Source organism: Hemitrygon akajei, chromosome 2, assembly GCF_048418815.1.
Source record: "Hemitrygon akajei chromosome 2, sHemAka1.3, whole genome shotgun sequence".
Classification (NCBI taxonomy): domain Eukaryota; kingdom Metazoa; phylum Chordata; class Chondrichthyes; order Myliobatiformes; family Dasyatidae; genus Hemitrygon; species Hemitrygon akajei.
In genome coordinates, this window is record NC_133125.1 from 69877252 (window position 1) to 70165609 (window position 288358).

At 42.6% G+C, this 288358-nt stretch overlaps 3 protein-coding genes across 3 annotated transcripts; 1 reads left to right on the top strand and 2 right to left on the bottom strand.

The window, feature by feature from the left end:
- Positions 1 to 59580: 59580 nt before the first annotated feature.
- LOC140713922 (beta-1,4-galactosyltransferase 1-like) lies at positions 59581 to 127180 on the bottom strand. The gene is made up of 6 exons (XM_073024616.1): positions 126732 to 127180; positions 121747 to 121982; positions 83034 to 83221; positions 81737 to 81859; positions 77975 to 78079; positions 59581 to 64466 (listed from the first exon to the last, which is right to left on the bottom strand). Exons 1-6 carry the CDS (start codon positions 127039 to 127041, stop codon positions 64322 to 64324), a joined length of 1107 nt encoding a protein of 368 aa, XP_072880717.1. The 5' UTR covers positions 127042 to 127180; the 3' UTR covers positions 59581 to 64321.
- Positions 127181 to 131239: 4059 nt separating this feature from the next.
- On the bottom strand, positions 131240 to 186293 carry leprotl1 (leptin receptor overlapping transcript like 1). Its single transcript, XM_073024636.1, has 4 exons — positions 186167 to 186293; positions 185740 to 185815; positions 150825 to 151011; positions 131240 to 132276 (listed from the first exon to the last, which is right to left on the bottom strand). Exons 1-4 carry the CDS (start codon positions 186180 to 186182, stop codon positions 132160 to 132162), a joined length of 396 nt encoding a protein of 131 aa, XP_072880737.1. The 5' UTR covers positions 186183 to 186293; the 3' UTR covers positions 131240 to 132159.
- Positions 186294 to 225589: 39296 nt separating this feature from the next.
- saraf (store-operated calcium entry-associated regulatory factor) lies at positions 225590 to 261805 on the top strand. The gene is made up of 6 exons (XM_073024628.1): positions 225590 to 225726; positions 227991 to 228169; positions 228692 to 229088; positions 251004 to 251142; positions 254175 to 254290; positions 261007 to 261805. The coding sequence occupies exons 1-6, from the start codon at positions 225660 to 225662 to the stop codon at positions 261030 to 261032; spliced, it is 924 nt and encodes a 307-aa protein (XP_072880729.1). The 5' UTR covers positions 225590 to 225659; the 3' UTR covers positions 261033 to 261805.
- The last annotated feature ends 26553 nt before the right edge of the window (positions 261806 to 288358 follow it).

Consider the following 288358-nt stretch of genomic DNA (forward strand, 5'->3'; position numbering starts at 1 on the left):
TCGCTCTGAGATGGTGACATGGTGATCATTAGAAACCTGTGACATTGGATCTGAAGGTGTGGAATCGTTGTGACGTGGTCGCATGGTGATCATTAGAAACTGGTGACATGGGCTCGGAAGGTGTGGAATCGTTGTGACATGGTGACATGGTGATCATTAGAAACTGGTGACATGGGTTCGGAAGGTGTGGAATCGTTGTGACATGGTGACATGTTGATCATTAGCTACTGGTGACATGGGTTCGGAAGGTGTGGAATCTTTGTGACATGGTGACCTGGTGATCATTAGAAACTGGTGACATGGGCTCGGAAGGTGTGGAATTGTTGTGACATGGTGACATGGTGATCATTAGAAACTGGTGACATGGGTTCGGAAGGTGTGGAATCGTTGTGACATGGTGACTTGGTGACACGGTTTCGGAATGTGTGGAATCGTTGTGACATGGTGTCACGGTGATATGGTGATAAGTAGAAACTGGTGATATTGGTTCGGAAGGTGTGGAATCATTGTGACATGGTGACATGGTGATCATTAGAAACTGGTGACATGGGTTCGGAAGGTGTGGAAACGTTGTGACATGGTGACTTGGTGACATTGGTTCCGAAGGTGTGGAATCGTTGTGACATGGTGACATGGTGACATGTTGATAATTAGAAAGTGATTACATGGGTTCGGAAGGTGTGGAATCGTTGTGACATGGTGACATGGTGATCATTAGATACTGGAGACATGGGTTCGGAAGGTGTGGAATCATTGTGACATGGTGACCTGGTGATCATTAGAAACTGGTGACATGGGCTCGGAAGGTGTGGAATCGTTGTGACATGGTGACATGTTGATCATTAGAAAGTGATTACATGGGTTCGGAAGGTGTGGAATCGTTGTGATATGGTGACATGGTGATCATTAGAAACTGGTGACATGGGTTCGGAAGGTGTGGCATCGCTGTGACATGGTGACATGGTGACATGGTGATCATTAGAAACTGGTGACATGGGTTCGGAAGGTGTGGAATCGTTGTGACATGGTAACATGGTGATCATTAGAAATTGGTGACATGGGTTCGGAAGGTGTGGAATCGCTCTGACATGGTGACATGGTGATCATTAGAAGCCTGTGACATTGGATCGGAAGGTGTGGAATCGTTGTGACGTGGTCGCATGGTGATCATTAGAAACTGGTGACATGGGTTCGGAAGGTGTGGAATCGTTGTGACATGGTGACATGTTGATCATTAGCTACTGGTGACATGGGTTCGGAAGGCGTGGAATCTTTGTGACATGGTGACCTGGTGATCATTAGAAACTGGTGACATGGGCTCGGAAGGTGTGGAATCGTTGTGACATGGTGACATGGTGATCATTAGAAACTGGTGACATGGGTTCGGAAGGTGTGGAATCGTTGTGACATGGTGACTTGGTGACACGGTTTCGGAATGTGTGGAATCGTTGTGACATGGTGTCACGGTGATGTGGTGATCAGTAGAAACTGGTGACATTGGTTCGGAAGGTGTGGAATCGTGACATGGTGACATGGTGATCATTAGAAACTGGTGACATGGGTTCAGAAGGTGTGGAATCGTTGTGACATGGTGACATGGTGACATGGTGATCAATTGAAACTGGTGACATGGGTTCGTAAGGTGTGGAATTGTTGTGACATAGTGACATGTTGACATGGTGATCATTAGAAACTGGTGACATGGGTTCGGAAGGTGTGGAATCGCTGTGACATGGTGACATGGTGATCATTAGTACTGGTGACATGGGTTCGGAATGTGTGGAATCATTGTGACATGGTGACATGGTGATCATTAGAAACTGGTGACATGGGTTAGGTAGGTGTGGAATTGTTGTGACATGGTGACATGGTGACATGGTGTTCATTAGAAAATGGTTACATGGGTTCGGAAGTTGTGGAATCGTTGTGACATGGTGACATGGTGACATGGTGATCATTAGAAACTGGTGACATCGGTTCGGAAGGTGTGGAATCGTTGTGAGATGGTGACATGGTGACATGGTAATCATTAGAAACTGGTGACATGGGTTCGGAAGGTTTGGAATCGTTGTGACAAGGTGATGTGGTGACATGGTGATCATTAGAAACTGGTGACATGGGTTCGGAAGGTGTGGAGCCATTGTGACATGGTGACATGGTGATCATTAGAAACTGGTAACATGGGTTCGGAAGGTATGGAATCGTTGTGACATGGTGACGTGGTGACATGGTGATCATTCGAAACTGGTGACATGGGTTCGGAAGGTGTGGAGTCGTTGTGACATGGTGACATGGTGATCATTAGAAACTGGTGACATGGGTTCGGAAGGTTTGGAATCGTTGTGACATGGTGACATGGTGATCATTAGAAACTGATTACATGGGTTCGGAAGGTGTCGAATCATTGTGACATGGTGACGTGGTGACATGGTGATCATTAGAAACTGGTGACATGGGTTCGGAAGGTGTGGAGCCGTTGTGACATGGTGACATGGTGACATGGTAATCATTAGAAACTGGTGACATGGGTTCGGAAGGTTTCGAATCGTTGTGACATGGTGACGTGGTGACATGGTGATCATTAGAAACCGGTGACATGGGTTCGGAAGGTGTGGAGTCGTTGTGACATGGTGACATGCTGATCATTAGAAACTGATTACATGGGTTCGGAAGGTGTGGAATCGTTGTGACATGGTGACATGGTGATCATTAGATACTGGAGACATGGGTTCGGAAGGTGTGGAATCATTGTGACATGGTGACCTGGTGATCATTAGAAACTAGTGACATGGGCTCGGAAGGTGTGGAATCATTCTGACATGGTGAGATGGTGATCATTAGAAACTGGTGAAATGGGTTCGGAAGGTGTGGAATCGTTGAGACATGGTGACATGGTGATCATTAGAAACCTGCGACATTGGATCGGAAGGTGTTGAATCGTTGTGACGTGGTGGCATGGTGATCATTAGAAACTGGTGACATGGGTTCGGGAGGTGTGGAATCGTTGTGACATGGTGACCTGGAGATCATTAGAAACTGGTGACATGGGTTCGGAAGGTGTCGAATCGTTGTGACATGGTGATCTGGTGATCATTAGAAACTGGTGGTATGGGTTCGGAAGGTGTGGATTCATTGTGACATGGTGACCTGGTGATCATTAGAAACTGGTGACATGGGTTCGGAAGGTGTGGAATCATTGTGACATGGTGACATGGTGATCATTAAAAAATGGTGACATGGGTTCGGAAGGTGTTGAATCGTTGTGACATGGTGACCTGGTGAGATGGCGATCATTAGAAACTGGTGACATGGGTTCGGAAGCTGTGGAATCGTTGTGACCTGGTGACATGGGTTCGGAAGGTGTGGAATCATATTGACATGGTGTCATTGAGACATGGTGATCATTAGAAACTGGTGACATGGTTTCTGAAGGAGTGGAATTGTTGTGACATGGTGACGTGGTGACATGGCGATCATTAGAAACTGGTGACATGGCTTTGGAAGGTGTGGAATCATTGTGACATGGTGACCTGTTGAGATGGTGATCATTAGAAACTGGTGACATGGGTTCGGAAGGTGTGGCATCGCTGTGACCTGGTGACATGGTGAGATGGTGATCATTAGAAACTGGTGACATCGGTTCGTAAAGTGTGGAATCATTGTGACATGGTGACGTGGTGACATGGTGATCATTAGAAACTGGTGACATGGGTTCGGAAGGTGTGGAGTCGTTGTGACATGGTGACATGGTGATATGGTAATCATTAGAAACTGGTGAAATGGGTTCGGAAGGTTTCGAATCGTTGTGACATGGTGACGTGGTGACATGGTGATCATTAGAAACTGGTGACATGGGTTCGGAAGGTGTGGAGTCGTTGTGACATGGTGACATGCTGATCATTAGAAACTGATTACATGGGTTCGGAAGGTGTGGAATCGTTGTGACATGGTGATCTGGTGATCATTAGAAACTGGTGACATGGGTTCGGATGGTGTGGCATCGCTGTGACCTGGTGACATGGTGAGATGGTGATCATTAGAAACTGGTGACATGGGTTCGGAAGGTGTGGAATCGTTGTGACATGGTGACATGGTGATCATTAGAAACTGGTGACATGGGTTCGGAAGGTGTGGAATCGTTGGAACATGGTGACTTGGTGACATTGGTTCCGAAGGTGTGGAATCGTTGTGACATGGTGACATGGTGACATGTTGATCATTAGAAAGTGATTACATGGGTTCGGAAGGTGTGGAATTGTTGTGACATGGTGACATGGTGATCATTAGATACTGGAGAAATGGGTTCGGAAGGTGTGGAATCATTGTGACATGGTGACCTGGTGATCATTAGAAACTGGTGACATGGGTTCGGAAGGTGTGGAATCATTGTGACATGGTGACATGGTGATCATTAGAAAATGGTGACATGGGTTCGGAAGGTGTGGAATTGTTGTGACATGGTGACATGTCGATCATTAGAAACTGGTGACATGGGTTTGGAAGGTGTGGAATCGTTGTGACCTGGTGACATGGTGACATGGGTTCGGAAGGTGTGGAATCGTTTTGACAAGGTGTCATGGAGACATGGTGATCAGTAGAAACTGGTGACATGGTTTCTGAAGGAGTGGAATTGTTGTGACATGGTGACGTGGTGACATGGCGATCATTAGAAACTGGTGACATGGCTTTGGAAGGTGTGGAATCGCTCTGAGATGGTGACATGGTGATCATTAGAAACCTGTGACATTGGATCTGAAGGTGTGGAATCGTTGTGACGTGGTCGCATGGTGATCATTAGAAACTGGTGACATGGGCTCGGAAGGTGTGGAATCGTTGTGACATGGTGACATGGTGATCATTAGAAACTGGTGACATGGGTTCGGAAGGTGTGGAATCGTTGTGACATGGTGACATGTTGATCATTAGCTACTGGTGACATGGGTTCGGAAGGTGTGGAATCTTTGTGACATGGTGACCTGGTGATCATTAGAAACTGGTGACATGGGCTCGGAAGGTGTGGAATCGTTGTGACATGGTGACATGGTGATCATTAGAAACTGGTGACATGGGTTCGGAAGGTGTGGAATCGTTGTGACATGGTGACTTGGTGACACGGTTTCGGAATGTGTGGAATCGTTGTGACATGGTGTCACGGTGATATGGTGATAAGTAGAAACTGGTGATATTGGTTCGGAAGGTGTGGAATCATTGTGACATGGTGACATGGTGATCATTAGAAACTGGTGACATGGGTTCGGAAGGTGTGGAAACGTTGTGACATGGTGACTTGGTGACATTGGTTCCGAAGGTGTGGAATCGTTGTGACATGGTGACATGGTGACATGTTGATAATTAGAAAGTGATTACATGGGTTCGGAAGGTGTGGAATCGTTGTGACATGGTGACATGGTGATCATTAGATACTGGAGACATGGGTTCGGAAGGTGTGGAATCATTGTGACATGGTGACCTGGTGATCATTAGAAACTGGTGACATGGGCTCGGAAGGTGTGGAATCGTTGTGACATGGTGACATGTTGATCATTAGAAAGTGATTACATGGGTTCGGAAGGTGTGGAATCGTTGTGATATGGTGACATGGTGATCATTAGAAACTGGTGACATGGGTTCGGAAGGTGTGGCATCGCTGTGACATGGTGACATGGTGACATGGTGATCATTAGAAGCCTGTGACATTGGATCGGAAGGTGTGGAATCGTTGTGACGTGGTCGCATGGTGATCATTAGAAACTGGTGACATGGGTTCGGAAGGTGTGGAATCGTTGTGACATGGTGACATGGTGATCATTAGAAACTGGTGACATGGGTTCGGAAGGTGTGGAATCGTTGTGACATGGTGACTTGGTGACACGGTTTCGGAATGTGTGGAATCGTTGTGACATGGTGTCACGGTGATGTGGTGATCAGTAGAAACTGGTGACATTGGTTCGGAAGGTGTGGAATCGTGACATGGTGACATGGTGATCATTAGAAACTGGTGACATGGGTTCAGAAGGTGTGGAATCGTTGTGACATGGTGACATGGTGACATGGTGATCAATTGAAACTGGTGACATGGGTTCGTAAGGTGTGGAATTGTTGTGACATAGTGACATGTTGACATGGTGATCATTAGAAACTGGTGACATGGGTTCGGAAGGTGTGGAATCGCTGTGACATGGTGACATGGTGATCATTAGTACTGGTGACATGGGTTCGGAATGTGTGGAATCATTGTGACATGGTGACATGGTGATCATTAGAAACTGGTGACATGGGTTAGGTAGGTGTGGAATTGTTGTGACATGGTGACATGGTGACATGGTGTTCATTAGAAAATGGTTACATGGGTTCGGAAGTTGTGGAATCGTTGTGACATGGTGACATGGTGACATGGTGATCATTAGAAACTGGTGACATCGGTTCGGAAGGTGTGGAATCGTTGTGAGATGGTGACATGGTGACATGGTAATCATTAGAAACTGGTGACATGGGTTCGGAAGGTTTGGAATCGTTGTGACAAGGTGATGTGGTGACATGGTGATCATTAGAAACTGGTGACATGGGTTCGGAAGGTGTGGAGCCATTGTGACATGGTGAGATGGTGATCATTAGAAACTGGTGACATGGGTTCGGAAGGTGTGGAATCGTTGTGACATGGTGACATGGTGATCATTAGAAACTGGTGACATGGGTTCGGAAGGTGTGGAATCGTTGGAACATGGTGACTTGGTGACATTGGTTCCGAAGGTGTGGAATCGTTGTGACATGGTGACATGGTGACATGTTGATCATTAGAAAGTGATTACATGGGTTCGGAAGGTGTGGAATCGTTGTGACATGGTGACATGGTGATCATTAGATACTGGAGAAATGGGTTCGGAAGGTGTGGAATCATTGTGACATGGTGACCTGGTGATCATTAGAAACTGGTGACATGGGCTCGGAAGGTGTGGAATCGTTTTGACATGGTGAGATGGTGATCATTAGAAACTGGTGAAATGGGTTCAGAAGGTGTGGAATCGTTGAGACATGGTGACATGGTGATCATTAGAAACCTGCGACATTGGATCAGAAGGTGTTGAATCGTTGTGACGTGGTGGCATGGTGATCATTCGAAACTGGTGACATGGGTTCGGAAGGTGTGGAATCGTTGTGACATGGTGACCTGGAGATCATTAGAAACTGGTGACATGGGTTCGGAAGGTGTCGAATCGTTGTGACATGGTGACCTGGTGATCATTAGAAACTGGTGGTATGGGTTCGGAAGGTGTGGAATCATTGTGACATGGTGACCTGGTGATCATTAGAAACTGGTGACATGGGTTCGGAAGGTGTGGAATCATTGTGACATGGTGACATGGTGATCATTAGAAAATGGTGACATGGGTTCGGAAGGTGTGGAATTGTTGTGACATGGTGACATGTCGATCATTAGAAACTGGTGACATGGGTTTGGAAGGTGTGGAATCGTTGTGACCTGGTGACATGGTGACATGGGTTCGGAAGGTGTGGAATCGTTTTGACAAGGTGTCATGGAGACATGGTGATCAGTAGAAACTGGTGACATGGTTTCTGAAGGAGTGGAATTGTTGTGACATGGTGACGTGGTGACATGGCGATCATTAGAAACTGGTGACATGGCTTTGGAAGGTGTGGAATCTTTGTGACATTGTGACCTGGTGAGATGGTGATCATTAGAAACTGGTGACATGGGTTCGGAAGGTGTGGCATCGCTGTGACCTGGTGACATGGTGAGATGGTGATCATTAGAAACTGGTGACATGGGTTCGGAAAGTGTGGAATCATTGTGACATGGTGATATGGTGATCATTAGAAACTGGTGACATGGGTTCGGATGGTGTGGCATCGCTGTGACCTGGTGACATGGTGAGATGGTGATCATTAGAAACTGGTGACATGGGTTCGGAAGGTGTGGAATCGTTGTGACATGGTGACATGGTGATCATTAGAAACTGGTGACATGGGTTCGGAAGGTGTGGAATCGTTGTGACATGGTGACTTGGTGACATTGGTTCCGAAGGTGTGGAATCGTTGTGACATGGTGACATGGTGACATGTTGATCATTAGAAAGTGATTACATGGGTTCGGAAGGTGTGGAATCGTTGTGATATGGTGACATGGTGATCATTAGAAACTGGTGACATGGGTTCGGAAGGTGTGGCATCGCTGTGACATGGTGACATGGTGACATGGTGATCATTAGAAACTGGTGACATGGGTTCGGAAGGTGTGGAATCGTTGTGACATGGTGACATGGTGATCATTAGAAATTGGTGACATGGCTTCGGAAGGTGTGGAATCGCTCTGAGATGGTGACATGGTGATCATTAGAAACCTGTGACATTGGATCTGAAGGTGTGGAATCGTTGTGACGTGGTCGCATGGTGATCATTAGAAACTGGTGACATGGGCTCGGAAGGTGTGGAATCGTTGTGACATGGTGACATGGTGATCATTAGAAACTGGTGACATGGGTTCGGAAGGTGTGGAATCGTTGTGACATGGTGACATGTTGATCATTAGCTACTGGTGACATGGGTTCGGAAGGTGTGGAATCTTTGTGACATGGTGACCTGGTGATCATTAGAAACTGGTGACATGGGCTCGGAAGGTGTGGAATTGTTGTGACATGGTGACATGGTGATCATTAGAAACTGGTGACATGGGTTCGGAAGGTGTGGAATCGTTGTGACATGGTGACTTGGTGACACGGTTTCGGAATGTGTGGAATCGTTGTGACATGGTGTCACGGTGATATGGTGATAAGTAGAAACTGGTGATATTGGTTCGGAAGGTGTGGAATCATTGTGACATGGTGACATGGTGATCATTAGAAACTGGTGACATGGGTTCGGAAGGTGTGGAAACGTTGTGACATGGTGACTTGGTGACATTGGTTCCGAAGGTGTGGAATCGTTGTGACATGGTGACATGGTGACATGTTGATAATTAGAAAGTGATTACATGGGTTCGGAAGGTGTGGAATCGTTGTGATATGGTGACATGGTGATCATTAGAAACTGGTGACATGGGTTCGGAAGGTGTGGCATCGCTGTGACATGGTGACATGGTGACATGGTGATCATTAGAAACTGGTGACATGGGTTCGGAAGGTGTGGAATCGTTGTGACATGGTAACATGGTGATCATTAGAAATTGGTGACATGGGTTCGGAAGGTGTGGAATCGCTCTGACATGGTGACATGGTGATCATTAGAAGCCTGTGACATTGGATCGGAAGGTGTGGAATCGTTGTGACGTGGTCGCATGGTGATCATTAGAAACTGGTGACATGGGTTCGGAAGGTGTGGAATCATTGTGACATGGTGACATGGTGATCATTAGAAAATGGTGACATGGGTTCGGAAGGTGTGGAATTGTTGTGACATGGTGACATGTCGATCATTAGAAACTGGTGACATGGGTTTGGAAGGTGTGGAATCGTTGTGACCTGGTGACATGGTGACATGGGTTCGGAAGGTGTGGAATCGTTTTGACAAGGTGTCATGGAGACATGGTGATCAGTAGAAACTGGTGACATGGTTTCTGAAGGAGTGGAATTGTTGTGACATGGTGACGTGGTGACATGGCGATCATTAGAAACTGGTGACATGGCTTTGGAAGGTGTGGAATCTTTGTGACATTGTGACCTGGTGAGATGGTGATCATTAGAAACTGGTGACATGGGTTCGGAAGGTGTGGCATCGCTGTGACCTGGTGACATGGTGAGATGGTGATCATTAGAAACTGGTGACATGGGTTCGGAAAGTGTGGAATCATTGTGACATGGTGATATGGTGATCATTAGAAACTGGTGACATGGGTTCGGATGGTGTGGCATCGCTGTGACCTGGTGACATGGTGAGATGGTGATCATTAGAAACTGGTGACATGGGTTCGGAAGGTGTGGAATCGTTGTGACATGGTGACATGGTGATCATTAGAAACTGGTGACATGGGTTCGGAAGGTGTGGAATCGTTGTGACATGGTGACTTGGTGACATTGGTTCCGAAGGTGTGGAATCGTTGTGACATGGTGACATGGTGACATGTTGATCATTAGAAAGTGATTACATGGGTTCGGAAGGTGTGGAATCGTTGTGATATGGTGACATGGTGATCATTAGAAACTGGTGACATGGGTTCGGAAGGTGTGGCATCGCTGTGACATGGTGACATGGTGACATGGTGATCATTAGAAACTGGTGACATGGGTTCGGAAGGTGTGGAATCGTTGTGACATGGTGACATGGTGATCATTAGAAATTGGTGACATGGCTTCGGAAGGTGTGGAATCGCTCTGAGATGGTGACATGGTGATCATTAGAAACCTGTGACATTGGATCTGAAGGTGTGGAATCGTTGTGACGTGGTCGCATGGTGATCATTAGAAACTGGTGACATGGGCTCGGAAGGTGTGGAATCGTTGTGACATGGTGACATGGTGATCATTAGAAACTGGTGACATGGGTTCGGAAGGTGTGGAATCGTTGTGACATGGTGACATGTTGATCATTAGCTACTGGTGACATGGGTTCGGAAGGTGTGGAATCTTTGTGACATGGTGACCTGGTGATCATTAGAAACTGGTGACATGGGCTCGGAAGGTGTGGAATTGTTGTGACATGGTGACATGGTGATCATTAGAAACTGGTGACATGGGTTCGGAAGGTGTGGAATCGTTGTGACATGGTGACTTGGTGACACGGTTTCGGAATGTGTGGAATCGTTGTGACATGGTGTCACGGTGATATGGTGATAAGTAGAAACTGGTGATATTGGTTCGGAAGGTGTGGAATCATTGTGACATGGTGACATGGTGATCATTAGAAACTGGTGACATGGGTTCGGAAGGTGTGGAAACGTTGTGACATGGTGACTTGGTGACATTGGTTCCGAAGGTGTGGAATCGTTGTGACATGGTGACATGGTGACATGTTGATAATTAGAAAGTGATTACATGGGTTCGGAAGGTGTGGAATCGTTGTGACATGGTGACATGGTGATCATTAGATACTGGAGACATGGGTTCGGAAGGTGTGGAATCATTGTGACATGGTGACCTGGTGATCATTAGAAACTGGTGACATGGGCTCGGAAGGTGTGGAATCGTTGTGACATGGTGACATGTTGATCATTAGAAAGTGATTACATGGGTTCGGAAGGTGTGGAATCGTTGTGATATGGTGACATGGTGATCATTAGAAACTGGTGACATGGGTTCGGAAGGTGTGGCATCGCTGTGACATGGTGACATGGTGACATGGTGATCATTAGAAACTGGTGACATGGGTTCGGAAGGTGTGGAATCGTTGTGACATGGTAACATGGTGATCATTAGAAATTGGTGACATGGGTTCGGAAGGTGTGGAATCGCTCTGACATGGTGACATGGTGATCATTAGAAGCCTGTGACATTGGATCGGAAGGTGTGGAATCGTTGTGACGTGGTCGCATGGTGATCATTAGAAACTGGTGACATGGGTTCGGAAGGTGTGGAATCGTTGTGACATGGTGACATGTTGATCATTAGCTACTGGTGACATGGGTTCGGAAGGCGTGGAATCTTTGTGACATGGTGACCTGGTGATCATTAGAAACTGGTGACATGGGCTCGGAAGGTGTGGAATCGTTGTGACATGGTGACATGGTGATCATTAGAAACTGGTGACATGGGTTCGGAAGGTGTGGAATCGTTGTGACATGGTGACTTGGTGACACGGTTTCGGAATGTGTGGAATCGTTGTGACATGGTGTCACGGTGATGTGGTGATCAGTAGAAACTGGTGACATTGGTTCGGAAGGTGTGGAATCGTGACATGGTGACATGGTGATCATTAGAAACTGGTGACATGGGTTCAGAAGGTGTGGAATCGTTGTGACATGGTGACATGGTGACATGGTGATCAATTGAAACTGGTGACATGGGTTCGTAAGGTGTGGAATTGTTGTGACATAGTGACATGTTGACATGGTGATCATTAGAAACTGGTGACATGGGTTCGGAAGGTGTGGAATCGCTGTGACATGGTGACATGGTGATCATTAGTACTGGTGACATGGGTTCGGAATGTGTGGAATCATTGTGACATGGTGACATGGTGATCATTAGAAACTGGTGACATGGGTTAGGTAGGTGTGGAATTGTTGTGACATGGTGACATGGTGACATGGTGTTCATTAGAAAATGGTTACATGGGTTCGGAAGTTGTGGAATCGTTGTGACATGGTGACATGGTGACATGGTGATCATTAGAAACTGGTGACATCGGTTCGGAAGGTGTGGAATCGTTGTGAGATGGTGACATGGTGACATGGTAATCATTAGAAACTGGTGACATGGGTTCGGAAGGTTTGGAATCGTTGTGACAAGGTGATGTGGTGACATGGTGATCATTAGAAACTGGTGACATGGGTTCGGAAGGTGTGGAGCCATTGTGACATGGTGACATGGTGATCATTAGAAACTGGTAACATGGGTTCGGAAGGTATGGAATCGTTGTGACATGGTGACGTGGTGACATGGTGATCATTCGAAACTGGTGACATGGGTTCGGAAGGTGTGGAGTCGTTGTGACATGGTGACATGGTGATCATTAGAAACTGGTGACATGGGTTCGGAAGGTTTGGAATCGTTGTGACATGGTGACATGGTGATCATTAGAAACTGATTACATGGGTTCGGAAGGTGTCGAATCATTGTGACATGGTGACGTGGTGACATGGTGATCATTAGAAACTGGTGACATGGGTTCGGAAGGTGTGGAGCCGTTGTGACATGGTGACATGGTGACATGGTAATCATTAGAAACTGGTGACATGGGTTCGGAAGGTTTCGAATCGTTGTGACATGGTGACGTGGTGACATGGTGATCATTAGAAACCGGTGACATGGGTTCGGAAGGTGTGGAGTCGTTGTGACATGGTGACATGCTGATCATTAGAAACTGATTACATGGGTTCGGAAGGTGTGGAATCGTTGTGACATGGTGACATGGTGATCATTAGATACTGGAGACATGGGTTCGGAAGGTGTGGAATCATTGTGACATGGTGACCTGGTGATCATTAGAAACTAGTGACATGGGCTCGGAAGGTGTGGAATCATTCTGACATGGTGAGATGGTGATCATTAGAAACTGGTGAAATGGGTTCGGAAGGTGTGGAATCGTTGAGACATGGTGACATGGTGATCATTAGAAACCTGCGACATTGGATCGGAAGGTGTTGAATCGTTGTGACGTGGTGGCATGGTGATCATTAGAAACTGGTGACATGGGTTCGGGAGGTGTGGAATCGTTGTGACATGGTGACCTGGAGATCATTAGAAACTGGTGACATGGGTTCGGAAGGTGTCGAATCGTTGTGACATGGTGATCTGGTGATCATTAGAAACTGGTGGTATGGGTTCGGAAGGTGTGGATTCATTGTGACATGGTGACCTGGTGATCATTAGAAACTGGTGACATGGGTTCGGAAGGTGTGGAATCATTGTGACATGGTGACATGGTGATCATTAAAAAATGGTGACATGGGTTCGGAAGGTGTTGAATCGTTGTGACATGGTGACCTGGTGAGATGGCGATCATTAGAAACTGGTGACATGGGTTCGGAAGCTGTGGAATCGTTGTGACCTGGTGACATGGGTTCGGAAGGTGTGGAATCATATTGACATGGTGTCATTGAGACATGGTGATCATTAGAAACTGGTGACATGGTTTCTGAAGGAGTGGAATTGTTGTGACATGGTGACGTGGTGACATGGCGATCATTAGAAACTGGTGACATGGCTTTGGAAGGTGTGGAATCATTGTGACATGGTGACCTGTTGAGATGGTGATCATTAGAAACTGGTGACATGGGTTCGGAAGGTGTGGCATCGCTGTGACCTGGTGACATGGTGAGATGGTGATCATTAGAAACTGGTGACATCGGTTCGTAAAGTGTGGAATCATTGTGACATGGTGACGTGGTGACATGGTGATCATTAGAAACTGGTGACATGGGTTCGGAAGGTGTGGAGTCGTTGTGACATGGTGACATGGTGATATGGTAATCATTAGAAACTGGTGAAATGGGTTCGGAAGGTTTCGAATCGTTGTGACATGGTGACGTGGTGACATGGTGATCATTAGAAACTGGTGACATGGGTTCGGAAGGTGTGGAGTCGTTGTGACATGGTGACATGCTGATCATTAGAAACTGATTACATGGGTTCGGAAGGTGTGGAATCGTTGTGACATGGTGATCTGGTGATCATTAGAAACTGGTGACATGGGTTCGGATGGTGTGGCATCGCTGTGACCTGGTGACATGGTGAGATGGTGATCATTAGAAACTGGTGACATGGGTTCGGAAGGTGTGGAATCGTTGTGACATGGTGACATGGTGATCATTAGAAACTGGTGACATGGGTTCGGAAGGTGTGGAATCGTTGGAACATGGTGACTTGGTGACATTGGTTCCGAAGGTGTGGAATCGTTGTGACATGGTGACATGGTGACATGTTGATCATTAGAAAGTGATTACATGGGTTCGGAAGGTGTGGAATTGTTGTGACATGGTGACATGGTGATCATTAGATACTGGAGAAATGGGTTCGGAAGGTGTGGAATCATTGTGACATGGTGACCTGGTGATCATTAGAAACTGGTGACATGGGTTCGGAAGGTGTGGAATCATTGTGACATGGTGACATGGTGATCATTAGAAAATGGTGACATGGGTTCGGAAGGTGTGGAATTGTTGTGACATGGTGACATGTCGATCATTAGAAACTGGTGACATGGGTTTGGAAGGTGTGGAATCGTTGTGACCTGGTGACATGGTGACATGGGTTCGGAAGGTGTGGAATCGTTTTGACAAGGTGTCATGGAGACATGGTGATCAGTAGAAACTGGTGACATGGTTTCTGAAGGAGTGGAATTGTTGTGACATGGTGACGTGGTGACATGGCGATCATTAGAAACTGGTGACATGGCTTTGGAAGGTGTGGAATCGCTCTGAGATGGTGACATGGTGATCATTAGAAACCTGTGACATTGGATCTGAAGGTGTGGAATCGTTGTGACGTGGTCGCATGGTGATCATTAGAAACTGGTGACATGGGCTCGGAAGGTGTGGAATCGTTGTGACATGGTGACATGGTGATCATTAGAAACTGGTGACATGGGTTCGGAAGGTGTGGAATCGTTGTGACATGGTGACATGTTGATCATTAGCTACTGGTGACATGGGTTCGGAAGGTGTGGAATCTTTGTGACATGGTGACCTGGTGATCATTAGAAACTGGTGACATGGGCTCGGAAGGTGTGGAATCGTTGTGACATGGTGACATGGTGATCATTAGAAACTGGTGACATGGGTTCGGAAGGTGTGGAATCGTTGTGACATGGTGACTTGGTGACACGGTTTCGGAATGTGTGGAATCGTTGTGACATGGTGTCACGGTGATATGGTGATAAGTAGAAACTGGTGATATTGGTTCGGAAGGTGTGGAATCATTGTGACATGGTGACATGGTGATCATTAGAAACTGGTGACATGGGTTCGGAAGGTGTGGAAACGTTGTGACATGGTGACTTGGTGACATTGGTTCCGAAGGTGTGGAATCGTTGTGACATGGTGACATGGTGACATGTTGATAATTAGAAAGTGATTACATGGGTTCGGAAGGTGTGGAATCGTTGTGACATGGTGACATGGTGATCATTAGATACTGGAGACATGGGTTCGGAAGGTGTGGAATCATTGTGACATGGTGACCTGGTGATCATTAGAAACTGGTGACATGGGCTCGGAAGGTGTGGAATCGTTGTGACATGGTGACATGTTGATCATTAGAAAGTGATTACATGGGTTCGGAAGGTGTGGAATCGTTGTGATATGGTGACATGGTGATCATTAGAAACTGGTGACATGGGTTCGGAAGGTGTGGCATCGCTGTGACATGGTGACATGGTGACATGGTGATCATTAGAAGCCTGTGACATTGGATCGGAAGGTGTGGAATCGTTGTGACGTGGTCGCATGGTGATCATTAGAAACTGGTGACATGGGTTCGGAAGGTGTGGAATCGTTGTGACATGGTGACATGGTGATCATTAGAAACTGGTGACATGGGTTCGGAAGGTGTGGAATCGTTGTGACATGGTGACTTGGTGACACGGTTTCGGAATGTGTGGAATCGTTGTGACATGGTGTCACGGTGATGTGGTGATCAGTAGAAACTGGTGACATTGGTTCGGAAGGTGTGGAATCGTGACATGGTGACATGGTGATCATTAGAAACTGGTGACATGGGTTCAGAAGGTGTGGAATCGTTGTGACATGGTGACATGGTGACATGGTGATCAATTGAAACTGGTGACATGGGTTCGTAAGGTGTGGAATTGTTGTGACATAGTGACATGTTGACATGGTGATCATTAGAAACTGGTGACATGGGTTCGGAAGGTGTGGAATCGCTGTGACATGGTGACATGGTGATCATTAGTACTGGTGACATGGGTTCGGAATGTGTGGAATCATTGTGACATGGTGACATGGTGATCATTAGAAACTGGTGACATGGGTTAGGTAGGTGTGGAATTGTTGTGACATGGTGACATGGTGACATGGTGTTCATTAGAAAATGGTTACATGGGTTCGGAAGTTGTGGAATCGTTGTGACATGGTGACATGGTGACATGGTGATCATTAGAAACTGGTGACATCGGTTCGGAAGGTGTGGAATCGTTGTGAGATGGTGACATGGTGACATGGTAATCATTAGAAACTGGTGACATGGGTTCGGAAGGTTTGGAATCGTTGTGACAAGGTGATGTGGTGACATGGTGATCATTAGAAACTGGTGACATGGGTTCGGAAGGTGTGGAGCCATTGTGACATGGTGACATGGTGATCATTAGAAACTGGTAACATGGGTTCGGAAGGTATGGAATCGTTGTGACATGGTGACGTGGTGACATGGTGATCATTCGAAACTGGTGACATGGGTTCGGAAGGTGTGGAGTCGTTGTGACATGGTGACATGGTGATCATTAGAAACTGGTGACATGGGTTCGGAAGGTTTGGAATCGTTGTGACATGGTGACATGGTGATCATTAGAAACTGATTACATGGGTTCGGAAGGTGTCGAATCATTGTGACATGGTGACGTGGTGACATGGTGATCATTAGAAACTGGTGACATGGGTTCGGAAGGTGTGGAGCCGTTGTGACATGGTGACATGGTGACATGGTAATCATTAGAAACTGGTGACATGGGTTCGGAAGGTTTCGAATCGTTGTGACATGGTGACGTGGTGACATGGTGATCATTAGAAACCGGTGACATGGGTTCGGAAGGTGTGGAGTCGTTGTGACATGGTGACATGCTGATCATTAGAAACTGATTACATGGGTTCGGAAGGTGTGGAATCGTTGTGACATGGTGACATGGTGATCATTAGATACTGGAGACATGGGTTCGGAAGGTGTGGAATCATTGTGACATGGTGACCTGGTGATCATTAGAAACTAGTGACATGGGCTCGGAAGGTGTGGAATCATTCTGACATGGTGAGATGGTGATCATTAGAAACTGGTGAAATGGGTTCGGAAGGTGTGGAATCGTTGAGACATGGTGACATGGTGATCATTAGAAACCTGCGACATTGGATCGGAAGGTGTTGAATCGTTGTGACGTGGTGGCATGGTGATCATTAGAAACTGGTGACATGGGTTCGGGAGGTGTGGAATCGTTGTGACATGGTGACCTGGAGATCATTAGAAACTGGTGACATGGGTTCGGAAGGTGTCGAATCGTTGTGACATGGTGATCTGGTGATCATTAGAAACTGGTGGTATGGGTTCGGAAGGTGTGGATTCATTGTGACATGGTGACCTGGTGATCATTAGAAACTGGTGACATGGGTTCGGAAGGTGTGGAATCATTGTGACATGGTGACATGGTGATCATTAAAAAATGGTGACATGGGTTCGGAAGGTGTTGAATCGTTGTGACATGGTGACCTGGTGAGATGGCGATCATTAGAAACTGGTGACATGGGTTCGGAAGCTGTGGAATCGTTGTGACCTGGTGACATGGGTTCGGAAGGTGTGGAATCATATTGACATGGTGTCATTGAGACATGGTGATCATTAGAAACTGGTGACATGGTTTCTGAAGGAGTGGAATTGTTGTGACATGGTGACGTGGTGACATGGCGATCATTAGAAACTGGTGACATGGCTTTGGAAGGTGTGGAATCATTGTGACATGGTGACCTGTTGAGATGGTGATCATTAGAAACTGGTGACATGGGTTCGGAAGGTGTGGCATCGCTGTGACCTGGTGACATGGTGAGATGGTGATCATTAGAAACTGGTGACATGGGTTCGTAAAGTGTGGAATCATTGTGACATGGTGACGTGGTGACATGGTGATCATTAGAAACTGGTGACATGGGTTCGGAAGGTGTGGAGTCGTTGTGACATGGTGACATGGTGATATGGTAATCATTAGAAACTGGTGAAATGGGTTCGGAAGGTTTCGAATCGTTGTGACATGGTGACGTGGTGACATGGTGATCATTAGAAACTGGTGACATGGGTTCGGAAGGTGTGGAGTCGTTGTGACATGGTGACATGCTGATCATTAGAAACTGATTACATGGGTTCGGAAGGTGTGGAATCGTTGTGACATGGTGATCTGGTGATCATTAGAAACTGGTGACATGGGTTCGGATGGTGTGGCATCGCTGTGACCTGGTGACATGGTGAGATGGTGATCATTAGAAACTGGTGACATGGGTTCGGAAGGTGTGGAATCGTTGTGACATGGTGACATGGTGATCATTAGAAACTGGTGACATGGGTTCGGAAGGTGTGGAATCGTTGGAACATGGTGACTTGGTGACATTGGTTCCGAAGGTGTGGAATCGTTGTGACATGGTGACATGGTGACATGTTGATCATTAGAAAGTGATTACATGGGTTCGGAAGGTGTGGAATTGTTGTGACATGGTGACATGGTGATCATTAGATACTGGAGAAATGGGTTCGGAAGGTGTGGAATCATTGTGACATGGTGACCTGGTGATCATTAGAAACTGGTGACATGGGTTCGGAAGGTGTGGAATCATTGTGACATGGTGACATGGTGATCATTAGAAAATGGTGACATGGGTTCGGAAGGTGTGGAATTGTTGTGACATGGTGACATGTCGATCATTAGAAACTGGTGACATGGGTTTGGAAGGTGTGGAATCGTTGTGACCTGGTGACATGGTGACATGGGTTCGGAAGGTGTGGAATCGTTTTGACAAGGTGTCATGGAGACATGGTGATCAGTAGAAACTGGTGACATGGTTTCTGAAGGAGTGGAATTGTTGTGACATGGTGACGTGGTGACATGGCGATCATTAGAAACTGGTGACATGGCTTTGGAAGGTGTGGAATCTTTGTGACATTGTGACCTGGTGAGATGGTGATCATTAGAAACTGGTGACATGGGTTCGGAAGGTGTGGCATCGCTGTGACCTGGTGACATGGTGAGATGGTGATCATTAGAAACTGGTGACATGGGTTCGGAAAGTGTGGAATCATTGTGACATGGTGATATGGTGATCATTAGAAACTGGTGACATGGGTTCGGATGGTGTGGCATCGCTGTGACCTGGTGACATGGTGAGATGGTGATCATTAGAAACTGGTGACATGGGTTCGGAAGGTGTGGAATCGTTGTGACATGGTGACATGGTGATCATTAGAAACTGGTGACATGGGTTCGGAAGGTGTGGAATCGTTGTGACATGGTGACTTGGTGACATTGGTTCCGAAGGTGTGGAATCGTTGTGACATGGTGACATGGTGACATGTTGATCATTAGAAAGTGATTACATGGGTTCGGAAGGTGTGGAATCGTTGTGATATGGTGACATGGTGATCATTAGAAACTGGTGACATGGGTTCGGAAGGTGTGGCATCGCTGTGACATGGTGACATGGTGACATGGTGATCATTAGAAACTGGTGACATGGGTTCGGAAGGTGTGGAATCGTTGTGACATGGTGACATGGTGATCATTAGAAATTGGTGACATGGCTTCGGAAGGTGTGGAATCGCTCTGAGATGGTGACATGGTGATCATTAGAAACCTGTGACATTGGATCTGAAGGTGTGGAATCGTTGTGACGTGGTCGCATGGTGATCATTAGAAACTGGTGACATGGGCTCGGAAGGTGTGGAATCGTTGTGACATGGTGACATGGTGATCATTAGAAACTGGTGACATGGGTTCGGAAGGTGTGGAATCGTTGTGACATGGTGACATGTTGATCATTAGCTACTGGTGACATGGGTTCGGAAGGTGTGGAATCTTTGTGACATGGTGACCTGGTGATCATTAGAAACTGGTGACATGGGCTCGGAAGGTGTGGAATCGTTGTGACATGGTGACATGGTGATCATTAGAATCTGGTGACATGGGTTCGGAAGGTGTGGAATCGTTGTGACATGGTGACTTGGTGACACGGTTTCGGAATGTGTGGAATCGTTGTGACATGGTGTCACGGTGATATGGTGATAAGTAGAAACTGGTGATATTGGTTCGGAAGGTGTGGAATCATTGTGACATGGTGACATGGTGATCATTAGAAACTGGTGACATGGGTTCAAAGGTGTGGAATCGTTGTGACATGGTGACATGGTGACATGGTGATCAATAGAAACTGGTGACATGGGTTCAGAAGGTGTGGAATCGTTGTGACATAGTGACATGGTGACATGGTGATCATTAGAAACTGGTGACATGGGTTCGGAAGGTGTGGAAACGTTGTGACATGGTGACTTGGTGACATTGGTTCCGAAGGTGTGGAATCGTTGTGACATGGTGACATGGTGACATGTTGATAATTAGAAAGTGATTACATGGGTTCGGAAGGTGTGGAATCGTTGTGACATGGTGACATGGTGATCATTAGATACTGGAGACATGGGTTCGGAAGGTGTGGAATCATTGTGACATGGTGACCTGGTGATCATTAGAAACTGGTGACATGGGCTCGGAAGGTGTGGAATCGTTGTGACATGGTGACATGTTGATCATTAGAAAGTGATTACATGGGTTCGGAAGGTGTGGAATCGTTGTGATATGGTGACATGGTGATCATTAGAAACTGGTGACATGGGTTCGGAAGGTGTGGCATCGCTGTGACATGGTGACATGGTGACATGGTGATCATTAGAAACTGGTGACATGGGTTCGGAAGGTGTGGAATCGTTGTGACATGGTGACATGGTGATCATTAGAAATTGGTGACATGGGTTCGGAAGGTGTGGAATCGCTCTGACATGGTGACATGGTGATCATTAGAAGCCTGTGACATTGGATCGGAAGGTGTGGAATCGTTGTGACGTGGTCGCATGGTGATCATTAGAAACTGGTGACATGGGTTCGGAAGGTGTGGAATCGTTGTGACATGGTGACATGTTGATCATTAGCTACTGGTGACATGGGTTCGGAAGGCGTGGAATCTTTGTGACATGGTGACCTGGTGATCATTAGAAACTGGTGACATGGGCTCGGAAGGTGTGGAATCGTTGTGACATGGTGACATGGTGATCATTAGAAACTGGTGACATGGGTTCGGAAGGTGTGGAATCGTTGTGACATGGTGACTTGGTGACACGGTTTCGGAATGTGTGGAATCGTTGTGACATGGTGTCACGGTGATGTGGTGATCAGTAGAAACTGGTGACATTGGTTCGGAAGGTGTGGAATCGTGACATGGTGACATGGTGATCATTAGAAACTGGTGACATGGGTTCAGAAGGTGTGGAATCGTTGTGACATGGTGACATGGTGACATGGTGATCAATTGAAACTGGTGACATGGGTTCGTAAGGTGTGGAATTGTTGTGACATAGTGACATGTTGACATGGTGATCATTAGAAACTGGTGACATGGGTTCGGAAGGTGTGGAATCGCTGTGACATGGTGACATGGTGATCATTAGTACTGGTGACATGGGTTCGGAAGGTGTGGAATCATTGTGACATGGTGACATGGTGATCATTAGAAACTGGTGACATGGGTTAGGTAGGTGTGGAATTGTTGTGACATGGTGACATGGTGACATGGTGTTCATTAGAAAATGGTTACATGGGTTCGGAAGTTGTGGAATCGTTGTGACATGGTGACATGGTGACATGGTGATCATTAGAAACTGGTGACATCGGTTCGGAAGGTGTGGAATCGTTGTGAGATGGTGACATGGTGACATGGTAATCATTAGAAACTGGTGACATGGGTTCGGAAGGTTTGGAATCGTTGTGACAAGGTGATGTGGTGACATGGTGATCATTAGAAACTGGTGACATGGGTTCGGAAGGTGTGGAGCCATTGTGACATGGTGACATGGTGATCATTAGAAACTGGTAACATGGGTTCGGAAGGTATGGAATCGTTGTGACATGGTGACGTGGTGACATGGTGATCATTCGAAACTGGTGACATGGGTTCGGAAGGTGTGGAGTCGTTGTGACATGGTGACATGGTGATCATTAGAAACTGGTGACATGGGTTCGGAAGGTTTGGAATCGTTGTGACATGGTGACATGGTGATCATTAGAAACTGATTACATGGGTTCGGAAGGTGTCGAATCATTGTGACATGGTGACGTGGTGACATGGTGATCATTAGAAACTGGTGACATGGGTTCGGAAGGTGTGGAGCCGTTGTGACATGGTGACATGGTGACATGGTAATCATTAGAAACTGGTGACATGGGTTCGGAAGGTTTCGAATCGTTGTGACATGGTGACGTGGTGACATGGTGATCATTAGAAACCGGTGACATGGGTTCGGAAGGTGTGGAGTCGTTGTGACATGGTGACATGCTGATCATTAGAAACTGATTACATGGGTTCGGAAGGTGTGGAATCGTTGTGACATGGTGACATGGTGATCATTAGATACTGGAGACATGGGTTCGGAAGGTGTGGAATCATTGTGACATGGTGACCTGGTGATCATTAGAAACTAGTGACATGGGCTCGGAAGGTGTGGAATCATTCTGACATGGTGAGATGGTGATCATTAGAAACTGGTGAAATGGGTTCGGAAGGTGTGGAATCGTTGAGACATGGTGACATGGTGATCATTAGAAACCTGCGACATTGGATCGGAAGGTGTTGAATCGTTGTGACGTGGTGGCATGGTGATCATTAGAAACTGGTGACATGGGTTCGGAAGGTGTGGAATCGTTGTGACATGGTGACCTGGAGATCATTAGAAACTGGTGACATGGGTTCGGAAGGTGTCGAATCGTTGTGACATGGTGACCTGGTGATCATTAGAAACTGGTGGTATGGGTTCGGAAGGTGTGGATTCATTGTGACATGGTGACCTGGTGATCATTAGAAACTGGTGACATGGGTTCGGAAGGTATGGAATCATTGTGACATGGTGACATGGTGATCATTAAAAAATGGTGACATGGGTTCGGAAGGTGTTGAATCGTTGTGACATGGTGACCTGGTGAGATGGCGATCATTAGAAACTGGTGACATGGGTTCGGAAGCTGTGGAATCGTTGTGACCTGGTGACATGGGTTCGGAAGGTGTGGAATCATATTGACATGGTGTCATTGAGACATGGTGATCATTAGAAACTGGTGACATGGTTTCTGAAGGAGTGGAATTGTTGTGACATGGTGACGTGGTGACATGGCGATCATTAGAAACTGGTGACATGGCTTTGGAAGGTGTGGAATCATTGTGACATGGTGACCTGTTGAGATGGTGATCATTAGAAACTGGTGACATGGGTTCGGAAGGTGTGGCATCGCTGTGACCTGGTGACATGGTGAGATGGTGATCATTAGAAACTGGTGACATGGGTTCGTAAAGTGTGGAATCATTGTGACATGGTGACGTGGTGACATGGTGATCATTAGAAACTGGTGACATGGGTTCGGAAGGTGTGGAGTCGTTGTGACATGGTGACATGGTGATATGGTAATCATTAGAAACTGGTGAAATGGGTTCGGAAGGTTTCGAATCGTTGTGACATGGTGACGTGGTGACATGGTGATCATTAGAAACTGGTGACATGGGTTCGGAAGGTGTGGAGTCGTTGTGACATGGTGACATGCTGATCATTAGAAACTGATTACATGGGTTCGGAAGGTGTGGAATCGTTGTTACATGGTGATCTGGTGATCATTAGAAACTGGTGACATGGGTTCGGATGGTGTGGCATCGCTGTGACCTGGTGACATGGTGAGATGGTGATCATTAGAAACTGGTGACATGGGTTCGGAAGGTGTGGAATCGTTGTGACATGGTGACATGGTGATCATTAGAAACTGGTGACATGGGTTCGGAAGGTGTGGAATCGTTGGAACATGGTGACTTGGTGACATTGGTTCCGAAGGTGTGGAATCGTTGTGACATGGTGACATGGTGACATGTTGATCATTAGAAAGTGATTACATGGGTTAGGAAGGTGTGGAATCGTTGTGACATGGTGACATGGTGATCATTAGATACTGGAGAAATGGGTTCGGAAGGTGTGGAATCATTGTGACATGGTGACCTGGTGATCATTAGAAACTGGTGACATGGGCTCGGAAGGTGTGGAATCGTTCTGACATGGTGAGATGGTGATCATTAGAAACTGGTGAAATGGGTTCAGAAGGTGTGGAATCGTTGAGACATGGTGACATGGTGATCATTAGAAACCTGCGACATTGGATCAGAAGGTGTTGAATCGTTGTGACGTGGTGGCATGGTGATCATTCGAAACTGGTGACATGGGTTCGGAAGGTGTGGAATCGTTGTGACATGGTGACCTGGAGATCATTAGAAACTGGTGACATGGGTTCGGAAGGTGTCGAATCGTTGTGACATGGTGACCTGGTGATCATTAGAAACTGGTGGTATGGGTTCGGAAGGTGTGGAATCATTGTGACATGGTGACCTGGTGATCATTAGAAACTGGTGACATGGGTTCGGAAGGTGTGGAATCATTGTGACATGGTGACATGGTGATCATTAGAAAATGGTGACATGGGTTCGGAAGGTGTGGAATTGTTGTGACATGGTGACATGTCGATCATTAGAAACTGGTGACATGGGTTTGGAAGGTGTGGAATCGTTGTGACCTGGTGACATGGTGACATGGGTTCGGAAGGTGTGGAATCGTTTTGACAAGGTGTCATGGAGACATGGTGATCAGTAGAAACTGGTGACATGGTTTCTGAAGGAGTGGAATTGTTGTGACATGGTGACGTGGTGACATGGCGATCATTAGAAACTGGTGACATGGCTTTGGAAGGTGTGGAATCTTTGTGACATTGTGACCTGGTGAGATGGTGATCATTAGAAACTGGTGACATGGGTTCGGAAGGTGTGGCATCGCTGTGACCTGGTGACATGGTGAGATGGTGATCATTAGAAACTGGTGACATGGGTTCGGAAAGTGTGGAATCATTGTGACATGGTGATATGGTGATCATTAGAAACTGGTGACATGGGTTCGGATGGTGTGGCATCGCTGTGACCTGGTGACATGGTGAGATGGTGATCATTAGAAACTGGTGACATGGGTTCGGAAGGTGTGGAATCGTTGTGACATGGTGACATGGTGATCATTAGAAACTGGTGACATGGGTTCGGAAGGTGTGGAATCGTTGTGACATGGTGACTTGGTGACATTGGTTCCGAAGGTGTGGAATCGTTGTGACATGGTGACATGGTGACATGTTGATCATTAGAAAGTGATTACATGGGTTCGGAAGGTGTGGAATCGTTGTGATATGGTGACATGGTGATCATTAGAAACTGGTGACATGGGTTCGGAAGGTGTGGCATCGCTGTGACATGGTGACATGGTGACATGGTGATCATTAGAAACTGGTGACATGGGTTCGGAAGGTGTGGAATCGTTGTGACATGGTGACATGGTGATCATTAGAAATTGGTGACATGGCTTCGGAAGGTGTGGAATCGCTCTGAGATGGTGACATGGTGATCATTAGAAACCTGTGACATTGGATCTGAAGGTGTGGAATCGTTGTGACGTGGTCGCATGGTGATCATTAGAAACTGGTGACATGGGCTCGGAAGGTGTGGAATCGTTGTGACATGGTGACATGGTGATCATTAGAAACTGGTGACATGGGTTCGGAAGGTGTGGAATCGTTGTGACATGGTGACATGTTGATCATTAGCTACTGGTGACATGGGTTCGGAAGGTGTGGAATCTTTGTGACATGGTGACCTGGTGATCATTAGAAACTGGTGACATGGGCTCGGAAGGTGTGGAATCGTTGTGACATGGTGACATGGTGATCATTAGAAACTGGTGACATGGGTTCGGAAGGTGTGGAATCGTTGTGACATGGTGACTTGGTGACACGGTTTCGGAATGTGTGGAATCGTTGTGACATGGTGTCACGGTGATATGGTGATAAGTAGAAACTGGTGATATTGGTTCGGAAGGTGTGGAATCATTGTGACATGGTGACATGGTGATCATTAGAAACTGGTGACATGGGTTCAAAGGTGTGGAATCGTTGTGACATGGTGACATGGTGACATGGTGATCAATAGAAACTGGTGACATGGGTTCAGAAGGTGTGGAATCGTTGTGACATAGTGACATGGTGACATGATGATCATTAGAAACTGGTGACATGGGTTCGGAAGGTGTGGAATCGCTGTGACATGGTGACATGGTGATCATTAGAAACTGGTGACATGGGTTAGGTAGGTGTGGAATTGTTGTGACATGGTGACATGGTGACATGGTGTTCATTAGAAACTGGTGACATGGGTTCGGAAGGTGTGGAATCGTTGTGACATGGTGACATGGTGATCATTAGAAACTGGTGACATGGGTTCGGAAGGTGTGGAATCGTTGGAACATGGTGACTTGGTGACATTGGTTCCGAAGGTGTGGAATCGTTGTGACATGGTGACATGGTGACATGTTGATCATTAGAAAGTGATTACATGGGTTCGGAAGGAGTGGAATCGTTGTGACATGGTGACATGGTGATCATTAGATACTGGAGAAATGGGTTCGGAAGGTGTGGAATCATTGTGACATGGTGACCTGGTGATCATTAGAAACTGGTGACATGGGCTCGGAAGGTGTGGAATCGTTCTGACATGGTGAGATGGTGATCATTAGAAACTGGTGAAATGGGTTCAGAAGGTGTGGAATCGTTGAGACATGGTGACATGGTGATCATTAGAAACCTGCGACATTGGATCAGAAGGTGTTGAATCGTTGTGACGTGGTGGCATGGTGATCATTCGAAACTGGTGACATGGGTTCGGAAGGTGTGGAATCGTTGTGACATGGTGACCTGGAGATCATTAGAAACTGGTGACATGGGTTCGGAAGGTGTCGAATCGTTGTGACATGGTGACCTGGTGATCATTAGAAACTGGTGGTATGGGTTCGGAAGGTGTGGAATCATTGTGACATGGTGACCTGGTGATCATTAGAAACTGGTGACATGGGTTCGGAAGGTGTGGAATCATTGTGACATGGTGACATGGTGATCATTAGAAAATGGTGACATGGGTTCGGAAGGTGTGGAATTGTTGTGACATGGTGACATGTCGATCATTAGAAACTGGTGACATGGGTTTGGAAGGTGTGGAATCGTTGTGACCTGGTGACATGGTGACATGGGTTCGGAAGGTGTGGAATCGTTTTGACAAGGTGTCATGGAGACATGGTGATCAGTAGAAACTGGTGACATGGTTTCTGAAGGAGTGGAATTGTTGTGACATGGTGACGTGGTGACATGGCGATCATTAGAAACTGGTGACATGGCTTTGGAAGGTGTGGAATCTTTGTGACATTGTGACCTGGTGAGATGGTGATCATTAGAAACTGGTGACATGGGTTCGGAAGGTGTGGCATCGCTGTGACCTGGTGACATGGTGAGATGGTGATCATTAGAAACTGGTGACATGGGTTCGGAAAGTGTGGAATCATTGTGACATGGTGATATGGTGATCATTAGAAACTGGTGACATGGGTTCGGATGGTGTGGCATCGCTGTGACCTGGTGACATGGTGAGATGGTGATCATTAGAAACTGGTGACATGGGTTCGGAAGGTGTGGAATCGTTGTGACATGGTGACATGGTGATCATTAGAAACTGGTGACATGGGTTCGGAAGGTGTGGAATCGTTGTGACATGGTGACTTGGTGACATTGGTTCCGAAGGTGTGGAATCGTTGTGACATGGTGACATGGTGACATGTTGATCATTAGAAAGTGATTACATGGGTTCGGAAGGTGTGGAATCGTTGTGATATGGTGACATGGTGATCATTAGAAACTGGTGACATGGGTTCGGAAGGTGTGGCATCGCTGTGACATGGTGACATGGTGACATGGTGATCATTAGAAACTGGTGACATGGGTTCGGAAGGTGTGGAATCGTTGTGACATGGTGACATGGTGATCATTAGAAATTGGTGACATGGCTTCGGAAGGTGTGGAATCGCTCTGAGATGGTGACATGGTGATCATTAGAAACCTGTGACATTGGATCTGAAGGTGTGGAATCGTTGTGACGTGGTCGCATGGTGATCATTAGAAACTGGTGACATGGGCTCGGAAGGTGTGGAATCGTTGTGACATGGTGACATGGTGATCATTAGAAACTGGTGACATGGGTTCGGAAGGTGTGGAATCGTTGTGACATGGTGACATGTTGATCATTAGCTACTGGTGACATGGGTTCGGAAGGTGTGGAATCTTTGTGACATGGTGACCTGGTGATCATTAGAAACTGGTGACATGGGCTCGGAAGGTGTGGAATCGTTGTGACATGGTGACATGGTGATCATTAGAAACTGGTGACATGGGTTCGGAAGGTGTGGAATCGTTGTGACATGGTGACTTGGTGACACGGTTTCGGAATGTGTGGAATCGTTGTGACATGGTGACATGGTGATCATTAGAAACTGGTGACATGGGTTCGGAAGGTGTGGAATCGTTGTGACATGGTGACTTGGTGACACGGTTTCGGAATGTGTGGAATCGTTGTGACATGGTGTCACGGTGATGTGGTGATCAGTAGAAACTGGTGACATTGGTTCGGAAGGTGTGGAATCGTGACATGGTGACATGGTGATCATTAGAAACTGGTGACATGGGTTCAGAAGGTGTGGAATCGTTGTGACATGGTGACATGGTGACATGGTGATCAATTGAAACTGGTGACATGGGTTCGTAAGGTGTGGAATTGTTGTGACATAGTGACATGTTGACATGGTGATCATTAGAAACTGGTGACATGGGTTCGGAAGGTGTGGAATCGCTGTGACATGGTGACATGGTGATCATTAGTACTGGTGACATGGGTTCGGAAGGTGTGGAATCATTGTGACATGGTGACATGGTGATCATTAGAAACTGGTGACATGGTTTAGGTAGGTGTGGAATTGTTGTGACATGGTGACATGGTGACATGGTGTTCATTAGAAAATGGTTACATGGGTTCGGAAGTTGTGGAATCGTTGTGACATGGTGACATGGTGACATGGTGATCATTAGAAACTGGTGACATCGGTTCGGAAGGTGTGGAATCGTTGTGAGATGGTGACATGGTGACATGGTAATCATTAGAAACTGGTGACATGGGTTCGGAAGGTTTGGAATCGTTGTGACAAGGTGATGTGGTGACATGGTGATCATTAGAAACTGGTGACATGGGTTCGGAAGGTGTGGAGCCATTGTGACATGGTGACATGGTGATCATTAGAAACTGGTAACATGGGTTCGGAAGGTATGGAATCGTTGTGACATGGTGACGTGGTGACATGGTGATCATTCGAAACTGGTGACATGGGTTCGGAAGGTGTGGAGTCGTTGTGACATGGTGACATGGTGATCATTAGAAACTGGTGACATGGGTTCGGAAGGTTTGGAATCGTTGTGACATGGTGACATGGTGATCATTAGAAACTGATTACATGGGTTCGGAAGGTGTCGAATCATTGTGACATGGTGACGTGGTGACATGGTGATCATTAGAAACTGGTGACATGGGTTTGGAAGGTGTGGAGCCGTTGTGACATGGTGACATGGTGACATGGTAATCATTAGAAACTGGTGACATGGGTTCGGAAGGTTTCGAATCGTTGTGACATGGTGACGTGGTGACATGGTGATCATTAGAAACCGGTGACATGGGTTCGGAAGGTGTGGAGTCGTTGTGACATGGTGACATGCTGATCATTAGAAACTGATTACATGGGTTCGGAAGGTGTGGAATCGTTGTGACATGGTGACATGGTGATCATTAGATACTGGAGACATGGGTTCGGAAGGTGTGGAATCATTGTGACATGGTGACCTGGTGATCATTAGAAACTAGTGACATGGGCTCGGAAGGTGTGGAATCATTCTGACATGGTGAGATGGTGATCATTAGAAACTGGTGAAATGGGTTCGGAAGGTGTGGAATCGTTGAGACATGGTGACATGGTGATCATTAGAAACCTGCGACATTGGATCGGAAGGTGTTGAATCGTTGTGACGTGGTGGCATGGTGATCATTAGAAACTGGTGACATGGGTTCGGAAGGTGTGGAATCGTTGTGACATGGTGACCTGGAGATCATTAGAAACTGGTGACATGGGTTCGGAAGGTGTCGAATCGTTGTGACATGGTGACCTGGTGATCATTAGAAACTGGTGGTATGGGTTCGGAAGGTGTGGATTCATTGTGACATGGTGACCTGGTGATCATTAGAAACTGGTGACATGGGTTCGGAAGGTGTGGAATCATTGTGACATGGTGACATGGTGATCATTAAAAAATGGTGACATGGGTTCGGAAGGTGTTGAATCGTTGTGACATGGTGACCTGGTGAGATGGCGATCATTAGAAACTGGTGACATGGGTTCGGAAGCTGTGGAATCGTTGTGACCTGGTGACATGGGTTCGGAAGGTGTGGAATCATATTGACATGGTGTCATTGAGACATGGTGATCATTAGAAACTGGTGACATGGTTTCTGAAGGAGTGGAATTGTTGTGACATGGTGACGTGGTGACATGGCGATCATTAGAAACTGGTGACATGGCTTTGGAAGGTGTGGAATCATTGTGACATGGTGACCTGTTGAGATGGTGATCATTAGAAACTGGTGACATGGGTTCGGAAGGTGTGGCATCGCTGTGACCTGGTGACATGGTGAGATGGTGATCATTAGAAACTGGTGACATGGGTTCGTAAAGTGTGGAATCATTGTGACATGGTGACGTGGTGACATGGTGATCATTAGAAACTGGTGACATGGGTTCGGAAGGTGTGGAGTCGTTGTGACATGGTGACATGGTGATATGGTAATCATTAGAAACTGGTGAAATGGGTTCGGAAGGTTTCGAATCGTTGTGACATGGTGACGTGGTGACATGGTGATCATTAGAAACTGGTGACATGGGTTCGGAAGGTGTGGAGTCGTTGTGACATGGTGACATGCTGATCATTAGAAACTGATTACATGGGTTCGGAAGGTGTGGAATCGTTGTTACATGGTGATCTGGTGATCATTAGAAACTGGTGACATGGGTTCGGATGGTGTGGCATCGCTGTGACCTGGTGACATGGTGAGATGGTGATCATTAGAAACTGGTGACATGGGTTCGGAAGGTGTGGAATCGTTGTGACATGGTGACATGGTGATCATTAGAAACTGGTGACATGGGTTCGGAAGGTGTGGAATCGTTGGAACATGGTGACTTGGTGACATTGGTTCCGAAGGTGTGGAATCGTTGTGACATGGTGACATGGTGACATGTTGATCATTAGAAAGTGATTACATGGGTTAGGAAGGTGTGGAATCGTTGTGACATGGTGACATGGTGATCATTAGATACTGGAGAAATGGGTTCGGAAGGTGTGGAATCATTGTGACATGGTGACCTGGTGATCATTAGAAACTGGTGACATGGGCTCGGAAGGTGTGGAATCGTTCTGACATGGTGAGATGGTGATCATTAGAAACTGGTGAAATGGGTTCAGAAGGTGTGGAATCGTTGAGACATGGTGACATGGTGATCATTAGAAACCTGCGACATTGGATCAGAAGGTGTTGAATCGTTGTGACGTGGTGGCATGGTGATCATTCGAAACTGGTGACATGGGTTCGGAAGGTGTGGAATCGTTGTGACATGGTGACCTGGAGATCATTAGAAACTGGTGACATGGGTTCGGAAGGTGTCGAATCGTTGTGACATGGTGACCTGGTGATCATTAGAAACTGGTGGTATGGGTTCGGAAGGTGTGGAATCATTGTGACATGGTGACCTGGTGATCATTAGAAACTGGTGACATGGGTTCGGAAGGTGTGGAATCATTGTGACATGGTGACATGGTGATCATTAGAAAATGGTGACATGGGTTCGGAAGGTGTGGAATTGTTGTGACATGGTGACATGTCGATCATTAGAAACTGGTGACATGGGTTTGGAAGGTGTGGAATCGTTGTGACCTGGTGACATGGTGACATGGGTTCGGAAGGTGTGGAATCGTTTTGACAAGGTGTCATGGAGACATGGTGATCAGTAGAAACTGGTGACATGGTTTCTGAAGGAGTGGAATTGTTGTGACATGGTGACGTGGTGACATGGCGATCATTAGAAACTGGTGACATGGCTTTGGAAGGTGTGGAATCTTTGTGACATTGTGACCTGGTGAGATGGTGATCATTAGAAACTGGTGACATGGGTTCGGAAGGTGTGGCATCGCTCTGACCTGGTGACATGGTGAGATGGTGATCATTAGAAACTGGTGACATGGGTTCGGAAAGTGTGGAATCATTGTGACATGGTGATATGGTGATCATTAGAAACTGGTGACATGGGTTCGGATGGTGTGGCATCGCTGTGACCTGGTGACATGGTGAGATGGTGATCATTAGAAACTGGTGACATGGGTTCGGAAGGTGTGGAATCGTTGTGACATGGTGACATGGTGATCATTAGAAACTGGTGACATGGGTTCGGAAGGTGTGGAATCGTTGTGACATGGTGACTTGGTGACATTGGTTCCGAAGGTGTGGAATCGTTGTGACATGGTGACATGGTGACATGTTGATCATTAGAAAGTGATTACATGGGTTCGGAAGGTGTGGAATCGTTGTGATATGGTGACATGGTGATCATTAGAAACTGGTGACATGGGTTCGGAAGGTGTGGCATCGCTGTGACATGGTGACATGGTGACATGGTGATCATTAGAAACTGGTGACATGGGTTCGGAAGGTGTGGAATCGTTGTGACATGGTGACATGGTGATCATTAGAAATTGGTGACATGGCTTCGGAAGGTGTGGAATCGCTCTGAGATGGTGACATGGTGATCATTAGAAACCTGTGACATTGGATCTGAAGGTGTGGAATCGTTGTGACGTGGTCGCATGGTGATCATTAGAAACTGGTGACATGGGCTCGGAAGGTGTGGAATCGTTGTGACATGGTGACATGGTGATCATTAGAAACTGGTGACATGGGTTCGGAAGGTGTGGAATCGTTGTGACATGGTGACATGTTGATCATTAGCTACTGGTGACATGGGTTCGGAAGGTGTGGAATCTTTGTGACATGGTGACCTGGTGATCATTAGAAACTGGTGACATGGGCTCGGAAGGTGTGGAATCGTTGTGACATGGTGACATGGTGATCATTAGAAACTGGTGACATGGGTTCGGAAGGTGTGGAATCGTTGTGACATGGTGACTTGGTGACACGGTTTCGGAATGTGTGGAATCGTTGTGACATGGTGTCACGGTGATATGGTGATAAGTAGAAACTGGTGATATTGGTTCGGAAGGTGTGGAATCATTGTGACATGGTGACATGGTGATCATTAGAAACTGGTGACATGGGTTCAAAGGTGTGGAATCGTTGTGACATGGTGACATGGTGACATGGTGATCAATAGAAACTGGTGACATGGGTTCAGAAGGTGTGGAATCGTTGTGACATAGTGACATGGTGACATGATGATCATTAGAAACTGGTGACATGGGTTCGGAAGGTGTGGAATCGCTGTGACATGGTGACATGGTGATCATTAGAAACTGGTGACATGGGTTAGGTAGGTGTGGAATTGTTGTGACATGGTGACATGGTGACATGGTGTTCATTAGAAACTGGTGACATGGGTTCGGAAGGTGTGGAATCGTTGTGACATGGTGACATGGTGATCATTAGAAACTGGTGACATGGGTTCGGAAGGTGTGGAATCGTTGGAACATGGTGACTTGGTGACATTGGTTCCGAAGGTGTGGAATCGTTGTGACATGGTGACATGGTGACATGTTGATCATTAGAAAGTGATTACATGGGTTCGGAAGGAGTGGAATCGTTGTGACATGGTGACATGGTGATCATTAGATACTGGAGAAATGGGTTCGGAAGGTGTGGAATCATTGTGACATGGTGACCTGGTGATCATTAGAAACTGGTGACATGGGCTCGGAAGGTGTGGAATCGTTCTGACATGGTGAGATGGTGATCATTAGAAACTGGTGAAATGGGTTCAGAAGGTGTGGAATCGTTGAGACATGGTGACATGGTGATCATTAGAAACCTGCGACATTGGATCAGAAGGTGTTGAATCGTTGTGACGTGGTGGCATGGTGATCATTCGAAACTGGTGACATGGGTTCGGAAGGTGTGGAATCGTTGTGACATGGTGACCTGGAGATCATTAGAAACTGGTGACATGGGTTCGGAAGGTGTCGAATCGTTGTGACATGGTGACCTGGTGATCATTAGAAACTGGTGGTATGGGTTCGGAAGGTGTGGAATCATTGTGACATGGTGACCTGGTGATCATTAGAAACTGGTGACATGGGTTCGGAAGGTGTGGAATCATTGTGACATGGTGACATGGTGATCATTAGAAAATGGTGACATGGGTTCGGAAGGTGTGGAATTGTTGTGACATGGTGACATGTCGATCATTAGAAACTGGTGACATGGGTTTGGAAGGTGTGGAATCGTTGTGACCTGGTGACATGGTGACATGGGTTCGGAAGGTGTGGAATCGTTTTGACAAGGTGTCATGGAGACATGGTGATCAGTAGAAACTGGTGACATGGTTTCTGAAGGAGTGGAATTGTTGTGACATGGTGACGTGGTGACATGGCGATCATTAGAAACTGGTGACATGGCTTTGGAAGGTGTGGAATCTTTGTGACATTGTGACCTGGTGAGATGGTGATCATTAGAAACTGGTGACATGGGTTCGGAAGGTGTGGCATCGCTGTGACCTGGTGACATGGTGAGATGGTGATCATTAGAAACTGGTGACATGGGTTCGGAAAGTGTGGAATCATTGTGACATGGTGATATGGTGATCATTAGAAACTGGTGACATGGGTTCGGATGGTGTGGCATCGCTGTGACCTGGTGACATGGTGAGATGGTGATCATTAGAAACTGGTGACATGGGTTCGGAAGGTGTGGAATCGTTGTGACATGGTGACATGGTGATCATTAGAAACTGGTGACATGGGTTCGGAAGGTGTGGAATCGTTGTGACATGGTGACTTGGTGACATTGGTTCCGAAGGTGTGGAATCGTTGTGACATGGTGACATGGTGACATGTTGATCATTAGAAAGTGATTACATGGGTTCGGAAGGTGTGGAATCGTTGTGATATGGTGACATGGTGATCATTAGAAACTGGTGACATGGGTTCGGAAGGTGTGGCATCGCTGTGACATGGTGACATGGTGACATGGTGATCATTAGAAACTGGTGACATGGGTTCGGAAGGTGTGGAATCGTTGTGACATGGTGACATGGTGATCATTAGAAATTGGTGACATGGCTTCGGAAGGTGTGGAATCGCTCTGAGATGGTGACATGGTGATCATTAGAAACCTGTGACATTGGATCTGAAGGTGTGGAATCGTTGTGACGTGGTCGCATGGTGATCATTAGAAACTGGTGACATGGGCTCGGAAGGTGTGGAATCGTTGTGACATGGTGACATGGTGATCATTAGAAACTGGTGACATGGGTTCGGAAGGTGTGGAATCGTTGTGACATGGTGACATGTTGATCATTAGCTACTGGTGACATGGGTTCGGAAGGTGTGGAATCTTTGTGACATGGTGACCTGGTGATCATTAGAAACTGGTGACATGGGCTCGGAAGGTGTGGAATCGTTGTGACATGGTGACATGGTGATCATTAGAAACTGGTGACATGGGTTCGGAAGGTGTGGAATCGTTGTGACATGGTGACTTGGTGACACGGTTTCGGAATGTGTGGAATCGTTGTGACATGGTGTCACGGTGATATGGTGATAAGTAGAAACTGGTGATATTGGTTCGGAAGGTGTGGAATCATTGTGACATGGTGACATGGTGATCATTAGAAACTGGTGACATGGGTTCAAAGGTGTGGAATCGTTGTGACATGGTGACATGGTGACATGGTGATCAATAGAAACTGGTGACATGGGTTCAGAAGGTGTGGAATCGTTGTGACATAGTGACATGGTGACATGGTGATCATTAGAAACTGGTGACATGGGTTCGGAAGGTGTGGAATCGCTGTGACATGGTGACATGGTGATCATTAGAAACTGGTGACATGGGTTAGGTAGGTGTGGAATTGTTGTGACATGGTGACATGGTGACATGGTGTTCATTAGAAAATGTTTACATGGGTTCGGAAGTTGTGGAATCGTTGTGACATGGTGACATGGTGACATGGTGATCATTAGAAACTGGTGACATGGGCTCGGAAGGTGTGGAATCGTTCTGACATGGTGAGATGGTGATCATTAGAAACTGGTGAAATGGGTTCAGAAGGTGTGGAATCGTTGAGACATGGTGACATGGTGATCATTAGAAACCTGCGACATTGGATCAGAAGGTGTTGAATCGTTGTGACGTGGTGGCATGGTGATCATTCGAAACTGGTGACATGGGTTCGGAAGGTGTGGAATCGTTGTGACATGGTGACCTGGAGATCATTAGAAACTGGTGACATGGGTTCGGAAGGTGTCGAATCGTTGTGACATGGTGACCTGGTGATCATTAGAAACTGGTGGTATGGGTTCGGAAGGTGTGGAATCATTGTGACATGGTGACCTGGTGATCATTAGAAACTGGTGACATGGGTTCGGAAGGTGTGGAATCGTTGTGACATGGTGACTTGGTGACACGGTTTCGGAATGTGTGGAATCGTTGTGACATGGTGTCACGGTGATATGGTGATAAGTAGAAACTGGTGATATTGGTTCGGAAGGTGTGGAATCATTGTGACATGGTGACATGGTGATCATTAGAAACTGGTGACATGGGTTCAAAGGTGTGGAATCGTTGTGACATGGTGACATGGTGACATGGTGATCAATAGAAACTGGTGACATGGGTTCAGAAGGTGTGGAATCGTTGTGACATAGTGACATGGTGACATGATGATCATTAGAAACTGGTGACATGGGTTCGGAAGGTGTGGAATCGCTGTGACATGGTGACATGGTGATCATTAGAAACTGGTGACATGGGTTAGGTAGGTGTGGAATTGTTGTGACATGGTGACATGGTGACATGGTGTTCATTAGAAACTGGTGACATGGGTTCGGAAGGTGTGGAATCGTTGTGACATGGTGACATGGTGATCATTAGAAACTGGTGACATGGGTTCGGAAGGTGTGGAATCGTTGGAACATGGTGACTTGGTGACATTGGTTCCGAAGGTGTGGAATCGTTGTGACATGGTGACATGGTGACATGTTGATCATTAGAAAGTGATTACATGGGTTCGGAAGGAGTGGAATCGTTGTGACATGGTGACATGGTGATCATTAGATACTGGAGAAATGGGTTCGGAAGGTGTGGAATCATTGTGACATGGTGACCTGGTGATCATTAGAAACTGGTGACATGGGCTCGGAAGGTGTGGAATCGTTCTGACATGGTGAGATGGTGATCATTAGAAACTGGTGAAATGGGTTCAGAAGGTGTGGAATCGTTGAGACATGGTGACATGGTGATCATTAGAAACCTGCGACATTGGATCAGAAGGTGTTGAATCGTTGTGACGTGGTGGCATGGTGATCATTCGAAACTGGTGACATGGGTTCGGAAGGTGTGGAATCGTTGTGACATGGTGACCTGGAGATCATTAGAAACTGGTGACATGGGTTCGGAAGGTGTCGAATCGTTGTGACATGGTGACCTGGTGATCATTAGAAACTGGTGGTATGGGTTCGGAAGGTGTGGAATCATTGTGACATGGTGACCTGGTGATCATTAGAAACTGGTGACATGGGTTCGGAAGGTGTGGAATCATTGTGACATGGTGACATGGTGATCATTAGAAAATGGTGACATGGGTTCGGAAGGTGTGGAATTGTTGTGACATGGTGACATGTCGATCATTAGAAACTGGTGACATGGGTTTGGAAGGTGTGGAATCGTTGTGACCTGGTGACATGGTGACATGGGTTCGGAAGGTGTGGAATCGTTTTGACAAGGTGTCATGGAGACATGGTGATCAGTAGAAACTGGTGACATGGTTTCTGAAGGAGTGGAATTGTTGTGACATGGTGACGTGGTGACATGGCGATCATTAGAAACTGGTGACATGGCTTTGGAAGGTGTGGAATCTTTGTGACATTGTGACCTGGTGAGATGGTGATCATTAGAAACTGGTGACATGGGTTCGGAAGGTGTGGCATCGCTGTGACCTGGTGACATGGTGAGATGGTGATCATTAGAAACTGGTGACATGGGTTCGGAAAGTGTGGAATCATTGTGACATGGTGATATGGTGATCATTAGAAACTGGTGACATGGGTTCGGATGGTGTGGCATCGCTGTGACCTGGTGACATGGTGAGATGGTGATCATTAGAAACTGGTGACATGGGTTCGGAAGGTGTGGAATCGTTGTGACATGGTGACATGGTGATCATTAGAAACTGGTGACATGGGTTCGGAAGGTGTGGAATCGTTGTGACATGGTGACTTGGTGACATTGGTTCCGAAGGTGTGGAATCGTTGTGACATGGTGACATGGTGACATGTTGATCATTAGAAAGTGATTACATGGGTTCGGAAGGTGTGGAATCGTTGTGATATGGTGACATGGTGATCATTAGAAACTGGTGACATGGGTTCGGAAGGTGTGGCATCGCTGTGACATGGTGACATGGTGACATGGTGATCATTAGAAACTGGTGACATGGGTTCGGAAGGTGTGGAATCGTTGTGACATGGTGACATGGTGATCATTAGAAATTGGTGACATGGCTTCGGAAGGTGTGGAATCGCTCTGAGATGGTGACATGGTGATCATTAGAAACCTGTGACATTGGATCTGAAGGTGTGGAATCGTTGTGACGTGGTCGCATGGTGATCATTAGAAACTGGTGACATGGGCTCGGAAGGTGTGGAATCGTTGTGACATGGTGACATGGTGATCATTAGAAACTGGTGACATGGGTTCGGAAGGTGTGGAATCGTTGTGACATGGTGACATGTTGATCATTAGCTACTGGTGACATGGGTTCGGAAGGTGTGGAATCTTTGTGACATGGTGACCTGGTGATCATTAGAAACTGGTGACATGGGCTCGGAAGGTGTGGAATCGTTGTGACATGGTGACATGGTGATCATTAGAAACTGGTGACATGGGTTCGGAAGGTGTGGAATCGTTGTGACATGGTGACTTGGTGACACGGTTTCGGAATGTGTGGAATCGTTGTGACATGGTGTCATGGTGATATGGTGATAAGTAGAAACTGGTGATATTGGTTCGGAAGGTGTGGAATCATTGTGACATGGTGACATGGTGATCATTAGAAACTGGTGACATGGGTTCAAAGGTGTGGAATCGTTGTGACATGGTGACATGGTGACATGGTGATCAATAGAAACTGGTGACATGGGTTCAGAAGGTGTGGAATCGTTGTGACATAGTGACATGGTGACATGGTGATCATTAGAAACTGGTGACATGGGTTCGGAAGGTGTGGAATCGCTGTGACATGGTGACATGGTGATCATTAGAAACTGGTGACATGGGTTAGGTAGGTGTGGAATTGTTGTGACATGGTGACATGGTGACATGGTGTTCATTAGAAAATGTTTACATGGGTTCGGAAGTTGTGGAATCGTTGTGACATGGTGACATGGTGACATGGTGATCATTAGAAACTGGTGACATGGGCTCGGAAGGTGTGGAATCGTTCTGACATGGTGAGATGGTGATCATTAGAAACTGGTGAAATGGGTTCAGAAGGTGTGGAATCGTTGAGACATGGTGACATGGTGATCATTAGAAACCTGCGACATTGGATCAGAAGGTGTTGAATCGTTGTGACGTGGTGGCATGGTGATCATTCGAAACTGGTGACATGGGTTCGGAAGGTGTGGAATCGTTGTGACATGGTGACCTGGAGATCATTAGAAACTGGTGACATGGGTTCGGAAGGTGTCGAATCGTTGTGACATGGTGACCTGGTGATCATTAGAAACTGGTGGTATGGGTTCGGAAGGTGTGGAATCATTGTGACATGGTGACCTGGTGATCATTAGAAACTGGTGACATGGGTTCGGAAGGTGTGGAATCATTGTGACATGGTGACATGGTGATCATTAGAAAATGGTGACATGGGTTCGGAAGGTGTGGAATTGTTGTGACATGGTGACATGTCGATCATTAGAAACTGGTGACATGGGTTTGGAAGGTGTGGAATCGTTGTGACCTGGTGACATGGTGACATGGGTTCGGAAGGTGTGGAATCGTTTTGACAAGGTGTCATGGAGACATGGTGATCAGTAGAAACTGGTGACATGGTTTCTGAAGGAGTGGAATTGTTGTGACATGGTGACGTGGTGACATGGCGATCATTAGAAACTGGTGACATGGCTTTGGAAGGTGTGGAATCTTTGTGACATTGTGACCTGGTGAGATGGTGATCATTAGAAACTGGTGACATGGGTTCGGAAGGTGTGGCATCGCTGTGACCTGGTGACATGGTGAGATGGTGATCATTAGAAACTGGTGACATGGGTTCGGAAAGTGTGGAATCATTGTGACATGGTGATATGGTGATCATTAGAAACTGGTGACATGGGTTCGGATGGTGTGGCATCGCTGTGACCTGGTGACATGGTGAGATGGTGATCATTAGAAACTGGTGACATGGGTTCGGAAGGTGTGGAATCGTTGTGACATGGTGACATGGTGATCATTAGAAACTGGTGACATGGGTTCGGAAGGTGTGGAATCGTTGTGACATGGTGACTTGGTGACATTGGTTCCGAAGGTGTGGAATCGTTGTGACATGGTGACATGGTGACATGTTGATCATTAGAAAGTGATTACATGGGTTCGGAAGGTGTGGAATCGTTGTGATATGGTGACATGGTGATCATTAGAAACTGGTGACATGGGTTCGGAAGGTGTGGCATCGCTGTGACATGGTGACATGGTGACATGGTGATCATTAGAAACTGGTGACATGGGTTCGGAAGGTGTGGAATCGTTGTGACATGGTGACATGGTGATCATTAGAAATTGGTGACATGGCTTCGGAAGGTGTGGAATCGCTCTGAGATGGTGACATGGTGATCATTAGAAACCTGTGACATTGGATCTGAAGGTGTGGAATCGTTGTGACGTGGTCGCATGGTGATCATTAGAAACTGGTGACATGGGCTCGGAAGGTGTGGAATCGTTGTGACATGGTGACATGGTGATCATTAGAAACTGGTGACATGGGTTCGGAAGGTGTGGAATCGTTGTGACATGGTGACATGTTGATCATTAGCTACTGGTGACATGGGTTCGGAAGGTGTGGAATCTTTGTGACATGGTGACCTGGTGATCATTAGAAACTGGTGACATGGGCTCGGAAGGTGTGGAATCGTTGTGACATGGTGACATGGTGATCATTAGAAACTGGTGACATGGGTTCGGAAGGTGTGGAATCGTTGTGACATGGTGACTTGGTGACACGGTTTCGGAATGTGTGGAATCGTTGTGACATGGTGTCACGGTGATATGGTGATAAGTAGAAACTGGTGATATTGGTTCGGAAGGTGTGGAATCATTGTGACATGGTGACATGGTGATCATTAGAAACTGGTGACATGGGTTCAAAGGTGTGGAATCGTTGTGACATGGTGACATGGTGACATGGTGATCAATAGAAACTGGTGACATGGGTTCAGAAGGTGTGGAATCGTTGTGACATAGTGACATGGTGACATGGTGATCATTAGAAACTGGTGACATGGGTTCGGAAGGTGTGGAATCGCTGTGACATGGTGACATGGTGATCATTAGAAACTGGTGACATGGGTTAGGTAGGTGTGGAATTGTTGTGACATGGTGACATGGTGACATGGTGTTCATTAGAAAATGTTTACATGGGTTCGGAAGTTGTGGAATCGTTGTGACATGGTGACATGGTGACATGGTGATCATTAGAAACTGGTGACATCGGTTCGGAAGGTGTGGAATCGTTGTGAGATGGTGACATGGTGACATGGTAATCATTAGAAACTGGTGACATGGGTTCGGAAGGTTTTGAATCGTTGTGACAAGGTGATGTGTTGACATGGTGATCATTAGAAACTGGTGACATGGGTTCGGAAGGTGTGGAGTCATTGTGACATGGTGACATGGTGATCATTAGAAACTGGTGACATGGGTTCGGAAGGTATGGAATCGTTGTGACATGGTGACGCGGTGACATGGTGATCATTCGAAACTGGTGACATGGGTTCGGAAAGTGTGGAGTCGTTGTGACATGGTGACATGGTGATCATTAGAAACTGGTGACATGGGTTCGGAAGGTGTGATATCGTTGTGACATGGTGACATGGTGATCATTAGAAACTGATTACATGGGTTCGGAAGGTGTCGAATCATTGTGACATGGTGACGTGGTGACATGGTGATCATTAGAAACTGGTGACATGGGTTCGGAAGGTGTGGAGTCGTTGTGACATGGTGACATGGTGACATGGTAATCATTAGAAACTGGTGAAATGGGTTCGGAAGGTTTCGAATCGTTGTGACATGGTGACGTGGTGACATGGTGATCATTAGAAACTGGTGACATGGGTTCGGAAGGTGTGGAGTCGTTGTGACATGGTGACATGCTGATCATTAGAAACTGATTACATGGGTTCGGAAGGTGTGGAATCGTTGTGACATGGTGACATGGTGATCATTAGATACTGGAGACTTGGGTTCGGAAGGTGTGGAATCATTGTGACATGGTGACCTGGTGATCATTAGAAACTGGTGACATGGGTTCGGAAGGTGTGGAATCATTGTGACCTGGTGACATGGTGATCATTAGAAAATGGTGACATGGGTTCGGAAGGTGCGGAATCGTTGTGACATGGTGACATGTCGATCATTAGAAACTGGTGACATGGGTTTGGAAGGTGTGGAATCGTTGTGACCTGGTGACATGGTGACATGGGTTCGGAAGGTGTGGAATCATTTTGACATGGTGTCATGGAGACATGGTGATCAGTAGAAACTGGTGACATGGTTTCTGAAGGAGTGGAATTGTTGTGACATGGTGACGTGGTGACATGGCGATCATTAGAAACTGGTGACATGGCTTTGGAAGGTGTGGAATCGTTGTGACATGGTGACCTGGTGAGATGGTGATCATTAGAAACTGGTGACATGGGTTCGGAAGGTGTGGCATTGCTGTGACCTGGTGACATGGTGAGATGGTGATCATTAGAAACTGGTGACATGGGTTCGGAAGGTGTGGAATCGTTGTGACATGGTGACTTGGTGACATGTTGATCATTAGAAAGTGATTACATGGGTTCGGAAGGTGTGGAATCGTTGTGATATGGTGACATAGTGATCATTAGCTACTGGTGACATGGGTTCGGAAGGCGTGGAATCTTTGTGACATGGTGACCTGGTGATCATTAGAAACTGGTGACATGGGCTCGGAAGGTGTGGAATCGTTGTGACATGGTGACATGGTGATCATTAGAAACTGGTGACATGGGTTCGGAAGGTGTGGAATCGTTGTGACATGGTGACTTGGTGACACGGTTTCGGAATGTGTGGAATCGTTGTGACATGGTGTCACGGTGATATGGTGATCAGTAGAAACTGGTGACATTGGTTCGGAAGGTGTGGAATCGCTGTGACATGGTGACATGGTGATCATTAGTACTGGTGACATGGGTTCGGAAGGTGTGGAATCGTTGTGACATGGTGACATGGTGATCATTAGAAACTGGTGACATGGGTTAGGTAGGTGTGGAATTGTTGTGACATGGTGACATGGTGTTCATTAGAAAATGGTTACATGGGTTCGGAAGTTGTGGAATCGTTGTGACATGGTGACATGGTGACATGGTGATCATTAGAAACTGGTGACATCGGTTCGGAAGGTGTGGAATCGTTGTGAGATGGTGACATGGTGACATGGTAATCATTAGAAACTGGTGACATGGGTTCGGAAGGTTTGGAATCGTTGTGACAAGGTGATGTGGTGACATGGTGATCATTAGAAACTGGTGACATGGGTTCGGAAGGTGTGGAGTCATTGTGACATGGTGACATGGTGATCATTAGAAACTGGTAACATGGGTTCGGAAGGTATGGAATCGTTGTGACATGGTGACGTGGTGACATGGTGATCATTCGAAACTGGTGACATGGGTTCGGAAGGTGTGGAGTCGTTGTGACATGGTGACATGGTGATCATTAGAAACTGGTGACATGGGTTCGGAAGGTGTGGAATCGTTGTGACATGGTGACATGGTGATCATTAGAAACTGATTACATGGGTTCGGAAGGTGTCGAATCATTGTGACATGGTGACGTGGTGACATGGTGATCATTAGAAACTGGTGACATGGGTTCGGAAGGTGTGGAGCCGTTGTGACATGGTGACATGGTGACATGGTAATCATTAGAAACTGGTGACATGGGTTCGGAAGGTTTCGATTCGTTGTGACATGGTGACGTGGTGACATGGTGATCATTAGAAACCGGTGACATGGGTTCGGAAGGTGTGGAGTCGTTGTGACATGGTGACATGCTGATCATTAGAAACTGATTACATGGGTTCGGAAGGTGTGGAATCGTTGTGACATGGTGACATGGTGATCATTAGATACTGGAGACATGGGTTCGGAAGGTGTGGAATCATTGTGACATGGTGACCTGGTGATCATTAGAAACTAGTGACATGGGCTCGGAAGGTGTGGAATCATTCTGACATGGTGAGATGGTGATCATTAGAAACTGGTGAAATGGGTTCGGAAGGTGTGGAATCGTTGAGACATGGTGACATGGTGATCATTAGAAACCTGCGACATTGGATCGGAAGGTGTTGAATCGTTGTGACGTGGTGGCATGGTGATCATTAGAAACTGGTGACATGGGTTCGGAAGGTGTGGAATCGTTGTGACATGGTGACATGTTGATCATTAGCTACTGGTGACATGGGTTCGGAAGGTGTGGAATCTTTGTGACATGGTGACCTGGTGATCATTAGAAACTGGTGACATGGGCTCGGAAGGTGTGGAATCGTTGTGACATGGTGACATGGTGATCATTAGAAACTGGTGACATGGGTTCGGAAGTTGTGGAATCGTTGTGACATGGTGACTTGGTGACACGGTTTCGGAATGTGTGGAATCGTTGTGACATGGTGTCACGGTGATATGGTGATAAGTAGAAACTGGTGACATTGGTTCGGAAGGTGTGGAATCATTGTGACATGGTGACATGGTGATCATTAGAAACTGGTGACATGGGTTCAAAGGTGTGGAATCGTTGTGACATGGTGACATGGTGACATGGTGATCAATAGAAACTGGTGACATGGGTTCAGAAGGTGTGGAATCGTTGTGACATAGTGACATGGTGACATGGTGATCATTAGAAACTGGTGACATGGGTTCGGAAGGTGTGGAATCGCTGTGACATGGTGACATGGTGATCATTAGTACTGGTGACATGGGTTCGGAAGGTGTGGAATCGTTGTGACATGATGACATGGTGATCATTAGAAACTGGTGACATGGGTTAGGTAGGTGTGGAATTGTTGTGACATGGTGACATGGTGTTCATTAGAAAATGGTTACATGGGTTCGGAAGTTGTGGAATCGTTGTGACATGGTGACATGGTGACATGGTGATCATTAGAAACTGGTGACATTGGTTCGGAAGGTGTGGAATCGTTGTGAGATGGTGACATGGTGACATGGTAATCATTAGAAACTGGTGACATGGGTTCGGAAGGTTTGGAATCGTTGTGACAAGGTGATGTGTTGACATGGTGATCATCAGAAACTGGTGACATGGGTTCGGAAGGTGTGGAGTCATTGTGACATGGTGACATGGTGATCATTAGAAACTGGTGACATGGGTTCGGAAGGTATGGAATCGTTGTGACATGGTGACGCGGTGACATGGTGATCATTCGAAACTGGTGACATGGGTTCGGAAGGTGTGGAGTCGTTGTGACATGGTGACATGGTGATCATTAGAAACTGGTGACATGGGTTCGGAAGGTGTGATATCGTTGTGACATGGTGACATGGTGATCATTAGAAACTGATTACATGGGTTCGGAAGGTGTCGAATCATTGTGACATGGTGACGTGGTGACATGGTGATCATTAGAAACTGGTGACATGGGTTCGGAAGGTGTGGAGTCGTTGTGACATGGTGACATGGTGACATGGTAATCATTAGAAACTGGTGAAATGGGTTCGGAAGGTTTCGAATCGTTGTGACATGGTGACGTGGTGACATGGTGATCATTAGAAACTGGTGACATGGGTTCGGAAGGTGTGGAGTCGTTGTGACATGGTGACATGCTGATCATTAGAAACTGATTACATGGGTTCGGAAGGTGTGGAATCGTTGTGACATGGTGACATGGTGATCATTAGATACTGGAGACATGGGTTCGGAAGGTGTGGAATCATTGTGACATGGTGACCTGGTGATCATTAGAAACTGGTGACATGGGCTCGGAAGGTGTGGAATCGTTCTGACATGGTGAGATGGTGATCATTAGAAACTGGTGAAATGGGTTCGGAAGGTGTGGAATCGTTGAGACATGGTGACATGGTGATCATTAGAAACCTGCGACATTGGATCGGAAGGTGTTGGATCGTTGTGACGTGGTGGCATGGTGATCATTGGAAACTGGTGACATGGGTTCAGAAGGTGTGGAATCGTTGTGACATGGTGACCTGGAGATCATTAGAAACTGGTGACATGGGTTCGGAAGGTGTCGAATCTTTGTGACATGGTGACCTGGTGATCATTAGAAACTGGTGGTATGGGTTCGGAAGGTGTGGAATCATTGTGACATGGTGACCTGGTGATCATTAGAAACTGGTGACATGGGTTCGGAAGGTGTGGAATCATTGTGACCTGGTGACATGGTGATCATTAGAAAATGGTGACATGGGTTCGGAAGGTGCGGAATCGTTGTGACATGGTGACATGTCGATCATTAGAAACTGGTGACATGGGTTTGGAAGGTGTGGAATCGTTGTGACCTGGTGACATGGTGACATGGGTTCGGAAGGTGTGGAATCGTTTTGACATGGTGTCATGGAGACATGGTGATCAGTAGAAACTGGTGACATGGTTTCTGAAGGAGTGGAATTGTTGTGACATGGTGACGTGGTGACATGGCGATCATTAGAAACTGGTGACATGGCTTTGGAAGGTGTGGAATCGTTGTGACATGGTGACCTGGTGAGATGGTGATCATTAGAAACTGGTGACATGGTGATCATTAGAAACTGGTGACATGGGTTCGGAAGGTGTGGAATCGTTGTGACATGGTGACATGGTGATCATTAGAAACTGGTGACATGGGTTCGGAAGGTGTGGAATCGTTGTGACATGGTGACTTGGTGACATTGGTTCCGAAGGTGTGGAATCGTTGTGACATGGTGACATGGTGACATGTTGATCATTAGAAAGTGATTACATGGGTTCGGAAGGTGTGGAATCGTTGTGATATGGTGACATGGTGATCATTAGAAACTGGTGACATGGGTTCGGAAGGTGTGGCATCGCTGTGACATGGTGACATGGTGACATGGTGATCATTAGAAACTGGTGACATGGGTTCGGAAGGTGTGGAATCGTTGTGACATGGTGACATGGTGATCATTAGAAATTGGTGACATGGGTTTGGAAGGTGTGGAATCGCTCTGACATGGTGACATGGTGATCATTAGAAACCTGTGACATTGGATCGGAAGGTGTGGAATCGTTGTGACGTGGTCGCATGGTGATCATTAGAAACTGGTGATATGGGTTTGGAAGGTGTGGAATCGTTGTGACATGGTGACCTGGTGATCATTAGAAACTGGTGACATGGGTTCGGAAGGTGTGGAATAGTTGTGGCATGGTGTCATGGGTTCGGAAGGTGTCTAATCGTTGTGACATGGTGACATGGTGACATGGTGATCATTAGATACTGGTGACATGGGTTCGGAAGGTGTCTAATCGTTGTGACATGGTGACATGGTGACATGGTGATCATTAGTACTGGTGACATGGGTTCGGAAGGTGTGGAATCATTGTGACATGGTGACCTGGTGATCATTAGAAACTGGTGACATGGGTTCGGAAGGTCTGGAATCGTTGTGGCATGGTGACATGGGTTCGGAAGGTGTCTAATCGTGACATGGTGACATGGTGACATGCTGATCATTAGATACTGGTGACATGGGTTCGTAAGGTGTGGAATCGTTGTGGATAGAGCTAAGGTAAAAATACCCTGATGTGAGTTATATACAGACATTTCATTGTACTCTATAAATTACAGCCAGAGCTTGAAAATGCACGTCAAAAGGGCAATGTTATCGTAGTCATGGATGGTTCCAATATGCAGATAGATTGGGGAAAACCTGGTTGGTGCTTTATCCCTAGAGGGAGAATTTATTGAATGCCTGGAAGGTCGGTTTTTAGAGCAGCTCATGAACCCACTAGCAGATCAACTATTCTGGATTGTGTGTTGTGCATTGAACTGGAATTCATTAGAGAGCTTAAGGTACAGGAACCCTTAGGAGACAGTGGTCATAAAATGATAGAATTCAGTCTACAATTTGAGAAGAAAAAGCTAAAGTCCACTTTACAGTGGAGTAAAGGGACTTGCAGAGGCTTGGGGGAGGAACTGTCTCCCCAGGGCAGCAATGTCTGGAGTTCGTGGTAGCAATTCAGGAGGTGTAGGATAGAAACATCCCAAAGAAAATGTATTCTAAAGGCAGTATGAGCTATCATTGTGCTACAAGTTCACTCTGGTCTTCATGGCGTAATTATGGAATGTTGCAGGTGTGTATGTAGTTGGTTCACATTGGTTGTGAAAAGAAGCATTAATTTTAGTATATTCAGGGGCACAATGAATCTGTATTGAATCTAATACTTAATTTTCTGCAGTTTCACAAAGTTTTTTCATTAAAAACCCTGAATAAATCTCCTGGCCTAGGTGACTTTGAGAAGGTGTTTCACTCTCTACCTAGCTTTGTACACAACACACTGCAAGGGCGATAGATAGACCTGTAGACAAAATGTGCTCCATCTACAATCACTGGGCCAGCCAATTCTGTATCCACACAGCCAAGTATCCCATGCCTCCTGATGTTCCGAATGAGTCTCCCATAGGGAACCGTATTAAATGCCTTACTAAAATCCATATACTGAATACCACATCCACCGCACTACCTTCATCAATGTGTTTTGTTGCAACTTCAAATAATTCTCTCAGGCTGATGAGGCAATGCCACACCGCCACACTGACCACTCCATATGCTTCGCCATATATTGTGTATGTATATTCTGTCTTTAAGAATCTTCTCCAATAATTTAGAACATAGAACATAGAATAGTACAGCACATTACAGGCCCTTCGGCCCACAATGTTGTGCTGACCCTCAAACCCTGCCTCACATATAACCCCCCACCTTATATTCCTCCATATACCTGTCTAGTAGTCTCTTAAACTTCACTAGTGTTTTTGCCTCCACCACTGACTCACGCCGTGCATTTCACGCACCAACCACTCTGAGTGAAAAACCTTCCTCTAATATCCCCCTTGAACTTCCCTCCCCTTACCTTAAAGCCATGTCCTCTTGTACTGAGCAGTGGTGCCCTGTGGAAGAGGCGCTGGCTGTCCATTCTGTCTATTCCTTTTAATATCTTGTACACCTCTATCATGTCTCCTCTCATCCTCCTTCTAAAGGAGGATTTGTCCACTATTGGTCTATAAATCCTCGGGTTATCTCTACTTCCCTTCCTGAACAAAGGAAAAACATTTGACGCCCTCCAATTATGTGGCCAGAGAGACGAGAAGATGACCAGCAAAGGCGCAGCAATCTCTTCCCTCGCTTCTTGTAGTAACTTCGCGGTATATCCCATCTGACCCTGGAAACAACATTTTTCAAAAGTTCCAGTGTATCCTCTTTCTTAACATTGTCATGTTCCAGTATGTTACGCCTGTGCCCCCTCCTTTTTGACAATCGCAAGATCGCTATTAATTCAGGTCAGGAGACCCAGGAAATGAGAGAGAGACGTTTGGAATGTCTTGGCCCCTCGGCGATACAAAGCTACGGAAAACGGCCATTGTCTCCTGGAGATGGAATTGTGTATTGAGTATGGTGCTATTTATTTGAAGCCCTCAGGGAATGACCAAAAGTGGGCTGGTTGAGGGGAGGCATCCCTCCACCCTGATTGACATCTGAAACCCTGTGAGTCAGGATAAAAGAGGGTCTGCGGGAACAGCCCCTTCAGACGCACCAGAGGAGAAACGCTGGAAATCCCGTGACAGCGTTTAATAGCGACAGCCGGTGGAAGGTCCACATGTATCCTTTCCCGTTGTCCGGGATTGAGGCCTTACCATGGAAGACGGCTTAGCTAAAGAAGAGATCACCACCGACAAAATTTCTAAGGATCGACATTATAACAAGGGAAAACGGGCAAGTTCTAAAAACATTGTCTCTCTCTCTCCAAACAAAAGCTGCAGCTTGAATGAACTAAAGTGACTTTTATATTTCCATCGGACAATACATTATCCCCTAGACAACGATAGAGCTATTTCTTATTATTATTATACCCGCGCTTTTAGATTTAGTATTGACGACGTATATTATCTGTATGTTTGCATTGATACTATTTTTGTGTATTTTTATCAATAAATACTGTTAAAAATAGTACCATCAGACTTCAACGGACCTCTCTATCTTTGCTGGTAAGTGACCCAGTTACGGGGTACGTAACAAGTATAATAACCTGCTTTATGCTGTCCTCACAAACGTTAGGGTCTTTCACACTGGTGAATTCTGACGCAAAGATTTCATTCAGGACCTCCTCTGAATCCAATCACGTTTCCTCTGCTATCCTTGATCAGTCCCACCTCACTCTGGCTCCGTCTTTCACATACATGTAGAACACCTTGGTTTATATTTCCTTAATCTTGTTCACAAAGGCCTTGTCATGCCTCTTCTAACTCTCCTAAGTTCATTCCTTCCTTCTTGGCTACCCTGTAACTCTCTAGAGGCCTGTCTGAACTTGGCTTCCTAAAACTTAAGAAAACTTTCTTCTTTCTCTTGATGAGATGTTCTACATCTCTTGACAACTGTTTCTTCACCCTTCCATCCTTCCCCTGCCTCGACTGGACAACCCTATCCAGAGCCCCATGCAAGTGTTCCCTAAGCAACCTCCACACTTCTGTCGTGCATATACAATAGACAATAGACAGTAGGTGCAGGAGTAGGTCATTCGGCCTCATTTTACCTGAGTGCATCTGTTCCTAGTTTATGCTCCCAAGTTCCTGTCTACTAGCATCATAATTCGCCCTCTCCCAATTAAATACTTGCCCATACCATCTGCTTCTTTCCCTTTCCTAGGCTATAGGTTGTGGTCACTGTCTCTGAAATACTAACGCACAGAGAGATCTGACACCTGACATGGTTCTTTGCCTAACACCAGATTCAGAATAGCCTCCTCTCTTGTCAGTGTGCCTACAGAATGTGTGAGGAATCCTTCCTGTCCACATCCAATAACTTCTGCCCCATCTAAACCTCTTGCACTAAGGAGGTGTCAATCAATGCTAGGGTCAACGAAGATTTCCATGACAACACTCTTATTTTGTACATTTTCAACATCTTGCTCCCAGTCGGTTCCTCACGGTCTCTGTTGCTCTTGGGGGTGTCTATAAGATACTCCCAATAGAGTGATTGCTCCCTTCTGGTTTCTGACTTCCTACCACACTGACTAACCCCTCAAGACATCCTCCTTTCTGCAGCTGTGATCCTATCCCTGATAAGCAATACCACTCCCCACCTCTTTTACCTCCCTCCCTTTCTTTTTTGAAATGTCTAAACACTGAAACAGCCAGCAGCCTTTCAGCAATTAAAAAGGGAAATAAAACAAAAAATGTTGTCAATTCACCATTGTAGGCACATCAGTATGTGGAGAAATAGTTAAAATGGCCTTTATTTTTTGTAGTTAAAATAAAATCTTTATTCATAATAAATGTAGGCAAAGGAAGAAACAGTGCAAGACGTTTATATTTATGGTAATTATTTTCAGAGGTGATAAGGTTTAAACCATAGCTTTGCCACCTGTGGCCACTGGGTTGCTATTTTCTTTTGTTCATTGAAGGAATTTCCCACCTGACTCAGACATCTATTTGGTTGGCAACATTTGCTTTGACTGGATAAAGTCTGATGGCGAACTTTGTTAGACCCTAGGGATTTGCAGTTCAAGTCTGCAGTTATTTCCTTCCTTGTGATATGCATATGATCCAAGATCTCATTACCCATTGTTCTCATTTCTTTGGCATCCATGATATTGTCCCTAGTAAGCATCAAGGAGAAACAGGCATTAAACATTTCAGTCATCTCCTGCACCTCCACAAGTGCAGTCCTGATGGACCTACTCACTCCCTAATCACCATTTTACTGTTAGTATAATGGAAGAACCTCTTTGGATTATCTTTAACCCTGCCTACCAACACTATCTCATACACTCTTTGTACCCTCCTGATTGCCCTCCTAAACCTGCTCTTAAGCTTCTTTTATTCACCAAGGGATTCATTTCTACCCTGCTGTCTAAAAGTCCTGAACAGGGACTGGACATCTCTTGACCAGGGTTCCCTGAACTTGGTATGTCTATTGTTCTTTGGCATCCATGATATTGTCTCTAGTAAGCAGCAAGGAGAAATAGGCATTAAACATTTCACTTATCTCCTGCACCTCCACAAATGCAGTCCTGATGGACCTACTCACTCCCTAATCACCATTTTACTGTTAGTATAACAGAAAAACCTGCTGCTCCTGGACTCCTGATATGACTTTTTTTTAAAAAAGCTCCCACTTCCTATCTGTTCCTTAGCCCTTGAATAGAACCCAGCTTTGAGCTAAGTGCTCAAAGTTAGCCCTGCTCCAGTTAAGGGTTTTAACCTGTGCATCTGTTCTATTTTTTCCCTATAACTACTTTAATACTAACAGTAATACTAACCTCACTGGACCCAACGTGCACCCCAACTGCTACTTCAGTTATTTGACCTGTCTGGTTTCCTAAGAGGTCCAAGTATTGCTCTTTCTCAAGTAGGCAAGGGACTGTCTCGAATGCACCCCCAAAATTCTAATCCATCCAGGCACTTTGCACTCGTGGCAATAACAGGAAATTTGAAATCTCCCTCTGACACTACCTTCCAATTCTATCAACTACATGGCAAATTCTCAATATACCAGCTCCTCAAGTTCCTGTTGGCAATTTGAAAGTCTATAATATAGCCCTAGCAAGGAGACCATCCCTTCTTATTTATAAAGATATATACACACACAATGACCAGGTTAGAATACCCTCACTAAGCACCACCATTACTCATTAAAAAGGTAACACTTACCTGTTCATGTCACAGCAAAACCATCATAAGCTGTCATTCCAGCCCTTCTCTCAGACATATTTGTACTATTGACACAATATTGCATTCCCCAGAGGCATTCCACACCTTCAGTTCATTCACATAACCTGTAAAGCTACTTGAGGTAGATGTGGTTTAAAGCCTTTTACCATGTACTATTTTGATAACTAGGCTCATGGATTGCAACACATACCACAGTCTTCTCACTGACTTGCTCTTGTCCACCCCCACCCCCCCCCCCAACACCAAATATCGTTTAAAATCCCCTGGTGGCAAAAGCAATGTTTCCCTCTCAGATATTGTCCCCTCTAATTCAGCTGCAATCTGTCCCTCTTGTACAGGTCATCTCTGCCACAGAAGAGATCCCAATGGTCAGAGAATGTGAATCCCTGCCACTACAGTAGCTCTTCAGCCATACATTCACCTGGCGTGTTGTCCGACTCCGGGAACCACTGTGCATGCGACACTGGGAGTGATCCAGAAATCACTACCTTGAGGTCCCACGTTTTAATTTCTTTCCCAACTCATCACTGTGCAGGATCTCATCTCTGCAGAGACTGGGCACAAAGATCTTTGGTTCATTGGTCTTGCTTTCAGGGATGGTGAGCCATGGTTTGTACCTGAACTGGAGGGGAACTAGTATCTTAGTGGGAAGGGTTAAAAGATCCTGTCAGGAGTTGTATACAGACTCCCAAACAGTAGTATAAATGTTGCCTACAAATTACAACAGGAGACAAAAAATGCACGCTAAAAGAGCAATGGTATCATCATTAAGGGGGACTTCAATATGCAGATAGATTGGGAAAATTAGATTGGTGCAGAATTTCAGGTGGGAATTTTCTAGAGTGCCTATGAAATGGAATACAGTGTTGGGAAGTGTACGGTCATGCACTTTGGTAGAAGAAATAAAAGAGTTGACTATTTTCCAAATGGAGAGAAAATACAAAAACTGAGGCACCAAGGGACTTGGGAGTCCTTATGTAGGATTCCCTCAAGGTTAATTTGCAGCTTGAGTGTGGTGAGGAAGGCAAATGCAATGTTAGCATTCATTTAAGAGGACTAGAAGATGAAAGCAAGGATATAGTATGAAACTTTATAAAGCCTCAGAGTATTGTGAGCAGGTGGGGCCTCTTGTCTTGGAAAGGATGTGCTGAAACTGGAGAAGGTTCAAAGGAGGTTCACGAAAATGATTCCAGGATTGAATGACTTGTCATATGAAGAGCGGCTGATGGCTTTGGGCCTGTTTTCAATGGAATTCAGAAGAATGAAGGGTAACCTCACTGAAACCTATCAAATGGAGAAATACCTTGATAGATGTTCCTATGGTGGGAGGATCTAAGACCAGATTACATAGTCTCAGAACAGAGGGGCTTCCTTTTAGAATGGAGATGAAGAGGAATTTCTTTAGTCAGAGAGAGGTGAATTTGTGGAATTCTTTGCCACAAGCCACTGTGGAGACCAAGACTTTTTGTATATTTATGGCAGAAGATAGATATTTGATTACTCAGGGCATGAAAGGATATGGGGAGAAGGTAGGAGACTGGGGCTGAGAGGGAAATTGAATAGTAGAGCAGACTCAATGGGCCAAATGGGCTAATTCTGCTCCTATATCTTATTAGCTAGGTTATTTGTACCAACATGAGCACCAGACTCAAACTGTTCACCCTCAAATTTTCTGCAGCCTTTGAGAGACAGCTTAGATCCTAGCACCTGCGAGGTGACGAAACATCCTGACAACTCTCTTGTGGCCACAGAATCTGTTGTCCATCAACCTAGCCTAACGAGTCTCCTATCACTATTACTCTGCCTGACTTGACCCTTCCCTAATTGAGCCTCACCGAACCAACCATAGTGCCACTGACCTGACTGTTGCTGAGGGAGGTGGTCAAGTCAGGACAACCCTGAACTGACTGCTGACCTGCCCTACCTCTCCTGAACCCTGTACCTCGTGGCCACCTCAATGTAAGTGTTCTCTATGAAGCCCTCTGGTTCCCAGATGACCCCAAGTACATCCAAGTCTAGTTCCTTGACCTAGTCTCTCAGGACATGTACCTGGGTACACTTCCCCCAGACGTTGTCATCAGGAAGACCAAAAATTTCCTTAACCTAGCATATTTGGCAAGAGGAGCATTCCACTGTCCTACCTACCATCCTGCCTACACTGAATCAAGGTCTAAGGATGAAAAACAAAATAAAACCATAACTGTTCTTTCTCACAGTGATTCTGTGGGTGTGAAAAAGAAACAAGGATGGTAGTTTGCCTCCCAGGTGTCAGGGTTTATGATGTTTCTGTTGTGCCCACAATATCCCGAAATGGGAGGGTGAGCAGCCAGAGGTCATGGTACATGTTGACATAGGTAGAAAAAGGGAGGAGGTCCTGAAAGCAGAATTACAGGGAGCTAGGAAGGAAGCTGAGAAACAGGACCTTAATGGTAGAAATCTTGGGATTGCTATCGGTGCCACGTGACAGTGAGGATAGGAATAGAATGAGATAGAGGATAAATGCGTGGCTGAGGGATTGGAGCAGGGGGCAGGGATTCAGATTTTTGGATCATTGGGACCTCTTCTGGGGCAGGTGTGACCTGTACAAAAAGGACGAGTTGCACTTGAATCTGAGGAGGACCAATATCCTGGCAGGGAGGTTTGCTAATGCTATTGGAGAAAGTTTAAACTAGATTTGCGGGGGGGGGGGGGGTGGGAACTGAAGTGAAGAGGCAGAAGATGGGAAGGTTGGAGCACATGTAGAGACAGCCTGTAGAGAGTTTGTGAGAAAGAATAGGCAGGTGTTAGAGCAAAGATGCACTCAGCCTGATGGTTTGAGATGCATCTATTTTAATGCAAGGAGTATCATAAACAAGGCAGATGAACTTAGAGCGTGGATCAATACGTGGAACTGTGACATTGTGGCCATAACAATGTCTCTGGAACAGGAATGGCTGCAGTACGCACCAGGCTTCAGATGTTTCAAAAAGAACAGAAAGGGAGGCAAAAGAGGTGGGGGCATGGCATTGCTAATCAGGGATAGTGTCACAGCTGCAGAAAAGGAAGTTATGGAGGGGTGGTGTATGGAGTCAGTCTGAGTCTAAGTCAGAAACAGGAAAGGGGCAATAACTCTACAGGGTGTTTTTTATAGACTCCCCAGTAGTAACAGGGATATCAAGGAGCAGATAGATATGGAGGCAGATTCTGGAACGGTGCAATAATAGGGTTGTTGTGATGGGAGATTTTAACTTTCCTAATATTGATTGGCATCTCCTTAGCGCAAGGGGTTTAGATAGGGTGAAGCTTGTTAGGTGTGTTCAAGAAGGTTTCCTGACACAATATGTAGACAAACCAACTAGAGGAGAGGCCGTACTTGATCTGGTATTAGGAAATGAACCTGGTCAGGTGTCAGATCTCTCAGTGGGAGAGCATTCAGCATAGCACTGGAGAGGGATGGGAGCAATTTGGGAAAAGTTAATTGGGGTAGAGAGAAATATGATGCTATTAGGAACTTGGGAGAAGATGTTCTCCGGGAAAACATTTGCATGGTGTTCCAGTTATGTTTCATTGAAGTAGGGAAAGGATGGTAGGGTAAAAGAACCATGATGTACAAAGTATGTAGAAAATCTAGTTAAAGAAATGAAAAGGTTACAAAAGGTTCAAAAAACTAGGTACAGTTAGAGCTCTGGAAAATTACAAAGTTGCTAGGAAGAAGCTTAAGAATGGAATTAGGAGCAAGAAGGGGACATGAGAAGGTTCTTGGTGAGAAGGATTAAGGAAAACCCAAAGCATTCTACAAATATGTGTAGAGCAAGAGGATGAACTGTGTGAGAATAGGACCAATCAAGTCTGATAGTGGAAACATGTGCATAACATCGGAGGAGGCAGCGGAGGTATCTAATGAATCCCTTACTTCAGTATTCACCATTGAAAGACCTTGGCAATTGTAGGGATGACTTACAGAGAACTGAAACGCTTAAGCATATAGACATTAAGAAAGAGGCTATTTTGGAGCTTTTGAAAAGCATTAAGTTAGTAAGTCACCAGGACCAGATGAGATGTATCCCAGGCTACTGTGGGAAGCGAGTGAGGTGATTTCTTTGCATCATCAATAGGGGCAGAAGTACCGGAGGATTGGAGGGTTGTAAATGTTGTTCCTTTGTTCAAGAAAGGGAGTAGAGATAACTCAGGAAATTATAGACCACCAAGTCTGATTTCAGTGGTGGACAAGTTATTGGAGAAGATCCTGAGGGGCAGGATTTATGAGCATTTGGAGAGACCTAATCTGAGATAGTCACGCCTTATGAGCCTGATTGAATTATTTGAGAATGTAACAAAACACATTGATGAAGGTAGAGCAGTGGATGTAGTGTACATGGATTTTAGTCAGGCATTTGATAAGGTTCCCTCTGTAAGGCTCCTTCAGAAAGTAAGGAGGCATGGGATCCAAGGAGACCTTGCTTTGTGGATCCAGAAGTGGCTTGCCCACAGAAGGCAAAGGGTAATTGTAGGTGGTTTATATTCTGCATGGAGGTCGGTGACTAGTGGTGTTCTGCAGGGATCTGTTCTGGGACCCCTCCTCTTTGTGATTTTTATAAATGACCTGAATGAAGAAGTGGAAGGGTAGGTTTGTAAATTTTCTGATGACACAAAGGTTGGGTGCATTGTGGATAGTCTAGAGGGTTGTCAGAGGTTACAGTGGGACATCAATAGGATGCAAAACTGGGCAGAGAAGTCACAGATGGAGTTCAACCCAAAGTGGTTCATTTTGGTAGGTCAAATTTGAAGACATAATATAATATTAATGGCAAGACTCTTGGCAGTGTGGAGGATCTGAGAGATCTTGGGGTCCGTGTCCATAGGACACTCAAAGCTGCTGTGCAAGTTGAGAGTGTTGTTAAGAAGGCGTCTGGTGTGTTGGTCTTCATCAACAGTGGGACTGAGTTCAAGAGTCATGAGGTAAAATTACATTTATACAAGACCTTAGTAAGACCCCATTTGGAGTACTGTTTTCAGTTCTGGTCACCTCACTACAGGAAAGATGTAGGTACTATAGAAAGTGCAGAGGAGACTTACAAGGATGTTGCCTGGATTGGAGAGTGTGCCTTATGAGAATAGGTTGAAAGAACTTGGCCATTTCCCTTGAAGCAACGGAGGATGAGAGGTGACTTGACAGAGATGATGAGGGGCATTGATCATATAGATAGCCAGAGGCTTTTTCCCAGGGCTGAAATGGCCAACACAAGGAGGTATAGTTTTAGGGTGCTTGGAAATAGGTACTCAGGGAATGTCAGGGGTAAGTTTTTCCTCACACAGAGAGTGATGGGTGCGTGGAATGCAAAGCCGGTGGTGGTGGAGGTGGATACAATTGGGTCTTTTAAGAGCCTCTTAGATCGGTACATGGAGCTTAGAAAAATAGAGGGCTAGGCTCTAGGGAAATTCTAGGCAGTTTCTAGAGTAGGTTAACATGGTCGGCACGACATTTGGACCCAACAGCCTGTAGTGTGCTGTAGATTTCTGTGTTCTATGAATACAACACCCCAGATTTACATGTGCTTGAAACAAGAAATATACTACTTCAAAATAAGAATGATACACTTAATTTTGTTTCAAAATAATTTTATTTACAACAAAACGTGCTTTTACCTACTAGTGGATTTTCTCATGCAATTAAGATTTGATCGTTGGGTACTTTGGTCTTTTATTTTAAATCAAAGAAACAAACTAAAAAACTTTGAGAATAAAAACCGGCAGCTTAAATATTTTTTATATTTGATTCCAAGTGCAAAAATTTACAAATCTGAGTGTAAACATCAATTGATCTCATTTTCAGCTCAAAAATATACTGTTCTAGTCAGAACAAGTTGTATTATGTTACACTGACTTATTACTTATTGAGAGGTAAATAAAAAAAGACATTTATGAAGCTGTTACCACCCCACAAAATTAGTTTGATGTCAACCTTATAAATCTGAAGCAACTTTTCATTACAATATTCCGCACAGCAGTCCAATAAAAAAGTTTTAAAATACATTGTTCAAATAAGTTTCAATATTAAAAACCAAAGCTGGTCAAAATATATTTTTAAATGAAAAGCACAGGATTAGAGAGAAAAAAATAATCAGAAAATGAATATCAGAACACCTTCATAACAGATTATATCAAAATAGTTCTATGGAAAATACAAGTGACCACAGTTAAGTTATTGCACTGTAAATGGCTGCTGAAAGCAGACTGAATGATAGATGAAGTAGTTGTGAAAGGGTAGTGTAGGGAATTCTTCCCTGTCAAACATTAATTTATCAGGCACACCAGGGTGACAAAAACTAGCAAAAACACAAATCATTCTTCATAAATGTATCTACACATAACTGGGGTATTTGTAAAAACAAAAACAAATGTTATTAAGCAAAAATAAAAATCAGATTTTGATCTGGTTTCCCTCGCACCAAATACAAGTCGTGTTAAATTAAATTCATGATTCACACGCTAAATCTAGGACTTGTCTACATGATTACAAACAAAATAAGCAATTTTAATTCAATGCACATTATAAAATCTCTATCAACTTTTCTTCAACAGCATCTTTTTGAAGCAGGAAATAAACCAGAAGTCTGTACTTAGTAATTGAAGTCAAAGGCATTGCAAGCTCTCAATTGCCAACAGACTGCAAGATTAAAGGGACACAAGCTACAATAGGACTATAAGAGTTTACTTGGTAAAAATATAAGACTGAGAATTAAAGACAACTGCAGATTATTGGCTTGGATAATTAAGGCAGCACACAACTAAAACTCAGATTGATGTAAAATATAAGGAATAAAGTAGCAATTTTGCTCAGCATAGTGTAACAATATTCAATTGAAAATTCATTGTTTGCTACAGTCCAGGGTCAATATCACAATGGGGGTAGAAGAGCCTCAGCAATATCAAAATTGGGTAATTAAGGTCTGCTCTCCTGACTTCCAAGTATTAGTGTTTGGAGAAATGAGTCTCTTTTTAATAATGCTTCAGCAAAAAAAAAGGCCCAGGAGGATGAATGGCACCCATTGGCAGTGGGTTAGGTGCTGTGTTAGAGAGGAGAGAACGACTGACCAGCACCACAAGCCAGTGTTCAGAAGTCTGTGTACGACAACGTTATAGAAACAAACTGGCTTTAAAAGATTACATTAGACAGAGGCAATCAACTGATGTTACATGAAACATCTGAATTATTGGGAATGTTTAGAGATTCAACACAGTACAAAGGAACATAGTAAATTGATAAACCTGTTTGGTGTAACTAATTGCAGCAAGGCAGATAGATGACATTTTAAAGAGTTTGCGTTTTCAGGAGGCAAGGAATAAGTGCAGGTAAATCAAGGTGGAGCTAAAGGTTAAAGAAAATTAAATATATGCTCAGTTAGAAATTGAAAAAAATAATCTTGTTAAAGTCATGGGAACTGTTACAGCCATGAAAAGCTGCAAATTCACATAATTAAAGTGGAAAACAGTAGCAGTGTATAAGTTTTTACATGTTTCTTTATTTGCAGCCAACATCTGTCAGGCCCACATCTTGATGAGTTTATCTGGTTTTAAGAGGACAACTTCATGTCAGATGCATTCAGACTTTCACTCTGCATCATCAAGCGATGTCTACTCACCACTCCAGAGGTAAGTACATGGAACACACCAACCGTCCTGGGTCACACTACATGTCTACTTCAAAATGCTTGCTAATCTACACATATGAATTTGATCGTAATCGTGTCACAAGGCTTCAGAGTAGATATGGGAGGCTTGTTTGCCCTAGTCAGCACACTAGAATCAGGGAAAAGAAGCTCAGTGTGTGAGGTTAACTGCTTAAGACTGTCAGGAAGAAATTTCTCCCCCCATTAAGGTATCTTTGGAGTTTTAGGACAGGAGCTCGCTCTCCTATAGTCAATATAAAGTCATTGGTGTTTACAGCTGGGATGGTTCTGAGCTGTAGTGATACAAATCTTTATAGCCATTGATCAGGACAATGGAATGGAGAGCAGGGCACCAGAGCAGTCATGCCCTTAATGGATGGAGCAGATAACTCAAGGTTCGGCATGATGTACTCTGCCTTTCATATCTTACGGCATTTTAGTTTCACATCCCCAATCTTAGTTTTGCCAGGCTTGCCCAACTTGCATACTTTCTAAAATTAATTGTCGGAATTTGGAAGAAGTTGAATAATCAAATTTGAAAGGTAATTTACACAGTACGCAGAATGAGGTAGGGATGCAGCCGAGTAGCTGACTTTAAACAATCATTTGTCTTGAGCATGTTGCTTATTGAGGGAGTCTATGAGATTTTAGCAGAAACATTTACTAGAGGACAGAAATCTTGTCAGTTAGCAGATTTTTTAGTGGTAATATTTGAATCAAAGACTGTAGGGCACTGGATCAGTTTTCACGAGACATTACAGACCAAGGCCTCCCCTACATATTGTCAATTTGAATCCATGCGACTAAAGAAAGACAATGTATTGAGTTAGTGGCACATTCTACAAGGACTTCCCTCTGAGGATTCACAGGCCATCATGACCCCCTTTCTAGTTTATGCAATTCAAGGCTTTAGTAACTGTGATAGAAAAAGTCTAAGAACCCAGACATAATCCAAAGAAAGAGAACTGACAAACTGCAGAGTTCTGGCTAACCATTTCAGTAAATAATTGTAAAACTACATGACTCAATCTCAGAATAGGTTTCCAGAGTAACGGTTATCTCAAAACCAGTTTACTGCAAAGTCACAACATTTGTCTTTGCCAGATTTTCCAAATCAGCGATGTTGGGTCTAAGTGGTTAAACAAAAGACTTAAAGCATCCAGAAAGATCAAACCAGAGCTTGTAGCAATCCCTAAAAGAGATACAAGAATTGTGCGAGGTGAGCTATACACCAAATGGAGAATGAAAAATATCAAGCTTCCTTTATAAATTACCCCAACTGTGAATAACAAGGAGATGATAGATAGAAGAATCAAAGGCATTTTACAAAGAAACAAGCAATACTTGTGTGCAAAAGAGAAAACCTTCCAGCAATAAAATCATCCAGAGTGTCACCAAGAAGCTGTTTTCAGTGATGCCAAAGCACAGCTACGGCGTTTCTTACTAATGTCATAAATTTAAGCAACTCCCTTAATGCTGCTTGGCAAGAGTTTAATGTTGGACTGAGAATCTCAAACATGGTTCCATACTCTCTTCCAGGATGGATGTCAAAGAGCCAGAAGTCACCTTCTTTAAAATCCTCCACTCTCTACAAATTTGGATGAGAATTAGTCCACGTTCAAAGGATTTTCAATGCAGTTTTTTAAACATATTATCTCAACTGTAGTCCTAGGCAAAAGTGGTAACAATTTTAAGAAAGCTACATAGCTTCAGTGTCCATTGAAGACACCAAGTCAATGGATGTGCAGTGCATGCTTGTTGTCCAACCAGTGCATACAGTATCCATTTGCTACTTGATACAAAGTAGCCTGTCCAACACAAGCTGAAAATCACCCAGAAACCAAAACCTCCAAGCGTAATTGGGTCAACATTCAACCAATACTATTGTTAATGCACAATTACCAAGATGTTTCAAGGAAATCATCACAACTTTCACAAGGAGGAAATGGACTATAAACAGGAACTTGACTGTACCACTCATCTCACAGGAACAATTAAAAATAATGTAACTTGGTATTTGGTTCTTTGAATATTCTTCCCAGTGTTGAAGCCTCAGTACAGATAGCCAAATGCCTGTGGAATACAACTTTCAAACTTAAAGTTGAACAGATGTTACTGTCAGAAGAGAATCAACTCTCCCATCCCAAATCTTCCAACAAGAAACAATAGAAAAGCAGCTTGGTTTGAGCAGGTAAATATCACATTTCAGGTATCACATTTCTACAGGTAACAATATTCCAAATAAATTAGCAACGCTTTTGAAGCAATTCACAAAAAGAGCAGAAATGTGTCAATTAAAAAACAAATGATTGAGAAAAAGAATTTATTTGGATTAAAGCATTAGAGAATTCCTGAGGGTCCAAAAGTAAAATGTAGATATGGAAATAAAATGACAAACCTGGTTAAGAAAATGTAACAAAAATATTTTTGCATGTAGGCATTTCTTTGTCAAATAATCTGTTTTTAGGTTTACTAGATACTACTTTTAAAAATACGTATTTAATATGATCAAATTCCCATAATTAAGGCATAGGAACCACAGTGACTTCAGCAACAGGCAAGAAGGATATGCAGCATACAAATGCAACTGAATAAGGCACATAAGGTATAAAACAAAATTCAAATTTGATTTAGTTGACCGTGTTTCAAGAAGTTCTTCATTTTTTGTTACAGTCAGGAAGGCGGCCTTCCAGGACCACCAATATCCACATCAATGAAGGTGTATAATGGATATTTCTTGATTTCTAGCACTTTATATTTGAGTGAATTTAAACCATCATTGTGCATTGTCTGCCTTGTACGTGCAATTCTGTCAAACCTGCAAACAAATGTTTCAGAACAACATATTAGCACGATATTGGCAATTAGGACTAGCACTTTTTATTTATATTTCATAAATGTAAAAGTCTTTTTCCTCCTTTATCATCCTCATGTCGAATGACATAGGCGAACATGTCCTCTGTCATCAGACGGATAACCAATAATACAAAGATAGATGAAGGATTGCCTTTCTTGGTAAAAGAAAAATATTATTTCCAGTTTTATTTATTGTCATTCTTTTTACGAAGTACGACATTATTTTGCAATGGTTTATTTTAAAATACTTGGCATATTGTGCAAAAATCTAGCTGAGTCACACAAAACAAGGTTGCTTTTATTGGAGTAAAGCTGCAAAAGCATCAAAATAGCACTTTAATGCTTGGCAAATGATTAGGTCAGCATACAATTTGTTAATTTGCACAGATCTTGAAATTTGTCAACAACACAAAAATAGGAGATTTTGGCCAACAATGAAGAATTTTCCAAGAGATTAAGGAAGTTGTAATCAAGTTAATGGAATAGAAAATTAGGAACAAATGCAACCTCATGAAATAGAAGGGAACCATTGAAGGCATAATGAGAAATTAATTCAAAAATTAAAAGCGAGGAGACCTAAAGGCTTAGATAGAAATGTACAAACAGCATAAAAACACAACAAATAAAAAGTATTCTAGGCCATTCTGCTCATCATGAAGATCAGTGTGATTCAGCTCAGTGTGATATTCCTAAGCCAACTCCATGTCCCTCAATTCTCTTAACAAAATCAAATTCTGCCTTGAATGCTTGATCCTCTACAACTCTTTTGAGGAGAGTCACTATATTAACACGTCCTATGTTCTAATGACATAGCCCATTTCCACAGATTGTCCTGTCACTCAGCGAGGGCATGTAAACATCAAAGTGATGGTGGTTTTGTGGCTTTTGAAGATCATTATGGCAAACAAATCCATGGCCTGCTGCTGTTTAGATAGATAGATAGATAGATAGATACTTTATTCATCCCCATGGGGAAATTCAACTTTTTTCCAATGTCCCATACACTTGTTGTAGCAAAACTAATTACATACAATACTTAACTCAGTAAAAAATATGATATGCATCTAAATCACTATCTCAAAAAGCATTAATAATAGCTTTTAAAAAGTTCTTAAGTCCTGGCGGTTGAATTGTAAAGCCTAATGGCATTGGGGAGTATTGACCTCTTCATCCTGTCTGAGGAGCATTGCATCGATAGTAACCTGTCGCTGAAACTGCTTCTCTGTCTCTGGATGGGATGTTTAACCCATGTTACTGAGAAAGACTTGACAGATCTGTTCAAAGTATATTTATTATCAATGTATACCTCATACAACCTTGAGATTCGTCTCCTTACAGGCACCACGAAACAAAGAAACCCATTAAAAACAAAAGAAGAGCAGCCAAACTGAGAGAAAAGAATCACGCAAACAATAAAAGCAAGCAAACAGCATTCAGAATGGAAGTTCACAAAGCCAGGCGTCTTTGTATCCTCTTTAGCCAAAGCAAGTTCCTAGAGGGCTGGAGAGTGGGCAATACTCTTCATTTATTTAATAAAGGCAATAGGGGCAAACCAGGAAATTCTAGCCTTGTGAGCCTTACATCAGTGATAGCAAATTATTTAAGAAGGTTCTTGGGCACAAGATCTAGTCTCATCCAGAAAAGCATAGACTTATTAGGCACAGTCAGCATGGCTTTGTGTGGGACATGGCATGCCTTACCAACATGATTAAATTGTTTTGAGGAGCGATGACCGTTGACTGCAGGGTAATGGATGCTGTACAAGTGTATTTTAGTAAAACTTTCAAGAAGATCCCCATGGTAGACTAATTCAAAAGACCAAGGAACATGGGATCCATGGTAAATAGGATACAAAACCAACTTGACCATAGAAAAGAGAGAGCAGTAGTGGAGTGGTGTTCTGCAAGGATCAATGCTAGGATCTCTGTAATCTGTGATAGATACAAGGAGTGACATGGATGAAAATGGAGGTAACCTGATTAGTTAGGTTTCCAGTATCTGGAATTATTTTTTTTAATTTACTGTAACATCCTATCTGAAAACATCTTCCAGTTAGTTTGCAGGTGACAGAAAAATTGGCAGAGTTGTGGAGAGTAAAGAAAGATTCAGCAGGATAGAGACCAGCTGCAAATATGGGCAGAAAAATGTTGTTTAATTCAGACAAGGGCAAGATGTTGCACTTTGAAAGGTCAAGTGTAAAATGAAATTACACATTAAATGGCAGAACTCTTAGTGACGTTGATGTACAGAGGGATCTTGGGGTACAAGTCTATAGTTCCCTGAAGTGGTAAAAAAGTTCTAAGGAACACTTATCTTCAATCGGTCAGGGTATTAAGTAAAGAAGTAATGTTACAGCTGTACAAAACTTCAGTTAGGTGACATTTAGAGTATTATGTGCTCGTCTTGTTAGTTAGGACATAGACATTTTGGAATGGGTGCAGAAGAGGTTCAACAGGGGGTCAGCTGGATTTGAGTGTTAGCTCTCAGAAGGCTAGGACAAACCTACCGTCGTGCTGGAAAGTTTTTGAATTCTGTAGAATTTTCTCTATTTCTGCATAAATATGACCTAAAATATGATTAGATCTTGAAACAAGTCCTAACACTAGATAAAGAGAATCCAATTAAATAAATACCCAAAATACATTATACTTGTTCATTATTGACAAAAGTAATCCAATATTACATGTATTTGTTGGAAGAAGTAACGTCAGCCCTCCATATCAGTGGGTTCCGCATCCACGGATTGAAAATATTCAAAAAAAAAATTCCAGAAAGTTCCAAAAAGCAGAATTTGAATTTGCCACACGCCGAGCACTACCCTGAATCCATGCGAATGAAGTGATGTGTAGGCATACCCTGCTGTAGCCTCCCGCCATTTCACAGATCCTCAGTCTCTCTCCAGCAGTCATTTGAGCATTGTTCGCCTCGCGTCTCGTTTGCTACTTGTGTTGTGAGCGAGAGGAAGGAATTTAAGGCCAGTAACGGATGGCTGGTTAGCTATGTAAAGCACCGCAGCCTCAAGAACTTAAAGATCACGGGAGAATCAGCATCGGGAGGCAGCATCAGCATTCCCAGAAGAGCTACGATTGTTGCGTCTATACTGAACATGTACAGACTTCTTTTCTTGTCATTATTCCCTAAACAATGCAATATAACAACTATTTGCATAGCATTTACATTGTATCAGGTATTATAAGTAATCTAGAGATGATTTAAAGTATACAGGAGGACGTGCGTATGTTATATGCAAATACTACGCCATTTTATATAAGGGACGAGCATCCGTGGATTTTGGTATACGCAGGGGTCCTGGAACCAATCCCCCGCGGATACCGAGGGACGACTGTATGTGAACCTTTGCTTTCAGAAACTGGTGTGACCCCCTTATACAGCAATAGCTTCAACTGTTTCCAGTAACGTTGGCTTGGAGGAATTTTCAGCCATTCCTCCTTACAAAACTGCTTCAACTCTGGGATGTTGGTGGGCTTCCTTGCATGAACTGCTTGCTTCAGGTCCTTCCACAACATTTCAATAGGATTAAGGACAGGACTTTGACTCAGCCATTCCAAACAATGAACTTTCTTCTTTTTAAACCATTCTATTGTTGATTTTCTCGTCTTTTAGATCTTTGTCGTTGCATCATCCAACTTCTATTAAGCTTCAGACTGCTACCCTGACGTTCTCCTGTAAAATGTGATACAATTTTCCCCAGCTTTCCTTGATACATTGTTCTCTCAATGATAGTAAGCAGTCCAGGTCCTGTGGCAGCAAAACAGCACCAAACCATGATGCTCCTTCCACCATGCTTCACAGTTGAGAGGAGGTGTTGATGTGCAGTACCCGTTTCCTCGAAACATAGCAGCGTGCACTTCTGCCAAAAAGTTCCACTATTGTCTCATCTGTTCACAGAACACATGTCCCCGAAAGACTCTACAACATCCAGCTGGTCTTTTGCATACATGAGGCATGCAGCAATGCTTTTTCGGAGAATAGTGGTTTCCTCCATGGTGTCCTTCCACAAACACCAATTTTGTTCAGTATTTATCTTTTAGTGGACACATGAACAGAGACTTTAGCAAGCTCTAAGAGACTTCTGCAGGTCTTTTGCTGTTACCCCTGGGTTCTTTTTCACCTCCTTCAGCATTGCACATTGTGCTCTTGGTGTAGTCTTTACAGGACGTCCACTCCAAGGGAGAGTAGCAACAGTACTGAGTTTCCTCAATTTGCAGACAATTTCTCTTTCTGTAGACTGATGAACACTCAAGTTTTTAGAAATGCTTTTATAGCCTTTTCCAGCTTGATCCATCTCTGAAATTCTTCTTCTAGAGTCCTCTAAAAGTTGTTTTGATTGAGGGATGGTGCACATAAACAGATTTTTCTTTTTTTTTTATTAGTTTTTTAATACATTTTCTACATAGCTACAGATAAAAAAAACCCCAGATCAAAATGAAGAACATTGATACAGTGCAAAAATAAACATACAATAATAATATGATACAAAGAAAGATAATTGAGAAAGCACCCAAATTGAAGACATGTAAAATTATTGTCCTCCCCAAGCCCCGCAACAAAAAAAAAGCTCCAGACCAACCACAACACAATATAGAGAATATAAATCAGGACAATCAAACCCCCAAAACTGTGAATACACTTAGCAACAGAAGATATTAATGCCTACTACCAAAAAAAAAGAGCTGAAAGCAAGGGACCAAAAAAAAACCTTAGTTAAGAGGAAGGTTATGAAAGTACTCAATAAAAGGTCCCCAGACATTATGGAACTTTAAATCCGAATTAAGGACTGAATAGTGAATTTTTTCAAGGTCTAAGCAGGCCATAATATCGTTAAGCCATTGAGCATGCGTGGGCGGGGCAACATCCCTCCATCTAAGGAGGATTAAACGTCTAGCCAGGAGAGAGGCAAAAGATAATATTCGACACTTTGTCGAACTCAGACGTAAATCTGTCTCACCCCAGAAACCGAACAAAGCAATTAAAGGGTTAGGTTCTAGGTGGTGATTCAGAATATACGATAACATTATGAAGACATCTTTCCAAAATTTCTCCAAGCTAGGACAAAACCCGTACATATGAATGAGAGAGGCCTCGCCCCTTTTGCATTTATCACAAAACGGACTGATGTTAGGGTAAAATCGAGATAATTTAGATTTAGACATATGGGCTCTATGAACAATCTTAAACTGTAAAAGGCAATGGCGAGCACAAAGAGAGGTTGAATTAACCGATTTGAGAATCGAGTCCCAAGTCTCATCGGATAAAGAGGTACCGTAGATTCCGGATTTTAAGCCGCTACTTTTTTCCCCACATTTTGAACTGCTTTGAACTTTGCGGCCTTTAATACGGAGCGGCTAATGCATTATTTTTTTTCATGCCGCCTCGTAAACATTTTGCCTCGTAACAGTAGACCAATAAAATTGATGAGTAGTTCACAGAGGTCCAATGAAATTGTACGATAAATCAAGCGCACTTTCACAATTAAATTATTGTAAATCAGTCATTTGTACTCACCCTCATCAACATGGAAAACACTCGAAGAAAAGCATTGTGCTGCCTTTATGGCAGTTATTTAGTTTATAATATTTTCGCTTAGTAATTCATTTTCTAGTTAAAGTTAGAAGAGTTTTAACTATATTTGTTTTCTGTACTACATCGCGGGATGCTATGACATCACACCCGGTTTCGCCGCGTCTTGTGGGATACCAGTTTGCGATAAACGGAAAGGAGGGGGGGAGCGGCGGAGCCAAAACGCTGCTTTTAAGTTAAAGGCGATCAATAACTTTTCCTGGTAGGCTGCAGTATATATATTTTTTACCAGTCGTTAGGAGATATTGGAATGTTGTTCAGTAAAGAAGTATACGCAACGTATATTTAAAAGTAGCCGCGTTACGGGCACGGTTCGAAAAAAAGCATTTGCAATATGTATTTGTTTTTGTTACCATATGGATTTAATTAAAAGTTAAAAAATCCTCACGTGTAATATCTTTCTGTGTAAATATCTCATATTACAACGTGGGACACCTGCGGCCGAAAATCTGGTGCGGCCTTTACAAGTAAAAAATTGATTTTATTTCTAAAATTAGAGCCAGCGGCTTTTAATCAGGTGCGCTCTGTAGTCCGGAATCTACGGTACTTAAATCATGCTTCCATGCCATTTTAATTTTATCCACAGGGGCACGTCGTAAGGCTGCTAATTTATCACGAATAAATGATATTAAACCTTTACCTAGTGGATTAATAGAAAGAAATAAGTCCATAACATTTTTCTCAGGCATTTCAGGAAAGTTAGGGATTAAAGGAGTAATAAAGTGTCTAATTTGGAGATATCTAAAAAAATGAGCATTGGGCAGATTGAACTTAGCAGAGAGCTGTTGAAAAGAAGCGAAGCGATTATCAATAAAAAGATCTTCAAAATGTCTAATGCCCTTCCTATACCAATCATGGAATGCTGAGTCATACGTAGTAGGTTAAAAAAAGGTGATTATGTAAGATAGGACTAGAAAAGGAAAAACCATGGAAACCATAAAATTTCCTAAACTGAGCCCATATACGCAAAGTGTGTCTAACAAGAGGATTAACTATTAATCTGGACAAACTACTAGGGAGTACAGAGCCGAGAAGTGCAGAGATAGATAATTCTTTAGTGGAGCTCAACTCCATTACCACCCAATTAGGGCACTCGGGGTTGACCATGGAAAAAAGACCAAAAGGTAGCACAACGTATATTGGCTGCCCAATAATATAAACGAAAGTTAGGTAAAGCCATGCCACCCTCTTTTTTAGATTTTTGGAGATAAACTTTGTTAATTCTAGAGCGCTTATTCTTCCACAGATATAACAAAATAATAGAGTCTAAGGAATCAAAAAAAGAGTTAGGAATAAAAATTGGGATTGATTGAAATAAATATAAAAGTTTAGGGAGAACATACATTTTAACGACATTAATACGACCTACCAAAGACATAGATAGAAGTGACCATTGTAACAGACTCTGTTTAATAGTATATGAAAGATTGGGAAAATTTTCACGAAAGAGATCTTTAAACTTCCTTGTGACTGTAATCCCAAGATAAGTAAATTGATTGTGGACTACTTTAAAAGGGAGATCACGAAATGTTAATTCTTGTGCTTCTTTATTAATTGGGAAAAGTTTGCCCTTATGTAAATTAAGTTTATATCCAGAGAACTGGCTAAACTGGTCAAGAAGTGAAAACATTGGAGGTAAGGATGTAAACGGATTTGAGAGAAAGAGTAATAAGTCATCAGCATAAAGAGAAACTTTATGCTCAACACCCCCTCTCCAAATCCCGGTCAGTTCAGGACAATTTCGAAAAGCTATCGCCAAAGGTTCTATAGCCAAATCAAAGAGAAAGGGACTTAAAGGGCATCCCTGATGGGTGCCACGTTTGAGGTTAAATAACTGGGATTTCTGAAAATTAGTTAAAACAGAGGCAGTAGGACACAAATACAGCAATTTGATCCAAGAGATAAAACTTTGACCAAAGTCAAATTTTTCTAAAACTGCAAAAGGGTAGTTCCATTCTATACGATCAAATGCTTTCTCCGCATCGAGGGAAATAACACATTCAGGAATCCCAGTTGGAGGTGAATATAAAATGTTAAATAAACGCCGAATGTTAAAAAAAGGAAGACGATTTTTAATAAAACCAGTTTGATCATCAGAAATAATAGAGGGAATAACAGTTTCTAATCTATAAGCCAAAACTTTGGCCAAAATTTTAACATCAACATTAAGCAATGAAATCGGCCTATACGAGGAACACTCTGTTGGGTCTTTACCCTTTTTTAATAAAAGAATAATAGAAGCCTCATTAAAAGAGGGTGGCAATTTGCCGTAGTTAAATGAGTCAGATAATACTGAAAGTAACTGAGGAGAGAGAAGTGAAGAGAATGATTTATAAAATTCTACGGGGAACGCATCAGGTCCAGGAGATTTCCCTGAGGACAATGCAGAAATTGCAGAAGATATTTCTTCTGATGATATAGGCGTATTAAGTTTGGCTTTAAAATCAGATGAAAGCAAAGGAATATTCAGATTATTTAAAAAATGATCAATAGAGATATTGTCATTCAAAGATTCAGAGGAATAAAGTCGAGAATAAAATTTTTTAAATGCATCATTGATTTCTAAGTGATCCGATGCAAGGTCACCATTCTCCTTCCGGATCTTTGTAATATGTTGTTTGGCTTTGGAACGCCTCAGCTGATTGGCTAGAAATTTACCAGATTTGTCACCATGAATATAAAAGCGACTCTTACTTTCAAGAAGTTGGCGTTCGACAGGTTGAGTAGACAGAAGATTAAATTTAGTTTGAAGTTCTACACGTTTCTTGTATAGTTCAGGATTCTTAGTTTGAGCATACAGTTGATCCAATTCTTTAATCTGATTAATGAGGTCTAATCGATCTGCACAGGACTTTCTATTAAGATTTGCTGTATAGGAGATTATTTGACCCCTCAGATATGCTTTCATGTGATGTATTGGTGTTAAAATAAAAGGTTATCTGATCCTTGATAAATTTTAGAAAATCATCATCCGATAATAAAGTCGAATCAAACCGCCAGTGTTTATTCCTCTGAGGGAGGCCAGGAAAATTTAAAGACAGAGTAATTGGGGCATGGTCAAAAATCGGTATACTCTGATAATCACAAGAATAGACAAATGGAATGAGTTGATTATCGAGTAAGAAGTAGTCAATTCTAGTAAAGGTATGGTGAACATGTGAAAAAAAAGAATAATGTCTCTCAGTAGGATGAAGGAAATGCCATATATCAGAGATGCCATAATTAGACAGAAATGATTGAATAGCTAAGGCAGATTTAGTAGGTGGTCTAGTAAACAGATCTTTCTTGAGAAGAGCAGGCTCTGTCAGTAACCTGACTTTGTTAGTCTTTTTTATAGGGCAGTGAGTGTACCTCTACAACCCAGACTTCCAATCTCATCTCATTGATTGGAATGCTGAGCCTACTTGGGGAAAGGCCATCTTAAGTTTGGTGTTGTATGATAACCCAGATCTTATCAGGGAGCTCAACGTAAAGGAACCCTTAGGAGGCAATGACCATAATATGATTGAATTCATACTGTAATTTAAAGGGAGAAGTACAACTCACACATATCAGTATCACAATGGAATAAAGGGAATTACTGAGTCATGAGAGAGGAGCTTGCCCAGGTGGATTGGAGAATACTGTCGGGGATGACGGCAGAGCAGAGGTGGCTGAAGTTTCTAGGAATAGGTCACAAGGCGCAGGATAGATAGATAGAAGAGAAGCTATCAAATGGCAGGGGTAGGCTTGACAGGGTTTTCCCTCGGACCTTGAAGGAGACTAGTTTTGAAATTGCAGGGGCCTTGGCAGATATATTTAAAATGTCGGTATCTACGAGTGAGGTGCCGGAGGATTATAGGATAGCTCATGTTGTTCCGTTGTTTAAAAAAAGGCTCTAAAAGTAATCTGGGAAATTGTAGGCCGATAAGTTTGATGTCGGTAGTAGGTAAATTATTGGAAGGAGTCCAAAGAGATAGGATCTACAAGTACTTAGATAGACACGGACTTACTAGGGAGAGTCAACACGGCTTTGTGCGTGGTAGGTCATGTTTAACAAATCTGTTAAAGAGTTTTTTTGAGGAGGTTACAAGTGGATGAAGAGAAGGCAGTGGACGTTGTCTACATGGACTTCAGTAAGGCCTTTGACAAGGTCCCGCATGGGAGGTTAGTTAAGAAGATTCAATCGCTAAGTTTTCATGGTGAGGTAGTAAACTGGATTAGACATTGGCTCAATGGGAGAAGTCAGGGAGTGGTAGCGGAGGATTGCTTTTCTGAGTGGAGACCTGTGATTAGTGGTGTGCCACAAGGATCCATTGTTATTTGTCCTCTATATCAATGATCTGGATGGTAAATTGGATCAGCAAATTTGCTGATGATTCAAAGACTGGAGGTGTAGTGGACACTGAGAAAGGTTTTCAAAGCTTGCAGAGGGATTTGGACCAGCTGGAAAAAGGGGCTGAAAAATGACAGATGGAGTTTTAATACAGACAAGTGTGAGGTATTGCACTTTGGAAGGAAAAACCAAGGTAGAACATACAAGGTAAATGGTAGGGCACTGAGGAGTGCGTAAGAACAGAAGGATCTGGGAATATAGATACAAAATTCCCTAAATGTGCTGTCACAGGTAGATAGGGTAGTAAAGAGAGCTTTTGGTACATTGGCCTTTATAAATCAAAGTATTGAGTATAAGAGTTGGAATGTTATGGTGTGGTTGTATAAAGCATTGGTGAGGCCAAATTTGGAGTATTGTGTACAGTTTTGGTCACCAAATTACAAGAAGGATACTAATAAGGTTGAAAGAGTGAAGAGAAGGTTTACAAGGATGTTATTGGGACTTAAGGAACTGAGTTACCGAGAAAGGTTGAATAGGTTAGGACTTTATTCCCTGGAGCATAGAAGAATGAGGGGAGACTTGATAGAGGTATGGTATATAAAATTATGATGGGTATAGATAGAGTGAATGCAAGCAGGCTTTTTCCACTGAGGCTAGAGGAGAAAAAAAAACAAGGACATGGGTTAAGGGTGAAGGGGGTAAAGTTTAAAGGGAACATTGGGGGGGGCTTCACGCAGAGAGTGGTGGGAGTGTGGAATGAGCTGCCAGATGAAGTTGTAAATGCGGGCTCACTTTTAAAATTTAAGAAAAACTTGGACAGGTACATGGATGAGAGGTGTATGGAGGGATATGGGCCAGGTGCAGGTCAGTGGGACTAGACAGAAAAATGGTTCAGCACAGCTAAGAAGGGTCAAAAGGCCTGTACTATGGTTCTAACTAGTGGGTACAGCCTCAAAATTGAGGGGCTACCTTTTAGAACAGAGGCAAGGAGAATTTGTTTTTATCCATAGAGTGGTGAATCTGCGGTGGAGGCCAAGTCTGTGCATATATTTAAGGCAGAAGTTGATGGTTTCCTGATCGGTCATGGCATGAAAGGATATTGTGAGAAGGCCGGCGTACGGGGTTGAGTGGGATCCGGGATCAGCCATGATGGAATGGCAGAACAGACTATATGGGCTGAATGGCCTAATTTGCTCTCATGTCTTATGGTCTTATAGTCTAACACCCGACCAAATAGCTTTTGCAGAAAGCATTAGCCCAGAGGTTCATATATTTTTCCAACAAATCATTTCATTTGTTCAGATCATTTTTCTCAATAAATAAATGAACAAGTATAATGATTTTGTGTTATTTATTTCATTGGGTTCCCTTTATCTAGTTTTAGGACAGATGAAAATCTGAGGACATTTTAGGTCATATTTATGCAGAAATAGAGAAAATTCTACAAGGTTCACAAATTTTCTAGCACCACTGTAGATTGTATTGGAGGCTAAGGGGCGACCCAATAAAAATATATGTCCTGAGATGCATGGGCAGGGTAAATAATCAGTGTAACTGTCAAACACTAGAGGACGAACTTTAAGGCTTGGTGGAGATTTATGACGTTCTTCCTCCCCCAAAGAGAGTGGAGTAGGTGCCTAGAACGCACTGCCTGGGTAACTGGTGGAAGCCGATACAATAGCAACATTCAGGCAGGCAACAGAGATGTAGGTTTGTAGGGGGATGTAGGTTTCATGCAGGCAGATGGTGTTAGTTTAAAATGGCATCACGGTTAGCACAGATGTCACAGGCTGTGGGGCTGTGCCTGTGCTGGACAGCTCTGAGTACAGAAGTCATTAACCCAAGTTTGGAATATCAAAGAAAACTGTAACACTTGGGGAAGACTCCTGCAGTCATAGGGAGAATATGCAAGTCCTTCACAGATACCATTCAAGGCCAAGCCACTGCAGCTGTACGGTGCAACATGAATTGCTGTGTCACTGTGCTGTCACTACAGGGGAAATGTGTTCTCCTCTGTGTTCCCAAAATTTTGAGATTATAACTCCCGGTTTTAGATTGCCCTGCTAGGAAAACAAGTATCCTTGTTTTTCTTCAAAGTCCCAGAACATCTTTGTACATTTTGTTGAGATCACTTCATTTTATTCTAAAGTCAAGTGAGCATTGATCTGTCTGTTTAATGCCTCATGTGACAAATGTGTGAACCTTTGCTGTGCTTCTCATTTAACCACTGTGGCTTTACACAGCCTTGCAGATGCAGAATAGACCAGGACTCTATATCATCAAAGCATAATATCCCTTTGTTTGAATTGTCTTGCAATAAACATACCCCTTGCCTTCCTCACTGCTGCTGAATCCACACTTTAATAGAATAGTCAGGAAACTCTAAACACCTTTCAGGCCCTCAGCATTTAAAAATTTCCCAGGATTTCTACTCATCTTACCAAAGTGGATGACTTCACATGCACCAACCTCAACCCATATGCGATATTCCATTTACCATGTGCTTGCCCACTCACATCCTCTAAGCCACTCCGCAACTGCTCTGCCAGCCTGCACTGCCCATCTTCCTCACCCCCAAACTTGATTATATCAATGAGTCAGGTGTATAAATCGCGAACAGCAATGATCACTGTATTTATTCCAGTCATTCATATGTACTTAAACCTGTTGCAGAGTCTTTTATTCACTGAATCAGTACAAGCTATTATGCAAGTCACAAGCTTTTTTTTAAAACCAAACTCACCCATGCTGACCAAAATGTCTACTACTTAAGTTAGGTCCATTTACCTGCACTTGGCCCACACCCCTCTAAACCAGGGTTCCCAACCATTTTTATGCACGGACCAATACCATTAAGCAAGGGGTGTGTAGACCCCAGTTTGGGAACCCCTGATCTAAACCATTCCCATTAATGCACCCGTCCAAATGCCTTTTAAACATTGTAATTGTATTTCTCCACCACAACCTCTGGCAGCTCGTTTCTATATTCATTGCCTTCTGTGTGGCTAAATATACCCCTCAAATTCCTATTAACTCTTCCGCCTCTCACCTTCAACCTATGCCATCTCGTATTAGACTCTCCTACCCTTGGAGAAAGGCTGACTATATATGGCCCTCATGATTCTATATACATCTACAAGCTCACTTTTCAGTGTCTTTCACTCTAGGGGAGAAAAAAATGTTATAACAAAAATGGAAGTCGTTAAAAAGGAAATGGTTTGGGTATGTTTTTTTTCAAATATTCAAAAGAGCAAGGGAGAGCAATGGAGCCTGTAATAAAGGGGTTGGAACAGAAAGAATGGCAGGGAGTACAAGGTAAAGAGACTCTAAACTACCAAGTGTGATTCATAAACAAAAAAAAGGACAAAAAATATCAGAAAAATGCTGGAAATATTCCACAGGTCAGATAATTTCTACGGAGAGAATTAAAACTTAGACTCTGAAAGGCTTGAAATATTCATTCAATTTTTCATTCCAGATATATTCACCCCACCATCCAGAAATAAAGCTTCTGAATAATTCCATTCTTAATATTTTAATAAAAGGCACATTACCTCTGAGGGTTGGGTTCATTCTTTTTATCCCTTTGGTGAACAATCATTCGACACTTCCCGATGACACCATCTGGACGTGATATTCCCATGCCTTTAAAAACAATCCTGTTTGGAAAGAATTTTTAAACTAAATGAATCTCCATTATTTCTCTACAGATGAATGGAATTTACATTTGACAGCTCCCAGGCTCAAAAGATATTTTTATTTGACTTCAGGTACTTCTAATTCCTTGAAGGCTATTGCGTATAGATTACATTCAGTATAATAATTACCAATTTCAAACCACACGCTGCTAGAAAACTTTTCTTCACTCCCACCCCATTTCACCCACCTATCACTTACCAGCTCTGCCTCACCCCTTTGCTTCTCCTCTATACTTGGTACCTTCCCTCACCACTCTTAGTCCTGATGCAAAGTCTCAACCCAAACTGTTGACATTAGCTTCCCCACAACAGTTTGCTATTTCCTTCAGAAAAACACACAAAATGCTAGAGAAACACAGCATGTGTCAAGCAGCATCTATGGAGAGAAATAAACAGCATTTTACGCCAAGACCCTACATCAGGGCTGGAAAGAGCAGACACTAGAATAAAGAGGTGGTGGAGGGGAATGAGCCCAAGTGGCAGGTGATAGGTGAATTCAAGTGCTCTACAGAAGGTAGGTAAGTGGAGGGTGAGGGAAGAGTAGGAATTATGTCCAAAGCTGGGACGTGATAGGAGGAAGAGGTGAAGGGATCTAACAGGAGAGGACAGTGAGCCATGGACTACAGGGAAGAAGGTGGGTAACCAGAGGGAGAAAGCTGTAGGTGATGGGCAGGCCAAGGATTGAGGAGTGGAAAGAGATGGGTAAAGGAACAACTGGCATAAGGGCAGAGGGACAAAGCAGTTTGGTTATTATAAGTTAAAGTAATCATGTTGATGCCATCACATTGCAGACTATCAGGACAGAAAATGTGCATATTGCTCCAGATTTCCAGCATCCACATTCTCTCATGCCTCTTCTTTCCTTCTGTTTGCTTCAGGTTCTTCAGCTTTTAGCTACTGCCCCAGGAGAAAGCCGTCCTTAAACCTTCAAAGTGTGGCCTGATAAAAGCCTGGCACAGGAAATCCATCAAAGTTCACAGAAACACCAAGCCCTCTGGCCCATCAAGTCAGCCTACCTTCAGTGCTGTTTACATTTATTCACATTGCTCTCCGCACACTCCCACGATTTCACCACAGATCTTACCCCTCACCTATACAACAGGGGCAATTTACAGTAGAAATTAAAATTCCAATCACACATCTTTGGTATTCAAAAGGAATATGAGGAAACCCACAGGAAGAATAGGCAACCTGACACATTCAGGACAGAAACTGGGTCAGTTCTGCTACCTGCCCCAATGAAGCACACAAAGGTATTCCTGTTTAAACATTTAAGATTCCTAAATTCAAAGTAATACAAGTCAAATTTATGCAATCAGTCCTAGTAACTAAACTGTTAAGACACTGAATTATTCTCACAAGTATGTGCCTTCCCAAAGGCAATACTCTTCCCCAGTACTTCAGTGTCCCCATCAAGTACGGTTGTCCAGTTCCGACGTGACCATGGCTTTAAGCAATGAAGCATTACTTTCTCACTTTGGAGATAAAACAACTTTCTAAAATCCAAAGTAACACACACAAAATGCTGCAGGAACTCAGCAGGTCAGGCTGCATCTATGGAAATGAATAAACATCGATGTTTCAGGCTGAGACCTTTTATCAGACTACAAAAGGGGGAAGATGTCAGAATAAAAAGATGGAGGGAGGGAAGGAGGGTAGTCAAAAGGTGATAGTTGAAGCCAGGAGCGTGGGAAAGGTAAAGGGCTGGAGAAGAAGGAATCTGATAGGAGAGGAGAGTGAACCCTGGGAGAAAGGGAACGAGGAGGGGACACCCAGGAGAGGTGATATTGTGTGCAGTTTTGGTCACCTAATTACAGGAAGGATATTAATAAGGTTGAAAGAGTGCAGAGAAGGTTTACAAGGATGTTACCGGGACTTGAGAAACTGAGTTACAGAAAAAGGTTCAATAGGTTAGGACTTCATTCCCTGGAGCGTAGAAGAATGAGGGGTGATTTGATAGAGGTGTATAAAATTATGATGGGTATAGATAGAGTGAATGCAAGCAGGCTTTTTCCACTGAGGCTAGAGGAGAAAAAAAACCAGAGGACATGGGTTAAAAGTGAAGGGGGAAAGTTTAAAGGGAACATTGGGGGGGCTTCTTCACGCAGAAAGTGGTGGGAGTGTGGAATGAGCTGCCAGATGAAGTGGTGAATGCGGGCTCACTTTTGACATTTAAGAAAAACTTGGACAGGTAAATGGATGAGAGTGGTTTGGAGGGATATGGGCCAGGTGCAGGTCAGTGGGACTAGGCAAAAAATGGTTTGGCATTGCCAAGAAGAGCCAAAAGGCCTGTTTCTGTGCTGTAATGTTCTATGATAGGCAGATGAGTGAAGAGGTAAGTAGGGGGTCAGAGTAGGTAAATGAAGAAGAACCAAGGGGAAAGGGGAAAAATTACCAGAAGTTGAAAAACACAATGCTCCTGCCATCAGGTTGAGGTCTACCCAGATGGAATACAAGATGCTGCTCTTCCAACCTTAGAGTGACCTCTTCCTGGCAAAAAGAGAAGGCCATGCCCCAACATCAGAATGGTATTGAGGATTGGAATTGAAATGGTTAGCCATTGAGAAATCCTGTTTATTTTAGTGTATGTGATAATAAATCTCCTGATCCTCCATAATTCAGTGTTTATTTTTTCCATTGACCATTCTTTAATCTAAAATGCCAGACTCACACTTCCCCATGCTGAATACTATTTGCTTTACTTAATATACATTCCTTTCCATCTTCTGACACCAACTATGTCATCTTACTTATTACCATCTACTCCCAAACCTCGTGGAGAACCAACATTGACACCTGCTCAAGTTCAAACAGTATGTGTGGAAATTAACAGACTCACTTACACAGGTCTACTTCCACAATGATAATCAGGTAAGATTGCTCACTTTATCGCCACGGTTTTTGCACTAAACCACATGTACACAAGTGCCACAACTGCTTGTGTGTTGTAAATGCTTCAGAATTGTTTAAAGATTGCAGTGTACTTCAGCTTACTCATCAATATTGGCAATGATACACAGCTGGATCACAGCTTTACCATCAAAATTCATAACTGTGTTAGCATATGCCAGTTTCTCGACATGAGTATTATAATGCAATTTCTCAGGAAATACTGGGTTTCAAAAAGAGAAAATCTGAAGATGCTGGAAACCCGAGCAACACACACAAAATGCTGAGGAACTCAACGGCCCAGGCAGCATCTATGGAAAAAAGTAAACAGTTGACGTTTTGGGCTGAGACCCTTCATGAGGAAGGACACTGTTTTTAACTTAAGAGTAAAATCTAACTCTAACATTTCTAAAATCTAAATCTAACATTTTTCATCAGCAGCATATTTTACATTGTTATATACATATTGTATGTAACTTCATTAAATGTTAAGAATGCAAAAATCAATTTTGCTAAATATTATTTCATCCCTTGCATAAAATAATTATTTTTCAATCGCTCACAATGCAGCATTCACTCCAGCATGCATTGCAGTAGAATGGCTCAGCTAATGCTTAGTTTTGATACTTAAAAGGAAACCTTAATAACTGAAGGCAAGATAGAGTTAACAACACAATTCAAAGAGATGTAATTTTTAGCTTGTTACAACATTATTAAATAAACACTCACCTGTTGTAGATGTCATCATCTTCCCCTCCCCAGCCCCAATAATCATTGGGGAAACCATTGATTCTTTCATGCTGCTCTCTACTTAAGGCTGAAATTCCACCAAAGAACTGCCTGTATGGCAAGCTGAAACAAATAATTTTACAACTTATCCTCCAGTACTTTAAAAAAAAAGTAGCCAAATTTAGGTTAAAATTTTTTGAATTAGTTTAAAAGATTATGCACAACTAGTAGCCCCAAGCAGTTGCCTTTCACCTACAGGAACAGCCCTTTCACTCTACTGAGTTTACACCTTTTCCCTCCCAACTCTATATGTGTATCTTGTCATCTCTTAATAGTATTGCTGAATGAGTATATTTGCTATATTTTTGTTTAAAATACAAAATTGGAATCATAATGCTAAAGTGAAATTCAACTTGAAGTGTAGAAACATTATAATCATCACCATTTTACAATAATCTTTGTATTATTGTGCTAGTCATTAGTATTTTCCCACCTGGTCATGTGGCAAATCACTTGTAACATGAAAAGTCAGCATAGATCAATAATAATAAACCATTATGAACACCAGCTACATAAAAACAAGCCAAGTGATTATAAAAAAGGTATTACTATGTTTGATATATCTCAAAATAATTACTTGAGATATAGTAGGTGGAGGAAATATGGTGGATGCAATTTACTTGAGCTTTAAGGAAACAAGTGGTTGCACACTGTTAATTACTCTACTTTAGGAGGCTGAGGATATTGTATTCAAAACTCATGAGGGTACTGTTTATATTATCAAGTAACACAGAAATTTCAAAACAAACTGTAAAAGTTGGAAATCTGAAATAGAAACAGAAAATGCTACAAACATCCAGCAATTGGCAGCATCTGTGGAAAGAGAACTAGAGCTAATATTCTAGGTTGCAGGCCCTTCAAAAGAACTGGGGAAAATTTATGCAGCAAGAGGTGGGAGATGGATATGATTAGGTCAATATTCAAATATTTACAGAGCACCTTTTTCCAATAATGAAGATAATTTGCGAGACTGCAAGCAACCACTACAGCTGTGAAACAGAGGTTAGAAATGTTGCTGTTGAACCTAAGACCAAATGTAGATGCTGGAATCCACAGCTCATCAAACCGGGTTAAATTATAGATGGGTAACTTTACAGCAGAACTGGCCAGTTCAATACAAAAAGAAAAATAAATTACCTGAGATATCTCAACAAGGGCTCCTGGAGAGACAGATATTAAAATGAACCCTTTTTTAAAAAACCAGCTAGCCACTCAAAAATACAAGTCGTGGCCTTACCGGAAACCAAATTTATCCATGGACACAGCCAGATGCCTTGGCTGGCTATAACATTTGTAGGTATTACGGTCATCCATAGGAATCAAATCAACATCACTGAACACAAAGCAGTTGTAGTCATATTCCTTCAAAGCTTCCACGAAACCTACGTTGAGAAGTTTGGCTCGATTAAAAGTATCTTCTCCATGCTGAAAAAAATTAAATTGGAGAAATGAAACACAACTTTATCAAATTAGGGTGTCATTTATATACACATTTTTTCAAATCAGAATTTTCCCTTTTTATCAAATGACAGTGGAATAATTATATCTGATCACAAACAAGAGAAAATCTGCAGATGCTGGAAATCCCATCAACCCACACAAAATGCTGGAGGAACTCAGCAGGCCAGGCAGCATCTATGGGAAAGAGTAGAGTCAACATTTTGGGGTGAGACCCTTCTGATATTGACATTGGAATGCTATCCAAGAAATAAAGATGCACCTAGAAGCAGAATGGTTCGTAGAGGTGGGGAGCAAACCTGGAAGTAATACAAGAAAAAGTCCCTTCAGAATGCTAAGAAATGAGGGGCAGATGCATCTGATAACGCAAACAAATGGAAGTAATTAAAATGAAAGCAGTTGTGGTAGATAATGGATGGAATGTGAAAGCTGGTGGGCTAGAAGAGGAGGGCATGGAGAACCCTATCCCTGTTCTGGCTTGGGGAAGAGGGGATGAAATCAGAAATGCAGGAAACACAAGGACATGATTAAAAATCAAATTCAAGTTTAACTGCCATTCAACCATACATGAATAGCGTAAAACAACACAACATTCCTCCGGAGCCTAGGTGCAAAACCCAGTACTAACAGTCATACCCAGCACATAATAGACAGCAAGTAAATATACAGTCACACATAAAATGTACGTCTAACCCAAGTCCAAGTGTCATGTCCTGTAAATTGATGGTGCATGGGTGTTACCAGCAAGAACAAGCAGTCCTCAGCAATCTGCAGACGAACGTATGCGTATACACACGCAATCCAGGTTATCTTCCACTGAGCAAACACTGGAGGGCAGCACCTACGGGCAGGCCAGCCCCCAACCCAGCATGGAGGCTGTGCTACACCACCTCCAGCATCTCCTCTCCTGGACTATTGCAGCAGGGAAGCCTGTGGCTCGAGGCCTGGTCCTCACTATGACCAAGGCCACGTGGCTCCCCTGCCATTTGTCTCACCAATAAACAAGGGGAACGGACTTGCATTACTTCACTTCAATGTCCAAAAGGGTATTATGATCGCAAGAGAAACATCGAAGACAATCATTCGCTGTGAGACTGTGCACCACCTTCGCACTCCCGACTCCAATGCCTGTCTGCTGCAGGCAGTAACACAGTCTGCACCAAGTCCAGTTCCTTCAATGAGCAGTTTGCTGATGGGGTGGATCTGCAGGCTTGAAGTTCTTAATGTCCGGCATTGTCTTGCCATTTTAAGAAAGACATTTAAATCAGAGAAAAACACCTTTGGCTGGCCAAACAGAGAAGCTGCTGCATCTAAACACACCACCATCTTAACAGAAGGGGATCCTGTAGACTATAATAAAGGGGAAATCATTACTAAAAGAAAAATACCTTAATGGCACTGGTGTGTAGGTAATGTCTGCAAAGCAGTTATGGAGGAGGGTGAGGTGTGGTTGAGAAAATGTGGGGGTTTGTGGACTCTAACGGACAGTCGAGATGAGTTGGAGATGAGAACAGTTAGCCTGAGAAGATGGGCAGGATGGAAAGGAGCAGCTAATGCAATGACTACAAGAATCGGCGTAAAGCTCTCAATTGAATTTAAAAGGGTTGGGCAAGTTGAATGGTGCTAAATGGGACTGAAACAATGCTGTTCCACATGTCTGAAAAACAGATGTAGCCTTAGGACCATAGGAGCTCCTAGAACCATACCTCTGATTTTCAGAAAATGAGTAATGATAAAGGAAGTTGGTCAAGCTAAGCCAGGTGAAGACAGTGGTAGTAGAAGGATCTGTCTGCTGGGCCAGTCTCCCCATAACAGGTGGAAAGGAGGAACCATCAAACCATTCCACTGCTTCTTCCTGCATTACCTTGTGAGACTTGCATGCCTTTAACAGCTTAACAACTTCCGATTTCCCTGACCCCCACTGTTTCATCTGCACTCGTAATACACCACCAGCCTCTACCAGAAACAGCTTAGTCTTCTACTTCTTTTTTCACAAGCTGTCCTGAACTTCATCCTCCCTCTACCTAACCCCATCTGACTTTTTTGCCAATTTCCATCCATCATCTCCCAACTCCACCCCTCCCCTACCTGGTTCCATCTGTTCATCATTCTTTACCTACTCACAATTGATAAATCAGTTACTGGCCAGTCTCACCACTGCCCTTCTCCTTCCCTCTCACAGGGGCTCAACTTGTACATTAACAGTTGTCTCTCTCTTCCCACAGATGTTGTTCAACTTTCTGAGTTGCTTGGAATGAAGAGGTAGAACTGGGCAAGGCAAAGACAAGTAACAGAGGAATAGCATTCATAGAAGGTCTAAGAAAATGAGACCGTAAGATACAGGAGCAGAATTAGGCTTTTTGGCCCATCAAGCCTGCTCCACCATTTAATCATGGCTGCTGTATTTCCTTCTCAGCTCCAATCTCCTGCCTTCTTCCCATATCCCTTCATGCCCTGACCAATCAAGAATCTGTCAACATCTGCTTTAAATATACCCAATGATGTGGCCTCCAGTTGCCTGTGGCAATGAATTCCAGATTCAGCATCCTCTGGCTAAAGACACTCCCCTCCTCTTCTTTGTTCTAAACGGACGTCCTTGTACTCTGAGGTTGTCAACCCTGGTCCGTGATTGGTTAGGAGGGAGGCTAATGTTCAGTGGTGGGATCATAATTCAGCAAAAGTTGTTGAGCTGACAGTTGACTTCTGCAAGGCAGAGGTCAAACCACAACACTTCTTCAGCAGACTTGGTGACTGTGACAACATTGGGCATTAGATGAGAGCTGCAAATTCAGAAGTTGGAGGTTAGGTTGGAGTGAGGGTTATGCAAAAACAGATAATGTTGTTTTCACAGCTAATGAATAGATCGAGAAGCCAAAAGTCCAGTTAGATTTAGAATTCTGCAGATGGGTAAAAGAACCACAATCTGGTGCAAGGGCTCCTGGCCAAGGAAATGTGCACAGAGATCAAATGAGCAGAAGAGCTCAATATCACATAGGGCTCAGACTTTAAAGTGAAACCAGACTTTAAGGGCATGAAGCCAAAGTTTCTATAGAGAGCACACCATTTGAAATCAAAGGGGCATGATCAAAAGGCAGCTTGAAAACATGGCAAATTTAACACTTTCCATTACCAAAGTAGATATCTATGCATGGGATGGAAGGAGATGGCAGAGTATCTTTTATTGTTGAAGAAAGTACGAGGACTTCAGAACCTGAGATGTCTTGGAGATGGTCTGCGTTGGAACAGAAGGGGTGCTGGATTTCCTAGAACATATTAAGACAGATAAATTGCTGGGGCCACTAAGAACACTATGGGAAGCAAGAGAAACTACAAAAACCTTCTCTGAGAGATATGTATCATGGTTATCTATGCATGAAATGCCAAAAGACTGGAAGGTGGCTCATGTTGTGCCCTTATTTAAGAGCTGCAAAGAAAGACCTGTGAACTATCATTAGTTTGCAGATGACACTAAAATAGGTGGCATTGTTCTTAGTGAAAATAGTTAAAAGGATTTAGAGGGATCTTGATCAGCTGGGTCAGTGGGTCAAGGAATGACGAATGAAGTTTAATTGCCAGCTGTGACATTTTGGAAAGATAAACAAGGGCAGGACTTTCAGAGCAAATCTTAGGGTCCTGGGAAGAATGGTGGAACAAAGGAACCTTGGAAGTACAGAGCACAGTTCCCTGAAAGTGGTGTTGAAAGTAAAAAAAAATGGTGAAAATGACTTTTGGCACACTGGCCTAATAAGTAAGGGCATTGAGTACAGAAGTTGGGATGTCATGTTGCAGTTGTATTTATCACCCCCCCTCCCCCCGTTGGAAGTTTTATTGTTTTACAACATTAAATCACAGTGTATTTAATTTGGCTTTTTTTTTTAAAAACACTGATCAACAGAAAAAGATTCTTCTGTGTCAAAGTGAAAACAGGTATATGACACAGCAAATCATCACTGGTGCAGCCAATTGGTTTTAGAAGTCACATAATTAGTAAAATGGAGATCACCTGTGTGTAGTCAAGGTGTTTCAATTGATTGTAATAAATCTGGAAGATCAGCTGGTGAGTTAGTATTCTGGCAAAAATGATACCACGAAGACAAAAGAACACACCAAGAAACTCAGCAAAAATGTTATTGAAAAGCACATGTCAGGAGATGGATACCAGAAAATTTCCAAGTCACTGAATATCAAGAAATGGCAAGAATATGGCACAGCTGTAAATCTGCCTAGAGCAGACTGTCCTCAAAAACTGAGTGACTGTGCAAGAAGGGGACTAGTGAGGGAGGCAACTAAGAGACTTCTGACAACTCTGGAGGAGTTACAAGCTTCAGTGGCTGAGATGGGAGAGACTACACATACAACTGTTGCCCGGGTGCTTCACCAGTCTCAGCTTTTTGGGAGAGTGACAGAGAGAAAGCCACTGTTGAAAAAAAAACTCGCATGAAATCTCAGCAAGAGTTAGCTAAAAATATGTGGGAGATTCTGAAGTCAGCTGGAAGAAGGTTCTATGGTCTGATGAAACCAAAATTGAGCTTTTAGGTCATCAGACTAAATGCTAAGTTTGGCACAAGTCAAACACCGCACATTATCAAAAACACACCATCCCTACCATGGAGCATGGTGGTGGCTGTTGGGATGCTTCACTGCAGCAGACCCTGCAAGGCTTGTGAAGGTAGAGGGTAAAATGAATGCAGCAAAATACAGGGAAATCCTGCAGGAAAACCTGATGCAGTCTGTAAGAGAACTGTGACTTAGGAGATTTGTTTTCCAGCAAGACAATGACCCAAGCATAAAGCCAAAGCTACAGAGGAATGGCTTAAAACAACAAAGTTAAAGTCCTAGAGTGGTCAAGACAGAATCAGATTTAAATCCAACTGAGAATGTGTGGCTGGACTTGAAAAGGGCTGTTCACTCATGATCCCCATGCAATCTGACAGAGCTTGAGCAGTTTTGTAAAGAAAAATGGGAAAAGTTTGCAGTGTCCAGGTGTGCAAAGCTGATGGAAATCTGTCCAAACAGACTCAAGGCTGTAATTGCTGTCAAAGGTGAATCTACTAAATACTAACTTGAAGGGGGTGAATATATATGCAATTATTTTGCATTTAATAATTGTAATAAATTTAAATCAATTTGTAGAAATTTGTTTTCATTTTAACATGAGCAAGCTTTTTCTGTTGATCAGTGCCAAAAAAATCCAAATTAAATCCACTGTGATGTAATTTTGTAAAACAATAAAACATGAAAACCTCCAAAGGGAGTGAACACTTATTATAGGTGCTGTGCAAGTCGCTGGCAAGGCTGCGTTTTGAATATTGTGTTCAGTTTTGGGCACCTTGCTCTTGCAAATCTGTCATCAAGCTGGTAAGAGTACAAGAGGAGATGTACAAGGGTAGGCTGGGACTCGAGAGGCTGAGCAGGTTCTGACACTGTAATTGGATTGACAGAAAATGTGGGGTGATTTTACAAAGGTGTATAAAATTAGCAGGATTATAGATAGGATGAATGTAGTTATTTTCCAGGATTGAGGTATTAAGAACTAAGAGGGCAGAGGTTTAGGGTTAGAAGAAAACCTCAAGGGGAAACCCTTTTACACAGAGGATGGTTGTATATGGAACAAACTGAGCTGCTAGAAAAAGAAGCTGAGGCAGGTATGGTCACATAGTGGTTAATGTGATTTTATTACAGGTCGACGAGTTCTAGAGTTCATAATTCAATTCCAATGCCATCTCCAAGGATAATGTAGGTTCTCCCCGTGAACTTGTATGGATTTCCTCCCATAGGTCAACAGTGACCATCCTTTGCTTTTAAAATTGCATCAATTCTCTTAGATACACTATGGTACAGTTTTATAAGAAAATCAACTGGTAGGTTGTTCCAAGCATCTCGGAGAACTTGTTCCGCTTACAAGGATAAGTGCCAGGAGGGAGATCAGTGGGAAGGGATGGGGGGGAACAAGTGGACAAGGGCGTCATGTAGGGAGCAATCCCTGCGGAAAGCAGAAAAGGGGGGGGGAAGGGAAAGATGTGCTTGGTAGTGGGATCCCGTTGGAGGCGGAAGTTACAGAGAATTTTATGTTGGACCTGGAGGTTGGTGGGGTGGTAGGTGAGGACAAGGGGAACCCTATCCAGAGTGGGGTGGCAGGCGGATAGGGTGAGGGCAGATGTGCAGGAAATGGGAGAGATACGTTTGAGAGCAGAGTTGATGATAGAAGAAGGGAAGACCCTTTGTTTAAAAAAGGAAGACATCTCCTTCGTCCTGGAAAGAAAAGCCTCATCCTGAGAGCAGATGCAGTGGAGACAGAGGAATTGTGAGAAGGGGATAGCATTTTTGCAAGAGACAGGGTGGGAAGAGGAACAGTCCAGGTAGCTGTGAGAGTCTGTGGGCTTATAGTAGATATCAGTAGATAAGCCGTCTCCAGAGATGGAGACAGAAAGATATTGTGACCATGTGTCCATAGCCGCCTCTACTGCCGCAATGAGGCCATTCTCAACTTGGAGGAGCAACACCTTACATTCCGTCTGGTTCCCCTCGAACTGATGGCACAAACATTGATTTCTTGAACTTCTGGTAACCACTCCCCCCCCATCCCTCTCTCCTTCACCATTCCTGTTCCCCTCTCACCTTATCTCCTCATCTCTCTCTGGTGCTCCTCCCCCTACCCTATCTTCCATAGTCTTCTGTCCTCTCCCATCAGATATATCCTTCTCCAGCCCTTTATCTCTTCCTCCAATCAACTTGACCCCCTCCCAGTATCATCCATTACTTGCTACCTTGTATTTCTTCCTCCCTTCCCCTCACCTTCTTACTGACTTCTCCCCTTCATTTCCAGTCCTGAAGGGTCTCAGCCCAAAACATTGACTGTTTACTCTTTCGCTTGGCCTGCCGAGTTCTTCCAGCAGTTTGTGTGTGTTGCTTTGGATTTCAAGCAACTATGGATTTTCTTGTGTTGGAGAACTTGCTACAGCTCTGTGTACACTTTTGGCATCTCACTTCTGTCTCACAGACAGCATTGATAATGTTGAGATCAAGGGTCTGTGGAGGCCATACCACTTTATGCAATACTCCTTGTTCTTCTTTTGGCTGAAGATAGCTCTTTATAACCTCGGCTGAGTGTTCAGGGTTATCGTCATGAAATTGGGACCGATCAGATAGCTCCCTAATGGTATTGTGTGATGGATGAGAATCTGAGGCATTGAGGATTCCATTATTTAAAATTTTGACCTGTCAGTCGAGAGCACTTGGTGCCATTGTTCAGCACCCCAGTCCTTGTGTGTCGGTGAGTCTCTTGGCTTTCTTTCTACTCGGAGGAATGACTTTTTGGTAGCAACTCTTCCAATAAGACCACTTCTGACAAGATTTCTCTGAAATGCACATCGACGTGCTTGGGTTCTAGTAGTTTCTGTGAATTCAGAGTTGGTAGCTGAGCTGGACTTCTTCCAATTTAGAACGGAAGTTGGTTTAATGCAACTCGTTTGCCGCCCTCAGTTTCCATGGCCAACCACAGTGTTTCTGGTCCTCAACCTTGCCTGTTTCTTTGTGTTTCTTCAGAAAAGCTTAGACATCACATCTTAAAACTCCTGTCTGCCGCAAAATTTCTGCTTGTGAGAGACCTTGCTGATGTAGGATGACCACTGTGTCTTGTTGCTATGCTCACTCTTGCAATGGTGCATGAATTGATGGTTTGAAGGTTAAAGAGTCAGATCTGCCACACCCTCACCTTTTAGTTCTGTTGTCCCTCACTCAGTTTAATTCCTTGTATACTAATTTCTGTTTCAGTTAAACACACACAAAGTGCAGGAGTAACTCAGCAGGCCAGGGAGCATCTTTGGAAAAGAGTACAGTCAATGTTTTGGGCTGAAACGTTGACTATTTACTCTTTTCCAAAGATCCTGCCTGGCCTACTGAGTTCCTCCAACCTTTTGTGTATGTTGCTCAGATTTCCAGCATCTGCAGATTTTCTCTTGTTTCTGTTTCAGTTATCAGTTTAGTTCATTCAACTTATTGATCATTTGTTGTCTCAGAATCAGATTTAATATCATCAGCATATGTCATGAAATTTAACTTAATGGCTGCAGTACAAAGAAATCCATGACAAAAATATGGAGAAAAAAATGCTGTTATATTAAGTATATACATGTCTATTAAGTAGTTAAGTTAAAGTAAGAAGTGCAATAAAAAAGGAAATAAAACATAGTGATGTAGTGTTAAATAGCAGAAGGGAAGAAGCTGTTCCTGAATTGTTTCAGGCTTCTATACCCCCTTTCCAACAGTAACAGTGTGAAAAGGGCACGTCTTGGGTGGTGGGGATCCTTAATGATGGACGTCACCTTCCTAAGGCACTGTTCCTCAAAGATGTCTTGAATACTATGGAGACTAGTACCCATGATGGTGCTCACTAATTTTACAAGTTTGTGCAACTTATTTCAAAATTGTGCAGTAGCCCCCACCATACCAGACAGTGATGCAGCCAGTTAGAATGCTCTTCACAGTACATTTGTAGAAAATTGAGTGTTTTAGTTGACAAACCAAATCTCTTCAAACTCCTATTGAAATATAGCCGCTGTCTTGCCTTCTTTATGGCTGCATCTATATGTTGCATCCAGGTTTTTTTTGATTTGGAACAAGAAGGCAGCGGGAGAGCACCTAAGGATTTCCAGCGGGAAGGCATTTTGAGTTCTCGGGGGAAGAAAGAGACCAAACTGCGCAGGCGTGTGACGTTGGCCAGTTGAGTGCGAACAGTTTAAAAAGGCAGCCATATCCAGTGGGCAGCAGAGTGAAAGGGCTTTGGCTTCACAGACTTCAGCGGTAACAGGACGAGGCGACACAGTTGTTGATTGCAAAAGGAGTTAGTATGTGTGTGAGGCCAGTTTTCTGTGGTCGGTGTCACATGTGGGAGGTCCTGGAGTCCCCTGGTGTCGCAGACGGCCACATCTGCACCCGGTGCATCGAGATGCACTCCTAAGGGACTGTGTTAGGGAACTGGAGCTACAGCTTGATGACCTTCGTCTGGGTAGAGAGAGTGAGGAGGTGATAGAGAGGAGTTATAGGCAGGTGGTCACAGTCAGGAGGGGGAAGGGGAAGAGTCAAGTACTAGAGAGTACCCCTGTGGCTGCACCCCTTGACAATAAGTACTCCTGTTTGAGTACTGTTGGGGGGGGGGGGGGGGGGAAGAACAGCCTACCTGGGGGAAGCGAATGGCCGTGCCTCTGGCACAGAGTCTGGCCCTGTGGCTCAGAAGGGTAGGGAAAGGAAGAGCAAGGCAGCAGTGATAGGGGACTCTATAGTCAGGGGTTCAGACAGGCAATTCTGTGGACGCAGGAAAGAAACTTGGATGGTAGTTTGCCTCCCAGGTGCCAGGGTCCGGGATGTTTCTGATCGCATCCAAGATATCCTGCGGTGGGATGGAGAACAGCCAGAGGTTGTGGTACATATTGGTACCAATGACATGGGTAGGAAAAGGGAAGAGGTCCTGAAAGAAGACTACAGAGAGTTAGGAAGGAAGTTGAAAAGCAGGACCTCAAAGGTAGTAACCTCAGGATTACTGGCTGCGCCATACGACAGTGAGAATAGGAATAGAATGAGGTGGAGGATAAATGCGTGGCTGAGGGATTGGAGCAGGGGGCAGGGATTCAGATTTCTGGATCATTGGGACCTCTTTTGGGGCGGGTGTGACCTGTACAAAAAGGATGGGTTGCACTTGAATCCCAGCGGGACCAATATCCTGGCGGGCAGGTTTGATAGAGCTGTTGGGGAGGGTTTGAACTAGTTTGACAGGGGGTGGGAATCAGAATGTGAGTGCAGGAATTAAGGTAGAAGGACAAGGGCATGATGCTAAGAGTTCTGAGTTGATGAGGAAGGGCAGGCAGGGGACAGAACATAATTATAGCCAGTTAAAGGGGTTGAAATGTGTCTATTTCAATGCTAGGAGTATTAGGAACAAGGAGGATGAACTTAGAGCATGGATTAGTACGTGGAACTACGATGTTGTGGCCATTACTGAAACTTGGTTGGAGGAAGGGCAGAATTGGATGATGCAGGTCCCGGGGTTCAGGTGTTTTAAAAGGAATAGGTTGGGAGATAGAAAAGGAGGGGGGAGTGGCATTGCTGGTCAGGGATAATATCACGGCTATAGAAAGGGAGGACACTGCAGAAGGAGTGTCCACGGAGTCAGTCTGGGTGGAAGTCAGAAATAGGAAGGGATCAATCACTGTGCTGGGAGTAGTCTACAGGCCCCCAAATAGCCCTCGGGACACCAAGGAGCAGATAAGCAGGCAGATTTTAGAATGGAGCAGGAAATACAGGGTAGTAGTTATGAGTGATTTCAACTTCCCTCATAGTGACTGGCACATCCTGAGTGCAAGGGGGATAGATGGGGCTGAATTTGTCAGGTTTGTTCAAGAAGGATTCCTGACACAGTATATGGACCGGCTGACGAGAGGAGAGGCCATACTGGATCTAGTTCTGGGTAATGAACCTGGTCAGGTGACAGATCTTTTGGTGGGGGAGCATTTTGGTGAGAGTGACCACAACTCCCTTAGCTTCAGCATAGCTATGGAAAGGGATAAAATCAGACAAAATGGTAAAGTGCTTAACTGGGGAAGAGCTAACTTTGAAGGGATGAGGCAGGAACTAGCGAGAGTAAATTGGAAAAAGATGTTCAAAGGGGAAAACACAGAAGTAATGTGGGAGAAGTTTAGGGACCACTTGAGCTGGGTTCAGGATAGGTTTGTCCCACCAAGGCAAGGAAAAAATGGTAGGAAAAGGGAACCATGGCTGACGAAACATGTGAGGCAACTTGTCAAGAGGAAAAAGGAAGCATATGTTAGGTATGAGAAGCAGGAAGTAGGAGGGGCTCATGAGAAATATAGGGTAGCCAGGAAGGAGCTAGAGAAAGGACTCAGGAGAGCTCAAAGGGGGCATGAGAAGGCCTTGGCATGTAGGATCAAGGAGAACCCCAAGGCGTTCTATGCGTATGTGACGAATAAGAGGATGACGAGAACGAAAGTGGGACCACTAAAGGATAAAGAGGGCAACATGTGCCTGGAAGCGGAGGAGGTTGGGGAGGTCCTAAATAAATACTTTGCTTCAGTATTCACAAGTGAAAAGGATCTTGATCAGGATGAGGTCGAAGTAGAGTGGGCCTGTGTACTGGACAATGAGAAGATTAAGGAAGAAGTAGTGCTGGATTTTCTTAAAAACATTAAGATTGATAAATCCCCAGGGCCAGATATGATACACCCCAGGTTGTTGTGGGAATTGAGAGAAGAGATCGCAGGAGCATTAGCCATGATCTTTGAATCCTCTTTGGCTGCAGGGGAAGTGCCGGAGGACTGGAGAATGGCAAATGTAGTTCCCTTGTTTAAAAAAGGTAATAGGGAGAAACCTGGGAACTACGTCGGTGAGTCTTACATCGGTGGTATGCAAACTACTGGAAAGGATTCTTAAGGATAGGATCTACGAGCATTTGGAGAAGTACAGTCTACTCCTGAATAGTCAACATGGCTTTGTGAAGGGAAGATCGTGCCTCATGAGCCTGATTGAGTTTTTTGAAGAGGCAACAAAAGAAATTGATGAGGGTAGGGCAGTAGATGTGGTCTACATGGACTTTAGCAAAACATTTGACAAGGTCCCTCACGAGACTCATCCAGAAAGTCATGAGGCATGGGATAAGTGGAACCTTGGCTGTTTGGATAAAAAATTGGCTTAAAGAAAGAAAACAGAGGGTAGTTGTGGAAGGAAAGTATTCTGTCTGGAGGTCGGTGACTAGTGAAGTGCCGCTGGGATCTGTCCTGGGACCCCTGCTACTTGTGATTTTTATAAATGACTTGGATGTAGAGGCGGAAGGATGGGTGAGTAAGTTAGCGGATGACACGAAAATTGGATGAGTTGTGGATGGAGGTCGAAGGTTACAAGAGGCTGCAGAGTTGGCCAGAAAAGCGGCAGATGGAGTTCAATCCGGACAAATGTGAGGTGATGCATTTTGGAAGGACAAACCAGGAGACTGAGTACAGGATTAATGGTCAGTTACTTAAGAGTGTGGATGAACAAAGGGACCTTGGGGTTCAAATCCATACATCCCTCAAGGTTGCTGTGCAGGTTGATAGGGTAGTTAAGAAGGCCTATGGGATGCTATGTTTTTACATAGAGGGTTGTGAGTGTCTGGAATGACTTGCCAGGGATGGTGGTGGAGGCCAAAACATTAGGGGAATTAAGATCCTCTAGGACAGGCACATGGATGAAAGAAAAATGGAGGGTTATCGGGTAGTGTGGGTTTAGTACTTCTTTTTTTTAAGGAATATATGAGTCGGCACAACTTGGAGGGCTGAAGGGCCTGTACTGTGCTGTAGTGTTCTATGGTTAGAAATCAGAGATGCTGACACCCAGGTACTTGAAATTGTTCACTCTTTCCACTTCTGATCCCCCTGTGAGGATTGGTTTGTGTTCCCTTGTCTTACTCTTCCTGAAGTCCACTATCAGCTCATTGACGTCGAGTGCAAGTTTGTTGCTGCGACACCACTCCATTAACTTGTTTATCTCGTCCTGCATGTTCTTTCATCACCTTCTGAAATTCTGCCAACAATGATAGTATCATCAGCAAATTTATGGACCGTATTTGAGCTGTGCTTAGCCATGGGTGTAAAGAGAGTAGAGCAGTGGCCTAAGCGCACACTCCTTTGGTGCTCCAGTGTTGATTGTCAGTAAGGTGGAGCCATTATTTTCAATCCACACAAGTTGTGGTCTTCCAGTGAGGAAGTCAAGGATCTAGTTGCAGAGGGAGGTACAGAGGCCCAGGTTCTGCAACTTTTCAATCAGGAATGTAGGAATGTTTAATCTTGCACTGGGCTACATACCTCTAAAGTAATCTCAGTTTTATATGAAAAGTAGTCTATTACTTAATGTTACTTTCTTCAACAAAATACAAAAAATTCTCTAACATCTAATTTTTTAAAAAACAAATGTTTGGAAATCTATAATTTGCTCGTTTCTACTGACACCAACTCAGAAGACAACATAAACCTCTAAAACAAAGATATGGGGTGCCTAAGACTTGAGGAAGCCATGCGCTGTGCACTGTGCCCTTGGGCAAAGTTGCATACTTACACAAGCACAAACCAGACATTTTCAGGAAACAATTGCAAAGTATAAACTAAGTTAAATGTTGAAACAAATATAGTTTTTAATAAACCAGATTTTATGCTGAAATTCAGCTGATTCTGTGCATTCTATTACATTCAGAGGGGGAATTTCTAGATTGCCTACAGGATGGCTTTTTAGAGCAGTTCGGGTTGAGCCCACTGGGGGATCAGCTATTCCAGATCAAACTGGGTGTTGTGCAATGAACTAGAGCATTGACTCATTGACTAGAGCTTAAGGTATTATTATTCTCATCCATTATTCTCACTTTAAAGTTGTTCCGATCATTGACTAACTGTAGCCTAACGCTTTTCCAATGACCGATGGAGCTTCACCTCTTTCCAATCGCTTTATTATTTCCACTTTATTTTCAATTGCAATCGTTTTCTGTCAATGGAACAGAAAACTGCAGATTTTATGTTCTATTGCTGAGCAGCAATGAACCGCCTGATTGGCCTATCAGAGTTCTCTTTAGGAACTAGTTGACTTGATCAGCATTTCTGATCTGGCTATTGTTTACGATCACACTTAATAAAAAAAAATACAGCAGCCGCTGCGGGAGGAGGGTCTTGTGCTGCTCCGGGTCCTAAACTCCACTCGCACTGAGAAAGGTTCAATGGGACAAGTGGGGGCGGTGCTGACTGGAAAGGTGGGGGGGTTCAGGGTGAATCTTGCTGAGACATATTTAAGCCAAACGCAAAGTTACACACTCAACACAGTGTTAACAGCAACGACTTAAAATGGCGGATGGCGTTATCCTCCCTCTGTTTGTAAGTACGAGTTGTCTGTAAGTCGGACGTTCATAACTTGGGGACTGCCTGTATACAGTATAGAATTCTTCTGTTAGAGAAGACTTGACACAGCACCAGATATTTCAAGCTAACGCCAGGCTGCTGTGATACATATTCTGCAGCTACTGGTTTCAAACTACCAGTACAACATAATCCCACCCATAGATACAAAGATTCGGTTTAGAGTAAACAAAAGAAATGAAAGTAAATCTGCACAAAAGCTGTGAACTTAAATATTTTAAGATTTGTGGACTAAATAGATTTCTAGAGTACAGGCAGGGAGAGAGTGAAGTATCAGATTACTGCCTTGGCTGCAACAACACATCTCAAAATATATTTTTTTGAATAGTTTGGCCACTAAACTACTGAAAATTACAGGCAAAAGGCTCATTTTCCCTCTAATACTGGGCCTTAACAAATGAACATACAAAACAGGAGCAATGGACTACAGTCTCTTTTGCTTGCTGATTATTCAATGCATCATAGTTTGGTTTTCTACCACAGACACTGACAGACACCATCCTTGTATTCTATCATTCTTGGCCTTTAATGCCCTAACATCTACAGCCTATCCAAATACAGTTCGAGCACATTCCCTTCAATGAAGAAATCTCATCAGTCCAAATACTATACCCCCTTTCCTGAAAAAAAATGACGCATTGTTCTAAAGTTTCCAAGTACAGGAAACAGTCCAAACAAACATAATGTACGCCCAATAAAGCCCTCCAAGCATTTTATGTTTTTCAGTAAAAATCACCTGTCAACCAACTAAACTCCAGACCAAAGGTCAGTATACAGAGATTAATCCTGTGATCATTTTCTGCATCTAATGTGTGCATGGAACAGTACAACAGCTGAATAAGCCCTTCCGACCATGTTCTGGCAAACTAATTAAACAAGTAAATAACAGCTAACTAAACTGACCCCTACTGCCTATACAAGGTCCATTTCACTCCATTCTCTGGACATCCATCTGCTTAAACACCTGAGTTGTATCTGCCTCCACTACCACACCAGTGTGTTCCATCACTATCTATATAAAACTTGCCCCATACACTCACCTTAAATGCCACCCCCTGGAAAAAAAAACACACAACCTTCTATCAGGCCTCCACTCAGCCTTTGTCACTAAACGACGCAAGTTTATCTTCTCTCTCCTATTAGCGCACATCTTCTAATCCAAGCAGCAACCTGGTTAAGCCTGTCCAACCTGCAGCTTCTCCAAAGCCTTTACACCCTTCTGATAATGGAGAACAAGAACTCCAAATGTGGCCTAACATTTGTAAGGCTTTGTAAGGCTGCACCAAATTGTTCAACTCTTGAACCCAGTGTCTTGACTAATAAGGGCAAGCATCTCATACACATTCTCAAACAGCCCATCAACTTGTGCAGCCACTTTCAGGAAGCTATGGACTTGGACCCCAAGATGCCTCTGCTTATCACTGTTAAGGGCCTTGTCATTAAAGTGCAACACCTCACATATGGTTGAATTAAATTTCTTGTGCCAATTCTCCACCCATATCAGCAATAGATCTGTTTTATTTTTTGCTTTTGTTGGCCAGAAAGAACTACAGTCTGCAAATCGGTGAATTTGAATGAATCAATGACAGTGGAAGCAGACACACTAATTGCCTTTGTTCTTGCCATGAGAAGGAGACGGAGGCTTACAGTTTTATGAAGAGCTCTCCATTTTGATCCAAACTCACTTGACTTGATCAATATCTTAAAGTAGAAGACAATGATGCCTCAGGCAATCTGCTGAACTCGGGATCATTTTCAAATAAGAAGTTATTTGTGAGATGTTCTTTGTTTGGATACAAAATGCAGGTTTGTGACTGTTGGGGTCTGTATCTGTTCTGCCTGATTTAAGCTGGTTGCTGATTGAGAACAAAGACCCATAAATTACCGACTGTCACTTGCTGGGAAGAGGGCAATGAATGGATGCTGGCCTGGAGCAGAGCCAATAAAATGGTGTTAAAGCTTAGACACGTGACCTACAGCCAATATCAGTGGAATGCAATATTTGAATTGGTAAGAAAGGAGTAGAAGAGCAGATCCTTCAAATGTGCTGGCGGTGGTAGCTCTGTAGACCAACTATCACTAATGTGAGGTGCCCCACAGACACATGAAGATTCAAAATGGGACAATGAGGAACACGTGGCCAGCAGCAGAAACTCCTTTTTAACTGGTATTGGATTTCCTGTTCTTTGACTTCATGGAAGAACAGGGAAAATTAAGTTGGTGTGCACACATGTATTGGTTGTGTAAGTTCACGTGTCCTTCTGTTGAGACAATAAAGGTACTTGTCGGTAATTACAGATTCTCTCTGTGCCTCTCTGATCATTATTACAAGAGGTGACTATTGTGCTACCCACAATATCACCAATCTTCATATAGTCTGCAAACTTATTAACACACCCATCCATGTTTTCGTCCAGGACATTTAAATAAAATCACAAACAGCAGAGGTTGCAGTATAGATCCCTGTAAAACACTACTTCCAACACCCCTCCAACCAGAATATGTCCCAATGACCACTACCCTCCGTCTTCTCCGAGCACATCAATTCTAATTCCAAACAGCCAAGTCACCATAGCTCCCATGCATCTGAATCTTCTGGATGAGCTATTGTTCAACTGAGCAAAAATCATGTATTTAAATGAAATACAGAACAAATCAGACCATTGACAATGCAGTACTATAAAATGAGAAATGGGGATTCTTTGTGTACAGCTCTGATGGTAATCATCAAATAATCCGGTTTCAGACTACTACAGCTGAAACCCACAGTCACAGCCTTGGGCACTGCAGTAAGCAACACCATTCTAAGACATTTATTAAAATCTATCAATCTTCAAAAACTGATGAACTCCAGACAGTGGACTCAGGCCATGAGTGCAGTTCCTCTTTAAGAAACTGGAAGCACAGAAAACACACCGGTGTACAGGTACGATTGGTCTGTATAGTTACTGACGGAGGTACATTAGTGTACAGGTACAATTGTCTGTACAGTTACTGACGGAGGTGCACTGGCATACAGGTACAATTGTCTGTACAGTTACTGACAATATGTACACTGGTGTACAGGTACAATTGTCTGTACAGTTACTGACAGTATGTACACTGGTGTACAGGTACAATTGGTCTGTACAGTTACTGACGGAGGTGCACTGGTGTACAGGTAGAATTGGTCTGTACAGTTACTGATGGAGGTACACTAGTGTAAGGTACAATTGACTGTATAGTTACTGATGGAGGTACACTGGTGTACAGGTACAATTGACTGTATAGTTACTGATGGAGGTACACTGGTGTACAGGTACAATTGGTCTGTATAGTTACTGACGGAGGTACACTGGTGTACAGGTACAATTGTCTGTACAGTTACTGACGGAGGTGCACTGGTGTACAGGTACAATTGGTCTGTATAGTTACTGATGGAGGTATACTGGTGTACAGGTACAATTGTCTGTACAGTTACTGATGGAGGTGCACTGGTATACAGGTACAATTGTCTGTACAGTTACTGACAATATGTACACTGGTGTACAGGTACAATTGTCTGTATAGTTACTGATGGAGGTGCACTGGTGTACAGGTACAATTGTCTGTATAGTTACTGATGGAGGTGCACTGGTGTACAGGTACAATTGTCTGTATAGTTACTGACAGAGGTGCACTGGTATACAGGTACAACTGGTCTGGATAGTTACTGATGGAGTACTGCCATGGTCTTTTGTCTGACTACAAATGAACAAAGTCAGTGCAGACACCTAGGGCAGACAATAGACTGCCTTCACTGACTTCCTGCATGAAGTAGCGTCAAAAATCACTACTTTTTAATTTGACGTCCATCGCCCCAAATGAATAACTTACAAGTAACGCAACTGGTGTTATTTAAAAACAGCTCGCTTCGAGCTGTGCACTTGACTGACACTAGTTAGAAACTGTTTGGCAACAACCTCCTGTCCCAATTAAGCGTCATAATGTCCCAAATAAATGAAGGAAATCCTGGCTATTTTCTTGATTAGATTTTTTTTTCTCTTTAAGAGTTGTCCCATAGAAGAACATAGAATAACTGTTGGCCCAATTAACCGGAATACACTGTATCTAGTTTCAGTCAACATTTCCAAAAACAACAAGGGGTCTACAGAGAGAAGGTGAAAGAGCTAGAGTACTGGTGCCAGGCAAATAACCCAATCCTCAATGTCTACAAGACAGAGGAGATTGTTACTGACTTCAGGAAAACAGCATCACTCACATCCCTCTTCATATTGACAGCACCGCAGTGGAAACTGAGCAGTTTCGATCTCCTGGGAACGCACATCTTGCACAGTCTCTCCTGGACCCATAACACATCATCCCCAGTTAGGAAAGCTCACCAACACCTCTATTTCGTGAGGAAGCAGAAGAGAGCTGGACTATGCACACCAATACTCAGGACTTTCTACACATGCAGTTGAGAGCATCCTAACGCTGCGTCACTGTGTGGTTCAGAAATTGAACTGCATCGAACAGAAGGCCCTACAATGGCCACTTTTAACTACCCAGTGCATTACCAACACCAGCCTTCCCATCCTGTGTAGGATGTATACACAGCAAAGTGCTGGGGAAAAGCCAGCAATAACATGACCAATCCCACGTATCATGTTTATGAACTGTTTGTCCCACTCCCATCAGGGAAGAAGCTACACAGCATCCACACAGGAACAACTTACAGTTATGTCCTGCAAGCCAACCCTTTCCACCCATTAACCTAGCCCTACCCCCTACATCACCACTACATCCACATCACCTAGCATCACTCTGTACGTACAAAACAATCTGTCTAGGTACATATCAGTCTTTTCTGCATTGCTATAGGATTGTGTTTTTTATGCTGCATCGGAGCCAAAGTAACAATCATTGTGTTCCCCTTTATATTCGTGTTCTGAAGAATGACAATACTCTTGAATCAAAAAAACTCCTGTAAAATGCACCTTTCCCTTTCTTCATTGAAAACATCTGGCATAACTCCAGTGCTTCTATTATATCCATGTTCAGTTGATAATTCAACAAACTGCACAAATTTGATTTGAGAACTGCCTCGTCTTTCTGCCTAACTATTTCATATGGCAGCATCCCAAAGCACAGTGCCACTGACATACTACAATAGTAAAACACTAAAGTAACATCATAGATCATAGACTCAAAGCATTGTTGAACAGATTCATTGATAACAATAATTTTTATCAACAGCCGAAAATACCAAGAACTCTAAAAGGAGCGAAAACAAATCAAAGAACAATAGGGCCAATGGGGAGGCCATAGGCATGAATATCCAGACTAACAGCTGAAGAACAAACCTGAAGGATGTCAAGAGCTGAGTTTGAGAAGTCCATTTGCTCTGTGCAAACTGGCTGTGTTCCTCACTCTATAGTGACTTTCCAAACATTGGCAGTTCAGTGTTTTAAAGTTTAAGATGAAGTAAAGACTGGCTGTAAGGACAAAAAAAAATGACAGCAATACTAATTTTATTTCTCCCTTTGAGTGATTAGCAATAGAGAGTCTAACTGACACTGTAATGTTACTGATCCTATACAAATCAATTAGCTAAGTTTATACAGGCCTCTTCTTTGTAAGCCCATTGTCTCTACTGGGAAATAGACTGCCGAGAGCAGCTCACAGGAGTCCACTGTCCTGGGCCAGTCTTTCAACTTTGTCCCAAGGTGTAGCCCATCTTCTTGGTGTACCCATCTTCTCCCAGGTATGAGGTATTTATGTAGCTTTGGTGTTTTACAGGATGGGGTTGCTAAACCCTCTTCCTTTCGTAGCCAGGCTTGGCACCAAAGTTATACAGCTTTCTACTTAATCCAAATCTAGTTAAGTTCTTTTTTTTTCCTGTCTATATGCCTTCTGTATCAAAGCAATCAGTTTTCAAAATGAGGAAAACTGACAGAATTCCTGAAGATGTGCTTCAAGCAGCACAAAATCAGAAGACAAATTCCTTTCCTTGCTCAGATGCAGAGTCAATTCTCATTCCAGCATCACAGTAAACCACTAATTTTATAAGTGATCTGTCATCAACACTAGCATCTTCCCACCACCTGACTATTATTTCTGCAAAGTGCTTGCTGACATAATCAATTTCCCACGCAAGAGAACTGCTCAATGTAGTTGCCAAAAATGTAGCTGGCTTTCATGAATAGTACCAAACCCTCCAAACCTATACTTAGGAATGTGGCTACAAAACTTTCAAAAATGAATGCACTTCACTCATTTTAACTCTCTATAGTTTTTAGTAAAAGTTTGGCCTCATCTACAGCTTTTGGCTAGCAGGCTGAGGGTAGCAGACACCAACAGAATCAACAAACTCATTTGTAAAGCCAGTGATGTTGTTGGGGTGGAACTGGACTCTCTGACGGTGGTGTCTGAAAAGAGGATGCTGTCCAAGTTGCATGCCATCTTGGACAATGTCTCCCATCCACTCCATAATGTACTAGTTAGGCACAGGAGTACATTCAGCCAGAGACTCATTCTACTGAGATGTAACACTGAGCGTCATAGGAAGTCATTCCTGCCTGTGGCCATCAAACTTTACAACTCCTCCCTTGGAGTGTCAGACACCCTGAACCAATAGGCTGGTCCTGGACTTATTTCCACTTGGCATGATTAACTTATTATTATTTAATTATTTATGGTTTTATATTGCTATATTTCTACACTATTCTTGGTTGGTGCAGCTGTAACGAAACCCAATTTCCCTCAGGATCAATAAAGTATGTCTGTCTGTCTGTAAAGTGGGAAACTGATAACACCCAATAGTAGTGAATTATAGCCTATGAAATTCAATGGAATTTTGTTACCAAACTTATTCTGCTTTGAAACAGCAAAGTTTAGCCAAGCATGAATCCCTTTGTAGTACACAATGAATTTGGAATTATTTGGACTCCTGCAAACCTATTTTAATATAAAAGGCAAGACATGTTGAATGCTGGATTCCATAGGAAGTGTTTGTGTCCCATTGCATTCCCTCGGCTCAAATAGCTGTGAATCACCTCTCAAAAAGTTATTGAGGCCCACTAATTATATAGAGAATGCAGATTCATGTACTACAAGTCATTTCTCTACAAGTATATCAATCCTGTAATATGACAGAGAGGAAAAAGGACTTTTCTGATACAAGCTGCTGACAACTCAGTGTCTGCAGAGGTAAATGGACAGTGATTCACTTACACCCACAGTTGCGTGGCCTATTGAGTTCATTCAGCATCTTGATTTTTGCTCTGGATTTGAGCATCTAGTCTCATGTCTACATATTTTTGTAAACTTCTGGAAACAATCATTTTTCAGGCTGGTAAGCCTCCAACCTGATGGCTGAATATCAATTTCCCCTCCTCTTCCCCTCTTCTTCTATTCCTACTCTGGCCTCTTACATCTTTTCATCTGCCTATCATCTCTCCCCCCACCCCCACCCCCAGTGCCCTCCTCCTTCCCTTTCTCCTGTGCTCCACTCTCCTCTCTATCAGATTCCTTCCTCTCTAGCCCTTTAACTTTCCTACCCATCTGGCTTCACCTCCTTTCCCTCTCCCCACCTTTTTATCTGGTGTCTTCATTTCAAAGAAGTAAGACATCTAGTCTTCATTTCAAATTCACCTGGAGCATCCCAAGAACCAAAAATGCTACACAAATCACGTATAACAACTATTCTATACATTTAAATATCCCCTTGTTTTTATGATGAAAACTCATCCACTTCACTGGCCAAATTAGCAGCGTATAATATAAACTCTCATCTGTCTCCTTTTATACCGGTCACTAAATACTCAGTTTGCTTTCTGATAAGCAATCGTTGCTGGATGTTGTGGTCAGACTCAAGTTTGTGTTGTTATCCATGGAAGACTAATCCATTTCAAAACTGCTGCTGTAAGCAAGATCTGCATTCTGTCCATGTCCCATCAAACTTCTAAACTATCCACACCACCACCAACCTTTGTGTCATCTGCAAACAATCCACTTCCTCATCTATATTAAAAAAGATCAAAGAGCAGGGATCCCAGAGTAGATCCTTGCACAACACTACTAGTCATGGGCCTCCAGGCAGATTATGCTCCACCTACAGGAAGGCTCTACAACAGGTAGTCAAAACTACCCAAATCATCACTGGTACCAGCCTTCCCACCATCAATGACATATATACAGAAAGATGTCAGAAAGGGGTCAATAACATCAGAGAGGAGGTTATGTAGCATCCAGGCCAGGACCACCAGACTCAAAAACAGTTACTTTTCCCAAGCAGTAAAGCTGATCAACACCTCACCCACTAACCCACCCCTCCAGACCCCCAACCACCACTACATCATTTCCTCTCAGAGCCACCTAATGTGCAGACACTCCTGTGCCTAGCATCTCTTTAAGACATCTAATCAATCTACATATATAAGCTACTCACATAGTTACCTGTTGTGTTTTTTTTGTTATTGTGTTCTTTATCTTATTGTGTTTCTTTTTGTGCCACATCAGCTCCAGAGTAACAATTATTTTGTTCTCCTTTACACGTGCACTTGAAAAGACATTAAATAATTTATGAAACTTGGCTTTCGGTAGAGAATCCACACAGCCGCGTTTCCCTGGATCCCATGCCTACTGATTTCTGAATAAGCCCATCATGCAGAACCTTGTTGAATATCTTGTTAAAATCCACTTGACTCCTGATGAAGGGTTTCGGCCTGAAACGTTGTCACTACCTCCTCCCATAGATGCTGTCTGGCCTGCTGAGTTCTGCCAGCATTTTGTGTTTTTATCTATTTCATCAGTTTGTTTTGTTACTTCCTTGAAAAAGTCAATCAAGCTCATAAGGCACTTCAAGTATTGAGAAATCCTCTAAGAATCCTCTCCAATAATCTGTCCGCCACTTATGTAAGACTCATTGGACTATAATTCTCAAAATTATCCCTGTTACTGTTCTTGAACAAAGGAATAACATTTACAATCTTCTGCTACCACTCCAGTGGCCAAAGAGAACACAAAGATCATTGCCAACTGCACAGCAATCTCTTCCCCTACTTCTCGTAGTTACTTGAGGTAGATCTAATGAGAGACTTATTTATGATAATGCTTTTCAAAATTTCTATCACTGCTTCCTCTTAACTTCACAAAGTTCCAGCACATAAGCCTGTTCTACACTGACCTTACATTCGTCAAGGTCACCTCCTCTGGTGAATACTGAAGTATTCAGTGAGGACCTCCACAACCTCTCCTCCCTTCTCTAACACCAGGAATACGTTCCTTCCTTTATTCCTCTTTGGTCCCTACCCTGACTCTAATCTTCTAGAAATCAGGAGGGCCAACAGAAGACCCAAGATTGCTCTAGCAGACAAGGTGAAGGAGAATCCCAAAGGATTCTACAGATATGTTAAGAGCAAAAGGATTGCAAGGGGCAAAATTAGACCTCTGGAAGGTCAGAATGGTAATCTATCTGTGGAGCCAAAAGAGATTGGGTTGTCCTAAAAACTGATATTTTTTGTATCAGTATCATTTGGGATATGAACACGGAGTTTATCAAAGTGAGGCAAAACAGCAGCAGGGTCACGGACTCTAGACAGATCACAAAGGAGGAAGTGTTTGTGTCTTGAGGAAAATTAGGGTGAACAAATCCCCATGGCCCTTGGACCCTGTGCGAGGCTAGTGCAGAAATTGCAGAGGTCTAGCAAAGACATTCAAGTCCCTTATCAACAGATGAGGCACCAGAGGATTGGAGGATAGCCAATGTTGTTCCACTGTTTAAGAAAGGTTTTAAGAGTTAACCAGGAGATTAGAGGCGGGTGAGCCTGACATCGGTAGTGGGAAATTTAGAGCAATGTGAAGTTTTTAAAAACCAACAGAAGACAACTTTAAAAAGAATGAGAGAAGAGATTAAATATGAAGGTAAGCTAATCAACAATATTAAAGAACACATTAAAAGTTTTTTTTCAGATATACTGTATTCAGAATAAATGAGGCGAGAGTGGATATCAGACCACTGGAAAATAGTTCTAGAGGGGCAGTAATGAGGGACAAAGAAATGGTGGACATACTTAATAAGTGTTTTACGTCACTGTGGAAAATACTAGCAGTAAGCCAGAAATTCAAGAGTGTCAGGAGGCAGAAGTGAGTGTTGTCACTATTACTCGGGAGAAGGCGCTCAAGAAGCTGAGAAGTCTGAAGGTAGTCAGTCACCTGGACTGGATGGCTTATCTACTGATATCTACTATAAGCCTACGGACTCTCACAGCTACCTGGACTATTCCTCTTCCCACCCTGTCTCTTGCAAAAATGCCACCCCCTTCTTGCAATTCCTCCGTTTCTGCTGCATCTGCTCTCAGGATGAGGCTTTTCATTCCAGGATGAAGGAGATGTCTTCCTTTTTTAAAGAAAGGGGCTTCCCTTCCTCCACCATCAACTCTGCTCTCAAACGCATCTCTCCCATTTCACGCACCTCTGCTCTCACCCCATCCTCCCACCACCCCACTAGGGATAGGATTCCCCTTGTCCTCACCTACCACCCCATCAGCCTTCGAGACCAACATATAATTCTCCGTAACTTCCGCCATCTCCAACGGGATCCCACCACCAAGCACATCTTTCCCTCCCCACCCCCCGCTTTCCGCAGGAATCGCTCCCTACGCAACTCCCTTGTCCATTCATTCCCCCTCCACCATTCCTTCCCACCGATCTCCCTCCTGGCACTTATCCTTGTAAGCGGAACAAGTGCTACACTTGCCCCAACACTTCCTCCCTCACCACCATTCAGGGCCCCATACAGTCCTTCCAGGTAAGGCGACACTTCACCTGTCAGTTGGCTGGTGTGATATACTGCATCTGGTGCGGCCTTCTATATATTGGTGAGACCTGACACAGACTGGTTTTCACTGAACACCAGAGAAAGCAGCATCTCCCAGTGGCCACACATTTTAATTCCACGTCACATTCCCATTCCGATATGTCTACCCATGGCCTCCTCTACCGTCAAGAATCAGGTTGGAGGGACAACACCTTATATCCCATCTAGGTAGCCTCCAACCTGATGGCATAAACATTTATTTCTCTAACTTCTGTTAATGCACCCCTCCCCTTCTTACCCCATCCCTTTTTTTCCCCCCCTTTTTCTCTCTTTTCTCTCTCTGTCCCTCTCACAATCACTCCTTGCCTGTTCTTCATCTCCCTCTGGTGCTCCCCTCCCCCTTTCTTTCTCCCCAGGCCTCCCATCCCATGATCCTCTCCCTTCTCCAGCTGTGTATCCCTTTTGCCAATCAACTTTTCAGCTCTTAGCTTCACCCCTCCCCCTCCTGTCCTCTTCTATCATTTCGGATCTCCCCCTCCCCCTTTCAAATCTCTTACTATCTCTTCTTTCAGTTAGTCCTGATGAAGGGTCTCGGCCTGATACGTCGACAGTACTTCTTCCTATAGATGCTGCCTGGCCTGCTACGTTCCACCAGCATTTTATTTGTGTTGACTGGATGGACTTCACCCCAGGTTTCTGAAAGAGGTGGCTGAAGAGATTGTGGAGGCATTAGTAATGATCTTTCAAGAGCCACTACGGATTCTGGAATGGTTCTGGAATACTGAAAAATTGCAAATGGCACTCCACTCCTTATGAAGGGAGGGAGGGAGGCAGAAGAAAGGAAATTAAAGGCTAATTAGTTTGACTTTAGTGGTTGGGAAAATGCTGGAGTCCATTATTAAGAATAAAGTTGCAGGGTACTTGAAAGCGCATGATAAAGTGGGGCAAAGTCAGCATGATTTTAAGGAGAAATCTTGAGTTTGCACATTCTCCCCATGACCCTGTGGTTTCCTCCCACAGTCCAAAGAGGTACTGGTTGGTTGATTAATTAATTATTCATTGCACGTTGTCTTGTGATTAGGTTACGATTAAATCAAGGGATTGTCGGGCGGCGTGGCTCAAAGGGCCACACTGAATCTCAATAAATAAAAATCTGTTGGAATTCTTTTGAGGAAATAACGAGCCAAATGAGAGTCATTAGATGTTATGTACTTGGAGTTACTTGGTATTACAGGAAAGATACTAGCACAGATAGAAGATTGGCTGATTGATAGGAGGCAAAGAGTAGGCAATAAAGGGGGACTTTTCTAGTTGGCTGTTGGTGACTAGTGATGTTCCACAGGGGCTGGTGTTGGGACTGCTTCTTTTCACATTATACATCAACGATTTGGATGATGAAATTGATGGCTTTGTCCAAGTTTGCGGATGACAAAAAGATAGGTGGAGGGACAGGTAGTGCTGAGGAAGCAGGAAGTCTGCAGAAGGACTTAGACAGATTGGAAGATTGGGCTAAGAAGCAGCAGATAGTATAAAGTGCAGGAAATTGCATGATTGTGTACTTTGGTAGAAGCAATAAAGGTGTAGACTATTTTCTAAATGGAGATAACATTCAAAAAATCAGAAGTGCAAGGGGACTTGGGAGTTCTCATGCAGAATTCACTAAAGATTAATCTGTAAGTTGAGTCAGTTTCTGATGAAGGCAAATGCAATACTGTATTAGCATTCATTTTAAGAGGACTAAAGTATACGTAAAAGCAAGAATGTAATGCTGAATCGTTATAAGGTATTCATCAGACTGCACTTGGGAGTATTGTAAGCAGTTTTAGGCTCCATATCCAAGAAAAGATGTGATGGCATTGGAGAGGGTCCAGAAGGTTTATCAGAATGAAAGAGTTAATGTATGAGAAGTGTTTGATGGCTCTGGGCCTGTATTCACCAAAGTTCTGAATAATAAGAGGGATCTTAGTAAAACCTGCTGAATGTTGGAAAGGCTTAGGTAGAATGGATGTGGGAGAGGATGTTTCCTATAGTGTGTGGATATAGGGCCAGAGGGCTTAACCTGAGAATAAATGGTTGTCCATTTACAACAGAGATGCCGAGGCGGTTGGAGAATCTGTGAAATTCATTGCCAGACAGCTGTGGAGGCCAAGTCGTGGGGTATATTTAAAGTGAAGGCTGATAGGTTCTTGATGAGTCGGTGTATCAAAGGTTTCGGTGGTGGGGCAGTAGTCAGAGGAATGGGATTGAGAGGGTTGAAAAATCAGCCAGGATGGAATGGCAGCACAGGATCAATGGCCTGAATAGCCTAATTCTGCTCCTGTCTTATGGATAGGGCATAATTGTAGTCAGGTCCTGTGTTGAAATGGGTTTACTTTAATGGTGAGAAGTATCAAGAACAAGGACGGTGAATTTAGAGCATGGGTCAGTACCTGGAGCTACACTGTTGAGACTAGTAGAGACTTGGCTGTCACAAAGGCAAGAATTCTGCTGAATGTTCTGGGTTTAGATGTTTCAAAGAGAACTGGAGGAAGGTAAAATAACTGGGAGAGTGGCATTGCTAATCAGGGATCGTATCAATGCTGCAGAAAGGGAGGATGGCATGGAAGGAATGACCGCTCAGTTAGTAGAGCTGGAAGGCAGAAACATGACTCTATTGGGAGTCTTCTCTCGGTCCCCAATAGCAAAAGGGACACAGAGGAACAGATCAGTAGGCAGAGTTTTGTTAAGTTGTGAAAATAACAGGGCTATTGGCATGGATAGCTTCAACTTCCTTGATATTGATTGGCACCTTCTTAATGTAAGAGCTTTAAATGGGGAAGATCTGTTAGGTGTGTCCTGGAAGGATTCCTGACAGGCTGACTAGAAGAGAGGTCATACTTGATGAAGTATGAGGTAATGAACCTGGTCAGGTTATAGATCGCTCAGTGGGCATTTCGGAAACAGTGAACACAACTCTGACTGTCAGCATAGCCTTGGACAAGGATAAATTTTGCAATGTTATATGTCCTTTCTTTTATGCTGTCTTCAAATTCTTATGTTAGCTATTGTTGCGTCATCCTCCCTATAGAATACAACTTCATCTCTGGGATATATCTATGCACTGTCCTTCCTCACAGTCTCTTCACACATGGCATTGATCTTTACATCAGCTGCTCCATTCCCTGACCAAGCACTTCAGTTTCCATTTCCCTGCCAACCTTGTTGACAACGTCACCAAAAGCTGGAGTTAAGCCGGCCCACAAGGACATTGGCCACCCTTGAGGTGCAGCAGCTGGAACATTTCTCCCAGGTGGTAGTCAAGGGCATTGGAGGTCATGTAACTTCCCACATCATGCAGGAGGAGCACACCTTATCCTGGGTTCCACTCTCACTGCTCTACCTGTGTAATTATAAAGATCAAGAGAGAAACTTACCAGAAACTCACCTTAATCTCTGCCTCATCTCGCCAAAATCTCAGTTCCCCAGTCTAGCTCTGTCCACTCACACACTGCTCTCCTTTACTCTCTTTAAAAACTGTTTATCTACAGCTTCCAAGAATGACCAAGTCATCTGAATTAGCTGCCAAATTTACAAAGGAAGCACTTTGCAGAATCAACAAATGTTTTCAGTGTTAGCTTGAACAAAAACATTTGGACAAGTTAAAAAATAGACAGAAAAAAATAATACTATCATAGAGTATAGAATCACTTGGTCTACCACAAAAAAAAGGGGATCAACATCAGATATAATAACAACTCATTTTCCTTCCAGTTGAGGGTAAGCATACAGAACCGAGAAATACCAGTTTCTTAAAGTGCACAAAGTATTTCACTTTACCAGCCGAGCAGAGCAGAGCACTAGTTCTTCCTTCTCCATCTCAGCTATCTAGTGCAGGTAGAGATAGATGTAATCAGATTCCTTTGCAACTTTCACAATCTCAAAATGTTCTGCAGAAGACAGAAGAAACAAGCACAGATCTAGAAAAAAAGCAAGTGGGTTTCAGGTGGGGGAGGGGAAGGGAAAGAGGAAAAAGATGAATGCAGTGTATATTAAAATAGCAGAAGAAACATTTTCAGAAGCTTGCCTCGTCCCCCTCCCAAAAACAGCATCTAACATTGAACACACTTTAAGAAACTGTCACCTTGTTTGCTGCAAGAAACTTCAACATTAAAAGTCGAAAACATTTCAAGGATATGTCTGACGAAATTTTCAACATGAGCAACCAACCATAACTAATTTTATAAATCATCTCCAGGGCGGTGCAAACATTGTTTGAGTGCCTGCTAGAAATATTTTCTTTCTTATTTTGTGAAAGTAGCACATTTACATTGTCTTGTGAACATCAAATCAGCTGAAAAATAACATACTAGAAAATAGTGTCAAGTGACATCCATTAAGATACGATTTCATTACTTTTCCATACAGAAGTTACATTCATAGCAACAGCAAGAACATTTATATTGAAGTTACATTTATGTGAAATAACAAACAGAATGCAGTTCAATTTCTAGAGGATTGGTAAGTAGAAACCAATCTCTTCGGGAAAAAAAAGGAACCAAATCATATGATTAATAACATTCCAATCTTAACATCTAAAAACAGAACAGGCATAAGTAGGCACACCTTCTAACCCCACGTTGGCAGTTACATCAGCAAAAGCTACATTCACCTCAGTTTTCCTGAGCAGGAAGTCAACACTTCTGACTTCACTACTTCATGCATCCCATCAGTAACAATCCTGGCAGTGGCAAGGTCACAGCTAGTGTGACTGCACTGGCAATGATCAATCCCAGCTTTCCATTTTTTAATACCAGGGTCACATGACAAAATACATTCCCTCAAAAGCTTCCTGTCTCTATCAATATTATACAAATTGATTTTTTTTATGCTATCAAGCACTCCAGATTAGGGTTAAAGCACCAGAGGTCCTTCTGTTGTCAAGGTTACTGTGGGCAGCAGTACTGACATGCAGACAATGGATCAGAGATTACAAATAACTTCAGCAGCAGATAAACAACCACCACTGGATCATATGACAAAATATTGCAACACTGAACCCACAGCTTGAACTGATGGCAAGCAATCAGTGAGGCCAGCTCACTGCGATTGAAAAGGCTGGCTTAATGATAGCACTTTTGAAGGCTTGGAGAATTTACTCTCCAGGAATACAATGCACAAAAATAAAAATAACAAGAAATCACTGCAAAGAAACTTTGAAACCAGGAGCAGGATTAAGGCATTTGGCACTTTCAGTATGGTGATCGAGGCTAATAATCCACCTCAGTATCATTCTCGCAGTATCCTTTAAGTCTGTTCATAAGAACTAAATATATGTAATGACTTGGTATTTACTGTCCTCTGTGGTAAGGAATGACACATGGTCACCACCCTCTGCATGAAAAACTTTTTCCTGATCTTAGTGACCACCTGACCAACATTTCCAAAGCAAGGCATTCATGTTTTAGATACAGGTGTCCCCCGCTTTACGAACGTTCGCTTTACACCACTTCGCTTTTACAAAAGACCTACATTAGTAATCTGTTTTTGCATTACAAACAGGATTTTCGCTTTTACAAAATTTTTTCCCCATAAAAATTAATGGCTCTTCGCTTTACGCCATTTCAGCTTAAGAAAGGTTTCACAGGAACACTCTACCTTTGTAAGGGGGGGGGGGGGAGGACACCTGTACTTCGTGAAGAAGAGGCACACAGACTTTTCTTCCCTGCCATGACAGGAGGCAGATACATGTGCACTCTGGAACATTGAGACAACTTGAGACCAAAGCTCAGCTTCGTTCATTTCCAAATGGTAGGCCTTTTCACACTGCCTTCTACGGAACCCAAATGGGAACATAACATCCTCGCTTCCAAGTGAAACTAATTAGAACACAATACACAAACTGAAAGGAATGATGGCAAGAAAACTATCATCTATTTGAAATATTTATCTGCACTATTCTTTGCCAAAAGTAAACAAAAGAAGAAATGCAGTAATTCCAGAAGAATTACATTCACTCCTCATGAGAAAACCCAAATGCTGGAGGGAGAGGCCTAGGAAATTAACACTTGTTACTGGAGCAAATAAGTAGCATCAGGCTGCTTAAAAAGTATCGGAGCTACAAGACAAAAACACAAATCAGAGTTCAGGAGAATACATTGCAGAGAAAACAAAATTAATGCATTGTAGCGGTGTGCTACACGCAGCGCTGAAATAATGACATGGAGTCGGTAAACTGCAGTAAAAAGAAAATTTTATTCGAACTTCGCGGCCTCGCTTTAAAGCCTCCCTGATCCCACCCTCCCCGGGCGCGGATGCTGTAGGGGGCACGTATTCACAGTCCTGTCCCGCGCGCGGATGCTGTACCCTTTGTTGGTGAAGCAGACCTGGTGCCCTTTTGGGACTGGCCTTTATGCTGGCTATTTGTGAGCCAGTTTGAGTGCGCTAGGAAGTAGGTCGCCACATAACCCCCCCCCCCCCCCCCCCACCCAGAACCGGCGATACACCCCCCAATGTCCACAGTCTGGGCCGGACCAGTTCGCGATGCCGGGAACTAGACGGGTTGCGCCACGTCCACATGGGCCGGTTTGAGTCAGTCCACCGTGAAAACCTCCTCTCTCCCCCCAATGTCCAGCACGAACATGGACCTGTTGTTCCTGATCACCGTAAACGGCCCCTCGTAGGGCCGCTGTAGCGGTGCCCGATGCCCGCCCCTTCGTACAAACACAAACTTACAGTTCTGCAGGTCTTTGGGTACACAGGTCGGGTTCTGCCCATGCTGCGAAGTGGGTATGGGGGCCAGGTTGCTAAGCCTCTCGCGTAGTCTGCCCAGGACTGCTGCGGGTTCTTCCTTGTGCCCCCTTGGGGCTGGCATGAACTCCTCGGGGACGATCAGGGGTGCGCCGTACACCAACTCAGCCGACGAGGTGTGCAGATCATCTTTGGGCACCGTGTGGATGCTGAGTAGGACCCAGGGAAGCTCGTCCACCCAGTTAGGTCCTCGCAGGTGGGCCATGAGAGCCGACTTTAGGTGACGGTGGAAATGCTCCACCAGGCCGTTCGACTGTGGGTAGTAGGCAGTTGTGTGGTGCAGCTGTGTCCCCAAAAGGCTGGCCATAGCTGACCACAGGCTGAAGGTGAACTGGGCACCTCTGTCGGAGGTAATGTGGGCCGGTACACCATAGCGGGACACCCAGGTGGTGATCAGTGCCCGGGCACAAGATTCAGAGGTGGTGTCGGTGAGCGACATCTCCTGGCCATCTGGTGAACCGGTCCACGATAGTGAGGAGGTGCCGCGCTCCGTGCGACACTGGCAGGGGGCCCACGATATCCACATAAATGTGGTCGAAACGCCGGTGGGTGGGGTAGAACTGCTGCGGCAGGGCTTTGGTGTGCCACTGCACCTTGACCGTCTGGTAATGCATGCACGTTTTGGCCCATTCACTGACTTGCTTGTGGAGTCCGTGCCAAACGAACCTGCTGGAGACCATCCAGACGGTTGTCCTGATGGAGGGGTGCGCTAAGTTATGAATGGAGTCTAAAACGCGCCGCCGCCAGGGTGCCGGCACGACGGGGCGGGGTTGGCCGGTGGTGACGTCACACAGTAGGGTCCTTTCACCTGGGCCTACGGGGAGGTCCTGGAGCTGCAAACCAGAGACTGCAGTCCTGTAACTAGGGATCTCCTCGTCTGCCTGCTGCGCCTCTGCCAGCGCCTCAAAGTCTACCCCTTGGGAAAGGGGCATGAATGTTAGGGCGAGAGAGTGCGTCCGCCACGACATTGTCCTTACCCGAGACGTGCCGGACATCCGTCGTGTATTCAGAGATGTAGGACAGATGGTGCTGCTGGCGGAACGACCAGGGATCGGACACCTTCGTGAACGTAAAGGTATGCGGCTTGTGGTCCGTGAACGCGGAGAAGGGCCTACCTTCTAAGAAGTACCTGAAATGCCGGATTGCCAGGTATAGCACCAACAGTTCCCGGTCGAAAGCACTGTATTTGAGCTCGGGTGGTCGCAGGTGTTTGCTGAAAAACGCCAGGGGTTGCCAGCGACCCTCGATGAGTTGCTCCAGTACCCCACCGACTGTCGTGTTAGATGAGTCCACTGTGAGGGCGGTAGGGACGTCCATTCTGGGGTGCACTAGCATCGCGGCGTTTGCCAAGGCTTCTTTCATTTTAATGAAAGCGGCGGCGGACTCCTCATCCCAGGTAATGTCCTTGCCCGGACCCGACATCTGGGCGAACAGGGGGCACATGATTCCGGCAGCTGAAGGGAGGAAGCGGTGGTAGAAATTCACCATACCCATGAATTCCTGAAGGCCTTTGATTGTGGTGGGTCGGGGAAAATGGTGGACCGCGTCTACCTTAGCGGGCAGAGGGGGTTGCCCCGTCTTTAGTAATCCAGTGGCCCAGGAAGTCGATGGTGTCGAGCCCGAACTGGCATTTGGCCGGGTTGATTGTTAGACCATATTCACTCAGTCGGGCATAGAGTTGACGGAGGTGGGACAGATGCTCCTGGCGACTGCTGCTGGCTATGAAGATGTCGTCCAAATAGATGAATGCGAAGTCCAGGTCGCGTCCCACCGCATCCATTAACCGCTGGAACATCTGTGCGGCATTCTTCAGGCCGAACAGCATGCGGAGGAACTCAAAAAGGCCGAACGGGGTGATGAGTGCCGTTTTGGGGACATTATCCGGATGCATCGGGATTTGATGGTATCCCCGGACGAGGTCTACCTTGGAGAAGATCCGTGCGCCGTGCAGGTTTGCTGCAAAGTCCTGAATGTGCGGCACAGGGTAGCGGTCCGGTGTGGTAGCCTCGTTCAGCCTGCAGTAGTCGCCGCATGGTCTCCAGCCCCCTGTCGCTTTGGGCACCATGTGCAGAAGGGAGTCCCATGGGCTGTCGGACCGCCGTATGATCCCCAATTCCTCCATCCTCTTGAACTCCTCCTTCACCAGTCGGAGCTTGTCCGGGGGAAGTCTTCGAGCACGGGCGTGGAGGGGTGGTCCCTGGGTCGGGATGTGGTGCTGTATGCCGTGTTGGGGCATGGCTGCCGTGAACTGCGGTGCCAGAACCGATGGGAAATCCGCCAGGACCCTGGTTAAGTCGTTGTCGGACAGCGTGATGGAGTCGAGGTGTGGGGCTGGCAGCTGGGCTGCACGCAGGGAGAAAGTCTGAAAGGTCTCGGCGTGGACCAGCCTCTGCCTCGGCAGGTCGACCAGCAGGCTGTGAGCCCGCAAGAAATCCGCACCCAGGAGCGGTTGGGCTACGGCGGCCAGTGTGAAGTCCCACGTGAACCGGCCGGACTGGACTGTAGCCGAACCGTACGGGTGCCGTCGGTCCTTACTGTGCTGCCGTTCACGGCCCTCAGGGTGGGACCCGGTGCCCCGTTGCGGGTGTCGTAACTCGTTGGAGGTAAGACACTGATCTCATTGGAGATCTCGGCACCAGTGTCCCCACCTCTTGTCCCACACATATAGGAGGCTATCCCGATGGCCAGTCGCCGTAGCCATCAGCGGCGGCTGGCCCTGGCGTTTCCCGGGAACTTGCAGGGCGGGCGACAGCAGCGGGCTTCTGCGCCCCACCGCTGGTGGTAGAAGCACCATTGTTCATTGGTCTCCTCACCCCTGCCTCTAGGGTTAGTGGGCTCTGTGGCCGGGCCTGGTCTGGTTTGCTGCTGGGAGCGTGGCCTGGTGATCTGTGCGACGGATGCCCCATTCACCTTCTTGGCGTTCCACAGCACGTCCGCCCGGGCTGCCACCTCCCGGGGTTTGCTGAAATCCGCGTCGGACAGCAGCAGGCGTATGTCCTCGGGCAGCTGCTCCAGGAATGCCTGCTCAAACATGAGGCAGGGCTTGTGTCCTCCGGCCAGAGACAACATCTCATTCATTAAAGCTGATGGAGGTCTGTCTCTCAAACCATCCAGGTGCAGTAAGCGGGCAGCTCGCTCGCGCCATGAGAGTCCGAAAGTCCTTATGAGCAGGGCTTTGAATTCCGTGTATTTGCCGTCCGCTGGGGGAGACTGTATGAACTCCTCAACCTGGGCCGCTGTGTCCTGGTTGAGGGAGCTCACCACGTAGTAGTAACGAGTGTCCTCCAAGGTTATCTGCCGAACGTGGAATTGGGCTTCTGCTTGCTGGAACCATAGGTGAGGTCGCAGCGTCCAGAAGCTTGGCAGTTTCAACGAAACTGCATGAACAGATGCGGCGTCGGCCATCTTCGGTCCAAATATCGTTTGGGCCGTCGGGGTCACCAATTGTAGCGGTGTGCTACACACAGCGCTGAAATAACGACACGGAGTCGGTAAACTGCAGTAAAAAAAAGATTTTATTCGAACTTCGCGGCCTCGCTTTAAAGCCTCCCTGATCCCGCCCTCCCCAGGCGCAGATGCTGTAGGGGGCACGTATTCACAGTCCTGTCCCGCGCGCGGATGCTGTAGGGGGCATGTATTCACAGTCCTGTCCCGTGCACGGATGCTGTAGGGGGCACGTATTCACAGTCCCGCGCGGGCTTTTCCCTTTGTTGGTGAAGCAGACCTGGCGCCCTTTTGGGACTGGCCTTTATGCCGGCGCGCTGGCTATTTGTGAGCTGGTTCGAGTGCGCTAGGAAGTGGGTCGCCACAGCATGATATTATTTCCCCGAAGACAGAGGCAGAGTAATGATGGCACTAAAGGGCGACTCCCTTGCTTGCATCTTTGGAAGCTGCGCTATTTCCATTTTTAATATCTTTATTTTTCCCTTTCAGGGTTCTTTTGAAGATCCTGACCTGGAGTTACAGGCTGACTTCAGTTCTTTGTGGAAATGGGATCCGTTCTCGGGGTTTCAGGACCAGCCAATGGTCGGCACATCAAGGGGTCGGCCTGAGAGGCAGCCTAGTGTTCAGAAGCTCTGGAGATGGGCAGATCGAGGGTCAGTGTCACGGCAGGAGACTCATGTGTCATCGCTGTGGGCCTCAAGACTCAAGATCTTTGCGATCTTTGAGCACAGAGCTTGTAAAAAGCGACAAAGCAGACTTTTAACATTGCAAACCAGCGGGCTGTTGTTATGTCTCCTACTCGCTGTGAAAATGGGGGGACACCTCCCTCTCCCTTTTAGGGAGAGAACCTGTGGGTTGCCGAATGCTGGATGACTTATGATAGTCTTTGGGGTAATGGCAAGGTCTGTGTCTTTGCTATCGCTTAGCTCATGGTTGTGCTTGGTAGCAGGAGCACTTTTTGTTTTGCCGGTGGAGGAAGGAGGGATTGTTGCTTGCTGCCGCTTACACGCAGCAAGGGGGAATTTGGGGTTCTCACATCTAACTTGTTGTTCATTGTTTGGGGCACTTCTCTGTTTTTGTGGATGTTTTGTGAAGAAAAGGCATTTCAGGATGTCCATTGTACACATTTCTCTGACATTAAATTGAACCTTTGAAATAAATTAATATTCCTAAAATTAACATCAAATTATGTAATTACTTTCACAAACTCTCACTGAATTGACTTTATTTCTTACATTTCTTACATGTGTGTCAATGCCAGGAGCGTTCGTAACAAGGTGGATGAATTGAATGTGCAGATAGTTATTAATGAATATGATATAGTTGGGATCACAGAGATATGGCTCCAGGGTGACCAAGGATGGGAGCTCAACATCTAGGGATATTCAATATTCAGGAGGGATAGACAGGAAAGAAAAGGAGGTGGGGTAGCATTGCTGGTTAGAGAGGAGATTAACACAATAGAAAGGAAGGACATTAGCCTGGAGGATGTGGAATCGATATGGGTAGAGCTGCATAACACTAAGGGGCAGAAAACGCTGGTGGGAGTTGTGTACAGGCCACCTAACAGTAGTAGTGAGGTTGGGAATGGCATTAAACAGGAAATTAGAAATGCGTGCAATAAAGGAACAGTAGTTATAATGCACACAAAATGCTGGTGGAACACAGCAGGCCAGGCAGCATCTATAGGGAGAAGCGCTGTCGACGTTTCGGGCCCAGACCCTTCGTCAGGACTAACGGAATTCACTTGGTAATAAGTTTACTTAGAATAATAGTATTGAAGGCACAACTACAATCAATACACATACTGGAGTACACACCTGAAACCTTCGAACTTCTAAGCTTATCACACTACCACCTGCAATGCTTCAGTTATTTTTACTAATGTACTGCATTTGCAAAATATTTTGTATAAAGTTATAAAGTTTTCACTTCAACACCACACAACCAACACTCAACTTGATTTTCACAAACAAAAATGGTATTAGGAAATTTGAGAACAAATATGGGGCCACGTGATTCCACACTAGGAAAGAATCCAGGCAGACTTTAAAACCAAGACTAATATTGATTTGCGTGCAAAAATAACTAGACCAAACCAAGTCCATCTTCAATACTGCTGGTGAAGTCCTACAAGGGCAAAGCAATTTTTAAAAGCTGTTATGCAAACAACAACTGGTCTTTCTCACAACATGACAATCAATAAAAATTATTTGGCTGCAACAACAGGATAATTGTATTGAGATCCTGCATAACAAAAAATACTGTAACACTGAAATCACAAACAAAGTTTGTCTTAAATACCCCATCTGCTGTGTAGATATATTTTAGGATGAGTTTGTACACAGAAACTGAACTTTTAAGAGAGAGCTAAATATGGATATGATAATACTCAACAATTACCCCTTACTGCATGTTGAAATAAAGATTTTGCATTTTTAACCCTGCCTTTTGGTTAACAGGAACTTGTATGCAAATAGAATACCATTTGAAGGATCTTAAAATTTTAAAAATTATCTAATTTTTACATTATAGGATAATTATTTACACCATTCAATAATAACAGCTGCAAATTCTAAATTAAAAATAGCAATTTTCCACACTGAAACACATACTTTCTCACCTTCTATACCATTATATTTGATCATTAGTTGAAAGTCTGTTAAGAAAATACTTGGAATCCCATAACCTTTTTTCTGCAAAAATCACAGTCAGATAAATAAGTTTTATCTTTGTGGTGGCTTGACACTGAATTTATTTCAGAATGATTAGGGCAGTGGTGAACCACGTTTAGTTTTAATCACATCATAATGACAATGGCACCTATCAATTGAACTAATGTATGAAGCAATACTTCCTTCACTTGTTTTATGCTCAGCATTAAAAAAGCTCTCAGCCATCAAGGACCCCACCCATCCATCTTACAATTTCTTTGATCTCCTACTGTCAGGTACTGCAGTACAAGAACAAGTAACCGCTTCTTCCACCAAGCTGTGAGATTTCTGAGCAACCTGCTACCATTCAGTACACACTATTGCCAATAGCATTATACTGTTTCATACTTAACTATATGTTGTACATTCACTTTATGTCAACTTGCACATCTACAGAATGTTTTATTTGTTAATATTACTTTATATACTGTATGTGATATATGGACTGTGTTTTGCACCTTGGTCCCAGGGGAATGTTGTGTTGGTTAGCTGTATGGTTGAATGACTATAAACTTGAACTTAAATTAGGAGTGGATAGAATTTACGACCAGACCAAATATTTTACCATCCTCTTTGTGCCAGTGGTTACCACGCTTATGCTTAACAATTCCAAACAATAAACTGACAACAATAATTATTGTCCACATCCACTGAATACAATGCACAGCAGTACACCACTAGTAAGCTAATGTGCTGAATTTGCAGGAGCTCACAGAAATTTCTCTGAGCACATCTCCCTCAAGCAGCCAAAAAAAACAGAAAGAGCACAGACATTCTAATCAAGTGAAAGAGGACCATGAATTCATTACAGATGCAGTGCCTTACCTGATTAACAACATACACTCCATAATCAAGCTGCTGCCGTTGCAGAATTGGATGCAAGTAATACAGCCAGTATTTCAGATGCTCATCCCGGTTGCGAAAAGGAATAACCACAGCGACTTTCTGAACAGCTGTACAATCTGAAGGTGTAAATCGGCCTCCTACTCGCACTAATGAATTAATCTGTCTCACTTCCTCCAGATTAACAGATTGGGAAAATTCTATTCTTAATGGTCCCACTAGAGAGAGAGAGAGAACATATCATTAAATTACACACAATCATAATATGACTGAAAATATGACATTCCTTTTCCAAGAGGGATACGAATCATACCACTTTCTGTTGTAACACTAACTTCTTATTAAGATAATTTCCTGATAGTGTAGTAGATAGAATCTAGTACAGGGGATCCCAACCTGGGGTCTATAACCCCTTGATTCATGGTAGGGACCCATAGCATAAAAAAAGTTGGGAACCCCCTGCTCTAGTGAGTCTTGAAATCATGGCCACTTTGCCTCTGACACAATTACACATTAACCAGGGATCACTAAATTAAGTTAGAACTGAAACAGAATTTCCTTTTCTTTCCAGTTTAAGATGACGCTGCTGAAGACGGATGACAGCTTACTGGTGATTTATAAAGCAAGAAATGCAACAAAATTACACTTTTTCTGAGGAAAACTGTGGTTAACGATCACCGCAAACAATGAAGAGGAGAGCAAAGGCAAAGCTGACTCGAGGATCGAGGTGTGTAGGTATGATGCAAAATTGGAGCAAAATTGAAACATGTTCAAGAAGTGGTTGGAGCAAGGTTGAGGCATGTTCGAAACAGAGTTGGAGCAAGCAGAGAGGAGAAAAGTTGTAGCGGAGGAGTTTCGGAGCCCATCCACCTAAACCTGGATTGATCTAAGCGGCAGGCCGGTTTGGAAAGGCAGGTTCCGGGCCTGGATCCTAGTGCACAGGATGACCATTTAACTCTGAACAATTTAAACACTGGGCCAGATGGACCAAAAAGGCAAGGTATAAGGAACAAAGGCGAGGGTCAGGCTGGTTCTACTCACTGCTCTGCAAAGTTTACACCGATCTCCATGGCACCGAGTCTGACAATTTGCCCTCCTGTGAGATGAACTGAGGCTGAGGCCGTGGACCTGCTCTGGCTGATCTGGGATTCCTGTCTACAGACTCACTCTCATTCTGAATACTGTCGTTTGCTTTTATTGTTAGCATGATTTCTGTTTTTCCCCCTCTCTCTGCACATTGGGTCTTCTTTTAAAAGTGGGTTCTACACCGTGTAGGTCTGACATGGTGGTCAGCAGCACAGGAGCGCCGCAGGGAACCGTACTCTCTCCGGTCCTGTTCACCCTGTACACATCAGACTTCCAATATAACTCGGAGTCCTGCCATGTGCAGAAGTTCGCTGATGACACGGCCATAGTGGGGTGTGTCAGGAATGGACAGGAGGAGGAGTATAGGAAACTGATACAGGACTTTGTGATATGGTGCAACTCAAACTACCTGCGTCTCAATATCACCAAGACCAAGGAGATGGTGGTGGACTTTAGGAGATCTAGGCCTCATATGGAGCCAGTGATCATTAATGGAGAATGTGTGGAGCAGGTTAAGACCTACAAGTATCTGGGAGTACAGTTAGACGAGAAGCTAGACTGGACTGCCAACACAGATGCCTTGTGCAGGAAGGCACAGAGTCGACTGTACTTCCTTAGAAGGTTGGCGTCATTCAATGTCTGTAGTGAGATGCTGAAGATGTTCTATAGGTCAGTTGTGGAGAGCGCCCTCTTCTTTGTGGTGGCGTGTTGGGGAGGAAGCATTAAGAAGAGGGACGCCTCACGTCTTAATAAGCTGGTAAGGAAGGCGGGCTCTGTCGTGGGCAAAGTACTGGAGAGTTTAACATCGGTAGCTGAGCGAAGGGCGCTGAGTAGGCTACGGTCAATTATGGAAAACTCTGAACATCCTCTACATAGCACCATCCAGAGACAGAGAAGCAGTTTCAGCGACAGGTTACTATCGATGCAATGCTCCTCAGACAGGATGAAGAGGTCAATACTCCCCAATGCCATTAGGCTTTACAATTCAACCGCCAGGACTTAAGAACTTTTTAAAAGCTATTATTAATGCTTTTTGAGATAGTGATTTAGATGCATATCATATTTTTTTACTGAGTTAAGTATTGTATGTTATTAGTTTTGCTACAAGTGTATGGGACATTGGAAAAAAAAGTTGAATTTCCCCATGGGGATGAATAAAGTATCTATCTATCTATCTTTTGGGTTTCTTGTTTTGTGGCTGCCTGTAACCAGGCAAATCTCAAGGGTGTATAATTTATACATACTTTGATAATACATTGACTTTGAACTTTGATAGAAACCCATGCTATGGTAAATGTAGGTGGCAGAAAACAGCACAAACACCAAATAAAATCTGGAACTCATATTATCTTCCTTTAAAACCTATCCTTTAAGATCAAATAACTTTTAAGCTCTGTCATAATATTTTGACCAACAGGATAACTCTAGATTCCCATGTGCAAATTCCAAAGAACAATGAATAACTTTTGAAATCTTTCGTGCAGATTAGTAAATCAACCCAAATCAACCCCGTGATTTAGAACTGGAATTTACATAAGGGGGAAGGACTGACTATGTAAGTGTAAAAATTTATAGGAGAAATATAGGGAATTGCACGCCTATCTGTTTCTGAAATCAAGGAAGGTATTAAGAATATTTCTTGAATAGTGAGAGACTAGTAGCTGTGGAGAAAAATAAGGAAATGAGGTAACCATGTACATGTATCACAAACAGCTATTATGAGTACAACACCATTTAAAAATCCTAGGGATACTCAATTAGCAATGAGTGTTCCTCACAACTTTGCCAACAGAAACAAATCAGATGTTCTCTTTGGAGGGCACAGACTTTCAGCATCATTCCTGCACTACAATTAATTAAGACAATACCAGATCTCATTTGTATATTCTTAATATTTGACTCAAAAGCAGCACTTCCGCCGACATTTTGTGTTTGAATCGGAGCTGTAAATTTAAATTGGGTATGCAATTGGGTAAGCAACTGACTGAACCGCCTACGGCATCTTACAGCACATTTCTAATGATCAAGAGTAGGGTGATGAAGTAATTAAAGAATGAAAGTTGGTCACCTTGTAACAGGAACGATGCAGTTGACCAGGGAAAAGTGCAGAGAAAATCTGCTAGGAAACTAGAATATTACTGGCACCGGAAGGCCTGAGTTAAAGGAAGAGGTTGGTCAATATTGGTATTTATGAATGAGGGGCGACGTTATAGAAGTGTTTAAAATTACAAGAGGCACAAGTAGGGTGGATGATAACAATCTTTCTCCAGGGTAGGGGGTTCCAAAAGTAGAGGGCACACACTAAGTGTATGGTGAGAGGGGGAAATTTTACAAGTGAACCTTGGTGATGCTTTTTCACACATAGGGTGGTATGTATGGAAAGGCATCCCGGAGGAAGTGGATGAGGCAGACACAATGATATCATTTAGGAAACACTAGCACAAATACAGGGAGGTGCAGGGCTAAGAGCAATATAATCTGAACACAGGAATTCAGGACTAACTGGGAGGGCAACTTGGCTTGAATTTGTTGGGCCAAAGAGCCTTAATTTAAAACATAGTTCTCCCCCTTCCCTCCACTTACTTTTTCCCCAAAACACAATGGCTATCTTCCGCTTTTTTCTCAGCCCAGATGAAGGATTTAATGCAAAATGTCGCCAGTCCATTTCCTTAGACACTGCCTGACATCTGGGGTACTTGGAGACTAATGCTAAAGTAAATCAAAGTCAGCATGGTTTCTGTCAAGGGAAATCTTGCCTCCCAAATGTTTTAAGAGTTCTTAGAGGAAGTAGCAAGCAGTGTGGACAAAGGAGAGGCAGAGGATGTAATTTACTTGGATTTTCAGAAGGCATTTGATAAGATGCCCCATATGAAAAATTAGGAATCCCCGTTCAAGACTCCCAGAAGGTTAACTTACAGGTTGAGACTGGTAAAAAAGGCAAATGCAATTTTGACATTTATTTTACGAGGATTCGAATATAAAAGCAAGGAGATAATGCGGAGGCTTTATAAGACGCTAGTCAGGTCACACTTGTTGTATTGTCAACAGTTTCGGGCCCTCTATCTCAGAAAGGATGAGTAGTCATTGGAGAGTCCAAAGAAGTTTCACAAAGATAATTCCAGGAATGAAGGGGCTAACATATGAGGAACATTTGGCAGCTTTGGGCCTGTACTCACTGAATGTTGAGAGGACTTGATAGGAAACATTCTTTCCACATCCACCCTATGTCAGGTGTATGCCGAACTAGAGAGCACCGCCTCAAAATTGAGGGGCAATCTTTTAGAACAGAGGTAAGGAGGATTTTTTTTTAAACCAGAGAGTAGTGAATCTGTGGAATGCTCTGCCACAGACTGCGGTGGAAGCGAAGCCCGTGGGTATATTTAAGGCGGAAGTTGATCGTTTACTGATCGGTCTGGGCATCAAAGGATATGGTGAGAAGGTCTATGGGGTTCAGTAGGATCCGAAATCAGCCATGATGGAATGGCGGAGCACAGTCGATGGGTTGAACGGCCTAACTGTACTTCTATGTTTTATAGTCACCCTTTGTGTATAACCCCTAAACCTCTGCAAGTAAAATCACCCATTGTGAAACAAGCCTGCCCAGCCTTGACAGAATTCTTATGTAAGATTGAGATCTCATATTCTAAATACAGGCCTAGTCTACTCAATCATTCCTTGTACGACTGGCCTATCATACTCGGATCTAGTATAGAGCTATCCTTTTTACAAAAATAGTATCTGGAGAATATATGTATAATTTAGCGATGAAACGCTATCGCTGAGTCACACCGCAGAGGATGATCCCGCAAAATCAGCAACAATGCCAGTCCGCTCCGTCCGTGCCCGCTTCCCCAAGTCCGGCCTCTTGTCCTTTCACTTACCGAGCAGTGGCGATGTCTCCGGACAGGGCAGGAGAGGCCTTGGCGGCGGCGCGGTGCTGGGGGCCACCGTGAGGTTCGGGGCCGTCGAATAGTGGACGGTGGAGTTAGCGAGGGACTCCTGCGCCAGGAAGCCGCCGATGCGACGCACCATCTGCGTGGTGTAGACGTGTAAGTCGAAGTAGTAGATGAGGGTGACCACCAAGTGGAAGGCGCTTAGCAATAGCAGCACCACGCACGATACTTGGAAAATGCGGCTCTGTACCGAGCAACCACCCGCCAGCAACCCTGCTCCCAGCCCGCTCTTCACCATAGTCAGTGAAGCAACCCACTCGACTGACACCCCGGGTGGTAAACCCCTCTCTTGCCTAAGGAGCGGAAATTTGATCACACGCCCCACCTACCAGGGGAGGGAATACACAGAACAGCCTACCATGTACATACATCGTTACTCTTGTTTGCTTACGTGTATCGCCTCGCATCCCGGTATCAATTACGTCTACAGTGTCCTACCCATTAATTCAATCTGCTGTAGCCGAGAGCAACCACCTTCCTTGAATACAGCACCAGCGATTTACGTATCACCAGCAAACTGGCTAAACCTGTAATACCTTGTACATTCACACCGGGCAGGGTCATTTCATGGGAAGGAAAGTGGGATTGGAGGCATTCCAGGAGAGGAGTGGGAAGAGGGAATTCCAGGGAAGGGGATAATTCCAGAATGGGGTGAGAGGAAGGGAAGATGAATGGTTGTGAGGGGAATGGAGTGGACTGGGGTTTCAGGGAGGGGTCTGGGTTTCTGGAGCGTATTTGGGGTTACAGATTCAAAGGGGGTAGCTGCGAAGGGTTTCAAAGCTATGGGGAGGTGGTTGAAAGAGTGAATATGGGGCGAGGGTGTTGGAGTATACACTTCAGGTGTGAAAAAGAACTTGAGAGAAGTTGGAAGGGGCTTCCAAGAATGGGAGGGGTACGGATTCTGCTGGGAAGGAGTAGGCATTCCGAGGAAAAATGTAAAAGGATCTTGAAAAAATGTCCACTGAGAGGGGGATTCGGGAAGAATGGATTGGCGGAGAGAATACGGATTTGGAGAGAAAGATTTGAGGATTCCGAGGAAACAGTGCGGAGGGAGGAAGACGGATGAGCGAAAAAACGATTCAGAAAGGAAGATAAAATATTCAAGGATGGGTAGAGAGAAAAGTTCCAAGGGGGGGGGGGGGGAGGGTGTGAGGTTACCCACTCCGGAAGGAAAAAAAATAGAAGATCGTTATTTAAAGGATAAAGATTGCAGCATGTTGTTGTGCAAGAGTTATTTTGTAATGCTTTGTATGAATCACAATAGATTGTTCTGCAGGTACAGCAGGTTACCAAGAAGCCAAATAATCCGTTGGCCTCTATTGCTAGCGAAAGAAAATCTGCAGATGTTGAAAATCCAAGTAACACGTACAAAAAGCTGGAAGAACTCGGCAGGCCAGCTGAGTTCATCAAGCATTTTGTGTGAATTATCTTCATTGCTAGAGGAATTTCATTTAAGGGTGGGGGGTGGGGTTGCTGAAACTCTACAGGGTACTGGTGATGATGCACCTGGGTTCAGTTCTCAATCTTCCTTGACAAAAGATATACTGCCTTTGGAGATGGTGCAGATGTGTTGATTCTGGAGATAGGGGCTTAGCCTATGAGAAGAGATTGAGTTGCCTTGGACTCTATTTACTGGAGTTCAGAAGAAACATATACATGTGAAAGAGATAGATAAGATCGAGGCAGGAATGTTGCTTCCACTGGTAGGCAAGACGAGAACTAGGGATAGATATACTGTAGCCTGAATAATAGATTTAGGACAGAGATGAGGAGAAACTGCTTTTCCCAGAATTCTCTGCCCAAGGAAGCAGTCGAGGCTATTTTATTAAATAGATTTAAGACACAGTGAGATACATTTTTGCAAAACAGATTATGGGAAATGGTTGCAGGGAAAACAGGTAGGTGGATTTGAGTCTACAGCAATATCTTATTGAAAGGCAGAATAGGCTTGATGGGATCCTCCATAACCTATTTCTTATGTATGTAGGAGCAGGGATACACGGAGTGGTCAACAACACACAGTAGGGAGAGAGATTTGGAGAGCCAGGGTAAGGAGGCATTCAGAAGTTTGATTCTTTGGGCTGGTAAAGGAGGAATTGGGAGTTGGATGAGGATGGAAATATACATCAGAGGCTGGGGAGAAGGAATAGTTTGAATATTGGGCAATCGAGAAATCTAGTGGACAGTGGGTGGGACGGAATGGAAAAGATTTGGGGTTGGAGAACAATTTGATTATGAGTTGAAGTAATCCATTTCAAGGATGATCAAAAAGAGAAGCTATGATTAAAGCTATGTGTAATAGTCACTTTGTTGGGCAATGATCGGGGACAGGTGCTAAAGGAATGGAGTATTGACAAGATGGAGGAGCTTAATTACTGGGAGAGGCTGATCCTTGAAGTGCTGATCAGGGGGTATTCAAAAACAAGAACTGACACCCTAGAGATAAAGTGTTCAGCATCACTACTTTGGCAAATAGTTAATAAATACAAATCTCCTTTCCCCATGATTAAACCTGCCCTTAAATAATTCCCTCCCTTAATTCTCCCTCCTGACTAATTCATTTTTATTCTCTCTTCTATGATTTTGTCCTCCCCAGATTCCTCTCTGCACAATTCCCACCTCTGGATGATGCCTCCCGCAGTCACTGTTGCCTGATCCACTCCAATCCTTCCACCCATTACTTCAGAGGGCCTGAAATGTGCCCTACACGTAGATGCAATTATAAAGAAAGCACAGCAGTGGCTCTACTTCCTTAGATTCAGCATGACATCTGACAAATTTCTATAGCTGTGTGCTGGACAGTATATAGACTGGCTGCATCACAGCCTGGTATGGAAACACCAATCCCTTTGAATAAAAAATGCTATAAAAAGTAGCGGATAGAGCCCAGTCCATCATGGGTAATGCCCTCCCCACCAAAGAGCACATCGGCATGCAGGAAAGCAGCATCCATTATCAAAGATCTCCACACGCCAGATCATGCTTTCTTCTTGCTGGTGCCATCAGGAAGGTGGTACAGGAGCCTCAGGACTCTCACCACCAGGTGCAAGAACAATTATTACCCCTCAACCATCAGCCTCTTGAACCAGAGGGTATAACATCCCTCCCCTGTCCTATCAATGAACTGTTCCCATAACTCACTTTAAAGGACTCTTCACCTCATGTTTCAATATTTATTACTTACTTATTATTATTTCTTTATTTTTCCTTTAGTATTTGCAGTTTGTCATCTTTTGCACACTGGTTGTCCACCCTTTTGTCTTTTATTAATTCTATTATGGTTATTGCATTTACTGAGTTTGCTAGCAAGAGAATGAATCTCAGGGTTGTTTATAGTGACATATATACTCTGATAATAAATTTACTTGGAACTTCATTTCCCCAGTAACTGATAACCTACCACAGATCTTTCCTTCCAAATTAATTTACTATGCTGATGCCATCACATCCCACCTCCTCACTCATTTCCCTTCCTCCCCAATCCAGTTTCCTCCAGACAGTAAATCCCCTACCCTACCCCAGTACTTTGATTAGGCTGTCCCTTTCTCAGATCCACCTCCTTTAATGGAAAGTTAATGCAAATGCAGTTTCATGTGACAGGGAAAATAAATGATAGTCAATCATGTCAAAAATTGAAAGCAAGTCAAAATAAACAAGCTGGGATGTATTTCCTTTCTCGTCAACATGAGCTTTGACATTATTGACTTTTGTTTAAAAAGAGTTTTGAGTGGAAGGATTAACACAAATTGTAGGCAACATGGGCACACATTTGTGAGACTGCCACATTTTCAATAACAGATAAACTGGAGAGGGGTGATAGTTTATAAGGAAAGATGGATCATGGATTAAATGATAAAAAAAATAAGTGAAAAGACAAAGAGAAAAAGCTGATAATATTAACACCAGAGGGATAGATGGATAGGCAGTGCAGAGTACATTTAAGCAAAGATTTTCATGAGTTTGCAGACGTTCATAAAGAAATTTTTGTTAACAGCTGCACTTCTATTATTTGTTTCACTCAGCAACCAGCAGGACAGAGTCTACAACATAACATGTGAGGGGTTAGTCAATGACTTAAATAAATCAAGGAAGCAGGACCTAAATCACATGGAAGGATACATAGGATAAACTGGAAAAAATGCAAAGGTATTTCACATCACAGTGAGGATTAAGGTGGTAACTGACACAGACCCACTTACCTGCTCTTATAACCATGGCCATTGGTGATACATAGGCTGCCGATGATAGGGGGCACAGCAATGATTATATCATAATGTTTGTGACAGGCATAAAATAGAGCATGGGGCTGTGGTAAGGCTATAGCCAACAATAGCAGCAAGAGAAGGAAGGCTTTCCAGTGAAAACTCAGAGAGCAATGGCAAAGTGGCGTGATGTTACGTGTCTGAAATTAAGCTGCGGCAGAAGCAACTGGTGAGTAAGTATTTCCACTATAGTTTAATAGTTATACAGACAAAATGATTAGTAGTCTTTTGTTAAGAAAGTGTATGTTAAACTATAAGGTTAATTCAGTAAGACCTTTTTAAATACATTTTGATGTAAAGGGATTTTTTTTCCCCAAACTAAGAGGGCTACAGGAATAAGCCAGGTGATAATAAGATGGTAAATCTAACATCTTTGGTAGGGAAATTATTGTAAAAAAGTAGGGGATAAGATTATCTGCACATGTAAAGGCAAACTAACTGGATTTTACAGATTACAGAGAAATCCTGTCTGTTTTTACAAGGTACTGAAAAAAGTATATCAATGAAGATCTATTGTTCTAGTAACAGTTCTGATTTCTTTTCTAAATATGCTAAGAACAACAATACAAGATAAATTGTTATCGGTAAAGCCATCAAATTTCATGTTTTTGACTCTGTACTGATGTTTTATTAACAGCAAAGCTTAAAAACATGCAATATTGGACTCAACTTTACAACACAACACTAAAATCTGACTGCATATACACAAGGTATTTTTATGTAAACATTAGCACAAAAAAGGGTAAATATTCTGACAGAGATTAAAATCTTATTTAAATTATAAAATAAGTTAAAGAAAAAATAATACTTAAAACAAATATGTCAATTCTTAAATACGATATTCTACAAATTTGCATCTAGTTTCGTTCAGTTCCTCTTTAGGATTCAACGTGAGATGGTAATAGAGATTGCTAGCAAAAAAATCAGAATAAATTATGCCTAGGTAAATAATGTTAAGTCTCCTGCCAGTGTATATTTGTGTGTAGACCAACAAAGGTGACTATATCCACTGTTGTCAGATGGTGGTTGACATTTTTGCATAGTTCAGTTTTGATTCGAAGTTTCTCTCCAGTATCTGCTTGCGTATGCAGCCCTCACCACTGCTGCCAACTGAAGTCATCGTTAGTGCCAAAAACAATGAAAAATCCCAGAATGGTTGCAAAGATGATGATATTGCCCGTTAGTACCAGAGAACATGCTCCCCATTGAATCTGAAATGTAAAAACAACATTTTAAATAAATAATTTCTCAATTAAAATGTTAAACCATGGCCTAAGGTTTTCCATGTCCAACCACATTGTTTTGCTTTTGTACTTGTAACAACTGAGTGAATTAACATTCAAATTCCATTACATTAAGAGCATTATGATATTTACTGCATATTCTGGATATCTTTTAAACTTCATGCTGATTTTGCAATGCTATCTGCATTATGTTATTTTTCTATTCCAGAACACATACCAAATAGGAATGTTTGTGGGCATTAGTCACAAAACAGATCTTGCAGACTGAAGGCAACATTTTGTTTATTTCCTTTTCAGAAGCTTTTGATAAAATTCTTTTTAAAACATTTGATTAACCAAAATCAAAATATGTCATGCACAGGAAATCTGGAGGAAAAAAACAAAGTGCTGGAAAGGGTGTGAAGAGAAAGAAGTTAATGTTTCAATACAACAACCTTTTAAAAGATTGGGAATGCTGAAATGAGAACACATTCTGGAAATTTCACATAATGATTGCTTTTCCATCTCTTTCTTCTTTAGCAGTGTCTCTCACACTGTACCATTAATTTCTTCTGTCCTTTACCCTAATATGGATTTTTCCCCATATTATCTCATTTTTTCTTCCCTTTTTATTTGCACTTAAAATCTGCTTACATTTTAATCATTCCCAGATCAGTGGAACGTTCATGCTACAATTATACAAAATGACTGTGCAGTGTTGGTCATTTCAACTTCAAAAGGATATACCGGTACTTGCTTTAGCAAGAATGCAACTAACACTCACCAGGTTGATTCTTAGGATGGCAGGACAGCCATACAAGAGATTAGTGAATTCAGGCCTATTTGGCCCTAAGTTCAGAAGAATGAGAAGAATTAGGGGAGTTCAGTTAAAGTTCTAAAAGGGCTTAACAGGCTTGCTATAGAATGTATCTCCTGGCTGGGAAATCTAGAAACAGGATAATTCTAAACATTTAACTCTTGACATGAACCTGTGAAATGCTCTACTACAGAAGGCAGTGGAGTTCAAGTCACTGAATGCATTTAAAGACACAGACGAATTTCCAGATTAAAGGGTATCAAGGATTTGGATTGAGAGCTGGAAAATTGTATTAAAATAGAGGATCTAAGAGTACATTGGGGGTAGATTCTTAAGTGCTGAATGGAAAAATTGTCGCAAGAGTACACCATGTTCCTAAATTAACTGAAATGAACTGCATATGTACAGTATTTAGAAAGAGTTCATACAAAAATGCATAAATAGGGAAAGCAACCAGGGCTTCACCATCCACACTGGCTGCCAATCTGTCATCGTATTTAAAGAAACAGTCTAGCTGTGTTCCCAACTCCCAAAAAAAAAATTGCTGTTGGTTTAGGGTACGAGGTGCTTGTAATAGGTATACATTTGACAGATGTTGCATTAATGATTGCAATTGGTCCACAGTTGTTATTATGCTTCTTTCTTGAAGCATGACCATCTAAATTACCAAAGCACTGCTGGGTGGTAAGTTTCAAATCCATTAGCAATCTTTAGAAACAAAGATATACTGTGTCTTTCAAGTCAGGATGCTGTGTGACTCAGAACTGGGAGATTCCTACGCATTTGTTGCCTTCATTTTTCTGGCTGGCAGATATTATGGATTTGAGCTGTTGTTGAAAAGCTTTTGGAAAGTTGCAGCATGAGGAATTATGGGAGTGAATGTCTACGTGATGTACAGAATGCCAGTAAAATCAGATATCATTTCTTTTTCATGTGGGGGGGGGGGTGCTCAATGACTTCCATGTTTTTTTCTCTGTATTTTATGGCTATTTGGAAAAGATGAATCTCAGATATATGTGAATTCTGCATACATGCTTTGATAATAAAATGAACCTTTGAGCATTCGTGACTGTTTCTGAAGCTCCACTTATCCAGGGAAGTAAGAATTATTTCAAAAGACTTTATGGAGGTTAAGACAGATCAGGTGATAAGGAGAACAAGTATGACTAGCAAGGCATTTTAAAGAAAAGTCGAGAGAAAGGAATCTAATTATTAAAAAAACAATTGTAGACAAGTGTGTCTGCACTAAATCATTCAGAGTCTTCCCCAGCCAGATGCCTGGATGAAACATGGGATCCACAATCTGCAGATGGGCAGGTCAGCGGCATTCAAATCTGGTGACCAAGAATGTTACAAGAGGTCCAGGTACGATCTCCGGAAAGCCACATCACTGGCAAACTGAAAATTCTTGACTAAACTTGAATCAATAAAGATGTTCTTGTGGCAGGGCTTATTATCACTTCTTATACTGAGAAATCAAGCGAGATAGGGGAGAGCAGGGCTTTGCTTCCAGATGAGCTCAATGCTTACTAAGCTCACATTGACTGTCAAAAAACATGGAGGTACCACCACAAACTCCCATGATCCTATGATTTCAGTCTCTGAGACATACGTACAAGCAGCCTTCAGGAGGGTGAACCCATAAAACACATCCTACCCAGACAGGGTACCTGACTGAGTACTTAAAGACCTGTGCTGATCAACTGGCCGGAGTGTTCACTGAAATCTTTAACCTCTCACTTCAGCAGTTTGAGGTAATCACCTGCTTTAAGTAGACTTCAATTATACCAGTGTCCGAGCAGAATGTAGTAACCTGCCTCAATGACTATCATCCAGTAGCACTTACATCTACAGTGATGAAGTGTTTTGAGAGGTTGGTGATGAAACATATCAACTCCTACCTGAGAAGTGATTTGGATCTGCTCCAATTTGCCTATCGGAGCAACAGGTCCACAGCAGATGTCAGCCACCTCACTGGCTCTTCACCCCCTAAAACTAATCAATAAACTTCAAGGCCTTGATCTCAATAGCTCTTTGTGCAATTGGATCATTTTCAGACCCCAGTCAGTTCAGATTGGCAACATCTCCTGCTCAATCTCCATCAGACCAGATATACCACAAGACTGTGTGCTCCGCTACCTGCTCTACTTACTTTACATTTATGACTATGTGGCTAAGCACAGCTCCAATAGCATATTCAAGTTTGCTCACGACACCATTGTCGTAGGCCGAATCAAAGTTAGTAACAAATCAACGTATAGTAGGAAAATTGAAAATGGGGCTGAATATCAGAGGTGGAGAAGGTCAACAACTTTAAATTCCTCAGCTATACTATTTCAGAGGACCTGTCAAGGATGCTGCAAATTACGAAGAGAGCATGGCAGCGGCTCTACTTCCTTAGGAGTTAGCAAACATTCAGTATGTAATCTTTGACAAACTTCTATAGAGGAGTGGTGGAGAGTATATTAACTGGCTGCATCCTAGTCTAGTATGGAAGCACCAATGCCCTTGACTGGAAAATCCAACAAAAAGTAGTGAATACAGGCACTCCTCATTTTTGAGCATTTCAACACAAAGCGATGTCACAGGAAAGCAGCATCCATCATCAGGGATCCCCACTGTCGTGGACATGCTCTTTTCTTGCTGCCACCATCAGGAAGAAGGTACAGGGACCTCAGGACTCACAGCATCAGTTACTACCCCTCAACCATCAGGCTCTTGAACCAAAGGGTTCACTCAACTTCACTTGCCCCGTCATTGAAATGTTCCCACAATCTATGGACTCACTTTCAAGGACTCTTCATCTCATTTTCTCAATATTTATTGCTTAGAATTGCTAGAATACAAACTCAGTATCCCAATGTTTTTGTGGCTGTTACTGGAGACTTTAATCATGTTTCTCTCAAAGCAACAATACCAACTTTTTATCAATATGTCAGCTGTCCTACATGGGACAATAGAACACTGGACCTTCTGTACGTGAATGTAAAGGACACATACAGTGCCGTTGCCCTTCCCCTACTTGGCAGATCTGATCACAATCTGATCTTGCTAACACCCAGGTACGTGCCTCTTGTCCAGGGGCAGCCTGTGTCAACAAGGATTGTAAAGAGGTGGACACAGGATGTTAATGAGACACTGCAGGAATGCTTTGAGAGGACGGACTGGGATGAGTTATGTGAACCACACAGGGAGGACATTAAGAAAATGACTTGTTGTATCACAGACTGTATCAAATTCTGTGAGAACACCAACTTGCCAGCCGGGACTCTATGCTGCTTCCCCAACAACAAGCCCTGTATCACTAGTGCCCTGAAAGAACTTTTGAACATTAAGAAGAAAGCCTTCAGGTCTGGAGGTAGATGAGCACTGAGGTGAGTACAGAGTGAACTGAAGTAAAGCTGAGGGAGTGCAAAGAGGAAGCTGGAGTACAAACTCCAGCAGAATAGCATAAGGGACGTGTGTTCGGGCATGAAGCAGATCACTGGCTTCAAGGTTAAGGAAAGGAAGATCAAGGGTTGCCTGAATAGGGCCAACAAATTGACCTCCTATTGTCCGCTCCCATACTTAACCAGACCACATACCCTTTCTGCCCCCAAACCTTCTCCTTCCACCCCTCCCTCCCCGGTGAGTGCTTGTGTTCCAAACGCCCGAACCTTGGAGTATCCTGCCTCCATGGAGATGACAACCCTCCCCCACATGACTGTGACTGCAGTTCGGGTTGAGAGACAGCATAAAGGCCTTCAATACAATCCAGCTACTTCTTCTGAGCGAGAAGCTGCAAAGGGTGGGCATAGACAAATCCACTATCTCCTGGATTACTGACTACCTGACAGATAGACCCCAGGTTGTACAGCTGGGTAGTTCTCTGTCTGAGATGGTGGTGAGGGGCACTTGAGTGTCACAAGGGACTGTCCTGTCTCCATTTCTGTTCACACTGTACACCTCAGACTGTCAGTACAAATCTGAGTCTTGTCACTTGTAGAAGTTCTCTGATGGGTCTGTGGTGGTTGGGTCTATCAGAGATGGGCAGGAGTCGGACTTCTGGTGAGGCACGAGGCAAGATGGCAGCATGGCACTGAGCGCCAACATATAACCCTCCCTTTTCAAGTTCTTTAGGGCTCATAGACGGTCTTAATACAAATGTAATTAGCACATACAACAGTTTATCTCTGTGCAACAGGAGAACACCCATCATAGTCCAATAATCTTTCTTTTATTATATTGTACATTATTATACTTTCAAATCCCTTAATATCTTTCCTCTCAGTTAGTCCTGATGAAGGGTCTCAGCCCGAAATGTCAACAGTGCTTCTGGAAAGGTGATTGGCAAAAGTGATATCGAGCTGGAGAAGGGACAGGATCTATTCATGTCTATCCATGGCCTCCTTCCCTTCTTACCCCATCCCTGACATATTTAGTTGTTTGCCTGTTCTCCATCTCCCTCTGGTGCTACCCCCCCCTTTCTTTCTCCCGACGCCTCTGGTCCCATGATCCTTTCCCTTCTCTTACTATCTTTCCTTTCAGTTAGTCCTGAAGAAGGGTCTCGGCCCGAAACGTCGACAGTTCTTCTCCTTATAGATGCTGCCTGGCCTGCTGTGTTGCACAAGCATTTTGTGTGTGTTGTCTAAAATATGCATGTTGCATCTTAGTGCATCTCCATCCTGTCCAAAGCAAGTGATGTAAGTTCAATTTAATTTTAGTTATTTCAGGGATCCTTTTGGATTTAGTTGTCTTATTCCCCCTTGTTCAATCTCTTCCCAGCTTTGAATTTTTTCAATGATTTTAAGTTCCCTGGCCCCCATTGCCTTATTTTCACCATGGGCGTACAGTCCCTATATGCCTCCATCCCCCACCCAGATGGTCTCAAAGCTCTTTGCTTCTTTTTGGATTCCAGACCTAACCAATTCCCCTCTACCACCACTCTCCTCCGTCTAGCAGAATTAGTTCTTACTCTCAATAATTTCTCCTTTGGCTCCTCCCACTTCCTCCAAACCAAGGGTGTAGCCATGGGCACCCGTATGGGTCCCAGTTATGCCTGCCTTTTTGTTGGCTTTGTGGAACAGGCCATGTTCCAAGGCTATACGGGTATCCATCCCCCTCTTTTCCTTCGCTACATTGACGACTGCATTGGTGCTGCCTCTTGCACACATGCTGAGCTCGTCGACTTCATTAACATTGCCTCCAACTTTCACCCTGCCCTCAAATTTACCTGGTCCATTTCCAACACCTCCCTCCCCTTTCTTGATCTTTCTGTCTCCATCTCTGGAGACGGCCTATCTACTGATATCTACTATAAGCCTACAGACTCTCACAGCTACCTGGACTATTCCTCTTCCCACCCTGTCTCTTGCAAAAAGGCTATCCCCTTCTCACAATTCCTCTGTCTCCGCTGCATCTGCTCTCAGGATGAGGCTTTTCATTCCAGGACGAAGGAGATGTCTTCCTTTTTTAAACAAAGGGGCTTCCCTTCGTCCACCATCAACTCTGCTCTCAAACGCATCGATCCCATTTCCCGCACATCTGCCCTCACCCCATCCACCCACCACCCCACTCGGGATAGGGTTCCCCTTGTCCTTACCTACCACCCCACCAGCCTCCAGGTCTAACGTATAATTCTCCGTAACTTCCGCCACCTCCAACGGGATCCCACTACCAAGCACATCTTTCCCTCCCCCTCCCCCATTTTCCACAGGGGTCGCTCCCTACGCGACTCCCTTGTCCACTCGTCCCCCCCATCCCTTCCCACCGATCTCCCTCCTGGCACTTATCCTTGTAAACGGAACAAGTGCTACACCTGCCCTTACACTTCCTCCCTCACCACCATTCAGGGCCCCAGACAGTCCTTCCAGGTGAGGCGACACTTCACCTGTGAGTCGGCTGGTGTAGTATACTGCGTCCGGTGCTCCCGGTGTGGCCTTTTATATATTGGTGAGACACGACGCAGACTGGGAGACCGTTTCGCTGAACACCTACGCTTGGTCCGCCAGAGAAAGCAGGATCTCCCAGTGGCCACACATTTTAATTCCACGTCCGATTCCCATTCTGATATGTCTATCCATGGCCTCCTCTATTGTCAAAATGAATCCAAACACAGGTTGGAGGAACAACACCTTATATACCGGCTGGGGAGCCTCCAACCTGATGGCATGAACATTGACTTCTCTAACTTCCGTTAATGCCCCTTCTCCCCTTCTTACCCCATCCCTGACATATTTAGTTGTTTGCCTGTTCTTCATCTCCCTCTGGTGCTTCCCCCCCCCCCCCCCTTTCTTTCTCCTGAGGCCTCCCGTCCCATGATCCTTTCCCTTCTCCAGCTCTGTATCACTTTCACCAATCACCTTTCCAGCTCTTAGCTTCATCCCATCCGTTCCGGTCTTCTCCTATCATTTCGCAGTTCCCCCTCCCCCCACTACTTTCAAAGCTCTTACTATCTTTCCTTTCGGTTAGACCTGACGAAGGGTCTTGGCCCAAAACGTCAACAGCGCTTCTCCCTATAGATGCTGCCTGGCCTACTGTGTTCCACCAGCATTTTGTGTATTAACTATACCTTCTTCTCCACAAGACATAAAACTTTCTCTCGGATAGATTACATTCTTGTATCCTCCGGTCTGCTGCCTTTAGTACACTCAATAGAATTTTTGCCCAGACATTTATCTGATCACAACCCAGTCATTTCTACTTTTAATTATGGCAAAATTAAAAATAAGGCTACTAGGTGGAGGTTTAACTCCACTCTTCTAAAAAACGACAAATTTCTATCACAACTGAGAACAAAACTGACATAATTTATATATTTAAATAAAAAAGTGTCTCGGATGTGACAGTGATTTGGGCCTCCATCAAGGATTTCTTACGAAATAACGCCATATGGTTCAGTGCCCATCTACATAAAAGCCGGCTTCAAAAGATTTCCACCCTAGAAGAACAATGTAAGGTTTTGGAGAATGATATCAAAAGGAGATACACCATAACAAAAGAAAACGAGCTCAAAACAAAACAAGCAGAATTAAATGACTTATTAAGAAGCAGGGCAGAGTATATGATCCATTTAACCAAACGTAAGTATTATGCAGAATGCAGCAGACCTAGCCATCTTTTGACACTAACATTCAAACAACAGGAAGCTAAAAGGTCTATACCAGCGATTTGATGCGCTAAATGTGGGGTAGTATCTTCAACAGAGGAAATAAATGAGACATTCAAGAATTACTTTAAAGAATTGTATACAAGTGGCTCAGGTCCTTCAGAGAATGACTTCACTGATTTTTTTAGTGGATTAGACCTCCCTATGTTGTCATTAGAGGACACCAAAACTCTAGACTCTCCTATTACACTGGATGAGCTACTTAAAGCAGTCAAAGCTACAAATAAGGGCCGTACGCTAGGTATAGACGGCATACCTGTGGAACTTTACCTAGCACTTTGGGATATTCTTGGACCAGTATGGTTAGAAACATTAAATTATGATTTTGGAAATGGCACTTTCCATAGAGATCTAAACACAGCCCTGATCACAATTATACCTAAGCCCGGTAAGGACCCCTTGGAGTGTGCCAATTACTGTCCAATCTCCTTGATAAATGCCAACCTGAAGATATTTTCCAAAGTCTTAGCCAGTAGACTTGAGACAGTAGTTGGGAAAATAATTAACCCAGATCAAATGGGCATTATCAAGGGGCGTCTCGCATCTGATAATATTCGCCGGCTCTTACACATACTGAGTGCAACACATAAAATCCCACCTGCCTGTGGCTTGCTGTTTCTTGATGCAGAAAAAGCGTTCAATCATCTTGAATGGCCATATCTTTGGAGAGTTCTTAAAGAATTTAAGTTTGGCGATAAATTTATCAATATGATTCAAACATTGTTTCCTAATCCTTCAGCCCGGGTATATGTGGGAGGAGGTTTCTCAGAGTTATTTGACATAGTCCGGGGCACATGACAAGGGGACCCTTTGTCCCCTTTAATTTTTACTATATCTATTGAACTGCTTGCACAGTTAATTAGAAACTGTCCTCAGATCTCCCCTATTACAATAGGTACAACTTCACATTCGATATCACTTTACGCGGACGACACGCTAGTTTATATGGCAAATGTTCAACAAACTCTCCCCTATGTTTTAAAAACACTGGAGCAATTTGGATTTCTTTCAGGATACAAAGTTAATTTGTTAAAATCAGCACTGATGCTGATTAATACAGATAAAAGTAAGGTGTCTCTCCCTCCCCAAATTACGATTACAAATGAAGTCCGCTACTTGGGTATTAAAGTTAATACTTCCCTATCATCTGTAGCTAAAACAAATTACTCTTTAATTTTGAAAAAAATAGAAGATATTAATAGATGGAGACACCTGCTAGCATCAGTCCCAGCCCGTATATCAGTCATTAAAATGAACATCTTACCCCGCATTAATTTTATCAGCTCAATGATCCCACTTGCACCTCCAGCAGGATATTGGCAAAAACTGGACTCCTTACTACGATGCTATGTTTGGAACGGTAAACGACCCAATATAAAGTGGTCAACTCTATAATTCAAAGAGTCGAATGGGGGATTGGCATGTCCACATTTTAAATTGTATCACTGGGCATTTGTATTAAAAAATCTTAGCTATTGGATGGAGGCGGATAAAGTTTCATTATGGAAAAATATAGAACAAGAGCTAATAGCACCAATAAGGTTGAAGGGCTTTCTCCTTATAGGTTTGTCTACCAAAAAATGTGACTTGTATTATGGTCCAGTTTTAACTCATATGCTACAAATGTTTAGAGCAGCAGAAAAATTCCTAAAATTTAAAAGCATATGGTGCAAATCATCTCCATTATGGAACAATAATCATTTTCTATCTGGGGGGGAACCATTCACTAATAGAACTTGGGAGGATAAAGGTATTGCTACTCTTCAAGATATTAGTGGGGCAAGTACTATCCTTAGCTTTCAAGAACTGATATCCCAATATAATATTGATAAATACTCTCTTTTCTTCTACTTTAGAGTAAGATCAGCTTGTAAAGCCTATGGCGTTCCCTGGGGGTCAGATTTAAGGGACCATCCCATTTTAAGTTGGATACAGGGTGCTCCAGGGCAGATAGTGTCATATATCTATGATAAATTAAACTTCCAGAATTATATGCCCATATCAGGAATGAAAGCCTGGGATAGGGACATATCTGATTTGGGACAAGACTTAGACTGGGATGCGATTTGGGATAATGCTGCCGGTGCTTCGAAAAACCCAAATCATCGGTATATACACTTGAAATTTTGTCATACAGCATATTTAACACCAAGAATTAGACATCAAATGGGATTGGTTTCTGACCCATATTGCTCATTTTGCCCCCACGGAACCGTGGGTCTTTTATACATGTTGTATGGGAATGTTCAGGGGTTTTTGGTTTGTGGGGGAAGGTTGTCAGTACTCTTACAGAACTAACGGGGGTACAATTACCAATGGACCTGCTGTACATCTTCGAAATGATGACTCCCACCTTTCCTTTACGGAAAAAACACACAAACTCTGGCTGGCAGGCCTGACTGCAGCTAAGAAGATTGTAGTCCAGCGTTGGAAACCTCCCCATGATATTCCATATACTCACTGGCTTCGGAGCTTTTTGGACATTTCTTACCTGGAATTATCATCAGCAAGAGTAAATGATGTATGACCACACACAATCTTAATGTGGACAAATTTGATATCTAACTGAAAAGATCTTTTGTTAAAATAGGAATGCTTTGTCTGTGTATGCACTACTAGTCAGTTGGTGGGTGGAGGGGAGAGGGGTAGAGGGGCGATGGTGAAGAAGGTTGGGGGGTGGCTGGGTTGAACAGTCAAAATGTAATTGGCAATTGGTTGTATTGAATGTAATTTGTTGATGTTTCAATAAAAAATTAGTTTAAAAAAAGATGGGCAAGAGTCAGAAAACAGAGCACTGGTGGACAAGTTTGGTGTGGGAGAAATCACCTGCTTCTGAATGCAGCCAAAACCAGGGAGATGGTGATTGATTTAGGAGGAAGAAGACTGTGACGAGCCCTGTACACATTCTGGGAGAAGTTGTTGCAGTGGTGAAGTACTTGGGTGTTCACCTTGACACTGGACTTGACTGGAAAACCAACACCAAGCCTGTTTACAAAAAGGGGATGAGCAGACTCTATTTTCTAAGGCAGATGAGATCCTTCAATGTGTGTAGCAGGATATTGGAGATCTTTTACCAGTTTCTTTGTGGCTTTATGTTAGAAGAGCAGCATCAGTGCTGGTGATGCAAAAAGACTAAATAAACTCATCAGAAAGACTGGATCCATCCTTGGCTACAACCCGGACTCTTTTGAGTTGGTGGAGGAGAAGAGGTCACTAAACAATATGCTATCCGTTATGGACAATCTGGCAAATCCTCTCCATGACCTACTGAATAAGCAGTGGATCACCCTTTCGAACAGACTCAATCAGCTGCACTGTCACACGGATCGTTACAGAAAATCTTTCCTACCAAATGTAATTAGCACATACAACAGTTCATCTCTGTGCAACAGGAGAACACCCATCATAGTCCAATAATCTTTTTTTTATTATATTGTACATTATTATTCTGTCCTATAGTATTAGTTAAGTCTGTACACTGCGAAGTGTGTTTTTAAATGTTGCTGCTGTAACAAAAGAATTTCCCACTCAGGATCAATAAAGTACTTATATTGTTATTCTTATTCTTTTTGTATTTGCACAGTTTGTGGTCTTTTATTCACTGGTTGAACACATAAGTAGGTGCAGTCTTTCGTTGATTCTATTATGGTTATTATTCTATTAATAGAGTTATCGAGTAGACCCTCAAGAAAATTAATCTCAGGGTTGTAGATGATGACATATATGTACTTTGGTAATAAATTTACTTTGAACATAAGCAAGATAATGGGAACTGATGAGAACATGTCCCCTGAAGTTGCAAAATTCAATAATCATTCCAGGAAGTTCCAAGCGGGAAAATAGGATGTTGTTCTTGTAGTTTATGTTGTGTTTCACTATGGAATGAGGAAGCCACAGAGAGATTGAATTAATTAAAGTGACGTGCATCAGGAAGCTCAGGTTAAACCTGCAGACTGGGTGCAGGTGCTTCACCACCTGGTCACCCAAATCTGCATTTGGCTTCTCCATGGACAGGAGGATGCACTGTGAACACTGAATTCAGTGCTACTGAAGTACAGTGATTACATCTGTGTGTAAAATGGCAAAGTAGAAGCAAGCTAGAGTTCAGACAGTGAACATACTGCATATAGCCCCAGCTTTGTATTTGGGATAGCTGATCACTTCAGTGAAGTTATTAACCCTGAGTAAAAAGATAAATGCAAGTAATTTGTACACTTACTACTAACTTCATCTTCGAACACCAGGAAATCTGCACATGCTGGAAATTCAACCAACACAAACAAAATGCTGGTGGAACGCAGTAGGCCAGGCAGCATCTATAGGGAGAAGCACTGTCGACGTTTTGGGCTGAGACCCTTCGTCAGGACTAACCGAAAGGAAAGATAGTTCCAAGATGCTGCCTTGCCTGCTGCATTCCACCAGCATTTTGTGTATGTTACTAACTTCATCTTGTTTGAATTAATGTTTAGTCATTTAAAGTATTATTTTAGAATTATTTATTATCTGAGCAGTTTGTAAAATGTGCTCGTCACCATTTAGTTCCAGTCCAGAGAATGACTGACAGGTAGGAGTGTCAGCTTGGCTAACCTCCTGTATTTATAATACATTAGAGCTATCAAGAGGGCACTAAAGGTAGTGTGGCAAGGCAACAAGCTGCATCTAGGATGGTCCAGTCCTGTATTATGAAATTTTAGCAGTAACATACATTAATATAGCTGGAACTTAACCTCCCTTTTTGGTCATTATTCATCAGGATACGTTTTCAATCCTAATAAAAAAATGTTGGTATCCATGCTCCAAACCCGGCATGGGGAGTAGGGAGTATAACCTCATGTGTCTTGCTGGTCATTCCCAGTATTACCTTGGGCTTACCATTCCTCACCTTCAGAAAAGTCCACAAAGGACCACGGCTTCAGTAATGACAATACTTAATTGGCAAAATAGGAAGCTCATTCAAAAATGGACAAGTAAACAGCTTAACGCAACAGAAGGTTGAAAAAGTTGGAGGTGGTTAATCTGACTGTCATCTGTGTACACATGGAATTCAATGAGGTTAGGTTCAGGACTAACATGCAGATGAGAAATGGAACCACATCAATAAAGAGATGCTGGTGCTTTTATCCTTCTAATTTTTATTTTTTTTCTACTCAGTCATTTTTGTTATTGGAGGTGAGGGAAACCTAACTTTAAATAAAGCTAACTTGAAGAAGACCATATAAGCAGTGTGAAGATTTAAGAACATTCTAAAAGTACCAGGTACGAGAATACTTGCCTAGAAATTGTTAGAGAAATGCACAATGAGAACTCTAAAGTAGGACCTCAAGCTCCACTCATTCCAGTCAGGATCTAGAAAGTGGCAAAGGTACTGCTCTGTTTAGAAGTAGACAATATTTTCCTACTGCAGAATTTTAAAAGAAGCTTTTGAAGAAGTCACTGCAAGATCACTGAAGTCAAAAACCTCAAACAAAATATTATCCTCACTACTAGAAATAAAAAAGCATGAAATATATATATATCAATATATTTCAAAAGTTACAAAATTGCACCACTAGCTGCTTAAATGTCCGTTCCTTCAAAAAACCAATCAATGCATTCATGCATTGCCCATAAGTTAGCAACACTTCATAGAAGCACTATCCAATCAAAGTCACCTGGTAGTCGAGGACAAAAATGTCAATGGTGAAGCAATTTTATCAAGATGCCAGAAATGGAGACAAGTATTTTTCTCAGTGCGATGAGTATAAAGAAGATTGGAGAGAACAGGAAGAGTGAAGATATGGTGGAATTTGAATGCAATTATGTTTTGAATTGTGGAATAGCCCCAAGAGTCTGGGTGGTCTACTCCCAATCCTAATTTATATCTTCATATCACTTTCTGACCATATCCATTTGCATCTTCCTATCTTTGTTTTTCCCTCTGATACTTTAATGAATTAAACAAAATACTGAAACTTTTTACCTTCTGGTTTGCTATAATAGAATCTTTCAAATTGACTATTTGGTGACATCACTGTTCTGGAGGAATAATATTTGGATCAAAACTGACGACTGGACTAGGGAACACCATGCCCCAGAACTTCTGAATTCAATTTGTTTGTACTGTACTTGTGACAGCCAACTGGAAACTCTAGAGTCATACCCACATCCAACAAGGAGGTTTCTCAGGACTATGAATGGCAGTTCTGTTGTCATCGCTATGAAGCACAGGACAGGACAAAGGGAAATCAAACAGCATTAAAAACATCACACGCAAAATGGTGGAGGAACTCAGCAGGCCAGGCAGCATCTATTGAAAAGAGTAAATAATCGATGTTTTGGGCTGAGACCCTTCATCAGGACTGGAATAGAAGAGGAGAAATCAGAGTAAAAAAAAGTGGGGGGAGGGCAGGAAGAAGAACAAGGTGGTAGGTGATAGGTGAAACCAGGAAAGGGGAAAAGGGGTGAAGAAAAGAGCTGGGGAGTTGATTGGTGAAAGAGATAAAAGGCTGGAGAAGGGGGAATCTGAAGGGAGAGGACAGAAGACAATGGAAGAAAGGGAAGGTGGAAGAGCACCAGAGGGAGGTGATGAGCAGGTAAGGAGATAAGGTGAGAGAGGGAAACAGGAATGAGGAAATGGTGAAGCGAGGAGGGTGGGGGCAATGACCAGAGTTCGAGAAATTGATGTTCATGCCGTCAGGTTGGAGACTACCCAGACAGAATATAAAGAGTTGCTCCTCCAACCTGAGTGTGGCCTCGAGTGTGGCCATGGACTAACATATCAGAATGGAAATGGGAAGTAGAATTGAAATGGGTGGCTACCGGGATCCTGCTTTATCTCACAGTTGGAGTGTAGGTACTCGGCAAAGTGGTCTCCCAATCTCTGTTGGGTTTCACCGATATACAGGAGGTCATATCAGGTGCACCAAACACAGTAAATGATCCCAACAGACTCATAGATAAAGAGTTGCCTCACTTGGAAAGACATTTTGGGGCCCTGAATGGTAATGAGGCAAGAGGTGTAGCACTTGATCCACTTGCAAGGATAAGTATCCAGAGGGAGATCAGTGGGGAAGGACGAGTGGAAAAGGGAATCTCAGAGAGAGCAATCCCTGAGGAAAGATGTGCTTGGTGGTGGGACCCCACTGGAGATGGCAGAAGTTACGGAGAATTATGTGCTGCATGCAGAGGCAAATAGGGTAGTAGGTGATAGGGAGGGTGAGAAAGCTGGTGCTCAGTGCCATTTCATCTCTCTAGATGTCAACTGTGATGTTCCTGACAGTTGTTGACATCAATAAGCAGGAGATGTTGCAAAGTGCAGTGCTTACAGGAAGTTAATCTTCCATTTCTGGCATCCAGTCATTGCATCGTTTGTATTTTCTTTGGCACAAAGGTTCCTACTATGGAAGTTCTTAACATTATATGAACAGATTGATAAACAAGCACACAATGGTGACAGTTCAGCAAGTAACCAAATTATTGCATCTCATCATTGACATTGGTGTTGCTGAATTATGTAATTTAAACGTTCCTCTCTGATTTTTATGCATTTCAGAAAATGTGTGATTTTGCTATTCATATCTGAATGAACATTGAAATAAGCAAAATCAAAAAAACCCTGAAATAAGTTCTCCTCCTGGATATCAATGGATGGAATTATTTTAAAACAGTAATTTAAAAATAACTTCATAGTATGTTATTTCATGTCATCTCACTTTGATCAGCAGGCATATAGAACATAGAACATATGTTGTCAAACCCTGCCTCCCATATAACCCCCCACCTTATATTCCTCCATATACCTGTCTAGTAGTCTCTTAAACTTCACTAGTGTACCTGCCTCCACCACTGACTCGGGCACTGCATTCCATGCACCAACCACTCTCTGAGTGAAAAACCTTCCTCTAATATCCCCCTTGAACTTCCCTCCCTTTACCTTAAAGCCATGTCCTCTTGTACTGAGCAGTGGTGCCTTGGGGAAGAGGTGCTGGCTGTTCACTCTGTCTATTCCTTTTAATTTTCTAATTAAAATTTCCTAATAATTTTTTTAATTTTAATATATTTGTCTTTATCCACAAGCCCTTGAATTAGCTACTTGATTCTAATCTCCATTTCCTTTTTGCAATATTTAAAAAGGGAAAGTTTACAAACTCAATTTGAAAACTTTGCAGTTTCTTATCTGTGTAAGATTACTTATCGATACTTTGTCTACAATGTTTCATAATTTATTGGAGTAAGTCCAAAGATTTAGGGTCAATATGCACATTCCACAAACTGCACTGATAAATGGCCTGAAGATCTGTATTTACTGGTATTGATTTAAAGATGAATTAAGCATAATCTTCAGAAAATTAGTTCCATTCAACCCATTGCTGCCTAACGTGCTAGCTCAAATATTTTTGAGGACCTTCAATGCGGTAATTTTCTTTTGTGCTAAATATTAAAAACATGGACCACATACCAAGTTATTTTCCAACAACACAATTTCAGATGATTTGGTTGAAAATAGTACAGTATACTGTACTCAGAATTTCTCCACTGCTCTGGATACACCTCTTCTTCTGACCTCAGTCCAATGAATGCATCTTACTTCTACTCTTCAGACTGTAAGAAACACTCGAGATCGGGGGTTCCCAACCTGGGGTTCGCTGACGCCTTGCTTAGTGATATTGGTCCACGGCATAAAAAAAGATTGGGAGGCCCTAACGTATATCATATTCTACAACACCAATATTAGGCTCATCATCATCAGGTGCCATGCCCAATTTGAGCTTTGACTGCCACAGCCCACATACTCCTGGTTCGGGTCAAGTGGATCAATTCATTGGTATTCATTTCCAGTTCTCTGGCTGCTGTCTCCATCATCATTTGTCTTTGCCTTCCTCTTGCTTTCTTCCCTTCAATCTTTCCCATAATTACCGTGCATTCTAACTCCTCTTTCCTAATCACATGTCCAATGAAGTTACGTTGCCTTTACATGATCTCATACATTATTTCTATTTTTGTGCTTGCTGTGTTCATGACATCCGCGTTAGATATTCGTTTCATCCATTATATTCTTTGCATCCTCCTCAAAAACCACATCTCTGCTGCTTCAATTTGTTTCCTCATATTACTAGATATTGTCCAACATTCTGAACCATATAACATAACTGGACAAACCCACATTTCAGTACTCTGTGTTGTCATGCCTAGTTTAGTGTTGGTCAGTATATTCTTCATTCTCGTAAAGGTGTCTTTTGCCATCCCTATTCTTCTTTTGATGTCTATGTTGCACCTGCCATCTGATGTCACCCAGCTTCCTAAGTAGCAAAAGTTCTGTACTTGTTTTATGTCTTCCCCATTTATTCTCAGCCTGCAGAAAGGATTCTCCTTCTTTTTGGATGTCATCATACATTCTGTCTTTTTGCAATTGATAGATAGACCTATTTTTGCACTTTCTTCAACAACTATATCAACTAAGTTTTGTAGTTCTTCCTCCGTACTTACAATTAACACAGTGTCATCCACATATCTGAAATTATTGATGTTTTCACCGCCAACTTTAATTTCCAAGATGTCACTTATTTTTTGTAATATTGTTTCACTATAAACATTAAACAAATCAGGGGAGAAAACGCACCCTTGTCTAACGGCTCTCTTGATTTTCGTAAACTGACTCACTTCTCCATCTATTCTTACAGCGGCAGTTTGTTCCCAGTACAGATTTCTATTAGGCGGAGGTCTTTTGAATCTAGATCTAGAGTTTCCTGTAATATTTCAAACAACTTATTGTGCTTCACTTTATCAAATGCATTTGTGTAGTCGATAAAACAAACAAATCTTTTTGTACTTGAATGGCTTGTTCTGATAGTATCCTTAACATCAACATCACGTTTCTTGTACCTTTGTCTTTCACAAAATCACATTGTTCTTTACCTATTTCAGCTTGTATCTTACTTTTAGCTCTTGTCATCAAAATTCTTAGAAGTATCTTGCTGATATGACTTATTAAATTTATGGTCCTATGTAATTCACATTCTATTGCTCCAGGTTTCTTAGGAAGAGTGATAAATACTGATTTTTTCATCTCTTCTGGTATTATTCCAGTCTCATAACTGTCATTGATGTTAGGCTCATAAGGCAGTCATAAATCACCAAAACGAGATGAATCAAGAAAGTGTTCATAGAAGTAAGAAAGTCAAATACCAATTCGACGATAAGCATGAACATGTTAAACATCATATCACAGTGCAAACAAGAGAGGGTTAACAAAAGCAAAGGAATCAAAAAGAATTAAGGCATACAGAATGTTAAAAAATCTAAAAGGGTGGGGATCAAGCATACAACACATTAATAAAAGTTCAGAAAATTGAAATGTTCTTCAGAATGGAAATGACATGGTAGCTTCACTAAAACTTTGTTAGCCAGGGCAAGACTGGAAACAAATAATCATCACATAATCCAAAAAAACAGCAAATACAAAAATAACCAGCAAAACACCATTATTGTGAGATATAATATTATTATGAGATAATATCAGTGGCAAAAGTGATGATTATCATTCTGTCTTCAATATACATAAAACTATTCAGAAATATTCTCTATTACACTTACCAGCGTTGCTCTTGCAAAAATGATAGGCAGCCCGAAAGCTGAGACAACAATGCCTGTAGTGAGAAATATGGCAAGTTCTTTACATGCACTGCTTGTTGCATCAGTGTCATCAACTACTCTTGTTGTTATGCAGTATGGAATTGGAGAGAGAATGTAAAAGAACAGAACAAACAGTGGCCAGTATTTGCTGGAATAAAAAAGGAAGAAGAGAATAACAAAGGTGAACATTAAAACATGTTTTATCACAAAACATGCAGAAATTGACACAATTAATAATGATTAATGCTGTGACATATCATTCAGTCTGCTTGGGACTTTTGATGGTGCCTATTAGAAAATATTCTGAACTACTTGATGTTGCTAGAACACATCTTTAATTCACTTGGTTTTAAAGTGTTTTTCCTGGAACCAGTAAAGCTTAAAGCAAATACAGGAACCAGGGCAGAGATTTGGAAAGGGAGCGCGACAAACTATTTGTGAGCCTGATGCTGACCCATCAGGATTGCAAAATGGTTGTACAGAAAATTAACAGAATTTTACTGTTTTGAATATTTCTAGCAGTGATTCAAACCAATGCAGGTAAATCTAAAACATCACTCCAATTTTAAAAATTCAGCAACTAAGTCAAGTTATTATAGAATCATTTAGCATGGAAACAGGCCCTTGCCCACCTGAGTTCATGCTAACTGACAAGTATTCACTTACTCTAATCTTACTTTATTCTTCCCATGTTCACCTCATAATACTCACTGGGACAACTTTCAGTGGCCAATTAACCCAATAATCTGTACATTTTTGGCAAACGGAAATAAACAGCAGTTAGGGGAACCATGCACGGTCACAGGGAGAACATACAAACCCCACACTGACAACAGCATAGATCTGGATTGAACAGAGGCCATTGGGCTACAAAGCAGCAAATCTATTTGCTGTGACATTGTGCCATCAATTTATTTGAAAGAAATACTTAAATACCATATATTTGAATGAAGCAGATATTCAGCTGTTTATCTCCACTTATAAACAGTACTGTGTAAAAGTCTTAAGTACGCTAGACCTTTTTTTAAACATACTTTGTTTTTGATTTTTTTGTCATCTGTATTACTGTGTTAGGAGAAACGTGCACATTTCAGATTTCCCAACATTCATTTTCCAAAAATTAAATGTTAGAGAATTTTTTATATTTTGTTAAAGTAACATATTCAGTAATTTTTCAAATAAAAATTTGATTACTTTGTAGGTGTCTAGCCCAGTGCATGATTAAACAGATAACAAAGAGGAACTAATGATCAATGACATAATAATTCAAATGAACTAAACTGATTAACTGAAACAGAAATGGGTCTAGAAGGAATCAAATGGGGTGAAGGGCAGCCAAGCAAAAAGGTGAGGCTGAGGCAGATGTGACAGATGCAACCTTCAAATCATCAATTCTTACACCATGACAAGAGTAATCATAGCCACAAGACACAAGGTGGTCATTCTGCATCAGCAAGGTCTCTCAGCAGACAGAAATTTCAACATGCACTGTCCACACTCTTCTGAAAAAGTACTAAGAAATGGGCAAGGTTGCGGACCGGAAATGCAGTTGTTGGCCATGGAAACTGAGTGCAGCAGATGAGAGGTACATCAAAGTACCACCCCATCTAAATTGGAAGAAGTCCAGCTCAGCTATCAACTCCGAACTCACAGAAACCACTAGAACCCAAGCACATCCCTGTGCATTCCAGAGAAGTCTTGTCAGAAGTGGTCTTCATGGAAGAGTTGCTACCAAAAAGCCATTGTAAGAGTAGAAACAAAGCCAAGAGACTCACCAACACCCAAAAATACACTGACTGGGTACTGAAAAATGGCAGCAACTGCTCTGAACTCACGATTCAAACTTTGAAATTTTTGGCTTAAACACAAGGTAGTTTGTTTGTAGAAGAGCTGTAGTGTGCTACATGGATGTTTGTCTGCAGCAAATAATGAACCTGTTGAGGTTTCCTGCAGATTTGGAGCAGCATTTCTGCAAATGGAGTTGGTGATCTAGTCAGAATTAATAGAATTCTCAATGCTGAGAAGTACAAGCAAATTCTCATGCAGCGAGTAATACCATCAGTCTGATAAGTTCCGACTTCATTCTGTAGCAGGAAAATGACCCCAAACATACGGTCAAGGCTGTAAAGAAATATCTTCAGCAAAAAGAACAAAGAGTTTTGCAACAGGGCCTTGATCTCAACATCATCGATGTTGTATCTGTATAACTACATATCAATTAAATAGAAGTGCACAAGCAGATGTGAGATTGACTGATAGATCCACTTTGAAGAGAGAGAACAACAAAGTGCATAAGTAAGTTATCAGTAAATAAGTAGTGCTAAGGGGAGTCACTGCTAAATAGATCCATCCCTGTTAGAACAGTTCGCTGCTATCCCAATAATAAGCACTGGATCACTAGTCACATCAAAGGCCTCCTAAACCAGAAGAAGAGGGCCTTTAAAGATGGTGATCGGTTGGAGCTTAAAAGAGTTCAGAAGGAACTCAGAGTACAGATAAGGGGGGCAAAGGAGCAGTATAGGAGGAAGCTAGAACAAAAGCTGCAGAAAAAAGCATGAAGGAGGTGTGGGATGGGATGAAGATCATCACCGGATGCGGTGCAAAGCGGGGGGCGAACATAAGTGGAGATGTGGAGAAAGCGAACCAGCTGAACAACTTCTTCAACAGGTTCGACAGCTCAATCTCATCCTCACCGCAGAAATCCACACCAGGCTTATTTCCCTCACAGGAAAATAGCCACTCACAGGAGACCTTGCCCACGCCCAGGATTACGGCTGCACAGGTGGAAGGTCAACTGAGGAAGATCTGTACCAGCAAGGCGGCTGGACCGGATGGAGTTTCCCCACGATTACTGAGGGCCTGTGCGACTGAGCTGGGAGAACCACTACAGCGCATCTTCAACATGAGCCTGGAGCAGAGAAGAGTACCCAGACAGTGGAAAACATCCTGTATTGTCCCGGTACCGAAGAAACCACAACCAAAGGAGTTGAATGACTTCAGACCTGTTGCCTTGACGTCGCACGTTATGAAGACCATGGAGCGGCTGATAATACAGAATCTGAGGCCACAAACCAGGCACGCCCAGATCCTCTTCAGTTTGCGTATAAGGAGAAGGTGGGAGTGGAGGATGCTATCACGTATTTGCTGCACAAATCACTCTCTCACCTAGAGGGGGTCAGTTGTGCTGTGAGGATTACATTCCTTGACTTCTCTAGTGCCTTTAACACCATCCAGCCCAAGATCTTAAGGCACAAACTAACGGAGATGGGAGTAGACTCTCACATGGTGGATTGGATAGTGGACTACTTGACAGATAGACCTCAGTATGTGCGGTTGGGAGACTGTAGGTCTGACACGGTGGTCAGCAGCACAGGAGCGCCGCAGGGAACCGTACTCTCTCCGGTCCTGTTCACCCTGTACACATCAGACTTCCAATATAACTCGGAGTCCTGCCATGTGCAGAAGTTCGCTGATGACACGGCCATAGTGGGGTGTGTCAGGAATGGACAGGAGGAGGAGTATAGGAAACTGATACAGGACTTTGTGATATGGTGCAACTCTAACTACCTGTGTCTCAATATCACCAAGACCAAGGAGATGGTGGTGGACTTTAGGAGATCTAGGCCTCATATGGAGCCAGTGATCATTAATGGAGAATGTGTGGAGCAGGTTAAGACCTACAAGTATCTGGGAGTACAGTTAGACGAGAAGCTAGACTGGACTGCCAACACAGATGCCTTGTGCAGGAAGGCACAGAGTCGACTGTACTTCCTAAGAAGGTTGGCGTCATTCAATGTCTGTAGTGAGATGCTGAAGATGTTCTATAGGTCAGTTGTGGAGAGCGCCCTCTTCTTTGTGGTGGCGTGTTGGGGAGGAAGCATTAAGAAGAGGGACGCCTCACGTCTTAATAAGCTGGTAAGGAAGGCGGGCTCTGTCGTGGGCAAAGTACTGGAGAGTTTAACATTGGTAGCTGAGCGAAGGGCGCTGAGTAGGCTACGGTCAATTATGGATAACTCTGAACATCCTCTACATAGCACCATCCAGGGACAGAGAAGCAGTTTCAGCGACAGGTTACTATCGATGCAATGCTCCTCAGACAGAATGAAGAGGTCAATACTCCCCAATGCCATTAGGCTTTACAATTCTACCGCCAGGACTTAAGAACTTTTTAAAAGCTATTATTAATGCTTTTTGAGATAGTGATTTAGATGCATATCATATTCTTTACTGAGTTAAGTATTGTATGTAATTAGTTTTGCTACAACAAGTGTATGGGACATTGGAAAAAAGTTGAATTTCCCCATGGGGATGAATAAAGTATCTATCTATCTATCTATTATACTTCCTCCTTCTTTAAAGTAATGTAACAAAATATTCAAACTCCCTTTGACAAAGAATATTCAAATAAACATGCTTTCACAATCCTCTTCTTCATGTGCCTTGTGCGTTACACGCTTGGGTGATCATAGCTCTCCACATCGAACGATCACTCGCAGCGTCAATGATATAACGCACATATAGATCTGTTATTTCTTTCACAGTGTCCATATATTTTTGCTTTGCTCTTCGGCGTTTCCCAGGCATGCGGCCTCGTAATGTAATGTTTTTACATTAACAGTCCACAATAACCTTCACTATACTAAAAATTCAGTCTTTGAGGTGGCTCTTTGTTTCTTTCAGGATAGCAACCTGTGGAGTGGCATCAGGTTTGGCAGGTGCCTTATCAAAGACAATTTACTCTATTGAAGGTGTCACATTGCTGTTGGTGACATGATCATCACTGAGCAATAAGTCTGGTGGCTACAATGTGTCCATCTTTTTGGATGCAGTCAACTTGGGTGTGTTCTTCATCTGAGCATCCAGTATCTGGTCTACATGACGTCCCCATGTATGATCTTCAACATCAGTGGTCCGGTTCTTGCAGCTATCCTACCGGGTGTCCACTTATCTTCTCTGTAATCACGCACCAGGGCTTCCTGTCCAACCTTAAAGTTCCTTGCTGATTAATCTGGCAACAGCCTGAACTGCTTATTTTGCACTTCCCTCCGAGATCTGGCTTCAGGTAGTCTATGTGAGATCTGATTCCTGCTCATGAACAGCATTGTAGGTCACATGAACAGAGTTCTGATACACATAAAGGAAGTTGTTCACTTTGTTCTGTAGAGAAAGGTTCTCCTTGTCCATAGTTTTATTGGACTTCTTAAAGGTTTGGACAAACCTTTCAACTAACCTATTTGTTGCTGGGTGGTGAGAAGCTGACTTGAAACGTTTGATTCCATTTTTCTTCATGAATAGTCTGAACTCTGCTGACGTGTATTGTGGTCTGTTGTCACTCACAATTTGTTGGAGAAAGCCATTTCTGGAGAAGGTAGTCCTGAGAGTGGAAACAGTCTTTTCTGATGTGGTTGACTTTACTGGTATGACTTAAGGCCACTTTAAATGAGCATCCACAGCAATCAGAAACATGGAGTCCATGAATGGCCCAGCAAAGCCAATATGCACTCTTTGCCATAGTGAAGAGGACCTCTCCCATGAGTGTAACAGTGCCTGTGGAGGTGAAATTTGAACTTTGTGGCATCCCAGCTTCTGGTTAAGTCTTCAATCTGTCTATCTATTCATGGCCACCACACGTAGCTCTGGGTGAGCCTCTCCATCTCGACTGTACCCAGGTGTCCTTCATGCAGATTCTCTAACACTCTGGGGCACACTTTAGAGGGAATCACAACACAAGATCCACCATCAGCGTTCACTGGCATACAGACAGTTGGTCTCGTCTCACTGAGAACTCTGGAAATGTAGGATTACCATGAGCTGGCCATCCTTGCATGGAGACTTCACAGACTTTTGACAATATTGGGTCATTCCTTGTTTCTCTTTGAATTTCAGAATTTGTTACCGGTAACTGCTCCACCAATGCTGTGCAGACACCTTTGCTGGGTCACAGAATTAAGACTTTTCTTCTTCAGTTGCCAACAGTGGAAGACAAGCCATCAGCATCACTGTGATGTTTGATACCCTTGAACTCACTGTCATTAGAGTGGGCTCATAGGAAAAGTGCCCAACATTGCAACTGGGTAGCAGACATCACTGGGATTTCCTTCCTGGGATTGAAAATGGCTGGTGGTCTGTCACAAGAGTAAACTTTTGTCCGTAGATGTAGTTGTGGAACTTCTTTATTCCCCATACTAGACGAAGGGCCTCTCAGTTGTTCTGTGCATTGTTGCATTCTGCACTTGTCAGTGATCTTAAAGAAAATGCAATCGCACGTTCAGATCCATCTTTCATAGTGTGTGACAAAATGGCATCAATGTCATAAGGGGATGCACCACATGCCAGTCTGATGAGCAGAGATGGGTCATAATGGGTGAGCAGTTAATCTGACGTTATTAGTCCTTTTGTTTCCTCTTTCACATCTTTCTGACCATTCTCCGTTTGCTCTTGTCTGCAATGGGTATAGCACTATAGCAGTGTTTGGGAGAAACCAGTGGTAGTAGTTTACAAGGCCCAAGTATGACCTGAGTTGTGGCACATTTTCCAGTTTGGGTGCCTGTAGCACTGCTCAAGTCTTCTCTTGTGACTTATGTAAGCCATACTTGTCAATGACAAGTCCACTATATGAGATTTCATTCTTGAAAAACTCACATTTCTCTCTCTCTGCGCATAAACCATACTCACTTAGTCTGGTAAGCACTTTACCAAGGTTCGGGATGTGCTCTTCATTATTCTTGCCGGTCACAATAATGTCATCAAGGTAACAATGTGTTCCTGGGATTTCTTGGAGCACTTGGTCCATTCTTTTCCAAATTGCTGGAGCTGATGCAATGCCAAAGATGAGATGATTATACTGGAACAGTTTTTTGTCAGTGTTAATTGTGAGAAACTTCCTGCTTGACTCCTCAATCTCCATTTGCAATTAGGCTTATGACAATTCAATCTCTGAAAACCTCTTCCCACCTGCCAAAGATGCAAAAATATCTTCTAATTGTGGCAGCAGAGGGTTGAATCTCACTTTGAAGTCCCCACATATTCAAGAGGTTCCGGCCTTGCCTTTCTTTATCAATGGGACAATGGCAATGGCCCAATTGCTCCACTCAACCTTGGAGAGAATGCCAGATGCCTCCAAGCTCTGAAGCTCAGCATCCACTTTAGGATGTAGTGCATAAGGCACTGGATGTGCTTTATGGAATCTTGGTGTTGCTGCTTCATCCACTTCAATTCTGGCCTTCGTACCTTTGAGTTTACCAATCCCCTTCTCAAACACTTTCTCATTAGCACTCAGCAGCTGTGACAGTTTCTGGTTAGTGCTACCATTTGGGCTACAGTTTCCTATTGATGACACATAGAGATCTTTGATTGTATGCCAGTCTAGTTGGACTTTTCTCAACACAAAGCTCTATGCTGTGTTCTGCCTCTGTTCATCACATTTAGTCTGCCTTTGGGGACACTTGTTCACCTGCGTAGGTCTTTAGCATCAGAGGTCTTTTCTTATGGTAAAACAGAAAACATACTGTTGTAGCCAGTCTGAAATTATACACAAAGCTTGCCTTGTATCGAGCCCCACTTTCAGGTTTACACCAGACACATCTATTGTGATCCAGATGATTTTGCAATCTGCTTCAGTAATACTATGCAGTCCTAGGCATGACAGCTCACCTTTGTAAGATTCTGTGTTGTCCAACTCAGTTTCACATTCAGTCACTTTGTGCATTGGTTTAGTTTTGTGTTCGGAACATTTCACTCTTTTTTTCTCTTTAGTTGTAATTTCTCTCTGACCTGCACAAGATCTCAAGTGATCTTGTCTGTGACCCTTTCTGCAAGCATTTCCTTTGAGCCACCAGTCATTTGAATCATGGGAGGATTTGCCACATCAATAACATTGTTGGTTTTTGCACCATTAAGGGACATTTTATGCATTTCACTTTTTAAGCTCTTTTTCTGTAGTTCTGACACATCCTTTCCTGCTGTCTCTAAAGATATTGCAATGTTGAATGCTTGTCCTAAGGTTAGGTCTTTCTGACAGTAGCCTCTTTTGAGTGCTTTGACTATGCATGCCACATACGAGCCTGTCCCTTAGTGCATCAGGAAGTCCATCTCTAAAGTCACAGTACTGGGGTAATTTTGCACAGTTCTGCAACGTATTCAGAAATGCTTTCACCTTTTGACTGGTTCCTTTTGTGAAATCGAGATCTCTCAGCTATTCCTAGTGGTTTAGGGCTCAAGCGATTTTGTAAAATTGCAGGCCAGGAGAAGCGCTGTCGACGTTTCGGGCCGAGACCTTTCGTCAGGACTAACTGAAAGGAAAGATACTAAGAGATTTGAAAGTAGGAGGGGGAGGGCGAAATACGAAATGATAGGAGAAGACTGGAGGGGGTGGGGTGAAGCTGAGAGCTGGATAGGTGATTGGTGAAAGTGATACAGAGCTGGAGAAGGGAAAGGATCATGGGACGGGAGGCCTAGGGAGAAAGAAAGGGGGAGGGGAAGCACCAGAGGGAGATGGAGAACAGGCAGAGTGATGGGCAGAGAGAGTGAAAAAAACTAACTACTAAATATGTCAGGGATGGGGTAAGAAGGGGAGGACAGGCATTAACGTAAGTTAGAGAAGTCAATGTTCATGCCATCAGGTTGGAGGCCACCCAGCCGGTATATAAGGTGTTGTTCCTCCATCCTGAGTGTGGCTTCGTCTTGACAGTAGAGGAGGTCATGGATAGACATATCAGAATGGGAATGGGACGTGGAATTAAAATGTGTGGCCACTGGGAGATCCTGCTTTCTCTGGCGGACTGAGCGTAGGTGTTCAGCGAAACGGTCTCCCAGTCTGCGTTGGGTCTCACCAATATATAAAAGGCCACACTGGGAGCACCAGACGCAGTATACCACACCAGCCGACTCACAGGTGAAGTGTCGCCTCACCTGGAAGGACTGTCTGGGGCCCTGAATGGTGGTGAGGGAGGAAGTGTAAGGGCAGGTGTAGCACTTGTTCCGTTTACAAGGGTAAGTGCCAGGAGGGAGATCGGTGGGAAGGGATGGGGGGGACGAGTGGACAAGGGAGTCGCGTAGGGAGCGACCCCTGTGGAAAATGGGGGAGGGGGAGGGAAAGATGTGCTTGGTAGTGGGATCCCGTTGGAGGTGGCGGAAGTTACGGAGAATTATACGTTGGACCTGGAGGCTGGTGGGGTGGTAGGTGAGGACAAGGGGAACCCTATCCCAAGTGGGGTGTGGGCGGATGGGGTGAGGGCAGATGTGCAGGAAATGGGAGAGATGCGTTTGAGAGCAGAGTTGATGGTGGAAGAAGGGAAGCCCCTTTGTTTAAAAAAGGAGGACATCTCCTTCGTCCTGGAATGAAAAACCTCATCCAGAGAGCAGATGCGGCGGAGACGGAGGAATTGTGAGAAGGGGATAGCAGTTTTGCAAGAGACAGGGTGGGAAGAGGAATAGTCCAGGTAGCTCTGAGAGTCTGTAGGCTTATAATAGCTATCAGTAGATAAGCCGTATCCAGAGATGGAGACAGAAAGATCAAGAAAGGGGAGGGAGGTGTCGGAAATGGACCAGGTGAATTTGAGGGCAGGGTGAAAGTTGGAGGCAAAGTTAATGAAGTTGACGAGCTCAGCATGTGTGCAAGAGGCAGCGCCAATGCAGTCGTCGATGTAGCGAAGGAAAAGAGGGGGATGGATACCGGTATAGCCTTGGAACATGGACTGTTCCACAAAGCCAACAAAAAGGCAGGCATAACTGGGACCCATACGGGTGCCCATGGTTACACCCTTGGTTTGGAGGAAGTGGGAGGAGCCAAAGGAGAAATTATTGAGAGTAAGAACTCATTCCGCTAGATGGAGGAGAGTGGTGGTAGAGGGGAATTGGTTAGGTCTGGAATCCAAAAAGAAGCAAAGAGCTTTGAGACCTTCCTGGTGGGGGATGGAGGTATATAGGGACTGTACGCCCATGGTGAAAATAAGGCAATGGGGGCCAGGGAACTTAAAATCATTGAAAAAATTCAAAGGTGGGAAGAGATTGAACAAGGGGGGATAAAACAGTAACAACATATGCAGAAATGAGTTTGGTGGGGCAGGAGCAAGCTGAGACAATAGTTCTACCTGGACAGGCAGGTTTGTGGATCTTGGGTAGGAGGTAGAAATGGGAAGTGCGGGGTGTGGGAACTATGAGGTTGGTGGCAATGAATGGGAGATCCCCAGAGCTGATAAGGTTGGTGATGGTATAGGAGACAGTGGCCTGGTGCTCCTTAGTGGGGTCATGATCAAGGGGTAAATAAGACTTCTGTTAATGCCTCTCCTCCCTTTCTGAGATATTTAGTTGTTTGTTTTTTTTCTCTCTCTCTGCCCATCACTCTGCCTGTTCTCCATCTCCCTCTGGTGCTCCCCTCCCCCTTTCTTTCTCCCTAGGCCTCCTGTCCCATGATCCTTTTCCTTCTCTAGCTCTGTATCCCTTTTGCCAATCACCTTTCTGGCTCTCAGCTCCACCCCACCCCCTTCCAGTCTTCTCCTATCATTTTGCATTTCCCCCTCCCCCTCCTACTTTCAAATCTCTTAGTATCTCTCCTTTCAGTTAGTCCTGACGAAGGGTCTCAGCCCGAAACATCAACAGCGCTTCTCCCTATAGATGCTGCCTGGCCTGCTGTGTTCCACTAGCATTTTGTGTGTGTTGTCTGAATTTCCATCATCTGCAGATTTCCTTGTGTTTGCTTTGTAAAATTGCAACAATTTTGTCAAGCATCTTGCTTGCTGGCTTTTTAGGAATTACTAAGTTGTGTAAAAGCCTGTACATTTTAGCACCCAATAAGCTAAGAACCATGGAGACTTTTTTTTCCCTCATCCACACTGTAGCATTACAATCCAGGTCAACCCTCTCGGGATTCTATTTCCAGTCCTCTCTCCCTTCCTCCAAATTCTGTCATCTCATAACTGTCAGTGCAGTTGGTGATATGTGCTGATATTCAGGTTCATACTTGTTGCCAATTTGTTGTGTCTGTACAACTACGTATTAATTTAAATAAAAAGACATACACAGAGGGTTAACTTCACCTTGCAGAGAGAGAACAGCAGATCAACATCAATAAGTCAGGAAGTCATGCTAAGGGGAGTCATTGTGCTAAAAGACATAGATCCATACATTACAATCAAGGCTGTCTGGGATTACCTAGTGACAGACGCAAGCAAGACATTCAAAATCTGCAGAGGATCTGTGGCAAGTTCTCCAAAATGCTTGGAATAACCTACCAGCCGATTTTGTTATAAAACTGCACAACAGTGTACCCAAGAGAATTGATGCTCTGGGGGGGGTTTAAACTAGATTTGCAGGGGGATGGGAACCAGAGTGCCAGAGCAGATAGTGGAGCAGGGGTGAAAATAAATGATGTTAAAGGTTCATGGTGGTAATAATCTTCTGAGGTGTGTCTATTTCAATGCGAGGAGTATTGTGGGGAGAGCTGAGAGCGTGGATTGACATGTGGAATTATGACATTGTAGCCATTAGTGAAATTTGGCTACAGGAGGGGTAGAACTGACAGCTTAATGTTCCAAGGTTACAATGTTTCAGACATGATAGAGGCAGAGGGATGAAGGGTGGGGGAGGGGGGGTGGCATTGCTAGTCAGGGAAAATATTACAGCAGTGCTCAGGCAGGACAGATTAGAGGGCTTGTCCACCGAAGCCATATAGGTGGAGCTGAGAAACAGGAAAGGTATGACCACATTAATGGGGTTGTATTATAGACCACCCAATAGTCCGCGAAAATTGGAAGAGCAAATCTGCAGAGAGATAACAAACAACTGCAGGAAACATAAAGTTGTGATAATAGGGGATTTTAATTTTCCACATATTGATTGGGACTCCCATACTGTTAAAGGTCTAGACGGGTTAGAGTTTGTAAAATGTGTTCAGGAAAGTTTTCTAAATCAATATATAGAGGTACTGACTAGAGAGAATGCAATATTAGATCTCCTATTAGGAAACGAGTTAGGACAGGTGACGGAAGTGTGTGCAGGGGAACACTTTGGTTCCAGTGATCATAACACCATTAGTTTCAACTTGATCATGGATAAAGATAGATCTGGTCCTTGGGTTGAGGTTCTATACCGGAAAAAGGCCAAATATGAAGAAATGAGAAAGGATCAAAAAGTGTGGATTGGGACAGGTTGTTCTCTGGCAAGGATGTCGTTGGTAAGTGGGAGGCCTTCAAAGGAGAAACTTTGAGAGTGCAGAGTTCATATGTTCCTGTCAGGATTAAAGGCAAAATGAATAAGAATAAGGAACCTTGGTTCTCAGGGATATTGGAACTCTGATAAAGAAGAGAGAGATGTATGACATGTATAGGAAACAGGGAGAAAATAAGGTGCTTGAGGAGTATAAAAAGTGCAAAAAATACATAAGAAAGAAATCAGGAGGACTAAAAGAAGACATGACGTAGCTTTGGCAGTCAAGGTGAAGGATAATCCAAAGAGCTTCTACGGGTATATTAAGAGCAAAAGGATAGTAAGGGATAAAATTGTTCCTCTTGAAGATCAGAGTGGTCAGCTATGTATGGAACCAAAAGAAATGGGGCAGATCTTAAATGGGTTTTTTGCATCTGTATTTACTAAGGAAATTGGCATGGAGTCAATGGAAATAAGGCAAACAAGTAGTGAGGTTCATGGAACCTATACAGATTGAAGAGGAGGAGGCGCTTGCTATCTTGAGGCAAGTCAGAGTAGATAAATCCCCAGGACCTGACAGGTTATTTCCTCGGACCTTGAAGGAGACTAGCATCAAAATTGCAGGGGCTCTGGCAGATATATTTAAAATGCTGGTATCTACAGGTGAGGTGCCAGAGGATTGGAGGATAGCTCATGTTATTCCATTGTTTAAAAAAGGCTCTAAAAGTAATCTGGGAAATTATAGGCCAGTAAGTTTGACGTCGGTAGTAGGTAAATTATTGGAAGAAGAGGTAGGATCCACAAGTACTTAGATAGACAGGGACTTATTAGGAAGAGTCAACATGGCTTGTGTGTGGTAGGTCATGTTTAACAAATCTATTAAGAGTTCTTCAAGGAGGTTACCAGCAAAGTGGATGAAGGCAGTGGATGTTGTCTACATGGACTTCAGTAAGGCCTTTGACAAGGTCCCGCATGGGAGGTTAGTTAGGAAGATTCAGTCGCTAGGTATACATGGTAGGTAGATAGATAGATAGATAGATATCACAAAGGTGAGGTAGTAAATTGGATTAGACATTGGCTCAGTGGGAGAAGCCAGAGAGTGGTAGTGGAGGACTGCTTCTCTGAGTAGAGGCCTGTGACTAGTGGTGTGCCACGGGGATCAGTGCTGGGTCCATTGTTATTTGTCATCTATATCAATGATCTGGATGATAATGTGGTAAATTGGATCAGCAAATTTGCTGATGATACAAAGATTGGAGATGTAGTGGACAGTGAAGAAGGTTTTCAAAGCTTGCTGAGGGAATTGGACCAGCTGAAAAAATGGGCTAAAAAATGGCAGATGGAGTTTAATACAGACAAGTGTGAGGTATTGTACTTTGGAAGGGAAAACCAAGGTAGAACATACAAGGTAAATGGTAGGGCACTGAGGAGTGCAGTAGAATAGAGGGATCTGGGAATACAGATACAAAATTCCCTAAAAGGTAGATAGGGTAGTAAAGAGAGCTTTTGATACATTGGCCTTTGTAAATCAAAGTATTGAGTATAAGAGTTGGAATGTTATGGTGAGGTTGTATAAGGCATTGGTGATGCCAAATTTGAAATATTGTGTGCAGTTTTGGTCACCTCATTACAGGAAGGATATTAATAAGGTTGAAAGAGTGCAGAGAAGGTTTACAAGGATGTTGCTGGGACTTGAAAAACTGAGTTACAGAGAAAAGTTGAATAGGTTAGGACAGTTAAATTAGCAAATACAGTAAGAGAAATAATGGAGGAGAAGAGAATTGTCCATATGTCTGATACTAAACTTTCAAAACAAGCTCTCTGAGCAGCAAGAAATTTGCAGAACTTTGTCAACTCAAAATGAAGATGAAGTATCTGGGGAGGCAGTGAGCTTCTCATGACTTTAAACAGAGCACGAGGAGGAAGTGAGTCTTTACTAGCCTGAAGGGCTGCCAAAAAGCTTATTAAAACTAAACGCCTGCCTGGGATTCAAGTTAGCTTTCTACGTAAATTCCTATCGCTTATATGAAAACACTTCTAATCTGTTTTACCTTTCCAGTGTAAATACCGCCAGATTACATTGTATTTTTCTGCAAATATAAAGAAACCCATTATAAAACCACAAGATATAGGAGTAGAATTAGGGCATTTGGTTCATCGAATCTGCTCTGCCATTTCAGCGTGTCTGATCCATTTCCGTCTCAGCCCAAATCTCCTGCTTTCTCCCTGTAACCCTTCATACTCTGCCTAACTGAGAACCTATCGACCACTGTCTTAAATGATTTGGCCTCCATAGCCCCCTGTGGCAACAAATTCCACAGATTCACCACTCCCTGGCTAAAGAAATTTCTCTATTCTGAGGCTGTGTCCTCTGGTCTTAGACTCCCCCCACCACAGGAAACATCATCTCCACATCCATCAATCGAGGCCTTTCCACATTCAACAGGTTCCAATGAGATCCCCTGCATTCTTCTGAATTCCAATGCTATTAAAATGTTCCTTGATCCTAGAATCATTTTCATGAAACTCCTTTGAACCCTCTCCAATGCCAGTATATCCTTTCTAAGAGGCCCAAAATTGCTCACAATACTCCATGAGGCCTCATAGGTGCTTCATAAAGTCTCAACATTACACTGTTGTTTTTACATTCTAGTCCTCTTGAAATGAATCCTACTATCACATTTGCCAGTCAGCCCATCGACTCTGCTCCGCCATTCTATCATGGCTGATCCTGGATCCTACTCAACCCCACAGACCTTCACACTATATCCTTTGATGCCCTGACCGATAAGGAAATGATCAACTTCTGCCTTAAATAGACCCACGGGCTTGGCCTCCACCGCAGTCTGTGGCAGAGCATTCCACAGATTCACTACTTGCTGGCTAAAAAAATTCCTCCTTACCTCTGTTTTGAATGGTCACCCCTCAATTTTCAGGCTATGCTCTCTAGTTCTGAATATCCCCACCATAGGAAACATCCTCTCCACATCCACCCTATCTAATGTTTTCAACATTCAGCAGGTTTCAATGAGATTCACCTCCACCCCGCCATTCTTCTAAATTCCAGTGTGTTCAGGCCCAAAGCTGCCAAACACTCCTCATATGTTAACCCCTTCATTCCCAGAATCACCTTGTGAACCTCCCCTGGGCTCTCTCCAATGTCAACACAACCTTTCTGAGATATGGGGTCCAAAACTATTGACAGTACTCCAAGTGTGGCCTGAATAGTGTCTTATAAAGGCTCAGCATTATCCCCTTGCTTTTATATTATATTCCCTTTGAAATAAATTCCAATATTGCATTTGCCTTCTTTCCACTGACTCATCCTTTGAACTAACCTTCTGGAAAACTTGCCCAGGACTCTCAAGTCCCTCTGCACCTCTGATGTCTGCATCTTCTCCCCATTTAGATAACAGTCTGCACTATTGTTCCTTTCACTAAAATGCATTATCATACATTTCCCAACACTGTATTCCATCTCCCACTTTTTTACCCACTCTTCCAATTTGTCTAAGTCCTGCTGCAATCGCATTGCTTCCTCAGCACTACCTACCCCTCCACCTATCTTCATATCATCCGCAAACTTTGCCACAAAGCCATCAATACCATGCTCTAAATCATTGACAAATGATGTGAAAAGCAGTGGTCCTAATACTGACCCCTGAGGAACAGCACTAGTCACTAACAACCAACCAGAAAAGGCCACCTTTATTCTGTCTTGCTGCCTCCTGCCTGTCAGTCATTCCGTTATCCATGCCAATATCTTTCTTGTAATGCCATGGGATTTTATCTTGTTAAGCAGCCTCATGTGTGGCACCTTTTCAAACACCTTCTGCAAATCTAAGTAAATTACATCTACTGTCTCTCCTTTGTCCACCCTGCCTGTTACTTCCTTGAAGAACTCTTAACAGATTTGCCAGGCAAGATCTCCCTTGATGGAAACCATGCTGATTTTGGCTTAGAAACATGGAAAATGCTGTGCTAAACATGTACTTATTTTAGAAATTATTTAGGGTTACCCATAGCACTGTAGTTTTCTAAGCTCCGTGTATCTCTCCAGGAGTCTTAAAAGACCCTATCGTATCTGCCTCCAGCAACCCATTTCATGCACTCACCACCCTCTGTGTTAAAAAAAACTTGCCCGACATCTCCTCTGTACCTACTTCCAAGTACCTTAAAACTGTGCCCTCTCATGTTAACCATTTCAGCCCTGAGGAACAGCCTTTGACTTTCCACATGATCAATGCTTCTCATCATCTTACATACATCTGTCAGGTCACCTCTCATCCTCCATTGCTCCAAGCCAAGGTCACTCAACCTATTCCCATAAGGCATGCTCCCCAATCCAGGCAACATCCTTGTAAATCTCCTCTGCACCCTTTCTATGGCTTCCACATCCTTCCTGTAGTGAGGCGACCAGAACTGAGCACATTACTCCAAGTGGGGTCTGACCAGGGTCCTATATAGCTGCAACGTTACCTCTCGGCTCTCAATCCCACGGTTGATGAAGACCAATGCACCGTAGCCCTTCTTAACCAGAGTCAACTTGCACAGCAGCTTTGAGTGTCCTATGGACTCGGACCCCAAGATCCCTCTGATCCTCCACACTGCCAAGAGTCTTACCATTATTACTATATTCTGCCATATTTGACCTACCAAAATGAACCACCTCACACTTATCTGGGTTGAACTCCATCTGCCACTTCTCAGCCCAGTTTTGCATCCTTATCAATGTCCCTCTCTAACCTCTGACAGCCCTCCACACTATCCACAACACCCCCAACCTTTGTGTCATCAGCAAACTTACTAACCCATCCCTCCACTTCCTCATCCAGGTCATTTATAAAAATCATGAAGAGAAGGGGTCCCAGAACAGATCCCTAAGCACACCATTGGTCACCGACCTCCATGCAGAATATGACCCATCTACAACCACTCTTTGCTTTCTGTGGGCAAGCTAATTCTGGACATAAATTTATCATTAATCTCCAAGTACACCAAAACCTCATTCTTAATAATAGACTAACACTTTCCCAGCCACTGAGGTTAAGCTAACTGGCCTATAATTTTCCTTTTTTTTGCCTTCCTCCCTTCTTAAAGAGTGGAGTGACATTTGCAATCTTCCAGTCCTCTGAGACCATGGCAGAATCAAGTGATTCTTGAAAGATGATGACCAATGCATCCTTCATCTCTTCAGCAACCTCTCTCAGAACTCTGGGATGTAGTCCAGGTGACTTATCCACCTTAAGACCTTTGAGTTTGCCTCGCACTGTCTCCTTTGTAATAGTAATGACACTCACTCCCGTTCCTTGACATTCATGGACCTCTGGGAAACTGACAGAGTCTTCCACAGTGAAGACAGATGCAAAGTACCCATTAAGTTCATCTGCCATTCATTTGTTCCCCATTACTGCCCCACCAGCATCATTTTCTAGTAGTTCAATATCCACTCTCACCTCCCTTTTACTCTTTATATAACTGAAAAAAACTTTTGGTATCCTGCTGTATATTTTATTGGCTAGTTTGCCCTTATATTTCATCTTTTCCCTTCTTATGGCTTTTTCATTGCCTTTTGCTGGATTTTAAAAGCCTCCCAATCATCCAACTTCCACTCACTTTTGCTACCTTGTATGCCCTTTCCTTGGCTTTTATGCAGTCCTTAACTTCCCTTGTCAGCCATGGTTGTCTACCTTGTCAATTGAGAATTTCTTCCTCTGTGGGACATATCTATCCTATGCCTTGTGAACTATTTTCAGAAACTTCAGCCATCAATGATCTGCCATCATCTCTGTCAGTATCCTCCTCAAATCCACCTGGGCAAGCTCCTTTCTCATGCCTCTGTAATTCCCTTTACTCCACTGTGATACAGATACATGCCAGCTATGCTTCTCCCTCTCAAATTGCAGTATGAATTCAATCATACTATGAAGGCTGTGGAAAAGTTGTATATGATATCAGGTTCATTAAAATATGGAAAATATAACCAGTAAGACATTTCACGTTGGGAGTTAATCATGATGGGCTGAAAGAGAATTAGCCTAACAGAACTGAACCAAAGACTATCACTGAAAACCATACATGGACAGGAGGAAATCTTCAAGGATAAGATGGATCTGCTAGAGAACAGACACATTTGTAGTACATAAGGGTAATGGGTGGTGAATTTCGAACCTATCCAGGAGTAAAGAAACGTATTAAATGAAGAGGCATGTGATGAATATCAATTTAACAATATGGTACAATGTTGTTTAATGCAGTTGAGTCAAGCTGATTATAGAATCACGTGAAAAGCTAGGAAGGAAGTACAAGGACTGATAAGAATGTTTGCTTAACGATTGTAGGGAATATAAAATAACTGTAAAGTGAAAGATCTGTCGGGTTAGCAATGCCAGAGGACAAAGGATGGTTATTTAAGTTTTTTTGTTAAAATACCAAATAATAGATATTAGCAATACTGAAACATGTGAAATCACAGGCACAACACAATGGGCTGTGAAACAGAAAGCAGATAAATCACTGTTCATTAGAGCAGTGAAAGGTATGTCTACAGGTTTCAAGTGAGTCAATATTAGCACCACTGCTCTTTTTATTGACGTTAAAGGCTTGGATATTCAGAATTCTTTCAGATTTACAGGTGATGATGCAAAGACCAAAACTAAACACTGAAGTGGTTATTAATGTACTTCAGGAAGTAATGAGTAGATTTCTCAGTCAAATTTTAATTTTGAAAAACACAATGTATTTTGAAAGGTAAAATGACAAAATACGATACAAACAGAATATGACAAATTTGAAGGGAACCATGAGGAGCAGATGTTTCTCTTCTTATGGTCCTTTGAAATTTGCGGTATTCTATTTCTACCCTCTCTCATCAATTTTCCTGTCCAAGATACCTACCACACTCTGACTTAAAAAACTTGTCCTGCACATCTTCCCCCCCACCTTAAATGCACATCCTCTAGTATTTGATATTTCTACCCTCTCATAATTTTGTTTACTTTAATCAGGTCTCCCATCTATCTTCAATAAGCCAAAGAAAATAGCTAAGTTTGTTGAACCTCTCCTTTTAACTCGTACTCTCTAATCCAGGCAACATCCTGGTCAACCACTTCTATACACTCTCTAAAGCTTCCACATCCTTCCTGTAAAGATATAGAAGAACTTGGGAGTCATAGTGCAGGATTCCTTAAGGAGTAACTTGCAGGCTGAGTGGGTAGTAAGAAAGCAAATGCAGTGTTAGCATTCATTTCAAGAGGACTAGAATATAAAAGCAAGGATGTAATGCTGAGGTTTTATGAGGCATTGGTCAGATCACATTTGGGCTCCTTATCTAAGAAAGGATGTGCTGCCAGTGAGCGCCCAGAGGAGGCTTATCAGATGATCCTGGGAATGAAAAGGTTAACGTATGAGGAGTGTTTGATGGCTTTGTGCCCGTACTCATTGGAGTTTAGAAGAACGAGAGGCATCTCATTCAAAGACTTGGATAGAGTGAATGTTTCCAACAGTGGGAGATTCAAGGGCCAAAAGGCATAGCCTCAGAATACGCTCTTTTAGACAGAGATGAGGAGGAATTTCTATATCCGGAGGGTGAAGAATCTGTAGAATTTATTGCCATGGACAACTATGGAGGTAACATCCTTTTCGTATATTTAAAGCAGAAGATAACAGGTTCTTGATTAGTAAGAATGTCAAAGATTATGTGGAGAAGGCAGGAGAATGGGGGTGAAAGGAAAATCAGAATCAGGTTTATTATCACCAGCATGTGTTGTGAAATTAGTTAACTTAGCAGTAGCAGAATACATGATAATATAGGAAGAGAAATAAGTAAATTAATTACAGTAGGTATATACGTATATCAATAGATCAAAAATATTACAAAAACAGAAGTGACATATTAAAAAGTGAGGTAGTGTTCATGGTTTCAATGTCCATTTAGGAATTGTATGCCAAAGGGGAAGAAGCTGTTCCTGAATCGCTGCGTGTATGCCTTCAAGTTTCTGTGTCTCCTTCCTGACAGTAACAATGAGAAGAGGGCAGGTCCTGGGTGATGGGGGTCCTTACAATGGACATCATTTTCTGAGGCACTGCTCCTTGAAGGTGTCTTGGACACTGTAAAATAGATCAGCCATGATTGAACGGTGGAACAGACGCAATGGGTTGAATAATCTAATTTTGCTCCAATGTTTTATGGTAATTGGTCAACTAGAAATGCACCCAATACAGCTTAATCAAAGTATTAAGCTAGAACATGACTTCTTTAGCACTATACTCAATGCTGCAATGAAGGCAACTATATCGTACACCTTTAGCATGGGGTTATGGACTTTGACCCCAAGATACCTCTGTATATCAATGCTGTTGGGGGTCCTGCAATTGACTGTGTACTTTCTCCTGACACTTGACCTTCCAAAGTTCTACATCTAACACTTGCAGGGATTAAACACTATCTGCCATTTCTCTGCTCCTTTATGTAACTGATCTAACTCAGGTCACTCCATCAGATACAGGGGTGTACCTAATAAAGTGGCCACATGCGTGGAAGCCGGTGTGACCTTTTGCTGTGGTAGCCCATCCACTTCAAGGTTCAACATGTTGTGTGTTCAGAGATGCTTTTCTGCACACTCTCTCTCCACCCCCCCAACATTTGTAACATATATCAGCAGCATTGTATATGAACATTCTGAAGCATTGTTGAAAATCCCCGCCACCCATTCCTCAATCTCTTTGACCCAGTAGCGTCAGGAAGGAGGTAAACAATCATCAAGACTAGAACTGTCAGACTGGTAACAGCTTCTTCCCTCAGGCTGTGAGAGTAATGAATACCCTGCCGCCTCTGATGTCTTGTCACTGGGCCAGCGAGCTGTTTACCATTAACCTGTGCAGCGCACTACATGCAGTTTGAATTATATTTTATTAACTTATTTGTGGTAATATTTTGTTTCATGTGCAGTGTGTGATATGTTTTGTGGATACACCATGGTCCAAAGGACTGTTGTTTTCTTTGCTTGTATATAGGTACAGTCAGATGACAATAAACTGGAACTTGCATCACTGTTGTAACTCATGGTTGAGTCACCGCCACCTTTCCGTCAGTTTGAACCAGTCTAGCCATTCTCCTCTGACCCCTATCATTAACAAGGAATTTCCGCCCGCAGAACTGTCGCTCACTGGTTATGTTTTTCGCACCATTCTCCATAAATTCTAGAAAATGTTGTGCATAATAATCGCAGACCAGCAGTTTTTGAGATACTCAAACCACCTCATATAGAATCAACAATCATTCCAGTCAGTCACTTAGATCACGTTTCTTCCCCATTCTGATATTTGGTCTGACCCTCTTGACTTACAAGCTTTTATGCAATGACATATTGCCAGGTGACTGGCTGATTAGATTTTATTTTATTTATTTACTTGTTTGCTTATTCCAGCCCTTCAAACCACGTTGCCTAGCAACCCACTGATTTCATCCTAGCCTAATTATGGGACTATTTACAATAACCAATTAACATACTAACCTGCAAGTCTTTGGACTGTGGGAGGAAACTCACGCAGACACAGGAAGGAACCTACAAACTTACTTATAGAGGACGCTGTAACTGAACTCTGAACTCCAATGCCCTAACCTTGTGCTAACCGCGATGCTAACGTAAATTAGGGAATTTCAGTTTAAAAAGTATTTTCCTTTTCTAAAACTTTCTACCAAAATGGGCGACTTAATATTTTCTGCATTATGTTCTGTCGTGTACTCTTTACATATACCACTGAAGCCCCTCTGTATTCTCCTCACAATCTGCCCTCTATAGTCTTGTTTCAGTAGAACCCAAATCACTGATGTAGACTGTGAACAGTTGTAGCACTGATCCCTACGCCGCAAAGGGACAGTACAGAGCTAAAAATTATGGTACCAGGCACAAAAGGTTGTAAAATTATAAAAGTTTTTTTAAATTAGTGTTGACAGGGAGAAACTATTTTCACTGGCAGAGGTGTAACCATGTGGTAAAACAGACATGCTTCCCTTTTATCTAGTGAGTTACTATGATTCACAGTATGTTGCCTGAAAAAATGATGGAAGCCAATTCAACAGTAAATTTCAAGAGAATTTGCCCTTTTTACCCAAGTAATCTACGCCGACTATGATGCTTATCTACACTGATCCCATGGGCCTTAATAAAGTCTGTATCCCTTTCCTTTTATACATGTGCTCTTCCTAAATACCTTTTACATGTTGATTACATCTTAACTTGAATGAAGAAAGTCCTCAAGTTTTTGGAAAAGCAACAGAGATTAATAGTTTAGTTCTAGGTAGACAGAGCGCCCAACTGCCCTACTTGTAATGATTCAGTATAAAACTGCAACATAAGCTGTGTTGATTAACAATACAGATCACGTATTTGCTTTGTTTCCTTTTGTTGTAGTTACTCTAATCAGAATGGCATACCAAATACAGCTTGAAGCAATTGATTTGCCATATTGCTCCTGTAGTTGTTTTACAGGAGTTGCTCCTGTAGTTGCTCCTGTATTGCTCCTGTATTACAAATGCATTACATTTGTAATTAAATAAATTTGTAACTTCTTAGCTTCTAGACACAGCATTCCTCAAGCACCATTTTTGAGGATTATACAGTACTTTGTGAAGATGATATGCCCACTGAAAGTTACTTTCTTTCCAGCCTGGAATGATGAGATGATAAACTCCTTTGACTGTTGATTTTAAAAATTCTGTGCGAAAAGAGGTAGAAAAGTCTCAGTCCATTTTCTAGTGACATTTGACCCTACCACTAAATATAAAAACAGGTTTTTTAAAGTTGATATTTGTGCCTTTTTCAATCTTAGGATGTCCCAAAGTATTTATCAGACCTCTGAAGAGAAATAGCAGCCAATTGGCACAAAGAAAGGTCTCACGAATGGGGGGAAAAAAAGTGATGTTCATTCAAGGAATGGCTAAGCACTCAGAACTCCAGATTTCTTTCCAAATGGAGCCATGCAATCTTGTACAACTACCCACAACTCATCTGAAAGTTGACGTCTTAATCAGCACAACACTTGCTTTGCACTACTGTAACATTTCAGACTAAATACAAAGTTCATTATCTGGAATAGGATTCGAATCCGCTAACCTTTTGTGTCAGAAGTGAGAACTATAACCAAACCAAGTCAAAAGTCAATTTGACATTGAATAGCACTGAATTTGAAATCTCAATGCAGAACTTAATGTGTGGGAACAAAGCATATTCCTACATGTCTTTTAAGAGATTAGGACTGTTAACCAAAAGCTGTAGATTTTTATTGCTAATAACTTCTGATAATATACATGGTCTGATGAATAAGTGCCTACTAAGCACACAAATTCACACGTTTTAGTGAATTTTCCCTCAGAACTAGATTCACACTATGGGCAGAAACTTGCTTCTTATATTTGAACCTGAGGCAACTAAATCCAAAAGGATCCCTGAAATAACTAAAATTAAATTGAACTTCCATCACTTGCTTTGGACAGGATGGAGATGCACTAAGATGCAACGTGCATATTTTAGACAACACACACACAATGCTTGTGGAACACAGCAGGCCAGGCAGCATCTATAAGGAGAAGCACTGTCGACATTTCGGGCCGAGACCCTTCTTCAGGACTAACTGAAAGGAAAGATAGTAAGAGAAGGGAAAGGATCATGGGACAGGCCTCGGGAGAAAGAAAGGGGGGGGGAGAAGCACCAGAGGGAGATGGAGAACAGGCAGAGTGATGGGCAGAGAGAGTGAAAAAAACTAACTACTAAATATGTCAGGGATGGGGTAAGAAAGGGAGGAGGGGCATTAACGGAAGTTAGAGAAGTCAATGTTCATGCCATCAGGTTGGAGGCTACCCAGCCGGTATATAAGGTGTTATTCCTCCAACCTGAGTGGGGATTCATTTTGACAGTAGAGGAAGCCATGGATAGACATGAATAGATCCTTTCCCTTCTCCAGCTCGGTATCACTTTTGCCAATCACCTTTCCAGCTCTTAGCTTCATCCCACCCCCTCCAGTCTTCTCCTATCATTTCGCATTTCCCCCTCCCCCCACTACTTTCAAATCCCTTACTATCTTTCCTTTCAGTTAGTCCTGACGAAGGGTCTCGGCCCAAAACGTCGACAGTGCTTCTCCTTATAGATGCTGCCTGGCCTGCTGCGTTCCACCAGCATTTTGTGGGTGAATTTGTAGAATTGCTTGCCCAATGAAGCATTGGAAGCTACTTCAGTAAATATATTAACAAGGTTGGATAGAGTTTTGCATAGGAGGAGAATTAAGGGTTATGGGGAAAAGGCAGGTAGGTGGAGACGAGTCCATGGTCAGATCAGCAAATATCTTATTGAATGGCAGAGCAGGGTTGATGGGCCAGGTGACCTACTCTTGCCCCTATTTCTTACATTCTTACTCAATTTTACCTGATAAATCCATCATTACTTGGTACACCTCATCGTATCTTACTAAAGAATCCTAGTAGACTCACCTGTGTAGGCTGGTTTAAAGCCAGGAGGCGGAGGCCGTGGTTGTGGTTTGGAATATGTTTTTGATCTTACTGAGGAAGGTCTTCGTAGACGAAAAGCAAATTCTGGATTCATTCATCAGCCGTCTAAGCATGAAAATTCCATGGTTTTCAGCAATTCATCCAATATTATAGTGATGCTCTTACTATTTGGCCTTGCCTATTTGATGTATATGACGTGTTTGCGAAGCCGACAGAATGGCAGCCAGTCTCGTCCACAGTGTGACGAAGATTTTCACAGCACGGCAGGTCCTTCAGCATGGCCCCCGCCTCCTGGCTTTAAACCAGCCTACACAGGTGAGCCTACTAGGATTCTTTAGTAAGATACGATGAGGTGTACCAAGTAATGATGGATTTATCAGGTAAAATTGAGTAAGAATGTAAGAAATAGGGGCAAGAGTAGGTCACCTGGCCCATCAATCCTGTTCTGCCATTCAATAAGATATTTGCTGATCTGACCATGGACTCGTCTCCACCTACCTGCCTTTTCCCCATAACCCTTAATTCTCCTCCTATGCAAAAATCTATCCAACCTTGTTAATGTATTTACTGAAGTAGCTTCCGATGCTTCATTGGGCAAGCAATTCTACAAATTCACCCACAAAATGCTGGTGGAACGCAGCAGGCCAGGCAGCATCTATAAGGAAAAGCACTGTCAACGTTTTGGGCCGAGACCCTTCGTCAGGACTAACTGAAAGGAAAGATAGTAAGGGATTTGAAAGTAGTGGGGGGAGGGGGAAATGCGAAATGATAGGAGAAGACCGGAGGGGGTGGGATGAAGCGAAGAGCTGGAAAGGTGATTGGCGAAAGTGATACAGAGCTGGAGAAGGGAAAGGATCAGGGGACGGGAGGCCTAAGGAGAAAGAAAGAGGCGGGGGGAGCACCAGAGGGAGATGGAGAACAGGCAGAGTGATGGGCAGAGAGAGAGAAAAAAACCAAACAACCAAATATGTCAGGGATGGGGTAAGAAGGGGAGGAGGGGCATTAACGGAAGTTAGAGAAGTCAATGTTCATGCCATCAGGTTGGAGGCTACCCAGCCGGTATATAAGGAAGTCGCGTAGGGAGCGATCCCTATGGAAAGCAGAAAGAGGGGGGAGGGAAAGATGTGCTTGGTAGTGGGATCCCATTGGAGGTGGCGGAAGTTTCGGAGAATTATACATTGGACCTGGAGGCTGGTGGGGTGATAGATGAGGACAAGGGGAACCCTATCCCAAGTGGGGTGGCGGGTGGATGGGGTGAGGGCAGATGTGTGGGAATCTCTCCCATTTCCCACACATCTGCCGTCACCCTACGCAACTCCCTTGTCCACTCGTTCCCCACCATCCCTTCCCACCAATCTCCCTCCTGGCACTTGTAAGCGGAACAAGTGCTACACCTGCCCTTACACTTCCTCCCTCACCACCATTCAGGGCCCCAGACAGTCCTTCCAGGTGAGGCGACACTTCACCTGTGAGTCGGCTGGTGTGGTATACTGCGTCCGGTGCAGCCTTTTATATATTGGTGAGACCCGACACAGACTGGGAGACCGTTTCGCTGAACACCTACGCTCGGTCCACCAGAGAAAGCAGGATTTCCCAGTGGCCACACATTTTAATTCCACGTCCCATTCCCATTCTGATATGTCTATCCATGGCCTTCTCTACTGTCAAGATGAAGCCACACTCAGGTTGAAGGAACAACACCTTATATACCGTCTGGGTAGCCTCCAACCTGATGGCATGAACATTGACTTCTCTAACTTCCGTTAATGCCCCTCCTCCCCTTCTTACCCCATCCTTGACATATTTGGTTGTTTGGTTTTTTTAATCTCTCTCTGCCCATCACTCTGCCTGTTCTCCATCTCCCTCTGGTGCTCCCCTCCCCCTTTCTTTCTCCCGAGGCCTCCCATCCCATGATCCTTTCCCTTCTCCAGTTCTGTATCACTTTCGCCAATCACCTTTCCAGCTCTTAGCTTCATCCCACCCCCTCCGGTCTTCTCCTATCATTTCGCATTTCCCCCTCCCCCCACTACTTTCAAATCTCTTAGTATCTTTCCTTTCAGTTAGTCCTGACGTAGGGTCTCGGCCCGAAACATCGACAGTGCTTCTCCCTATAGATGCTGCCTGGCCTGCTGTGTTCCACCAGCATTTTGTGTGTGTTGTTTGAATTTCCAGCATCTGCAGATTTCCTCGTGTATGCATATTTTGGAGTAAGATTTGGTTGGTTGATTAAAAATCTTGCAAATTGTGTGCACTTTTGCCCAAGAGTTGACATCGCTGCTAGTGTAATTGGTGTAATTTCTATAAATCTCTTTAGATCAACAATAATAATGTAAACTCTATTTTAACATGAACAATATTAAATAAAGAAACAAACTGTTGGAGTAACTCAGTGGTTCAAGAAGTTTATGCTTTGAGTCAAGAACTTTCATCTGCATTGAAGGATTAGAGGTGATGTGAAAAGGTGCAACAAGAGCTGACCAGCAGTAGGTGAATCTAGATGAGAAGTGGTGATTAGCAGATGGAAGGGAGAAGGGAGGAAGAAGCAACAGAGATTGGGAGTTGATTAGTGGAGGCAATAAAAAGTTGCAGATAATGGCTTGTTAGAGGAAAAGGTGAAATGTGGAACCAAATAAGGGAGGTAGAGTGGGCAGATGGGAATAGTGAGGGAAGGGGACCCAGTGGGCAGAGTGTGTGGGTGATGGACAGATGGAGAAGATAGAAGAGGGGAAAGAGACGGAAGGGGTGGGTGGAGACATTGGCCATGTGTAGGAGGAGAAACTGAGTAGACCAGGAGGAGAATGAGGGATTGGGCAGAGGGAGAGTAGGTTACCTGAATTTGGAAAATAAAATGGTCATACACTGGACACCTTTTTTTAATTTGGTTTCGTGCTTCATCTTCCTTTCCTATTAGATTCCATCATCTGCAGCCTTTGTTGCCTCCACGTATCACGTCTCACTATTTCCACTCTCCTCTCCTCAAATAGATCCATCTATGACTTGCAGAGTTTTGCCCTCTGCCTCCCCACCTTATTCTGGTAACATCCCCACTACTCTTTCAGTTCGGATTGAGGGTCTTGACCCAAATCATCGTCTGTGATTTCCCTCTACAGCAGAGGTTCCCGACTGCGGTCCATGAATTCTCGGTTAATGATAAGGGTCCACGGCATGAAAAAATTTGGGAAGCCCTGGTCTACAGAATCTGAGAGTTTTCAGGACCTACTGTGCTGGTAAGCACAACCCTTGTGACCCAAATCCGCACCACCCTTTGGCCGCTTCCAAGGTGTTGTCCAAAGGCAGTGCTAAGTGCATATGCGAAAGAGAGATACTATAAGGTAATGGTCGCCAACCCATCGATCGCGATCGACTAGTCGATCTTGAAGACTTTCCCAGTAGATTCCGAATAAAATAGAAAAATAAATACACAAATACTGTTGAGAGATTGTTTCCGGGTTGTGGGGTTTTAGTTCCGTTCTTTCTGCCCGGTGCACATGCATTTAGCTCCCCCACCCCCGCACTACACAGTGTACTTCAGTGGTCCTCAACCACCAGGCCGGAGGAAACAATATGAGTCAGCTGCACCTTTCCTCATTCCGTCATGCCCACTGTTGAACTTGAATACACACAAGGTCATTACCCAAGCGCGTCAGGGATCACTGGTTGGCCTCAGGTAACCGGCCGGTGGGAAGTGCTGATGCTACCGGCCCGGAGCACAGACAGATCTCTGAACCTGTTTAGCACTCCAAATGTTTGTGGGGAACCAGGTGCTAAAATATTCACAGACCTCATTCGAGCTCTGGGTTTCATAAGCAGCAGAGCAGCTACCTCGCTGTGATCTACTGAAACAAACTTTTGTCGGCTGATAGATCCTACGGGGAGGGGGGGGGGGGGGGGGCGGACGTGCGTCCTAATGCACTCCTCGCTCGGTCAGTCGCTCTCTCTCCGGACTGTGACCACCGCGGCCCGGTACGGAAACAGACGCACCAGACCAAGGAGTCTGGCGGCGGGCGGGAGGCTGGAGCTTGGGCCCGGGGGCTGTCTAATGAGGCAATAGACAATAGGTGCAGAAGTAGACCATTCGGCCCTTCGAGCCTGCACCACCATTTTGAGATCATGGCTGATCATCTGCTATCAATACCCGGTTCCTGCCTTGTCCCCATATCCCTTGATTCCCCTATCCATAAGATTCCTATCTAGCTCCTTCTTGAAAGAGGACCTTGAGTCCAAGCACCCCGCACTGAAATACAAACCCGTTGAGTTTTTTTTCCGGCAGAAAAAATGTGAGCAAACGGGACAGCAGCTGAGAACCACTTCAACTAAATTGCGGAATAGACTGGACATAAGGAACCAGCTTCGAGTATCGCTGTATTCCCGTCGCATTTAACACCCCCTCCATTGGCCGGTCTGCAAGAATAATGTCAATATTAAACTGGTCCGCAGTACAAAAAAAGGGTGGTGACACCCGGTGTTTATACATTATTTCTGCTTCCGGGTTGCGGGGTTTTACTTCTGGTCTTTTCTACCCCGGTGCGCATGCGTGTAACTAATAGATTTGGAGTCGATCTTGCCTTTTACTAAAGCTGAGGTAGGGGATCTTGGGTTTAAAAAGGTTGGTGACCACTACAATAAAGTTTCAAAGCAATCAGGTGAAATATCATCCGCAGCAGTCCTCAGTGTAATAATCCACAGTGGGACAGCTGGAGCGGAGATTAATCCGAGCTGTTGGTTCACCTGAAAGCACTGTTGTGCAATCAAAATCCACAATGTGATCAGTGTGTTAATAATTTACTTTTCAACTTAAAAAGGTATCTGATAATTCCGTGACTTTTAGACTCCTTGTTCAGATACATCATGTTGTGAAGATACAAACAGCTGAATAGCTTGTCGCGGGACAAGCTGCATTTAATTGTTGAGACTGGAGGTGGCAAGAACAGCTGGGATTTCCTTACCATATTGTTTGACCAAGAAATAGATTCACACTGAATGACGGGTCAAATGGTGTCAAGATCAAGGTGTCAGAGATGCCTTAATATTCAGCTAAGTGATGTGTGTTAAAGTCTATCTTTAAACTGATGCGTGATTTTTACTAACACACCTGGGGATGAAGGTTGAATAGATTAGGACTTTATTCCCTGAAGCCCAAGAGATAAAGTCCTAATGACGGAAGAATTGATAAAGGTATACGAGATGATGAGGAGCATATTCAGCATAAATACAAGCAGTCTTTAACCACCGAGGTAGGGTGAGACCAGAACACGAGGTGGTAAGTTAAGGGTGAAAGGTGAAATATTTACGGGAAACCTGAGTGGAACTCCTTCACTCAGAGGGTGATGTGGGTGACGAACGAGTTACCAGCAGACAGGGTTTGATTTCAACATTTAAGAGAAGTTTAGATTAGTGCATGGATGGGAGGGGTATAGAACATAGAACATTACAGCACAGTATAGTCTCCTTGGTTCAGTGTTGTGCTGATCTTTTAACCTACTCTAAGATATACTAAACCCTTCCCACCTACACAGTCCTCCATTTTTCTATCAACTCCCTATATGCATAAGGGTTTCGTAAATGCCCTAATGTATCTGCATCTACCCACCTCTGGGAGGGCACTCCACACACTTACTACTGTACATCCTCTGCCTTCTGTTGTCAAGCCAATTCTGAATCCACATAGCTATATTTCCCTGGATTCCATACCTCCTGACCTTCTGAATGAGTCTATCAGGGAACCTTATCAAACACTTTACTAAAATCCATATACAGTATACCATATCCAAATCCTCAAAGCATTTAATCAAGCTTGTGAGGCACTACCTGCCCTTTAAAGCCATGATGAGTATCCCTAATCAGATTGTGTTTCTCCAAATGCTCATAAATCCTGCCTCACAGAATCTTCTCCATTAGTTTGCCCACCACTGAAGTAAATCTCTCTGGTCTATAATTCCCAGGGCTATCCCTAGTCCCTGTCTTGAACAAAGGAAGACATTTGCCACATCTGGTGCTACTTCTGTGGCCAGTGAGGATGCAAAGATCATTGCCAAAGGCACAGCAATCTCTTTCCTTGCTTCCCATAGTAACCATGGCGTGTATCCCATCTGGACCCAGGGAAATATCAATCCTAATGTTTTTAAAAGTTCCAGAACAGCCTCTTTCTTAACATTGACATTTTCTAGCATATCAACCTGTTTTATGTTTTCTTCACAAATGTTAAGTTCCCTCTCACAGGGGAATACTGAAGCAATGTATTCATTACGAACCTTCTCTATGGTCTAGGGGGCCAGAGGGTATGGAGGGCTATGATCCAGTTGTTGGTCGATGGGACCAGACAAAGTAACAATTTGGCACATCCTAGATGGGCTGAAGGGCCTATTCCTGTGCTGTAATGCTCAATGACTTTATACTGTCTTCTTCCTTACTGCCATTACGCCTCTAGTATTTAGAGCAACAATGAAGGTCCTCTACCTCGGACAGTGCTCAGGGCTTCCTTCGTCATGTCAGTAGCCTCCTATCCATTTGCATTACTGTCAGTCACGCGAGTTCCGGGTGGAGTCACAGTCAGATGTAGAGGAATTCTTCATTGCTCTTTCAGTATCAATTTTGTTTCACCAGTCAGGGTTGTTAGCCCTGAGCTGAACCCCTGAACCTGGAGGACCAATGAACCACTATTAGTCTGGCCTCTAACCTTTGACCTGTTTGCCACTGATGATACTACCAAGAGCCGAAGCTCTGACTCCAGCCAACTTAGCTCTCCAGGTCATTGAGGCACACAAGCCTCCAAACCCAACAAGGCTGTGGTCTTCTTAGAGGCTTTGCTGCCTGATCCATTGAGTTTCTCCAGCAGTTCATGCTTTTACCCTAGATTCCATCATTTCTAGTCTCGTGTATCTCAATATTAAACTAAGGTTGCAGCCCATTTCCCCTGCTGCTAGTCCTTATGGTGGCACCAGTGACTGCTACAACTCCTGTGCCAGTCAACTTACGATGGCTCCTGATCCTAGCCAGATGTCACAGTCTCCAATTGGAAGGCCCTACATGAAATTCCCTTTGGAGTTGTTTCTCACTGAGGTGTAGTTCTCTTGTTTCATAAACTGGAACCTAAAACAAATTAAAAATAAACACGCCATGGTGTAGTTCCACTCACCCATTCTAGTTATGGATTAAAATTCAACCTGCTGTTTCCTGTGGCCCTACTACCCATTCAATGATCTTCCCCCCTCATCGTTTATGCTAGCTCAGTCCTGTGCCTCTTCAGTTTTCCTCTCAGATTCCATCATCTGGTGGAAACAAGTTCATGTTATTGATATCTTGAATTGGTCTGCAGGATGCCAGGAAAGCCAACTTGGCTTCCCCAGCTGAGTTCATTCCTTTCTCTTGAACGACAGCCAGAGGACTGCTGACAATGGCCTGTCTTCCTGCCCCAGTAATCAGAAGCTCCCCAGATATCTACCACCGGGCTCCATCCTGACATGGTTCATATTTTATTTGTACTGACATCTTTTTTTAAATTTTAAATCCTTTTCCAATCTGGCGGCTTTCCATTTGTTCAGGCTTAATGGTATCAGCTCAAATCCCCAAACTGTTCTCTCATTTTTCTTTTAACCATATAACCATATAACAATCACAGCACGGAAACAGGCCATTCCGGCCCTCCTAGTCCGTGCCGAACTCTTAATCTCACCTAGTCCCACCTAACCGCACTCAGCCCATAACACTCCACTCCTTTCCTGTCCATATACCTATCCAATTTTACCTTAAATGACACAACTGAACTGGCCTCTACTACTTCTACAGGAAGCTCATTCCACACAGCTATCACTCTCTGAGTAAAGAAATACCCCCTCGTGTTTCCCTTAAACTTTTGCCCCCTAACTCTCAAATCATGTCCTCTCGTTTGAATCTCCCCTACTCTCAATGGAAACAGCCTATTCACGTCAACTCTATCTATCCCTCTCAACATTTTAAATACCTCGATCAAATCCCCCCTCAACCTTCTATGCTCCAATGAATAGAGACCTAACTTGTTCAACCTTTCTCTGTAACCCAGGTAACATCCTAGTAAATCGTCTCTGCACTCTCTCTAATTTATTGATATCTTTCCTATAATTCGGTGACCAGAACTGTACACAATATTCCAAATTTGGCCTTACCAATGCCTTGTACAATTTTAACACTACATCCCAACTTCTGTACTCAATGCTCTGATTTATAAAGGTCAGCGTTCCAAAAGCCTTCTTCACCACCCTATCTACATCAGACTCCACCTTCAGGGAACCATGCACTGTTATTCCTAGATCTCTCTGTTCCACTGCATTCCTCAATGCCCTACCATTTACCCTGTATGTTCTATTTGGATTATTCCTGCCAAAATGTAGAACCTCACACTTCTCAGCATTAAACTCCATCTGCCAACATTCAGCCCATTCTTCTAACCGGCATAATTCTCCCTGCAAGCTTTGAAAACCCACCTCATTATCCACAACACCTCCTACCTTAGTATCATTGGCATACTTACTAATCCAATTTACCACCCCATCATCCAGATCACTTATGTATATTACAAACAACATTGGGCCCAAAACAGATCTCTGAGGCACCCCGCTAGTCACCGGCCTCCATCCCGATAAACAATTATCCACCACTACTCTCTGGCATCTCCCATCTAGCCACTGTTGAATCCATTTTATTACTCCAGCATTAATACCTAACGACTGAACCTTCTTAACTAACCTTCCATGTGGAACTTTGTCAAAGGCCTTGCTGAAGTCCATATAGACTACATCCACTGCCTTACCCTCGTCAACATTCCTCGGAACTACTTCAAAAAATTCAATAAGGTTTGTCAAACATGACTTTTCCATGCACAAATCCATGCTGGCTACTCCTAATCAGATCCTGTCTATCCAGATAATTATAAATACTATCTCTAAGAATACTTTCCATTAATTTACCCACCACTGATGTCAAACTGACAGGTCTATAATTGCCAGGCTTACTTCTAGAACCCTTTTTAAACAATGAAACCACATGAGCAATACGCCAATCCTCCGGCACAATCCCCGTTTCTAATGACATCTGAAAGATCTCCGTCAGAGCTCCTGCTATCTCTACACAAACTTCCCTCAAGGTCCTGGGGAATATCCTGTCAGGACCCGGAGATTTATCCACTTTTAAATTTCTTTAAAGCGCCAGTACTTCCACCTCTTTAATTGTCATAGGTTCCATAACTTCCTTACTTGTTTCCCACACCTTACACCATTCAATATCCTTCTCCTTAGTGAATACCGAAGAGAAGAAATCGTTCAAAATCTCTCCCATCTCCCTCGGCTCCACACATAGCTGACCACCCTGATTCTCTAAGGGACCAATTTTATCCCTCACTATCCTCTTGCTTTTAATTTTTTGCATTTAGTCTCCACTCTCTACGTGGATTAAAGTCCAGCTGGAAATCAGCTATAAACTCAGAGGTTTGTTTCTGTCTCCAGTATCCAGTTGGGTACATCTGAGAGGAACAGCACATGCACGGTCAATGTGGGATACATCACTGTTCCACAGGCAGTGCCTTCCCACATCCTTACTTTCAATGATCCTCTCAGCCCTTTTACAGAACAAGTCTATACCATGCCTACCAATAAGTATTATTATTTCAAAACGGCCACAGGGAACAGGGAATGCAGCAGCTTATCTCACTTAGTCCCTGTGATTTCTTCCAGTCCCCTTGCACCCGAACTAGTGTTTTAAACTCCATTACACTCCATACCATTACAGCAATCTAACAAAAATAAGGGATCCTGCCAGGTAAACAGGCAAAAAATACAAATACCTAGGATCATCGGGAATTCCTAACAGCTGTCTCAAATCACAGTGTGAGCATTCAGCAAAAATTCACACTGCAAACTAGGATTACGATAAATAATGCTGGAAGGCACAAAACTTATCAAGGGCCATGGGAAGAGAATGAAAGTATGGTCTGGAGACAATTGTACTTGATATCTGTGCAGGTTTAAAGATCCAGACCATCTACTCCTGCTTCCAGTTTCTATGTGTCTATGAGGAGATGGGCACTAAGCACTGAATCAAGTGTTGTCTACCTAATAACCTAGATTTTTTAAAACTCTGCAATCGTGTTTCTATCTCCTACTTCAAGAATTTTATGAGAAATTAATTCAACTAAAAGCAGCCAAATGGACAAAGCTCTCTTAGAATGAAGGCTTAAACGTGGTACTTATTGTTTACTTGTACTCCGGAAGGGCGCATCCAAGCATCAGGAACATCAGTCCAATGGCTCCACCAAATGACAGGCTGATCAAAGCTGGAAAATGCAAAGTGACAAAATACAAATAAATAAACCACAGAAGCCAGCATGTGTATTGGCGATAACCACCCACAATGACTACGATTCCTTTTGATCTACAAATGCTCATCCTAATCTACATGTGCAATTTATATACCTTCTAACGAACTAAGTTTATTCCCAGAAATGCCGGGGACAACAATCAGGCTTGGATTCGTTTCACGCCTGCGGATGGTGAACCTGGAATGCGGGGAGATGCAGGGCAGGGAAGCTGAGGAGCGAACGGCCTGAGATCACTCAGAGGAGCTGGTAACGAGATAGAAGGCTTCATCTCGTGTTTGCCTGGGTCACTAATCCCAATGCACTCACCTTTAATCCCTGCCATGGCCACAACAAATAAATTCCACTTCCAGGTTAGTGGTCACCCCACGGTCGTTGCCCCCTTCAAGCCTACGTCACATTCGAGTCCCGCCTCCTCAAGTTGCTGACGTTACTTCCCAATCAGAGGTTAACCCCCCCCCCTCAGGCTACGTCACATCCGAACCCCGCCTCCTCGAGTGGTGATGTAGATGAATAGTCAGCTGCGAACTTGGCAGGGAGGAAAAACTTTCGTGTATTGAAAAAGGCTTTTGTGCACTTTGGTTTACCACGTTGCAGGGTTGTAGCAGTGTAAATTATTACTATTGCGTCTTCCCGTGTCTTTATAGACAATCCGACTGTAGAGTTGAGCAGGCTGACACGAGCACTGAAGTAACCAGTCCATCATGTCTGTCTGCTGTTGTTTCTGATCCCTCCATCACTCAGCAACGTGTTACAGGCACCTACCTCTGTCTAATTAGGAACTTGAATCACACATCCTTATGAAGCAGTAGAGAGCAGTAGTAGAGTTTGCCTGATATATATCACGGGCACATCTATTCTCCCCCCCCCCCCCCCCCCGCGGTCTGGTACCTCCGCAGGAATGCACATTGAGTTTATTGTCAGGCACAAGTACAGTTTGTGGACGGGTACACTTAAAAACGTGCAGCAGCATTATGCAGAGTTCACAACATATTTTAAAATAAGTTATAGAAATATTTACATTTAGAACTGAAAAGAAATAATATCCATGCTAATGCAAAGTTGTTAGGGTGTTGATAAACTGCAGTCATCAGGGTTTTGTCAGTTGGTTTAAATATCAAATGGATGATGGGAGGGAGCTGTGCTTGAACTTGGTGGTGTGGGATTGTAGGCTTCTGTACTTTCTGCCTAAAGGTAACAGTGAAAGGATTACCCCTTCAGGATGCACTGCCTTCCACTCTCTCTGCACCAGTCCCAACCTTACCATCAAACCTCAGACAAAGGGAGTGCTGTTGTAGAGCTGTGCACTGACCTCTACCTTGCTGAGGCCAGGTGACAACTCTCAGACACCTCTTCATACCTACCCCTTGGGAAGAATCCCACTCCACACCATCAGAAAACTCTCTCCAACACCATCACCCACTCTTAAGAACTCCCAACCACTGCTCCCAAACTCATTGTTCTCCTACCCTACTCTGCTTGCTTCAGCTTCCTACCCAAGATCCACAAACCAAACTGCCCAGGTAGGCCTATTGTCTCTGCCTGCTCCTGCCCTACTGAACCCATGTCCTCTTATTTTGGTTCCATTCTATCCCCCTTTACTTGGTCCCTACCCATCTACATTTGTGACATTTCTCATGTCCTCTATCTTCTCAGTAGCGTTCAATTCCCTGGTCCTGACTGCCTTGTCTTCACCATGGACATTCAGTCCCTGTGTACTCTTTTATCTTCCATCAGGAAGGGCTCAAAGTTCTTCTTTCTTGACAAAGAACTGACCAACCTCCCTCCACCTCCACCCTCTTCCACCACCTTCCTCAGTCTGGCAGAACTTGCCCCCCTGAACAAAGTCTTCTTTGGTTCTTCCCACTTTCTCCAAACCAAGGGGTAGCCATGGACACTCACATGGACCCAAGTTAGACCTGTCTCTTTGTTGGCTATGTAGAACAGTCTATGTTCAAACCCTTCCCCAGTTATACTCCCCACTCCTCTTCCACTACAGTGACGACTACATTAGCACTACTTCATGCACCCATGCTGAGCTTGTCAACTTCATCAATTTCACCTCTAACTTCCACCCTGCCCTTAAATTCATTTGTTCTGTCTCTGACACCTCCCTTACCTTTTTCGATCTCTCTGTCTACATCTCTGGAGATAAACTGTCAACCTACATCTTCTATAAACTTAATTATTCCCATAATTATCTCTCTTCCCACCCTCTCTCCTATAAAACGCTCTTCCCTTTTCTCAGTTCCTTCACCTCCATCGCATTTGTTCCCAGGATGTGGCTTTCCATTCCCAGACATTGGGGATGTCTTCCTTCTTCAGAGAACGGGATTTACCTTCCTCCACCATTGGTGCTGCCCTCGCCCGCATCTCCTCCATTTCCCGAACATCCATGTTCACCCCATCTTGTCCTTACCTACCACCTCGTCAGTCTCTATACCCAACACAGTATCCTCTACAAATTCCACCATCTCAAAAGGGATCCTACCACTAAATATACCTTTACTTCCCCCCCCCCCCCCCACTCCGCTTTCCGCAGGGATCACTCCCTCGGTGATTCACTTGTCGATTCATCCCTCCCCACTAACCTCCCTCCCAGCACTATCCCTGCAAGCAGCCCAAGTGCGACACCTGCCCATTCACCTCCTCCCTCACCTCTGTTCAGAGCCACAAACAGTCCTCCCAGGTGAGGCAACACTTCTCCTGCAGATCTGCTGGTGTCATCTGTTGGTCCCGATGCAGTCTCTTCTATATTGGTGAGACCCGTTGTAAATAGAGGTCATCAAGCACCTCCACACCATCTGCCACAAGCAGGACTTTCCAGTGGCCAAACATTTTAATTCCTATTTCCATTCCTGTTCTGGCATGTCGATCCATGGTTTCCTCTTGTGTCAAGATGAGACCACCCACAGAGGGAAACAGCAACACCTTATATTCCATCTGGTTACCCTCCAACCTGATGGCATGAATATTGATGTCTCCTTCCAGTGAACACATTTCTCCACCCCCCACCTTTCTCTATTCTCCACTGACCTTTCACTTCTCACCTGCCTATGCTTCCCCTGGGTCTCCTCCTCCTTTCCTTTATCCACTCTCCTCTTCTATCAGATTCTTACTTCTCCAGCCCTTGATCTTTCTCACCCATCTGGCTTCATCTATCACCTTCCAGCAAGCTTCTATCCCCTTCCCCTATCCTTTTATTCTGGCATCTTCCCCCTTCCTTTTCAGTCCTGATGAAGGGTCTTGGCTTGAAACATCAACTGTTGACTCTTTTCCATAGATGCTACCTGACCTCCAGCATTTTGTGTGTGCTGCATGACTCAACTCAGATAACAAGGATCCTTGATAATGGATGTTGCCATTTTGAGACAAACTCCTCTATAGATGCTACTGACAATGGTGAAGGAAGTGCCATTAACATAGTGGGCAGGGTTCACAACTCTGCTGCTTAGTCTTATCTTTGCATGAATGAAGATGTGAACTGTTGTGGAGATGCCATAAGGGGTAAAGATGTTAGGACTACATTGTAAGTAGCTGAAAGGTAGTGTCATACTGCACCTCATCTGTTCAGAGATGGGTTTTCCAGTATGACAGAATTGAAAATACACGTGGACTAAGATGTTAACTGTCCTGTGCTATCATCAGTGGGATCATCAGTTGATCTGCCACCTGTCTTCAGGAGTTTCAGCCCGCTTATGATCAAGACTCCCTCGAGGTGGTGGGCCAGCAGTGCTAAAGCACCACCTCCCACTGATGAGCTTAACAACTTGGCATCTGCCTCTATCAGAGTTGTTGGTCGCTTCCATCCAACAGATAGTCTACTCTTCAGGTGTGTATACAACTACTGATGGGTTTACAAAAGATGGATACACTGTCTGACTATCTGCCCCTCCAGATGTACTTAGTCCACACCCGTGATGATCCTGCCTCTGCTGCCTCAGCTACAGCCCTGCTGGTTGACTTGATCTCTCTTCTAGTAAAGCAGCCACTTCTGGAAAATGAACACAATAAAGCCACGGCACCCTACTTCGAATGGATAGAATGAGACCTTCCACCCTCTGTCTCTGCACTCTGATCTTAATTCTGCATACTTGGTTAACTTGTGCTCATGGGCTTCATCGATGATGTCTTCCCAGGGGACTGTGAGATCACCAATAACCACTTCTCTACTGGTGTCTGACCAGACGATTATATCTGGATGCAATGTGGTGAAAACTATTTGCTCCGGGTAACTGCCTTTCCTATCCAGGTCGGCCTTAACACACCAATCATTGGCTGAAGAAAGTATGCTTGATCGTGGGCCTGCGCTGTACACCCTTGACTTGGAGCCTTCTTTCACAAATGATATGCGATGTTCTGTGCAGCATGGGGCATGAGATAAGTTGTGCTGCAGTACTCTCTGCTCAACTGCTTCTGTTACAACTTTGAGAATGTTGTTATGTCTCCAAGTATACATGCCGCTGGAAAGATTGACTCTGCATGCACTCAAAATATGCTGAAGTGTTCCCTTCTCGCCACAAGCAGCACACCTGTCTGTCTTATCTTTATACCAGGTGCTGAGGTTGGCAGGTGTTGGGAACAGGTCATACACTGCTCTATATAGAAAAGAAATGCAAAGTGGTTCCATCTGCCACAGGACATTCCAAGATAGATGTCGTTGTTCAACATTTTCCCACCAGGTCCAAGCCCCTTGTTTGGTCAGGCAAGCTGTTTTCGCTAACCTCTTCTTCTCTTCTACCTCTCATATTTCATGCATTACAAGCTCACGACTCTCCTTACCTGTAGAAGATGACCACCACTTGTGGGTTGTCCATCCAAGACCCTGGCGGCCTAGCTGAGTAGCCCCAAGAGTCTCCTTGTGCTTCAATCTAGACTCTGTCTCATCAACTGCTGCCCGGACTGACCACTTCCTGCCTGATCTCACATCCGACTGGATGTTATTGATGACAGGGTCTTTTGAGTCTCAAAGCATCAAGAATGATCCTACCTTGGCTTTTTAACTCAGATCAGGACATGTACTTCCACTTGATCTTTGTCTCAACACTTCCTAATTCAAATACAAAATGTCTTCTACAGGCAGGAACACGGTTGTACCATGGGTTCACCGGTGTCTCCTATTGTAGCCAACTTGTACATGGAAGAAGTAGAAAGGACAGCCTTGAACACCTTCCAAGGAACATCACCCAGTCATTGGTTCAGGTATGTGGTGACACCTGGGTCAATAGCAGGGGCTCTGACAGAAATATTTCAAATGTCATTAGAAACGGGGATGTTGCTGGATGATTGGCATATTGCTCATGTGGTTCCATTGTTTAAAAAGGGTTCTAAGAGTAAACCTAGCAATTATAGGCCTGTCAATTTGATGTCAGTGGTGGGTAAATTAATGGAAAGTATTCTTAGAGGAGGTATATATAATTATCTGGATAGACAGGGTCTGATTAGGAACAGTCAACGTGGATTTGTGCGTGGAAGGTCATGTTTGACAAATCTTACTGAATTTTTTGAAGAGGTTACTAGGAAAATTGACGAGGGTAAAGCAGTGGATGTTGTCTATATGGACTTCAGTAAGGCCTTTGACAAGGTTCCACACGAAAGGTTAGTTAGGAAGGTTCAATCGTTGGGTATTAATATTGAAGTAGTAAAATGGATTCAACAGTGGCTGCATGGGAGATGCCAGAGAGTAGTGATGGATAACTGTTTGTCAGGTTGGAGTCCGGTGACTAGTGGTGTGCCTCAGAGATCTGTGCTGAGTCCAATGTTATTTGTCATATGATCTGGATGATGGGGTGGTAAATTGGATTAGTAAGTATGCAGATGATACTGAGGTAGGTGGCTTTGTAGATAATGAAGTAGGTTTTCAAAGTTTGCAGAGAGATTTAGGCCAGTTAGAAGAGTGGGCTGAGTGATGGCAGATGGAGTTTAATGCTGATAAGTGTGAGGTGCTACATTTTGGTAGGAATAATCCAAATAGGACATACATGGTAAATGGTAGGGCATTGAAGAATGCAGTAGAACAGAGTGATCTAGGAATAATGGTGCATAGTTCCCTGAAGGTGGAATCTCATGTGGATAGGGTAGTGAAGAAAGCTTTTGGTATGCTGGCCTTTATAAATCAGAGCAAATTGGATAGATATATGGACAGGAAAGAAATGGAGGGTTATGGGCTGAATGTGGGTCAGTGGGACTAGGTGAGAGTAAGCATTCGGCACAGACTAGAAGGGCCGAGATGGCCTGTTTCCGTGCTGTAATGGTTATATGGTTATATAGGAGGCTCACAAGGATGATTCCGGGAATGAATGGGGTTAACATATGAAGAGCATTTGGCAGCTTTGGACCTGTACTCACTAGAATTTAGAAGAATGCTGGTTTTGGGATCTCAATGAAACCTATCGAATGTCGAAAAGACTCGATAAGGTGGATGTGGAGTGGATGTTTCCTATGGTTGGGCTACGCAGAACAAGAGGGCACAGACTCAGATTTGAGGAGTGACCTTTTAGAACAGAGGTAAGGAACAAATTTTTTAGCCAGAGAGTGGTGAATCTATGGAATGCTCAGCCACAGAATGGAGTGGAGACCAAGTCCGTGGTATATATTTAAGGCAGAAGTTGGTAGTTTCCTGATCAGTCAGGGCATCAAAGGATATGGTGAGAATGCAGGTAAATGGGGTCGTGGGATCCAGGATCAGCCATGATGGAATGGCGGAGCAGGCTCAATGGATTGAACAGCCTAATTCTGCTCCTGTGTCTTACGGTTTATGATCTTTTCCCAGTAGACTCTCTAAGAGGAACTACTTGAGTCCAGCAGCCACCTGAGGGAAACGATTCGACTCCAAAGCAAGCGACTTAAACCCATGGATGGTGTGTTGCCTCCCAGGTGCCAAGTTTAGGGGCCCCTTGGATTGAGTCCATAGCATTCTTTCGGTGGAAGGTGAGCATCCAGAAGTTGTGGTACATATTGACATAGGAAGCTGAAAAGCTGAACCTGAAGGATAGTAATCTCTAGATTGCTAACTGTGCCACACACCAGTGAGTTTAAGTTCAATATGGCAGATGAATATGTGGCTGAAGAATTGGTGCAAGGGATTGGGTTTCAGATCTCAAGTGAAGTTCATTGAAATTCAGCCATACACATGTATACAGCCAAATGAAACATTGTTCCTCTGGAGCCAAGGTGTAAACCACAGTCCATACAGTCACACTTGGCACAGACAATCAGACTCAAGTCCATAGAGTTACAATCCAGTCCATAAAGTCACAAAATAATATTAGCACATGTCCCCAGTCAGGTTGCCTGCAAGAACAAAGATCACAGAATCAAAGTGCATATATGGTGACATGTATACTCATGTCTGTGTCTAAGCACAGCTCCAATCCCATAATTGAAGTTTGCTGATGACACCGCTGTTGTTGGCCGAATCAAAGGTGGTGATCAATTAACATATAGAAGGCAGATTGAAATTCTGGCTGTGTGGTTACTCAACAACAACCTCAAGGTCAGCAAACCAACAAACTAGTTATTGACCTTAGCAGAAGGAAACCAGAGGTCCTTGAGCCAAGTCCTCATTCAGGGATCAGAGGTGTAAAGGATGAGCAACTTTAAATTCCTCCGTGTCATCATTTCAGAGGACCTATCCTGGGCCCAGCATGTAATTGCAATTATGAAGAGAGCAGGGCAGTGCCTCTACTTGCTTAGGAGTTTGCAAAGATTCAGCATTACATCTAAAACTTTAACAAACTCCTATGAAAGTCTTTTGGAGAGTATACTGGCTGCATCAGAGCCTGGAATGGAAACACTTGTCCCCTTAAAGAGAAAATATTACAAAAATTAGAGGATACAGCCTAGTCCATCACATCTACATGGAGTGTTGTTGTAGGAAAGCAGCATCCATCATCAAGGACTCCCCCCACCCAGGTCATGCTCTTTTCTCACTGCTGCCATCAAGAAGAAGGTACAGGAGCCTCAGGACCCACATCACCTGGTTCAGGAATAGTTATTACCCCTCAACCATCAGGCTCTTGAACCAGAGGGGATAACTTCACTCAACTTCATTTGCCCTGTCACTGAACTGTTCCCACAACCTGTGGATTCACTGTCAACGGCTCTTCATCATATATTCTTGATATTTATTGTTTTTTTTTTTCTTTTTGTATTTGGACAGTTTGTTGTCTTTTGTACACTGGTTGTCAATGTTGGTGCCGTCTTCCATTGATTCTATTATGGTTATTGGATTTATTGGTAATGTCTGCAAGAACATGAATCACAGCATCAAAGTACATATATGGTGCCATGTATGTACTTTGATAATAAATTTACTTTAACCTGTGAACTGAGTGGCACAGCCTGAAGATTGACAGTTTGTCATAAAGTGCGAGGAGCATGTTTATGTAAGACAGTACAGTGTTTCTGGTGCTATTATAATAAGATAAACAGTCGTATAAATATGTGAAATAGCAAGAATAAAGGAAGAAAACTGACCAGTGCAGGATGAGACTGTGAGTTGGAGAGTTTGGGGGGTGGATAGTGGTGGGGCTGTGGCTGTGACTTTCAGACATACTGAATGAGATGTGAATCACTGAGATCTCTTATAGGAAATGTTTGACCTGTAGAAAAGGGACGGCTACACATGAACTTGAGGGGGACCAATGTTCCTGTGAGCAGATTTGCTGGAGCTACTGGATTTAAACTAGGTTGGCAGGGTGAGGACCAGAGTGATAGGTCAGTGGGTGGAGCAGTTGGTGCAAAAGAAGATTTAATGGGTAGGGAAAGATTGTTGGTGGGTAGGGCATAAGATCTAGTCAATTGGATGGGTTGATCTGTGTCTACGTTACTGCAAGAAATATCAGGAACAAGGGTGATGAACTTGGAGCATGGATCAGTACATGGAACTATAACGTTATGGCCATTAGAGACTTGGCTGTCACTACAGCAGAAATGACTGCAGGTCATTCTTGGGTTTAGATGTTTCAAAAAGGACAGAGGGAGGAATAAGAGGTGTGGCAATGTCATTGGCCATCATGGCTTGTATCACAGCTGCAGAGAGGGAGGATGCCATGGAGGGATTGTCTACTAAGTCAATGAGGATGAAGTCAGAAGCAGGAAGAAAGCAATCAGAGAATCAGGTACGTAATCACTGATATAATATATGTCGTAAAATTTGTTTTGTGGTAGCTGTAAAGTGCAACACATAAAAATCACTATCAATTACAATAACAATATAGAAAAAATAATGGAACAGAAAGAGAGCAATAGTGTCCATGGACTGTTCAGAAATCTGATGATGGAGGGAAGAAACTTCCTAAAATGTTAAGTGTATATTTTCAGACTCGTCAACTTCCTCCATACTGGTAGCAACGAGAAGAGGGCATGTCCTGGATGGCGAGAGTCCTTCATGATGGATGCCGCCTTCTTGAGGCATTACCTTAAAAGATGTCATTGTTGGTGCTGAGGCTGGTGACCATGGTAGATATTCAGAGATGTTCACATTCAGGAACTTGAAGCTAGATAGAGATCTTAGTAGCAGGATGTCAAGACAACAACCTTTCCCTCATGTCAGCAAAGCAAATGAAGACTTGGTCATTGGGTTTAGGTAGGGGGTAATGCAAATATACCTGTCTTCATCAACGTTGTTAGGGTTGAATGCTTGAAGTTCCTAGCAGTGAACATCACTGTCCTGGTCAAACTACATAGACAACGGGGCCAAGAAAGCTGACAAATGTCTCTAATTCCTCCAGACTCTAACAAAAGTTAGCATGTCCCCATCGACCTTTACCAATTTTGCCAATACATCACAAGAAGAATCCTATCTTGATGCATCACAGTTTGGAATGGCAACTACTCTGCCTGCTGTTAGGGCATATTCTGAAGTCAGGGTATATAGCAAATATTAATTTCACCAGCAACCAATCTTCAGATCTGAATGTGGATTGCGGATTGTATTTAAAACACAGCTCAGAATAGTTAGACCTCAGATGCCTGCATATGCATGAATGCAGCCTAGAATCAGTCATTAACATTCCTTTTGGGTGTCTGGAGTGTGGGTGTGAAGAAGCGGGTGTTCGAAAACTAGACGTAATTCAAAGGAAGCATTGTAAATACTGTTACGCCCGTGGCCCCCCCTCCTTTTTGAGAATCGCAAGATCACTATTAAGTCAGGGCAGGAGACCCAGGAAATGAGAGAGAGACGTTTGAAATGTCCTGGCCCCAGCGATACAAAGCCACGAAACAGGTCATTGTCTTTTGGAGACGGAATTGTGTATTGAGTACTGTACTTCATGGAAAGCCCTCAGGCAACATGGGCTGGTTGAGGGGATGGCATCATTCCACCCTGATTGACATCTGAGACCCTGGGAATCAGGATAAAAGAGGGACTGGGGAACAGCCCCTCAGACGCACCAGAAGAAATGCTAGAACTCCTGTAACAGCGTAATAGCGAAAGCCGGTGGAAAAGCCCACGTGCATCCTTTTCCATTTGCCTCGGAATTGGTGGGCCTTTACCACGGAAGCACGGCTTTAGCTAACAACAAAGGGGAAATCAGCCCCCAACGACTCTCGAAGGATTGACATCATAAAAGGAATGGGCAAGTTTTAACCCGTCTTTCTCTCCAACCAAAAGCTGCAGCTTGAATGAACTAAAGTGACTTTTATATTTCCATCGGACAATACATTATCCCCTAGACAACGATAGAGCTATTTCTTATTGATTATTATTAGACCCGCGCTTTTAGATTTAGTATTGACGACGTATATTATATGTATGTTTGCATTGATATTATTTTTGTGTATTTTTATCAATAAATACCATTAAAAATAGTACCATCAGACTTCAATGGACCTCTCTATCTTTGCTGGTAAGTGACCCAGTTACGGGATATGTAGCAGTTGGGGGCTCGTCCAGGATTTGACACCAAATTGGGAGGCCAGTGAATCGGGCTTGTAAGTCCAAATTTGGATCTGGTTACGCGGGTAGCCAGACGGGAAACCAGCAAAGATGGATGTGGATGAATTTATAGAAAACCCAACTCTAGAGGCGCTAGAGGCGGCCACCAAATCGGACTTGATAAATCTGGTGAAAGGGCTAAACCTCGCAGAGGTGAGGTTGTCCATGAAAAAGCGGGAGGTGCGAAGGGCAATAACTCAGTATTATATTGGGAAGAATGTGTTTGCAGCTGAGGTGTTGGAAAATATCCCTGAAAAGGTACCAACTAGTGGGACAGCTCAGTTAGAGTTGGAGAAATTAAGGTTGGAACATGCAATTAAGTTAAAGCAGCTGAGAAGGAGAAGGAAAGAGCCGAGAAAGAGAAAGAAAGAGCCGAGAGAGAGAGAAAGAGCCGAGAAAGAGAAAGAAGAGCCAAGAGAGAGAAAGAAAGGGCCGACAAACAAAGGGAGCATGCGCTTCAGTTAAAGGAGTTAGAGGTGAAACGGGAGCATGAGCTCCAACTAAAGGCGTTAGAGGTAAAAAGGGAGCAGGACAGGGCTGAGAAACAAAGGGAGCATGAAATTCAGTTAAAACAGCTGGAAGCAGCCGAGAAGGAGAGAGAGAGAGAGCTGAGAAAGAAAAGGAAAGAGCTGAGAAGGAGAGAGAGTATGAGGGGGCAGAGAAACAGAGGAAACATGCCTTGGAGATGGAGAAGTTAAGTCAAGAGCGAAGAGATCCAGGGTCAGACCGAGAGGAGCGGTTTAATGTTAGTTGGGAGTTGAGGTTAGTACCTCCGTTTGAGGAGACGGATGTTGATAGTTATTTCTTGCTTTTTGAGAAGGTGGCAGTGAATCAGAAGTGGCCCAGAGATCAGTGGGTGGCGCTGTTACAAAGTGTGTTAAAAGAGAAGGCACAACGAGCATATACGGCATTGTCCATGGAGGAGGAAGAGGCGGAGAATTATGACAAAGTGAAAGCGGCCATTCTCCGGAGTTATGAATTAGTACCTGAAGCGTACAGACAAAAGTTCAGAAATTTAAAAAAGGGGTGGAATCAGACGTATACCAAGTTTGCCTATGAGAAGGGTGTGCTCTTGGACCATTGGTGCACAGCAGAGATAGTGGAAGAGGATTTTTGGCATCTCAGGGAGTTAATTCTGATTGAGGAATTTAAAGGTTGTGTTTCGGAGGATATCTGGATGTATTTGAATGAGAAGCCGAATAAGTCCATCTCCGAATTTGCTAGGTTCGCAGATGAATATGCCCTAACCCACAAGACAAAGTTTGCCTCAAATAAAAGTTCCCAGAGAGACCGTGGGAACAATAGAGAAAGTCCGCCGGCTGAGGCAGAGGTCCCGCCGGGAGCTAGTGGTAAGATTGAGGGGGAAAGGCAAGATGGCCAGAGATTTCTGGGCTTGACCTGTTTTAATTGTGGAAAGGGGGGATATATTGCATCTAGGTGCTTTGCTCCGAGGAAGGAGACAGGAAAAGGGAAAGCAGCGGTCCTTGTCGGATGTGCCGTGGTAATCAGTAAATCGACAAGAGAGTCCCGGGTAGACAGAGTACGAGAAGGGTCTGAGACTTGTATGTCAAACGGAACCGTGTCTGTGAGGGAGGGAGACACACCAGTTCCAGTACAGATCTGGAGAGACATGGGGGCTGAACTATCATTGATCAGCAGTAAGGTACTAGATTTTGGTCGCAAGACGGGAATGGTAGCTGTGAAATGGTGCCCTTGCATAGGGTCATTATGAATTGTGAGCTAGCCTCTGGACCAGTTGAAATGGGGGTGCGATCAGAATTCCTGAGAACTGACGCGGACGTCCTTCTGGGTAATGATTTAGCCGGCGGTAAGGTTTGGGCAGCAATGACGCTGACGAGACAGCCTGTGAGTGTTGAGGCTCCGCCCCTAGATTCCAAGATCTATCCCGCATGCGCGGTCACTCGCAGCACGTCGAGAAAGGCAGCTGAGACAGAGAGCAGTTTAAATCAGGCCAGTATCAATTTGGCCGAGGCGTTTTTACCGACCCTGTACCAGGAGGGTGGGAAAACGGAGAATAGGAAAGTGAAAGAGAGTAAGGGAGAGGGGGTAGACCTGTTCTTAGCGAGGAGAAAAGTTCTAGAGGCACAAAATAAAGATGAGAAACAGATAGAGCTGTTAAAAGGTCCAGAGTTGGACATGGCTGATCTGTCTGGTTTGGCAGAACTGTTTGAAGAAGTTGAAAATTCTAAAGGTGTTCCCGATAATGAAATGAGGGCAGTCCTAGATGAAAAGGGTGCCCTTACCTTGAAGAAGTCTGCTGGGTTGGCAGATGAGGTTGTTTCAGCCCGTGGGGTTGAGTTTACTCCGGAAGGGAGTTGCCCAGAGAGTAGCTGGGAGAATCAGGGGAATTTAGAATTTGGACCGGGTACGGGTATTGAAAGCCTGGAAGAGGCAAATGTCCAATTTGAGTGTGTCCAAGATGTGGATGCACGTGGTACTGAACCTAGTAATGGAGCTCAGAAAAAGTCTGAGGTATTTGATTCAGTTGAAAAGGAATGCAGTCCTTGTGGGTCAGATAGACTTGGTTCAGTGAAGAAAGGGTTAACCTTGGTAATAGTGGGAAGTGAGAGTTCCCAGGTGTTTGTGCTCGAAGGTGTGTTAAAAGTTAGTGGGGAGATGAATATTACTATTGAAGGAAAAGGGAAATATGTAGTTCCCAAATTGAATGAAGAAAATTTAAAGGCTGGACTGATATCAAAGGCAGCAACCAGGCTACAGAGACAATGGCGTGGTACCACAAAGCCTGGGAATCGATTACAGGTTGAGTTGGAAGGTAACGGGGCCCCACACGCTATTGTTATTCCAGAGTGTGGTGTGAAAAGGCAGAATTTGAAATGCTGTTTGAACAAAGAGTTTGAACTGAAAACTAATAGACTGAAGGGTCCTGAAGAGAAAACTAGCAACTTGCGTAAACTTAAAGAATTGGGTGGAAATTCAGAAGATGGTCTAAGTTTGGGACACATTGTTGATAAAATAACTCCTATGGAAGGAGCGGACGAAAGCCTATTTCGTCAGGGTGCACAAGCTCCCCACGTGGAAATTAACCGGAAAAGAGGCGAGGGTTAATGGGGACGCCATTTTTAAATAGCAAAAGCCGGTTTTACGGGATTTCGACAAAGCATGTGAATACTAAAAGACAACCCCCATGGAAGCCTGCCTTTTAAGTTTGAAAGCAACATAAAGATTAGTATTTGCATGAACTTTTGTAGTATACTCGTAAGCTAAGATCACAACTCTTCAGTTTTTGTTTGCTAAAGAAAAATAAGACCTACAAATAGGTGGTTATTAAATTGGAGTCTGATGCTACCAGACTTTAGTAAGGTACAAAATGTTAAGATATTAAAGGAAGTGACAATGTAATCGGTAACCTAGATACTGAATTGAATGTATAACTGTATTACACTGTAGAGAAAAAAAAACTTTTGTATTGTGTTAGATTCTAAAATCCTGTAAGACACTGTATTACTTCGTTTTTTTCCGATGGTAAAAAATGCGTTGAAGAAAGGGGATGTTACGCCCATGGCCCCCCCCCTCCTTTTTGAGAATCGCAAGATCGCTATTAAGTCAGGGCAGGAGACCCAGGAAATGAGAGAGAGACGTTTGAAATGTCCTGGCCCCAGCGATACAAAGCCTCGAAACAGGTCATTGTCTTTTGGAGATGGAATTGTGTATTGAGTACTGTACTTCATGGAAAGCCCTCAGGCAACGTGGGCTGGTTGGGGGGATGGCATCATTCCACCCTGATTGACATCTGAGACCCTGTGAGTCAGGATAAAAGAGGGACTGGGGAACAGCCCCTAGACGCACCAGAAGAAATGCTAGAACTCCTGTAACGGCGTAATAGCGAAAGCCGGTGGAAAAGCCTGGAATATTCCCCAGGCTGCTCTATGAGGCGAGGGAAGAGATTGCTGAGCCTCTGGCTAGGATCTTTATGTCCTCGTTGTCCACGGGAATGGTACTGGAGGATTGGAGGGAGGCGGATGTTGTCCTCTTGTTCAAAACAGGTAGTAGGGACAGTCCAGGTAATTATCGACCAGTGAGCCTTACGTCTGTGGTGGGAAAACTGTTGGAAAAGATTCTTAGAGATAGGATCTATGGGCATTTAGAGAATCATGGTCTGATCAGGGACAGTCAGCATGGCTTTGTGAAGGGCAGATTGTGTCTAACAAGCCTGATAGAGTTCTTTGAGGAGGTGACCAGGCATATAGATGAGGGTAGTGTAGTGGATGTGATCTACATGGATTTTAGTAAGGCATTTGACAAGGTTCCACACGGTAGGCTTATTCAGAAAGTCAGAAGGCATGGGATCCAGGGAAGTTTGGCCAGGTGGATTTAGAATTGGCTTGCCTGCAGAAGGCAGAGGGTCGTGGTGGAGGGAGTACATTCAGATTGGAGGGTTGTAACTAGTGGTGTCCCACAAGGATTGGTTCTGGGATCTCTACTTTTCATGATTTTTATTAATGACCTGGATGTGGGGGTAGTGGGGTGGGTTGGCAAGTTTGCAGATGACACAAAGGTTGGTGGTGTTGTAGATAGTATAGAGGATTGTAGAAGATTGCAGAGGGACATTGATAGGATGCAGAAGTGGGCTGAGAAGTGGCAGATGGAGTTCAACCTGGAGAAGTGTGAAGTGGTACACTTTGGAAAGACAAATTCCAAAGCAGAGTATAAAGTAAATGGCAGGATACTTAGGAGTATGGAGGAGCAGAGGGATCTGTCCACAGATCCCTGAAAGTTGCCTCACAGGTAGATAGGGTAGTTAAGAAAGCTTATGGGGTGTTAGCTTTCATAAATCGAGGGATGGAGTTTAAGAGTCATGATGTAATGATGCAGCTCTATAAAACTCTGGTTAGGCCACACTTGGAGTACTGTGTCCAGTTCTGGTCGCCTCACTATAGGAAGGATGTGGAAGCATTGGAAAGGGTAAAGAGGAGATTTACCAGGATGTTGCTTGGTTTAAAGAGTGTGCATTATGATCAGAGATTAAGGGAGCTAGGGCTTTACTCTTTGGAGAGAAGGAGGATGAGAGGAGACATGATAGAGGTACACAAGATATTAAGAGGAATAGATAAAGTGGGCAGCCTGCGTCTCTTCCCCAGGGCACCACTGCTCAGTACAAGAGAACATGGCTTTAAGGTAAGGGGTGGGAAATTCAAGGGGGATATTAGAGGAAGGTTTTTTACTCAGAGAGTGGTTGGTGCGTGGAAAGCACTGCCTGAGTCAGTGGTGGAGGCAGATACACTATTGAAATTTAAGAGACTACTAGACAGGAATAAGGAGGAATTTAAGGTGGGGGGTTATATGGGAAGCAGGGTTTAAGGATCGGCACAACATTGTGGGCCGAAGGGCCTGTACTGTGCTGAACTATTCAATGTTCCATGTTCTATGTTCTAAACATTCTGTGGGATTAATTCACTAACAAACATTTCACGGGATTAATTCCTTTAACAAACATTTCCCTACTATAGCTGAACCATATGTTTTACATGGAAATGTTTCAACCCATCATGAGAACCAATAACAACTAATACATACTGATACCCTCCACACTCAGCAGTTCAATAAAGTCCATCTGTAAGCATACAAAATGGCAGATGGAATTTAATTTAGATAAGTGTGAGTGCTGCACTTTGGTCAGTTAAACAAGGCCAGGACTTGTACAGTAAGTGGTAGTGCCCTGGAGATTGTTCTAGAACAGTGGTCCCCAACTGCTGGGCTGCAAAGCATGTGCTACCAGGCCGCGAGGAAACGATATGATTTGGCAATATGAAACAATATGAGTCAGCTGCACCGTTCCTCATTCCCTGTAACACACACTGTTGAACTTGAACGCACACGAGGTCATCAGTCAGTCATTAACCTACAACTGCTCGATGGGTGAAAAATAAACTTCGCTTGAGAGTTTCTTTGGAAGAGGTGGTAGGGGACATAAAAGGCCTAACGATGATGATAACGCAGAGACAGCTGAGGCCGAGACTGCAAAATAAAAGCTTCCTTCAACAGAAAATACAACGAGTCGTACATAAAATATGGCTTTAATGCGACTGGTGACTCGCATGCTCCACGCCCCGTGTGTGATATGTGGAGACAAGCTGTCTAATGAAGTCCTCAAAACTGCTTTGGCACCTTGAGTCCAAGCACCCTGTGCTCAAAGACAACCCCATTGAGTTTTTTGAGCGGAAAAAACGTGAGCAAGTGCTGAGAGCCACCACCTCCACAAATGCTGCTGCTCTGAGAGCTTTGTACTTAGTGGCTAGCCGTATTGCTAAGGCTAAGAAGCCTCTCACTGTTGGTGAAGAATTGATTCTGCCTGCTGCCAAGGACATGTGCCGTGAACTGTTGGGAGAAGCTGCAGCTAACAAGATGACACAGGTTTCTCTTTCAGCTACCACAGTTTCAAGGAGAATCGATGACATAACGGAGGACATTGAAGCACAGCTGTTCAAACGGCTTAACGAGTCACCATGGTATGCTATCCAGGTCGACGAGTCTACTGATGTCGACAACAAGGCAATACTGCTGGTTTATGTGTGATATATATTTCAAGATGATGTGCACGAGGATATGTTGTGTGCACTGCCGCTGCCAACTAACACAATGGGGGCAGAACTATTCAAGTCTTTGAATGACTACATGTCAGGCAAACTGGACTGGTCATTCTGTGTTGGAATATGCACAGACGGGGCTGCTGCTATGACTGGACGGCTGTCTGGTTTCACTACCCGAGTCAAAGAGGTTGCTCCTGAATGCCAGTCTACACATTATGTCATACACAGGGAAATGCTGGCTAGCTGAAAAATATCACCTGATCTTAACAGCGCATTGAGTGGCGTTGTTGAAGTTATCAATCACATCGCAGCAAAATCCCTTAACTCACGTCTGTTTGAGCAGCTTTGCGAGGAAACGGATGCAGAGCACGAACACCTCTTACACACTGAAGTCAGGTGGCTGTCAAGGGGGAGAGTCCTGGCCAGGGTTTTTGAGTTAAGAGAGCCGCTACAGAGATTTCTTTCAGGAAAAAAGTCACCACTGGCAGCACAGTTCAGTGACGAGGAGTGGATAACAAAACTTGCTTATCTGTGTGACATCTCCAACCTGAACTCAATTTGTCACTTCGGGGAGAATGACAACTGTCTTCAAGTTGGCAGATAAAGTGTCTGCTTTCAAAGCCAAACTGGAACTGTGGGGACAGCGAGTGGACAGCGGCATATTTGACATGTTCCCAACATTAGCTGGGATTTTGGGAGAGACTGAGGCTGCACCATCCTTCTCACAGCTGGTGCGCGATCACCTGTCTTCACTGTCGACAGAATTCGAGCGTTACTTCCCAACCGCAGATGACCCAAGATGTGCAAAGGAATGGGTCCGTGACCCATTTGTGAATGTCTCCGGTGAATCACCCATGTCAGTGCAGGAAGAAGATCAACTCCTCGAGCTTGCAGATGACAGTGGGCCGAAAAGTAAGTTTGACATAACATCTCTGCCGGCATTCTGGATCAAAGTCAAGGCTGAATATCCTGAGATGGCCACGAAAACACTGAAAACGTTGCTTCCATTTCCAACATCACATCTCTGTGAACTGGGGTTTTCTGCAAAGAATGCAACGAAAACTAAATTATGGAATAGATTGGACATGAGGAACCCCCTTCGAGTATCACTGTCTCCCATCACCCCTCGATGGGACCATCTTGTTGCAGGGAAACAAGCCCAGTGCTCCCACTGATTCACCGATATTGGTGTGTTGCAATAATTTTATATGTTCATACGAGGAAAATATACGCTGTGTGTTTAATATCCAAGTGTTACATAAAATGTTATGCTATTGACTTCTAAATGACTTATAATTTACCTATCACTATATTCATGTGAGGAAAATATGCACTGTGTGTTTAGTACTAAATGCGTTAGATAAACCCTTTTAGAAATGGAATTGAGTGTATTAGCCACTTATAAGTGACTTACAGTTGACTTATCACCTATATACCCCCCACCCCGTCGGCTGGTCCGCAAGAATATTGTCAATATTAAACCGGTCTGCGGTGCAAAACAGGGTGGTGACCCTTGTTCTAGAACATAGAAATGCGGTTAGACAGGATGCTGAAGGTGTTTGACATTCTTCATCAGTCAGACTTCAGTCAGACATCATGTGAGAGTTGGTGAAACCACGTTTGGAATATTGTGTATGTTCTGGTCACTGCCTGTCAGGAAGTGGCCTGGTTGAGGGAAGTGCCAGGTGTGAAAAGTGTTAGTCTTTGGCTCGAGAGTCTTCGGCGAGGAGGCTGAGGGAAGAGACTACGCCAGGCACAATTGGAGAGGGTGAAGACATGACCGCTAAGCTGATTCAGTGTGCTACGTGCATGATGTGGGAGGTCAGGGACACTGATGGTGCCCCCGGCTGCTACAGCTGTGGAAAGTGTGTCCAGATTCAGCTTCTGAAGGAGCATGTTGCAGCACTGAAGAAAGAACTGGATGACCTCAGGTTTATCCGCAACAATGAGAGTTTTCTGGACTGGACCTACAGTGAGGTCATTACACTGAGGATACCGGAAGAGAGAAAGGGGGTGACGATGAGGAAGGAAAGGATGCCTGAAGTACAGGTGACCCCAGGGGATGTACCTCTCGTAAACAGGTTCACCCTCTTGGAAGCTGTCAGGACAGAAGATACTGCCAGTCTGAGAGGCGGACAGGTCTGCGAGCCGAAAATTGGTGCAGAAGCAGAGCCGGGGAGTCAGACATCAGGAAGAGCCGTGGTAGTAGGGGACTCCATAGTAAGAGGTACGGAAAGGGGTTTCTGTGGCAACAGGCGAGATTTAAGGATGGTGTGTTGCCTCCCTGGTGCAAGGATCCAGGACATCACGGACCGATTGCACGGAATCCTCAAGGGTGAAGGTGAACAGCCGGAAGTGGCAGTGCATGTCGGCACAGTTGACATCGGGAAGAAGAGGAAGGACATTCTGCAGCGGGACTTCAAAGAACTCGGAAGAAGGCTGAAAAGCAGCACTTCCAGGGTGGTTATTTCTGGTTTGCTTCCAGTTCCTCGTGCTGGAGAGGGCAGGAACAGGGAGATAATGGATCTGAATGTGTGGCTGAGGAACTGGTGCAGGAAGCAAGGATTTACATTCTTGGACCACTGGGATCTGTTTTGGGGTAGGGATGAATTGTACAAAAGGGACGGGTTACACCTTAATAGACGGGGGAACCAGCATTCTGGCAGACAGGTTTGCCACTGCAACATGGATGTGTTTAAACTTAGTGGGGGGGAGGGGATCAACTGAAATATAAGGATGGAGTTAAAGGGAAAGTGAAAATAAGAAAAGTCAAAAAGGACAACAGAATCAATGGAGTAGAAAGCTCAAGAAGAGATCATACAGTATGGCCAAGTGAAATAGGAATTGATATGAAAGGAGAGGGGAGTACCGAATTAAAAGTATTATATATGAATGCACGAAGTATAAGGAATAAAGTAGATGAGCTTGAGACTCAGTTGGAAATTGGCAAGTACGATGTTGTGGGAATAACAGAGATATGGCTTCAAGCGGACAGGGCCTGGGAAATGAATATTCAAGGATATACATCTTATCGAAAGGACAGACTGACTGGAAGAGGGGGTGGCTCTGTTGGTGAGGAATGATATTTAGTCCCTTGCGAGGGGGGACATAGAATCAGGGGATTTAGAGTCAGTATGGATAGAACTGAGAAATTCTAAGGGTAGAAAGACCCTAATGGGAGTTATCTACAGGCCCCCAAACAGCAGTCTGAATGTAGGGTGTAAGTTGAATGAAGAGTTAAAATTGGCATGTCGCAAAGGTAATGATACAGTTGTCATGGGGGATCTCAACATACAGGTAGACTGGGAGAATCAGAATGGTACTGGACCCCAAGAAAGAGAGTTTGTGGAGTGCCTCCGAGATGGATTCTTAGAACAGCTGGTACTGGAGCCTACCAGGGAGAAGGCAATTCTAGATTTAGTGTTGTGCAATGAACCGGATTTGATCAGGGACCTCGAGGTAAAGGAACCATTAGGAGGTAGTGACCATAATATGATATGTTTTAACCTACAATTTGAGAAGGGGAAGGGAAAATCGGATGTGTCAGTATTACAGTTGAACAAAGGGAACTATGGAGCTATGAGGGAGGAGCTGGCCAAAGTTCAATGGAACAATACCCTAGCAGGGAAGACAGTGGAACAACAATGGCAGGTATTTCTGGGAATAATGCAGAAGGTGCAGGATCAGTTCATTCCAAAGAAGAGGAAAGATCCTAAGGGGAGTAAGGGGCGGCCTTGGCTGATGAGGGAAGTAAAGGGCAGTATAAAAATAAAAGAGAAGTATAACATAGCAAAGATGAGCGGGAAACTGGAGGACTGGGAAGCTTTTAAAGAGCAACAGAAGATAACAAAAAAGGCAATATGCCAAGAAAAAATGAGGTATGAAGGTAAACTAGCCAAGAATATAAAGGAGGATAGTAAAAGCTTCTTTAGGTATGTGAATAGCAAAAAAATAGTTAAGACCAAAATTGGGCCATTGAAGACAGAAACTGGTGAATTTATTATGGGGAACAAGGAAATGGCAGACGAGTTGAACAGTTACTTTGGATCTGTCTTCACTAGGGAGGACGCAAACAATCTCCCAGATGTAATAGTGGCCAAAGGAACTAAGGTAAAGGATGAACTGAAGGAAATTTATATTAGGCAAGAAACAGTGTTGGATAGACTGTTGAGTCTGAAGGCTGATAAGTCCCTGGGACCTGATTGTCTGCATCCCAGGGTACTTAAAGAGGTGGCGCTAGAAATCATGGATGCATTGGTAATCATTTTCCAACGTTCTATAGATTCAGGAACAGTTCCTGCTGATTGGAGGGTGGCTAATGTTGTCCCATTTTTCAAGAAAGGAGGGAGAGAGAAAACAGGGAATTATAGACCGGTTAGCCTGATGTCAATGGTGGGAAAGATGCTGGAGTCAATTATAAAAGAGGAAATTACGACACATTTGGATAGCAGTAGAAGGATCAGTCCGAGTCAGCATGGATTTATGAAGGGAAAATCATGCTTGACTAATCTTCTGGAGTTTTTTGAGGATGTAACTATGAAAATGGACAAGGGAGAGCCAGTGGATGTAGTGTACCTGGACTTCCAGAAAGCTTTTGATAAAGTCCCACATAGGAGATTAGTGGGCAAAATTAGGGCACACGGTATTGGGGGCAAAGTACTGACATGGATTGAAAATTGGCTGGCTGACAGGAAACAAAGAGTAGCGATTAACGGGTCCCTTTTGGAATGGCAGGCTGTGACCAGTGGGGTACCGCAAGGTTCGGTGCTGTGTCTGCAGCTGTTTACAATATACATTAATGATTTAGATGAAGGGATTAAAAGTAACATTAGCAAATTTGCTGATGACACAAAGCTGGGTGGCAGTGTGAAATGTCAGGAGGATGTTATGAGAATGCAGGGTGACTTGGACAGATTGGGTGAGTGGGCAAATGTATGGCAGATGCAGTTTAATGTGGATAAATGTGAGGTTATCCACTTTGGTGGTGAGAACAGGAAGGCAGATTACTATCTAAATGGAGTCAAGTTAGGAAAAGGGTAAGTACAACGAGATCTAGGTGTTCTTGTACATCAGTCAATGAAAGCAAGCATGCAGGTACAGCAGGCAGTGAAGAAAGCTAATGGCATGCTGGCCCTTATAACAAGAGGAATTGAGTATAGGAGTAAAGAGGTCCTTCTGCAGCTGTACAGGGCCCTGGTGAGACCCCACCTGGAGTATTGTGTGCAGTTTTGGTCTCCAAATTTGAGGAAGGACATTCTTGCTATTGAGGGAGTGCAGCGTAGGTTCACAAGGTTAATTCCCGGAATGGCGGGACTGTCATATGTTGAAAAATTGGAGTGACTGGGCTTGTATACACTGGAATTTAGAAGGATGAGAGGGGATCTGATTGAAACATATAAGATTATTAAGGGATTGGACACGCTGGAGGCAGGAAGCATGTTCCCGCTGATGGGTGAGTCCAGAACTAGAGGCCTCAGTTTAAGAATAAGGGGTAGGCCATTTAGAACAGAGATGCGGAAAAACTTTTTCACCCAGAGAGTGGTGGATATGTGGAATGCTCTGCCCCAGAAGGCAGTGGAGGCCAAGTCTCTGGATGCATTCAAGAGAGAGTTAGATAGAGCTCTTATAGATAGCGGGGTCAAGGGTTATGGGGAGAGGGCAGGAACGGGGTACTGATTGTGTATGATCAGCCATGATCACAGTGAATGGTGGTGCTGGCTAGAAGGGCCGAATGGCCTACTCCTGCACCTACTGTCTATTGTCTATTGATGAAGTATGTCATTGAGATAGAAATTATGTAAAAAAGATTCATCAGGATGTCACCGGACTGGATGGCTTGAGTTACAATGAAAGGATTGATATGCTAGCCCATTTTCCCCTGGGATGTAGGAGGCTGAAAGGTAACCTTAGGGAGATACATAGAATTACAAGAGGAGTAGATAAGATGGATGATTGTAATTGTTTTCCTAGGCTACAAGATTCTAAAAAGAGAGTGCAAAGATTTAAAGTGAGAAGGAAAAAAACTTAAAAGGGATCTGAGGGGCAACTTTTTCACACAGAGTATGGAGGGTATGTGAAACAAGCTGATGGAGGAAACTGTAAGAGACAGGTACAATTACAATTTTACAAGACATTTGGACAGATACATGGATAGAAAAGGCCTAGAGTAATAAGGACCAAATGCTGACAAATGGGATTAGCAGAGACAGGCATTTTGGTTGACATGAATGAGTTGAGCTGAAGGGCTTATCTAACTCAATGGCAAATAGATTATGTGGTTCAGACTGACAATTTGAGGAACACCACCAGACTAGACATGGCCTAGCATCATCCCTGATGAAGATGGCAGAGTCTGTCATTGACAATTTGAGGAACAATTTGGAGATCTGTGCTGACAGTAGTTAGTAGTTCTTAATAATAGTGGTGATAAACTCATAAGGGAAAATCAAAATTTATTTACAGGGTTCTAGTTGTATATCTTGTTGAAAATTACAAAGTTGAATATTTAAAAGGGACATTTCAGAAAAGCTCTGTTTTTTCACACATCTAACCTTCCCTTCCTGATCCCCCTCTATTGCTAATAGTTGTCTCTATTCAGACATTATTCCCTTCTCTTTCAAATCTGATGCTTCAAAAACACCCTCAGTCTTGGTAAATTACTGATCATTTTAAATCTCTCTTTCCTTTCTGAAATCTCTCAATATGTTACTGAATTACAAAACTACTTTTCTTGAAATACTCTACTTGGGTTTCTATCTTAGCCTCAGTATTGAAATGACTCTTTCCAAAGTTGCTATGACAACATATACAGAATAACAGAGGAAAATATCTCTCCTTGTCCTTCTCTATATGTCTGTGACATAGACCTTTCGTCAGTGGCTCCCTGTACCTAGCCACCTAAAATAACATTACTTCCTCCACACATACCATTACTTACAGTCAATCCCAATGTTCTTCATCTCTTCCTGTTCATACTGACAGGCTACCTTTGGTAGCATTTGAATACAAGGCAGTGGATGCAGAAGGTAAGTGAGTGTTCAGCGCCATCTGCCAGCCTCTTGATCACTGCTGCCAGAAGTGGTGTCTGTGTGTGGTAGTCTCTCCCTTGGTGCTGTCAGCGGATGATGCCAGAGCAAGGTTTAGTTGATGCGGATTATAGATTGTCGTTCTTTTCTGCTACTACTTTTGTGCAATTTTTGAATTGGGGTGGCCTGCAGATAATGAACTCTGAACTATGCCTTTTGATTTTATGTTTTATATTCCATGTTTTGCTAGTTTCTTTTGTTCCCATTTATGCAATTTTTTTTGTGCAGGGGAGGAGGGTTTGATGTTTGATGTTTTTCTTTGAACAGGTTGGTTCCATGCTTCTTTGTTTCATGGCTGTGTGTGGGGAAGACAAATCTCAGGATTGTATACTGCATACATACTTTGATAATAAATGTACTTTGAATCCTTTGAATGCGTACAAACTGTATGTACTGATGACACAGCCTCGAACACACCTCCAACAACCTCTCCCTCCACTGTTTCTAATTTTCATACTACTTCTCCAAATGGAGCGACTCTCTCCAACTAAAAGTCACTGTTTCCAATCGTTGCTACAAGCACCAATCCTTGGTACTGAATCCACTAACCCCCCCCCCCCCCTCCCGTGCCTGAAATGGAACCAGACTAATGCAACCTTAGATAAGTTAGCCAAACTTAATGTATTCACTTCCTTTTCACACCCCATTTTTGTCTCCCAGTTTTACCTCTGCCCTCTTTGTCATTTTCTCCCAACAGTTATAAGCCTACAATAATCAGGCTCATGGACAACTTTACAAGCCTCAAGGCTGTACTGATTCCACAACTTGTAGGCTCATTTTCAAGGGCTCTACAACTCATGTTTTCAGCATGATTTATTTGTTTTTTTTATTATTTGCATGATTTGTCTTTTGAACATTGGTTGTTTGCTTGGCAGTCTTTATTATTTATAGCTTTTCATAAATTCTGTTGTATTTCCTTATTTTCCTGTAAATGCCTGCAAGAAAATGAATCTCAGTGTAACATATGGTGGCATATCAGTACTTTGATAGTAAATTTTAGCTTGTACTTTGAAGGGTCAAAGTCAAGGTAAATTTATTATCGAAGTACAATTTAACTGCATTTAAGCAATTACAAACGTACAAATGAAGAAAAATATTGTAGATGAGAAGGTGGTAAAGAAGTTAGAAAAAGGAGAGTCTATAACAAAGTGGAAAACAGGAATACTTAACAATCTCCTTGAATCAACATTGCTTTCCACATAATGCTTTCAATATTTTAATATTGAGTCATAACCACTTTTCCGATAAGAGATCGTATTAATGGTTCTGTTGCAGTGATTTAAAATGTTATACTTATTTTTCATTTATTTAATTATCCTATTATCATTTCCTCTACAATCTCTCCCATTCTATCTACCCTTTCCTTGCCTCTGCACTTGCTTCATCTAGTACTGTTTGGATAAAAAGATTTGGGAAATTAACTATTTCTATACAAATAAAACTACATGTGCAATTATATAGTATTTTGAATTTTGAATTCCTGACCAGGGTGACTATTCACCAACACATACCTGGAACTGATCCATTTATTGATACATGCCAGATAATGGTAGATAACGTTCTATTCATCAACAACACATACAAAATGCTGGAGGAACTCAGCAGGTCAGGCAGCATCTATGCAAGTGAATAAACAGTCAATGTTTTGGGCCAAGACCCTTCTTCAGGACGGGAAAGCAAGAGGGAAAGACTCAAAAATAAGGGGGAAGGGGAAGGAAGATAGCATGAAGATGATTGGTATAGCCAGACGGGTGGAGAAGAAGGAATCTGATAGGAGAGGAGAGTGGACCATAGGAGAAAGGGAACGAGGAGGGGACCCAGGGGGAAGTGATAGACAGGTGGGGAGAAGATGTAGGGAGTGAGAAATGGAAGCAGGGGGAAGGGAGAGGGGGAAAATTTACCAGAAGAAGAAATCGATATTCATGCTATCAGGTTGGAGGCTACATTTTCAACCTCTCACTGCTACAGGCGGAAGTTCCCACTTACTTCAAAGAGGCAAAAATTATACCAGTGCCTAAGAAGAATAATGTGGGCTGCCTTAATAACTATCGCCGGTAGTACTCACATTGACAGTGATGAAATGCTTTGAGAGGTTGATCATGACTAGACTGAACTCCTGCCTCGGCAAGGACCTGGACCCACTGAAATTTCCCTATCATCACAATAGGTCAATGGCAGACGTAATCTCAATGGCTCTTCACATGGCTTTAGACCACCTGGACAACACAAACACCTACGTCAGGATGCTGTGCATCGTCTATAGCTCAGCATTTAATACCATCATTCCTACAATCCTGATTGAGAAGTTGCAGAACCTGGGTCTCTGTATCTCCCCCTGCAATTGGATCCTCGATTTCCTAAACGGAAGACCACAATCTATGTGGATTGGTGATAACATATCCTCCTTTCTGATGATCAACACTGGTGCAACATCTATAGATTTGCTGATGATACAGCCATTGTTGGTAAAATCTCAGGTGGTAATGAGAGGGCATACAGGGATGAGATATGCCAGTTAGTGGAGTGATGTCACAGCAACAACCTTGTACTCAACGTCAGTAAGATGAAAGAGCTGATTGTGGACTTCAGGAAGGGTAAGTCGAAGGAACACATACCAATCCTCATAGAGGGATCAGAAGTGGAGAGAGTGAACAGCTTCAAGCTCCTGGGTGTCAAGATCTCTGAGGATCTAACCTGGTCCCAACATATCAATGCAGTTATAAAGAAGGCAAGAGAGCAGCTATACTTTATTAGGAGTTTGAAGAGATTTAGCATGTCAACAAATACACTCAAAAACTTCTATAGTTGTACCGTGGAGAGCATTCTGACAGGCTGCATCAATGTCTGGTATGGAGGAACTGCTACACAGGACCGAAAGAAGCTGCAAAATATTGTAAATCTAGTCAGCTCCATCTTAGATACGAGCCTACAAAGTATCCAGGATGTCTTCAGGGAGTGGTGTCTCAGAAAGGCAGAGTCCATTATTAAAGACCTCCAGCACCCAGGGCATGCCTTTTTCTCACTGTTACCATCAGGTAGGAGGTACAGAAGCCTGAAGGCACACACTCAGTGATTCAGGAACAGCTTCTTCCCCTCTGCCATCCAATTCCTGAATGGACGTTGAATCTTTGGACACTACCTCACTCTTATAGATTACGATGTGGTGCTCCTCCATCCTGTGAGTGGCAAAAGAGGAGGCCACGTACTGACAGGTCGGATTGCGAATGGGGATAGGAATTAAAATGGTGAGGAAATTCCACTTTTGGTGGATGGAGACGAGGTGCTTGACAAAACTGTCATCCGATTTATGTCAGGTTTCATTAATGTAGAGGAGGCTGCATTGGGAGCTCCGGGTACAATATTTGACCCAAACAGATTTGCAGGTGAAGTGTTGCCTCACCTGAAATGACAGTTTGGGGCCCTGAAAGGAGGAAAGGGAGGGTAAATAGGCATCCTGACTATACCTCTTCCCCTCCTGTCTCCTGTAAAAATGCTTTTCTCACTTCCTTCATCTCTGCCTCATCCGTTCTCAGGATGAGACTTTCCTTTCCAGGGCATCAGAGGTGTCCTCCCTCTTCAAAGGACTGGGTTTTCTTCTTCCACCATTGATGCTGCCCTGACCTGCACTTCCTCTATTTCCTGGACATCCGTACTCACCCATCTTCCCACTATCTTAACAGGGAGAGAGTTCCTCTAGTTCTCACCTGCCATCCCATGAGCCCCTGCATCCAACACATTATTTTCTGTAAATTCGGTTCCTTTCCACAGATGCTGCCTGACCTGCTGAGTTCCTCCTGCATTTTGTGTTGATACTCTGGATTTCCAGCATCTGCAGTATCTCCTGTTCACTCTATTCACCACATGTAGGACTGGATTCTCGCACCCTAAGTATTGGCTATACACATTATTCACTGGCTTAGGCCTAGCATCTGGGTCCTTTTCTTTAACAATAAAACATTAGAACATTATTAACAAGAACAGGATAATTAGCCCAACAAAGCTTACCAAATCCCTATTTACATCGTGTGTTGAAATAATTATCGAGTTTAGATTTGAAAGTCTCTAAGGTACTACTCTCAACTGCACAACTAGATACTGTAGTTTGTTCCATGTGTCTACAACTCACTGTATAAAGAAATGCTTCCTGATGGTAGTCTGAAATCTCCCCTTAACCAGTCTCCACCTCTGGGCCTGTGTCTTTGATAATGGATTCATTTTGAAATAGCAGCTGGCGGTTTCTCTTGGGGCACTAGCTGGAGTAAGTCGTATTTTGGCTTTGCTCCGTTCATTTTTCAATTTTTTTTTACCACCCTTTCACTATTTATATTAAAGTGTTTATAACACTTTTTTATGCCTGAACTTTGATTTTTATTCACTGAAAATGAATACCAGAGGGCAAAAGGCATCAGTCGAAGGCAAGGAATCTAGTAATGGAAGTGGAAGGAGAGAAGGAGATTCTAAACACCTTAAGGAATCTCCACTCACTTTGGAAGCTATGTCAAAACTCCTGGATGATAAATTTGATTAAAAAAATTCTACTCTGGAAGTAGTATTAAAGAAGATCGAAAGCAGACTGGGAGCTCTTAAGCAGGAGAGTGAAAAACAACAGGGGCAAATATTTGAACTCGATGAAGCTGGAAGCTGGATCGCAGATTGGATGCGCTGGAAAAGAAATTGACTATGACTACACAGACACTAGAACAGTATAAACTCAAGATTATTGACCTAGAAAGTCACAGTCATAGACAGAATCTGTGAATAATGGGACTCCGTGAAGATGTTGAGAGTGGTGAGAGTACTAATTTCTTTTCTTAATTTTTAATGGACATGTTCGGCTCTGAAGCTTTTTCTACTACCCATATACTTGATCGTGTGCATCGCGCTCTGAGAGTCAAACCCCCTAAAGAGCTGAAGCCCTGACCTGTTATACTTCAATTCCACTAAGTGCAAACCAGAAGCATTTAATTTGAATTGCCCATCGGAAAGGGGTTATTGTACATGGGGACCTCAAGTTTCGACTGCTTGAAGACTATAGTCCCGAGGTGATGTAAGAAAGATTTCTTTTTAAACCGGTGTGTCTGAGCTTTATCAAAGAAAGTTTCAACCAGCTCTGCTATTTCCAGCCTGTTTAAGGGTTGTTCTGCCTGATAAATCACGTAAATTGTTTAAATCCGTGGAAGAAGCTCAACAATTCCTTGACGACCAATGTTCGATCCCAGCTGTCTAATAAATTGAATGTCTCTTTGTGTCTGTATTCATTTGGTTTATAAGTTAATAATCAGTTCATAGATTAAGACTTTTGAAATTTGGAGATTTCTGCCATTGGTTTGATAACACTCATATTCTGTTTCAGAGTGTGGATGTTTATTATGCTTCTGTTTAACTTTTTTTCCCTTTGTTACCTTATTATTTTCAATTGTTCATTTTTTTGAAAATAATTAAGAAATTGATTTGGTGATTGACTGTAATTTTTCTCTGAAATATTAATAAGATTGTATCCGGTGTTATTTATAGCATTCCCTTCTCAATGTTTTGACTAAGGTGGAAGTTCGCATTTTTCTCAATTTTTTTCGTGTCTGTATTCAATTAGTTTATAAATTAATAACCAGTATATAGATCTGACTGTTAGAGTTTGAAGTTTTTTCTGATCTGGTGACTGAATTTTTTTTCCTGAAATATTAATAAGATTGTATTCTGTTTCACTTTTTAAAGATTTCACTGCTCAAAATGTTTTTCAAATATGACATTCCTTTTTCAATGTTTTGACTGGGTGGTATTTTGCATCTTTTTTTCAATTTGTCATCAAGAGAGTGGAGGTAAGGGAGGTACTAGTTAGCTTTCTGGCTGTCCATTGGCCAGTTTTCAGGTCTTTGTGGGTGGGAGTTGGCTCTATCTTTAGTTTTTTCTTCATCTGGGTTGAACTGAAACTACAAATATGTCTGAATTGTCGTAACTTCCGGTTCCCCTATAAACCTTTTCCCCTCTTCCGGATTCATGAGTTTCCTATGCAGGAAGGTTAACCCTTTACATACCATATGGTTTATTCAAATAAAATGGATAATATTACCAACTTTGTCTCATGGAATACGAATGGTTTGAATCATCCGATTAAACGGAAGAAGATTTTTAAAGTTTTTCATAGATAGAATGCTCAGATTATCTTTGCCCAGGAAACTCGTGTGAGGAAGGAGGATAATCAGCATTTCTTTAGGTTTTGGAAGGGCCAGCACTTCCACTCTAATTTACAGGCTAGGGTGAATGGTGTATCTATTTTTATAGATTCCTTGATTTCATTTGTTCACTATGAAACAGTCTCAGACCCAAATGGTAGATTTCTATTAATTACTGGTTTACTTTATAACCAAAAAGTTGTTAAGGTTAATACCTATGCACCAAATGCCAACTATCCTGAATTCTTTAAACATTTATTTGCATCTCTTCCTAATTTAAATGAATATATGTGATAATGGGTGGAGATTTTAACTGTTGTCTGAATCCTTCAATGGACAGGTCTGCATCCAATCAGGTACCTTGAGGCAAATCTGCTATTTTATTAATTCTTTTTAGTTGACTCTGGAATTTTAGATATTTGGAGGTTTTTACATCCTAACAATAAAGTATTCTCATTCTTTTCTCATGTATATCATAATTATTCTAGAATTGACTACTTTTTTATCCACTCTTGATTAGTTCCGTCTGTTACTGCCTGTGAGTACGATGCAATCGCCATTTCTGATCATGCATCCTTGAAACTATCAATCAAATTAACTGATGTAACTTTTAGTGCTAGGCAATGGTGATTCAATTCTACTCTACTTTAGGACTTAAACTTTGTTAACTTTATTAAAGAACAGATTGCCTTTTTCTTTTCAACTAACTTTATGGAAGAAATTTCCAGTGGGATATTATGGGATACTTTTAAAGTATACATCTGTGGTCAAATTATATCATATTCTGCTGGATTGAAAAAACTGATCAATAATGAAATACATACATTGGTTGATAAGATTAAAGAATTCGATAAAAATACTCTGTTGCTCCTAATCTGGAGCTTTATAAAAAGAGTGTTCAAATTCAGATGCAACACAGTTTGTTATTAACATCCCTGATTGAAAATTAATTACTTAAAACTAAGAGACAATTTTATATATATGGTGATAAATTGGGTATATTATTGCCAACCAATTGAAAATTGCTTTGGCTAAACATCAGATTATTAAAGTTCATAAACGGGATGGTAGTTTGATGGTTGACTATGATGAAATTAATAAATCTTTTCAAGAATTCTATACCTCTTTATACCAATCAGAATTTCCTGATGATTCTACCATAATGCATGAATTTTAAAGGAAATTAAATATTCTGAAATTACCACTTAATGAATGTTAAGCATTAGATGCACCCATTATGGAAGAAGAAATAAAGAAATCAATTTCTTTGGTGAATTCTGGTAAAGCACTTGGTTTGGATGGGTATACAGTAGAATTTTTCAAATATTTTTCAAATCTACTTTCTCCTTGGTTATGTAGAATCTTTAAGGATGCCTTATTTGTAGGTAAATTATCACAATCCTTTTGTGAAGCATCTATTTCTTTAATTCCTAAAAATGATAGAGACCCCACTGAATGTACATCATATAGACCTGTACCCTTGTTGAATGTGGACTCCAAAATCTTCTCCAGAATATTGGCAATTAGATTGGAAAATGTATTGCCACAAATTGTCTCTGACCAGACAGGTTTTATTAAAAATCGTTATTCATATTTTAATGTTAGGAGGTTAATGACTATTGTATATACTCCTTCATCTAAAACCCCAGAATGTGTTATTTCGTTTGACGCCAAGAAGGCGTTTGATAGAGTTGAATGGGAATATTTATTTAATATGCTTGAGAAATTTAGTTTTAGCCCAAAGTTTATACCTTGGATTAAATTGATATATCGTACACCTTTGGCTTCTGTACTTACCAATAATCAGAGATCCACCTTTTTCAGGCTTTTTCAAGGTACTAGACAGGGCTGTCCTTTAAGTTCCTTACTATTTGATATTGCCTTGGACCCCTTGGCAATTGCTCTTCATGATTCACCCAATATATTTGGCATTATTCGTGGGAATGAGATACATAAGGTATCACTATATGCAGATGACCTGTTACTATATATCTCTAATCCAGAGAAATCCATCCCTGCAGTAATATCACTACTTGCTCAGTTTATTACTTTATCTGGTTATAAATTGAATCTTAATAAGAGTGAACTTTTCCCATTAAATGCGAAACTCCAAACTATAGACAATCACGATTCAGACTGGTTACTGATTATTTTATTTATTTGGACATTAAAATTACTAAGAAGCATAAGGATCTATTTAAAGTTAACTTTTTACCCTTAATTGATCATGTTAAACAACTGCTTACTAAATGGTCCCCATTGTCCTTATTGTTGATTGGTAGTATTAATTCTATTAAGATGATTATTTTATCTAAATTTCTGTATCTATTTCAGGCAGTACCAATTTTCATTTCTAAATCCTTTTTTGATATTATTGACTCTAAATTTTATATATATATATATATATATCTATATATCAGAATAAAAATCCTAAATTAAGTAAGAAATATTTACAGAAATCAAAAAAGGAGGGCGGTTTGGCAATGCTGAATTTTAGATTCTATTATTGGGCAATTAATATTCAATATTAATTCAATCATCCCTGTAGCAAAGGAATCAGTTGTAGCCTGTCTGAATGATTACTGTCCCGTTGCCCTGACCCCCATAGTGATGAAATGTTTTGAATGGCTTGTCAAGCCTCATATCACAGCCAGCCTCCCCTAATCGCTGGATCCTCTACAGTTTGCTTATTGTCCAAATCGCTCTACGGAGGACACAATATCCACCACACTGCACACAGTTCTCTGTTACTTAGACAACAAAGACACTTATGCCAGAATCCTGTACATTGATTTCAGTTCAGCGTTCAATACCATCATCCCGCAGAGACTAGTGGAGAAACTGTCGCTGCTTGGCCTTAACACTGCCATGTGTCGCTGGATTCTGGATTTCTTGACAGAGACACCACAGTCAGTCTGTGTTGGCAGGAACATCTCTGACTCCACCACACGGAACACTGGATTCCCACAAGGCTGTGTGTTCAGCCCATTGTTGTTTACACAGCTAACACATGACTGTGCAGCCAGATTCAAGGTGAACCTGATCATTAAATTTGCTGATGATACCACAGTGGTGGGGCTCATCAGCAAAAATGATGAAACAATGTACAGGGAAGAGGTCAAACACCTAGAGAGCTGGTGCAGTGACAACAACTTAGATAGATAGATAGATAGATACTTTATTCATCCCCATGGGGAAATTCAACTTTTTTCCAATGTCCCATACACTTGTTGTAGCAAAACTAATTACATACAATACTTAACTCAGTAAAAAATATGATATGCATCTAAATCACTATCTCAAAAAGCATTAATAATAGCTTTTAAAAAGTTCTTAAGTCCTGGCAGTAGAATTGTAAAGCCTAATGGCATTGGGGAGTATTGACCTCTTCATCCTGTCTGAGGAGCATTGCATCGATAGTAACCTGTTGCTGAAACTGCTTCTCTGTCTCTGGATGGTGCTATGTAGAGGATGTTCAGAGTTATCCATAATTGACTGTAGCCTACTCAGCGCCCTTCGCTCAGCTACCGATGTTAAACTCTCCAGTACTTTGCCCACAACAGAGCCCGCCTTCCTTACCAGCTTATTAAGACGTGAGGCGTCCCTCTTCTTAATGCTTCCTCCCCAACACGCCACCACAAAGAAGAGGGCGCTCTCCACAACTGACCTATAGAACATCTTCAGCATCTCACTACAGACATTGAATGACGCCAACCTTCTAAGGAAGTACAGTCGACTCTGTGCCTTCCTGCACAAGGCATCTGTGTTGGCAGTCCAGTCTAGCTTTTCGTCTAACTGTACTCCTAGATACTTGTAGGTCTTAACCTGCTCCACACATTCTCCATTAATGATCACTGGCTCCATATGAGGCCTAGATCTCCTAAAGTCCACCACCATCTCCTTGGTCTTGGTGATATTGAGACGCAGGTAGTTTGAGTTGCACCATATCACAAAGTCCTGTATCAGTTTCCTATACTCCTCCTCCTGTCCATTCCTGACACACCCCACTATGGCCGTGAGCAGTGTTCCCTGGGAAAATGTTTACAGCATGCATAGGCAGTGAGCCGCGTTACCTGGGCAAATGATGCTTAATGTCACCAAAACCAAGGAGATGATCATTGATTTCAGACGGTCTCAGCCTGAGCACATACCCCTCAGCATCAGCGGCTCCACAGCGGAGAGAGTGGAAAACATCAAGTTCCTTGGGGTGCAGATCTCGGACAATCTCACCTGGTCCAGGAACACCATGGGGATTGTGAAACGGGCCCAGCAGAAACTGCACTTTCTGAGGAAGCTTAAACAAGCATCACTCCCCACTAACATCTTAACTACATTCTACAGAGGAGTGGTTGAGAGTGTGCTGACCTTTTGCATCACAACCTGGTACTCCAGCTGCAGTGCTGCCAACAAAAGAGCCTTGCAGAGGGTGGTTAGGGGAGCAGAGAAGGTTATTGGGGTCTCCCTATCTTCTGTCCAAGACCTCTTTCAGAGTCGATGCCTCCAGAAGACACGGGACATCATTAAAGACCCCTCACACCCTCTCCATGAACTGTTTGTTCTTCTGCCATCAGGTAAATGTTACAGGAGCATCAAAACTAAAACCACAAGGCTACTAAACGGCTTCCTCCCACAGGCAGTCAGACTGCTAAATAGCTGCTCTACCTGACTCTGTTTTGGACACTTTTAACTTGCACTGGACACTTATAACTTGTTTTTAACCGACATGTGGCTGTTGTGTTTTACTATTTATTGTTATGTTTATTATTTAGTGTTGCGTTTGTTATGTTAGGATAGCACTGCTCCTGGGAAACGCTGTCTCATTCTGCCCTGCAGAGCTGATGTACAGTTAGAATGACAATAAAGTTTTTGAATCTTGAATATTTAACATTTTGGACACAAGATCTGGATGAAATTCAATGTCCATGATGGGTGAACCTCGAGCGCAAGTCTGCACAGGGGTTCTCATTGGCTTCTATTTTAGAGGCCTCGCTTCCCTTTGCACTTACTAAACTGAATTAACAAATGACTAATCCAATAACTAAACATACAATATGAATATGGTTTCAATTTTGTAAATATTTTGGATTGAATAAATATTTATCCTATCAGGCCCTATTATATCTAATTTTTTCTTACAACCTTCCAGAATTGATCAAGCTTTTCTTTTATGGAGAATGAAGGGAGTAACATGTTTTTGTGACTTATTCATGGATAACTGTCTCATGTCTTTCGAACAGTTGTCTAATAAATATAGTTTGCCCAGATCACAGTTTTTTCAGATATTTACAGATTAGAAACTTTTTGAATATTATGTTACCTACTTTTCTGGTATCACATCAAACTGAAATTACAGGAAAAAAATAGGTTTAAACCCCTATCAGAAGAGTTTAATAGCAATTGTTTATGATCTGATTATGAAAATACGTCTAGGTACATCTGATAAAATTAAGAATAAATGGGAAAGAGAATTTCAGGTATCTTTACCTATAGAGAAATGGGAGAAAATTCTCCAACTAGTTAACACTTCTTCAATGTGTGCTAGACACACCTTGATACACTTTAAGGTGGTTCATAGGGCCCATATGTCCAAGTTAGCTCATTTTTATTGCCCTATAAATCCTGTCTGTGACAGATGTAAGTCTGAGGTAGCTTCTTTGACACATATGCTCTGGTTTTGCCCTCTTTTGGAAAAATATTGGGAAGATATTTTTGATACTATTTCAGCAGTTTTGCATATTGATTTACAACCTCATCCTATTACTGCGATTCTTGGATTACCAGTGATGGACTCTAGTCAATTATCCCCTTCAGCTTGCCATTTGATTGCATTTGTTACATTAATAGCCAGAAGATCCATTTTATTTAAATGGAAATATTCTAATCCCCTACTACATTTCTATGGTTTTCCCAAACTATAACATGCTTAAACTTGGAAAAAATTAGGAGTAGCACTATTCACCCCTCGGTTAAATTTGAAGAAACTTGGAGACCATTTATTCAACATTTTCATATGCTGGAAGCTGACTTTTTCCGAATCCTTCTCAATAACTTTTTGTTTGTGTATAGAGGAGCGGAGTTAATGACAAAAAACGATTTTAACCGATGAAACAAGGCAGCCCAGCTTTTGTTTTGTTTTGTTTCTATTCTGTTTTTTTTTGTTAGTTTAGGGGGATTTTTTTTCTTGCAATAGCTTTTTTCTTTGAATCTTTTTCATGTTTAGTTACTAAGAGATTGGGAGGCTTAGATTACACATGTTACTTGGAGTCTGTTTATGTATACGTTAACGGTTATTAATGTAATCCCCATCTCTTTGTATCACTATTGTTGTTATGTTTATGTATTTGAAACTTAATAAAAAAGATTGATAAAGAAATAGCAGCTGGCATCCACCTTTCTTATACCCTTAATGATTTTGAACACTTCTATCATGTCTCCTCTCATTCTATGTCTACCTAGGCAAAAAAGATTCAATTCTTTCAATCTCTCTTCATAGCTCATACCCTGCAGACCTGGATTGAATCTCATCACCCTTCTCTGCTCTCCAGTGCCTTCACATCCCTCACACAATATGGAGACCAAAACTGTACACAATACTCAAGGTGTGGCCTCACAAGCATATTATACCGCTTAAGGAGAAATCTCTTGACTTGAACTCTACTGAGCGCATGATATAGCCCAACATTCTATTAGCCTTCCTAATCACCTCTGTGCATTGTCCAGATGTTGACAGTGATGAGTCTCCAAGGATGTCCAAATCCTTCTCATGGAGTGCACTTTCTAACTCAAGACCCCCCATTATATATTTATATACAATATTTCTACTTCCTATATGTAATGCTTTATATTAATTGACATTAAATTTCATTTGCCATTTCTCTGCCCACATCTGGATTTTGCTGAGATCTAACTGTATTGACTCCACTGCCTGAATGTTATCAGCCCATCCCCCTAAATTTGTGTATCGGCAAACTTTACTAGTTTATTTATTATGTGCTTATCCAATCATTAGTGCAAATGAAAAACAGCAGCAATTCCAAAACCAATCCCTGCAGAACCCCACTTTTAACATCTTTTAGGTGTGAAAATGTGAACACTGGAATTTAGAAGGATGAGAGGGGATCTGATTGAAACATATAAGATTATTAAGGGATTGGACATGCTAGAGGCAGGAAACATGTTCCTGATGTTGGGGGAAGTCCAGAACCAAAGGCCATAGTTTAAGAATAAGGGGTAGGCCATTTAGAACGGAGTTGAGGAAAAACTTTTTTACCCAGAGAGTTGTGGATCTATGGAATGCTCTGCCTCAGAAGGCAGTGGAGGCCAATTCTCTGGATGCTTTCAAGTAAGAGTTAGATAGAGCTCTTAAAGATAGTGGAGTCAAGGGATATGGGGAGAAGGCAGGAACAGGGTACTGATTGTGGATGATCAGCCATGATCACATTGAATGGCGGTGCAGGCTCGAAGGGCCGAATGGCCTACTCCTGCACATTGTCTATTGTCTAAAATGATCCTCTCACTATAACGTGTAATTTTCTGTTTTTGAGCCAAATCTGCATTCATTCACACACCTTACCCTGAATTCCTATCTCCTATAGTTTGATTATTCACCTCTCATTGTATTATTAAGAAGTTAGCATCTCGTAGGCCTCTTGTGACTCTGGCTATTTTTTGTAAGGGTCATAGCAGCCAAGAGCTTGAGAAAAAGTATAGAAACACAAATGTTTTCTCATGAGATAAGCTGAGCGGGTGACATCATCCTTGGTATGCGATCTGCACTTAACTTCGGTTTTGCTTAGCATAACTTGTATCATTGCTTGATTAATTGCTGTGAGAAACCTATTTTGCCTTGTATCCCTTATGGCACCTGCAAGATAAGCATTAAAAAGAGTGGCTATTTTCAAGGGCCGGAGGCTTTGAATGGTAAGCCGATGCCTGTCTGTATCCAGACATAGTAGCAATTAAAACTGTTATATGAACAATTTATGATTGATGAAGTTAACAATACTCATCTGTACAGAAACCAAGGGGGTGAACCCACATGTACCTGTGTGCATGACTGCATGATATAAAAAGAACCATATTTGCTTCAGGAGGGAGAGACCCTCGAAGCAGCCTCCGAGAGAGAGTGCTTAAGGGGGGTTCTCTTAGGTAACTTGCTAATAAAGAGTTAAAGTTACTTTCACCAAAGTACGTGGTGTCTTTGTATCAAGTAGATCGAAAGAAGTTTACAACATCATGGGGTAACTTGTCTAAAGCATTCTGGAAGTACAAGTAAATGAAGTCAACTGTCCTGTTGTCATAAATTTTAGTTGACTCTAAATAGATCTCCCGCCTCCAGCATGGTTTCCCCTTTCTGAACCCACACTGGTTCTCTGCTAACATGCCTGTTCTTATCAGCTGCTTTTCCAACTCATTCTTCATTATTGTTTCCATTACCTTGGCCGAGATATATGTTAAATTTACTGCTCTATAGTTACCAGGGTCGGTGCGGTTATATACTGGGACAATGTTAACCTATTTCCAATCTTTTGGGATTTCACCAGTATGTCCTTCTCTGCATAACTTAACAACCCATTTATTCTGAATACTCTTAACTTCCTCCTTGACTTTTTTGCATTCCTTATATAGCTGTATTTTCTTCAATAATTTTTATATGTTTTATATACCTGGCATATGTTGTGAAATTGATTGTGATATGGCACTTTGCAATACAGTACATAATAATAAATCATTATTATTGCAAATTACGGTAAGAAGTAAATATATATTAAGTAAGTACTGCAAAAATATAGAAAGTAAGGGGTTTATTCTCCATTCGGAAATCTGAGGGCTGAGGGGAAGAAGCTGTTGGGTGTGTGTCCTCAGGACTCCGGGACACTGACCGATATGCTCCCTCCACCCTCCCAGCTCACGTCAGCGGACTCAGCCTCAGTCAGGGGTGGAGCGACAATGACGTAACACCCCGGAAAGGTGACGTCGCAGCATTGTTGTGATGGCCGGCCAGGCTGGGCGCATGCGCAACGGGCAGAAGCGGTGAAGATGGGCGGCCTGGGTGTTGCGGTGTTGTTGTGCTTCGGAGCTGTGGTGGGGGCGGCGACCGATTCCGGTAAGCGATGGCTACCTCGTTCAGCTCCTGTTTCTGGGCTCTTCACGGACTCCAAGGAAAGAGCCAGAGTTTGGAATGCTTCAGGTGCCGGGGCTGTTGGGGATGGAAGGGTGCTGATCCCTGGGTGAGCGGCCAGAAGCCTTGGCTTTACTTCCCCGCCCCCTCCGTGATTCCCCTGTCCATTCGTCCCTCCCGGCACTTATCCCTGCAAGCGGCCCAGGTGCTACACCTGCCCATTCAGAGCCCCAAACTGTCCTTCCGGGTGAGCAACACTTCCCCTGCGAAGCTGCTGGCCTCGTCTATTGTACCCGATGCGGCCTTCTCTAAATTGGTGAGACCCAATGTAAATTGGGACACCACTTCGACGAGCACCTCCGCTCCATCTACCAAAATCGGAATTTCCTGGTGGCCAAACATTTTAATTGCTGCCCATGGTCTGCTCTTCTGCCACGATGAGGCCACTCTCAGGGTGGAGGAGCAAGACATATTCCCTCTAACATCGAATTCTCCTTCCGGTATTTTTTTTCCTCTTTTCACCTCCCCCTTTCCTCTTCTATTCCCCACTCTAGACTCTTCTCCTCGCCTGCCTATCACGTCCATTAGAATAGAGATGAGGAATTTCTTTAGCCAGAGAGCGGTGAATCTGGAGACCAAGTCATTGAGTATATTTAAAGCGAAGGTTGATAGGTTCTTGATTAATCAGTGTCAAAGGTTATGGGGAGGAGGCAGGAGAATGGAGTTTAGGGCATGATAATTCAGCCATGATAGAATAAGGGAATAGACTTGATGGCCTGATGGTTTAATTTGCTCCTTTGCCTTATTGTCATATAAGGTTTCAGATCTGCATCTTAGACTAAGTCATCGTGTACATCGGCCCTTCTTCCCACCCTACCCATGCCTCCCAAGGGACTGTATTAATATCATATACTTGCATTGGGTTTCGTTGAATATTCTGCCTCCCACCTCTTTAGGCAATGCTCCCAGCTTTCAACACCCTCCCTGTGCAAAAATTTCTCCCTGTGAACCATTTATGCTTCATGTGTAAAGAAACTATAACTAGGATTGAGCTAATTCTGCCTTCAAATTACCTTGCCTAGTGTTGTGAGATTAACTACAGAAAGTGGCCCAAGTGAAGGGTCTGACTGTGACATCTGCTGCTGATCTCATACGCCACCACATACGCACCCATCCCGCTCCCTTTTATCTTGATGTAACGTGGCTGGGTTTGGTATCTACTCTAAATGTGATCGCAAGAAACTGGAGAATTGTGGATAAAGCTCAGCACGTCATGGAAACCAGCCTCCTTCATGGACTCTAAACACTTCTTGCTTCCTCAGTAAAACAACCAGCATAATCAAAGGTTGCTTCTTTCCTGGACATTGTCTCTTCTCCCATCATCAGGCAGAACACTGCAAACATGTGCCACAGGCAGCTTCTACACTATTATAAAATGGTTCCCTGATACAATAAGAATAATTCTTGACCACACAATCTACCTTGCTAGGATCTTTCACTTTATTGTTTACCTGCACTGCACTTTCTCCATAACTTATTCTTTAACCCTTTTCTTCCTCAATGCACTGTATAATGATCTGTACAAACAGTATACCAGACGAGCTTTTCACTGACTCTTGGTATGTAACAATAATAAACCCTATTATAGTAATAATTTTTTCTAATTTTGTTCCTGCAGCTTTGAGTCAATTTGTCAATTTTATCAACTTTGCTACCAAGTTCCACCTTGCCTTCAAATTTCTTTGGACTATTTTTGACAACTCTCTTTCCCTTATTTATATCTTTCTAGCTTCTCTGAGAGAGACTATACATTGGCATTTATTACAACCTCGCTGACTCCAACAGCTGCCTAAAATACATATTTTTCCAGCCTATCTTTTATAAGAAACCCGTTTCTTTCTCTCAATTTCTGTCATCTGTTGTCAGGGTAAAGTTTTCCACTCCAGGACGTTGGAGATTACCTCCTTCATCGGAAAATGGGTTTTCCCCAGCACTGTAATTGATGGAGTCCTTGCAGACACCTGTGTACCCACACTTTCTTACCCCACTTTCCTGAGAAAGAACAGGGATAGGATTTTCCTGGTATTTGCCTTTCACTACGTCAGCCTATCAATCTCACCCTCCCTATTGGTCTCACAACCCCCCCATCGATCCCTCCCTTCATCTGTCCCTTTCTCTTCCCTCCACCTCTCATTGTCAACTCACAAGGGAACTTTGAGATTAAATGGCAATATTTATCTTTTTCACAGAAAGGGTCCTCCTTCGAGAAGTCCAAACTCTGACACTATACAGTGGACGATATACACGTGGCCGGAGAACGAGCCCGGTGTCCCAGCTGTATTGTGTTGGTGGCACAGCTGGCTGCAATTCCTTTGTTCCGCAGATTGTGCAGTGTTATAATAAAGGCTGGGATGGCTATGATGTGCAGGTAGGTAAATGAATGGTATATGCACACTTTGAACTAAAACAGGAGACAGAACTGCCTGCTGCTTTAGGAGTTTGGAGTATTAATCAAGATGTTGGAGGAACCTAGTAGTTCAGGCACAGATGAAGGATCTTGACTTGAGACATTGCCATTTCATTTCCCTCCCCCCTGCTGAGTTCCTCCAGTGTCTTGCTTGTTCGGTGTAGTTTCCCAACCACTTGTTCTGAATATAGTAACCAAACTACAGTTGTTCCTATAATATCTTGATCATGTCGAAGAAAAAAAAGGCTGCAGATTCTTAGTTTAGAAAAGGTTTTTCAGCAACTTAAGTTGAAAAGTGGAGAAAGCACAAGACCTTGAATAACAAGGAGTAGATGTGTCCTCATTTGAGAATCTCTGCGACAACAATGGTTCTATGACTGCTCTTATACTGCTGAAGAATCTTTGTCACAAGCTGAGGTTTTAATAATTTATTTGTCTGTATTGAAAAACAATCCTAATTCTGTTTCTCCCTTTCCTACACAGTGGGAATGCAAGGCAGATATGGACATTGCTTACCGATTTGGAGCAGTTACAGTCAGTTGTGAAGGTTACAACTTCCCGGAAGATCCTTACATTTTGAGAGGATCTTGTGGTTTGGAATATGTTTTAGATCTTACTGAGGAAGGTCTTCGTAGACGAAAAGCAAATTCTGGATTCATTCATCAGCCGTCTAAGCATGAAAATTCCATGGTTTTCAGCAATTCATCCAATATTATAGTGATGCTCTTACTATTTGGCCTTGCCTATTTGATGTATATGACGTGTTTGCGAAGCCGACAGAATGGCAGCCAGTCTCGTCCACAGTGTGACGAAGATTTTCACAGCACGGCAGGTCCTTCAGCATGGCCCCCGCCTCCTGGCTTTAAACCAGCCTACACAGGTGAGCCTACTAAGATACGATGAGGTGTACCAAGTAATGATGGATTTATCAGGTAAAATTGAGTAAGAATGTAAGAAATAGGGGCAAGAGTAGGTCACCTGGCCCATCAATCCTGTTCTGCCATTCAATAAGATGTTTGCTGATCTGACCATGGACTCGTCTCCACCTACCTGCCTTTTCCCCATAACCCTTAATTCTCCTCCTATGCAAAAATCTATCCAACCTTGTTAATATATTTACTGAAGTAGCTTCCAATGCTTCATTGGGCAAGCAATTCTACAAATTCACCCACAAAATGCTGGTGGAACACAGCAGGCCAGGCAGCATCTATAAGGAAAAGCACTGTCAACGTTTTGGGCCGAGACCCTTCGTCAGGACTAACTGAAAGGAAAGATAGTAAGGGATTTGAAAGTAGTGGGGGGAGGGGGAAATGCGAAATGATAGGAGAAGACCGGAGGGGGTGGGATGAAGCGAAGAGCTGGAAAGGTGATTGGCGAAAGTGATACAGAGCTGGAGAAGGGAAAGGATCATGGGACGGGAGGCCTAGGGAGAAAGAAAGAGGCGGGGGGAGCACCAGAGGGAGATGGAGAACAGGCAGAGAGATGGACAGAGAGAGAGAGAAAAAAACCAAACAACCAAATATGTCAAGGATGGGGTAAGAAAGGGAGGAGGGGCATTAACGGAAGTTAGAGAAGTCAATGTTCATGCCATCAGGTTGGAGGCAACCCAGCCAGTATATAAGGAAGTCGCGTAGGGAGCGATCCCTATGGAGGGAAAGATGTGCTTGATAGTGGGATCCCATTGGAGGTGGCGGAAGTTTCGGAGAATTATACATTGGACCTGGAGGCTGGTGGGTTGGTAGGTGAGGACAAGGGGAACCCTATCCCGAGTGGGGTGAGGGCAGATGTGTGGGAATCTCTCCCATTTCCCACACATCTGCCCTCACCATACGCAACTCCCTTGTCCACTTGTTCCCCACCATCCCTTCCCACCGATCTCCCTCCTGGCACTTGTAAGCGGAACAAGTGCTACACCTGCCCTTACACTTCCTCCCTCACCACCATTCAGGGCCCCAGACAGTCCTTCCAGGTGAGGCGACACTTCACCTGTGAATCGGCTGGTGTGGTATACTGCGTCTGGTGCTCCCGGTGTGGCCTTTTATATATTGGTGAGACCCGACGCAGACTGGGAGACCGTTTCGCAGAAAACCTACACTCGGTCCACCAGAGAAAGCAGGATCTCCCAGTGGCCACACATTTTAATTCCACGTCCCATTCCCATTCTGATATGTCTATCCATGGCCTCCTCTACTGTCAAGATGAAGCCACATTCAGGTTGGAGGAACAACACCTTATCTACCGGCTGAGTAGCCTCCAACCTGATGGCATGAACATTGACTTCTCTAACTTCCGTTAATGCCCCTCCCTTTCTTACCCCATCCTTGACATATTTGGTTGTTTGGTTTTTTTCTCTCTCTCTGCCCATCTCTCTGCCTGTTCTCCATCTCCCTCTGGTGCTCCCCTCCCCCTTTCTTTCTCCCGAGGCCTCCCATCCCATGATCCTTTCCCTTCTCCAGCTCTGTATCACTTTCGCCAATCACCTTTCCAGTTCTTAGCTTCATCCCACCCCCTCCGGTCTTCTCCTATCATTTTGCATTTCACCCTCCCCCCACTACTTTCAAATCTCTTAGTATCTTTCCTTTCAGTTAGTTCTGACTAAGGGTCTCGGCCCAAAACGTGGACAGTGCTTCTCCCTATAGATGCTGCCTGGCCTGCTGTGTTCCACCAGCATTTTGTGTGTGTTGCTTGAATTTCCAGCATCTGCAGATTTTCTCGTGTTTGCTCCACAAATTCACCACTCTTCGGGAAAAGCAGTTCCTCATCTCTGTCCTCAATTTATTCCTCAGTACAGGCAGTCCCCAGGTTATGTACAGGTTCCGTTCCTGAGTCCGTCTTTAAGTTGGATTTGTATGGAAGTTGGAACAAGTACATCCGGTATTATTTAGAGTCAGTTAGTCAAACGTTTGTCTTAGTATATAGTATATATTTTACCTTTCTATGCATGTGAAACACTTAAGAAACATGTCTTCCAATAATTAAACCACTGTGTTGTTTAGTAATAATTGTAGCTTTCATCAGGGCAGTGCCTTTCACATGCTCCATTATTCTCACTTTATCCTTTAAAATTGTTCCGATCGTTGACTGACTGTAGCCTAACACTTTTCCAATGACGGATGGCGTTTCATCTCTTTCCAAACGCTTTATTATTTCCACTCTATATTCAATCATGATTGCTTCCCATCAATGGAACAGAAACACTGCGGGCGGGTGGTCCCGAGCCACGCTGGCTCCTGAGGTCCACTGGGTCTTAAGGACCACCGCATTGAGACAGGCTAAATGGGACAAGTGGGGGCTGTGCTGGGTTTGGGTATTTGATCATCCACAATATTCCGCGTGGGAATTTAAACTGGAGGCGGCAGTTTTTTTTTAACGAGGTTGAGTTGCGTGCTCGACATCAACCCAGCACGGATGGTGTGGGAGTCACTGGATTGACATCATCCCGGCATGGGAGCGGTCTATCACTGGTCGAACTTGGGAACCTCCGTTCTCCAGCCCGGCGCTGATCTCACTGCGCCACCGGCCAACTGGAAGGGGGGTGGGCGTGCGGGGTCAGGGTGAATCTTACTAAGAAAAATTCAAGCCAAATACAAAGTTAAACACTCAACACAGTGTCAACGGCACCGACTTAAAATGGCGGACGGTGTCACGATCCGACTTAAAATGGTGGACGGCGTTCTCCTTCCTTGGTTCGTAAGTACGAGTTGTCTGTAAGTTGGACGTTCATAACTCGGACTACCTGTACTATCTGAAGTAATTACTCATCCCTTTCCCCATACTTGTAATTTTTTTCTTTTTCTAGTACTTTGATTTGTATCCTGTTATAGATTTTGTTTGCACCTCTCTGTAGGGTATTGCTATTTAATGACAGGTTAAACTTAATGTCTCCTAAACTGGCCAGGCAACATCTATAGGAAAAAGTACAGTTCACGTTTCAGGCCGAGACCCTTTGTCCTGACGAAGGACCTCGGCGCAAAACATCGATAGTGCTTCTTCCTATAGATGCTGCCTGACCTGCTGCGTTCCACCAGCATTTTGTGTGTTGCTTGAATTTCCAGCGTCTGCAGATTTCCTTGTGTCTCCTAAACTGGTCCTTTTGTGATGATCAAGCATGTATACCTTCCAGCTATTGATCTGCATCTAAGAAAACTTCTGTGTTTAATTAATTAAAACTCTTCATAATTTTGATCTCCATTGATGTGCAGTGATAACCCTTCACTTTCAGAATCATCCTTGTGAACCTCCTCTAAACCCTCTCCAATGCCAGCATGTCTTTTCTTAGATGAGGAGCCCAAAACTGTTCATAATATTCAAGGTAAGGCCTCAGCAGTGCCTATTAAGCCTCAGTATCACATCCCTGCTGTTATATGATAGACCTCTTGAAATGAATGCTGATACTGCATTTGCCTTCCTCACCATTGACTCAACCTGCAAGTTATTCTTTAGGGTCTTCTGCACAAGGATTCCCAAGCCCTTTTGCATCTCAGATTTTTGGATTTTCTCCCTGTTTAGAAAATTATCTACACATTATTTTCTTCTACCAAAGTGCATGACTGTGCGTTTTCCAATATTGTATTTCATTTGTCACATTCTTGCCCACTCTCCTAATCTGTCTAAGTCCTTCTGCAGCCTTCCTGCTTCCTCAACAGTACCTGCCCCTCCACCAATCTTCATATCATCTGCAAACTTGGTAACAAAGCCATCTTATCCATCATCTAAATCAATGACATACAGCATAAAAAGAAGTGGTCCCAACACTGACCCCTGTAGAAAACTTCTAGTCGTTGGTAACCAACCAGAAAAGGATTATTTTATTCCCACTCGTTGCCTCTTACCAATCAGCCAATGCTCTAACTATGCCAGTAACACCATGAGCTCTTAACGTGGTAGGTATCCTCATTTATGGCACCTTGTCAAAGGCCTTCTGAAAATCCAAGTATATAATATTCACTGCATCCCCATTATCTATCCCACTTGTAATCTCCTCAAAGAATTCTAATGGACTTGAGGCAAGATTTTCCCTTAAGGAAACCATACCGACTTTGGCCTATCTTGTCCTGTGTCACCAAGTACTTCATGAACTCATCCTTAAGAATTGACTCCGACATCTTCCCAACCATTGAGGGTCAGGCTAACTGGTCTATAATTTCCTTTCTGTTGCCTCCCTCCTTTCCTAAAGAGTGGAATGACATTTGTAATTTTCCAGTCCTTTGGAAGCATGCAGAGTGCAATGATTCTTGAAAGATCATTACTAATGCCTCCACAAACTCTTCTTCTTTCAGAACCCTAGGGTGAAGTTCATCTGGTCATGAAGGGAGAAGATGAAATATGAAAGCAAGCTATCAAATAATATCAAAGTAAAAGCTTTTAAAAGTATGTTAAAAGAGAAATGATAGTGGATATAGGACTGCTGGAAAATGAGGCAGGAGAAATAATGACAGGACACGGCTGATGAACTAAATGAGTATTTTGCATCAGTCTTCACTGTGAAGACACTAACAGTATGCCTTATGTTGTAGTGTGTGAAGAAGGAGAAGTGGGTGCAGTTACTATTACAAGAGAGAAGGTGCTCAAAAAAACTGAAAGACCTAAAGGTACATAACTCACCTGGACCAGATGAGCTGCACCCTGAGTTCTCAAAGAGGTAGCATTAGAGATTGTGGAGGCATTAGAAATGATCTTTCAAAAATCATTGAACTCTGACATGGCACCAGAGGACTGGAAAATTGAAAATGCCACTCCACTCTTTAAGAAAGCCGAAAGGCAGCAGGAAGAAAATTATAGACCAGTTACTCTGACCTTGTTGGGATGACATTAGTCAATTGTTAAGGATGAGGTTCGTGACACAGGACAAGATGGTACAAAGTCAGCATGGTTTCCTTCAGGGAAAATCCTGTCTGATGAACCTGTTGAAATTCTTTGGAGATTTCAAGTAGGATAGATAAAGGGGATAAAGTTGTATATTTGGATTTTCAGAGGGCCTTTGACAAGGTCCCACACATGAGGCTGCTTACCAAGTTAAGGGCCCATGGTATTACAGGAAAGTTACTGACATGCTTAGAGTATTGGCTGATTGGTAGGAGGCAGTAAGTGGGAATAAAAGGATCCTTTTCTGGTTGGCTGCCAGTGACTGGTGGTATTCTGCAGGGGTTGGTGTTGGGACTACATTTTATGCTGTCTATATATATTATTTAGATGATGGAATAGATGGCTTTGTTGCCAAGTTTGCAGATGATACAAAAATTGGTGTAGGGGCAGGTAGTGTTGAGGAAAACAGGTAGGATGCAGAAGGACTTAGACAGATTTGGAGAATGGGCAAGAAGTTGCCAAATGAAATACAATGTTTGAAAATGCATGGTCATGCACTTTGGTACTGGAAGTAAATGTGCAGACTATTTTCTAAATGGGGAGAAAATACAGGAATCTGAGATGTAGAGGGTTTTGGGAGTCCTTGTGCAGAACACCCTGAAAGTTAACTTGCAGGTTTAGTCGGTGAGGAAGGCAAATGCCATGTTAGCATTCATTTCAAGAGGTCTAGAATACAAGAGCAAGGATATGATGCTGAGGCTTTATAAGGCACTGGTGAGGCCTCACCTCACCAGGGAACAGTTTTGGGCCCCTCATCTTAGAAAAGATGTGCTGGTATTGGAGGGGGTCCAGAGGAAGTTCACAAGGATGATTCCAGAAATGAAAGGGTTATCAGACAAAGAACGTTTGATGGCACGGTCTGTACTTGCTGGAATTCAAAAGTTGAGGGAGGGATCTCACTGAAACCTTTTGAATGTTGAAAGGGCTAGACAGAGTAGATGTGGAAAGGATGTTTCCCAGGGTGGGAGAGTCTCGGACAGATGAGCATTGCCTCAGGATAGAGGGATGCCCTTTCAAAGTAGATGCGGAGAAATTTCTTTTGCCAAAGGGTGGTGAACCTGTGGAAATTTGTTGCCACAAACAGCTGTAGAGCCAAGGTAGTTGAGTGTATTTAAGGCAGAGGTTGATAGGTTCTTGATTGGACATGACATTAAAGGTTACAGGGAGAAAGCTGGGAACTGGGGTTGAGGATCAGCCATGATTGAATGGCGGAGCAGACTCAATTGTCCATATGGCCTGGTTCTGCTCCTATGTCTTATGGTCTGGGTGACTTAGCACTTTTAAGTCTTTCAGCTTTTTGAACATCATGTCCCTTGTAAATATTAGCTGCATTCACTTCTCTCCCCTCACACGTTAGCACACTTGGCACACTGCTAATGACTTCCACAGTGAATACTGATGCAAAATATTCATTTAGATCATCTGCCATCTCCATGTCCCCCATTATCTCTCTGGTCTCATTTTCTAGTGCTCCTGTATCCATTCTCATCTCTTTTGTTTTTAATATATACTTGAACAAGCTTTTTTATCCCCTTGATATTGTTTGCTAGCTTGCTTTCATATTTCATCTTCTCCCTCTGAATGATTCTTTTAGTTTGTTTCTGTAGGTTTTTAAAAGCTTTCAAATCTATCTTCCTGCTAATTTTTTCTTTGTTGTATGCTCTCTCTTTTGCTTTTACATTAACTTTGACTTCCCTTGTTGGCCACAGTTTTACTGGTTTGCTATTTGAGTATTTGTTTTTGGAATACATCTATCCTGCACCACCTTCACTTTTCCCAGAAACTCAAGCCATTGCTGCTTTGCTGTCATCTTTGCCAGCATCTTCCAATTTACTTTGGCGAACTCCTCTCTCATACCACTGTAATTTCCTTTACTCCACTGAAATACTGCTATGTCAGACTTTTTCCCTATCAAATTTCGAGTTGAACTCAATCATATTGTGATCACTGGCTCTTAAATGTTCCTTTACCTTAAGCTCCCTAATCACCTTTGGTTTATCTTAATGACAAGCCGCTCTAAAAAGCCATCAACAAATTCACTCTCTTAAGATCCATTACCAAACTGATTTTCCCAATCTACCTCAATGATAAAATCTCCCATGACTACTATAATATTGCCCTTTTGACACACCTTTTCTATTTCCAGTTGTAATCTGTAGTCAATATCCAGCTGTTTGGAGGCCTATATATAACTGCCTAGAAGGTCCTTTTACCCTTGCAGTTTCTTAACTCAACCCACAAGGATTCAACATCTTCCAATCCCATGTCACATCTTTCTGATGACTTGATGCCATTCTGTACCAGCAGAGCCACGTCACCCCCTGTGCCTACCTTCCTATCCCTCCAATATAATGTGCAACCTTGGACATTTAGCTTACAACTACAACCATCCTTCAGCCATGATTCAGTGATAGCCACAGCATCATACCTGACAATCTCTAAAAGTGCAACAAGATCATCCTTTTTTCCTATACTCTTTGTATTGAAATATAATACTTTGAGTACTGTATTTGCTACTTTTTTGATTCTACATCCCTTATCTTATCATTCGCCTGCCCTTCCTGACAGTCTTACCTGCAAAGCTATCTTTTCTTTTTGCCATACGTCCTACCTTGAGTCCTTCCACTCCAGTTTCCACCCCCTTGCCAAATTAGTTTAAGCCCTCCCCAATAACTCTAACAAGCCAGAGTCATTTATAAAAATCACAAAGAGAAAGAGTCTCAGAACACCAGTGGTCACTGACTTCCAGGCAGACGACTTTCCATCTACAACCACCCTCCGTGGCAAGGTCAATTTTATTTATTTAGTGATACAGTGTGTAGACCCTTCCAGCCCTTCAAGCTGCTCCACCCTAACAATACCCGACATCCCTGATTTAACCCTAACCTAATCTCAGAAAAATTTACAATGACCGATTAACCTACCCAGTACTTGTTTGGATTATGGGAGCAAACTGGAGCATTCAGGGAACACCCATGCATTCCATAGGGAGTACGTACAGAGACTCCTTGCTGGCAGCGCTGGGACTGAACTCTCGAGCTGTAATGGCATTGTGTTAACCACTATTCCACCATGGCGCCCATTTTGAATTCACAGAGTTTGGTTTTCCTAGATGCCTCTTGACTTCCTGTATGAGTCTGCCATGGGAAGTTTTGTCAAATGCTTTACTAAATCCATATATCCACTACTCTGCCTTCATTGATATGTTTCGTCATTTTCTCAAAGAAGTGAATTAGTATTGTGAGGCATGACCTGCCCTTCACATAACTAGAAACAGAAAACAGAAAAAAATGAGAAAATGCTTGAAAACATTAAGCTGATCAACTTCAGCATTTTCTGCTGCTCATATTTCCAGCATCAGCAGTTCTCTCCCCTGCCCATTGTCTGACCTTTTCAGAATATGGTGACCACAATATGTACCTCGTAAGGCTGGATCAATCTTTTCTGTAAAAGCTGAATCAGTTCCTGAGATAACTGCTCAGATCTTTCAATTGCTGTCCACTTGGTGCTGTTCACTGCAGTTGCAAACTCTGCTAATAATCTGGGTAACTCAAAATTTGTACGTGGTATCCATTGGTCACATTAAATGTTATCAAATCTATTCCCACCATCCACTCAAGGTGCAAGAATGGTGAATAGGGGAGTGAGGGGGCTTTGGAGGCAATGTAGGGAAGAAGCAAGCCAACTGCTGGAACTGATTGAAATCCTTTTACTACGTCTACTTCTCCTTCCCCACCTTACAATGTGCATGTGTGCACTCACGTTGGAGAGAGGGGTGAGCAGTGGTGTTAATCAATTCCAGAGTACTTTTGTGGATACTTTTTCCTGGTTTGATGTACCTCATTGAATGGTCTGTTCTGAATCCTTTATAATGTCGTCTAATAATCCCATTCAAGATCTGGGAAGTGGGCTTCCGGTTAAGATGGCGGTAGCTTAAGTTGCTAAAACTATTGCTCCGCTCCATTTCATATACCTGCATTTATTTCTTACTCTTCCTCCCACTATTGAAGTTGCTGGCTGCACAATGAGTGTATCTAAGCCTACTAAATCGGCAAAAAAAGACACTCCATCGGGAGCAACCTTGAGTGAAATTGTGTTGCTGTTAGAACAAACCCGAAAAGATATGTTTTCTCAATTTAGTTTGTTGGAACTGAAACTGGATAAAATCAACTCTACACTGGAGAATCACGCTCAACGTTTATCACATGTTGAAGAAGTCATGGAGAAACTAGACCGTCGTTGTAAAGACCTGGAAAGAGTTTGCTCTACCCTAAAGGAGCATAATAGCAAGTTAACTCTTAAAGCTATGGACCTTGAAAGCAGGAGTAGACACCAAAATCTTCGAATTCTCGGCTTGCCTGAGACTGTTGAAGGGGGATCTCCTGTCGAATTTTTCTCAAACTTTCTGTGTGAGATTTTTGGAAGCGAAATACTTTCCAGTCCTCCAGAGATTGATCGAGCGCACCATATCTTTACATCTCGCTCAGCGGATGGCCAGAGACCATGTCCAGTGATAATTCACCTCCATCGTTACCAAATCAAGGATTTACTAATTAAAGAAGCTCGCCGAGGTAAAACGCTTCAATATAAAGGTCATGCTATCCGTTTAGTAGAGGACTATGCAGCTATGAGTTATGAGTCAACGTGCTGAATACAGAGGAGTAATGAAAGTTCTCTACGATCGTGGACTTCATCCGTCTCTCGCCTATCCAGCCCGGCTCCGAAACAAGCTTAGGAACGGCGATTTTAAACATTTTGATTCGGTTGCAGAGGCGCAGGCCTTCATTGATAGCCTATCTGCTACTTCGAGTTCCTCAGATATGATATATGATTTTTTTTTTCTTTTCAGCCTTTTTCGTTTCTGTTTAGATAACGGTTATTTTTTCTAATATTCTAATCTTTATTTCTATCTTTTTCATTATCCATTTCACTCAATATATTTCAATACAATAGATTTCTGTTTTTCAGTATGGGCATTTTCACTTTCCTTAAATAGAGCTGACTGAAACTTTGTAATTAGACACCTCTTAAACGTCTTTGGAGACTTTATTTCAAAATGTAGTCAGTGTCGCATTTAAAAATTGATATCGATTCGTGAAGTGATGACGTCTTTGAATGGTTTTTTGTTTTTCTTTTCAGACTTCAGTCTCTAATTTCTACAAATCTTGATTTTTAAAAAAATTTAAAATGTAGCTTGTCGCATCTATTTAATTAGTAGCTTAATTATATTGCATTGTCCTATTGAAGTGTTTTTTTTTTCCTTTTTCTCAATTTTAGTATCTATCTTACATAATTTTAGTTCTTTAAAGGTGATGATTTTTTTTCTCTCCAGTTAGATTATTTTAACCTTAAGCAGCAGTTGATGTTGTACCTTTAAACTCAGTTTTGGGCTTAGATCAAATTCCTCTGGAATGGATTTTTCTTTGGTGGTTTTTTTCCCTGTGTTTCAAGATGCTATTTGTTTTTTTTCTTATTTTTATTTTTCGGTTGGATTACTTACTTTGACGTTAAAGTTCTTTTTCTGTATAACTGAGTTTATAGATGATCTTTTTTTTCGGTTTATCAACTCTAGCGGGAAGGTTGGGGTAATTTTTTTTTTAGACCATTATTATACTTTAAGATTTACAAACTTTGAATGTATTGTTTTTTCTTGTTAAGGTAAATCTTTGTAACTCTTAAAGCTTTTTGGTGTTTATTTCCATTACTGTATCAACAGTTGGAGTGGAGATAATTAAGATGTTACCTAATTGGAAGTCTAGTAGGGGGTTAGTTTTTCTCGGGGAGAGCTTGCTGCTTTATATTTGCAGCTTTCTTGTTGTAGGTTTAGAGGGTGTGGGTGGGAACTCCAATGCTAATATTATATACGGAATTTTGACATATTTGTACTATACAGGATGTAATTTCATCCTGTTTTTTTTCTTCTATACTTTTGCCCCAGAATTACATATAAATTTCAGATGTGGTTTAATGCCTGCTATCCTTTTTTTTCTTATGTTCAATGGTTAGTCCATTGAACTTTGTCAGCTGGAATGTTAAGGGTTTGAATCATCCGGTTAAAAGGGGGAGAATGTTCGCACATCTTAAACAGCTTAGAGCAGAGGTAGTCTTTTTACAAGAAACACATATTCGTCACTCAGATAATTCTCGTCTTATGGCACGATGGGCAGGACAACACTTTCATTCAACTTTTCAAGCCAAGGCAAGGGGCGTTTCAATTCTTATAAACAAAAATGTTTCTTTTGAGCTTCACAATAAGATATCTGATCCTAATGGTCGTTTTATTATTGTTTCGGGGAAACTTTATAATACATGGGTGGTCTTAGCCAACCTTTACGCTCCTAACTCGGATGATGTAGGGTTTTTTGACCGTTTTTTTTTCTTTATTGCCAGAACTAAGTTCATACTCTCTTATATTGGGTGGTGACTTTAACTGTTGGCTAGATCCAGTTTTGGACAGATCTTCTTCTATCCCTAGACAATTAAGTAAATCTGCTTTATTTATTCAATCTTTTCTTTCTAATTATGGAATATCTGATATTTGGTGTTTCTTTCATCCACATGAAAGAGATTACTCCTTTTTCTCACAAGTTCACCATACATTTACTAGAATCGACTATTTTTTAATTGATAATCAATTGATCCCATCTGTCCGTTCTTGTGACTATAAGAGTATATTGATTTCAGATCATGCCCCACTTACATTGTCCATAGTTCTCTCTGGCCTCCCTCAAGTAAATAAACACTGGCGTTTTAATCTGACCTTGTTGTCGGATAACGACTTTGTAAAATTTATGGAGGATCAGATAACTTTCTTTTTGAATACCAATGCACGGGGGGGGGGGGGGGGGGGGCGTCACGTGATGACGTAAGATCGAGACATTGGGAATCCAGCTCCCTTGTAAAAAGTAATGAAATAGGGTTTAAATGAAGAAGAGTTAACAAATACCTACTAGAAACTATTTATAAGCAACTCAGGATTATCTTTTGATATGGCTCCTAAACTGAAACAGAAGAAAGCTACTACTTCGAAGACTGCGCAAATCGGCAGGGAAAAAGGCCTAACTGTCTCGGCGAAGCCTGGGACTCAAGTTGGATCTCCTCCCGGCGAAGTGCATGGCACTTCTGATGATGCGGGACAGGAAGTTGCAGCAATGTCGGCGGTCTCTAAGAAGAAACGGCAAGAACAACACATGCGCGAAAGTATGCATGAACAGATATTAACAAAACTACAAATCCCAACTACGGCTGGAAGTGAAATTGGAAGTGGATTGGAAGTAGAAACAGACTCTTTGGGAAATTCAGAGGAAGAAGAAGAGGAAAAGAAGGAAGAGAATAAAGGAGACATAAAAGATATCCTGATATATATGACGAATGAATTAAAAGCTATAAGAACAGATATAAGAAGGATGCAGAATACATTCGATAATGTGGTGGAAAAACAAAAGAAGATGGATAACAAAGTTAAAGAGATGGAAGTAAAAGTGAAAGAAAACACTGAAAGAATAGATAAGATAGAAGACAATAATCTTGCCTGGACAATAGAAAGAAAACGGATGTTGGAAAAAATGGATGCGCTTGAGAACTCTAGTAGACAAAATAATATTAAAATTGTTGGTCTTATGGAAGGTACAGAGGGAGAAAATCCAATAAAATTCTTTCAAGAATGGATTCCGAAAATTTTGGAAATGAAAGAAGGAAGTCAAGTAATTGAAATTGAAAGAGCACACAGAGCTTTAAGACAAAGACCTCAACAAGATCAAAATCCAAGATCAATTTTGATAAACTGCTTAAGGTACCAAGATAAAGAAATGATCTTGAAGGCAGCTACTCAAGGTGCTAAAAAGAGAAATGGGCCATTGATAATAGAAGGGAAAAGAGTTTTTTTTTAATCCAGACATAAGTTACGATCTTCTGAAGAGGCGGAAGGAATTTAATCCAGTGAAAAAATCTTTATGGGAAAAGGGCTATAAATTTTTATTGAGCTACCCAGCAAAATTGATAATTTTCCTGGATAACGAAGAAAGAAGTTTTTTCGTTGACTACCGGAAAGCGGAGAAATTTGTATAAGAATTACCTGATGTCCATGAAGAGGAGTAAAGAATTATAGAAATGAAATGGACTAATGATGAAGACTGAAACAAGGTTGGACTTGATGGACATTTATAAGGGAAAAAAAATAGTCGAGGAGTATTAATTGGGAGTAGAGACATTAATTATTTTCTTTTTTTCTTCACTAATATATTTTCTTTTTCTGTGCGGGGGAGCTGGAGGAGCTCCTGATTGATGGCTGCGAGTTTCACGTGTACAATCATGGCGATTGCCATGACCTGTAAAATGGTGGGGGGGGTAATGTTGTGTTCTTTTTATTCGCAACATTAGTGGGGGGGGTATTTTGTTTTTTTTTCTTATATATTAGTTATCTTTCTTCTATTTTTCTTCTTTTTTGCCTGGATGGTTGGGGAGAGACTCATAGCAACATGGAGAATTTTAAAGAGTTCCCAAGGTATTATGAATGATTACTTAATTTTTAATGTTTTAATGTTAATGGAATTAATGGACCTGTGAAAAGAAAAAGAGTTTTAACATATATTAAGAAAATTAAAGGAGATATAGCTTTTTTTTTACAAGAAACACATTTAACAGAAACAGAACATAAGAAATTAAAGAGAGATTGGGTTGGAAATGTCATTGCAGCTTCATTTAATTCAAAATCGAGAGGAGTTGCAGTTTTGGTTAATAAATCTTTACCAATTAAAATACAAAATGTAATAATTGATTCTGGGGGGAGATATGTGATTATACATTGTCAAATTTTTTCCAGAATTATGGACTTTTATGAACATTTATGCACCAAATGAAAATGATGCAAAATTCATACAAGAAGTTTTTTTGAACTTGGCTGATGCACATGATAAAATATTAATAGGTGGAGATTTTAATTTTTGTTTAGATCCAGTTTTGGATAGGTCAACTAAAGTTGCTACAAAATCAAAAGTAACAAAACTTAACTTTATCATTAATGAAATATTTAAACCTGATTGATATATGGAGGAAAAATTAATCCAAGAGAAAGAGATTATTCATTTTATTCAAATAGACATAAAACTTACTCAAGGATTGATTTTTTTATTATCAAAAAATATTCAAGATAGAGTGAAAAGTGTGGAATATAAAGCAAGAATACTGTCAGATCATTCCCCCTTGATAATGACAATGATAATGATGGATAAGGAGGAATCGATCTATAGATGGAGATTTAATTCAATTTTTTTTGGATACAAATCTACATTCAGTTGAGGATAAAATTGTATTATGGGAAGCGATGAAAGCATATTTAAGGGGTCAGATTATAAGTTATACATCTAAAATTAAGAAGGAATACGCAGCAGAAATAGATCAATTGGAAAAAGATATCATAAAGTTAGAAAAAGAATCTCAAAGATATATGACAGAAGAAAAATGAAGACAGCTTATTAATAAAAAACTACAATATAATACACTCCAGACATATCGTACAGAAAAAGTAATTATGAGAACTAAACAGAAATATTACGAATTAGGTGAAAGATCACATAAAATTCTTGCTTGGCTGTTGAAAACAGAACAGGCTTCTAAAACAATAAATGCAATTTGAACAAGTGTAAATAAGGTTACTTATAAGCCTTTAGAAATTAATGAAACTTTAAAAAATTTTTACACTGAACTATATCAATCAGAACCACAAAATAAGATTGCTGAGATAGATAAATTTTTATCACAAATAACCCTTCCAAAATTAAATTTGGAAGAACAGAAAGGATTAGATATGCCCTTTACATTAAAGGAGGTTGAAGAAGCTTTAGGATCACTTTAGAGTAATAAATCCCCAGGAGAAGATGGTTTTCCTCCTGAATTTTATAAAAAAATTTAAAGATTTATTAATTCCTCCTTTTATGGAATTAATATACCAATTGGAAAGAATGCATAAACTCCCACAATCTTTTTTTAACAGCGATTATAACTGTATTGCTAAAAAAAAAGATAGAGATCCTTTAAAACCAACATCATTTAGGCCTATTTCTTTGTTGAATACAGATTATAAAATACTAGCAAAAATTTTATCTAATAGAATATCTAAATATTTACCAAAATTAATACATATGGATCAAACAGGTTTTATTAAAAACAGACAATCAATGGATAATATAACCTGGTTACTTAGTATAATTCATTTGGCACAAAAAAGAGAGGAAATGAGTGTAGCAGTTGCCTTGGATGCAGAAAAAGCATTTGATAGATTGGAATGGGATTTTTTATTTAAGGTATTGGAAAAATATGAGTTAGGAAAATCTTTTATACAATGGATTAAAACTTTAAATACTAATCCTCAAGCTAAAGTAGTTACAAATGGTCAGATTTCAACACCATTTTGCTTAACGAGGTCAACTAGACAAGGCTGCCCACTATCATCTGCTTTATTTGTATTGGCAATAGAACCATTAGCTGAATTAATTAGAACAGATTCCGATATTGGGGGCTTTAGAGTTAATCAAGAAGAATATAAGATTAATTTATTTGCTGATGATGTTTTGATTTATTTAACAAACCCATTGCAATCTTTGCAAAGATTATCTTTTAGATTGGAAGAATATGGGAAAGTATCAGGGTATAAAGTAAATTGGGATAAAAGTGAAATTTTACCCCTTACCAAAGGAAATTATAATCAATGTCAATTAGCAACTCAATTTCGATGGTCAATAAATGGGATAAAATATTTAGGAATTAGAGTTGATAATGATGTAAAAAATTTATATAAACAAAATTATTTGCCATTATTAAAAAAAAAAGAGGATCTTGATAAATGGATGATGTTACCAATAACATTAATAGGTAGAGTTAATGCTGTAAAAATGAATATATTTCCTAGATTGCAATATTTATTTCAAACTTTACCAAGACAATTACCTCAGAAGTTTTTTCAAGAACTGAATAAATATGTAAGGAAATTTCTTTGGAAAGGAAAGATGTCAAGAATATCATTGGAAAAATTGACTTGTAAATTTGATTTAAGAGGGTTACAACTTCCAAATTTTAAGAATTATTATGAAGCAAATCAACTTAGATTTATTGCGTTTTTTTGATGAAGAAAAACCGGCATGGATTAGAATAGAATTAGATAAGATAGGAGAAAATACGCCAGAAGATTTTATATATAAATGGGAATCCAAATGGATACGGGGAAAAAAAAGAATCTCCTATATTAAGACACTTGATTGATTTATGGAATAAGGTAAATATGGACGATGAGATAAAGAAATCTTTATTAGCAAAAAGAACTTTAATTCAAAATGGGCTTATTCCTTTTACAATGGATAATAAACTTTTACATAATTGGTTCCAAAAGGGGATTAAATATATAGGTGATTGTTTTGAAGGAGGTATATTGATGTCGTTTGATCAATTAAAAAATAAATATAAAATATCAAATAACACTCTTTTCTGTTATTTTCAATTAAAAGCCTATTTACGAGAAAAGCTGGGTCAAACAATGTTGATACCAAAACCTAGTGAAATAGAAATATTAATTCAGAAAGGAAAAATTAAAAAAATTACATCTTGTATGTATAATTTGATTCAAAAACAGACAATTAAATTAGGAATTCATAAATCAAGACAAAAATGGGAATCTGATTTGAATGTTAAAATTGATGGAAAAAACTGGTCAAGATTATGTTTTGATAGTATGAGAAATACAATAAATGTTCGACTTAGATTAATACAATATAATTTTTTACATCAATTATATATACCACAGAAAATAAATAGATTAAATTCAAATATGTCTGACCAATGTTTTCGATGTAATCAAGAAATTGGTACTTTTTTACATTCTACTTGGTCTTGTTTTAAAATTCAACCATTTTGGATAAATTTAAGACTTTTATTGGAACAAATTACTGGAGTACAACTCCCACATAGTCCACTATTATTTTTATTAGGAGACATTGAAGGGACAATACCGAAACTTAAATTGAAGAAGTATCAGAAAAAATTTATAAAAATTGCATTGGCAGTAGCCAAAAAAGTTATCGCAGTTACTTGGAAATCTGATTTATATTTAACTATGGATCGTTGGAATAATGAAATACATAGTTGTATTCCACTTGAAAAAATTATGTATAATCTAAGAAATGAATATGATATATTTTTGAAAATTTGGTTCCCATACTTACAAAAGATAGGATTAAATACATAGGTCCTTTGAAGATAAAATTATAAAGTAATCGGGGAAAGTAAAAATAAATATCAAAATTATTTTGAACTCCATGGAGCATCCGATATCCAGGCAATCTTTTTCTTCTTTCCTTTTTTTCTTTCTTTAGATAAGGGTTAAGGGGAGGGGGAGGGTTAATATTATTTTTCTTACTATTTTATCATCACATTTATTCTTTGTAATTTCTAAAATTTAATAAATAAATAATTAAAAAGATACCAATGCACTACCTGAAACCTCTAGTCAGGTGGTTTGGGACACAATGAAAGCATATCAAAGAGGTCAAATAATTTCCTACACAGCAAATTTGAAAAGAAAGACTCACAAAGAACGTTTAGAACTGATCAATCAGATTAAAGCTATAGACCAATTATACGCCCAGGTCAAGGATCCGGAGTTATATAAGAAAAGAATGGAACTTCGAACTTAACTTAATCTTATTTCTACTTATCCGATTGAACGCCAACTTTTGGGCAGTCGGAGTAAGTTCTATATTCCCGGGGATAAATCTGGTAAGTCCTTAGTTAACCAACTTAGGCGCTCTAAAGCAAAACAACACATCACTAAAATTCAAATGAGTAATGGGAATATTAGTGTGGACCAGTCTGAAATTAATGATACATTCAGGAATTTTTACTCTCAACTTTACACCTCTGAATCCTTTAATGGTAATACTTGTTACGTAACCTCGTAACCAGGTAACTTACCAGCAAAGATAGCGGGATCAGCTGAGTCGGATGATACTATTTTCAAACGTTTTATTCAATAAGGGGCACAAGCGTATGGTTAATACAAAACATTCAGATTATATACATCGTCAAAACTCAATCTAAAACACCGGTGTAATAATAATCAATCAGAAATAAGCTCTATAGTTGTCTAGGGGTTAATACTGAGTCCAATTGAAATATAAAGAGTCACTCAGAAGTTTGCAGGCTTTTCCCTTTTGGGAACCGCTGGGGTTTCACGTTGTGGAGAGCGAGAGATGGTTGAGAAAGGATAAACACTTGCCCGTTGTCTTTACAGAGCAAATCCTTGGAATCAGGGGAGCAGGCTTCCCCGTTGTTATTTAAAAGCGGTCTTCCGTTGGTTCTAGCCACAGATTCAAAATTTGGAATCTAACGCACGTGGCTTCCTTCAAAATGGCTTCCCGCTCCCACGGGAATCGGTATCGTGCTTCCTTGGTGTCTCCTTGGTGCGTCTGAGGGTTGACCCCCCTTCAGACCCTCCTTTATACTTCTTCACGGGATCGCAGGTGTCAATCAGGTTGCAGGTGATGCGATCTCTCTCTCAACCAGCCCACTTTGCCCGAGGGCTTTTCACGTGGTCTCCATGAGACAATAGTCAATATCGCCTTTATTCTGCTTCTCGGGAGAACGTGGTCTTCTGCACGTCTCTTCCCCTCTTGGGTCAGTTGACCCCCCCCTTGACTAGGGCTCTTGCGATTCTCACAAAGGAGGGGGCCGAGGTCATAACATACTACTGTTATGCAATTTTTAGATAGTTTAAATACTCCTAAACTTTCTTCTGATCTTAAACATAAATTGAATGAGCCATTATCCTTAGAGGAAATATCCTCTGCTATTTCTGCTTTGCAGCCTGGTAAATCTCCTGGTCCTGATGGGTTCTCTACAAAATTTTGTAAATCATTTTCCTCATTGCTCTTATCCCAACTTAGTTTAATTTTTTCTGATTCTTTTAAACAAAATAAATTGCCTGCATCATTTGATGAGGCTTGTATCATTCTTTTAGTGAAAAAAGACAAGGATCCATTAGAATGTGCTTCATACAGGCCAATTTCTCTATTAAATGTAGATGCTAAAATTTTAACTAAAGTTTTGGCCAGTAGGCTGGAGACTTTTACCTTTAATTATCTCTGAGGATCAATCTGGCTTTATTAAAAATCGCCTTCCCTTTTTCAACATTAGACGTCTTTTTAATATTCTATATTCATCTTCATCAGGGACCCCTGAATGTGTTATCTCTCTTGATGCCGAAAAGGCGTTTGATTGGGTGGAGTGGCACTATTTATTTGTGGTTTTAAAAAAATTTGATTTTGGATATAATTTTATTAAGTGGATTAAGTTACTATATTCTCATCCAATTGCATCAGTTTTGACTAATTCCCAGCAATCCCAACCGTTTGATCTTAAACGTGGCACTCGACAGGGATGCCCTTTAAGCCCTCTGTTATTTGATCTGGCTATCGAGCCATTGGCAATTGCGTTTCGCAGTTGTACTGAACTGACTGGGATCTGGAGGGGCGGTTTTGAGCACAAAGTCTCTCTATATGCCGATGATTTGTTACTTTTTATATCAAACCCGACCACCTTACCTTTGTTGTTTTCACTTCCCAATAAATTTAGTCAGCTATCCGGATACAAACTTAATCTACATAAGAGTGAACTTTTTCCGATAAATAAGGAAGCACAAGAATTAGAATTTCACAATCTCCCTTTTAACGTAGTAAACAATTGTTTTACTTATCTTGGTATTATCGTAAAAAGGAACTATAATCGACTGTTCGATGAGAATTTCAATAATCTTTTAAATTTTACAAAACAGAGATTAGCACAGTGGTCACCTCTGTCCATGTCTTTAATTGGGCGAATTAATGTAATTAAAATGTATATTCTCCCTAAATTTTTATACTTAATTCGATCTTTACCTATATTTATTCCTAAAGTTTTTTTTGATTCTTTAGATTCTATTATCTTGTCATACCTATGGAAGAGTAAACAGCCCAGACTCAATAAAGCTCATCTCCAAAAGCCTAAAAGAGAAGGCGGCTTGGCGTTGCCTAATTTTCGTTCATATTATTGGGCAGCCAATGTTCGTAATATTATCTTTTGGTCCTACTTTTATAATCAGTCTGTTTGTCCAACATGGGTGGCAATGGAATTAAACGCTTATAAGAAATTATCTATTCCAGCTTTACTTGGATTTATTCTTCCTTGCCAATTGCCAAAATCTATTATTAATCCTGTAATCAGGCATACTCTGAGAATATGGGCTCAATTTAGAAAATACCATGGTCTTTATATTTTTTCCCTCTCTAGTCCTATTCTATACAATCATTTATTTCAACCGTCTATGCAGGATTCCAAATTCCAAGACCGGTGTAGGAGATGTATCAGGCGTTTTGAAGATCTTTATATTGACAACCAGTTTGCGTCTTTTGAACAGTTGTCTATAAAGTTTAATTTACTGAGTACTCATTTTTTTTTAGATATTTTCAAATTTGACATTTTATTAGCCCTTTAATACCACATTTTCCTGAACAACCTGATAAAAATGTTGTAGACTTGTTTCTTCAATTGAACCCCTTGGGCAAAGGTGTAATTTCTACTATTCGTGTTAAATTTATGACTCTCAGATGACCCCCTTGTGATAAAATTAAAACTGCTTGGGAGCATGACTTAGGTTTTTCTTTGTCCGACAAAGTTTGGGATTCAATTCTTAAATCTGTCAATTCAATCTCTTTATGTGCTCGTCATTGTCTCCTGCAGTTTAAAGTCGTCCACAGGGCTCATATGTCCAAAACCAAATTGGCGAAGTTCTATCCTGATATTAGTCCCTGGTGTGACAAATGCAAAGGAGGTGAGGCCTTCCTTTTCCATTTGTATTGGGCCTGTCCTACTTTGGAAAAATTTTGGAAAGATGTTTTTTTAACTTTATCTTCTATATTAAATTGTCATTTGGAACCTGATCCTTTGATCACTCTTTTTGGTGTTCTTCGAGACCCTGACAAGCATTTGACCCCGGCTAAACAACGCACATTGTCTTTTGCCTCTCTTCTAGCCAGACGAGCAGTACTTCTTAAATGCAGAGTATGTAGTTCCCCCTACCCATGCTCAATGGCTTAGGGATATTATGTCTTATTTAGACCTCGAAAAGATTCACTACTCACTTTCTAATTTGGACATAAAGTTCCATAGGGTGTGGGGATCTTTTCTCGAATATTTTCATAACTCTCACCTAGATTGACAGGTGTTTGTTCTTTTTTCCCTTGATAATCGGACCCTACATTTCCAGCTTTTTTTTGACTTTTGTTTTTTTCTGATCAGGTAGCAGGCTGCCACCCCCTTTATTACAATATGTAGTTCTGGGGTAATAAAAGTGTATCTCATATAATGGTTGGCTTGGAGTTGGATAGGTGCTTTTCTTTCTTTTTCTCTTTTTTTTCCTTTTTTACTATGGGTGACTTGCTCATTTGTTAAGACATGTATTATTGTTATTTTTATTTATATGGCAATGATCCTTCTATATATATTATTGATTTTCTTAGCTGTAGTTTGTAGAAAATTATAAATAAAATATTTTTAAAAAGAGTTCTGGGAAGTGCAATTTGCACTTGGAGGAAAGCTCAGAGGTTGATAATTTTATTGTTTGTGATGTGGTAGATATGATGTAATGAACTTTATAAATTTTTATGATTCAATTCTGCCTTTGTCTACATCGTTTGAAAGTTGTATTTATTTTATTATTTTAAGTTTGCCAACCTGAAATCTGTATTTTTAAGATGATTTGCTGAGGTTTAGTTTAAATTTACAATGGAAATTGTGGTCACTAATTGCTAGACATTTCTTAACTTTTCACTTAAGCTTTATTATAGACTTGGAGCATATCCAATGTTGTTTCACTGTTTTTAATTCTCTTGTCTTTATCTATTTTCAGGGTGCACAACAGACGATGGCTTTTATAGCAAGGCCAATCAGGGCTCTGGTGGGTATCAAGCAGACTGTAGCTCAGGACCAGGATTTTGGACTGGAGTGGGTGCTGGTGGATTACTTGGGTACTTGTTTGGTAACAGAAGGTATGTCTGTAGATCTAATGTAGCAGATTAGCACAGTTGTTAAAATAGCATTCTGTAATGTGGTAATTTTACTTTTGTCGTAGATTTTAAGTATTATTTAGAATATGGATTCTACTTAATATAAAGATACTGTTGTGAAGATGGACTCTATTGGCACTCTAGATGGTATCTGGTGTATGTAATGGCAGCATACAGAGTGCACAGATCTTAATCGGTTTATAACTGGGAATACCACGGGTACATGAAAGTATAACAAGTTTTGAATGTTTTCATTCTCTGTTCACAGTGTTAGTGGACCTAATATAGTCCTGTTGCCAAACAATAGTTTGTATCTTCCCTCTTTCTGGGCACGTCTCTATCCTCTGCTTATATTATCTGTAGATGGTTCATTTAGTCTCTTCAATCTCAACATGATTTATTAAATCATTAGGTAACTTAGATGAGCAAAACTGGCTTCTCATACATTCCATTCTATACTTTCAGATGCACACAGCCCTCTTAAATCCTAAAAGCTGAGCAAGAAGTGTATGCACGTCTCTCATTAGTATGCATGTCTCTCATTCCTGGTGAGGAAGATAAAGAATGGTAGGGTGAAGGAACCAAGGGTGACAAGTGAAGTGGAAAATCTAGTCAGATGGAAGAAGGCAGTATACGTGAGGTTTAGGAAGCAAGGATCAGATGAGTCTATTGAGGAATATAGACCAGTAAGAAAGGAGCTTAAGGGGCTGAGGAGAGCAAGAAGCAGGCATGAGAAGGCCTTGGCGAGTAGGGTAAAGGAAAACCCCAAGGCATTCAATTATGCGAAGAACAAAAGGCTGACAGGAGTGAAGATAGAGCCGATTTGAGATAAAGGTGGGAAGATGTGCCTGGAAGCTGTGGAAGTGAGCGAGGTCCTTAATGAATACTTCATTTAGGTATTCACCAATGAGAGGGAACTTGATGACAGTGAGGACAATATGAGTGAGGTTGATGTTCTGCAGCACGTTGATATTAACGGAGAGGAGGTGTTGGAGTTGTTAAAATACATTAGACGGATAAGTCCCCGGGCCTGACGGAATATTCCCCAGGCTGCTCCACGAGGCGAGGGAAGAGATTGCTGAGCCTCTGGCTGGGATCTTTATGCCCTCATTGTTCATGGAAATGGTTCCGGAGGATTGGAGGGAGGCGAATGTTGTCCCCTTGTTCAAAAAAGGTAGTAGGGGTAATCCGGGTAATTATAGACCAGTGAGCCTTACGTCTGTGGTGGGAAAGCTGTTGGAAAAGATTCTTAGAGATAGTATCTATGGGCATTTAGAGAGTCATGGTCTGCTCAGGGACAGTCAGCATGACTTTGTGAAGGGCAGATCGTGTCTAACAAGCCTGATAGAGTTCTTTGAGGAGGTGACCAGGCATATAAATGAGGGTAGTGCAGTGGATGTGATCTACCTGGATTTTAGTAAGGCATTTGACAAGCCACCACACAGTAGGCTTAATCAGAAAGTCAGAAGGCATGGGATCCAGTGATGTTTGGCCAGGTGGATTCAGAATTGGCTTGCCTGCAGAAGGCAGAGAGTCGTGGTGGAGGGAGTACATTCAGATTGGAGGGTTGTGACTAGTGGTGTCCCACAAGGATCTGTTCTGGGACCTCTACTTTTTGTGATTTTTATTAACGACCTGGATGCGGGGGTAGAAGGGTTGGTTGACAAGTTTGCAGACGATACAAAGGTTGGTGGTGGTGTGGATAGTGTAGAGGATTGTCAAAGATTGCAGAGAGACATTGATAAGATGCAGAAGTGGGCTGAGAAGTGGCTGATGGAGTTCAACCCAGAGAAGTGTGAGGTGGTACACTTTGGAAGGATGAACTCCAAGGCAGAGTACAAAGTAAATGGCAGGATACTTGGGAGTGTGGAGGAGCAGATAGATCTGGGGGTACATGTCCACAGATCCCTGAAGTTGCCTCACAGGTAGATAGGGTAGTTAAGAAAGTTTATGGAGCGTTAGCTTTCATAAGTTGATGGATAGAGTTTAAGAGTCGTGGGGTAATGATGCAGCTCTATAAAACTCTGGTTAAGCCACACTTGGAGTACTGTGTCCAGTTCTGGTCACCTCACTATAGGAAGGATGTGGAAGCATTGGAAAGGGTACAGAGGAGATTTACCAGGATGCTGCCTGGTTTAGAGAGTATGGATTACGATCAGAGATTAAGGGAGCTAGGGCTTTACTCTTTGGAGAGAAGGAGGATGAGAGGAGACATGATAGAGGTGTACAAGATATTAAGAGGAATAGACAGAGTGGACAGCCAGCGCCTCTTCCCCAGGACACCACTGCTGAATACAAGAGGACGTGGCTTTAAGGGGAGGAAAGTTCAAGGGGATATTAGAGGAAGGTTTTTTACTCAGAGAGTGGTTGGTGCATGGAATGCACTGCCTGAGTCAGTGGTGGAAGCAGATGCACTGGTGAAATTTAAGAGACGACTAGATAGGTATATGGAGGAATTTAAGGTGGAAGATTATATGGGAGGCAGGGTTTAAGGGTCAGCACAACATAGTGGGCTGAAGGGCCTGTACTGTGTTGTATTGTTCTATGTTCATTAGAAGTACACCACTAGGCATATTGGGCATTTTGCCCACTCTGTAGTTGGTATTAGGAGTTTTTCCTAAATATGCTGAAGAATTTTGAACAGAATTTTACATAGATTTTTCTCACAATGATGTATGTTTGGATATACTAATTAGGACCCTCATTTATAAACTTGCCAGTCCATCTACATTTTGTTTCAAGCATTTCTCCTGGATGTCTTGGCTGATGGCTGTTAATTTGGTGAACTTTTGTACTTATTTTACTCCTGGAAAATGAGTGCAACACTTACCAGTTTCTATCGTGCAAATTTCCTTTAGTCCAAGGAAAGCTCGTGACTTTAATTAGAGTAAAGAGGATTACAAATGTTTTCTCCACATTCCGAACATAAAGTTCCAATGTTTGTGCCAAATTTGAATTATAACTATTGTGTTTATGGTAAGCAATGATTACCTTGATCATTTTCCACCCCCCAGATCTCAGCCGAGCAGTTCATTTTACGAATACCAGAGGGGAAGTCCTGCATTTTACTCACAGCAAAGGCAAGAGAATAACTGGAAACCTGAAAACACAGGAAGCAGAACTGTGTCAGGTATGTACCTGTCACACATAAGGAAGAAGTATAAAAGTTTGCAGTTTTCCTCACTGTCGTTTTGCTGCTTTATAATTTTTTTTTCTACTGTGACCAAAATGATCCCTTACCAAAACCCCATTTATTACTTTATCCATCTGTAAAACTATAAACTCCGAGACATAGGAGCAGAATTAGGGCATTTGGTCCATCAGGCCTGCTCTGCCTTTCGATCATAGCTGATTTGTTATCCCTCTCAACCCACTCTCTTGACTTCTTCCTGTAACTTTTGATCCCCTCACTAATAAAGAACCTATTGACCTCCGCATTAAATAGACCCTGTGACTTGGCCTCCACAGCAGTTTGACAGTGAACTCCACAGATTCATCGCCCCCTGGCTTAAAAAAAAATCCTCCTCTACTCTGTTTTAATGGGCCATCCTTCTATTCTGAGTCTGTGTCCTCTGGTCCTTGACTCTCCCACTCTAAGAAGTATCCTCTCCACATTCACTCTATCTAGGTCTTTCAGTACTTGATAGGTTTCCGTGAGATCCCCCATTCTTTTAAGCTCCCAACAAGTGCAGTCCCTGAACCATCAAACACTCCTCATTTATTAACCTTTCCATTCCTGGGATAATTCTCATGAACCTTTTCTGGACCTTCATCAATGCCAGCACATCCTTCCTTGGATAAGAGGCCAAATCTGCTCACAATACTCCAAATGTTGTCTGACCAATGCATTATAAAGTCTCAGCATTATATTCTTGCTTTTATATTCCATCCTCTTGAAATGAATGTCAACATTGCACTTACCGTCCTTACTACTGACTCAACCTGCAAATTAATCCTTAGGGAATCCTGTATTAGGAATTCCCAAATTCCTTTGTACCTCAGATTCTGAATATGCTTCTCATTTAGAAAATAGTTTATACTTTTATTCCTTATACTGAGGTGCATGACCATACACTTCCTTACACTCTATTCAATTGGCCACTACTTTGCCAGTTTTCCTAACTTATCCAAGTCCTCCTGCAGTTTCCCTCCTTCCTCAACACTTCTTGCTTCTCTACATACCTTTGTAGTGCTGGTAAACTTGGCCATTAATTTTATCTTCAGATCATTTACACATAATTTGAAAATAACTGCTCCCAACACTGACCCCTATAGAACATCCTTAGTCAACGGCATTTTTTCTCTTAATTGCTTTTTAGTTTCTCCTGTTGGAATTTAAAAGCTTACCAATTCTCCAGCTTCCCACAATTTTTTTGCAATATTGTATGGCCTTTCTTTTGCTTTTATATTGTTTTTGACTTCCCTTGCCAGAGTACCTCATCCTCCCTTTAGAATGATTCTTCTTTGGGATGAACTGATCCTGCACCTTCTGGATTACTCCTAAAAACTCCATTCATTGCTGCACTGCCACCATCTCTGCTAGTGTCCCCTTCCAATCAACATTGGCCAGCTTCTCTCTCATGCCTCTGTTGTTTTTCTTTACTCCACTATAATATCAGTACATCTCATTTTAGCTTATGCCTCCTAAGAGTACCTTTACCTTAAACTTGCTAATTATTAAAAAAAAATCTGTATTTTTTTTCCTAGTGAGCTCCTCTATAAGCAGCTCTAAAAAGCCATCTCATAAGCATTCCACAAATTCTTTCTCTTGGTGTACACTCCCAGTTGATTTTCCAATACTGCATATTGAAATCCCCGATGACAAGCGTAACATTTCCTTTTTTACTTGCCCTTTGTCACCTCATTATAGGAAGGATATGGAAGCTATGGAGAGGGTGCAGAGGAGATTTACCAGAATGTTGCCTGGATTGGAGAACAGGTCATATGAAGCAAGGTTAGCAGAGCTGGGATTTTTCTCTTTGGAGCGTAGAAGAATGAGGGGGGTCCTGATAGAGGTCTACAAGATTATGAGAGGCATAGATAGGGTGGATAGTCAGTACCTGTTTCCCAGGGCACCAATAACAAACACCAGAGGGCATATGTACAAAATTAAGGGAAGGAAGTTTAAGGGAGACATCAGGGGTAAGTTTTTTTTACACAAAGGGTTGTGAGTGCCTAGAATGACTTGCCAGGGATGGTGGTGGAGGCTAAAACATTAGGGATATTTAAGAGCCTCTTGGACAGGCACATGGATGAAAGAAAAATGGAGGGTTATGGGGTAGTGTAGGTTTAGTACTTTTTTTAAGGATTATATGGGTCAGCACAACATGGAGGGCTGAAGGGCCTGTACTGTGCTGTAGTGTTCTATGGTCCTATGGTTGTAATTTGTGCTCCACATCAGTTATAACTTACATTGGGGCTCTTTCTACCCTTGCAGTTTTTAACTCTGTCCACAAGGATTTTACATATTCTGATCCTATGTCACCTCTTATAGGGATTTGACTTTTTTTTTTACCAACAGAGCTGCTGACTCAGTGATGCCCTCAGTGTCACACTTGCCAATTTCTAACCACGCTACAAGATCATCTACCTGTTTTCTTATGCTGCATGCATTCAAATATAAAACCCTCAGTCTTGCATTCATGACCCTTTTCAATTTTGTCTCCATGTTAACTGAAGTTAAATTATCCTTTTCTCAGCTTTGTCTATTATTCTGCAGACTTCTGGAACCTCTCCTATACTTTCCTTCCTTTTTACTTTATTCTTACTTTTCCAAGCTGTGCCCCCCCCCTCCCCACATCCTCACTGTTTAGTGTAAAGCACAATCCAGAGCCCTAATTGTGAGAGTTGTCATGACCCTGGTTCCCATCTTCCTCCTTCTATAACACTGGTGTCCATGTCTCGAATTCTAAAGCACCTCTCTCACACCAATCTTTAAACCATGCTTTTAGCTCTCTGATCTTGTTAAGCCTGTATCAGTTTGCATGCGTCTGAGGTAACAATTTTGGTTCAGTAATTTAATTTATCCATTACTGCTCAAATTCCCTCAGCAGAACTTCTTTCCTCCTCCTTATGTCATTGGTATTCATATGGACAATGACAGCTTGATCTTCCTCCTCACACTCCAAATTCCTCTGCAGGTCAGATGAGAATCCTCAAACACGGATACCAAGCAGACCACACAGCTGTTTGCACTCTCAATCCTTGCAACAGAAAATTCTCTCTATTTTCCTGACAATACTATCTCCAATTACAACTCCATTTCTCTCCTCTTCCTCCTCTTGAGTAGCTTCCTGAACCACAGTATTTACTGTAGCTTACTGTAGCTACTGTAGCTCACAGTAGCTTACTGATACAGTATTTTTGAAATGTATTCATTAATATCCAAATAGCAGATCTCCTAATCTGGGTTTATAGCAAGATATTACAAAACCACCATATAATTTGTTAAATCATTAGCTGAATTTCTTGCACATTGTATTTTGACTGTCAACAGGAAAGACATTGCTTTTCTTAATAGCATAGTGTTATTTTATTTGTAACTGATACATAAGTGTTTTTAATTCCTCATTTAAAGGGCAGTATGGGCAGTACTGTGCCTCCTCATTGTACTGAGATGTAAACTGAAGTTTCTAGAGTGTGTTCTGACTTTTAGATGAGTGTTATCACTGAACCACAGTTGTTACCATACTTCCTCTACATTGCATTGGATAATACATTTAAGACCATAAAATATAGGAGCAGAATTAGTGCATTTGGCCTATTGAATTTTCTCCGCCATTTCATCATGGCTGATCCAGTTATCTTCTCAGCCCCAGTGTCCTGCCTTCTCCCCATATCCCTTCATGCCCTGACCAATCAAGAATCTATCAACCTCTGCCTTAAATATACATAAAGACTTGGCTTCTGCAGCTGCCTTTGGCAAAGAATTCCACAGATTCACCACTCTCTGGCTAAAGAAATTCCTCCTCAACTCTGATCTAAAAGGATGCCTGTCTATTCTGACACTGTATCCTCTGGCCTTAGACTCTCCCACCATAGGAAACATCCTCTCCACATCCATATTATCTAGGCCTTTCAGCATTCAATACGTTTCAATGAGGTCTTCTGAATTCTAGTGAATACAGGCCCAGAGCCATCAAATGCTCTTCATAATACAAGCCATTCAATCCTGGAATCATTCAATCTTGGAATCATAATAGTGGCATATAAAATGACGAGAAGCATAGATTGGGAATAAATGGTCGGAATATCTTTCCATGGTGGGGTATCAAAAATAAGGTGGCATAAGTTTAAGGTGAGAGGCGTGAGTTACAAAGGGGATCAGATGAGAAAGTTTTTTTTTACACAGAGAGGAGATGATAACTGAAACATACTGACAGAGAAACTGATACAAGCAAAGATATATTACTGCACCTAAGAGGCATCTGGACAAGATCTTGAATAGGATTGCAAAGAAGAATATTGATCTAATAGAGGCATATTGGATTAATTAGGTGGTCAGTGGAGTCAGCCTGAGTGTGGTGGGTTAAAGACAAGCCATTTAATCCTGGAATAATTTTCATAAACCTGCTTTGAATCCTCTCCAGTTTCAGCATACCCGTTCTAAGATAAGGGGCCCAAGCCTGCTCACAATAGTCCAAGTGAGGCCTCACCAGTGATTTATAAAGTTTCAGCATTACCTCCTTGCTTTTACATTCTGGTGCTCTTGAAATGAATGCTAACTGCATTTGCCTTCCGCACCACAGACTCAACCTGCAAGTTAACCTCTAGGTAATACTGCACAAGAACTCCCAAGTCACTTTGCTCCTCAGTTTTTTGTATTTTCTCTGCATTTAGAAAATAATCCACAACTTCATTTCTTCTTCCAAAGTGCATGACCATACACTTCCTGACGCTGTATTCCATCTGCCATTTCTTTGCCCTTTCTCCTAATCTACTCTCTACTTTTTCAAAACTACTTGCCAACCTACCTTCATATTGTCTGCAAACTTTGCGACAAAACCATCAATTCCATCATCCAAATCATTGACATATAACTTAAAAAGAATCGGTCCCAGCACCTACCTGTGTGGTCAGCCAACCAGAAGAAGCTCCTTTTATTCCCCACTCTTTGCCTCCTGCTAATCAGCCATTTCTTTATCCATACCAAAATCTTTCCTGTAATACTAGGGGCTCATAGCTTGTTAAGCAGCCCTGTGTGGTGCCTTGTCAAAGGCCTCCTGAAAATCCAAGTACACAACATCAACCAATTCTCCTTTGTCTATCCTACTTCTTGTTTCTTCAAAGAATTCCACCAAATCTGTCAGGCAAGATTTTCCCTTGATGGAACCATGATGACCATGGCCTATTTTATCATGTGCCTCCAAGTACCCTGAGATCTCATCTTTAATAATCGACTCCAGCATCTTCCAACTTCACAGGTCGGACTAGCTGGTCTGGAGTTTCCATTCTTCTGTCTCTCTCCCTTTTTAAAGAGTGGAGTGACATTTGTAATTTTCCAGTACCATTCCACGATCTAGTGATTCTTGAAAGTGATTACCAATGCCTCCACGATCACTTCAGCCACTCTTTCAGATTCATGGGATGTACCTCATCTGGTCCAGGTGACTTCTCTGCCTTCAGAAGTTTGTTTCCCAAGAACCTTCTCTCTAGCAATGGTAACTTCACGTACTTCTTGATCCCTGTCGCCTGGAACTTCCACCATATTACCAGTGAAGACTGATGCAAAATACTTATTCAGTTCGTCTGCTATTTCTTTGCCCCTATTACTACCTCTTGAGCATCATTTTCCAGTGGTCCAATATTACTCTCGCCTCTCTTTTACTTGTTATGTATCTGAAGAAACTTTTGGTATCTTTAATATTACTGGCAAGCTTATTTTTGTATTCACTCTTTACCTTAATTACTTTTTAATTTGCCTTTAGCTGTTTTTTTTAAATCTTCCCAATCCTCTAGCTTCCCATTAATTTTTGCTCTATTATACGCTGTCCCTTAGCTTTTATGTTGCCTTTGATTTATCTTGTTAGCCATGGTTGTGTCACCTTACCTTTTAGAATACCACTTCCTCTTTGGGATGTATATCTCCTGCGCCTTCCAAATTGCTTCAGGAAATTCCAGCCATTGCTGCTCTGCTGTCATCCCTGCTAGTGTTCTTTTCCGATCGATTCTGGCTAACACCTCTCATGCCACTGCAATCCCCTTTACTCCACTATAATTCTGATACATCTGACCTCAGCTTGTCCTTCTCAAATTCTAGGGTGAATTCAATCATATTATTTTCACTTCCCCTTCAGAGTTCTTTTACCTGAAGCTTTCTAATCAATTCTGGTTCATTGAACAACACCCAGTCTGGAATAGCTGATTCCATTGTGGGCTTGACCAAGAGCTGCTTTCAAAAACCATGTCATAAGCATTCTAGAAATTCCCCCTCCTGGAATCCAGCACCAACCTGATTTCCCCAATCTGCCTGCATGTTGAAAGCCCTTTCCTGGAAGAGAGCCCAAAAATCTTATGCTATTCCTCTTATGCCAACTCCTTAGCCACGTATTGAATTATGCAATCTTCCTACTTAAGTATGTAAATTTGTTGCAGGCCAAAATTAAAATTACCAGAGGAAGTAATGAATGGAAACTTCTTGGATTCTGTCAAGAAACAATGCAATCAAATATCTAGTCTTCACATCAGTTTGAGATGTTTTATTCTTTCTCAAAAATGTAATTTTTCTGTAGTAGTGAGTAGGGTGTGATGTGTTTGGGTGTCCCATGTGTCTAAATGTAATTGCATAAAAATATCCATAATTGTACTTGGCAAATTGAAAAAATTAAGCATGCCTTTTTTTTTCAGGCTTTGGTGGAACAAAAAGAAGATAAGGAAATTAAGTTCAAGAGCTCGGCAACATTTATTGGTTTAAAGCTTGCTGCTTCAGTCTGGCAGTGTATTATGAGGATGTGGAAGAAAGATATTGCATTGCTCAGTAATTTTAGACGTGTAATTGACTGGTGCAAACTTGCTATTGTATTCAATTTAGTGTGTTTTGAATCTGCAACATAATTAGGGCGTATTGAAAAATGTGATACATGCTCATATATGCCTGAGCATTTCAGCCAAGAATACGGTTTGTTTTTCTATCATAAACTGAAAGGAAGTATAATTTGACAATGTTGAGTATACTGCCAGTGAGGTACAGTTTGAATATTCTGGGAAATGGAAGTTGGTAGGTTAGAACAAATCTTACCTTCTAACAATTGTTCTGGTAAATTTTCAATCTAATATCTTGGCTATCAGTTTCATTAGCAATTCTCATAATTAGTTGGTTGATTAACTAAATATTATTTGGGGCAAGAGGACAAATAACTATGAATCAATATTCAGCAGCAGGACCTGCTCAATATTTAATTTTATTTATTAGAAAATGTATTATATCTCATTTTGTGCAGACCCTCGTGATTTTCTCCAGTCACTGCTTCCTGTCCCCACTCCTTTCTCTCTTTGAGTATAAAATTCCGTTTATACTGCTGGAATGCTTCTAATTCTTCTGTGTTTTTATGCATGGATTGTCTTCAGTTGGTTTCACTGTTCATAAATATCATGGGTATTGGGGAGGAGATGAGGTGGCTCAGTAATTAAATTTTGTTCTAGTTAATTTATGCATGTAAGAGTCTGTCTTTGCTAATGGGATCTAAGGTAAAATTCATGAAACAAATTGCTAAATTATGAGTGAATGTGGCTACAATAACTTCAAGATCAAACAAAAAACGGCAGGTTCTGGAAATATTAAATGCCGGAAATAGCAGGTCAGGCAGCATCTGTGGAAATGGAAATAGAGTTAGCCTATTGGGAAAGTGAGAAAGCAGGTTAGGTTTAAATTTAATAAAGGCTGGGAGAGGGATGGGAAAGACAAGAGGTCAGTGTTGCCAAAATGTTCCTGTAGGTCAGAGCTGTATATGAATCCTGAAACTAAAAGAAGAATGAAGAATGGCAGCAGAGCCGAACCGATCGGGTAGTATCAGTTTAAAAACAGACAAAAAGCAAGTTGTGTGAAGCTAGTTCTTCAATCATTCTGGTGGTCATATGATACAATATTTTAACATTAGTAAATGAATGTCAACATTAATCCTCATACATTGGTAGATCCAGAAACAGACAGACAGACATACTTTATTGATCCCAAGGGAAATTGGGTTTCGTTACAGTTGCACCAACCACGAATAGAGTAGAAATATAGCAAACTAAAACCAAAAATAATTAAATGATAATAAGTAAATTATGCCAAGTGGAAATAAGTCCAGGACCAGCCTATTGGCTCAGAGTGTCTGACACTCCGACGGAGGAGTTGTGAAGTTTGATGGCCACAGGCAGGAATGACTTCTGTGATGCTCGGTGTTGCATCTCGGTGGAATGAGTCTCTGGCTGAATGTACTCCTGTGCCTAACCAGTACATTATGGAGTGGATGGGAGGCATTATCCAAGATGGCATGCAACTTGGACAGCATCATCTTTTCAGATACCACCGTCAGAGAGTCCAGTTCCACCCCCACAACATCACTGGCCTTGCAAAAGAGTTTGTTGATTCTGTTGGTGTCTGCTACCCTCAGCCTGCTGCCCCAGCACACAACAGCAAACATGATAGCACTGGCCACCACAGACTCGTAGAAGATCCTCAGCATCGTCCGGCAGATGTTAAAATATCTCAGTCTCCTCAGGAAATAGGGGCGGCTCTGACCCTTCTTGTAGACAGCCTCAGTGTTCTTTGACTAGTCCAGTTTATTGTCCATTCGTATCCCCAGGTATTTGTAATCCTCCACCATGTCCACACTGACCCCTTGGATGGAAACGGGTCACTGGTGCCTTGGCCCTCCTCAGGTCCACCACCAGCTTTTTAGTCTTTTTCACATTAAGCTGCAGATGATTCTGCTCACACCATGTGACAAAGTTGCCCACCGTAGCCCTGTGCTCAGCCTCATCTCCCTTGCTGATGCATCCAACTATGGCAGAGTCATCAGAAAAATTCTGAAGATGGCAAGACTTTGCAGTAGTTGAAGTCCGATGTGTAGATGGTGAAGAGGAAGGGGGACAGGACAAGTTCCCTGTGGAGCCCCAGTGCTGCTGACCACTCTGTCTGACACACAGTGTTGCAAGTGCACATACTGTGGTCTGCCAGTCAGGTAATGAATAATCCATGACACCAGGGGAGCATCCACCTGCATCACTGTCAGCTTCTCACCCAGCAAAGCAGGGTGGATGGTGTTGAACGCACTGGAGAATTCAAAAAACATGACCCTCACAATGCTCGCCGGCTTGTCCAGGTGGGTGTAGACACGGTTTAGCAGTTAAACGATAAACAGCTAGAAGAAAACACCTTGTAAGAAGGTTTGGGAAGTATGTTAACATCCTCATCTTCCCAGCTTTTCCCAATTGAATGTTCTGCACAGTATGACATTACTTTTGCTCTGATGATTACTGCACAGAGACATAAAATTAGTTGTGACCAAGACATTAGTGCTGCTCAGTTTGTCAATAAAATGTTCAGCCATGTCCAGGCAGAAGAAAAAAAATTGTTTTGCCATCTAGAAGACACTGGTACATCTTTTAAAAGTTGCACTGATAATAAGTTATTTATACTCATCACTTGCCAAAAGGAAGCTTCAAATTTCTGCTGGAAAATTGCACAAAAATTCCCTGGATTTGCTTGCATAAACTGAATTGAAGAGTTAGTAATCCCAGCAGGAAGGTTGCTGCTGTTTTACAGCTCGTTATAAGGTTTACTGAGCATAGAGCATTGCTGTCAAGATTTTGTTACATACTGGGTGATCTTGGGTTCCAACATCTAAAAGTTTTTGGTGGGACATGGGTAGAAGTGGTGTATATTTATTTACCAGCAAATTACTTGTATAAATTCAGGAGATTTCTATCAGCTGATCATTTGTCTATAGCTGAGGTAATGTAAGTGAGCTGAAAGGATTGCATCAAACTGGACTATGTGTCCCACTCCCGAAGCATCTATGCCAAGACCACCAGTTACTTTCCCCAAGCAGTAAAACTGATCAATACCTCCAAGTCTCCAACCACCACAGCTTTAATATTCCCTGTCACTGTATGGACAGACACTCCTGTGTCTAGTGCTACTTAATGGGCATGCAATCAATGAATATAATCTGATTTTTTAAATATTATTGGATGTTTTTAATTATTGTGTTTTTTGTGTTGCATTGGTTCTGGAGTGATAATTATTTCTTTCTGCTTTATACTTGTATACGGGAAATAACATTAAGTAATCTTAATTAAGGGAACTATTCCTGCTTCTCTTCTCAATTGTCCATCACCACATGTTGGTGCCCCTCCTTCCCTTTCTCCCATGGCCCACTCTCCTATCAGATTCTTTCTTCAGCCCCTTTACCTTTTCTACCTATCACTTGCCAGCTTCTCACTTCACCCCTCCCCCACCTACCCCCAACCCCCTTCCCCCTTACCTGGTTTCGTCTGTCACCTTCTAATTTGTATTCTTTGCCCTTCCTCCACCATCATATTGATTTTTGGTCTAAACCCTCAGCTCTCTATGCTTCCCTCTTGATGCCGCCTGACCTGTTGCACTCCTTCAGAATTTTGTATGTGTTACTGTGAAAAGTGACAATTGTGTTCTGAACTTACCAGTTCATGATCATCTTCAAATAGAGTGTTAGCTCCCTGTTATGATTCAATAATATTATCATTGATTGAACAGGATGAAAAAGCTCAGCTGGACTGGCCATGTAACTACTGTGGTTAGAATAACAGAAACTGCTGGGGACCTTGCAGTAAGTGACTCTCTTCTTGACCACATTAAGCATTTTCTTCATCATTGTCATCATCAAGGCACACTCAAGCAAGGGATGAGTGAACTCCAGCTACAGAGGGTTAATCTGAAAGGACAAAGCAACCCAGATGATCCACACCACAATGGCTGCTATTAGTATTTACTTCCTCCTCCACAATTGCACTCTGGCTGTTTGCAGAATGCATAGCTCTTGACTGCTCAAAACATCTGAGATCCACAAGCTCCATCACCAAGGGCAATGACAGCAGCCATATAGGAAGACTATTATGTCCCCTTCAAGTCCCTCATCCCTTCAGCAATGCTGGGCCTAAATCCTTTAATTTCCCATAGTGTAGTACTAAAGAGGGTCAAAGGTTGAAGCTACTTCACCATCATCTCATGCAATTATTGATGGGCAATATGTTCACATCAGAAAAAATTGTTACTCATGGAAATTCTACCTGCAATGAGTATGTACAACTACCAAATCATTAATATTGGGTATTAGCTCTAAAGAAATAAAATCATATTCTTCTTACCAGAGGATTTAACACCTATTCCTCAGCTTTTAGCAAGGTCTTCAAGACATGAATGCAGGTTCATAGATGGGCACTTGCTCCACAGTTTCTCTAAAAGGGAGATTAAAGCTGCATATAGCAGCCAGTGTGGGGTCTCACTAAAGCCCTGTACAATTACAATAAGATATACCTCCTAAACATGGGAAATTCTGTAGCTGTTGGAAATCTAAAGTAACACACACAAAATGCTGGAGGAACAGCAGAAAAAATCTATGGAAATGAATGAACAGTCGATGGCTTGAGTCCTGAAGCTTAGATTGTCCATTTATTTCCATAGATGATGTCTGACCTGTTGAGTTCCTCCAGCATTTTGAGTGTGGTGCTTTATACCTCATATTTTGGGTCCATTACTTGAAAATCAGCATGCCATTTGCCTCCTTTACTGTTTACTGCACCTATATGTTTACATAAATTAATCTCTGTATGAGGGCTGTCAGATCTTATTGTAACCCCACCTCCCCACTTCCCATTAAGATATTCTGACTTCCTAGTTTTGCCACAAAGTGGATTCATCACAGTTACGCATAGTATGCTTTACCTTTATTTAGTCACTCCCTTAAGCTGTCTAAATCTCACTGGAGCATTTCTGCACTCTTCACACAGCACATCTTAAACTTTAATATCTCCAAGTTCAACCCAAAGGTAGATGGGATGTAATGCCTGTCATGCTGCTGGTGTTTAGGGCAGCAGTGAAGGTCTTCCATCTCTGGCAGTGTTCTAGGCTTCCTTCACTGTGTCACTACTGTCAGTCATGCAAGTCCTGAAAGGTGACCAGGAAAACTGTCACACTCGGATGTCAAAGGATTCTTCATTGCTGTTTCCATAATAATTTTGTTTTACTAGTCAGGATTGTTGGCCCTGAGCTGAATCCCCAAACGTGGGGGACCGGTGGACCACTCAGTCTAGCCTTTACAGCTTGACCGGTTTGGCATGGGTGACCCTACCAAGTGCCAAGCATGAAGTTTGACTCCAGCCAATGTAGCTCTCTGGTCATTGAGGCATGCAAGCCTCCAAACCCTACGACAAGATTGGAGGAAAGGTGGATGGAAGCTTTATGCCAAACTTGAAGATACTGTCTGTTACACCACTGGTGTTTAGGGCAGCAATGTACGTCCTCTATATTTTAGAGCTTCCTTCATTGTGCCAATAGTTTCCTCTCGGTTTTCACTATTATCAGCCATGCAGATCCTGGGTGAAGACTCAGGAGTACCATTGCACTCAGATGTAGAAGGATTCTTCTTTGCTGTTTCCATAGCAATTTTGTTTTACCAGTCAGGGTTGTTAACATTGAACTGAACTTGGAAGACCGGTAGACCACTCTTAGTCTGGCCTCTACCCTTTGACCTGTTTAGCATAGGTCATTGGTTTAGCATGGCTCTACCAAGAGCCAAAGTATAAAGTCTTGATTCCAGCTCTCTTGGTCATTGAGGCATGGAAGTGTCCAAACCAGGTCAAGGTTGTAGTCCTCTTGGAGATGTAAACGTTTAATTTCCCCATCTCAATCATTAATAACTAGGGTGCCAGCATTTATCCCTGAAATACCCCATTGCTTCTCTGCAAAGGCTCATTTATATGTAATCCTTGTTTCTGGTGTGGAATGCCAATACATGACCTCCAGTTCCATGTGTTCATCATGCTGTTTTCTAATGTGAAGCCTTTTGAAAGCCTGCAAGCCCAAAAGCACCACAGCCTCTGGGCACCCCTAAATAAGCAACCAGTTACACCCTTGAAACATTCCAGTATATCTATTAGGTATAGATTTCCTTTCATAAATCCATCACCGATCCTGTCTTTCTATTCCAAATGTTAGGCCACTACATCTCTTTAACAACAGACAACTGCAGTTTCTTCACTTTCAATGTCAAACTAGTCGGTATATTGCTTCTCTTTTCCATTTCCACCCTTTTAAAACAGTCCACTGAGCAATCATAACAAATTAGTCATGGGATTTGTTTTGTGGCAGTATAATGCAGGCATTAAAACAACAGACAAATACTATAAATTACAATAAAATGAATGAAACAAACATTGCAAGGTAGAAATAGTGAGGTAGTATCAACAGAGTTCACTACATTCAAGAATGTACTGTTCCATTCCTCAAACTCATTTTGGGAAATTTGATTGGCTGGCCTCCCACCTGCATTAAGCAGAAGCCTAAGAGCAAGGCACTGGAGGTAAGGACATGAAAGAGGGTTGTGGGAGGCAGCAGAGCAGCTACAGGATTGCTTCAGTTCAGTGGCTGGTTTTTCTTTATTTTCTTGTAAAATTCTTGCAAGAAAGTGAATCTCGAGGTAGTATATGGTGACATATTTGTACTTTGATAATTAGTTTACTTTGAATTTTGAACATCTGAAATTTGAACATCTGGGAATCTGATGGCAGAGGAAAAAGTTCTTCCTAAAGCACGGAGTGTGACTTAAACAACAGAACAGCATTTTCTACCCTCCTACCCTCCAGCACCTTACTTGGGGCTAATGCTGCTTTAAATACCTCTGCTTGGGCCCCACAATTTTTGCATTTGCCTCCCAGGGTCCAAGGGAACATCTTCGCAACCAGTGAGATCAGGCTAACTGGCCTATAATTTCCTTCCTTCTGCCTCTGTCCTTTGTTGAAGAGTGGAGTGACACTTGCAATTTTTCAGTCTTCTGAACCATTCCAGAATCTACTGATTCTTGAAAGATTACTAATGCATCTGCAATCTCTTCAGCCTCCTCCATCAGAACCCCAGGGTGCACACAGTATGTTCCAGGTGACTTGCCTTTCCCAAGAACCTGATCCGTAGTCATGGCAACTTCACACACTTCATGATCCCTGACATCTGGAACTTCAACCATACTGCTAGTGTCTTCCACAGTGAAGACTGATACAAAATACATTCAGTTCACCATTTTCTTGCCTCCACCCCCCATGCAATCTCTCCAGCATCATTTTACAGCAGTCCAATATATACTCTCGCCTCACTAATTTTTGCTCTATTATCTGCCCTCACTTTGGCTTTGACTTCTCTTGTTAGCCATGGTTGTATCATCTTTCCTTCAGAATACTTCTTCCTCTTTGGGATGTATATATCTTGTGCCTTCTGAATTGCTTCCAGAAATTCCAGCCATTGGTGTTGTGCTGTCATCCCTGCCAGCAGTGCACTTGTTTGCATTAAATTCCACCTGTCATTTTTCCGCCCATTTTTCCAGCTGGTCTGGATTCCCCTGTAAGCTCTGATAGTTTTCCTTGCTGTCGACTGCACCTTCTATCTTGGTGTCATCTGCAAATTTGCTGATCCAGTTAACCATGTTATCATGCAGATCATTGACATAGACGATAAACAACGGACCCAGCACCGATTGCTGCAGTAATCCACTAGTCACAGGCCTCCAGTGAGAGAGGCAACCATAAGACATAGGAGCAGAATTAGGCCATTCAGCCCATTCAGTCTGCTCTGCCTTTCTATCATGTTCCCACACACCTGCCTTCTCACCATATCCTTCGATGCCTTGACTAATCAGGAAACTATTGACTTCCACCTTAGATATACCCACGGACTGGCCCCCACTGCAGTCTGTGGCAGAGCATTCCACAGATTCACTACTCTCTGGGTAAAAAAAATTCCTCCTCACCTCTGTTCTAAAGCCCCTCAATTTTGAGGCTGTGCCCTCTAGTTCTAGATACCCCCACTCAAATGTTGAAAGGATTAGATAGGGTGGATGTGGAGAGTATGTTTCCTATGGTGGGGATAAATTTCAATACAAGGAGTATTGTAGAAAAGGCAGATGAGTTCAGGACATGGATCAGCACATGGAATTATGATATTACAGCCATTAGTGAGAATTGGTTGCAGGAGGGACAGGACTGGCAGCTCAATATTCCAGAGTTACATTGTATTTTAGCCAGAGAGTAGTGAATCTATGGAATGCTCTGCTACGCTGTAGTGGAGGCCAAGTCCGTTGGTGTATTTAAGGCGGAGGGTGATCGGTCAGGACATCAAAGGATATAGCGAGAAGGCAGGCTTATGGGGTTGAGTGGGATCCGGGATCAGCCATGATGGAATGGCAGAGCAGACTTGATGGGCTGAATGGCCTCTTTCTGTTCCAATATATTATGGTCCTAAGGCAGCACCCATCATTATAGAATCAGAATCTGGTTTACTATTACCGACGTGTCGTGAAATTTGTTTAACTTGGCAGCAGCAGTACAATGCAATACATGATAATATAAGAAAAAAATAAGTAAATCAATTACAGTGAGTGCATATGTATATTAAATAGATTAAAAATAGTTCTAAACAAAAATAATATTTTTAAAAAGTGATGTAGTGTTCATAGGTTCAATGTCCATTTAGAAATCATACGGCAGAGGGGAAGAAGCTGTTCCTGAATTGTTTATTGTGTGCCTTCAGGCTTCTGTGCCTGTTCCCTGATGGTAACAATGAGAAGAGGGCATGCCCTGGGTGCTGGAGGTCCTTAATAATGGATGCTGCCTTTCTGAGGTACCCTTCCTTGAAGATGTCTTGGAAACTATGGAGGCTAGTACTCAAGATGGAAATAACTAATTTTACAACTTTCTGTAGCTTCATTCGGTCCTGTGCTGTAGCCCATTCTCATGTTGAAAGTGTTGCACATTCTCTTGTTGGGACCTGTATGTACTGATTAAGGAAGTTTACCTGAACAGATTTAATGGACTCTATCCTATCCAGTCCTTATGTTTCTTGTAATAGTCTGTGATCTCTCCACAAATCTGTTCCTCTAAATCCCATAGATTGTTTGGTTGTCTATAATATAGCCCATTATAGTGGTCATACTTTTCTTATTCTTCAGTTCCACCCATAAAGCCTCACTAGATGAGTTTTTCAGTCTGTCCTGAATGAACACAGGCATGACATTTTCCCTGACTAGTAACGCCACCCCTCCTCCTTTAATACTTTCAGCTCGATCACGTCAAAAAACAACGGAACTCTGGAATATTGAGCATCCGATCCTGTCCCTCCTGCAACCAAGTCTCACTAATGGCTGCAATATCATAATTCCAAATGTTGATCCATGTCCTGAGCTCATCTGCCTTTCCTACAATATTCCTTGTATTGAAATGTAACTTTTGTCCCACCATGCTCAACCTTTTGATTCTTGACTTTCTCCACAAGCACTCCACTATCTGTTCTAGCACTCTGGTTCCCATCCCCTTCGGAATGGGGTGGCTGGAATTTGGAACACATGGCCCGAAGAGGTGGCACGGGCAGATGTTTTCATGTCATCTCAGAAACATTTTGATACAACTTGAATTGCCAAGTTTGTCATTTACCTAGTGCAGGTAAACAAGAGTGAGAATAAATAGGTACAAAGGCTGGCATGGACAGGGGTGGGGGGCACGAAGGGCCTGTTTCTGTGAAGTACAGCTCGCTAAATCCATGATGCTCCAGGCAGTAACTTCCAGAGCTGTGCCCATGCTCCCATTAAGCTCCCTGGGTTTCTGTTGCCAGTGTTTTTAATCTCATGGGCAGTGCCTTGTTGCGTCGTTCTAAGTTTCTGATCCTATATTCTTGTGCTATGACTTCTGATGTCTATTTTCCCACTCCTTTAAAATATTCCCGGCCTCTCCTCCTCCTTTTAAACTCCAGTTGCCTTTCTGGAAGCTTTTATTGTTTTATGTATAAGGAATCCAGGTCACTTCCAATACGAGTTACCAAATGTCTCATCAATTTTGCTCAAGTGAAGTGGATAACCTCACATTGTTCCTCACAGCACTCCACTGGCACGTTACACATTAGAACATGGAACTTAAAGCAGTAGAGCACAGGGCCAGGCCTTTCACCCCACAGTGTTGTGTCAAACTAATTCAACTAAGTGAGCTAATCCTTTCTGCCTACACATGTTTCATATCCCTATGTTCTGTGCGCGTGTGCTGGTCTGAAGAAATAGGTGATCTGTGCGACTACTTTGAGTCAATAGACTATCCACTTCAAAGGCTTAGTAGACAACCTAGTATCTCACCACTATTATGGACTTTATTGGCAAGGATGTAGAGGACTTTGTATCAAAGAAGTCAATCCAGGTGCCCCCAAAGTGGAAACCATGGATGAATTGGATGATCCATTCCCTACTGATGTCCAGGACTGTGGTGTTCAAGTTATGTAATTCTCACCTACATAATACATGAAGATGTGACTTTTGTGAACTATTAGAGATGCCAAGAGACAATACCAGTCTAAAGCTAAGTTATGAATGTGTGAAAAAAAGAACAATCTCTATCATAAGGATGCATATGTCTCCAAATTTCAATTAAGCCAGAATCCGTTAAAAAGGAATTAATAAGTAATGCAGAATGATTAGGGAGTTGATGTTTGGATGATGACATCCATTAAAGGATTTAAACAAGTATTACTATCACCACCCATTAATAACATATATTCATTTTGATCAGGCAATGAAGTAAAACAGCTTTAATAATGAGGGATCATCAACATTTGGTCCATATATATTAACCAAAACCATTTTCCTGTTGTAAATTGTTCCTTTAAGAGTCTAAAAACTACCATTAATATCAGCTATAGTATCCACCTGGTTAAAAGGAATATTGGAATCAATAAAAATAGAAACGCCTCTGATTTTACTTTGAGAATTTGCATGAAACTGAGGACCCTTCCAAAGTTTTAAAAAAATTGATTTTTATCACATAACCTGATACGTGTCTCTTGTGCAAAGATTATATCAGGTTGGAATCGGTTAGTAGCTTTAAATGGTTTCTTGCACTTAATAGGATGATTCCAACCACAAACATTCCAACTTAAAACATTTAACTGTTTAAATATCATCATGAGACTTTATGTCTAAAAAAAGTAGTTAGATGCATGTCAGGATAAGGTAGTCGAAAATTGCAGAGATAAACAACAATAATAATTAGCGTACACTCCGGAATTCCATAATGGAGATAAAAAATAAGAAAAGAAAAAAGAAAAAAAAAACACCCAAACTACAAAGCCCAGACAAAGGTTGATATCAATTGACGCAAGCACCAAAGAATGCATAAAAAGCAATTATAAACTCCACCTGCCTGAATAAAAGATAAAAATGAAAAAAGTAATCTCTATCTCCCCCTTCCGGATATAGAACTCATTACAGTCGATATACAGTTCATTATGACTGAGCTAAAGAGAACAGTTTTGATATGACCTTCAGTTTAGAAAATAGCTTGCATAATATTAGATAAGGAAAAAAAGCACATCCTGAAGAAATTCTTGAAATATTTGCTCAGAAGAGAAACAATTGCCATCTTTAAAATATCAAATCTATCTTTAAAGCATAAAGAAACCCGGATAATTACTTAAAAGTTCTTAATAAAAGCATACAAAGCAAAAAAGCAATTAGTTAATTTAAATGTTGCAAACACAAAAAAAATTCTAAATAGTTCAAATTATCTACAGTCATTTGACAGTTCCCTCACTGTGATATGTAATAATCTCATCTTTATTTGACATTCAACCCACTATCTGATGTTAGCTGCAAACTTGTAGGTGTCATTAAAGCGGAGCCTGGGTATGCAGTCATGGATGTATAGCGAGTAGAGTAGGGGGTTGAGGATTAAAAATAATTGTGGTGGAGATATTTTTGCCTAAGTACTGATTGTGGTATGCTGCTCGGGAAGTCATGGGTCGAGTTGCTAAGGGAGGTGTTGAGTTCCAGGTTAAGGAGATTGGAGATGAGTTTGCTTGGAATTACATTGTTGAAGATGGAGTTGTGATTAATAAACAATAGTCTCTCAAACCACTTCATGATGATGGATGTCAGAGCTGCTAGGCGATAGTGATTAGGTGCCTTACTTTATTTTTCTTAGCTAGTGGGATGATAGTGGTCTTATTAAAGCAGGTGGGAACCTCAAGTAGTGAAGTTTAAAATGTCTGCAAATAAACACCTAGCTGAACTATACTGTATTTAAGGACAGGACCAGGGTCTCCATCTGGGCCAAATATTTTCTGCAGGTTCATTCTCAGGAAGACATCGTGCGTCTGTAATAGTGACTGTGGAAACAAACATTAGAGGCTGCTGAGCAAGTGATAAATTTCCATTCAAACTATTCAGCTCATCAGGAAGGGATTCACTGCCATTGGAGATGCTGCCCAGATCCTAGCCTGTAACAGCATACAATCTCACCCACAACTGGCAACTTGTTTTCTCGTTATGCAGATGATCTTTTGGTGTATATTTCGAACCCTGAAGAATCTATTCCTAATCTTCTGGAAATATTAAATGACTTTGGAAAATTTTCAGGATATAAACTTAACTTAAATAAAAGTGTATTGTTTACACTAAATGCTTCTGTTTCCATATGTAATGATATTCCATTTAGAATTGTTAATTCTTTTAAATATTTAGGTATTATAATTACTAAAAATATAAAGATCTTTATAAAGCTAATGTTCCTTTAATGGACTTTATGAAGCAATTATTTTCTAGATGGAACCCACTTACACTTTCTATAATAGGTCATATCCACGCTGTGAAAATGATGATTTTACCTAGATTTTTATATATCTTTCAAAATATACTTATATTTTTAACAATTTTTTTTTGATAAATTGACTATTATTTTGTCCTTTATTTGGAACAATAACAGACCAAGAATTAATAAGTATCATTTACAAAAATCTAAAAAAGATAGTGGACTTACACTTCCTAATTTAAGACTATTATTGGACTGTTAATATTCGACAATTATGTTTTTGGCTATATTGGCTGGATCAGAGCCAAAAACCAGCTTGGATTGATTTGGAATTAAAAGCTATCAATTTCATTTAACCTCATTATTAGGAGCTCCATTACCTTTACATCTCTCCAAAATTCCAAATTTAAATCTCTACCCTGTTATTAAACAGTCCTTACGGATTTGGTTTCAGTTTCGCAATCTTTAAAATTTTAAACAATTTAAATTGTCTAGCTCTCTATATCAAAATTTTTTATTTAAACCTTCAATAACTGATCCCATTTTTCTCTTATGGAGAAATAAGGGGATCTGTTTCTTTGCAGATTTATTTTGTGATGGTTGATTGATGACTTTTGAAGAGTTAATTAGCAAATATTCTCTCTCTCATACACACTTCTTGCAATATTTTCAGGTTAGACATTTTTTATAAAAATACTTATCTAAGTTTCTGCATTTGCAAGAATCTGATTTGTTGGATACTAATTTGAATATGAATCCTTTAGTAAGAGGTTCTATTGGTAGAATTTACAATTTATTTTTACTACAAAAAGATAACCTCTCACTAAAGATTAAACAAGATTAGGAGAGAGACCTTTGTTAACAAAGATTGGTTGCCAGTTCTGAAAATGGTCAATTCTTCTTCAATATGTGCCAATCACTGTTTAATTCAATTTAAATTGTTCACTGTTATTATTTAACAAAGGAGAGACTATCTAAAGTATTTCCTAACATAGACAATTACTGCGATAGATGTAAAACTGAAGTAGCCACTTTGTCTCATATGTTCTGGTCATGTCCTTCATTAAAATCCTTTTGGAAATCTTTACTTTCTACAATTTCTAAAGCTCAGAAAATTAATTTACAACCTAATACATTCTATTTGGAATAGTTTTGCATCATATTCAGGGTATTTCATCTTCAGACTAACATGTAATTGCATTTGTTACATTGTTGGCAAGAAGGGCTATTTTATTAAAATGGAAAGATACCTCTGTCCCATTTATTCAATAGTTTTCTCAAGTAATGTTATGTCTTAGTTTGGAAAAAAACAGACGAACTCCTGATCCTCGATTTGACTTTGAGAGAAGATGGGGCTCATTTAATTTGAACTATTTTATACGGTTTCCTTCCAATTTAATTTTATATAAACATGAATTGGTGGTTGATTATGCTTTTTTTATGTATATGGACGATGGTAAGTCGTATTGCTCCAGGAGTTGATTCCTAATGTTTTTTTTTTCCTTTTTCTTTTTCTTTCTCTTGTAGTTAGTGGGTTTTTTTTTTAGTAAGTTGAGGTTCTCTTTTTCCTCCTGTTCTTTATAATTTTTTTTCATTATCATATATTATCCTTTTTTGATAAGTTTTTTTTCTTCAGCTTTATTAATTGTAAATATATATCAACTTGTTGAAGTTTTGTATCTTTTTATAGCTGTAAAAGATTATATCTGAATAAAAAGATTTTAAATATATCTCCACCACAATTATTCTCAATACTAGTGCTCCACAAGGGAGCACCCTCATCCCCTACTCTACTCTCTATACACCCATGACTACATGCCCAGGTTCTGCTTTAATGGCACCGACAAGTTTGCAGGTAACATCACATAGTGGGTCGAATGTCAAATAAAGATGAGATTATTAAATAATGGTGTGTCCAACCATGTAGACACCATGGTCAAGAAAGCACACCACTGCCTCTACTTCCACAGGAGGCCAAAGAAATGAGCTTTTCCTTTTTGACCCTCACCAGTTCTTATCAATGTTATCCTGATGCATCACAGCTTGGTCTGGCAAATGACACTACAAAGAACTATGGAAAGGTATGAACATCATGGAAACTAGCGTGAACAATGCCTACAATTCTCTCTGCCTCGGTCAAGGAGCCAACAAACTCAAAGGCCCCACCAACCCTGGATATTCTCTCTCCTCCCTCCCATCAGGCCAATGATACAAAAGCTTCTCACTACGGCTCGGCACGTCTAACAAGAGTGAACAATTTACCATTGTACTTAACGTGCCTATCTAAGAGCCTCTTAAATGCCTATAGCAAATTTGCCTCCACTACCACCACTGGCAGCATATTCCGTCTGTCTAAAAACCTACTGCACATCTCCTTTGAATGTAACCTCTCATCTTAAATGTATGTGCAGTAATGTTAGACATTTTGACTTTGAGAGAAAAATACTGGCTGCCTATGCTACCTATCCCCATTATGATTATATATTTTTATGTCATACTGCTCATTCTCTGAAGTTTTTAAACTTTATTATGCATTCTGCTATATTTTTCCTTTGTTCTACCTGAAACCCCGCTGCTTTCCTTGGCTGTGTAAGGAAGGAAAGACTGAGACTGAGACGGCTCTCACACCCCGAACTCCGGTTTGTGTGGATGCTGTGTGATTTACCTCCCTGTTACAACTCAGTGGCAAGAAATAACAGACAGCACACTGCAAACAATTAAAGGAATTGTATTTATGAATCTTAACTAAATGGTTAATAACAAAAAGAAAGATTAAAAAACAGATAGAGCCCATTGGAGCTTAATTCTCTGATCCTTAATCAATCTTGGTGCCTGGCTCCATCAAATCACGATCTCCACATCGGATTGTATCCTACAACCGGTTCTCTCCAATGCCTTCTCTCTTCATTTCGTGCCGAGCAAAAAGGACCCAGCTCACATTCCAAATCACCCAATATGTCTAACCATAACCCAAGCACTGCTTCTACAGAAAGACCATTTCATTAGCAGTGAAACCTTTCCCAGGGTGTTACATACCTCAGTGCACTGTGTAATGATCTGACCTGTATGAACAGTATGCAAGATGAGTTTGTCACTATATCTTGGTTTATGTGACAATAATAAAGCAATGGGAATTCCGTTCCAAGTCTATGCCTCTCGTAATCTCAGGTGTCTGCACAGCCTCTGCTGCTCCAAAGGAAACAATCCATGTTTGTCAAACCTCTCCTTATAGCACATCCCATCTTTTCCAGGCAGCATCCTGGTAAACCTCCTCTGCCTCCACCCCATAGCCTCCATATCCTTATTATAACACAACCAGAGTTGAAAGTAATACTCCAGATGTTGCCTAATCAGATAATTTCCTGACTCTTGAACTCAATGCCTTGACTGACAAACGCAAGCATTCCATTTGCCTTTTTATTGCCCTATCAATCTGTGCAGCTACTTTAAGGGAGTTAATGTAAGGGACTTTGGCCCCCAAATCACTCGGTGTATTGATACTGTTAAGGTCCTGCTGTGAAATGTGTACTTTCTCCTTACAACGCCCAGTCTCTTGTTTTGCCTGTTTCCCTTTGATGCCTTTTATCATGTTGGTGAATTTGTGGAATTTATTACCACAGGTATCTGGAGGCCAGGTCATTGAGTGTATTTAAGGCAGAGATTGATAGGTTCTTGATTGGACATGGCATCAAAAGTTATGGGGAGAAGGCCATGGAGTGGGGATGAGGAGGGAAAAAAGGATCAGCGATAGCAATGGTGGAGCGGACTCAATGGGTCAAATGTCCTAAATCTACTCCTGTGTCATTAATTGGCAGTCAAGCACTGATCACCAAATAAGACCACAAGACATAGGAGCAGAATTAGGCCATTCAGCCCATCAAGTCAGTGCTGCCATTCCATCATGGCTAATCCTGGATCCCATTCAACCCCAAACACCTGCCCTCTCACTATATTCCTTGATGCCCTGAACAATCAGGAATCTATCAACTTCTGCTTTAAATATACTCACAAACTTGGCCTCAACTGCAGAGCATTCCACAGATTCACCACTTTTGGTTAAAAGAATGCCTCCAGACTTCTGTTCTAAAAGGTCATCCCTTAATTTTGAAGCTATGCCCTCTAGTTCTGCAAATATCCTCTCTGAAGCTGCCAAATGCTGATCATATATTAACCCCTTCATTCTGGGAATCATCCTCATGAACCACCTCTGGATTCTCTCCAATGACAACACAACCTTTTGAGATAAGGGACCCACAACTGTGGACAATACTCTGTGTGGCCTGAATAGTTTCTTCTAAAGCTTCAGCATTATCTCCTTGTTTTTATATTCTATTTCCCTTGAAATAAATGCTAGCATTGCATTTGCCTTCTTTAGCTGTGAATTAACCTTCTGGGAGTCTTGCACAAGGACTCCTAAATTCCTTTGCAGTTCTGATATTTGAATTTTCTCCCCATTTATATAACAGTTTGCACTATTGTTCCTTTTTCCAAAATGGATCATCATACATTTCTCAACACTGTATTCCATCTACCACTTTTTTGCCCATTCTTCCAATTTGTCATAAGTTCTGCTGCAATTGCATTGCTTCCTCAGCACTACCTACCCCTCCACCTATCTTCATATCTTCCACAAACATTGCCACAAAGCCATCAATTCCATTATCTAAATTGTTGACAAACAATGTGAAAAGTAGTGGTCCCAATACTGATCTCTGAGGAACACCAGTAGTCACCAGCAGCCAACCAGGAAAGGCCTCCCTAATTCCCACTTGTTGTCTCCTGCCTGTCAGCCATTCCTCTATCCACGCCAGTATCTTTACTGTAACACCATAGGATTTTATCTTGTTATGCAGCTTCATGTGAGGCACCTTATCAAATGCCTTCTGAAAATCCAAGTAAATAACATCCACTGCCTCTCCTGTTGGTTACTTCTATGAAGAATTCGAACTTATTTGTCAGGCACAATTTCCCTTGACAGAAACCCTACTGGCTTTGACTTATTTTATCATTAGTCTCCAAGTTTACCAAAACCTCACCCTTAATAATAGTCCCCATTACTTTCCCAACCATTGAGGTTAGGCTAACTGGCTTATAACTTCCTTTCTTTTGCCTTCCTCTCTTCTTAAAGAGTGGAGTGACATTTGCAATTTCTCGGTCCTCTGGGACCATGCCAGAATCAAGTGATTCTTGAAAGATCATGACCAATACATCTGTTATCTCTTCAGCAACCTCTCTCGGGACTCAGGGATGTAGTCCATCTGGTCCAGGTAACTTATCCACCTTAAGAGATTTTAGTTTGCCCAGCACTTTTACCTTTGTAATAGCAGTGGCAGCTCCTGCTCCCTGACACTCATGGACCTCTGGCATGCAACTAGTGTCTTCCACAGTAAAGATTGAAGCAAAGTACTTGTTAAGTTCATCTGCCGTTTCTTTGTCTCCCATTCCTACCCCTCCAACATCATTTTCCAGTGATCCACTATCAACTCTCACCTCCTTTTTATTCTTTATATAACTGAAAAAATATTATTGGCTAGTTTGAAGGGTTTCGGCCTGAAACATCGTCACTACCTCCTCCCATAGATGCTGCCTGGCCTGCTGAGTTCTGCCAGCATTTTGTGTTTTTATTTATTTCCAGCATCTGCAGATTCACTCGTGTTGCCATTGTCTAGTTTGATCTCAGTTTAATCTTTTCCCTTCTTAAAGGTTTTTGTTGCCTTTAGTTGGATTTTAAAAGCTTCCAACTTCCCACACACTTTTGCTACATTATATGCCCTTTCCTTGGCTTTTATGCAGTCCTTAACTTCCCTTGTCAGCCACGGCTGCCTAGAAGAACAACTTCTGGGGCGGTGTATCTATCCTGCACTTGTGAACTATTCCCAGAAATTTCAGCCACTTCTGTTCTGCTATTATCCCTACCAGTATCCTCCTCCAATCCACCTTGGCAAGCTCCTCTCTCATGTATCTAGAATTCCCTTTATTCCATTGTGATACTGATACATGTGACTTGTACTTCTCCCTCTCAAATTGCAGTATGAACTCAATCATATTTTAATTACTGCCTCCTAAAGGTTCCTTTAGGTTAAGCTCCATAATAAGATCTGGGTTATTACATAACACCCAGTCTAAGATGGCCTTTCCCTGAGTAGGCTCAAGCACAAGCTGCTCTAAAAAACCATTTCATAGGCATTCAACAAATTCCCTCTCTTGTGATCTGATACCAATCTGATTTTCCCAATCTCCTTGCATATTGAAGTCCCCAATTATAATTGTGACATTACCTTTATTACATTTCCTTTGCAGCTTCCTTTGCAATATCAACTCCACATCTTGGTGCTATTTGGAGGCCTACATACGATTTCCATAATGGATGTTTTTTACCCCTGCAATTTCTTAACTCCACCCACAAAGATTCAATATTCTCTGACCCTATGTCACCTCTTTATAAAGATGTAATTCCATTTCTTACCAACAGAGCCACACCACCGCCTTTGCCTTCCTGCCTGTCCTTTCGAGACAAAGTATATCCTTTGATGTTAAGCTCCCAGCTTGGCCTTCTTCCAGCCACAGCTCAGTGATGCCCACAATGTCATACTGACCAATCCCTAATTGCACCATGAATTCATCCACCTTATTATGAATACTACCCGCATACTCCAAGTTGCAGGCTATCAACCAAAAATGGACATTTAATCCTACTCTTTAACTTCTACCAGTTAATCAGTTCTCAATCTATACCAGTTAATTACCTCCATACCTTAGGTTTATACCTTGTCCAAAAACTATCTATTACAATTTGTCCCCATCTAATCTAAGAGATATGCTCTCAAAGAACTTCAATAGGTAGCCAATGTTGATTTCCTCTGCAGTTTCACCTCCCTCTGCAACTGGATCCTAGACTTCCTGACTGGGAGACCTCAGTCAGTCTGGATCGGGAGCAGCATCTCCAACACCATCACACTGAGCACGGAGGCTCCCCAGGGTTGCGTGCTCAGTCCACTGCTGTTCACTCTGCTGACCCACGACTGTGCTGCAACACACAGTTCGAACCATATCATCAAATTCGCTGATGACATGACCGTGGTGGGTCTCATCAGCAAGAACGATGAGTCAGCTTACAGAGAGGAGGTGCAGCGGCTAACGGTCTCTTAATGTGAACAAAACAAAGAGATGGTTGTTGACTTCAGGAGGGCATGGAGCGACCACTCCCCACTGAACATCGATGGCTCCTTGGTAGAGATCGTAAACGGCACCAAATTTCTTGGTGTTCACCTGACGGAGAATCTCACCTGGTCCCTCAACACCAGCTCCATAGCAAAGAAAGCCCAGCAGCATCTCTACTTTTTGCGAAGGCCGAGGAAAGTCCATCTCCCGCCCCCCATCCTCATCACATTCTACAGCGGTTGTATTGAGAGCATCCCGAGCAGCTGCATCACTGCCTGGTTCGGAAATTGCACCATCTCGGATCACAAGACCCTGCAGCGGATAGTGAGGTCAGCTGAGAAGATCATCGGGGTCTCTCTTCCCGCCATCACGGACATTTACACTACACGCTGCATCCGCAAAGGAAACAGCATTATGAAGGACCCCATGCACCCCTCATACAATCTCTTCTCCCTCCTGCCATTTGGGAAAAGGCTCCAAAGCATTCAGGCTCTCACGACCAGACTATGTAACAGTTGCTTCCCCCAAACTATCAGACTCCTCAATACCCGAAGCCTGGACTGACACCTTGCCCTACTGTCCTGTTTATTATTTATTGTAATGCCTGCACTGTTTTTGTGCACATTATGCAGTCCTGTGTAGTTCTGTAGTCTAATATAGCTTTCTCTGTGTTGTTTTTTTTATTACATATAGTTCAGTCTAGTTTTTTGTACTGTGTCATGTTTAGTACTGTGTTTTGTACTATGGTCCTGAAAAACGTTGTCTCATTTTTACTATGCACTGTACCAGCAGTTATGGTCGAAATGACAATAAAAGTTGACTTGACTTGACTTGACTTGACTTGATTTCCCTTTAACAATTCCATATTGACTCTGTTTATTTAGATTAAAAATATTCCAAACATCCTCTTGATACCATATCCTTTATTATAAATACCAACATTTTCCTAACTATGATTTTCGGTCTAGCAAGTCAGTAGTTCCATGTTTTCTCTCTCAGTTCTCTTTAAAATGCAGCTCCCAGTCAAGATGGTGCCAGTGACCAACACTTCCTTGTGGACATCTTCCAGATAGTCCACTGAACTGCTTATTTCACTTTTTCTGCAGCTTCTTTTTTATCTTAAATGTATTTCTGGAACCGTGAGACTGTGATTTACAATTTGGAGATCGATTATGTGATCTAGTGCTCCACTGTCTCAGTAAAAATGCCAGGAGGGGAGAACAAGCTGAGTGGCCTCAAGGTGAAGAAGCTTAGAGACGATGATCAGCTCCATTTCTTACTGACTGAATCGGTGAGGAAGATTGAAACATTGAGGTGAATGCTGAGGAGATCAAGTGTTTGGCATTCTGGGTTTTTGGCCATTCTTTCTTGGGAATGATCTGTTAGTTTTTTGTGCGAGGGAGGGGTTTGTGGGTTTGGGATTTAATGGTCCTGTTATTGTTTTCCATGTGGACCTATCTGTTAGATTTTTTGTGCACGGGAAGGGATTGAGGACTTGGGGGTTTAGGGTTTGATGTTCTAGCTGCTGTTTTCTGTGTAGACTGATCTGTTAGTTTTTTTGTGCAAGAAAGGGATTTGGGAGCCGGAGTTTGAGGTTTGCGAGGGGATGGTGTCTGATGTGTTTCTTTGACTGACTTCCATGGTTTTTTGCTGTGTGGCTACCTGGAGAGAATGAATCTCAGAGTTGTATTCTGCACACATGCTTTGATAATAAATGAACCTTTGTACCTCTGAAATAGGCTGCATGCATCTACTACCTTCCAATCCTCAGCAATTATTCTAGATGGCATGAACATTGACTTCTCTAACTTCCATTAATGCCTCTCCTCCCCTTCTTACCCCATCCCTGATATATTTTGTTTATCCCCCTCCTCTTTTTTTTCTCTCTCTCTGCCCATCACTCTGCCTGTTCTCCATCTCCCTTTGGTGCTCCCCTCCCCCTTTCTTTCTCCCTAGGCCTCCCGTCCCATGATCCTTTCCCTTCTCTAGCTCTGTATCCCTTTTGCCAATCACCTTTCTGGCTCTTTGCTTCACCCCACCCCCTCCGGTCTTCTCCTATCATTTTGCATTTCCCCCTCCCCTCCTACTTTCAAATCTCTTACTATCTTTCCTTTCAGTTAGTCCTGACGAAGGGTCTCGACCCGAAATGTCAACAGTGCTTCTCCCTATAGATGCTGCCTGGCCTGCTGTGTTCCACCAGCATTTTGTGTGTGTTGCTTGAATTTCCAGCATCTGCAGATTTCCTCGTGTTTGCATTCTAGATTCAGTAGTGTTTTACAAGATGATAGAACATACATCTCCCCATAAGCATCTCATTCAAATCTATGATCTCTCATTCTAATCTCAGCCAACCTCAGTGGAAAAAGCCTGCTTGCATTTACCCTATTGATACTCCTCATAATTTTGTACACTTCTAACAAATCTCCCTTCATTCTCCTATACTCTTGGGAGTAAAGTCCTAACCTATTCAAACTTTCTTTATAACTCAAGTCCTCAAATCCCAACTACATCTCTGTACTCTTTCAATCTTATTGTTACTTTTCTTGTAGATAAGTGACCAGAGATGCACACAATACTCCAAATCAGGCCTCACCAATGTCTTGTACAACTTCACCACAACATTCCAACTCCTGTACTGAATACTTCGATTTATCAAGGTCAATATGCCAAAAGCTTTCATTATGACCCTTTCTGGCTATGACACCACTTTCAAGGAATTATGGATATGTATTCCCAATCCCTCTGTTCTACATACTCTTCAGTGCCCTACCTTTCACTGAGTATAAGCCTACCCTGGTTTGTCCTCCCAAAGTGCAAAACCTCACACTTGTCTTCATTATATTCCACCTTTCATTTTTCAGCCCACTCTTTCAAAGGGCCCAGATCCCACTGTAAGCTTTCCTTGCTGTCCACTATGCCCCTCCCCCATCTTCATGCCCCTACAAAGTTGTTGATCCAATTTACCACATTATCATCCAGAACACTGATATAGATTACAAATAACAATGGACCCTGTGGCACACTACTAGTTAATGCCTGCTGTCAGAGAGGCCACCATTGATTACCGCTCTCTGGTTTCTCACACAAAGCCAGTTCATATCCAATATACAGCTTATCCTGAATGCTAAGCAACTGAACCTTCCTGAGTGGCTTTCCAGGTGGGATTTTGTCTAAGGCCTTGCTGAGTCCACGTAGCCAACATCCTCTGCCTTTCCTTCATCAACCTTCTTGATAACCTCCTTGAAAAACTCTGTAAGATTGATTAGACATTACCTACCATTCACAAAGCCATGTTGACTACTTCTGATCAGGTCCTGTCAATCCAAATACTTGTATACAAGATCCCTTTGAACATTTCTAATAATTTACCCATTACTCACAGCAGGCTCACCAGTTTATAATTTCCTGGATTATTATTAGATCCTTCCTTGAATAATAGAATGACATTAACCATTCTTCAGTCATTTCTGCACTGGCCATCCACAAAGTGCAAGGAAACAACTTGTCAGACCCTGGGACATATCTACTGTTGTGATGGGATCTCTGTACATTGATTAAGGAAACTTTCCTGAACACATTTGACAAACTCTAATCCATCTAGTTTTTCTACAGTATGGGAGTTCCAGAAAATCACATTATTTTTGCCACTGTCTGCTATATCTCTACAGATTTGCTCCTCCAGATCCTGTTGACTATGGAAACTCTATAATACAATCCCATTAAATTCCTTTCTTATTCCTCAGTCCATCCATACAGCCTCAGTAGACGAGCTCTCCAGTCTGTCCTATCTGAGCTCTGCCATGACATTTTCCCTGACTGGTGTTGCCACCACCTCCCTTCAATCCCTCCCTCTCTATCATGTTTAAAACAATAGAACCCCAGAACTTTGAACTGCCAGTCCTGCCTTCCTGCACCTAAGTCTCACTAATGGCTACAATATCATAATTCCATGTGCTGATCCATGCTCTAGGCTCATTCACTTTTTCTACCATACTCCTTGCACTGATAGAAACATAATTCGGAATATTATTCCCAACATTCTTCACTTTTTGATTCGAATAAAAGGGCTTACATTTTGTTGTTTTTGCTGATTTACTGTCTTTTGCAAAAATGCTATCCCCTTCTCACAATTCCTCCATCACCGCCACATCTGCTCTCAGGATGAGGCTTTTCATTCCAGGACGAAGGAGATGTCTTCCTTTTTTAAACAAAGGGGCTTCCCTTCGTCCACCATCAACTCTGCTCTCAAATGCATCTCTCCCATTTCCCGCACATCTGCCTGAGGGCATCCACCCGCCACCCCACTCGGGATAGGGTTCCCCTTGTCCTCACCTACCACCCCACCAGCCTCCGAGTCCAACGTATAATTCTCCGTAACTTCCGCCACCTCCAACGGGATCCCACTAACAAACACATTTTTCCCTCCCCCCCTCTTTCTGCTTTCCGCAGAGATCGCTCCCTACGCGACTCCCTTGTCCACTCGACCCCCCCATCCCTTCCCACCGATCTCCCTTCTGGCACTTATCCTTGTAAGTGGAACAAGTGCTACACCTGCCCTTACACTTCCTCCCTCACCACCATTCAGGGCCCCAGACAGTCCTTCCAGGTGAGGCGACACTTCACCTGTGAGTCGGCTGGTGTGGTATACTGCGTCCGGTGCTCCCGGTACGGCCTTTTATATATTGGTGAGACCCGACGCAGACTGGGAGACCGTTTCGCTGAACTCCTACGCTCGGTCTGCCAGAAAAAGCAGGATCTCCCAGTGGCCACACATTTTAATTCCACGTCCCATTCCCATTCTGATATGTCTATCCATGGCCTCTTCTACTGTCAAGATGAAGCCACATTCAGGTTGGAGGAACAACACCTTATATACTGGCTGGGTAGCCTCCAACCTGATGGCATGAACATTGACCTCTAACTTCCGTTAATGCCCCTCCTCCCCTTCTTACCCCATCCCTGACATATGTAGTTGTTTGCCTGTTCTCCATCTCCCTCTGGTGCTCCCCCCCCCTTTCTTTCTCCTGAGGCCTCCCATCCCATGATCCTTTCCCTTCTCCAGCTCTGTATTACTTTCGCCAATCACCTTTCCAGCTCTTAGCTTTATCCTATCATTTTGCATTTCCCCCTCCCCCCACTACTTTCAAATCTCTTTCTATCTTTCCTTTCAGTTAGTCCTGACGAAGGGTCTCAGCCCGAAACATTGACAGTGCTTTTCCCTATAGATGCTGCCTGGCCTGCTGTGTGCTACCAGCATTTTGTGTCTGTTGTTGTTTTAATTTCCAGCATCTGCAGATTTCCTCGTGTTTACTCCTTTTCTTTGTTTCTTTATATAGATATGAGAGAACAGACACATATATGAAGTGATATTCCCATTGATTCATAAAACAGTACGACAAATTATCTACTTATATCCTAAAAAAATTAACTGGTAGAGCACTCTACCAGTCCCTGCACCGTCATGATTTCATTTGAAATGTGAATTGATTAAGTTCAGCCTCATATGCCAGGATGTTGTTCATTGACTGTGGTTTGATCATCCCCCAGGGGCTGCTGGGTAAACTGTCCTCATTGGGCCTCAGCACCTCTCTGTAACTAGATCTTGGACTTCTGGATGGAAAGACACCTGTCAGTCTGAGCTGGCACCAACATCTCTAGCTTCATCACACTGGGCACCGGTGCCCCCTAGGGCTGTGTGCTCAGTCTGCTGCTGTTCACACTGCCAGACCCAGCTCAAACCTCATCAAGTTTGCTGATGGTACTATAGCCCCTTCAGCAAGAGTTGGCATACAGAGAGGAGGTAGAGGGGTTTGTCAAATGGTGTGGGAACAACGTGGACAAGACCAAAGATGATTGTGGACTTCAGGAGGGTGCAGGTCAACCACTCTCCATTGTACATCAGTGGCTCTGCCATGGAGAGAGTGAAGAGCATAAAGTTACTTGGTGTACATATAATGGACGATCTAACCTGGACCCACAACACCTCCTCAGTAGTCAAGGAGGCACAGCAGCATCTACTTACTGCTGTCTGGAAAACTCACGTCCATTGTATATAACTCGGGGACATTGCATTTAACTTGGAAGCATTGTATATAATTTGAGAACATAGAATCAAACTCAGGACCAAGGAATAGTCCTTGGAAACATGAAATGATCCTTAGAAGCCTGGAATAGTTCTTGGAAACCTGAAACAGTTCTCAGAAACCTGGAATATTCATTGGAAACCTGGAGGGCCATGGGAGACTCAGGAAACCTTGTCAATCTTGAACAGACAAGAGAAACTTAGAACGTGGACTCAAGAAACTTGGAATATAGCCTCAGGAAACACAAAATACAGCTTTGGGGCAAGCACTGAGAATAGAAGGCACCATTCCCACCAGCTGACCAATGTCCAACTGATTGTTGAACCTCCGCTGGGTCCACTTATGGTGCGGTGACCTTCTGTCCTGGTGTGTGCTAACAAATAGCTGAACCCAGGTTTGGACGAATGACAAGCTCTCACATTGAGAGAGAAACCAGAGTTTATTCAGATGAATTCCAACTGAATATTGGTGGCATGACCAAGTAACACCACAAATTGAATCATTCTCGAAACACACAAAGACTCCACGATAAGCGCTAATTGGGAGTCCACTTTAAATAATCACAGTACACTGAAAATATGTGCTAGTCAAATTAAATGACACGATTAAGCAGAAAGCACAAGGGTTTAATAACTCTAGATAAGACAGCTCATGACAGTACTGTCAGGAAGGAAGTATATTAAAGTTCAAAAGTTCAAAGTAAATTGATTATCAAAGTTATGTATGTCACCAAATACAATAATAGGTGTAATAATAACAGAGTTGTTGTGATGGGAGATTTTAATTTCCCAAATATTGATTGGCATCTCCCTAGAGTGAGGGGATTAGATTGGGTGGAGTTTGTTAGGTGTGTTCAGGAAGGCTTCTTGACACAATATGTAGATAAGCCTATAAGAGGAGAGGCTGTACTTGATTTGGTATTGGGAAATGAACCTGGTCAGGTGTCAGATCTCTCAGTGGGAGAGCATTTTGGAGATAGTGATCATAATTCTATCCCCTTTACAATAGCATTGGAGAGAGATAGGAACAGGCAAGTTAGAAAAGCGTTTAATTAGAGTAAAGGGAATTATGAGACTATCAGGCGGGAAACTGGAGGCTTAATTTGGAAATAGATGTTCTCAGGAAAAAGTACAGAAGAAATGTGGCAAATATTCAGG

Bases quoted from the DNA above. Each gene is read 5' to 3' on its own strand.
- LOC140713922 (XM_073024616.1), bottom strand. From the start codon at position 127,041: ATGGTGAAGAGCGGGCTGGGAGCAGGGTTGCTGGCGGGTGGTTGCTCG. The intron at 81,860-83,033 runs GTAAGGCCACGA...TATTTGTTTCAG, and splicing joins ATGGATAAATTTGGTTTCCG to CTTGCCATACAGGCAGTTCT. The intron at 64,467-77,974 runs GTAATGTGCCTT...ATTTGTTTGCAG, and splicing joins AATGAACCCAACCCTCAGAG to GTTTGACAGAATTGCACGTA.
- leprotl1 (XM_073024636.1), bottom strand. The intron at 151,012-185,739 runs GTAAACAATAAG...TTTTTATTCCAG, and splicing joins TGCGCCCTTCCGGAGTACAA to CAAATACTGGCCACTGTTTG. The intron at 132,277-150,824 runs GTAAGTGTAATA...TTTACATTTCAG, and splicing joins TTTTTGCAAGAGCAACGCTG to ATTCAATGGGGAGCATGTTC.
- saraf (XM_073024628.1), top strand. From the start codon at position 225,660: ATGGGCGGCCTGGGTGTTGCGGTGTTGTTGTGCTTCGGAGCTGTGGTG. The intron at 225,727-227,990 runs GTAAGCGATGGC...TCTTTTTCACAG, and splicing joins GGGGGCGGCGACCGATTCCG to AAAGGGTCCTCCTTCGAGAA. The intron at 254,291-261,006 runs GTATGTACCTGT...TTTTTTTTTCAG, and splicing joins AGGAAGCAGAACTGTGTCAG to GCTTTGGTGGAACAAAAAGA.